The 288358-nt window shown below is 41.6% G+C and overlaps 8 protein-coding genes and 3 long non-coding RNA genes across 31 annotated transcripts; 5 read left to right on the top strand and 6 right to left on the bottom strand.

Annotated features, from left to right (window-relative positions):
* Positions 1–41081: 41081 nt before the first annotated feature.
* LOC115337335 lies at positions 41082–52298 on the top strand. Of its 2 annotated transcripts, XR_003922094.1 has the most exons (4): positions 41082–41156; positions 45458–45598; positions 50576–50680; positions 51789–52298. It is a non-coding gene; the product is annotated as an uncharacterized LOC115337335 (long non-coding RNA). The 2 variants fall into 2 exon arrangements; XR_003922092.1 differs by lacking the exons at positions 41082–41156; positions 45458–45598 and having other exon boundaries at positions 48257–50755.
* A 23013-nt stretch (positions 52299–75311) lies between these two features.
* On the bottom strand, positions 75312–76747 carry CARTPT (CART prepropeptide). Its single transcript, XM_030004655.2, has 3 exons — positions 76593–76747; positions 76426–76509; positions 75312–76341 (listed from the first exon to the last, which is right to left on the bottom strand). The coding sequence occupies exons 1-3, from the start codon at positions 76734–76736 to the stop codon at positions 76234–76236; spliced, it is 336 nt and encodes a 111-aa protein (XP_029860515.1). The 5' UTR covers positions 76737–76747; the 3' UTR covers positions 75312–76233.
* A 6757-nt stretch (positions 76748–83504) lies between these two features.
* On the bottom strand, positions 83505–123937 carry MCCC2 (methylcrotonyl-CoA carboxylase subunit 2). 3 transcript variants are annotated; one of them, XM_030005036.2, is made up of 17 exons: positions 122551–122993; positions 119312–119378; positions 116201–116285; positions 115842–115943; positions 115138–115265; positions 112474–112586; positions 106571–106684; positions 100105–100169; positions 99071–99170; positions 98049–98144; positions 96735–96807; positions 96411–96487; positions 94242–94308; positions 93811–93967; positions 92889–93003; positions 91338–91423; positions 83505–83934 (listed from the first exon to the last, which is right to left on the bottom strand). In XM_030005036.2, the coding sequence occupies exons 2-17, from the start codon at positions 119361–119363 to the stop codon at positions 83817–83819; spliced, it is 1548 nt and encodes a 515-aa protein (XP_029860896.1). In that variant the 5' UTR covers positions 119364–119378; positions 122551–122993; the 3' UTR covers positions 83505–83816. The 3 variants fall into 3 exon arrangements, with proteins under 3 accessions (XP_029860896.1, XP_040976672.1, XP_029860897.2); XM_041120738.1 differs by lacking the exon at positions 122551–122993 and adding an exon at positions 120738–121607; XM_030005037.2 differs by lacking the exons at positions 83505–83934; positions 122551–122993 and adding an exon at positions 123764–123937 and having other exon boundaries at positions 91334–91423.
* On the top strand, positions 123636–124516 carry LOC121232662. Its single transcript, XR_005931539.1, has 2 exons — positions 123636–123766; positions 124193–124516. It is a non-coding gene; the product is annotated as an uncharacterized LOC121232662 (long non-coding RNA).
* A 270-nt stretch (positions 124517–124786) lies between these two features.
* Positions 124787–183446, bottom strand: BDP1 (B double prime 1, subunit of RNA polymerase III transcription initiation factor IIIB). Of its 9 annotated transcripts, none has more exons than XM_030005034.2 (43): positions 183040–183446; positions 178390–178942; positions 177658–177761; positions 176562–176621; positions 176051–176191; positions 175016–175149; positions 173918–174012; positions 173272–173326; positions 172426–172569; positions 170511–170786; positions 170004–170181; positions 168830–168989; positions 165144–165220; positions 163564–163708; positions 163322–163398; positions 162572–162731; positions 162069–162151; positions 160641–160872; positions 159975–160162; positions 159030–159246; positions 158347–158534; positions 157595–157796; positions 155978–156093; positions 155061–155280; positions 153763–153947; positions 153264–153326; positions 150942–151152; positions 149696–149910; positions 148335–148728; positions 145190–145306; positions 144847–144883; positions 142968–143051; positions 142069–142300; positions 140384–140541; positions 139573–139714; positions 138804–138990; positions 137517–137577; positions 135768–135957; positions 134044–134260; positions 133096–133138; positions 131936–132233; positions 127623–127870; positions 124787–127216 (listed from the first exon to the last, which is right to left on the bottom strand). In XM_030005034.2, the coding sequence occupies exons 1-43, from the start codon at positions 183210–183212 to the stop codon at positions 127206–127208; spliced, it is 7071 nt and encodes a 2356-aa protein (XP_029860894.1). In that variant the 5' UTR covers positions 183213–183446; the 3' UTR covers positions 124787–127205. The 9 variants fall into 9 exon arrangements, with proteins under 9 accessions (XP_029860894.1, XP_029860888.1, XP_029860889.1 ...); XM_030005028.2 differs by having other exon boundaries at positions 127630–127870; positions 178390–178939; positions 183040–183444; XM_030005029.2 differs by having other exon boundaries at positions 127630–127870; positions 170004–170178; positions 183040–183444.
* A 643-nt stretch (positions 183447–184089) lies between these two features.
* Positions 184090–190359, top strand: LOC115337054 (small EDRK-rich factor 1-like). The gene is made up of 3 exons (XM_030005038.2): positions 184090–184279; positions 189209–189317; positions 189856–190359. Exons 1-3 carry the CDS (start codon positions 184147–184149, stop codon positions 189926–189928), a joined length of 315 nt encoding a protein of 104 aa, XP_029860898.1. The 5' UTR covers positions 184090–184146; the 3' UTR covers positions 189929–190359.
* A 1662-nt stretch (positions 190360–192021) lies between these two features.
* Positions 192022–199949, top strand: LOC115336516 (survival of motor neuron protein-like). Of its 8 annotated transcripts, none has more exons than XM_030003648.1 (9): positions 192022–192138; positions 192252–192323; positions 192411–192536; positions 192829–193029; positions 193426–193569; positions 194594–194665; positions 195199–195306; positions 196207–196292; positions 198997–199949. In XM_030003648.1, exons 1-8 carry the CDS (start codon positions 192100–192102, stop codon positions 196261–196263), a joined length of 819 nt encoding a protein of 272 aa, XP_029859508.1. In that variant the 5' UTR covers positions 192022–192099; the 3' UTR covers positions 196264–196292; positions 198997–199949. The 8 variants fall into 8 exon arrangements, with proteins under 8 accessions (XP_029859508.1, XP_029859506.1, XP_029859507.1 ...); XM_030003646.2 differs by lacking the exon at positions 198997–199949 and adding an exon at positions 197007–197588; XM_030003647.2 differs by lacking the exon at positions 198997–199949 and adding an exon at positions 197011–197588.
* Positions 199950–222741: 22792 nt separating this feature from the next.
* LOC115336515 (general transcription factor IIH subunit 2) lies at positions 222742–235980 on the bottom strand. 3 transcript variants are annotated; one of them, XM_030003644.2, is made up of 15 exons: positions 235661–235978; positions 235495–235572; positions 234742–234778; positions 234029–234115; positions 233126–233176; positions 232606–232660; positions 231683–231788; positions 230571–230661; positions 230318–230405; positions 229660–229767; positions 228423–228486; positions 227441–227544; positions 223947–224049; positions 223604–223643; positions 222742–223184 (listed from the first exon to the last, which is right to left on the bottom strand). In XM_030003644.2, exons 1-15 carry the CDS (start codon positions 235714–235716, stop codon positions 223065–223067), a joined length of 1188 nt encoding a protein of 395 aa, XP_029859504.1. In that variant the 5' UTR covers positions 235717–235978; the 3' UTR covers positions 222742–223064. The 3 variants fall into 3 exon arrangements, with proteins under 3 accessions (XP_029859504.1, XP_040976673.1, XP_040976674.1); XM_041120739.1 differs by lacking the exon at positions 234029–234115 and having other exon boundaries at positions 231683–231812; positions 235661–235980; XM_041120740.1 differs by lacking the exon at positions 234029–234115 and having other exon boundaries at positions 235661–235979.
* A 7166-nt stretch (positions 235981–243146) lies between these two features.
* Positions 243147–250186, bottom strand: MARVELD2 (MARVEL domain containing 2). The gene is made up of 6 exons (XM_030003643.1): positions 248861–250186; positions 247251–247283; positions 245987–246123; positions 244949–245120; positions 244480–244530; positions 243147–243558 (listed from the first exon to the last, which is right to left on the bottom strand). The coding sequence occupies exons 1-6, from the start codon at positions 249980–249982 to the stop codon at positions 243442–243444; spliced, it is 1632 nt and encodes a 543-aa protein (XP_029859503.1). The 5' UTR covers positions 249983–250186; the 3' UTR covers positions 243147–243441.
* Positions 250187–271321: 21135 nt separating this feature from the next.
* LOC121232675 (translation initiation factor IF-2-like) lies at positions 271322–272526 on the top strand. The gene is made up of 3 exons (XM_041120854.1): positions 271322–271568; positions 271756–271788; positions 271961–272526. Exons 1-3 carry the CDS (start codon positions 271508–271510, stop codon positions 272524–272526), a joined length of 660 nt encoding a protein of 219 aa, XP_040976788.1. The 5' UTR covers positions 271322–271507.
* A 3600-nt stretch (positions 272527–276126) lies between these two features.
* LOC115336402 lies at positions 276127–286122 on the bottom strand. Its single transcript, XR_003921754.1, has 3 exons — positions 286113–286122; positions 283286–283300; positions 276127–276288 (listed from the first exon to the last, which is right to left on the bottom strand). It is a non-coding gene; the product is annotated as an uncharacterized LOC115336402 (long non-coding RNA).
* Positions 286123–288358: the final 2236 nt, after the last annotated feature.

Here is a 288358-nt window from a genome sequence, read left to right on the forward strand (position 1 = left end):
ACCTCTGAAATCAAGTCCTTTGAACTGATACATTACAAAGTGCAGAAAATAGCATTGCTGTGCAACAGTCTGGATTATCATATGAATACAATGCATTTAGAGGCAGCCACTTTCTGTTAAATACAACCCTGCAAAAAGGAAGAATCTCCACTTTGCTTCTTGAGGAACAGGCACAGAAAAAAAGAAATTACACATTAACGGCCCATGAAGCTCCTTCATACTCTCATTTACCTCATAGAAATGTATTATTCCTGTTATGACTAAAATAAAATGGCTGAAAAGGACTAGGGAATTGAAGTCAAATGCATAGATCTATAGCTTTCCTTGAGCAGATTAGGTAGCATTTGGGAACAGGGATCTCTATTATGATAAGGAATGCTACTAGAACATTTACTTGGTAAGAACATGCAGCAAAATAGCTTTGAAAAAATTTCTGTCTCGTCACAAAAAATTGGCTTTGTACAAATGAAGAAATACTTCTGCTGAAGAAAGCAGAATTGAGATAGGTATCAGTGAAAGTGACCACTTCAACCCATTTGAATTTAAGAAATCTTTTAATTGTACATTCAATTCTGAGCTGTTGTGTTTTCTTGGCACAAATATTCAAGAGAAGCAAATATTAAACTCCAGTGCTGGAATACTATGAGTAAAATACAAGCCTGAGCAGGGTCCAGCATTTCATTTATGCAATATTTGCACTTCCACATACGCCTTCAACAAGCAGGGTAACATATTAAGTAGGCCTGCTCTGCACAAGGGCAAACTTCAAAGAAAATGCTGAATTCTGTAGTCTGCATGAATATTGCTACCTCAAGGTCTGACTCTCTCCCTCCTTTCACAATTTGCACAACAGCAGTTTACCACCTAAGTCTTTGAGTCAGCAAGGAGACATAACATCACAGCAAGACGGTGCCCATTCTTCTTGCAGGTTGCTCATATGAAAAAAAAATATTTTTGCCTGTATTTTGGTAAAGAACACAAATATTCTGCAAACCAAATCAGCAAATCCTCAGTAAGAGATAATAGTCTGCTTGCTTTATGTGTTGCACTGACTAGATTCTATTTTTCAAGCCTTAGCATAGCGTGGGGTGAATACAAACTGCTCTCAAGCAGTGGATACCTGACTGGACACTAGGTGCCAGGTACCTATTTTTATGGGAAGAGAACAGTCACAAGATGGCTTTATTGTCATAAAATTATTAACACTATTAGGCATGGATAAGTAGCACTAAACAACAAAATCACAAGTAAACCCAATCTTACTTGTATTGATTGGAAAGCATACTGCACCACACACAGATTAAAGCTTTATATGTGGGCCTCAGTTTAAGCATAAAAGTCATAGTATTAAGATTGTTTTACAACATTAATTTCAGTGAAGTTCATCACATGCTTAAAGTGAAAGGGATAGATCAATCTGTGGGTTCTCTGGGACAACCTAGTAATTTTTCACTCCAGAGAGTAATTCCTAGATAGTTCCCTATGTTGGTGAAGCTCTGAGTCCAGTGAAGGCAGCAACAGTTTTGTCTTTGACTTTGGTAAGGTCATAGCTTCTTTCATGTGCTCAAAACTTAGAGCATGAATATAAAAGCATATACTGGCTTTCACTGTAAAAGTGTATTTGTACCTCACATGAATTATGTTCATGAATTGTACTAATTTATCTTTTTAACAGGTATTTCACATGCATTTCAGTAGAAATGTCTCCCTTCTAATCTGTTAAAAATTTTTTTTTCTTACATTCTTGGGTTTTTTTCCTGTGAGGCAGCCAAAAAAAAAAAAAAGATTCAAAATGCTCTCTTTCTATGATCCTTGAACTAGGACAATTGGTTAAGACTTTGTATAAAACTGACAGCTACTATACACAAATTTCACGATGCCCAAGACAAGTAAAAATCTGTTTGTGGTTTAAAGCAGAATTTGATTTACAAGCAAATATTCTCTCAGAGCACTTACAATTCAAATATTGCCACAAATGCATAAAAAACAATGAAGTCAATAACCTAGAAACTGTAGATAAAAACTTAGACTTGGTGTCTACATAGTTAAATATCCAATCTGAGAGAAGCAGAAGTTAAGGAATTAACTAGAAGCAGTTCTGTTATTTTCAGTAGTTAGAAAGGAATATTTCTAACAAAGCAGCGGGGGGGGGGGGGGGGGGACGGACACGACGGGACGGGGACACAGACAGAATCCAAACCCAGGAACAGAAATGCTCATAAAAAAGGATTAATAATAAAAGAAAGAGAAATCACTCAGATAGGTCCAAGGCTGCTACAGTATACTTGTGTATTCAGGGGTGAGGAAGAGATTTCTATATTCATGCTAAGAAATAACATTTTATTTCTACTTTGAGTGGAAAAGAGAACACGTGTAAGAAGTAAGAAAAAATACAGACTGCGATCTAGGAAAGAGTACTGCCTGCTCTAAAAAGTTCATGCCTGTAGTGTGGCTTATTTAACATGATCATAGTAGAGCTACTTTTCATACACAGCGTTATCAACATTAGTAGGGTGAGAGCTGAAAGAACTTAAAATTATTCTAAAACTAGGCCCTGATCCAGCAAAGCACATAAATGTGTGCATAACTCCAGGGACAACAGCAGTCCAATTTGCCACTGTAGCAATATGCAGAGTTACAGACATGCTTAAGGGCTTTGCTGGATGCATTTAAGTTACACACTGAAAAACTGACACCTGCAAAGAAAATTACTATGCCTTTTATTTCTTTAAACAATCCTCCTATGTGGGGACCCTTTGGCAAGGAAAAAAAGTAACAATTACAAATAGAAACCAAATCAACCCCTATTTAAAAAGTCAGCAGGGACCCTTTTTAAACCCCAAAGCACTGTGACTTGTGGGGGGAACAGGGTACAGCTACCTTTCCGCTTTCTCCCAGCTGAGCACCAAGTTTACGCCCTGTCCTGAAAACTGCTCATTTTAGAGGTGGTCGGTCCTCAGGGACGCCCTGGTGCTGCACTGCCAAGGCTGCTGGCAGCATTAAAGAAATCCTGCCGGGAAGCCCTAAAGTCTCAGATTGCTACAGCAATTCCAGTTAGTGCATAATATGGCTCTTCATTCGTCTGGGAGGATCTGAGAAGAGTTAATCTGATTTCATCTAGAACGGGGTTAGCTACCGGATACTTCTATAGTTACTGCCAGCTTTGGTCACGCATCAACAAGTGATCCAGCATGGACACTCTTCTAGTCCAGTGAATGCTCCCAGGCGTTCCTCACCTGCCTCTTCCCAGCATATTAAATAGGTCACAAATACAAATCAAAAGTACAGTGATGGGATTTTGCTTTCAAAAAAATCACTAAGGGGGCCATGTTATTTCTTTTGATCTCAACAAATAGGCATGAGGAAAACATAGAGGTACACCATATGGGTAAAAATGTGTTCTAAAGCACACACACATATTGCTCTTGGTGCTGAGCATAATGTATAAAATTAAGACAAATGTTTACAATTTAAGTATGAGTTTAATTTATGTTATTTGTTTTCTTTTGGATGTCAACTTCGACACCAAAATTATATCAGTCACACAAGTTCTCATCATTTTAATGCTAATATGTATTTAGTTCTCACTTGCCAACAATGAACAGGATTTCTAAAGTATTTGCATTTCACTGGTATGAAAACATATATTAATATTATACTCATAAATGAAAACATACATGGCTATTTCACAGATGTTCCTTTTCTCTTTCTATTTGCCAACAGAGAACCTCAGTTCTGCTAAATATAGTCAGATAAGAAATTTTGATTACAAAACCAATGCCAATATCAATCCATTAATGAATAAAGTTTATGTTTAAAAGCACAACTACAATTCAAATTAAGACAACCAATCAGAAAAAGTAGCCAGTCTATGAAACTTTGGCATTGTGTCTCTTCAGCATTGTACCTTCAAAGTTTTGAGCTTTGGTAAATGATTTATACTGTATTTAAAACTAAAATAAACCATAAGGACACAGAACAAATTAGAAGTATAATGAAGTCTAACTTTAATGCTTTACTGCCTTGATCTTGCAAACTTTAATTTACCAATGCAGTTCTGCAAGTTTTTTTAACTCCTCACACATACAAACATTTCACAGAAGCCAATGGAGTTGCTGCCAGGAGGGCAACTCAAGATAACCACAGACTGCAGAACTTGCTTATATGTTAGAATTTACAAAACAGCACACATATCACCACATATGCATGATCCTGTATGTATACTGCATGGAATTTCTGCTGTTCTCTTCATTATAGTTTTGAAACTAACACAACCTGTTACTAACTCTCCAAACTTTGCATTTTAAGGGTATGTAGAATTTCTGTTTTGTAGAGAAGTAAAGAATTAAAAAGGAGAAGTAGGCAGTTTTTCTTAAGAGGTATCTTGATCTCCTTTATCATGATGGCCCAGTGCCAGCATCTAACAGATCATACAGCAGGACAAAGAGAAGTTAATTACTGTGTGTAAACCTAGTTCTTTTTATGACTCATTTGTTCTCAGTGAGGTCTTCCTTACGCCAACTGTTGAAACAGTACAGTCATAGCATTTTTTACAATTAATACAAATTCCGGAGCTCTGCTGCCGTCAAAAATGACAACACCCATCCAATGTTAAAACTTGAATACTTTTTTCCAGTTGTCAGAAGATACAGTTATATTACATTCGGTGCTTGATCCTGCAGTCTCTATTCATACTAATGCTTTATCTGATTAATGATTTTGACACAGATGCCCTTGAGTCAAAACTGTTGCAATGTAATTACTTTCTTCAGGGTGACAGAGAGCAGGGATTCCCAAGCACAGGCTGGACAACTTTTGCAAGCCTCTGAGAAAGGTACTTTATAAATCTTCCCCATCCCGAGTCACACAGCAGGTACATTTTGCTGCCTACTCCCTAGTGCAATGTCCCATTCCCTATCTGGCCCTCCCTGAAGAGTTTTGAAACTTCTGCTGTAGGCTTGTCCCTGTAATATGACGAAGACCTTCTGAACATTGTAAGCACTTCATACAAAAGCTACCCAGTGAAACGAGTCAACACATGAAGGACAGAAGGGAACCATTGTGCTCTCACTATACCCAGTGGCAACCTCCCAAATCTGACCCCCCAAGAACAAACCCAAGGACAACAGCACCTACAGAAAACCTGTATACCGTAGGATGGTTGGACTCTTTTTAAAAAGAAAGACATCTGTGGTTTTCCAGCAGGGAGAGTTCCTGATTTCATTTTGCCATGGCACTATCTGCTATGGGTCTTTTGGAGGAGATATCACACAGGTATCGTTTGTCAGAGGCTTGCTGGTACTTCTGATAGAAGAGACGTAGCATCCATTGCCAAATTTGGTGGTTTTCTCTTTGTGACACTAATGTTCTGTTTACTTCTTTTTTTCTGCTTTCATGCCATTTACACTGAAAGTATTTATGGGAAAAGAGTTTGAAGACATGGATGAAGAATCATGAAAGTGACTGGAAATCATTTGTTTCTCACAACTATTTATTTAGTATAAGATCACCAGCTTGCATACCTTTACATACCCCATTACCTTACTCCTGTCCTTAAGTTATTATTAAGTGCTTCAAAGACTATAATTTAAATAATTTCCATGTTGCATTTGGTCTAGCACTGATGAAAGGCCACAAGGAATGGAGCAAAGACAATGAGTTTATGAGATCCCATATTTGTAAGATTTTATGTTATTACTGTACAATTTTAAGATTTATAAGATTTTCTACTACTTTTGACAGTCTAGACAGCAGCCTGTAAAGCATCTACAGATGTAACTTGTGATTTTGTATATCAAGTCACTATACATGGAGAACAAGCAATCATCAAAATAATATACAAATAATTTAAGTATTTTTCCAGGGAAGGTCAGGACATGGTAACTGCCCAAGAAATTAAAGGGGTGAAAAAATTCATACACAACAAGCCTTGAATCAGAGCAAGAAGAAAACAAACAAACAAAAAATGGTAATGGAGCTACCTTATGGCTTAGAAAAGATGCTTTACCACCAAGGGATCCCTCTGTGATGCAGGGCAAGTCACTCATCAAGAACACATCTGAGTTGCCAAGGTTGCCGTTCCACGTTCTAGAAGTCTATTTGCAACCCAGTTCATTTTACTCACTGGCACAGAGCACACTCCCCACAAGTTACTGAGGGTGGTAATCTGATGAAAAGCTTTAAACCAGATTTATCACCAGGAAACCATACTGTGGAATCTCGCCCTAATGTGCAGTGCTAATGCAGACTTTTAAGAAATGTTGCTGGACAAAAATTTACAAATGTTCCTTTTGATTTTCATTTACAAAGATCTCAAATAGGCTTCATGAAGATGGATAGTGATGTCATGATGCTTCATGATGAAGGAAAACCATTCCGCTCATTTTCCAAACAGGAAGGATGGATGCAAAGAGAGGTTAAAAGGATTGCACCAGTTTTCAGCACAGTCTGTGGTAAAACTAGAGCACTGAGAAACCCATGAGGAAGTTGAATATTGGAAGAGGACCAAAGGGCTGAACAGGTCTGACTCCCCTGACAAATTTCATTTGAATCAGTGGGCCAAATTAAACCAAATGGGACAGAAGAACAGAGGCCTCAGAAATACTATATTCTCACAGTTTCCATAATAGGCAGCCAAGGACAGCAGAGAAAAAATCTATTTGTGCCCTTCAGGACTAGGGCTTAATCCTTAAAAGACTCAGTCCTGAGGTACAAACTCACAAGAAAACAGGATTCCTGATTTCTGCTGTTCACACAACTGTCTGATTTTTCTGTGGCCACTGTACAGTTTGGTAGGGAACTACCCAAAATCTTTATGCTTTGAAAGGACATGATCTGCAGCTGAAGTTGTCAGGTCCAGTTCTTTCCACATCATGAGTAGCAATGGTGATGTCAAGCTCTGAGGGTTACTGTATTTAATGTTGAGCACTCATCTTGCTGAGGATGTTTTATGTCTCCTCTGGTCCTGACTCCTCAGGTCTCACATGCCCTATTGAAAATAACCTTTCAGGACCATGATTTTGCTAGGACCGGAACATTGCTGCAGAAACAACAGTGTCCCAAATGGTCTTTTCATTTATGAGGCCAAAGAGAACATGATCCAAATGTAAAATCAGTGCTATAATACCTGTAACAATAAATATGGACTCTTTCAAAATGAGGAGAAAAAAAACCTGTAGAATGAAAGAAAGCAAGAATACCCCAATACAATATGGAAGCTGACTGAAAAGTATTAATGCTTCTTCAAAAGTTAGAAATGCAATTGGCCCACTAATCCATAGTGAATGGGCACAGACAGCCTCTTCCAGAGGGCACTTCAGATCCTTACAAAGAGTTTCTTACAAGCAGTCAGTCACCCTCACTGTCTACATACAAATATTATTCACACAGCAGTCTATGAATGAAAACTCATCTGCAAGTCATGGCCATGTAATGCACTGTCTGAGAGTAGAAATAAAGAGGTTCACAAAGTGTCCTGGTTTTGGCTCAGATAGAGTTAATTTTCTTTCTAGTAGCTGGTATAGTGTTATGTTCTGGATTTAGTGTGAGAATAATGTTGGCAACACACTGATATTTTCAGTTGTTGCTGAGTAGTATTTAGGCTAATCAAGGAGTTTTCAGCTTCTTATGGCCAACCAGCAAGAAGGCTGGAGGGGGACAAGAAGTTGGGAGGGGACACAGCCAGGACACCTGACCCAAACTGGACAAAGGAATATTCCATACCATGTGATTTCATGCCCAGTACATAAACTGGGGGAACTGGCCTGGGGGATCACTGCTTGGGAACTAACTGGGCATTGGTCGGTGAGTGGTGAGCAACTGCATTGTGCATCACTTGTTTTGTATATTTTTATTATTATTAGTGTCATTTTATTATTGTTATTATTGTCATTATTAGTTCTTCCTTTCTGTTCTATTAAACTGTTCTTATCTCAACCCACGAGTTTTACTTTTTTTTCCAATTGTCTCTCCCATCCCACCGGGTGGGGGGAGTGAGTGAGTGAATGCTTAGTTGCTGGCTGGGGTTAAACCACAACACAAAGACATCAAACAAAAAAAAGGCAAGCAGTTCTTCCATGGGAGGAGACAGACTCCAATTGCATGTCAGTCCTTGTATGGATAATGCAACTCTATTTCCACCCTAGTTGCTGAGAGACATCATCCCTCACTGAATAACTAATTCCCTAATTCCAATCCTACATTAACCCAAAGAGCCTTTAATCCAAGCAGGGCTCAGTTTTAAACCTTGTCTTTAACTGCTCCTTTCAGATCTAGCACTAGCACAACTGGCACACACTTGTGAGGCAACACCTCCCTCATTGAGGGCGATGCCTCCTGAACACAGCTCACCTGTACCCACAGTGGGGCATCTGACTAAGGGACGATTAACACCCTTAAAAAGCAATAGGCTTCCACTTGAATGTAGCAGGGGTTTAAGGCAAACACTTAAGGGCAGTGACAATATCAGAGTAACCACCTGTATTAATGCATGTTAACTAGTATATTTCACAACCCTAAATCACAGGAGATAACACTTTGCCCAGGAAGTGCTGACTAAATCAAGTGTAAAGGGGTAGGAAATTAATTTCAGTTCATTAGCTCGAGGGGAGAAGAGGAATGTTCAGTGTGCAAAGTGAATCCATGCCTTTTTGGCTTTGCACCACTTTCTTTGGCAGCATTCTTGCTCCTTTCATATGCCTTGATATGGAGTCACTCTGATTCAGACTAATTCCAACTCAGCTTTCCTAGGAAATTCAGTGTGTTTCTATTTGTTGCATGTCTCAGCCGGTTGCCAGTCCTGTCTTTCCAGATCATTTGAACCCCATAAACATCAAATAAGAAAAAGTGTCAAGATTGTCAGAAAGAGAGCCATGCAAATTATCCCACAGCAAAAAGGGCAAGTAAATTGGATGACTCTTTCATGATATGGTCATCTTTTTGGTTGGCCCTGAGGACACTGAAATGCCATAGACATAAAGACTGTGACTGAGGAAGAAATATCGAATTTCTTTGTTATTTCCCTATTGTTGGGTATACCATTTAGAACCTTGATTTTTGCAGAAAAATATCTGGTTTCTCAGGTTTTGCTTGACCACTTTCTCATCTGCTCTGAAGCAGTTAAAATGTCATAATTTCACCATAAGTTGCTACGCTTGAAGATATTTGCTTCTCATGTAACTACACATTTTCTCTCTGGCAACACCAAGATCAAATCTATCCTTTTACCTTTGCTTGCAAGGTTAGATGTAGAGCTTTCTTTGAAAAGGTGTAAATAATAAAGATATAAGAAATAAAGAAGCAGAAATATTTACAGTCAGAAGTCTTGTTGTGTCCCTTATGTGAGATGGCAGTTTTATATTTTTGAATACAGCTATATTTAATAATATATTTATATTAATTTACAAAATCAGTTCAAAGGGATGAACAACTCAGCCTTGTCTTAGACTGGAAAAGCTGTAGAGAGGTTGTCAGGACAGCTTAACAGAGAAGGTTTTGAGCATCTACCAAAAAAAAAGTTCAAAATGGAAGGGCTCAGAATGAAGTCTTGTTCAGTCCTGGTATTATCTTTCCCTGTTTCCTTCCTCCTGTTCCTAGACTGAGGTTCAACAACCTCATCCCAGTCATGGCATTCAACTCCCTTTCTTCATTGACTCCTGGTCTGGCAACGGTGCCCACACATACACCACCACAATATCTACTGGGCTTGCAAACACTGGGTTCAGAGCCACATTCAATGATCAGTGATTTTTAGATAGAATCTTCTCTCTACTTCTTGCTGAAGGGATTCTTGGTGGCACAAACAAGTTGAATATCACACTGTTGAAGCCACTGCCTGCACTTTTCTGCCCAGGCAAAGGCACAAATGGTAGCAAATTTTACTTTAAGAAAATTTATTTCTGTTCTGTTGGTTTTGGGAAGACAGACCAGCTCTTAGGGACATATTGCTCATGCTACTCTGCAATTGGAATATGCAAAATAGCATGCAATCTTATGAGGCACACCAGCAGATCTCAGAGTACTTCAAAGAGCTGAAAAGCAGAAAAGGCTTTTCTTAAGCAGAAAATGCTCTTCAGCTTTAAGGATAGTAGATCCACTTCTCTGAGATATTGCAACCCATAAAAAGTTGCTTTTTAAGAGAAACAAAATATTAAAAAATGGTTTCTTCTCCTTACCCAGTCATGATTTTACCTTTAAAAACTACAGCTTTTGCTAATTTATTTCAAAAAATATTCCATTTATAGCTTGCAAAATGAGAAACTTTATAAAGGAGTTATAAATACAGGAAATTACATAAAACCTTCACAGGATGCAAAAGAGCTTTTGTAACTGCTGTAGTAAGTCTGTAAAGTGCTCAAAGACTCTGGAGGTAGACTCACTATAAGAACTGTGATAAACTACATATCTTGTAAGCTGAAGCTTCTCTCTTTGAAAAAACATATGCAACAGTTTCATTTAAGATTGTGGTTTTGTAAAGAAATAAATTTGCCTTTAGGGTTTCTCCTACCACATGAAAAACACTGTAGCCACATGTGGCAAAGTGCTGATCTAGTATAAAGTAATTTTGCTGGTTCAAATTAGTTCAGAAAATTTTGAAGATTTAATTTTGTATGAAAGGCTGCAGTCAAGATCAAGTACAGTCAATCTGCACAATTGTAATTTCATATAGGTTCAAGTGCCATCAATGATGCATAAAACTGACATACTCACTGTATTGAGTAGGAATCCCACAGAAACGCAGTTTTGTGCCCACGAATATTTGGAACAACTCTAGAATGGTAATGGGACTACATCCAAAGACCTTGGAACAGGGAGAAAGGCTCATGAATACTTCAAAAGGCATAGGGCTTGTTTTTGTTTGATTGTGTTTCAACTGGACCTAATGACACACTGACATGAAAACAGCTCTGCTTCCTTAGACAGTAGGCTCAGAATTTGTCATTTATAAGATCACATACAACAGCGAGGTGTACCTGGCAAACCCAGGATATGAGTCATTTTAGCCGATGTTTGCAATATTTTCTTCCTGCGTAGTAATTACATGAAAGAGATGAAAAAAAGAAAGGGTAACAGAAAAGGGTGGAAATATATTCCCTTAAGGTTGGGTTTTCCCTTTGTCCATAAACACTCAGACTAATCTCCCTCACCAATTAATTAGAAGAATCACAGAAAGGATTAGTGAGAAAGATCACAGTAAATCAATCACCAGTGAGAGGACAATTTGTTGACTAAGAATTACGTGTCTCCGAAGACCATGGTTCAAAAGTTCTCCCTGCGGATGGCAGGACTTATTCTGCTCAATTTCAAACCTACCTGAACAGATCTATCTGTGGTTTGTATTTGTCTGGTCAGCCAAAACGCGCGCACAAAAGAGAAACAAAGCTGAGGAATATGTATATTGCGTGTTTCAGGAGCTGCCAGCATTAATAACGCCATCACCTTGAAAGACACTCAGATGCCAGGCACTAGAAGGTAAGGGCAACATTTCAGTGATATTTTTAATTTTTTTTTTTTTTCAACTGGGGCGCTGATGGGCATTCTGTGCAACTCTGAAATATTGATATTGAGATGTATTTGCATGTGGGCATTACTGTTCTCTTTATGTGAGTACATCCAGTGGTGGGAAGATTCTGGGCAGTGCTAGTAAACATTCAGAGATTACAATCATGTTAGGACAAACTGGTTTTTACTTGAGCAAAATTTAATATACATCATGGTATCACTTTTAAAGCTTCTATGACATGGGAAAACACATATACTTTGAATTAATTTCTAATTATCCCTTCATTTATCCACCTTTCCAAGCCTTTTGTGGTCGGTTTTTCTAAAGCACAGTACTATAGGCCAGTCCACTCTCACCTTATCCTCATGTATCTTCCTAGGTCACTGGCCAATGGGTCCTCATAAACATCAAACAGGTGAACTAAACAGCAGAGATTAAAAAAAAATAACAGGTTAATGTGAAAATTGATATCACTTGAGCAGACAGCAAATACTCTTGGTCTTGAATATTTTTTTAAAGGGTGATAGCAACTTCCTCCCCTTCCCCATCCATGACAGCTACAGGATGTAAGATCTATCTCCTTTACCTCTTAAACCAGGTTTACATCCAGAGGCCAGGATGCCGTCCAGAAAACATCAGATTTGTAAACACATTCAGAATGATTACATATATTTTTTCACCCGTCTTTCACCCCCTCCCTTTAGTTTAAAACACACACTAAAAATAGTTCCTTTTTAGGTAAGGTATTAGCTTTTGTGATACGGTCCAATTAGATAGGTAGCTAGTAGCCTCACTTCTAACACAAGGCTCCCCAGATTTAGAAAACTTTCTTCAGGGATATTCTGAAGTTTGGATATAATGTGATTCTGGTTACAAATTAAGATAGGTGCTTTTAAGGCACTTTTTATTGCTGTTGGCCATGTAGGATAAATCCTACTGAATTTAACAATACAAATGACTCACTTGTGCAAATAAATGCCTGTGTGTGTTGTGACGTATACTTCATTCTCATTCAGCTCCAGTTCCATTTGCCTTTATATCACTGATGATGATTTTCTATATGCACCAGCAGGGACTTTTACTATATTACTGCTGACTTTGGAAATTACTCTGGCATTTATCTTTGAAATAAATGTACAAATTTGTACATTTAAACCCACTATGGATCCTTTGAATCCTTTTTCTAAAAAGAATTAAGTGCTTTACATTTAGTATGAACTTTTTTCTACATCAGTTGGAGTATTCACATGTATGAAGTTAACACTTGCAGAAGTCCTTCCATAGTCAAAGCCTGCTTAATAAAAGGAAAAAAAAATCTTTTTTTAAAATGAAACTTGAATATAAAGCAACATTAAGAGTTCAGGAGAAACTACCAGCAACAGCTGAAGAATGAAAAATTTACTGGAAAAAAAGCCACTATTTTTTCTGCATTGAGCAACACATGCAGTACAAAAGTTTTCAATCCAGCAGTTGATCCATTTTCTGAAGAAAAAAGAACATGAAAAGAAAAATTGCACAACTGTTCATGTGTTGCATTTTTATAAATTTTCACTGTTAAATTTGGAACAGACTCTTCAGTACAGATAAAGGAAATAGAAGTTGCAGTATGCCACATGTTCTGAAAAGCATAACTTCACACCAGTCTTTAGAAAAGCTACTAACACTATAAATGTATGAAAGATTGCATATTTTGTCCAAAAATTACACAAAAGCAATATACAAAAGAATGCAAACATTTTTAAAAGTTGCAAAGCTGTTTTAAATCTTCAGCAAGTAAAATAGCAAAATTTCTTTCTCTGCTAATACAGTATTTTTAATTGAGCTAAGTTACACCCTGATTTATCAGTTTAGCAAATGTTATTTTTCAAAATACTCCAGGCAACTTGAAAATTATTTTTATTCAACATTTTAGATGTAAGTAACCTAATTACAGTAAGAAGTGCTACCATAGACCTCTGCTTTACCTTTGAACTCCAGGACACTATCATGTTCCTCTATTAAGCCTGAGTTCGTACAATTGCTCGTACAGTGTCCACACAACAGATGTAGGAGTATAATGCAATCTTTTCTCTGCTTTTTGTAATGGATGCCCAAATGTGCCACCCGATCTCTTACGTCAGGCTTTACTAGTGAAACAGCAGATAGGCTGGGTCACTGTCATTATGCTCCAGATAACAATAATCCGGAAACCAGTAGAGATGTAATAGAATATACATTTAGTGACTCTACAGGGCCTATAGTCACCTCCAGTCTTAAGGGGACTTTTTTTATGACAGTCATGTACATAATAACAGCAAGCCAATGAAATAAGTCTTAAGTCAGTTGGAACAGGGACACCTCATTACTCTTCATGTCTTTCAAAACACATGCAGATGCCTTGCTTGGACCTTAATAAATTTAGTCTTACAGAATGGACAGATATTGGAAGTAGGGGACAGCCTACTGAATCAATTACAATCAATTTCATAAAAGATGCAGAAATCACAGCAGATATCTGCAATGGAAAGCCACAATAAGTAGCTGTTCAAAGCAGGCTTAAAACTGGAACTGAGCAACATATGTGAACTACAGCATTCAGATTTTAAAAATAGATAAATAGGCCAATCTAGCCTGCATCTATCAGCAGAGGATTTTTTAGGACATTTTTTTTTTTTAATCAGTCCAGTTGCTCAACCCTAAAGTAACTCACTGTGGTAATTGCTATTCCAGCATGTGTGTCAATCATTCTGCAGCTGAAGCTGGGAGAAAACCCCCCTCATCTCCTACAGCCCCACCAAGAACGTGGTACTTTCCAAATTTCCTCCAAAGGCAGAATCTTAAAATATTAATAGTAAGAAAAATCTACCTTGAGGACACCACTGCCTCTGAAGTGCTTTTCTCCTGCTGCAGGGTGAAAGGAGAAGCATCCGTACCATAAAGATTATTGCCTTTCTAGCACGGAGGGACTTATCAAAGGGAAATGAATAAAATACAAAAGAAAGAAAACCAGGAGGAGTTGCAGCAACAGAGTTAAAGCCAGACAGGCCTTTCATCAGAAGTATCTTGAGAAAGTGTACTGGTAAATGCAGAGAGCAGACTACACCAGGAACCTTGCTTCCTCCACTGCTAAAGCAGGAAAATGTTAGATTACTTGCAGACAACAGATACCTTAATCCAGGACTTGCTGTAAGAACAAGAAGAAACAAAGCAGAGCCTCATATAACAGTAAAACCAGCTAAAAATTTCAAAAATATTCAAGTTAGTATCACAAATTCTGCTTTATGCATTATGCTTAGCAGTTAAAAGGAGTTTTCACAACATTGATTTGCTGTTACTTTAAGGTCCTTTTCTGTGTTCAGAGAGATGCAAAGGAATTTTGTTGTAAACAGAACAAAACCCACATCTAACACAAACTAAGGACTAAATAGAAAAAACTTCATGCCAAACAATTTATCAAATGTAATATGATTTTCAGGGCAATCTAGGTGATTTAGACATACTACTCTTCATTACAAAACACACTGAATGATTTCATTATTTCCTGTGCAAAAGTGTGTCTAGACAGCTTTGAAAATCTCTCTGTCTAGTGTAATCTGAAAATGACTACTGAACCATTTTGTCAGGTGATGCATAAAGGAATTTACTGCTAAGAATTATAATAGAGAGTAAAACCTAAACCAAACGGCAAAGGCAGCCTTACTATTGATCCATTAACCTCAATTTTCAATGTAGGGTTTGTATCATTTCTACAGGACACACAAATAATATGGCACTGACTGTGTATAACTCAAAACATTTCTTGACGTGCAGGGTAAATTCTATCCACAAGTAAAAGAATAACACAGGAACTGCCAACCTCAATTCATACTGGCATAAAGTTGACTTGTTTGTCATCCTTGCAGTTGTTAAATAAAGAGACTAAAATACGTCCAAGTGATACTGCATGTATAGGTGGGTTTATGTAAGGTATTTCTTTTATTCTAAATTAATTCAGTCTGACCCTGTAAAGTATTAACCATCTCCTGTTGGCCCGAAGCCTTCTTTTGTCCTGCAAAAAGTGTTAAGAATTATTGAAGGTGTTCAACATCCAGCCAAAAAGCAGCTATTATCGTTCATCATTGGACACCATTTCAAGAATTGTGTGATGAAAGCATTTCCCAGGTGTACATAATATGCTGTTAATAACTGAAAGACAGTGATGAGGGCCACAACTCTGCAGAGTATATTTTCATTTCAACTGGTGGTTAAATTTTATGCATTTCCACAAAGACCCACAAATGCCAGGTCATAAACAAAAATATTTGGAAATAACAGACCAACTTTATTAAATTGTTGGCCTGATCCTAATTTTGAAATCTGTTGGTTTTCATTCAACTTGACAGCAAAGTAACTGCAAATAAAGGCTGCTGTACCAAAGTGCCCCAAGACAAAGCCTTTGGTTGGATAACATGAGCATAAAGCTGAATCAAGTGCTCCGTAACAAGCCATCCCAGCTGAACAAGGTCTTTCAGAGAAAGAAACAAATCTAGGGGTTAAAAGAGCATCAAGAATAAGTCCTTTCTTGTTTCATGTGTGTTAGTAAGAAAATGCATTACTATTGCACGGGTGGAAACAAAATCATCCACTTTCTTCCAGTAATTTAAATCACTTGGAAGTGGTATCTACAACACTTAAAATATATAGATCCTAATTATGTAGTCTTTATGAGAATATTCCTTATCATGCACTGACAGCTCTAGAGACTCTATGAATAAGTAGTTACAGGGGAAAGATATGCAGGATTTGATCTGCTTCTCCAATGCAGAAATCTTTCAGACACTACTAATAACATCCTTAAGAATATTTCCTGTGGGATATGATATTAACAATAACCTTAAATCTCAGATAAACTTGCCTCTAGAGAAAGCAGGAAGGAAACAGAAAACCCCAAACAGAAAGTCCCTCTGATAACAAGTTATCAAATATACGATGTTTGTTATTATGAAGGGCAAACACACCAACAGATGTGCCGATAAATCTTTTCCAGAAGATTCTAGGCATAAACTCCGTATGTTAAAATAATCATGTCTAAACAAGCCTTTTCTCATAGCTACTGTAAATGAAAGAGTGATTACGTCCTTCAATAGTATTTAAACAACTTGGAACTATATTTTTTACCCTAAAAAGTAACAAAATCTGGGTTATAAAGGAAAAATGGCAGTAAGTTAAGGTAAGGCAAGAACTACACCATGCTTTCTGTAATAAGAAAGCGTGAGCTGTAACCTATATATAATACAAAACTGAGAAGATAAATATATATGTATCACTCACTTTATATAACACAGAAGCAAGGACTTAAATAAGGTGGAAGAGAGAATCCGGTCTTCCTACTAATTGCCATGTTTTACAGAAGATGAGAATCAAACTGCGAGTGGGGACAACTCATACTTGAGTAAGTTGTAAATACGTATTTAAAATATTCCACAGGAAAACCTATCCCCCTGGAAGCACAGAAGACACTGTTTATTACCTCTAATTGTGTCTGATAGTTCAGTATCACCACAAGAAAAAGACAGTGAACTGTTTTCTTGATTACTGTCTGGAAGGGACAACTAGAAAGAGAAAAAAAATTGTAAATGAGACAACTCCACTCCTCCATACAGAGGAGTGTGAGAGCAGAGCCACACTGTTAAGAGCACAAACCATGCACACTGCCACCAGCTGAAGTCACCCCAGAGGGCTTGGCTGTGTGTGCTGTTTGGAAGTGCGAGTAACAGCTTGCCTACATGAGGAACCTATTACAAAATAAAGTATGGTGCACTCTGCACATATCGAATTGTTTCCCTACCAATTTACTCCGGAATGGGTCTTAGTAAGGTTTAGCTCAGCCTACAGTTACGGTGAGCTTACAACAGGAAATTGATGGGTGCCCTTGTGGGCAGACAGTAGGGAAAAAATATTCCATAGAAGAAGGTCGAAATGAGACCCCTGGCCTTATTTACTCTAATCTGCAGTCTCCAAGGAAAGGATTGAAGAAGCCGACTGCCTTTCTCACAAGCAATGTATCTGCTGTTAAATGCAAGAGTCCTCTTTACCTCCAGACTGCCCTGCTTCACTCCTTTCTCTTGCTTCTTGGCTTTGCACTCCAAAACTTGTTCAAACTTCTTCATACGCCTTTACGATTGCTTAAGGAGAAAAGCCTTAAGGGTTTTTCTCCCTGGTTTTGAAGGAAATAATAGTTTCTAATCTTTGTCCATCTGCTCACAGAGGTTCATAAGCAGACAACAGGCACGGTGCGATAAAGCCAGAGTGAGAGGAACCACAGGAATGCCCACCATAGTCCTTCAGGATCACTCTTAATGAGAACAATTACAGGCAATCAGTCCATTTCACCACTTCTTCCCCAGCTTCCATCACTGACTGTCTTCAAATTGCAGGAGTGCCTAGAAAACACAGGGAGAGGACCCAGAGTAGCATTGCTCAGGTCTGTAAATCTCCAACACTACAAAAATCTAATTTTCTTGTTACATTCTGCTTTTTATAGGAAGCTGCAAGCCTAGAAATACATTAAGAAATACCCAATCAAAATTCAATAGCAGACATCAGCAATTTATTGCAACCCCTGATCTCGCTCACAAACGCATCCAGCAACTGCTTATCACAGCAAGTTGTTAATACACTACAATAAATTGTGAATTAATTCATTCTTTTAATTTATTTCTTCTGAGTCTGCAACTCATTACACCTTAAGTGCTGTTGATAAAACAAAACTGTGTTTACTTTTAATTTTGATCTCTAATAATGGGATATCATGGTATATCTTTGAAGATAAAACTGCAAAACAAATCAACATGCAGTTAGAAATTTCCAGTGGAGCTTTAAAATAAGAAGGAGAAGCCAGGTAGAAGAAGGCATATCTAGGTATTTTGTCATTTAAACACAAACAAGATAATGGACATCATGGATGAAGAAGAAAAGGTTATTTATGATTAGTATCAGAGGTAGTGGTTGGTTAAAAAGGCAAGAAAATGAGGTAAGACAGAAAAATCAGGTTATTTGGAAACAGAGAACGTCACACGGATCATGAGAAATTACTAAGATAATGTTAAGTGCATGTTTGTGTGTAAATATTGGCTTTCATGCTTTCAGCTAATACTTCTGGCTCCTTTTCTTTGAAATAATTTCATCTACGTTGTACAGGCATTCAACCAAACAAATTCATGTGCTGTTTCACATAGGCTTTTCTCTATTTATTAATACAAAAGAAACCCTGAGTTTGATTTGTCATCAGAACTATGTTACAGCTAAACAATGCTCATAATGGATCAGTGTACCTCTAACTGTCCTTGAACACCTACTTAAAGCAAGAATGGCAAATAAAACTACAATACTTCTCGAAATAAAAACCTTGCTGCTTCAGTTCTGCTTATCTAAGAGCAGTCAGAGACCTGACATGGACTCCTTTCACCTGTATTTAAATTAAAGCAGGTCAGTGGCAACAAATATATAGGATGCAGTCAGACTCCAGTGTTTTCTAGAAGGTTCACACAGACTTAATTCAACTAGAATAAACCATGACCATCTTAACCAAGGGTCCTTTAGTTCCTAAATGTATGACACATTGTGGAAGGATCAAGCCACCAGATGCCCCCATCTTCCAAGATTTACAAATAAAAACAATTCATAAAGGAAACGGGATATGTTCACTGCAATTATCTTGGATTTATATATAGTATATTCCAATGATCTCTCCAAATGATCTGTGAAGTCCAGCTACTTGATTCTCATAGCTACTATGAAACGAAGGTAAAACAAAATATTTTCTAGCTTACAAAATGTGCCTATCTAGGCGTCTACAACATACTCATATTTGAGATACATCTTGACTACTACTGAATTAGTTTCTTTGTTGTATTCTTAGAATGTCACACACTTTTGTGTCAGACCTGGGCTACTATTTGAAACAGGACCTGAAAGCAAGCTGGCTGATGTTTATGCACCAGACCTTCATCCAGCATGTACCTTTGTAAATTGACTCTACAGCAAACATGGTTTTTTTATTTCTTCCATACTGCAGTTGAGAATCCAAAGCTGTATAATAAAAACACAGAATACAAACAAAAGGATGTCCAAAAGAGTACTTCAGAATAAACTGATACCTCAATCAGTTGAAAGAGATCTCAGATTTCATAAGGACTATTGATTAAGAAAGTGGATATACTTTACCTAAGTACCAGTGATGCAGGGGCAATCCCGCTATGACAAGCAGTTCTGCTCTCCTTACACCTCTACAACACTTTAAAAACAAACCCAAAATGATTCAAAGAACAAGAGGTGCATATGTGGCACACTAATAATTATTTCTACCACCAAAGATGGGAGTGGTTACAATCCTACGGATGTAATCTCTCCGTTCAGTGATACAAGTTCTATGAATGTTTATTTTGGCACTTACCTGTGGAAGCCACGTTGATAATGAAAAATCGAATTACTTGCTCCCACAGTGGGTGTGGACAACATGAGGTCAGTAGATGCCTGCTAAAAAAGATTGCAAAATACTAGTGTTTGTCTTTCAGAGTCATGTTGAAGACTATGAGAAAGTGGTAGAAATTTTGATTGATTTCACTGTAAAATTTAAATCTGGTAGGTTTCATTATGATTGGAATTCTGCTTGGCAAATGTTACTACTACAGAAAAGTAGCCACTTTCTAAAAGTTATAAAGGCAGCATTTTCAGGAGTGGTCAGGTAGTTTGCGGCTATCCTACATAAAATTATACAGCAGCCTGTCACAGGAAGCAAGCTAAGCAGTCAGCTCAATAGTATAATTAGTCCTTGAGATTAGGCACTAACTCAGGTCTCAGAAGCCGTATTATTCCATTTACCATTGTTACGTCCAGCTAATTGCTTCCATCTCTCAGAATAATCGTTAAAAGTGCCGTGCCCCACAGAGGTAGCTCTATGACTGACAGGTTCTGAAACTTGCTCATTCAGTGCCGTGTAGAGGTTCTTTGCGACTCATTTTAAAGCACTGTTTCAGCACCTCCACAGTCTCCAAAGGAGACCAAGAACAGTTGTGTTGGACGGGGTTTGTGCATCCACATCCCTTAAAACATTTGCATACCAGTGACAGTAGTAGTGTGAAACTCAGCAGACTGCAAATCCTGCTCTCCAGCAACTGTGTAAGTATTCATGCGGTGGCCTGCACTGCACTCCATGCTGCAACAGTGACTTTGCCAGCAGCATCCAGTTAGGAAGCTTCACTCAGGTGTGTCCGTAGGACCTGTGGCAGCTGCAGTGTAAACACGCCCACCAGCCTTTCTAAAAATTCCACTTTCACTGGACTAATTGACAAGCTCAATCTGAACCAAACCGAATTGCACGCTGAAGCATACAACTGTGTTTATTGTAAACCAGGCAGCTCTCTTAAGGACGCTGGTTGCAGCTGCTTTCTGCATGCATATGCACCCAATGTTCAGGCCTTGCCTTTTTCTTCTACACTTTTAAAACCAGAGACATAGTTTGTTAAAGCAATATCCTTGAAACTGCTATCGACAGTTTTCCAAACATCTACTTCCTTTAAGACTTTACGGAATAATCTAAACAGATATGGCACCCATATTGCCTTATTAATGGAGCCCTCCTTTCCCAACAAAGTTATAACATTGAAATCAAAAACCTTCCTTCACATATAACAGTGAAAGTTCCCATACTATAATAAAAAAAATCTTATTCTGGTCATTCTTATTACCTTATTCTAAAGTTTTCTTAAAGGCTGTAATCCAGAAAATACATATGCCTATGGCTAAGTACATGTATATGTGTAGTCCAATTAAATTAAATGTGTGCTTAGACAATACAGTTTTGACATATAGGATTCATAAAAAGAACCCTAGAATAGCATGAATAGACACTGCAGCACTAGTTCTGCTCTTGACCATCGAGATACAGGATATTATTAAAGCATCAGATTTAAAAAAAAAATCAGTTTATATGAACTAGATTCTTTCCTGTCTACTTCTTCATTAGCAATTTATTATAGTCATACTGTCTAATCTCATGCCATCCTACAATTAAAAAACCTTGCTGTACCAGACAACTCTGTCCCTTACAGTGTAAAGTTATGAAGAGACTCTGGGCTGTTATTCTGTGCCTTTTTGCATTAAATTCTCTCATTTAAAGTCCCATATTAGAATTACAATGTATAACTGAACCTCTGTAGACTAATAAACTCCACAGTCTTTGGCAAAATCCTAATTCTTTGAAGAGACAGAGTAAATGCATAGAAATATATGTATCAGAACTAGTAAAGGTCTGCTGCCCCAGATGCCAAACAAAGATTTTAGGACAAGAACCAGAAGCATATATAGAAAGAAAATTAAGAAGAGGGAAAGAATCTGTTTTCTATTTCATGAAAATAAATGAAAAAAACTGAACTTACTTTCTAATTTCTTGCTTTTTTAAGCATCACACTTTTGATACTGTACTCCTGTTGAAGTTACTAAAGATTAGAGAGTGAAAAAAATAAGATTAAATAACCATCCTGACTCAGTGCCTTTGCAGGGCTTTCAGAAAGTACCTGCTCGTTTGGATGCCAGTTCTCCGACTCTCTGAGCAGCAGCAGGGTCTCATCCAATGTTTGTCTGTTACGCACACCAAATTTTAATAAATATGCTATGAGGAAGTCTATGGGTAAACACAAGCAACTAATGAAGCTGATCCAACATCACCACAGCTTAAGTCTATGAGGTTACTGCAGGGGTAAATATGGTTGTAGAGCTGATTCTGGTAGCTCAGACTGCTGCGTCTGCACAACAAACTGCTAAGTAAGCTTCCTCAGCCTCTGCTTGCCTGCACAGACCTTAAGCTGTTTCCAGCCATGGCCTTCTCCCCTTTCTGTACAAACACAGAATACTTTAAATTGGCAGGGATGCTTGGAGACATCTGTTTTGACACCCTGCTCAAAGGAGGGCCACCTGAGATCAGGTGGTTCATGGCCAGGAAGCATGAACAAATCTGAGGAACTCCCCAGCACCAATAATAAAATTTGAACACCCCAATGCCAATCATCCAAATCAAAACCCAGTCTATGAGACTTGAAATCTCATTTCAGTCAGCAGCAGTCCCAAGTTTTTATTCAGCTCCAACTTAATTCAGTACCCTTATTAAAAATACATGAGATAAGGTAGGAACCAATCACTTATAAATTCATAGCTATAAGAAAACTTTAAAGGGGGTAAAGAAAATAAAAAGAAATTCTAGCTCAAGCATGCAATCCTAACTGCCCTGTCTTGTCTTTTCTTTTAATACTGGTTGACTACCCAGGAAAATCTAGTACAAACATATTAGGAAGTTTTCTCCCTTTCATTTCTATCTGATATAATCTGCCCAAGAACTCATGTCTAGGGACTGAACAGTTCACTACTGACGATAGGCCTGGGACCTCACAGAGCTTCTGTGTTTTCTTCATCTAGGGCCAAGAGAAGATGCCTCAGCTATTTGGAAATCAACCATTCCTATCAACAGCAATAAAAAAATCTTGGGGGAAAAGGGGAGCTTAACATTGATGGAAATGATGAATTAACTAGTAAATGGTCATGAATTGCTTCCAGAAATCCTAATCCACAGTCAGTTAAATTCAAATGGTGCTTTTGTACCGGCTTCACATGATGACAATAGAGTACAGTAAAATACCCCTCTCCTACTGCTCTCCCCAGCACTTAGAGCTGTCTGTGTTTACAAACATGCACAGATACATGTATCTTTCTGTCATGATATACTGTGCTGTAACTTATATATCTATACCAAGAAAGTATCAAACTGTGGTCTGAAAAAACAAGTAAGCACAGAGCTGGGGCTCTTCTAATGAAGTAAGCCTGTGGAAATGGTAACCCACAAGTTCCTGACTGAAGTGTGTGAGGAAGCTAATATATATTCTAGTCTTGCTTAGTGGGAGAATTTCCGTTTTTAGCGGTCAGCCTCATACACACTGTTATTGCATTTGACACATCTGCAGTCTGTCATAATGCTTCTGCAGGGATACAATGAAATACGTATTTATGAGGGGTTTAAACTCTTAATGAAGAACTAGCTGGTAGTTGTGAAGGAAGAACACTTGCTACTATTAATATGAATAATAGCACAGCTTGTTTTGACCTCAATGAAGTCCTTCACCTTTTAATGTAAAGCAAGGTAAAACCAATGAATGCTAAACACTGCAACCCTTAGAAGAGGGAAAACACCTAATGGAGGGCATTAATCAATATGCATATTACCAGAGTAATACCTATAGGATTTCATCTTGGCTTGAAATGACACAGGGTCTCCAGCTCCCCTCTGAACAGAGTAGCAGGGGTGAAAAGAGCAGACAAGCAGCCAGACTGCCTGCTGGCCTTGCGTCCTGCTCCCCCAGACGACTAATACTGCCATTTCTTCCACAAAGTCCAACTGGAAAATGGTTATTTTTTGATCTCACAGGGGTCAAAAGTGCCAAACCAGGTACTCTCCTCCTTTGGGTCAGCCAGCAGTGCCTGCCAGCTACGCTAGAGAGAGAATTGCTACGCACTAAGAAAGTGCATGTCCCTCTTTGGCCATCTCTACAGAGGCAGAGCTGGCACCCTCTTCCACCCAGTGGTCTGCTCACACTGGGGAAAGCACCGATATCCATTCAGGGCAGCCTAGTGCCCCACTTGAGGGACCAGACAGGTCCATATGAGCCATAGCCCTGGTTGGAATCTGTCCTCTGTTTCAAGCAAGAACTCATTCAAAGCATTCATTGGTGCTTCTGCAAAGATCCTAAATTCCAGAATCCACAGGTTGCTAATTAAGTTTGGAGAGCTTTTTTGAGGAAATTTATTTCCTACTTGAAGGAAATACTTTCATTTTAGCAACTTCTGTTCTTTTACCCACATGGTTTTCTAGATCTTCTGACATTTTAAAGCACTAGAAATGTTCTCCATTTCAGGTATCCACTAAAAAATAAAGGAGAAGCTTCCCTGCATTTACCCCTGCATTTCTTCTGCCATGCAAAATTTAGTAGTCTGACTGTTAATGGTGCTTAGCTGTTGACAACAGAACTGCCTTACACACATTTAAAGTGTGGGGGGGAAAGCAGTAGCAAACTGCTTTGTGTTTAGTAAGTTCAATGTGAAGCTGTTCAGCTGCACGATGTATTTAAAAGAAATAAGTAGAATTTACTTTGAGCTTGGAGAGAACAGTGGAAATGCTGTTCCACCATAAACCTATGTGGAATGGTACGTGCAATGTAATGAATTGCTTGTATATTAAAGAGACAATTTTGTGGAAAATTGGTTCAATTAGCTGTTCCTCCAGTAAGAGGCTCTTCAGTTTTATTGAAAAGCAACCTTTAAGAAATCACCTGCCACTCTGCAGGCTGGCAGCAGGTTCATTTCAAGTTTTCACTGTTTTAATATTGTTACTGTGATAATTAACTAACTGAAACATTGGTCATTGAGAGGTAGCTGGTATGTGCTGTTCATGCCTTTGTGTTACAGGTGAATGAATTAATTTCACAAAGAATGTCTCTCTCACCCAGAAAGGAAGGACAAAAGAGTATCAAAGACCCACAGCCAAACAGATATTTTACAAAAACAGACCAGACGGGGTTGAGTAGCTCTTTCATGCTCTGTGTCTCCACGTGCATCTTCTAGATTTCCTGATGAAGGTCAGGATTTTGAAAGTTACTTTCTCTTGAAGTCACTTCTCCTTTTTGGCATGTCTGCAGCCTCTGTGATCTGTCTGAAGGTAGTGAAGAAGGGACGTGCGTTGGGGCAAAGAAATAGGGCAGGTAAGCTGGCAGACAGGATGCTTCGTGCTGTTTCTTATCACTGAAAAAGACCTACTGTTGCCTCAAATTGGACTAGCATTTCCACAGAACTCAGGGTTTCTGGTATTGATTTGAGACTCTGCATCTTACTAATGTCCTGTCTATACTATGGTTTTTACCACTTACTACTCTTCCCAATGAACAGAAAAAAAAGTGAGATCTAAGAAAAAAGTTAATTTCCATAAACCAAGGATTCTAAACATACAATCTTCTACGCCTTTTTGCTAACCCAAGGCTTTAAAATATCCTAAGTCAGTTTTCCTTCCCCCCTCCAAATCATGGGGTTTGGTTAAAAGAGCTCATGTAAGATTAAAGAAACACTGTGTTTTCATTCTGAAGAAAAGTTCTCAGTAATTTTCAGTTCCCAGACATTAGTGCTTTAAAAATCCTTTGATATAGGAGCACAGTTGCCTAGAAAAATGGTAGAATTTTCAGGTCAAAAGAAGAAGAAATATGCTCTTAAAAAAACTGAATTAAAAGTCTAAATTGATAGGACTTCTTGGTTCTCTGATAAAACTAATCAAATGTTCCAGATAATTTTAATGAAAAGTATCATTTAATCACATACCGAATTTTCTGTCAAATTTTAAGGGGAAGTCAGCCTTGAACCAGAGGGGATAAAACTGGGAGAGATGGCAGCGTCATGGAGCTGCTAAACTTTTTATAAGCTTTCTGCACCAATCTGGGCTGCCGCCTTTCTTTCAAGGGACTGTATAAAATAAAGTCAGAGTAAAAGTATACTTTGTGTAATATGTTGGCAAAGTAACTATTTACAAACTGCCAGAAAAGCAACTGGAGAAATTTTCCCACCTCCTCAATGTTTGCTTTGCTCATGGGACAATAACTAGAATTTATGAATTCTGAGTGAGATCCTTACCTGTACTCTCACATTGTAATGTTGACAGGAAGGTTTGAGATTGTGTAAAACTCCCAGTTTTGCCTGAGAAGACAAGATAGATATGGCTGATCATGTAAGTGGCTTCCCCTGGACCATCTCAGATCTTGATGCACAGGAGATGGCATGCTGCGGAGAATCCAGGCAACCAAGGCAGAGAGCTATAATTTAAGATACCATCCCCTCCGCTGTTCTGACCGGCCAGAAGTTTCCAAATTCTACCAGGGAACTTTTCTGTCTTTGAAGGACGTCAGCATACAGGGAACACGGCTATCTGAGTTGAGCTGTCCCCCTCTCCTGGGCTGCTCTGCTTTGTTTCTGACAAGTGAGGACAGAATCTTCTTTTTGGAGTTCCTTGGCCAGCTGTACCCATGACTTGTTACACGACTTCAGCCAGCTCACTGAGCCTTGTCTCCTACCTGCAAAACACAGGTAATGGGTGACATTTCAAAGAACTGTTTGTTTCAATGGTTATGTCCTTGAGTAAAAAGAGTTACATGGGTGTGAAAAAGTTGCATTAATACACAATCACCAAAGCTGGAGACTGGAATTTGAGTTTTAGAGTTTTAACATTCAAAAGGAACAGGCAGAAGGAACTATATGCAGTATTTCAAGCCACGCAATGTGTAACAAGTGGATTTGTAGGTGCTTCTAAAAATGAAGTGGTTTGGACAATTACAGTTTTAAACATCAGGTGGACATACATGGCATTCAGTTTACTTACATTTGTTGAAATCAAATGCAGGTTTTCAGCATAAAAATACAGTTATCCTTTTAGTATATTCCTTTTGTTCTTTCTCATTTCATCTGCAATTCCAAGTAGTCTGAAAGCTTTCAGGTTTTGCCAGATGGGGAGAAAGACATACAGAACTGAGTGTAGTTTTAGTTCAGGGTTTCATTTAAGATACATCTTAAAAACATTTGAAAGGTGAGAAAACTGTGCTGTCATGAGCTTCTGAAACAAATCCAGAACAAAAAAACCCACTCCTGTGCAACAGAAATGTCAGAATAACTAATTGAAAAAAAAATATTTAGCTGATCTGCAAAGCACTTTATAATCCCTAACACATCATCATATTCCATGAATCAACAAGCATGTATAGCTCCAATTGTACTCCAAGGTAATGAGTAGGCTTGACTGGACTAGACGTTAGTATCACGGTATGCATGGACAATATAAAGTGTAAAATTAATGCACACTACTTTGCAAACCCACGGAATCTGCAGTCAGTTCCTGATCTATCCCAATTCACTGAGCATAAGCAAAACCACGGGAAATTATAAGATCAACTTGATAACACCCCATTTTTCAGCCTTGTATGGTTGTTGTTGCTTTTCTTTTCTGAATACCCCTATTGATATGTAAAAGGTATGACTACAATTTAATCATTAAAATAATTGCAATGCCACTCCTGCTAGGGGCCTGACTCCGCAATAAGCTGAGTATACTCAACTGCCTTTGCAGAAACTAAATACCCTTAAGGTTAGAAGACTGTGTGGCATCAGTAAGCACTGCAGAACAGTGCTTGGTAGTTAGCAGAGAGCTGGCGAGAAGATGGTATGGTATGGTGGTCCCTTTCTCCAGCTGTCCTTGGTTGTTCCTACTCTTAATTATTTAAAAAAAAAAAAAAAGATTTTGCCAAAGGACACCACGGTTGGAGCCCTACATCTACAACCAGGCTATTTATAGAATACTCCTCTAATGTTACTTTTAAAGCAAGCAATTTTTGTGTTTCTTACAAAGTTATGCTGCATTAATCATAACTGGAAGCAGAGGAAGCTTGTTCAACACATGTGAATATTGCCCGTGCCATGCAAAACACCTGAGCAGCAGCTCCCACAGCCAGAAAAGTCAGCAGTAGTCTCAAACCAGGCTGAACTGAGTTGTAATGCACTGACACACGTAAAAAGGGATTTTCTGTGTGCTGGGTGGTCTATCCAAGCCTTGCTTGGTCATGGAGTAAATCAGTGAGGGACTGCCTCTGTAGCATATATTGCTTCCCTCCCTCACTAAGCAGAAGGTGATTAAAACTGGCATAATTTTCCAGTTGGTAGAAAATCTACAGCCAGTTGTTTTGCAAGGCAAAAAGCAGGGAGCTAATGGCTATCCTGAGTCTGCAAACTTTCTTCTGGAAGACCATTGAGCCATCTCTTACAGAGGGCATCAAGGAAAAGCAGTCCACATGTGGCATAGCCGATAATCCTTTTACCAAGGCACCTGAAGATTTTATCTCATTAGCTGCTCTGTCAGTTTTGTGGGTTTACAATTGCCGCCTTTAAATTTCAAAAGAATGTTTCAAATTGCTGTGAGAACACTGTACAAAAGAGCATGGTGCTATGCAATTAACTGAGCACAGAAGGAATTATTGAAAATTACTATATACAAAGATTTGATAAGAGTACAGAACAGAACTGGAATAAAGAAAAATATATTTGCCTAATCACGGCTTTATAATAGCATGTATTGGAAGCAAATGTAGTTAAATTTAGAAATTAGCATGATTTTTAATTAGCAGCATGCTTCTCTATGGTGTATGCCGGTGTACTTTTTGGAACGACAGTTCCAACAGAGTTGACTATCTCCTATGGAAGTGTTCCTGTGAAGGTCACACTTTAATTTTTTGTTTAGCGTTTCTGTATTGCAGGTTTTAGCCCAAACTTTCCAACTCAGACTGCAAGTAAAACAGCAGTGGAGAGAAATCGTGAGGGTTCCCTTTCCATGAGTAACAGGATACAAAACCCACCTATCTCCCTGCTCTGCTCCACAGGTGTTCACTACATTTATTCTCGAGCCGCCCAATGGATTACTTAAACAATTGTATCTAACTTTTTATTTTTAATCTTGCATTCTGCTGCCTCTTTTCAACCATGACAAGGAACCAGGTCCAAAAATTTGTCTGCGCTTCCCAACTGTACTGGCAGGTCCTCTGAGTGACGTTTTTTTCTACACGTACAAAACCCAAGGCATTTGAGTTAAAAAAAAAAGAAAAAAATTAAAATAGTTAAGATGTGGTTGCCCTTACTACCATAAGAACTGTAGAAAGGAGCAGCGGTGTTGATCTTCTGCGTAGGCTGCAGCATCTTGCTAGTTGCCCTAAAATAAACCGAGAGTGGCAAAAGCCGATGAACGCTCAACGTTGGGAAGATTGTGCTCGAGCTGTACGTGTTTGAAATTGTACCTATAGTTGACGGTATACACATTCTCGTGCGTGTGTATACCGCCTGTACGAACAGCCTGTCAGCCCGCAGCAGGAAATCTGCTCTCCCTGCTGTCAGCCGCGGTCGCGACAGGGTGCAACGCCCGGCCCCGGCGCAACCCCCGAAGCCCGAGCGCCTGTTGCGGGGGCGTTCGCGCGGCCCGCGGTCCCGAGTGACCCGCAGGCAGGCCCGCTCCTTGCTGGCCGCCCCCGCCCCCGCGGGACCTGCCGGCGGGGCTGGGAGCGAGGGGCAGGTCCGCGGCCGGGACCTGCGGGAGGAAACTCGCTCCCGGTCGGCAGCCGGCTGCCCGGAGGAGGTGCTGCCAAGGCCGGTCCCCTCCACGGACCCCGTTTCAGCCGCGCGGGAGGCCTGGCGCCGCGCGCGGGCAGTGACGGCGGGGACGCAGCGCGGCTCAAGGGGAGAAAGCGAACAAACCGACAGGAGGGGCCGAGCGGGGCGAGGCGGGACACGGGGGGGAGAACGGGACGGCAAGCGGGGGGGGGGGGGAGACGAAGGGCAGGCGGCCGAGCCGGCCCTCGGCGGCCCCTCGCCGCCGGCGCGCAGCCCCCGGCCCAGCGCCTCCCGCCGCGCCCCCGCCCCTCCCCGCCTGACGGCGGCGCCCGCCCCGGCGGGGCGAGGCGTGTCCGCCCGCGGGCGCGGGCAGCGAGCGGGGCCGGCGGCGGCAGGTGTGCGGCGGCGGGGAGAGCCGCCCGCCGCGCCGCCGCTCGCCCGGCTCTCCTGCCCGCCGCTGCAGGTAGGGACGGGGCCGCGCCGCGGGGCCGGGGCCGGGGGCCGGGGCGGGCGGCGCCGCCCGCGCGGGGCCACCGTCGGTGTCCCCCGAGGGGGGCCGGGGGCGGCGCGGGGCCCGCGGCCGTGGCGGGCGGGCCGGGCCTCGCTTCCCGCGGGCGGAGGCGAGCCGCGGCGGGGAGCCCTCGCGGCGGGGGAGCCCTCCCGCCGGGCGGCCGTCCCGCCGGGGACCGTTTTGGTGCGGAGGGGGAGGAGCGCGGTGTCCCGCGGAGGAGGACCGGGACCGGGACCGGGACCGGGACCGGCCCCGGCGGGCCGGCGACGACCGACACCCGAGCGCCCCTTGCCAACGCCTGTGGCCGGAGGCGGCGCGAACCGAGGTTTCCCCGTCCCGCAGCCTTTTAAGCGGGCGCGGGGAGCCGGCGGGAAGATCGGCGGCTCGGTAACCGGCTTCTCCGGCGGGGCGGAGGTGCCCGGGGAAGGGCGCGGGCTTCGCCGGGCCCGTCGGCGGCCGCCGCCGCCGCACTCGGCTCCCTCCCGCCGGCGTCCCCGGGCGCGGGGGTGGCTCCTCTTATCGGCCGGAGAGTCAAAGTACTAAAAGTCACTTTCCTGATAAACAGTCGTTGCGCTAACGTCAAACGGGTATCGGGTTAGCTGGAATGCGCCTAAGGAGTGAACGGTAAGGATTAAAGAATAAATTTCGCTTACCCAAATAATGGGGAAAGGGATAAAGCCACAGCCGGACCCTGCCGTCGTTCTCACGTGTGGTTTAAGGTAAATGCTTTCACAGGCCAACTGCTGCACTTCATGGCTAGCTACTCGTAGGACGTGCTGTTTCATCTCACGCTTGCTTATGTTTAGCCCTGTGCAGATCTCTTGAAGTCTCTCTTCCTATAGATGCTGTCAAACGTACTGCTTTTTACTCGCACGAGGGATCCTCCATCATGTTTAACTGAATCCTTTCATTCTTATGACTGGAGTTGAGGCCACAGTACAATGAATTTCTGAAGGCTGTGCTCTTACTAAGCAAAAAAGTACAAACACTACAAAATTTTGCGCTTTCCTGCTGTTCTTTCTCTGTATATACACTTCCCTTTTTGTCTATGAGCTACTTTAGCAATATTTTTTCAATTTTTTTTTTTTTTTTTTAAGCCAGTATTTATTCTGTGGTAGCGTGTTTGAGACATTTCTGATACAGACTGCCGCTGACATCTTCATCAGCTGAGATCTCTAATTCAGCAAGACAGTGGTGGAGGCTATGGACCTGCAGCCCGTAGTTTGCTGAAATCTCTGATTTTCATTTTTTGTATTAAGAAGGAACCCCTGAAGTCTATTGCAGTGTAACCTCATCATCCAACTTCCCTTTGGTAGTACATCAGTTTAAGTTCACTTAGCTTAGTTTTTCAGAAAACTTCTTCAAATAGTAGCATTAAAAGAGAATTAAGTGTTTGCATGTGTACTCAGGGACACATAGTTTTAAGAGGAGATTTATATACAGATTATTTCAAGATAGAACTTGTACTAGTGATGAATAAAATACCTTCTCAATACATTTCTAAAAAGAAAAGATTTCTGTAACTTTAAATGCTGAGGAGCATCTGAGCCCATGTGCAGGAGCATTAGGTACAAGCAGGAGAAAAAAAATTATACTTCTATACCACCTGACTAGCAAAAGTCTATTCTGAACAGGCATAATCTTTAATTCTTCAGTATTTGACAGTTTGACTCTAAACCAGGTATGATGGTTGTGTGTAGCCATGGATTTTTTTTTAATGCTTTCTGCATCTGGTCTGGGGAGGAATAAAGAAAAGTTAGATAAGCAATTATAATTAGCCAAATTTGTGATTGAATCCTCGATCTAAATAAAACTTTGCTTCATAGGGAATGAGTTTTACACCTTTAAAGTCAAGACTGGATTTTCGCCATCGAGTGAAACAAGGTAAGTGTTGTTTTCAAGGCAGTAGTCCACTCCTCGTAGGCGACAGCGTAGGCAAAGATTCACCTCAGATTTTGGACTTTGTGCAAGTAGTTGCGGCAGGGGTTTTGTGCTTTTTTTTTTAACTTTGAAAAGCAAACAGGCTGCTTTAAATATTTGCAGCACACTCTGCAGTTACAGAGTTTGTAGCCTGGGAATAGAATCAGGATTTTTGCTTTAAGGTGGTGTGTGTCAGTGCGTTGGGACGCTTGGCCACACAGCAAAGGATGAGCCAGTGTTGTCCTGAGCTACAGGAAGCAGCCCTGTCCCTGCTTAGTTTTGAGCAGTGCCTTGTCTTGAAGTTTCTTTCTTTGTGTTTGACCAAAATTATTCCAAGAAATGAAGCAAGCTGTCCTCCTTTTGGAGGCTTCTTACAACTCTAAAATCTCATATAAGGGACTAACGTTTGTTCTAGTATGTGCAATTTTATTTTTTTTTAAGTGCAAGAGTATTGCATGAAGGAGCTGTGAACAGAAGGAGAAAACACAGCTCTGGAAGAAGTGAAAGAAATTATATTTGTGAGTAGAAAAGAAATCCTTGTGTAAATCCTAATTGTTGTCTTAATTTGGGGTTCCTTTTCTTGTGTTATTTCCACTTATCTCAGCAACCTGTGTGGCTATCACTGTGTCTTCTCAGGAAACCACTAGTTAAGCAGAACTGCTTCTTAAAAAGCAATAGGGAGGATAGTCAAGTTCTGGCCAGAGCAACAAAGCACTGCATCCCTTCCCATGATTTAAGAAGTAACATGTCTGGAAGGTGGAAGAGTTACAGGATGGGCAGAATTAAGGAATCCAAGCAAAGTTTTATTCTTGGCAACCCAGAACCCACAATAGAAGTACAGTTCAGTGAAAAATAATACTGTGAGTTTGGATGTTCTTTGAGGGGGTTGAGGGAAGAAGACAAAGGAATTTGCCTTTACAATACAGGTGAATTTAATGTTGGGTTCAGCTCAGAATAGCTCTGGCTGTCTCTTCTGTGTCTTTGTCTTCCTCGCTTGTTAGTGATGCACAGTTGGCTGAGGAACAGATGCTGTGAAAACTTCCCATCAGAGGAAAGGTTAGTGGATGGAGGAATGTCTTTATGGGAAGGAGCTATGAAAAGTTTGATAATAGGGCAGATGAATGAGTTCTTAAAGTTTCCCATTTGTTTTTAAGAGAAACATGATGCTAAAAGGATAGTGTTGTCCTACTGTACAGTTAGTAAATCTTCCTTCTCTGGATTTTGTCTTTTGCTGCCTGTTTTCTGTGTTAGTAGAGGTGTTGGTACAAGTTTTAAAATAATGTAGGACAGATGCCATTCTCTTTTAGAAGAAATCACATCTCTCTGTTGTGACCAAAAAAAAAAAAAAAAAGGAGATTTACAACTTGCAAAGGCAAGAACTCCTGTTAAGAAATACCAGTATTGGTAGCATAGGCAGACTCATTTTCTTCCTGCCTTGGATCCGGGTACATGCATTATAAGCCTGTATATCTGTTGGCAAGCTTGACATTGCTGCAAATTGACTTCTTTTTCTCCTATTAGAGTCCCATCTTCATTTGGAGAAATAATTATTCTCTACTTTTTTTATATGCCTCACCTGATTTATTTAATCAGGTCCTGGATTTGTTTAATTTTATCCACTGTGCACAAAAGACCATTTTTAAAATTTCTTCCTAAATGTGCATTTAGTGCAAGCATTGTGTGTGATTTCTGAGCGTCTCGAAACAAACTAATTCAATTTCACAAGCCCTGCAAATCTTGGGTAGATACTAGGGCAAATACCATCAGATGCCTACTAGTTCTGGGTATCCTAGCTGGGTTTGAAATCCTTTCAGTGGTTGTTTCTGCAGCAAAGCGGAGTGTCTCCTCACATCTATTGGTCTGTCTCTGTGTATTTCATCCTGGCTATTCAGAAAACAAAGTGCTAACAATTAGTAGGCACTTGGAAAAGCTTTGAAAGGAGTCAAGTCCCAGCTTTGCATAGGAAATGTAGAGTTGAGAAGGAATTCAGTTTGCCAATAGGGCTTTCAATCTCTGTACAGCAAGATCACTCTTTTCCTTTCTCCTGCCCTTGTACTTAATTCACATAAAGCCTGCAACTTCTGCAACAAGCAGAGCAAAGTCTGTACTTTCATGTACCATGCTTACTGATTTCCTAGAACATAGTCTTTTGAATGGACTGTACAAGGTAGAAATCTTTTGAAAAGATACTATGTGAGCTTTGAGCTAGGAACTATTGTTAATACAAATGCAAATTTCTTTCTGAAAGTCAGTGAATTAAAAAACTAAGTTCATATTTGGCAGTAAATATCTCTTGAGATGTGATCTGCTAAAGTACGATGCACTAGTCATTTCCACAGACATACTTATCAAAAAGGCCCTGACATTCAGAAGAATTAAGCCAATACTTCATGTAGTAAAATACAGTTGTTCTTACAAATAGTATTCACAAATTTTCAAGATAACCAGGAGATGAAAATTACTGAGGATAAAATATGTAAGGTCAGATTTCTAAAATGGAGCAAATGAGCAGTGAACTTTATTACTATTACCCTGTTACTCTCAGAATGCATTTTAAAGATTCTTTGCACAAGCCACCAAACATACATTGGCACTTAAATTCAGTAAAAAAGAAAAAAATCAAACCCATAAGACTAGAGTCTAATGTCAATATTTATACTAAATAGATGCAGCATTGATGGTTACTGGTAAGATGCCTTTTTTTCTTGAATGCGTGACTACAACACAAAAGAGGTGTTTAGAAATCTGTTGATGGAGATCTTAGGACCACCAAATCCTGGTTTAATTAACTAGTATGATTTAGAAGAAAAAAGCTGTTTCTTCCTGTGACTGTGTACATGTGTATAACCTACTTTAATACATGACAAAACTAATGAGAAAATTTCAATCCATCGTAGGTGGGTTTTTTTATATAAAATATATGCCTAAAATGACTCTTTCATAAGTTTCATTCTTTTATCTTAGAATTTAAAAATTCAGATAATGGTAACTCCCTTAATTTCCAAAGAACCAAACAAGGACTAAGTCAATATGTTTTCTGTAGATTTACTCAAGTAGACGTAAAAAGAGAAGGTAGCTCCATATATACAACAGAACACCATGGAATTATTTTCAAAATCCACTTAGAGGTTAACATTCCCTGGCAGTAGCTATGCAGACTTTCTTCAATGGGATACTGTTTTAGGCGAATCTTTCTGTTGCTGGGTGCAACAAATAAAGCAATTCATTAACTGCACAGACTTCATGCTAAAATGTTATTCTGGCAAAATTAGTCATGCTCAGATATCTGGAAAACACTTGATTGAGTGTAAAAATCTTGTCATGTTTCTGAACAGGACAGGAAGAAAAATAAAATCACTTTTCTTTTGTTACTGTGTTGGTCTTGACATCACTCACCTCTCAGAGTCTTTGCCAGCAATGACTGCCCAAGGAATCCTTCAGCAGAAATGATCGTTCTTTCTGGAAATTTGTCTGTAATAACACCTGTTGCATCATAGATAGGATTCAGTGTATATATCCACCAGCCACACTACTTGTGTTCCCCAGAAACATATTCTTTAGAGGCTGCTGGATTTAACCAGTTGTACAGAGGGATTGGTTCTTTAATCTATTCTGCATGAAGAAGAGTAATTCCTATGTGCTATCCAAACAATTTTTATTGGCTAATTATGGTAAACCTTTCCTTTTCCCTATGATTCTGCCTCAGAATTGCCAAGTTATTGAACTATATCTATTTCCTTCAAAACCTCCACATTAAAGAAACAGAAAATACAAGAAAATGCACAATTCTTGCAAAAATTTCTGTGTCCCCAGCATATCATCATTGATTCACCTAAACTTCCAGTAACCAGTCCTATCCTTACCGGCAGTGTCTGAAATGTAGGTCGTGGGATAAGTGGGGAGAAAGGCAGTGCTGCAGTAGACATTGGACAGCTTTATGTGCAGCAAACTGTAAAGGTCTGAGCCCAGAATTGAAAAACGAAACTGCCATGGATTGGCCTGGAGCAGGATTAAACAATACTTAAAAATCAGAAATCCAGATCAACGCCAGTTAATTTGCAAATTTCTTTCCAATAAAGATGTTCTTGACACAGTAGAGAGCTTTACTTAATCAGTGTTTCTTAGACCTACTTAGGAATATGCTGCCCACAGCAAGCTATTTTAAGAACATTTTAAATTGCAAGAACACATTTGCAAGACACCTGCCCCTGTAAGAAGCTACACAGGAATAGTAATTAACACCTTTCTTTAAACTGCAGCAGACAATTTCAGATAGATAGAGTCAGGAACAGTAAAACAAACCAGCAAAGAACAGAGAATAATTGATTTTATAACTAGATTAATTTAAAAAAATGTTGGTTGCAAAATCACTAATGAATAATGATGTGTTTTCAAATCTTTGACTCCTTGTAAGACAGATAGATGCATTTGCATTCATTTGTAACAGGGTGCAGTTCTGGAATTCCCAGTCTGTGAACTAGAAAAGGTGACAACAGTCACTTATATGGTGGGTAATACAAACGTTTCACAAATGTTATGGCTAATACAAACCAATCATAATGCAAAGGTAACTTGAGGCATGTTATATACTTGTCTGAGGAATACACTGCAGTAACTTCAGTGCTTTCCTATCTTCAGGAATCAGTTTCTGGTTTCTACACTGAGTGCAAAAAATGGGTCGAATAATTTGAACAACTGACAGCCTGTGAGCTGCAGAACAATTTATACCTCATGTTGATGTACCTGATTTATATTTCCAGATTTAGTGGTTCATTTGTTAAACTGAGGAGGAGCAGAAGGTCAATAACTAATGCCACTATATGCATGCAAGTGTTTTTATATATGCCTTACTGTGCAGTCCAAGTGAAACCCACAGGGTCGAAATAACAAAAGGCTTAGGCATTCTTAACAAATCACTGTGTTCTGCTTATTGGCTCTATATGTCTTTTGTTAGTTATCATAACCTATTGATGAGAGAGTAGTTTGTTACACATTTGATTTATTGTTCAGACCCAGCTGAGCCCTTAGTTCAGCAGTGATACATCACGGTGCAGTTCAATATAATTTTACACACCAAAGCCATTGTCAATTATCTTACCATATCCCATATTCAGTATATGCATCCTACACCATCACATACAAAGTGGGGATTTCCTTTTTAGGACAGCAGTAGTAACAAAGGTGTTTGGATGAACAGAACAATGTGGGTAATGCTTCCATGTTGCTACAGCACATTTGAATTTTTACATTGTGCCTTGAAAACTGCTTCATCTTAGTCTATTTGAACAAATAATGGAAGTAGGCAAGGCTTGCTCTTTGCCAATAGAGAATATACAAGTATGTAGTTGGCTTACATTTTCACAAAACAGCATTTACCCTTGTCATTCCACTTAAGACTGTTATCTGTCATTCATATCAAACTTTGTTTGGAGATGAAAGGAAAGATGATTATCTTGTCAAGCCATGGATAGAGAAGCTATCCATTAGGTCCCCTTCACTGTGGAAGTATACACTAGCAGTATTCAAGATACTCCTAAAAAGAACCCATTATTTTCATTATTAAAATATGAGTCTTCCAGGGACAAAGCTAAATTTAATATAAGCTTATAGATTGCCCTGTTCCTTTTTAAAGATTGTAGAATTTCGCATCATCACTGACCTCAATTCTAGCAATTTATTTAAGATACGTTTTATTGCACCTTGCTACACATTAGCTAACTGAATCAGTTCTCATTGGAGAAAGAGAAATACTTGGAGAATCTGAGCTACTTCGTGTTTCTTTTTTTTTTTTTTGTAGCAACCTATTATTTCCCATGACATACTAATGCCTCACAGAGTGCGCTGGAAGGACAGAATTCATACAAGGGAGTGGAATACTGTTGCCTGATTCCAGTTTCGTTCACACTGTGACTTCCAAACATAAACATTAGTCTGTCCTTGCTTCCACCCAGTCAGTGGCAAAATCCCATTTACCCAGAAGGCTGAGTTGTCAGCTGCTAAATAATTTGGATGTTTGGAATCCAGTAAGGAGGAGAGATGTTCATGTAACACCAATTTGGAATTCAAATATAGGGTTGAAAAAACTAAGGACCCTGTATTCCAAAATTCTTCCTACTGTATCAATTTTTTAATCATAAAGACAGGTAAGAAGTTTAACATAATTGTGGTAAACAGCTTTACCAGATTTACTGATGGCAGTCATCACTATGTTTGATCTTAAAAAATTACTGATTTAATTTTTTAGAAAAATACTTCTATGCCTACTTTCCTGCTTAATCATGTGACTTACTTTACTGGTATCTCCTATAAGTTTGTAGTTCAATTTTGGATTACAGGTATGATGACTTTCTAGCTAAACAGAATTAAATATCTGAAAGTGTAGTATCACTTTTAACTTTTAGAAGTTGACATAGTGAAAGGACTTTACAGATAATTTGATAAGTTATTTGAGGAGCTGCATCCCTCACCTGCAGTGGAGTTCAAAACCCATGGCTTTAGTCCAAGTATTTATTAATACAAGGGCTGACATTAAAATCATAGGGATTTCTTTTATAAATAAGGACTACAGGAGTATTGGTGCATCTGTAGCATTGGATATTTTGGCTAGTTATGTGTGACGCTATTCAGTTCTAGCTGATTCCACTGAAATTGTTTTTCTTTCCATCTAACTCATAAGCAATGTGGTTCAAAGTCCTTCTTCGTGTTGCAGACTTGTCCTGGTTTTGGCTGCGGTAAAGTTAATTTTCTTTCTAGTAGCTGGTATAGTGCTGCTGTGTGCTGGATTTAGTATGAGAAGAATGTTGATAACACACGGATGTTTTCAGTTGTTGCTAAGTAGTGTTTAGTCTAAAGTCAGGGATTTTTTAGCTTCTCATGGCCAGCCAGCGAGAAAGCTGGAGGGGCACAAGAAGTTGGGAGGGGACACAGCCAGGGCAGCTGACCCAAACTGGCCAACAGGGTATTCCATACTACGTGATGTCTTGTCCAGTATATAAACTGGGGGAGTTGGCCTGGCGTGGATCACTGCTTGGGAACTAACTGGGCATCGGCTGGCAAGTGGTGAGCAACTGCATTATGCATCACTTGGTTTGTATATTCCAATTCTTTTATTATTGTTGTTGTTATTTTATTACTGTTATTATCATTATTATTTTCTTCCTTTCTGTTCTGTTAAACTGTTCTTACCTCAACCCACAAGTTTTACTTCTTTTCCCGATTTTCTTCCCCATCCCACTGTGGGGAGGGGGGGTGGGGGGAGTGAGCAAGCAGCTGCGTGGTGCTAAGTTGCTGGCTGGTGTTAAACCATGACAAGACTTTACCATTGGAATATGCCAAGTGTATTGTTTACCTCTAATATTGATAAAAAGTATTTTATTTATATCTGCATAAATATGAATGTAAGTGAATGAATTTAAACTGAAGGTACACTGTCTTTAAACAGGTCAGTATTTTTTGAAAGTGAATAGTTAGAATCAGACACCTGAGTAAGGGTCAGCTTATTCATTATCAGGTGGAGTCAAAGGTACTAGTGTGTCAAAGTTCAGTGCTGCCTAGTTAAATGCTCTGACAAACCCATCCAACTCACACACCTCAGTTCCTTGGTTCTGGGGCCCCCTTTAAGGTTGCTGATTCTCCCAGAGGCTTAGAATTCAGCAAAATCTGAGAAACCAGGCCTCCATGGGATGCTTTAATCTGGGATCTTCCAACTAATCTCTGATTTTGAAACTGCACATTTTTCAGTATCCAGAGAAAGACAGATAACAAAACTTCTCAAAAGACACAGTCTATGTAATGTATCTCTGTTATTCCCACAGCCACCTGCAGAAAGTTAGGTATTTTAAGGACAAAAATTACAATTTATAGAAGATCAGTTCAGCTCTTGAAATAATGTCCATTGCAAAGATCAAAGGAGCTGAGGCTGGATTTTTTTAAAGTAGTTTTAGGTTTTTTATAGCTTGAGCTAAAAAATTATCAGAGAGATGGATATATTCACTTGTGGGGGAAGATGAGAATCATTCATACCTTAGCCAACTTCAGCATGGAGATGTAAAGATCCACAAAAATTTGCAGAATCAATTTTTTAAAAATTTATTTCATAGATGCAAAATCAAGACATACCTTAAAAACAACAACAAAAAGCACATGTAGACCTAAGAGGCTCAATTCAAAACCCACAGAAATTAACTGGAATCTTTTCAGCAGGCTCTGTAATCTGCTGCATCTTTTGAGACCGCGCAGGAAAATGTTGTGGATTAGTGTATTGGGTTTGTGTGGCAAGGTTTCGGGGGGCGGGGGTACAGGAGTGGCTTCTGTGAGAAGCTGCTAGAAGTTTCCCCTGTGTCAGACAGAGCCAATACCAGCCGGCTCCAAGTCAGACCCGCCGCCGGCCAAGGTCGAGCCCATCAGCAACGGTGGTAGTGCCTCTGGGATAATAGATTTCAGAAGGGAAAAAAAAGTTGCTGGGGCACAGAAACTGCAGCCGAAGAGAGGAGTGAGAACATGTAAGAGAAAACAGCCCTGCAGACCCCCAGGTCAGTGCAGAAGGAGGGGGAGGAGGTGCTCCAGGTGCCAGAGCAGAGATTCCCCTGCAGCCCATGGGGAAGACCATGGTGAGGCAGGTTGTCTCCCTGCAGCCCATGGAGGTCCACGGGGGAGCAGATCTCCACCTGCAGCCCGGGGAGGACCCCACGCCGGAGCAGGGGGATGCCCGAAGGAGGCTGTGACCCCGTGGGAAGCCCGCGCTGGAGCAGGCTCCTGGCAGGACCTGCGGATCTGTGGAGAGAGGAGCCCACGGAGCAGGTTTTCTGGCAGGAGTTGTGACCCCGTGGGGGACCCACGCTGGAGCAGTGTGCTCCTGAAGAACTGCACACCGTGGAAAGGACCCATGCTGGACCAGTTCGTGAAGAACTGCAGCCCGTAGAAGGACCCATGTTGGAGAAGTTCGTGGAGGACTGTCTCCCGTGGGAGGGATCCCACGCTGGAGCTGGGGAAGAGTGTGAGGAGTCCTGCCCCTGAGGAGGAAGGATCGGCACAGACGAGGTATGATGAACTGATTGTAACCCCCATTTCCTGTCCCCCTATGCCGCTGGAGGGGTAGGTAGAGAATTTGGGAGTGAAGCTGTGCTCAGGAAGAAGGGAGGGGTGGAGGGAAGGTGTTCTGAGATTTGGTTTTATTTCTCATTACCCTACTCTGGTTTGATTGGTAATAAATTAATTTAATTTTCCCCAAGTTGAGTCTGTTTTGCCTGTGACGGTAATTCACTGAGTGATCTCTCCCTGTCCTTATCTCGACCCACGAGCCTTTTGTTATGTTTTCTCTCCCCTCTCCAGCTGAGGAGGGGGAGAGAGTGGCTGCATGGTGCTTAGTTGCTGGCTGGGTTTAAACCACGACAATTAGGGTCTGGAGTAGTCTCACAGGTGTTGGGAGCAGGGGAGAAAAAACAGGAATTTTTTAATTTAGCCTGAAGAATACCAATGGAAAAATTAGTATGGAAGATTCCTGCATTTGCAGGAAGAGGACAGTTCTATTCAGTCAAATCCAATTGGAACTAATCGTGTTTTATACTGCAATAAGTGGATAAGTATTTCTGGATGAATAATTTATAACATCCTCTATGGCCAAGTAATTTGGTGTGAGGGAGGAATAAGTATGAATCTTTTTTAAAGAAATATGACAACACTTAAGGTTTTCCTCAATGTTTTACTGTTTCCAGCTGCTGCTTTTTTATTATTAATGCATTCCCACCTGAAAACTTTTCATGCGAACTGCGGTTGCAATTGCAGAATCTGCTAGATAGTGGTTGCCTGCTCGTTTCTTTCGTCTTCCTCCTGGTGCAGAATGTTTTCAGATTTTCAGAAATCTACCAAACATTCTTTGGGAACCCAGTCCACAGGAGAGCTGCCACATCTTTGGCCTTGGTCCCCCTACAATTTGGAGCACCTCCTGATTGTTCACCAGTCCTGTAGAGTTAAGAGTGTTACTCTTCAGCAGTGTTGTGTGTGCATATGTTGGGTTGGTCTCCTTGAACTAAAGTACTTCTTTCCTTCAAAAATGTGCTTATTCTGCATTTAATGGGAAAAAATACTTTAGCCAGTGCAACAAATGAAAATTAATTAAAATGCAATTAAGTCAATTTATGACAGACTCTTATCTTTAGAAATTTCAGGCTATTATTCTGAGGAAATTAGGCATAGTCTCTCTATAATTAGTGAGAAAATATACTGAAATGGATAATGCATGTCAGAGGCTGCCAAAATACTTGTTTTTAAAACAAAGATCCTTCAGGGAATGTCCCAAACTCCCAGTTTTATGGAGCTTCAGAATTTGTTTGCAGACCTTTACATTACCAGGCCTGCATAATTACAGGGATTAAACTGTGCCCTTAAGGCTGCCTGTTTTCTCCTGATGCTTTCCCTCACACACACACTGCTAATGCCAGTGCAGCTACTGGTTCTGATAGTGGGAGCCCTATCATAGAAGAAGCTCCAGGCAGCTGCCAGCACTTTAAATACTGGTTGTCTAAACCTGCTCAGAGCAGGTCTATACACAATAAGCAGGTGATGCTGGGGTTGGAAGGCATCTTTGTGTTTCTCTACTGCAAGGTTCCCAGTGAATCAGTATCAACAATGGTTATTTCTCCCTTCCTTTCTCCTCTCCCAAAAGCTTAGCCTGCAACGTTCATGTGGAGTTTTCCCTTTGTTTCAAGATACCTATGACTGCTTCTGTGAGGTGCTGATTCTTCATCTGATTCAACCACTTTTGCTGATTCTTTTCCCTGCTCCTGTGTTGCAGCATGTCTGAAAACTGTGAAGAGCAGTCTGAGAAAGTCTGAGAGGCTTTAATGCATCAAATCAAGTCAGCCTGTAGCCTGCCTGCTTTCCCCTCTCATATTCTTATCTCGCCATACTGAAGTTGTGTACTGCTACTGAACTTTTTAACAGAGACAACAGATGAAGTTGGCAAGTCGTTAAGAAAAATGCACCGTCTGCATTCCCCCATCCCATCTCTGTTTTTATCAGTTACAATTAAATTTTCTACATAATCAGAAAATGGTTCATTCAGCAGCTGGTTTGCTTTGTGCATTTGGTGGCATTGCCAGGTAGTTAACATGTTTGTCTTGTTAGCTAGTAGGGTCTGTGGAGAAATCTACGAAATCTACAAAAAACATTAATTATATTAGATTATTTACAGCTTCCTTTATTCTTTCACAGTAAACTTTGTCTTAAGTGAGCTGTGGCAGCAATGGTACTTTATCAGCAGATTGTCAGAATTGCCCTGTCCTGCAAGCTACTCATGGTAGTTCTGCAAGCTTTACACAGCTCTGTTTCAGTTTCACTGATGGGTTTTTCAAATGGGACGTTAACTTGCAGCGGCAGCCCGTTGCTGCTGCAAAGCATAGCCTTGCCGGTATTTTGAACCGATTACGTTTTGGGTTATCACAGCATGCCAAATCCAGACTCTTTGGGTTAGTGGCACAGCTAGCATATGCAGCTTTGAAATAATACCTCCCTTGGCGTAGGTCCAGACTAAGCTGCAGTTCATGCACTGCCCTCCAAAACAACAGGCTTTGTTAGGACAGAAGTGATTGTATGAGACATCAGATTGGCAGGTCAGAGAAGATCAGTGCTAACACACCCTTGTCTGCTGACAGTGCTGTTTAGTTTAATTCTTGTTTGTTATATGCCATGTCAGAGTACAAAAACCCTCTATTGATGTGAGTACACTTACATGCAAACATTCTGCAGAATCAGATCCCAAATATAGGCAGTTTTCAATTCAAAAAAGTTTTGGAAAAGTTGTTAGCGTAAGCAAATGCAGAGATATAGCAGACGTTTTAACATAACCATACTCACATAAGGTAATGGTAAAGAAAAGTTTTGTATGAACATACCTGCTTCAAATATAACCTAAACTCTAAAGGCAGAAGGGCTTAGCAAACAAAAAATAGGCAAGTAAACATGTTTTTTCTGTATATCCACAATTTTTATGAAATAAACATTCTGAACTTACAAATTGCTACCCATTTTGAAGAACTAAAAGTCTTTCCCATCCTGAGATACAGTAAGCCAAATGGAAAATTCTAGTGGAATTCACTGGTAATATTTCCAAATGGTAGATTTAAGAGCTTTTCCTTAAACTGGATTTGAAAATAATTCCAAAGGGACTCTTTAAAATGTAGTGTCTTCAACTCTGCACTGTTTTCTTACAAGAGAATAATTGGTGGAAAAACAGACTTTCAATTGTGTAAGACAATGACAGCTTGCATGCTAATTGTAATGTTAATTAAAGACACAAGTGTTAACAAGGACAACAAAAGGTGCTCTCTTTTGGTATTTTGAAATGTGATAAGACCACAAGTGCTTAGTTCCATAATGTTTTCTATTCTATTTATGTAATATAGAAAATTGTGCCTTCCTGTCCTCACTCCTCTTTTGGGACAGTTCTGGGTTGTATATCGTTAAGTGACTTGATCATTGATAGCACAGTAACACCTGAAGGAGGCTACATTGTGCAACAACCACAGCTTTGAATGCGTTTACCGGAACACAGCTTCTTCACAGATTACTTACAAAATGTTATGTTACCACGGTGTCTGGTGACCATAAATGCATTTGTCTTTTGTTAAAGATGTTGTAGCCAATGTAAATAAATAACATTTCCTCTGCTTTTCTCCTCATCCCCAAAAATCCAGTAGTAATCTGAAAAAAAAAAAAAAAAAAAAGCTCCCCAATGCTGATATAACATTAAGGTGTCAAGTTTGAATACACACTTTGGAAATGAAAAATAAAGGTACAGTTGACAATTCTCACAGTTGACAACATTGCCTGTTCAGTAACACACACGTTTGGTATCGCGAATGACTGACCTAGTCAACATGTTCTAGATACAGTTATCAAATGTCCTTAAGCTTATTAGACTCTTAGGTTTCAGTCTTGCCATTTTGGCTACTGTACAGCATCAGCACTGTACAGGGACATGGTAACAGAAATATATTAAAATACCTTCTCCCTCCCCCCCCCCCCTGCCCCTCTTTTGTTTAAAATAAATTTTAAAAACCACAAGCCAACCACCAAACAGCAGAAGTGTGGCACTGTGGGTAAAGTAAATTGCATGAGACTGTCTCTGGTTTTGTAACGACTACCACTTTCCTCCTGAAAATCTGTCTCCTTGGCAAATCTGCTGCCCAAAAAACCCCATTTGCAAATATTTGTGCAAATGGAAATAGATTACAAGAAGGTGGCAGTGCGATTTCTAAGTATGAATGAAGCTGCATATGTATTTTTATAACAGCAAATGTTTGTGTTTTAAATCTTTTCCTTGGCATCACTTTTTTGTTTAGGTGAATCTAGGACAAAGAGACTGACCAAATCCAGAAAATGAGTATTTAAAATAAAGTCACTTGAGAATATGTTTCTACTATGGTATATAGGATTCATCTCTAGATTGACCATCCTCCCGCTTGGATTTTGTTGGTGCGTTGGTAAGGAAAGTCTGGAAGACCTTACTGCTTTATGAAAAATAGTTAAGCAAACTATTGTCTCTGCTCTGCAACTGTTACAGGCACAGAATTAAAACCTGGGCCCTTTGTCAGGGCTTTTTGTTAGATTTCATAGCCTAAGGAGTAAAAACCAACTCACATTAGAGTTACTGTACACTGTATTGTGAGATTGATATTCAGATGTTTTACATAACAGTGTGAAGCTTCTGCCTAAATTTTGGGTTTCTATTTCAGATCAAACAAATTGCAGTAAAAGATTATACAATTCCCACAGATGTACTTCCAAGAAGTTCCTTTATGCAGAGCTGGAGGGGAGGCAAGATGTTGGCATAGCTGTTGACCTAAAAACCTGCTATGCCAACATATTGTCATCTTTCCTGTCTGTTTGCAGCAGAGGGAAATTCTACATTGTAATGGGCATTTGAAACAGCTTTAGTCTTTATAGATAACTTGAAATGTCATTTTTCTGGCCCTGCTTTTGAGTCAATGTGGCAAGTGTTTATTAGTTGTATAACTACTGAAGAAGGGACAGAATTTGAAAGGATTTTTTGTTACTCAAATGATAAAAAGCTTAACTTGCTCTGAAAAATTTAGTGTAGAGATGCAGTAAAAAAGGGGCTGGGGAGGCTTGGGGAGGCCATCAGGGGACAGGACAAGAATTGACTGTTTCACTGCCTGACCTGTGCATGTTTGCAGGGAGATTATGAGTTGTCAGTTAGCAGCCTGCATAGCAGTAATTCTGTGTACATATTTTTTCCCTAATTCTGATTATATACTCCCTCCCTATACACTTTTAATGTTTGTTCTTTGTCTTAAGAGCCATCTAGTAAAGGGTTTTGAGCAATGAGAATACAGTGGTAGCCAAAAAATGAACGAGCACCCACTAAAGAAATGATGTAGCTGCACTTCACTGATCTGTTTCCAAAACTTAAATAAGAATTAAAAAACAGTAAAACTTGATCTTGAAGAAGGTCTCATGATTGCTGTACAGGGAACCTCAAGAAAAATATAAATAACATGAATGATGAAATTGCTACACATACTTCTTCTACATAAGATGTTACTTCACAAAATCAGAGTTCTGCTTTTCTTAGAGAATCTAAAATTAGAGTTTTGATCAGGAGTAGTAGTGCTACTTTAAAAAACTATAATGGAGCAGAGCTTGCTTCCAGGTTGTGTACATTTGCAGTAGTCCTTTTACACTCACAACTCTTCTGTCACTCGAGTATTGAGTTTGACCTGTATATGAAAAAAAATGATAAATCTGTTAGGACTAGGTTCTGTCACTGCTAAACCTTACTTTGGGTTAGTTAGTATCTGCACCGACCATAACAAAAGGACTGCAAGTTAAATGTTCCTATCACTTTCAGCTATCTAGTATTCAGTTTTTTTTAAATCTCTACGCTTAAGCCATGTATCTGCAGTGGGAGGTCACACAGGTAATCTATGAACTTCTCATTTTATTATTCTAATGCACTCATGATCACAAACATAGAACAGTGCACTAAATATAGTTGTAGAAAATTCCATCATTCTTGCAAACATACAGAATTCTCCTCTCCTGATCCATGCTGAAATTAATCTGGTATATAAATAACAAGGTCTGAAGGCCAAAGCACATTACATCATTACTTTTGTTGTTAAAGCAGGATGCAGACACAACTAGAAGTTCAGCTTCCTATCCTGCCCCAAGCCTGCCATGGGTCCACAGAGTAGCTGTCATCTTTCTTGTGGCAAGATGATTTCTTGCTCTCTAACAACAAGTATCATCCCATTATTTGAGTGCCTAGCCTGTTGTTACTGGACCTTTTTATCAGTGCTACTGTTCTAGCAATAAAATAAATCCTACTTGGTTCTCTGAAAGGAAAAAATGGTGGGAGGCTATCCAACCTGTTAGAATGAACTACAGAGAAATGGAGAAAGGTGTTTGATACAGGAAAACAATTATAATGATCTGGTCTTCATTTTAGTGGCAATCAAGTCCTCAGGTAACTGCTGTAGAACCAGTGTTCTCTCTAGCACCTCACTAGCAGAGATGACAAAAAGATATAACTCATCTTTCTCAAACCTTAGAAGAGAACTCAGACCTCTGTATTACTGACTTTTAAATGCTGTGTTTTGGCTGGAGCTTAGTGAAATCTGCTAAAGTGCCATTGTTCATTACTTTCAAGGAACAAATTTAAAGCATGTGTACACAATATTCCAGTCCTAACCAAAATATACCACTAGTGTGGTATCTGAATGCTAGCAATGGAACTGGTTCCGCGTTTCTCTTTCATTGCCTCAGGATCATCTTAACTCTGAAAATAACAGAATGGGTCATACTTTGTACTTCCTGGTGCAAGTTTTACTTGCTTAGGCAATATCATAGACCTGCTGTCTGCATGTTGTCTTACTTTTTACAGAAATTCTTTCAAGTTCAGGTAAAATATACCCATTTGAAGATTGCATTATCCTAAATGTAAAGGAGGTTATTAAACACACAGTGTACACTTTGAATTTAATAAAATTGCACTCCTGCTGTCTTCAATAGATTCAATAGAATTTAGGCTTGATATTTTATCATCAGAAACAAAAATTCCAATCTTTTTGGCAGTTTTGCTAATGTTTAAAAGCTTAAACTTTTTAAAATTTAAAACAAATTAACTTTCCCAGCATTCATCAAAAACAAATGCTTCTCTGTTTAGAAAACGCTTTTTCTGTGCTTTCCACAACAGCTGTGGCTTAGAAGAGTAGCATACTAACCCAGCACAGTGCCATTGACTCCCGTCTTAAGCCAGGGTATGACTATCTGTATGTCTGGCAATTGCAGATTTGCAGGGAATGTACTTCCTTGCTGATGAGTTTCTAGGCAATACCTTTTAGTTTTTCTTCCTAATAAGCAGTGGATATAGAATGTAATGCAAGTGCCAGGAAAGCCCAGGTTTTGCGTAACCATCCAAATAACAGGTCCTGGGTCTTGCAAAATAAAAGTTTCTGCCTAAAGGATAGTTTGCATGTCCTAAGACAGTTTTGGTCACAATTCTTAAGTGTGACATATACTCACAATATTTTTCCTTTCCCTACTCTCCTCTAAACTTGCAAGATTTTTCAAAAGCTATTTGTATTTTTTTCAACTTAAGGTCACTAAATGTGACACTGGAATAGTTTCTGTATTTTTTGTCTCAATTTAGGTGCAGATAAGAGTCTTTAAAACTTATAGCATCATTTAAGAAAGTAGTTGCCTTTTTTCCCCTCCTTTGCATTTGTTAAGAATGAAGAAGTTATTTTACATTTGCATACTGATATTTCATAGATGTTTCATGGCAGCTCTTTCATTTTGAGCTCTGTTTATGATTATGTTGCTGAATTGTGTAGTCTGTATTATGATAGAGCGGTGACCCTCAGAATAGTCTTGCAGTTGTGGGCAGGCAGCCTTCTTTCATCCCAAAACTGCTTCAGAGCCTTAAGTCTGTTGTGTGTCACCTCATGAACCAACTAAATTAGAATAGGTCTCAAAAAAACCCAGCCAAACCCAAAAACCCAGAAAATTGCAGCTCCAAATTTAAAAGGAAAAAATTAATATAATTCCATTTGAGAATCCTCAAGTGTTTAGTAACAGGCCAACAAAAGACAGGTAAGCTTTTTCTTTTCTAATTTGGAGTCACATTTAAAAAAAAAAAACCCTCCATGAATCAAACACTCTGTCTGACCCTCCTCCCAAATAAATGTCACTATCATAATGCAAACATGTTACTCCTACCTCATCACTTCAAGACGTTAAAAAAGATGGTTCTTGTAAAATCAACCTGGGCAAGACATTCTTGGATCTGTACTGACATGCAGACTATAGTTTTCTTATACCCTTCACTCTGAAAAATAAGGCATTTCAGCAGCAGATCATGAAGTTTTGGTATGGGTATTGACTGAACTGACTAAAGCCTTAACCAGTTAACTAGACAGAATGTAGCAGCATTCCTTACAAAAGACAGCATGTTATAGGATGCTTTTGATGATAATCTGACATTGTATAATATTATAAATTCCCAGAGTTTATCAGAAAAGCAACTGTTTAGGTATTTATTTTAACGTGTTAGGCATTTTCTTTTGTCTGCTGCTTTAAACTGGATTTCATTCAAATACAAATGGATTGGAAACCAAAACTCACATCTTGTGAAGCATTTAGAATTTTCTGACATTTGCTGGACTGGGCAAAGAAGTTAAAATTTTTTAAACATTCTGAAAAGTTGTGACTTGGCATTTCTGAAAATTTGCAATTCAGCTGTACTGAAACTTTTTGTTTCAGCTGCAACTTTACACAATGAAATATTTTAGTAATACACCTGTTGAGCCTAAAAAGTCTAAACAATACTGAGCCTTATCCTCCACAAACTATGTAGAAATAAGCATATTCTGTGAAGAGAGATGAATTATGGCAAAATCTTATTCTTTCTGTAGGAAACAACTGTGCTGTAGAAACAATGTCTACTATACTATAGATACTGTAAATCATATCTACTGTATCATAAGAAGCATTCTCAATAAGTGCATTTCAAGTAAAGGGTAACTTTTTACATATAACTTGTTTTGTATGTGTTTAGATTTAAAAATTATGTTAAAGGCGGTCTGGTATGTTCAGGAGAATGATAAACGGTGCAGAAAAGAGCTGAACAGGAACAAAGTAAATGATCCATATCTTTCTTGCCAAATACAAGACTGGGCAGAATTATAAGGAAGGGGAAGGCAAGGGCCTGGGGTGAGATTCTGACCTTGCTGGTGTCAGCATAACTACTGTTCCATCCTTGTTTAGGATGAAGATACAGCCATGGAATTAAGTTTGCTGTTAATGAGGTCTGTTTTAGAACTTCTCTTTTATGAACTACAATCCTTAAAAATGCTCAGGTACTGTGCTTCACTTACTATCCTAACAGATATTCCTTGTTACTGGCACTTATATACTCTGCTTTCCCTTTGAGACAGCACTAGAGGGAACTTGGAGGCCTCTTTGTGTTGCCAGAGAAGAACAGAATTCGCCCAGGAGGGAGCTGGGGAATGCAACACATTAGCACTCCACGAGGCAGACCAGTGGGTGACCTTCATTAGTCATCAAGATTCAACAGCAGTTGGCAACCTTGGCTTCTGTGATCATGGAAATATACTGTAAATATAGCACAAAGGTTGTCCAAAATAGGAAAACAGCGGGGGGTGGGAGGAGGAAAAGGTAATTGAAAACTAGTAACACAAAGTATCTTCAGAAATAAGTGGAGGAGGAAGCAAAGAGACTTTGTATCTCCAGTGATCCCATTATCCTCTGGACTGCATTTGGCACTTAGAATCTCTACCTGGTTCCACGTGACTGCATTTGTATATAGCACTGATTTTACCCTGCCCTGCTACCTGATAATTACTACCACAATTGAGATATGCAGTGAGGCAAGAAAAGGCACAGAACAAAGGCTTCTGTTGTTTCATACTTTTGTGATCATGGCACAAATAAAAACAAACTGCTTGTTTCATTCTGTTGACTTGTCCAAAGAGTAGCTGTCAAAATTGTTCTGGAAGAGAAAGGCCTATCCTCATCCAGATCAACTGCAAAACTTCTTTTCTAGGGGGAGATTAGAACTGTTCTCTCATAGCACACACAGACCTACCGCATAAGTCAAAACAAGAAATGGTCCACAAACGAAGCACTGTATTGAAAGCCGTTTGTCAACCACAGTTTGCTTCTTACCTTGTAAATTTTTTCAGTAAATGACAAAGATTTTGCCAGCATGCCATAATGAGTGCAATTGGAAATACAGAAGATGGCAAGGTGAAGCTACCCCTCCATTACATAAATCAATTTGAATCTAGGTTGGCTGTTGGTCTTAAAACATGCTTTTTCATAACCAAGTAATTTCTTAGATTGTTTCCAAAAGCATACTCATGCTAGTACTTGAAGAATACTCAGGTTTTGATAGCTCCACTGACAAATGTTCCCTAGCATTAAGTATTTTAGATGTACCTAGAACTAGTTTCATTCATGGCTTCTGACAGCTCTGTGGAGCATGTCTGATCTTTAATTATTCAGGGATAAGTTGTATTATTTCTGATAGATGGTTTCTACACTATTAACTGATTATTAAGATTAGTTACCTACTTAAGTTGTGAAAGCTCACTTTTTGTATTCACTGCTGCATTTGTGTTCTTTTAGAGCTGAAAAGTTTTCCAGTGCTGAAATACATGCACAACTGGAGAGTAAGGAAGAGGAAAATGGACATAACTGAGTAGGAAATGGAATGAAACTGTCTACTTATTGCCATTCAAGGAGGAAAACGTACGCTTACTTGGGAAAGACAAGACAAGGTTAATAATGGTACTAAAGAAAGTAGTTCTGTTTGCTCAAGAACAAGAAGGAACTGGAGGAAAGTTGGCATCCACAGAAGGAAAATCTTCAAGGCTCTTTCCTCCTTTTCCGTCACCTGATGAAACTTGCTTATATCTGCTGCTGACCTATATGCATGTGTGTATACAGAAAGGTTTATTGATTGATTCATAGGTAGATAAGTATGTGTGTGTGTGCACAGTAGCAATTCTGAAATATCTTGGTAAGGATCTACTTAATATATTTGAAAATTAACACAGTACCAAGTTATTCTTCAGTTAACTTTCCAACCTCTAAATCAGTCCTTCTCAAACCACAATAAACACAAAAAAGCACAAACACAAATAAACATCTCTTTCATTCCTTCACACAGCACAAAAAGGAGTAGCTACAATTTCTGAATAAAGCCAGCATTTCTTACATTTCTTACATCCCTATTTTACAGTCAAAAAGCTGGTAAATAAATTCATATCATTCATAAGATATTATCATTAAGAGCACAACAAATTGCTCATGTCTATCTCTAGATGCCTATTGTTTTCAAAGTGTGTATCATTTGGACTAATTTTAATTCAGGCAGTACCTCTTCAGGCAATGTACTGGGTTTACTGAAGTAACCATCAGCTGGATGGTTGCTAATCTGGGCTCTTGGCTACTCACTTATGCAGATATCCCATTTTCAGGCATAATATACATACTGCAGCAAACTGATGTGACCATTTCTCTACCAGTTGCTAGACTATTCTCCAGCAATATCTCAACAAACAGTACACACACTCTGCTGCTTCCATCTTCTGCTGAGTTTATAGAACAGGATGTAAGAATTCACCTGTATAAATATTTAACAGTGCTTGGATGAGCATATTCTTATAAAGAGGTCATAAAGCAGGTCAAAAGGGAGTAGAAAAGCCCATCCAGAATTTGGGTGGCATGAAAGTTCTCCACTGCAGTGTTACTTCTGACCAGGGGTGACTTTGCAAAAGCCTCACCTGGGAGAGCTCTGCAGCTGCTTTATCCAAATGTCCAGACCAGCTGTAATGATGCTACGAGATTGCATCCTTTTTAAATACTACTCTCTTTGACTTTAGACAGGGTAAAGAAAGGATGAAGAAGGATGCAAACAATAAAGACATACTATCCGTCACTTCAGTACTGTTAAGGAAGCTTATTTGAGTAACTGTGATTTTATGCATACTGCTTACCTTGATCATGTCTCTTCAGTTCCCGGCATATAGCTCTTCAGGGCAGCATATTTCCCTCTAGCTTTTCCATTTCAAAACTGGGACAAAGTTATTTCCAAAAGCAAAAGTCTCCATAGAGTAACCAGCACCCTCTTGTGTTCATGGTTCGCAGAGGCCAAACCCTGCACTGGGTAACTCCAGCGCCTCATTCGCTGCTCAGTGCACCTTTGCCTGCCCCAAATCCTGAAGGCTCGCACATGTTCCTCCAATAGTTGGCTGTTGCCCAGACAGAGAGCAGTAACTAGCAAAACTATATGTATCTCACATGTTAATTTGTGCAAACACCATTAGAAATCTTCAATCTGAACAATTTTTGACCCAGTATTTCTTTGGAGCTACCACCACTATGCTTTCCAGCAACCATGGAATTATCTCAAAAAAGAGTTTACACCATGTGCTGATTTTGGCTGGGATAGAGTTAATTTTCTTCATAGTAGCTAGTATGGGGCTGTGTTTTGGATTCATGCTAAAAACACTGTTGATAATGCGGAGATGTTTTCATTACTGCTGAGCAGTGCTTACACAGAGTCGAGGCCTTTTCTGCTTCTCACCCCACCCCACCAGCGAGTAGGCTGCGGGGGCACAAGAAGTTGGGAGGGGACACAGCTGGGACAGCTGACCCCAACTGACTCAAAGGGTATTCCAGACCCTATGACTTCATGTTCAGCATATGAAGCTGGGGGAAGAAGGAGGAAGGAGGGGACGTTCGGAGTGATGGCGTTTGTCTTCCTGTGTAACAGTTACGTGGGATGGAGCCCTGCTTTCCTGGAGATGGCTGAACACCTGCCTGCCGATGGGAAGTGGTGAATGAATTCCTTGGTTTGCTTTGCTTGCACATGTGGATTTTGCTTTACCTATTAAACTGTCTTTATCTGAGATAACCCACAAGTTTTCTCACTTTTACTCTTTGAATTCTCTCCCCCATCCCACCAGAGGGGAGTGAGCGAGTGGCTGTGTGGTGTTTAGTTGCTGGCTGGTGTTAAACCACGACACACCATGTCTTCAACAGAAGGCAGAAAGTCCTCAATGGGGTCTTCAAATTGCCAATGCTTTACTCTGGTAAGGATTTATGAGATGTAAATTGCACAAGAAATAGTGCAATAGCAATGAAATGACATAAGTAGATCTAAGGCAGAACAAATACAGAGTTTGGCTAGGGTACAGCACTAGCATCTAAATAAAACAACTGATGCAACTACCAGTGGATCAATTCTCTTACTTAAAAAATGAAGAGGACTGCCAGCCCCTAAACTGTCCATAAATTAAAGATTTTTTTCTGTTCATATTACTTCATACAAAAAATCAGAATTGCATCGTTTGTAAACAGCTCTCTGGAGAAACTACTCAACAGCTATAGAGTTTAATAGAGAACTGCATATTTTTGCAGCTTTTCAAAATCCTCCTACAGAATTATGCAGCATATACTGTTCTTATTGCACAGCAGTGATTCTCCAAGAATCCTCCAGTATGATCACCATTTTCAGTTTAATTCTATGGGTTTCTCTATGAACAAAGATGTCAGTCCAAGTATTTTGCACATGAATATAACCAAAATTTATCAGTTTTTTATTTATGCTTATCTACATATATTTTTGTCATCTTTGCTAGCTGAGTCTCGAATAACTTTTCCACATAAGGATATTAGTAAAACTAGGTAAATTTGAATCCAATTTAAATTCACAAGGTGCCGGATATAAAAAGATGTGCAAGAGTTTGTAGTAGGTGAATTGAATACAAATAAAATATCTTCTGAAGAATATGAGAAGCAACAATAGTGCTGAATGCACTCGTGAAGTTATATTTAAATAAAAAATACTTCTGGCCACAATAATTAATTCAGCACCAGGGAAAAGACTTCAATGAAATTTGTGGACCTGGCACTCTCACAATTACCATCAAAAGTAAGTAAAGCATCTCAAAAACCCAGCTTTGTCTCCTGAACCACAGTATTCCTTACATATATAATGAGGGTGAAATATTACATAATAAAAACTGCTAGATCAGCTCAAATGAGGGCGTGACATACTCCAAATTTCTGTCATCTAATGTGTACCAGGAATATAGCAATGTATGGGTATGAAGGGATAAGCAGCTGGCAGCCTGCTCTTGCAGCCTAGGTGAGCCACAGTGCAGCCAATTTAGGTGGCGTGCCTTCACATCCACTAGCCTCCATTGGTGCATTATGGAGTCCTACCTGTACCACCAGTGTTCATAATACACTGTCAGGAGAAAAAAAGTCCCACCCTTTTTTGGTGTCACACCTACTGCTTCTAATAAATGAGCAAATCCATCTTTGATTCTGCACTTCTTTAAGAAGACTTAGAATCACCATCTTTTGCCTACACAAAGTAGCCTGAACAACGTAACACCCAGACTGTATTGGTCTGTTCTTCAGGTGAGTTTAGTAATACAGTTTTTATAAAAAAAAAAAAAAAAAAAAATCTGTGCTCAAATGCAGACAAAAATCCCCCCCCCCCCCCCCCCCCGGACTTTGTAACTATGACTGTTAATTTCATGAATACAAGAGAAAGGTGAGGTTATAACAAACCCACAGCTTGTACAGCATCCTCCATGGATATAGCACACGAAAAGTTATAATCTCTCATTTGCCTTTATGCTTTTCATTATACTCTTAATTTTAGTTGCATTTCGTTTAATACATCAGCCCATTGTCATCATTAGTCTCATTTCAGTGATCTCTACTTGGCAAGGATGTGCACATTGGTCTAAATTGTTGCCTGTTTTATGGATAAATGCAAGCAGACAACAATGGCCAATGTTGTCTCCCAAATTCACAATGAGAATGCAATTATACTTTAAACAAATCTTTAGATTAAAGAAGGCTTTATCTTGGCCTGGAAGATACTGAAACAGATTTTTAATGCTTAGTTATTGCATTTCTCAACTGACTCTGTGGAGTAGTTTCTTTAATTCCTTATAGATGTTATGAAAAGGTGATAAAAAAGGAAAAAAGTGGCAAACCTGTAAAGGAGAGTTCTACAACCTTGTTGCAAATATTCCTAATCTCACTGACTATTCTGAAGGCTAAAAAAAACCTGAACAAATGCCTAATTGATCTACAGATCTTTTTGGAAAAAGCAGATAAGTTTCTAGCTGATACAACACAGAAGAGTGTATCTGAAAATTGTGTGCCATTAATTAACTCTAAATAATCTGGAGATTCGGTCAGGGGAAATGTACTTTGACCAGATCAGTGCAAACAGTCCCGCCAGAAATCCAGCTCCAGAAGAGGGAAAATCACTGCATCTAGTGTGACTTCTAGCGTGAGTAAGACTGTAGTGAAGAATGGTAAGGTATAATGTATTTTCATAGAATCATAGAATGGTTTGGGTGGAAGGGACCTTTAAAGGTCATCTAGCCCAACTCCTGCAATAAGCAGGGATATCTTCAACTAGATCAGGTTGCTCAAAGCCCCATCCATCCTGACACAATGTTTCCAGGGATAGGGCAGCTACCACCTCTCTGGGCAACCTCTTCCAGTGTTTCACCAACCTCATCGTAAAAAATTCCTTCCTTATGTCCAGTCTAAATCTACCCTCTTTCAGTTTAAAACTATTACCCTTGTCCTATTGCAACAGGTCCTGCTAAAAAGTCTGTCCCCATCTTTCTTACAAGCCCTGTTTAAGTATTGAAAGGCTGCAATAAGGTCTCCCCAGAGCCTTCCCTTCTCCAGGCTGAACAATGCCAATTCTCTCAGCCTGTCCCCATAGGAGACCTGTTCCATCCCTCTGACCATTTCTGTGGCCCTACTCTGGACCTGATCCAACAGGTCCATGTCCTTCTTATGTCGGTGGCCCCAGAGCTGGATGCAGTACTCCAGGTGGGGTCTCACCAGAGCAGAGCAGAGGGGCAGAATCCCCTACCTCGACCTGCAGGCCACACTTCTTCTGATGCAGCCCAGGATACAGCTGGTTTTCTGGACTGTGAGTGCACATTGTCAGCTCATGTCCAGTTTTTCATCCAGCAGTACCCCCAAGTCCTTATCCTCAGGGTTGCTCTCAATCCCTTCATCCCCCAGCCTGTATTGATACTGGGGGTTGCCCCAACCCAGGTGCAGGACCTTGCACTTGGCCTTGTTGAACCTCATGAGTTTCACATGGGCCCACTTCTTGAGCTTGTCCAGGTCCCTCTGGATGGCATCCCTTCCCTCAGGTGTGTCAACTGCACCACTCACCTTGGTGTTGTCTGAGAACTTGCTAAGCATGCACTCGATCCCACTCTATATGCACTGAGGAAGATATTAAACAGAACTGGTCCCCATACAGACCCCTGAGGGACACCACTTGTCACTGGTCTCCATCTGGACGTTGAGCCGTTGACCACTACCCTCTGGACACGACCATCCAGCCAGTTCCCTATCCACCAAACAGTCCATCCATCAAATCCGTATCTCTCCAGTTTAGAGAGAAGGATGTCATGGGGGACCATGTCAAAGGCCTTACAGAAGTCCAGAGAGATGACATCCATAGATCTTCCGTTGTCCACTGATGTAGTCACTCCATCACAGAAGGCCACTAGGGTGGTCAGGCAAGACTTGCCCTTGGTGAAGCCATGCTGGCTGTCTCGAATCACCTCGCTGTCCTCCATGTGCCTTAACATAGCTTCTAGGAGGATCTATTCCATGATCTTCCCAGGCACAGAGGTGAGGCTGACAGGTCAGTAGTTCCCAGGGTCCTCCTTTCTACCCTTTTTAAAAATGGGTGCAATGTTTCCCTTTTTCCAGTCACTGGGGACTTCACCTGACTGCCATGACTTTATCATGGAGACTGGCTTGGCAGCTACATCAGCCAATTCCCTCAGGACTCTGGGATGCATCTTGTCAGGTTCCATTTTGCTAACCACAAGTTCATTTGTCTACTTCAGACGTTCTTGAAGTGTGGTTTACTTTCTTAATTTGGAGATCAAGAGAGCTGATGACAGTTCAAGAAAAAATGTTCCTCAAAGCTGCTAAAATACTGGGGTTTTGCCATTAAACCAAGCCATGGCCAAAAAATAAACCAAAGAACCTTCATGGAATCTAAGCCAACATAAACTTAGAAGTAGATCTCTAACGAATTTGCAACATCTAGGATTTTTTTCCACAGAAGTTCTTAGCTCTGATTTATATAGCTAAAAGCAAGTTTTGTGTGTCATATCTAAGAGCCACAGTCTCTTGTTTAAAGGCAGTGAGAAATTATTGGGTTTTTTACTGACATGGAAAAAAGATGCTTAGCTATATTAACTACACCTGAAAAAAACCACCTTCTTTGCTCCTTCAAGTTAATCTGTAATCAGGAGATGACTTCCAAAGTACCTCCTTTGTGCCCCAGTCCTTTGTTATTTAGGATAATAAATTTTGCTTTCATATGTCAAAAAGCAGTGCAGAAAAAAACCACAACTGGTATATGTTAATCTAAACCGAGTAATCAAAGGATACATTCATAATGCTGTATCTTCAGAGAGGTAGTCTAAAGAACCAAAGGAAAGAAAACAACTTTTGAGGGCAAGAGGTGCAATTTGAGAAGGAGAACGGCTCTTTGCCAGGAACCTTGCAGAGGGATGCCTGTCAACAGCTGGCTCTGCCCAGACTCAGGAGGCCAGGATTCACAGAAATCGGCATGAGAAGAAACTGCTCCTCTTCCTTGGCAAACTCCTCACCCAGAGGGCAATAGTCCCTGTATATACATACAGGAGGCCCTATTGTGCTCTGAAGTACAGCGGCAGAAATCTAGAGCCCTCAAGCTTTTAAAGCATTCAGGCCAAACATGCAGTTGGTGTCTGCGAGCAGGCCAGACCATAGCGCTGGTATGCCTGCGTGGGCAGTTTTTCCTGGCTGAAGCTGAGATGCTGCTTAAGAGGAAGCCCCACGTCTACTTCTCCTGCCCAGCTCAGATGGGTGGGAGTTGGTGCTGGCCTCCCAGCCATTAGTACTTAGCTCAGGCAGTCCCTGAACAGAGCCCTGCAGCGGGGTATTTACAAGCCCCCCCCCCCCCACCAGGCAGAGTGGTGATGTGCCGTGCCTTGGTTCGCGCCCTGGCAGACCACACACAAGGTTTGATATGCACCTGGCCTAAGTGTCTGTCTGCATTTTCTCAGCCCCTTGGTGGGTGCACAGAGCATGAAGTCCCTGTCCAAGAGGGACAGGGGCAACTGGGCAGTTACAAGCAAATGCTGGGGAGACTGTGCAACGTGGCTGCTGATATGGTGAGTGCTGTGCCCTGGATGCATGTTTTGCAGCAAGGGGCGCAGAACTTCCACCTGTCCCAGCAGCAGCAGGGGCCTGTAGGCACCTGGCAAAAAAGGCAATGGGTTTCAGACTCTTGCTGCAGAAGAGCCCTAGCTTCTGGAAACACTGGATGCTGCTGCAGGTGGGAATGCAAAGCAGATGGGGTAAGTGAAGAGCAGGATGTCTCTGGTCCCATTCACTTTCTTTCCTTTGATCTCAGAAGCACATTTTGACTTGACCACCTGTAAGTCCTGGCTATTGCTTTCTCCTAACAATGTAGGCAGGGTTTAGGAGGGAAACCATGTAATAATATAGCAAAACTATAACAGCAATATATGTGCATATGTCAATCAGCCCAATATAAAGTATAAAAACTGGATAACCAATAAAATGAACTTATAAGACTGCAATGGGCTTGAGCTGGCTTCAGCCCACATATTCCTACCCAGTGACTGGGGATGCTTATCTCCAGCCCCCACTGTCTTGATGGCCTGCCCTGAAATCCCTCCAGTTTGTCAATGTCTTTCCTGTATGGAGGGCCCAAAGTGAACACAGTACCCAGGTGAGGTTTGACCTTTGGACTGAGCCCTATTCACACCACCCTGGGTACTGCTGGCCCTTCTTGCTGCCTGGGCACAAGGCTGTTCCCTGCTCAGCTCACTGCCCACCAGGGCCCATGGCCCCATCCACAGCATAGTCCCATCACAGCCATGTTGGAGCCTGCCAGGGAGAGGCAGAACAGTCACCCAGACCTTTGGTGAATGCTCACATCCACATTGCCCACCTCTGAGTCTGGATCCTGTGTCTGCAGTGGGGAGTTATTTCTCAACATTGAAATTAGTAGCTGAAAGAAGGAGAACTACAGCTTATAGAGAAGCAAGCACCTGCCTTTATTTCACAGTTAACCTCACAGTAGAGATGGAGATTCATTCACTCCTTATTGTGAGAGGATGACCTTACACATTTTTGCCTCAGTTTTGCATCAGGACACTCCTTCATACATGACATACTTCACTGCAGTGCTTGTGGACCCGACATACCTGTCCTGTTTCCATTTCCATGACCGTATCTGCCCCTGAGTCTGGGAGGATTAAGAGCAGAGAGGGTGGTCTATCCAGAAATGCATCTGTTGGTCACTCTGTATCTCCCTCTATTTTGTGGTCAGTACACTCTTCTGAACACAGCTCTAGAAAGCAAAAGCATGTGCAGTGAAGTGACTTCTCAGAAGTAATAAAACCAGAAGCAAAACCCACCTTAAACCCTATACCAGTTTTCTTCTAGGCCCTGTTCTGATGCCCTGTTCTCTGTAATGTCTGCTACACTGATGGGAAATGCTTTGAAAAATGACATCTCAGTCAGCATATTTCGGAAGTCAGAGTCTAGACCATCAGGTTTCAGCTTACAGAGTAAACAGTTCTGGATAGAGCTAACTGTGATAATACAAGTGCAAAACAGGACACTAACAGCATTAGCACTGTCAAGTGTTACCGAAAAACATTTTTCTTCATTGCATGTTTTTCCCAAGAGGACATGGCAAAACATAGACTGTGGGATGAGCTGGTTTGAGCGAGCAGTGTTCTGCTTCCAGCTCCACCGGAAATGCTCTTGAGCTAAGAACATCACTCTCAGAGCCTGTGCTTAATGTGCATGCGAAGGGCATATGGTTAACATCTGCTGTGAATTTTATTTTGCGAATCACCAAACTTTTGGGAAGTCTTCCAGCAGGAAAACACTGCCATAGTATCTTGACCACTCAGAAACTCTTCAGCTGTTCACAGATGCAGTAACACATGAAGGAAAAAGGATCAGCAGCCTCAGCCTGTGATGATCCTCTGTCCATCTCCACACCCGTGGAGCTGTCTATGGGCACTGGTGACTCCTCAGCTGAGGGCTATAGAAGGCAAGCAATCTCCTTCCCACATATTTCCATGCAGTTGTTAATAAGGAACTCCACCAGCACTTTCACCTGCACACATAAAACCACTGATTTCAATCCAAGGGGCAGAAAATGCATCAGCCTTTCTGACTCCTGACCCTTTCTTATGTGCAGAAAGCTGCATCCATGTCGATGCTTTTACAAAAAGCTCCTCCACAAGCATTCAAGAGAGGAGACAGCAAGGTACCCCTCAACAGGAATGCTCTGATTGGCCCAGATTGGTGGAGCTGGTTGATAAATTCAGTGTATCTTGTCTTTTACCTCCATCAGCACCTCCAGCAAGAGCAGGTTCTCCTCACTTAACATATTTGGTCCAATGCAGATGGCAAGATTGCTGGAGTCCATCTTGCTTCTTGATGAGTTTTGCTTGATGTGGTGCAGCAAAGACAGCAACCATTGGAGGATGAGGAGATTGGCTCTAGGCAGTTTGTCAGCCACCCTAAGGGAACAAGAACATAATGTAACACCACTCCAGTGGCTGCTACTTCTTTAAAAGAGCATATTTCCTTAAACTTGTAGAAACGACATGACTTCTAAAGAGAGGAAAGCATGTGCTTTTTCCATGACTTAGCAGCACTACCTTTCAAAAATCACCACCAACAGCCAGTAGTGGGTTAACTGTAAGGTCCACACTGACATGCTAGCATTACTGAAGCCCATGTCTTTGAGGACATCAACATTAATAAATCATATGTTGTCAAGAGAAATCACTGCAGGCTTTGCTAAAGCAGATGAAAGCCTGCAATTGTGCTGTGTAGCTTTCAAGGTACTCTAAGCCAGCTTTCAAACATACTTTTCAGGAAAGAAGCATGGTCGTGGTTGCAAGCTCCTGGTTTCACTCAAGCCGCCTCAAAGGTAGACTTGTTGTCCATGCCTGATTGACAGCAGAGGGACTACTTTCACTAAGACAATGCAACTGCTGGCCACTCCTTACAAGAATCATTTTGTGGAGCAATCTCAAGTGCCTTAAGGAAGTGTTCTGACTAAAGAAATGCTTTTCTGTGCCACTTTCCCCCTAAATCCCACTCCACAGCAGCAATAAACAGCTGTCAGAACCAACAGGATTTTACAGGAAACTGTCAATTTGCAGGGAAGTCCCAGGCCTCTAGCAGTCCCTCCATACTGGTGGCACTACTTGCAAAACTCACTCTTTCAGTTCTTCCAATCTCTCCTTCTCGCTAAGGTTCTCCAAAGGTCACATCCAGTCCTTGATAGAGGTAGGCCAACAAGAGTTTCAAGGGCATGTTTCAGAGTAAGTCCTGCAATGCCAAGAGCTTCAGATAAAGCTTTATACGCTCCCTCTGATATCACAGGGAACATCCCAGTGACCCTGGGCAGGAGGCAGGATGGTTTCAGCAACCTTCTCTCAGAGCTACCCATCAATGCTGACAGAGCAGGCAGCTGCCAGGGTATGGGCCAAGCAAACTTGCATTAGCCTGCTAACAGGACTCTCGGCTCTTCTCTGCCCTTTGCTCTCCACTAAATCTCAGTGTGGCTCCCTGAGGAGAACAGTCAGGAAGACCATGAAGTGAGTTTCCCATGGACATGCCAGAAACCAGGGGCAGAACAAGAGGAACAGAAAAGGAGACAGAAGAAAAACACCAAACTTGGAATTCTAAGTCTGAGAATTGGCTACACTGTGGCTTTAGCATGGGCTCCCAGCTAGGTCAAAGCCAGTCACTGGAGTGGGACCTGCAGCATAACAGGGAGCTCTTGCAGCCTGAAATCAAAACAATTCACCTTCTCAATCACTGCCAGCAGGTGCACAGTTTGGCTTTCCCAGTCATCAACCCCTGCTGGGCCTCGGGCCTCCTTCAGCGCCCGGTATGCTTTGTTGCTGATTGCTAGTCCCAGTATTCCCTCAGCTGATGGCCCTTTCACATGCAATACATCCAGGATTTCCTGCAGGAAACATGGGAGAATGGGCACTTTGATGAAGAGAGGCCCTGTGGCATGTAAACCTCTCTTAAGAGACAGAAACAAGTTTGGACAGGGAGGCACACTCTGCTTTCACTGGGATGGGATCTAAATGTTGCTCCAGGGAGATCACGCTGGGAGAAGCCTCATCTTCCACCAGCACAGAAGTAATTTTGTGCTGGGGAACTCCCCTCACTGCCATGAAGACAGTCCTGCTTCCTTCCTAGAGGGAAACAGAGCACAGGTCAAGTCTTCATGTCCAAATCTCACCCTGTCCCTTCCCACTCAACCAAGCCAGGATGTGTCCCCGGCAGAGACTGCTTAAGAGGTGGAAAAAGCCTGTCTTTTGGAAAAACTCCCTGTGGGGAAACTGTCCAAGAACCTTGTTAGCCCAAAGACAGCGTTTAGATACGGTCAGTGGTAGCCCTTTGCTGAGGACTTCTTTTTCTAGAAACACAGAAATCCCTGGAGGTTTCTGATGCTGAGAAGCGTTCTTTGAAGGATTTCTGTGAGACCACAAAGATTCATGCAAAAGACCAGATCTACTTGTCTTATTCACAGCTCTGGGTTTTCTCCCCTGGAGCTTTCTTCCAACAGAAGTGGTCTGGGCCAGACAAGCCCGGATGTGGCTCCTGACATGTTTAGGCTGCAACCTAACCTGCATGGTGTGGCTGACAGAAGTGTGTGCTGGGATGAAAACACCTAAATCACCCATCTCCTGAAGTCCATGGTATCTTTCCTAGGAATGCTGCCTCTCAGGAGAAGCCCAAGGGATGGGTACTCGCTTGCCAGGCTTGCTTGCCTGGATCAGCTGGGACAATGTGTCATCTCCCCACAGGAACTAGAGGCTGGACAAAATGCCCTTCTGCAGCCAGATCCCAACTGCCCTGGCACATCTGCAGCAGCAGAAGTCTGTCATAGAGCAAAGGGACAGCATAGCACCTTCGTTCTCTTTGTGGTTTCACCTGCTGCAAATGAAAACAAAAATCAGTTTAAAAAAAACAGGTAAGTGCTCTCCTACCCCCTCCTGTGTGCCACGCAGCCTTAAGCAGTGCAGCAGGAAAAGCAGGGGACAAACAGTTGAAACTGCAGCTCAGACTCAATGGTATCTGTGGCTCCTCAAAGGCTGTGTGCCATCACAGACTGTCCCCGATCTCATCCTGCCCTGCTGATGCTCTTCTCTAGGGTGGTCACAGCAGCAGAGGTTGTGTGTACTCAGCAAAACAAGTTCAGCTGCTGCTGCCAAGGTGGTTTCCTTGCTCTTGCCAGAAACATCCTTACTTGGGTTGCCAGACCTATGTTGCAACACTCCTGGGAGAAGTAAGCACAGCTCCTTCTGCTGAGGAACATGGACATACATGGCTCTGACAACCAGAGTGGAGGGAGACACCACATGTAGGTCCCAGCACTGTCCTCCCTGCCGCTGAGCTCAAGGGAGAGAAGTTGTTTGGATGGCAGGGACCCTCTGAGGGCTCAGCTCTCTCACTCTGCTGTGTGCTAAGGGCTGTGACTTCTCTGCATGAAAGGCAGCAGGCAGCATGAGTTCAGCTGAAGAGGAGGAAAGATGGCTGTTCCTCAAGTCCTTTTTTAACCTCTCCTGGCAGAGCCCACTTTCACTGCCCGAGGGGACCAGCAGAGGACACTGTGTGGTGCCAGCCTGCAAGAAGCATGTGAGGGTTACATAGCAGCCCCTCAGCACAAACGGCCGCCAGGCAGCTGCCTCGGCCAGGCGGGAACCTGCCAGAGGCAGGGAGGGAGGGAGCACAGAGCCTTCCTGCGGCCAGCCAGAAGTCCCGCACCCCTCCTGTCACGTGCTCTGTTGTGATTGGCTGGCAGGACCAGCCTCCCCTTCCAATCTACCCAGTGGTACATCAGAACAGGAAGTCCCTCCCCTCTGTGCACCAGGAGCTGCCATTTTGTTTCAGCCACCATTTTATGGCAGCGAGCTGCTACTGTCTTGCCCTGTGATTGGCTGGTTGCTCTTCTACCCATGTGTCCTCTGGCCTCTCTCTGATTGGCTCCCTGCTTCTTGTGGAACAGGAGATGCTCGGCTATGGGTCTACGGGAGTGGATACATAAAGGAGTGTATGAGTATGTATAAATATATATTTTTACACTAGTTTTTATATAGATAATATGTCTACATTTATATACTTGTATATTGAATATGTATATATGTATATGCATTTATAAAGATACAGAAATTAAATACACTTATACCCGTAAAAGCGTAGGTATGAAGTAGCTAAACATCTTTTACTAACACCTAAAGGAACAAATAATAAAGTTTTAATATCAACAAAAAGTAATAAAGTAAAAGGCAGGTTCGCCCTCCCCACGCACAGGCGCTGTGGGGCTGCAGAAGAAGCACCAACACATCAGGGGACACCAGGTGAGGGAGCATGGACTCCTCCAAGGAGCCGACCAAGGGGGCCCTCTGGATCAGTAGGAGCACTGGTGTGTTGCAGAGCTTTTCCACTCAGACCGTGATTATTTTGGGGCACAGAGGAGCGGCAGGTGGGACGATGGTGATAACGGGGCTGGTGGGGCTTCTTCTGGGTCCTTGGCTTACGAGCCAGCAAAGATGGTTACAACAAAGTACTAATGAGGAAAGGTAAATGAATTTTACATCACTTCAAGCATCATGGTGACAAGGGGACAAAAGGGCCCTTAAGTGCAGACTGGCCCACATGGTGAATGTCTCACATTGGGGCAGAAGGTGACCCCACTAGTTAATATATGCATCAACCTCCTGTTCAAGGGGAAAAAGGGTTGGAGGATCTTTTAAGCCAAACAACAGCCTTAGATATGCCACGAGCAGTTTCCTCCTTTTACACAGTGAACATTATTATGGTGTTAGGGATGTCAGAAAGGTATTTGGAATAAGAAAGCTTTGTGGGCCTTCTCATACACTCTATAACTTTGGCCACAGCTGTAAATATTATTGCTGGCTCTGTGGGGACAAGGGGAAGGTGCTCTGGCTGTAGGTCTGGGGAGTTTTTACAAAAAGGCAGAAGGCCCTGGCTGTTAAAAACCAAACCAATTGTTTGGCTATGATTTTCGGTGAGACATTGTTGTGGTTTGACCCCCAACTAAGCACCATGCAGCCACTAAATCAATCCCCCCGCACCCAGTGGGATGGAGGAGAAAATCAGAAAAAAAGTAAAACTCATGGGCTGAGATAAGAACAATTCAATAGAACAGAAAGGAAGAAAATAATAATGCTAATAATAACAATAATAAAATGACAGTAATAATAACAAAAGAGTTGGAATATACAAAACAAGTGATGCACAATGCAATTGCTCAGTACCCACTAACTGAAGCCCAGTTAGTTCCCAAGCAGCGATCCCTCCCAGCCCCACCCCCCCAGTTTATATACTAGACATGACACCACATGGTAAGGAATACCCTGTTGGCCAGTTGGGTCAGCTGTCCTGGCTGTGTCCCCTCCCAACTTCTTGTGCCCCTCCAGCCTTCTTGCTGGCTGGCCATGAGAAGCTGAAAAATCCTTGACTTTTAGTACAAACATTACTTAGCAACAACTGAAAACATCCGTGTGTTATCAACATTCTTCTCATACTGAACCCAAAACGTAACACTCTACCAGCTACTAGGAAGAAAGTTAACTCTATCCCAGCCAAAACCAGGACAGACGTGTAAGGTCTGTAAAAAACTGTCATAAATGTAAAGGCTGTAAGTGTGCAATGTGCTAGAAACAAATCTGTAATGTAAACAAGCACCAGGTATCAAAAATCATAGAATCATAGAATCATTTAGGTTGGAAAAGACCTTTAAGATCATCAAGTCCAACCGTAAATCATGCCTGTGATCAAAAATCCAGGAGCAGGGCAGGGTTATGTTGTCTATTGCATGGAACATATGCAGGAAACTAGGACACATTTCCCAAACTAGATTTTTACATGGAGATAGCCCTGGATGACCCTTCAGCTGAAGAAGGGGCAGAAAAGAAAATTGAAAGAAAACGGGAGTTTAAAGGTGACACACCTTGTGCACTTTATTCAGTTGTTATTGACACAGAGTTCGGGGCTACACTTTCCTAGCACACAATGCCAAAGGCTTTGATGGCTACTTTATTGTCAGTCAGTTTCTGAAAGAAAAAATGGATGCGCTGTTAATCACCCAAGCTGGTAAACTCATGTATACATGTACCTAGCCTGTGTATATGTTTCATAGAGTCTTTAAATTTTTTACCCACAAAACCAAGCAGTCTCCCCCACGCTTTGGGTATTGAGAGCTGCAATGGTTATTTATCCCATTTTTTCAAAACTGCTGAAAAGGACCACCTAAAGAGAACATGTTTTAACACATTGATGAGCATGTGAGTGGGTGACAGTGACAAAATGGGATGGGGAGCTTGCAGAGTGCTTAGTCAGGACCAAACTGCCTACACTGTTGGTCCCCAGAGATGTGCTTTTTGGCAGCAGAATAAATGCCATTTGTCTGTATTACAGAGCAGCCCCTGATGAAAGGCTATAATGCTGTTGTTTTACTAGCCTCTATCCCTTCATCAACAAAACAAAACAATGCCTGCTTGGGCACACCAAAGTTATTTTTGAGAATGTTGATACAAGCTACAGAATATACCTCCACCACCTGCTCCATACAACCCAGGGGAGCCTTGAAAACCAGGGACACCACTGCCAGCCTTGGCTTTATAATAATCCTGAGCCTGGGCTCTATAATAATTTGACATGGATGGGTCAAAACCTTTCTTGGATCTTTCCTTCATTCTAGACACTTTGATGTGGTCTCCCTTTTCAAGCAGAGGCACAGAATCTTTAATTGCAAACACACCCCCATATAGGGTTTTCCAAACCCTCACAGGGTTTGAAGGGTTCACGTCCACATGTTGGGCTGTGATCACTCCGCAGAAGTTATGACTGTCATTCTTTAAAAATGCTGACAACACATCAACGCAGCAAAAAGTGTTGCGTGCTGTAAAATATCTCCACTCTCTTGGTTTAGAGTGCCCTGTTAAAATGCTCTATGATAGAAGCTTTTACTTCATTATTTGCCAGAAAAAAATGGTGAACATTACACTGTTTTAACAGCTTATTTAAAGGTTGGTTTAAAAATTCTTGTGTTGAGTTTGTCTGTAATTTCTCAGCCTAGCGCTCCCTGATAAAAATTCTGGTAAAAGCCCCGGCTATTTCAGAACCTGTTTTGCCTTGTAGACCAGTGGCCCAGGCATGCTTGGGTAATATGTCTGTCACCATTAGGTTGCAGTGCTGTTGCATTTGGAAGACTGTTACATGTCCACCAAGTTTGCCTGCCACTGTGCATCCACCTCTGCCACAACCACCTTAGTTCTTTTAAAGTGTTTTCTTGCTGCCTTGTGTAAGCTGTAAGAGTCCTGGTTTGCAAGCCAGCCTTCTCTTCAAATGGGCAATTCACCTTTTAGCAGCTTCAAAAAGGTCATTTATACCCCCATAGCTTCCCAGCTCCTTAGGAGCATCACAAATGTCTTAACAGAAGTGGAGGTGTAGACACATCTACTGACACAGCACTACTAAACGTGTACAAAATATAATACTAGACTATTAATTTAACACAAATACAGAGAACATTTATTAACAGCGTGTGAGGTGTGATGGTTGCCAGTCAGGGTTCTCCAGGCTTTTTCCTTTTTTGCCACTGAACACCACTGTCACTTCCATACCTGTTCTTTTTCTTTGGCTGCTGCTGGCTTGGACAGGAGCACCAGCAGGTCACAGCACGCTTCTGGGTTCTCCATCATCAGACTGCCAGCCAGAGTTTTTTGAAATGTTCAGTAGGGTCATTGACCTTATAGACTGTAGAGGAAACACATATAGCACCAGCCTGTGCCCTGTCAGGGTCTTACAGGTTGCTGTAAGATCCACCAGAACCACTGGCAAAGGGAGCTCCCTGCCATCATCTGCCCTCTCTGTGCGACACCTTGAAATGTAATTTGTGGTTCACAGACCCACCAGCTGGTTCTCTGGGTTGGTGTGAGCTTTTTTTGGAATTCTGTAGGATCCTACCAGCCAATCACGGTAGATCAGAAGAGGGGAGGGACTTCTGGGACAAAGTCTGGCTGCTGTGTGGTCCTTCCGTTGCTCCCAGCAGTGCCTGCAGGGGAGAAAGCATTCACCCCCACGCAAACCAGGCAGGATCTCCAACCTCCCATCAGGTCAATTACAGCATACAAAACAACATTTGCCATTTCCTAGGGGGGAATTAAAAGGGCAATACTTGAACATTTAATCAGTATTTATGTTTTCATTTCCAATCTCGTTACAGCTGGCACTGCAGACAGACCATGTGGAAGGGCTCCAGCCAGGTCCCGCACTCCTTCTGCACAGTCTTGCCAGAATCATGGGTACAGCCACCAGCTGCAAGAGGAAGGGCACAGCTGAGCATCTCCTCCAACTGGCTACCCAGGGCTGCCAGGCTATTTTCCAGGTAAAGACACTGTGTAGGAAGCACTGCATTCCCCTGGGCATGCATGGCCTTGACTTTTGGCTCCTCAACAAATGGCCACCCCCACCAGCTGTGGCAGAGCAGGGTCCCCAGGCCCCTGCTTGCCACAGCACAAGGGGCAGCTTGTTGCTTACTCAAGAGCAAACAAGAGTGATATTTAAGGCTGAGGAGCCTTAAGTCTCCCATGGCTGCAGGACACACTTTTTCATTTGCGCGTAAGTGCTGTGCCCAAACATCATCACAGCAAGGGCTGTCTGCTCCCCAAGGGAAGGTGAGCTGGGAGCCGAGGTGGACCCCAGCACAGGCAGTGCCCTCACCAATGGGCCACAGCTGGGTGTTGGTAACAGGGTCCATCACCTGTCCCAGATAAACAAGCAAGTGATAAATCAGGTCCAGAATCCATCTGGGCAGTGCAGTCAGAGGAGATGGGGCTGGAGATGGGACTGGAGACAAGCTACAACATCTAGACGAGGGGGCCATGCAGGAGACAAGATGCCTACAGCATAGGTCCGAGCTGCCTCCAGGAGACAGGGCTGGGGACTGAAGGTCCATGCCTGAGCTGAAATGGGGCTCACATAGGTAGGATGAGGGATCGGGGGGGGGGGGGGGAGTGAAGGCCCCAGGTAAGGCTGCTCAGGTACCCGAGTTGCGTTTTGTGCAGCCTCCCTTCCCACCAAGGGGTGTCATCACGCCTTGCAGAGATCTAGGTTTAAAGGTGGCTTGCTGGGGGTTGTAAGGAGTCACAGATCCTGTAGCCAGGCAAAGTATAGCTGTGTGCTCCAGCTTGCTTTATGAAAAAAAAAAAAAAAAAAAAAAAAAAAAAAAAAAAAAAAATTCCAATCCCCAAAATTGAATAATCCAGCCTCCCATTCAACACAGTTAAGCTAACACACTCACTTAGACGAGAAACAGCTGCTTGCTGAAAATTTTATTCCATTACAATACTGCCACCTCTTGTTCATCTGCAGGTTTTATTTTGCCCAGCTCCAGTCTGTGGTGGATCCACAACCAGCGCAAAGGCATTAAGCCCACACTATGTCTGTTAAACTGAAACCTTACAAGGAATAGCAACTGAGTGGATACAACATCATGTACTTCCATAGAAGTTACAAACAGGTAGAAAGCCTGAAAACATCCACAGACACGTTACGTCAGTGTGGACTGGTATGTAACTGTTTTCTCTGGTAACTCGAATGAAGTACTGAAAGAAGGCAGGGCGGGGGAGGAAGCCAATAACAAAAGCCAGAACGCAAGCAGCAGCAAAACTCACCACAGCAGAAAACGTCATAGGATTTTTCCAGGGAGTGTGAAATGTACTGTGTCCATGCAATGTTATCTTCAAACTCGCTGACTTCTCCTGATGTGAATCTCCATTGTCCTCTCAGTACGTGCTCCATTTTCTACCCCAGAGGTTGCGACCCAAAGGCATACATTTTCCTGATGCTGCTTAATGAAGAGCGGCACCTGTTTCACTTCCACCAGGGACACCAAGTCTATGAATTGTGTGGAAACCTCCTGGAGAAGACTTGGCTGCAGATGAGCAATGTAAGTTGATCATCTTTGTCTTTGAGTTTCTGACTAGGTGGTTTCTGGGAAGAGGTTCAGCATGCCCTGAAAGCAAGTGGACCAGAAGACGGTGGATCATACTCTGTGCTAGAAGGAACAACATGGGGAAAGCCCACAGAAAGCAAGAAGAGACAAACAGCACAATCCAGCTGGGCCCCTTTGTCCTGCAGCTTGCCATTCAACTAGCTCGTTTGGTTGGGGTTAGACTAGTGACAGAGATGGGTTTTCTGCATGGGTTCCTTGATTTCTAGCACTATATTTCATTTTTATGTCTTTCAGGTGGATTTAGAGGTCAGTTATAAATAACACCACCTTGTGAATTAACACTTCCTTGCTATGCTTTTTCGTGATGTCTCTTTGTGTTGCAGTCTTGGTGGGTACAGTAGTTGAGAAGGGTTGTAATGTATTTAGCCAGACCCAGGTGCTTGGAGCTGCCAGAAGCCCCAGAAGCTGATAAGGAGCCCAGGCCTACAGCAGTGATCCCCTAGGCAGTGGGGACAGCAGAAGCTGCTGGTCAACCCACCGCACAGAAAGAAGGGACCTGCCAGCCAGCCTGTCAGGAGCAGTTTTCTCTTCACATCTCTTTCCAGCTGGAACATCCAGTCAAAAAGAAAATTATGATCTTGAAATGGGAGTTGCCAGCAGGCAAGCAGATTTACCATTATTGAATCCTAATGGGCTGACACTTGAGTCAATGGGGTTTTTTGACTTCATACTCAATAAACACATTATTTCTGAACGATAGGATTGAGTCCAAACTTTCCTGCAGCCCCCTCTGCTGTCTAAACCCAAGAAGAACCCTTAAAAGCTGCGGTGCTTGTTTTGAGTGCTCAGTTAAATTGTGTGTAGGGCCCACCCTGGCAGTGGTAGTATGTTCCCTGGCCCCCTTACTGATGTCGACTAAGACAGCCTCACTTTCTGTTCTCATAGGTGCCCCAATCCAGCCACAGGGCTCCATTAGCTTTTCTGCAGACTCTAGTGTCAGCAGAGCCGCAGGATAGTCCAAGAAAGATTTATTCCTGCACAAGTCTTTCCATGACAGGTCAGAACCAAGGCAATAGGCATTTGGTCTCTCCACAAGCTGCTCTGGGAGGCTGTCCCCCTTTCTGCTATCTGCAAGACTGTCCTTCTGTTTCATCTAGCAATCTGTGGAGGCATGTGTCCTTGATGTTGATCTCGTGACTGACCTTGTACTCTGGATCAATGCCCACAGAGAACTGGGTAGGAGCTGCTCTGCTCCTTCTCTCTTTCTTTTAAGTGGGTAAAAAAGTGATACCTGCAGAACCCAGACCCTTTGCAAAGAAGATGTGAAGCTGAGCTTGCTATGAGGCCACATTAAGTTCTTCTTGAGCTGCATGGTCCTCAGCTGTGTGATAGGAGCCAACTCTCCCACTTGAGCCAAGAGAGCCTGTACTGGTGCGTGGGGCTGTTCCTCCCCAGAGGCATTTCCCTGTGTTGAACTGCATGGTTCAACACAGGTCCAGGTCATTAATAATATGTTGAATGGTACTGACACCAGTTTTGCCTGTGGGGTATATCACTGACAACTGGTCTCCAGCCGTCCGTCTCCCACAGCACCTGTCAGGCACTGGGGTGCATCCTGGAGGGGCTGCTGGGGGCTGGGACCATTAGGGGCTGCCCCCAGGGTGGCAGGGCAAAGCCTCACAGCCAGACCTGTCGCAAGCCCTGGAGAGGGAGCAGGGCAGGCCAGGGGGCGTCAGACACCTCCCCAGGGATGGGGATGGGCTTAGGCCAGGCTGGTATATCAGACCATGGGGCCCATGGCTGAGCAAGACACTGCTGTGGGGAGCTGGAGACCAGCACCCTATGGCATCAGTGGGGGATGGGTTGAGGGCCCCAGGCAGGGCTGAAATGGGGTCCTGGGCAATGGGCAGGGTGGGCCCTTGAGACCCATGGTTGCCCTTGGGGACATTACAACCTCCTGTTCAAAGGACACTGGAGACCCCCAAGGGTATAGGCACTCCCCTGCTTCTAAAACATTGTGACAGAGTGTCTACACCCCTCAAAAGGAAAGGTGAAATCAAGAGAGCTTTTAAATGAAAAATGCTATCATCTCATGTCATTGATTTTAGGAGTGAATAATATGCAAATGCCAACTCTATCCTGACTGTTACGGCACAGGTTTCCCTCCTCACTTGCTTTTTTCAATCTGTACAATAGAAATAACTGTAATGTAATCTAAGTGGCCGTGAGCATAATCAGTGTGGTAAGAGCCCTCAGGCTGGTGCACACAATCTCTCAGAGAGTATTCTCATAATAACAGTGTCATGCAAGTGAACCATAAATCCCAGTTTCCTTAAGTTAGGTTTTGGAGTTATGGTGTTGATCTTTATTTAAACCATGTTTACAATTTTAAGCACTATGATCAGGCAAAGCAAGAACTATAAAATTAATACACAAGCTGTATCATTCTTGATATATTTTAGTCCAGTATTTCATGTTTCAGTCCAATTTTGTGTAAATAAACCTTCAGTAAAAATGTTATGTGTTGAGACAATCTACATGGGACTCAGTTCACTGAGATGGCTGTGGTACCTGGGGGTGGACTCAGTGCTGAGGGGACCAGTGAACAGCCAGCTGACGTGCTCCATGCCTGAAAGCATCCAGCAACTAAATATAAGTGCTTTTTATTGTGTGTGTGGGGGAACCAAACCCAGATGCTACAAAAATTATTTAATTCCACGAGAAATCAAGAGTAAATGCCTCTACAGTGTCTCTGGGAAATACCGTGAAGACATCCGCAAGCACAGTTGCCCATTTACAAAACCTAACACGGATCTCCAGCCCTGAGAATGCACTGTCACACCTCTCACTCCTGCAGGCCAGCACCTACCTACAGGCACAAAAACTGCAGTCACAGCTGGCCACCACCTCTGCCTGGAAAATCCCACTGCTCCATCCCTGCTCACTTCATATCCTTTTCTCTTTGTAAAGTCCTCCCTGAATAGTGTTCCCATGTTCCCATCATTTGCTGCGTGACTCCTGCCCTACTTCAACACTCCCCTCCTGCCCCCCTGCAACACACAGAGCTCCCCCCCAGATCAGTACTACCATGCCCGTGCACCACATCCCCCAGCCCTGTGGCCCCATCCGCTCCACCAGCCTTCACACTCTCTCTGGATGTTTCCAGCTGCCATTTATTTTCTCTTTCTCTGGGCTGAGAAGAGCTCATCCCTGTCCTGGAAAATAATAACAACAATAACAATAATAGTAATAACAATGACAACAACAACAACAAACAGCAATAATAGTAATAATAATAGTAATAATGGTAGTAAAACAAACAGTGGCATGTCTCTTTCTGCAATCAGTTTTTCTGTACCTGTTTCAGACAGGCTTGCTCATGTGCTCTTACTCTTCAGGAATAAAGCAAGTGCCTTACAGAAATCTCTTTTTTCTCACAAGTCTCTGGATTTCTCACCTACATTTGCTCCTTTCAGCATCAAATATGAAACCTGTTTGGAGGAGTGCTTTTCCCGCATGTCTGCCCTGGCCCATGCAGCCCCTCATCTCCCTGCTGGTAGAAATCAGAGCTGATTCTTGCACAGACACCCACAGATGAATTGTGATCCAGGGAGAGGCAAGAAGTTCCTTCAGTGGTCCCTCTTTTATGGGAATAAAATGGAAAGCAGCAAAGATGATCCTGCCCACAGTAGTTGCCCCCCTGCATTGCCTTCCCAGCCTGGTCCCTGCAGCTGGGATGAACACTGTCCTCTCCCAAGGGAAAACCTGAGGTCCGAAGTGCCTGTGCTCATCACAGTCCCTCTGGGCACTGGTGGGGCAGGGAGCAGCCATTGGCCAAGCCAGTGCCAGAAGACATGAACCTCAGTTTCCAGCCCTGTCCTGACCTGGCTGACAGCCTGGCGAAAGCACGCAGTAATGCAGGTGGTTGCAGTAATTTTGGAGTAACCCTCAGCCTCTCCATCTGAGTGCTAGGGATTCCCGTGTGTGAAATGAAAACATCTTCCCAAACACCGTCATCAGAACAGTGACTTTATTAACAGAGACAAACAAAGGACTAAAACACGTTATGAGTTTGCTGAAACACACAGTATACCTATGGAGGACAGACATATTTATATACATCAGTTCATTGTAGAAACGTGAGCAATTTGGTCTAGATGACTAGGATATCCCCTGGTAGTTTGCAACGGATCCAGACAGCTTTCTCTCCGTGGTGGCTCCAGTAAAGCAACCGATTCCCCCCCCCCGCCCAGTCCCACCCCAGCCAGGCTAGTGCCAGACCCCTGAACACCACTGGTATCTCATGTGGGACTTTCTCCACCGTGGGGTGACCACGGTTGGACTCGACCTGAGACCGGTGGTGCAGGTAAAACCCTGCCGCGGGCTGCCCGCCGCTCCCTCCGGGGTGTGCCGAATTGGGCCCTCTCAGCTGCGGGGCAAGAAAAAGGGGGTCAGGGTGCTTTGAACACATCCCCCCCAACCACCCAGGGATCCCCTGACCTCGGACCCTCCGGCCGGCAGCGGGTGGACGTTCCCCGCCTCGGGAAGGAGCCGGGCACCCGGGGGCACGGCACGGGGCCAGCCCCGCGCCCGGGCACGGCTCGGCACGACTCGGCTCTGCACCGGTAAGACACTTCAACTCCCGATACCGGCACCTCTACTCGGCAAGGCACGGGCTGGGTTTTTCCTGGACGGACAAAATCAAACGGGGAAGGAGGGAAGGGAGGGGAAGGGGGGTGGGAGGGGGGAGAGAAAGAAAACAGCTCCACGGATGTCGGATGTCACGGACGGCGTTACACGGGCGACGCGGGGGCTTCTCGCTGCGTTTCTCGGGCGGACGAGCCGCGGGAAGTCGCCGCCGCCGCCCCGGGCCGGCACGTCGGGGCGGGGAGACGTCGGTGCCTGCGCTCCCGGCAGCTTGTCCCGGGGCGTCCCCGCTTACAGGCACTTGAGGAGGAATGAATTGCACGAAGTCCCCCGCGGGCAGTCGCAGAGCTTCCCGATGCGGGCCCCCTTCCTCACGGCGCACTGCTCCCCGGCGTCGCACTGCGGGCAGCGGCAGGGGGTGAGGGGGACGCTCCGTCGCGTCCCGTCCCGTCCCGTCCCGCCCCGCCCCGCCGGGGCACTCACCATGGGCACCTGCCCGAACTTCTTCTCGTAGTGCGGGACCCGCTTGCTCTTCAGCTTCTCCAGCACCTCCTGCAGCGCCTCGATCTGCCGAGAGACCCCCACAGCCCCCGTCAGGCCGCGCCCGGTCGGGCGGCGCCCCCCGCCCCGGCCCCGGCTCCCCACCCCACCAGCTCCTTCTCTCGGGAGGCGCCGCCGCCGCCGGGGGGCCCCAGGTCGCGGGCGCGGCGCGGCGGGGTCGGCCCCTGCCCGCGGGCGCCCAGCAGCAGCGCGGCCGCCACGGCGCAGAGCGCCAGCGCCCGGCAGCTCTCCATGGTGCTGCCGCCCCGCCGCCGCCGCCGCCGCCGCCCCGCCGCCGCCTTTATAGCGCCGCGCCCGCCCCGCCGTGCGTCAGCGCCCCCCGCCGCCGCGCCGCGCCGCGCCGCGCCCCGGCTCCCCCCACCTCCCGACCGCCCCGCTTCTTGCCCCAAAGCCACCCCGGCACGGCTCGCCCCCTGTCCAAGCAGGCTCGGCACAAACAGCGGAGCCGGCTCTGAGAGTGAAGGAGGGGAAAGCGGCCCCGCCCGCACGCCCGCCCGCACACCCGCCCGTGTCTTGTCCACGGCGAAGGGCTGCGTTGCCCCCCTGTTGTGCGAGAAGAGTGGGAGGCTCTTCCCTCGCCCGTGGGGGTCGGGAAGGAGGAGGGAGAGGGAGGCCGGTGGACACCCGCAGAAGCGAGTGGAGGTTGGGGCCGTCGGGGAGACCAGGCTTGGAAATCAACCCAGGGACCTGAGAGGAGGGAGAGTTAGTAGCCCGGGGGCTAAGGAAAAGTACGGTGTGTTGGGAGGAAGAGCCGGGATGGGAGGATCGACCTGAAGGAGTCGGGCAGGGGGAGAAGATAAAGATGGTGAGCAACCAGCTGATGAGGACGGGATGCTTGAATGAGGACAGGTGGGGCTAGCCACCCACAGGGTGGGAAGAAGGCTCAGGGCCACGGAGAGCAAGGTAAGAAGCAGCGTCAAAAGGCCCAGGATAAAAGTCATTGCTGGTACTCGAAGAAGAACTCTGAAATGGTGCTTGAGGCCAAATGTCGTATTACCGAGCAGGTGCTCAGCAAGCGTTATCCATCCTGTGTGCGAAGTAAGGCCACCTCCTTTTGGAGAGAGAAAAAGCACAGTCGCCAAAAGCAGACCTTAGCATCAGTGCACTCATCTCCATTCAGACCTTCTTACTGACTCTTGGCTCTGCAAGCTTGGTGGCCTCATGTTCATCAACACTATGGCCAAAAAGCTCCCTGGCAGGCCCAAACCTGCCCAAGCCTCACGTTCAAGGTGGGGGGCAGGAGGAAGACAGGAGCAGCTTCCCCCACTAAGAAAAGCAGTGTGTGCCAAGGAGAGCAAGCAAGACGAGGGGCAGTGCTCAGCCCTCTCCAGGCTCACGTCTCCAGGCCAAGGCTGCGGCAGAACAGGGGGGAGCTGAGCATCAGCTTTGCAGGCATGAGACATTTGACCCTCTGGCGTGATGGTTGTGGGGACAAGGAGGCAGTGAGCAGGGTCTGCCTGCGAGGAGGCTCCATTCCCAGCTCCCAGCTGTGCAGTGGCATGGGGATGTTCCTCCCCTTTAGCCAGCGGCAGCAGGAGCTGAGCTGGGTCTCCCTAGGTGGAGGGAGGATTATCTGAAGAAGGAGGAATTTGGAAAATCTTGTTAACAGAACTCTCCTAGCTGGTCATTTCTAGGGGAGCTAGGAACAGCCTGAAAAGGCAGAGCAATGTGAGGGAAAAAAAAAAAAAAATTGTTTAAAGAAAATTAAACAGGCCCAGGGACATATTTTTCCAAACAGGAAGGCAGTCTTTAAAGGGACCAAGAGGAGTGCGGCTTAACAAGTAATTTTCAACAGCACCACTTTGTTTCAGGCAATAAAAAGACTCCAGTCTCTCTCATCATCATGCTGCTTGCCTCCCGAGCTGTGTGTTCACCTCTTGCTGTTACTTCCTCCCACACTCTCCTATTGATCATCACATCCAGCAAAGGTCTCATTTGTAATTGCTGTTCGGAGTAGAGATCCTCTGTGTGTTTGCACAAATGCTCCTGTCTCATTTTGCCACAGGGAAGGCTAAGATGTCAGACATCAGGCTGGTGGTGAACCAGTCATAGCAAATCCCGTATCCCAGGCTGGAGCAAAAATGCAGCTACGTGAAGTACTGGAAATAGTGGGATTGCCAAACCAAAGTTTCTTAGAGCACAGAAGTAACACAGGCTAAGAAAAACGCAACACTTCATACAGAGAGGCAGATATATGGCCTATTCAACTTCAAAAGCAGCGTCTGTGAAGCCTGACCAAAAATTCAAGCCGTATTTTATAGTATGAGGATTACTCATGCAGTGTTGAAAAATACCACAGAGATGCTCGGAAAACATCACTGTTTTCTTTTCAACTTGCACTTCCAGTAAAAAGCTGAATTTGTTAGTTCCCCCAGTAAAATTATTGTTGAATCTGGAGGCAATTACAAATTTCTATTTCCAAAAGTCATTGTATCTGTCTGGCTACAGACACCCACAAAACTGTACATTTCTGTGCCTGTTACTGTCTGTATCACTGTCTCCACAAACATCCCTGTCCCCTGCTCCCTATTCAGCCGTTCTTGTAAACTTTTTCTCCAGCACTGGGTGGTAAAAACTCATCAGACACAGGATAGCTGAATATCAGAGTGTCAGAAGCTACCATGTCAAGGAGCAGAACAGGGTCAAGGTATAAAAATGCAAAATCACTGTTTACAGGTACAAAAAGGCAGGTACTTTTTGACAGCATCAGTAGCCACTCATAAGACAACTGGCTGTGAAATTAGGGGAGTCTGTGGCACTACAGAGCTCAGCTCCAGATAATCTACACGAAATGCTGTCAAACCTCAGAGGTGGAAAGCTCTGTTGTAGCTCTGCATTAATTCAAGCTTCTCAAAGTTAACTGACTTTTTTCTCTATATGAATGTTACTGCAGATGAGGTACAAACAGGAGACAGCCAAAGTGCATCAAAATCTGTATATCAAGCGGATAATTTTTGAAGTTGTACATGGTATGTGCTTCTCATAATCACACTCTTCCATCATGATCCATTAATTGAATGTAATTCTAAAAGCGGGAAAATAATGGAAGTTTCTGTTGATGCTGGTGTCAAAAGAATGGAGTATCCACTGAGCAGCTCTGATGCATTTATGTGTTCTAGTTTTGGCTTGACATAGACACAGAATTTTATGGATTTTATGACTACTAGACTGTAGAGATTAGTGTGAAGCATTTGTTCAAGTGTTCTGTTGAATCAGAGCCATGAAGGTGGACATCTGGCTTTAAGTGGATGCTTTAAGGCTTTGCTTGAAAAGCAGCAGGCTTTTCTAAGTGCTTTGTTGAATTGCCTTTATTTATAAACCTCAAAGAAAAAAAGTTAATATAACATACCACTGTTGGTTTTCTGAATCAAGACATTTCTTTGGCTGAAATCTGGAACAGCGAGGATAATCTAAGATAAATTAGGGTTCTGCCACATTTGAAGCAATAATAGAGTCCAGAGGCATACTTGAAAGATAACATCTGTTTCAGCAGGAGATACCAATTCATGTTGATGAGTAACAGATTGGAAAAATGCCATCTAAATAAAAGATGGGTTCTCACAAGAACAGCACATACACAAATGCCAACACAAATACTGGAGCTATAAACTCCTCATTAAACTAACTCCAAAATGGGTGGAAGAGGGGTGGGAACAGGCACCCAGCCAGTGGCTTCTCAGAAATTACGTTTATAGCTTCTCCACTTCTGCAGGCAGAGCTATCACAGAGGCTGTGCACTAGCCACATCTCATGTCAGCCTTGGAAGCAGGCATGCAAGCCTCACAATGATTGTGTACCAGAGGCTCTGCCCTTGACGATTGTTATACAACCTGCCACCGATTTTGGTTGGTGACCACGCTGTAGCTCCCAGTGATTCTGAGCACCTTCCTAGTTGCCATGAGAATAAAAAGGAAAATGGCAATGGGTAGGTTTTTATGTATCCATCCTGAATTCACCATCTCAGCCCACGTAATTTGAGAAGCACCTTGGTTACTGCCAACAGTACCTAGGGACATGACAAGCAAGCAGCTTAGCTCACCTCTTTCACAGCTTTCTACTTCCTTCTGCAGAGGCATTTGAAAACACCGTCAAGGTCATAGTATCGGCCCTTTTAAAGTCCTTGTACTCAAATGTTGACCTCTCCTAAATAGGCTATGTCCAGCTATCAAAGAGAGCTGGAACTAGCTAACCTCTTGGCCTTACCACTGCTTTGAAGCAGGAGGGAGGCATGCAGCTGGGAAGAGCAATCCCTGAGGCAAGACTAGATGGGAGCAGAAAGGTCCCCTGGAAGCCTGGAGCACTGACTTTGAGGTCCTGGTCCACCACTGCTTGTGCACTTGATAACGGCAAAGCCATTTCCCTTATTCCTCAAATTTCATCTGAAAAATCAGTGTCATTCTAAGTATCATCCTCTCCAGCAAGTAAAGAGATTAATGGTTATGAGCTACTCCAATACAACAGTGAATAGGTGACACATAGCCGAGACGGGTAGGACAAGTCTTGAAATACGTCACCCACACCTCTTACATTGCCTCTGCTTTCAGGAATCTTCTGCCCTTGCAGTGGCAGCTACCTTTTATTAGGTTTAACATTTCCTTTCATTAAACATCCAAAAGAGATCCTACTGGTAGAGCAATGGCAATAGGAAGTGAGAATGACTATGTAATGGAGTCCGTGTTAAATAAACCTAAATAAAAAGTAGCTGCCACTGCAAGGGCCCAAGATTACTGATGGCAGAGGCAATGTGAGAGCTGTGGGTGACTATTACAGCAAACCCCTGGGCAGCAAGAGGCCATCTTTGCCATCAGAGCGCCATCACACACCACATGCACTGCGTATGGTCACTGCCTACATACACAGCACAGCACATTAACCTGCAAAAGCTATTCCAAAATAGTCTGCTAGGCAGCAGGGGAGTGATAACTGCTAGTGATTCCTTGAATTGTTCCTCTGCAGTGAAGGTCCTGCTCTCCCCTAACCAGAACATGCCAATGGGATGCTAAGCCCATGCTGATGAATTTCATTTGTTTAACAAGTTTCCAAAGGTAAGTATTAAGGCAGAACATTCTTATTTATTCAGAGACATATTTTCACTTGGCTTGCACACCTATTTAGAGGAAGACATTTTGATAACCGTAAATAGCTGTGCTTTCAGACGTAACAATCAGCAGGGAGTTATGAATCTCAGAAGCATGAATCCTCCCAAACATATCTACTTACACTGTCTGTATCCCAGGATTATCGGTTACTGTCTCCGACTCAGAACTTTATTACCGGTCTCATTGAAAGAATATATTCAAAGCAAAAATATTATTCTGAAGTGATCAATTTTCTTAGCAGAAAAAGGCACTACTCCTTATGGCTTTGGGACTAACAGACTGGGGAAAGTGGCCCCCATAATTTAGAGCAGAAAGACAACAAGTGCCTGAACTGATTACTCAACTGTAGCAGGAGAAAATACAGAGTGTTTATTTTTATTGGAAACCATTAACAACAAATATTTCAGGGTCTGAAACCTTTGTTCTCCCTGGCTATATTTTACATATACATATTTAAAAGTAGGGTATTTTTAAAGGAATTTCAGAAGTCCAGCAGCCATAAGTAATGTCACTGTACTTTTAGGATAAAGAAATCCCAGGGCCATACCCAACATGTTTACAAATTCGTGTAGTGAGACAATAACAAGAATCAGTGGCACAAAAGCACAGCCCTGTGCCTAGTTGCCATTTACTGCAGTATTTTACTCTCTGGTAGATAAATATTTTATATACCAAGAACATGCATTTGAGCACAACAGTGAGATTACATGTGTGCAGACCTACAGAAGTAGTAATTCTAGTGGTGCAGAACACACCAGGTTTCGGACAGATTTCTTCTCAGTAAAGTGAGAGAGAAAACTGGTCTTTAGTGCAATGTAGAGATGTACCAGACACCCCACTGCTCAGCATATGCTGGGCAGTCTGTATTCTACACTGAAAATCCCCATTCCAAAGAATTATTTCATTTTCACTTTTGCATCTGCCCAAGACACAACTGAGAGGGCTAGTACCTAGCAGACCTTCGTTCCTCCTCCTGGCTCCAAGGGGAACTCCCCTGCCACCCAAGTCTAGGAAGACTACAGCTAGTGTGTTACCCAGGATGATTACTCCTATTAGCAATCTTTCTTCTCCCCACAGGCCAGCACAGGATAGGACCTCCTTCCATGTACATTAACTCTTCTTCAATTTGGTTCTCAGTCAAGAAATATTTCTGCCAATAGTTATCTGTGCACCTATAAGGGCAAAGCTAGGTAAAATCACCTTCCTAGTCCCAGCTAGCACAGTATTTACCTCCCTATTCTAGGCATACTACATGCCAAGCATTTAGTTTCTACAAGGTGCAGTATTTCTAAAGAGAACAAATGAAATGACAGGCACTGAATTCTTGAAAACCATTACACTGCAACAAACTGTGATAAATAAGTAAGATGAACCAAAGCACTACAGCATCTCAACAGCCCTATAGTCAGTGGGATTCAGGCACGTGCTCTGGGTGAAGCATTGATCCACATGGGAAGAACGCTCCATCTTCATGAAAGCAAAAATTGCCAGAAGGATCACACAGCAAGATGTTTAAACACCTTTGCAGCTAAGCCCCATCCTCAGAAGTGCTCTCAGCAAGCTGCAGCTCCTACAGATATCAGCATACACTCCTCAGCTCTTCCACAAAACACTATGCATCCATCAGATTCTCCTGTTCTTTTCACTTCAGGGAACCATACAGGAGAGCAATGTTCTTTGGATGAAAGCCAGAGAAAGGCCAAAATGCCAACAGCTCCATGAAATATGTAATTTCATGCTTTGTTGAACTCCCTGGGTGCCCTTACAGCACTTCTCTTTTGCAAAAATGATTTACTAGCAAATGTGGATTTTTTTTTTGTTGGTTTGCAAAAATATTTTGCATTTATAGGAGACATACAAAGAAGAATTAAAAGAAATAGAACAGCTGATAAGCACCAAATATGTAGCTTATTTTGCAGATTTATTTATATAAGAGATGGTATCAATGGTGTCTTGTCAAACATTAAACATAACACTAGAAGTTGCAGTTTATTCATGCAGTGCAGTTATACAAGCACTGTGACTGATCTCAAATCACAATCAAAACTCTGAAGCACTGTGTGATGATTACTCAGTGAAAACAAATTATGACATTTCCATTAAAAATAGCATTGTACAACACTTTATATTTTAATCACCTCAACATTGTAGTTAGTTTGCTCTCCAGCCCCAATTAAAATATACAAGGCAATTCTGATGAGTGTACGTTTAAGTTTACATCCTGAAAACCCCAAATTCTGTCTTCTTCGTAGGTGCATTTAATGCTGCACTGAGACTGAGGCCCAAAACCAGTCTTGTGTCAGCTGGATCAATAATTCCATCATCCCATAATCTAGGAAAAAAAAAAAAAAAAAAAAAAAATCGAACAATAATAATTAAAGGAAATTAACATATTCAGTGGGTAGATTTTCAAGCACATGAAACTGGAAATAGTTACACTAAAGAGAGTAGACTAAAGAGCTAAATTATACTCAAAGCCACGGAGTTAATTCACCTTAACCATCAATGCAATAGACTGGTGTGTGTTACTCTGGTATGTGTCTTACAGAACAAAGAATAAATTTTGGATAAATGAAGAACATCAGGTCTACATATTTTAAACTAGATTCTTCATACTTACTTTTAGTACAAAGTCATCACCTTAGAGAAAAGAGACCCTCTGTTTTTTAATATTCACATGGAAAATGACCTTTTGTCAGTGACCTAACTTCTTCTATTAAGAATGCTAGTATTTTAAAGGGCTACGTCACATCATTATTTACATTATTCAGGTTAGTTCAGCTGCCAGATGAGGACGATACAAGTGCTTATTCTTTCATCATTAGAACAGCCACAGTAAATTCCAAGTATTTCCAGTATTTGTTGTATTTATTTTTTCTGAAGTCCATTTCTAAACAACTGTAAGATACCATCCTGTAAGACACCATCCTTAACCCAGCCCTGAAGGCAATTAAATTATGAATGAGCAATTACCAAATTCCCAAGTTCCCCAAAATCAAACACACTTGTAAATAGTCTCTTTGATATTATCCACAAATTAAAGTACTTCTGGTATCAGCTCTCAATGACAGCTCCATCCTACCCAAAATAAAATCCACGTCAAAACCCCCAGCAGGCCACAAAAACTGTAAATATTTTATAACTACTACCTGCCCAGCAAGATAATTAAACAAGATACCACACTGCTCATTGCAACCCAGTCTCGCTTAAATAAGCATGCATTTTAATGAGGGTCTATTTTAGATCTTGATTAAGTTTTGATGAATATAGTCAGATTAATCCACCAAAGGGATGAAGAAGATCCCTATTAATAGTGAAAAGCAAAGTAGTTTTGTGAGGTCAAATCGACCACAATCCCTTTGTTCTTAACAGTTGTTTTTTTCACAGCCCCAAGAAAACAATCTCAAATACAGTAATTTCTATTTTTAAGCAAATTTGGGGTTTTTTGACTGTTACAGGGTTGTTTGCTCTGCATATCAACTTTTTTTAATGAACACTCGCAATTAACTTTTTTATTTTTGAAATATATTGAAACCGAATGAAGGAATTCATACTTCTTAAAAGTGTCTAATAAATCTGCTAAGGGCCTTAGGAGTGCAGGGATGAACTGAATCAAAAAGAATCATCAACTTAAGGTGGTACCTTCCAAGCTGCAACTTCATAATGAATACCACTGTAATAAACACTTCTAAACATGAAGCACATTTTAATGGCAGATTTGTTTTTTTTATAACAACACAATTAACTTATATTGACAACCAGAAAGATTTTATGTTGCATGGAAGTCAAGCTGCTTTCATATGGTCACCCCTGGCTTCTGCTTCTCTTTATTTAAAGAAAACTACACTCTCTACTGGCATGTAACATTAATAATTAAACTATCTACTAAGACCCCATTGCTAGAACATAAGTCACAACTACACTCATAAAATATCTGTAACCGAGACACTGTGAGTAGAAGAAACGAAGTCCCCCAAAGTAAAATTCTCATGTAACTTGTTAAGATGCAAACCACTGAAATAATTTTAGAAACCTGTAAGCAGATTAATATAACCCATTAAAAAGCGTGCTGCCTAATGACTCCTGTTAATTAAGACTGCTCACTGTGAAAGGTTCTAATCAAATAATTGATTGAAGTTTGATAAGAAAATACAACTGCAGGGAACAGTATTGACATCCTGTACACATAACAAGTTATAATTTATAAGCAAAATTATATAAGCAGAGTAAATAGGGAAATTGCTTGTTTTTTAAGATCATTAGGGCATTTTCCTTCCCTCTCATTAGTACTACTAAAAGCTTGATTCAAAGCCTAATGAAGTCAACTGGAAGGGTCACAACAATCTCAATGGACAGTAGGGGTGAGGCAGACTGGTCCCTGTATCTTAGCAAGAGGACAGTGTGAAGCAGCCTCCAGACTGGCTGCACCCAAGCAGCAATACAGGCAGCAGTCTTTCTGCCCATCTATCATCATTCTTTCCTCTCAGTAACGCAAAGCTGTTGGAGTTTGTTGGAGGGATCTAGCTAGCATCTGGCAAAACCAAGGCTGTCCAGATTGACTTTCAACACAGCACCCTGACATTTGGTTGACAGTCAACTGTCTTTTTTACCATGCTTGGGACCAGACAGGAAGCATCCTTTAGTGCAAAGGGAAGAGGTTACTTCTTCTCCCTGACCTATGGCAAATGCTTGCCAATAAGCAACTGATGGTGCTGGCTAACAAATGGGTTGGCTCCAAGGTAGAAGGTGCCTAAATCTCTCCCTCAGGTACACTACTTGCTGCAAAAACTGTAATCCTACTTCATCTCATTGCTTCTGCTTGGGCAGCTGTCGAGGTTTCAGCCCAGCCAGTAAGGAAACACCACACAGCCACTCACTCACTCCTCCCCCCCTGGCCCCGGTGGGATGAGGAGAAAATATAAAGGCAGGCTCGTGGGTCAAGATAAGGACTGGGAGGGATCACTCACCACTTATGGTCACGGGCAAAAGACACGCTCAACTTGGGGAAGAAACAAAATCAATTTAATTTGCTACCAATCAAATCAAAACAAGGATATTAGGAAGTAAAACCCAACCTTAGAACACCTTCCCCCCACCCCTCCCTCCTTCCCGGCTCAACCCCACTCCCGGTTCTCTCTCCCTCCTCCCCCCAGCAGCGCAGGGGAACAGGGGATGGGGTTGGGGTCAGCTCCCCACACCTTGTCTCTGCCGCTCCTTCCTCCTCGGGGGGAGGACTCCTCACTCGGACTCTGCTCCGCCATGGGGTCCCTCCCATGGGAGACAGTCCTTCACGAGCTTCTCCAACGTGAGTCCTCTCCGCGGGCTGCAGTTCCTCACAGACTTCCCTTGCGTGGGTCCTTTCCGTGGGCTTCAGTTCTTCCCGAACTTCCCTGATGTGGGTCCTTTCTGCGGGCCGATCTTCAGTCACAGACTGCTCCAGCGCGGGCTTTCCCATGGAGTCACGGCCATCTTCACGGGCATCTGCTCCCCCGCTCCCCTCCATGGGCTGGGGGGGGACAGCCTGCCATCTGGCCACGGGCTGCAGGGGCATCCCCTCCTCCGGCGCACCTCCTCCCGCTCCTTCTGCACTGACCTTGGTATCTTCATAGGGGTTTCTCTCATGTTCCAATCCCCCTACTCACTGCAGGTTCCCCTTCTTAAATCTGTTCTCCCAGAGGTGCTACCACCATCACTGATTGGGCTGGCCTGTGCCAGAGGCTGATCCAACTTGGAGCTGGGGAAGCTTCTGGCAGCTTCTCACAGGAGCCACCCCTGTGGCCCCTCCCCCGCTACCAAAAAAACCTGTGCCACACAAACCCATAACAGCAGCCTACTTCACAGTAACGAAAACTTTTGAGCTATTGGTCCGAGATCTTGCTTAGGAATTAGCAGTAAGTGAAGGAACAAGGCACACGTAATATTGGCAGGAAGGCATGAAATCAGGGCAGAAAATGTAAGAATATGTACTGATATACCCAACTGTCTCAACAAGACAGCAGAGAACAATTAAGAGCTCCTAGACAATGCAGACTGTACGTACATGGATTAAAGACAGAGAAAAACCAGCCTGCACTGTCTTGACCTGAGCCAGTCACACACTGTTCTCACAAGCACTCCTCAGTGAAAAGGTGCATTTCACTTTCATTGCACCTCAGCGGGATTTCAGCTGTGACATTTGACTTCATGTCTCAGCTGGGCTTACTAGCTTGAGTGCAGCATCACATGAACCCAACCACATGCAACCCAGACCCATGCTAGTTCTCAGGCAGCTCGCATCTGTGCCTGTTAAGTTTCCCTTCCGAGCTACAGTCACAATAAGAAATATGTAACTGCTTTTTTAAATGAAGGACAAGACGCTAGTGATGCCTTAAAGGCATGAGATAGAAAACTTAACTGTATTGATGCAGTGATGAACTTTTGCTTGCTTGAACAACTTCGAAACTTTGGGATGTACGAATAAGGTAAGAAAACCTTGAGCTTTGTCAATGGTATGCACCAAAGGCATCAACAGACAAGAAGCCTTGGGCCCTGATGACAAGCCTTGGGTCCTGCTGAGTTTTTGTAATTAAAACCTGCCAAGGCCAGCTAACTAGGAAAAAGAGATGACCCACACTGCGCATGACCAAAGGGCGGACACTATGTAAACGACAAGATGAATATGTATATGATTAGAACAATATAAGCTGTTTGCTGTAGGTAATGGGACGCACACTAGGAGACATTATCCCCCGTGCATCCAGCACTGCAATAAAGAATGCCTGCTTTCTAAAACTCCAAAATCGAGTCTCAGAGAGTTTCTTCAACCAGCTTGTTCAGTAACACTAGCATTAAGAGCACTTCCTAACCCCTAGGCTAGGCAAACTTAGGCTGTTTACTGAGGTGCCTTCTGGATTTGCAACCTAACTTCACAAAATGGCCAGGTATTCTGGAAACATAAACTGGTAAAAGTTACTCAGTAGACAGCACAAAACTGGTGTTAAATACTCATGTTTCATGTCCAAAAATCACTGGACATTATTAAAAATTTAGAATCCGACTTTTTTAAAATCTAACCTTAATCACAGAATCATTTAGGTTGGAAAAGACCTTCAAGATCACCGAGTCCAACCATCAACCATGCCCACCAAACCATGTCCTGAAGTGCTTTGTCTACACGCTTTTTGAATACCTCCAGGGATGGTGACTCAACCACTTCCCTGGGCAGCCTGTTCCAATACCTGACAAACCTTTCAGTAAAGAAATTTTGCCTAATATCCAATCTAAACCTCCCCTGCTGCAATTTGAGGCCCTTTCCTCTCGTCCTATCTCCAGCCACCTGACAGAAGAGACCAGCACCCACCTCACTACAACCCCCTTTCAGGTAGTTGTAGAGACTGATAAGGTCCCCCCTCAGCCTCCTTTTCTCCAGACTGAACAGCCCCAGTTCCCTCAGCCGCTCCTCATAAGACTTGTGCTCCAGGACCCTCACCAACTTGGTTGCAATCTTACATGTGAACCTACTTTCTTGCAGGTTAGTAACCTACTGTTGTAAATACTGACAATGGTCTGTTGGTTTTGGGGAGAGGACAAGGTTTTATATTGCTAATATACTGAATATATTTAATGTTAAATAAATCCAATGATTTTCAATCATGAGTGCAAAGAGACTATGACTGTGTTGCCAGTGAACATATAAAAAAAAGCAAATGTAAAAAGAAAAAAGAAATCAAACCATTCATCATCTTCTGCATGGCAAGGATTAATTTTAAATACTGAGAGTTTGACTCATTTTTTAAATGTCATTATATCACTGGAAAATTCTTCTCCTTAAAATCCAGTTACAAAAGATGATAATATGTGTTTTTATTTTTCCTTCCTGCCTCAGGCCACAAGGTTTTATGACACAGGTACTAGGCTTATCTTTAAGGGGTACTAAAAGAGATAGCACAAAAGTTTTTAACAGCTGACACCATCTCTCGATTTGGGGAATACCCTATGAAATTTAAATCAATTAAAAAGATTAAAAAAAAAAAAAAAATCAAAGTGAGTGTGCCACCACAAAGTCCGTGTCAGTAACAATTCGTGATTTCACAAAAGTATCCTCATTGATTATATGTAAAACACCCAATAAATTGTAACTTAGTAGCAGTGGCCATTGTACACATGCATAAAACCTGAGGAAGTTGAGAGTATCTATGACTCTCTGCAGCACTACCATACAGGCCTCTGCCAGAAGCGGAGACCAAACAGTGACGAGACTAAAACCCTCCCTAAACCCACGACCCACGTGCTCTATGACTGCACCACCGAAATCTGCCTAGATGACACCACAAATCCTGTGCTACATATCCTACTAAGAATATTTATCCCATCACAGCACCAGCCAGGGCAAAATGGCAAGAGCTTCCATTTAATGAAGGCATTCATTTGATTAAACATTAAAATGAATATGAATCCCTCAGGTACAATTATTTCACTTAAGTTCATTCCACAATCCCAACAGAAAACTGAGTAAAAGCTACCATTAATTTTGTATCTTCCTTCAGATCATGATAAACAATTCATAAAGGAGCTCACTGATGCTATGCTGCTGCTGTTGCTGCTGTATCAAATTTGTCATACATCAGATTAAGCAGGTATCAAGTTAGATAAAAAGGCCCCCAAACGCCTTCTCTTGTTGGCATCTCTATGACATCAACAGAGTATCTTGCACCCAGTTGTTCATGTAATTTCTGCCTATGATGCCCACATCAAAATTTATCATATCACAACCACTCTGTACTCAGTTTGTTTCCAGACTTCCCAGCTTGCAGGTAAGAAAAGCATCAGTAATTGTAATTCAGATACACAAAACCATACATACAGCAGACTCCACAGTTGTATGCGACTAATATTCTTTCTGCAAAACGAGAAGCCATAGAGGCACAGTAAAGCCCCGTTATTACATGCTACCGTCTTACCATCATTAGCAGCTGAGAGCCAGTGGAGAAATAGCTTCTGGATACCAAAAGCAGCAAAATGTGCAGGAAGATTAATACAGACAGGATAAAACTAATGTAGAGTAACAGAGGCCAAGAAAGCCTCCAAGCTAGTTTCCAGAGCTAACACTCCAGGATGCCACCTTGCTTCATCAGCCTAACTAGTTCCTGGGCAGCTACCAATATCCCATTAACCTGAGCACAAAACACTGCAAAGGACTTCTCAACAAACATGAATACACTGCACCCATCAGCCAACGCCCTATCCGAATTGCTATCATCCAATACAGTCACCTACCAAGATCATGACCTCAGACTTGCAAATGGCTTCAGGTCTTCCTGAAACTTCCCCTTAACCACTGGCCTCTTCTACTTGCAGAATCCTACTAAAATGAATTCTTCCTAACCCACATGCAGCCACTCATCACACTGTTCAATGGGCTTTAGAAAGGTGACCAGAATCTACACTGGGGAGAATGATATAAAACTTACCCAGAATAAAATACATAGAATATAAACTCCATGCTACCATATCATTACTTACAGAACCAGCAGAATAATTCCTGCAAGTGCATGCCTCCTTCTGAAACAGTACATACTACAAAGTCTTAAGAGACCAGACAGACAAAACATTGATTTGAAGCTTGTTGTGTTGTATTGCTGCACATCAAACCCAATCTTTGTTTCAGATTGCGCTGTTCTTCAACACCAAGATTTAGATTTTATTGTTATGTCCTGTGATTACAATTAAGTTTTGGAAAAGTCATTTATATGTTACCTTGCACTGGAATAATAAGGGTTTCCTTCCTCCTCGAACCTCCTAATGATTGGCTCCTTCAAAGCTGCTTCGTCTGCCTCAGATAACTAAAAAAACAGGCAAATAAACAAACACAGATAAGATATTCTTTAATATCTTCTTCCACAATGACAGCAGAGCTTTATATGCAGCATCAAACTCAAAGAAACTGCCTAAATGACCTCCCCAAAGTTTATCCCCCTTTTTACACACAATTATCAATTTAGCATATTTGACAATGAAATTAAAGTACCACTTTTCCAAATGGATGGGTGGGAAAAGGAGAGTAAAAAGATACTTAATTGAGTATAAGAATAATTGGGGATTAGCATCTGAAATATTACTGAAGCTACTGTAATGAATAAACCAAATTCTAAGTTGCCTTTGGCAAGTTTTTTTAATAAAACAAGTCTGTGCTATTCTAACACTGGGTTTCTCTATGATCCAGAGTGGTCACCACTGTAATTCAGAAAATTTTCAAGTTTCTAACATATTTTACTGACATTAACTACAATTATTTTTCTCAAACTTCTTTCTGGGTATCATCTTTACTGAGAGGGTTGTCAGACATTGGAACAGGCTGCCCAGGGAAGTGGTTGAGTCACCATCCCTGGAGGTATTCAAAAAGTGTGTAGACAAGGCACTCCAGAACATGGTTTAGTGGGCATGGATGATGGTTGGACTCAATGATCTTGAAGGTCTTTTCCAACCTAAATGATTCTGATTCTATGATCTTGTCCATGTCAGGGAGTTGGGAAATTAAGACAGAGAGAGAGGAGGGTGAATATATTGTATCCACAGAAAGCCCAAGTAAAGTGTAAAAAAAAAAGAACTGTTGAGATAACATGTACATACCGCTTCATTATTATGAATAACTACCCATGATAAATACAAGCAATTTTAAGACATCACAATAAAATCACTTCTTACGGAATCAAGACGACAGTATAAACATAAACCATGTAATTTAAAAAACACAGCAGAAAAGAGTGTACAGAGAAAACAGAAAAGATTATTAAACAAAATACCACTAATTTTCAATTAAAATCTTGAAATGAGTCCAAATCCTTTCTGAACCTCTACAGACTTCTGCTGTTATAAGTTTCATAATTCTCAGTCACTGAATAATTTGAAGATCAGCTTTCTATAAAACTGCCTACTTCAAAAATAATTGGAAAGACACTTTATTCTCACATATTCCTCCTCATACTCTCAAACTAGAGAGGATCCCTGGCTGCTCACCTTGAGCAAAACTAATAATCTGGTGCACAAGGCACAAAGATGATGATATGAGAGATACTCCTCTTTTTAAGCAAAGACAAGGAATGTCATGAATGATCACCACATTTAGAAGATGTAAACAATAACATTTCACAAATGCTTTATGTTTGTCAGTGCACTAGGTGGCATTGGGAGAACGATAGTTCATTGGTGTCTCACTCTGCAACATCCTTCCCTAGCTCATAAGTGAGCAACTCCAGTGAAAGAGTAAATGATAATGACATTACTGCAAATGAAAGTAGAGACACATACCTGTTTTCCCTCCCTTGCTTTTTGGTCCTTAGCTATTGTAGCTAGAACAGTGGCAGCTTGCTCCCCTCCCATCACTGATATGCGAGCATTTGGCCATACATAAAGAAATCTTGGACTGAAAAAATAGATATTAAATATTTAAATAAGACATTGCCTTATTTCCTAGTAAAGAACTAATTCTCACTCAGCTAAGAATTCATTTTTATGCCTGACAATCTTAAAATGTATTGGTTTTTAAGGAATGCAAATTAACGTGCTTCAATGCTTGCAGCATTATGTTTGAAAATGTGAAAATTCTCATTTCCTATATTCAAGCACCTTAAAAATTTGTTTCTCTCTTTCTTGAGCCTCTTCACCCCTGCCCCCACCCCATCCCCTTCCCAAATTTTTCTCTTTAAAAATATCACCAACAACTTCAACAGTACCAGGGACCTTGAAAAATGAAAAAACCATTTATGTGCGTCATGTCCAAAGGGTCAAAAAAATAAATCCTTAGGGGTTCTGCAAACATTACTCATAAAAACAGGCTCATTAAAGTGAACAAGGATTTTTTTTACACAAGCTGGTACTCTTCATACGAATGCAGAATAGAGGACCAGCCCATACTGCCTAATGATTGTTTAGGACTGTACAATTTTTCCTCCAAGAACTAAAATGGGAGAAAAGCATGTCAGCATGCACATTAGAAGCACATTAGAAGATCTCCTCCATCACCTAATTCAAGGTTAATCATAAGCCTATCAATCTCTACAGGTTTGTCAGGTTGCTATTTTCATATGAACACTTATGACCATGACATTGAGAACTCTTTTTGTTTTCCAAATAGCAGAACTTCTGCAAGTTTAGATAGTTTTTCAGAATGGTACTTCAAGGTTATGTTCTCTTAGTCTTACCTCCTGTCACAATTTAAAGTAACACTCACCTATATGCTCTTCCACACATCCCATAGTTTCCAGCTCCATAAGAACCACCAATAATCACTGTTATTTTAGGTACATTGGCACAAGCTACAGCAGTTACCATCTTCGCACCATCTTTTGCTATCCCTCCAGCTTCATATTCTCTACCAACCATGAAACCTGAAGAATTACAACATGAAAAAAAAGCTCACTAACTTTGTGTTATTATACTGTGCTGTATGTCATACTATGTGCTTTACAGCACATGCAGAAAAAAAACTGAAGAACAAATCATAAGGCAAGGCCTTCACCAGATGCCGACCGGCTGATTTCAGAAGAGGCTGGAGATGTAGGTACAAGAAAGCACACAAGATGCTATCTAAAAGCCATAGCCTCAACAGTTTACAGCAAAGCCTATGACATAGTGAAGCTTCAAAATATTGAGCTTATTCACCTGTAATATTCTGCAAAAACACAATGGGAATATTTCTCTGGCAACACAACTGGATAAAATGTGTACCCTGTGGAGAGGAAAGACAAAATAATAATAAAAAAAAGTAAGCCATGAAAAGTTGGATCCATGAAGCTATCACTACCAGCACTCTGAAGTCTGTGGCATGTCTCCTTCCACTGAAGTCCATGGGAGTATTTGCATCATGAAGCTCTGTACTACTTCTGCTTCATCCAAAGTCAACTGCAAAACATGCATTCACTCTAGCAGAAGTAAGAAAATGCCAAAAAATGTGTGAGTCCAAGGGTAAAGCAGAAATAATATCCTTAAAAAGCATTACTGCTGATACTGAAAAGCTCAACTGTTCTGACTCAGCCAATAAGTAGTTAAACGACAGACAGCTTCACAGTGTGGCAGCTGACATCGAGTTTTATAACACTGTGTCATGGAACTTAAGACAGCCAGTCAGAAAAAAATATCTCCTCATTTCCTGTATAAAAGAAAATTATTCTCTGAAATTGGGAAAGGCCCACAAACACTATTTGCTCATGGCCTTGCCAACTGCTGTAACCCTTCTTTTTTCTCAGGGCAGATGCCCTCTCCCTATTTTCTAGGAAAAGACCATTTTCCTAGCAAATATACAAATAGTACGTTCCAAGCTTCTGTTTCAACTAGAAACAATCTAAATCAATAAAGTCCCTCAGGCTATTTACACACTGCTGGTAAAAAAACACGTATGTAGCACAGCAACTGGAAAAACCTCTAACCTATTCACAGTAAAAAACCAGCAAAATTTATGAAAAGAAAACAAAAAAAAGAAAGAAAAACCATAAAGCATAATCTTTAGCTAGCTTTTTCAGAGAAGCACTCGAAAAGCATAGTGATGATCACGGGAAAAAGATGTGTCACAACTCATTACAAAAATCGGTAAGGGAAAAAAGAGGAGTATTCTTAGATTATGATGCTTACAGAAGCAACATTATCAACAAAGGTCTCTCTAGAAATGAAACAAGTGAAACTTGACCATCTCCTCTTACAGTACTGATATGCCAGCAAAAGTCAGCAGAGAAAGATTCCTTACATCTTTTTCATTGGTAGGAAAAAAGTTGAAGCACTAAATTATCAGAAAAATACTGAAAGTATTAGAAATACTGAAAGAGTTATTTTCAACTTGGAAATAACTGTGTTAAAACAAATGCTAACCGACAACAATGCCACTTACTGCAGTGCCCGAAGTTGAAAGTATTCCTTCGGTACATGAAACTCAATTTTTTGTATTACTTTATTACAGCAATAAATCAAGTAAAATTACTTCCTTTCTCCAAATCTCTCATCAAGGCTTCCTTTTTCCTATAGATTTTCAATACTGATTTCCTCACCATTAGTTTGAGAAGCCTGCTAGAATAAAACTATTATATATAATTGCTACTACAAAAAATTCAACTGACAGTAGTTTTTTGAAGAATTAAAGAACTAAGCCAAACAACACAGAACAAGGTAAGTAATCACTCTGCCATACCCAGAAACTCTTTATCACCACCAATCCTCCAAGCCCAATCTGTAAAGCACTGTTAACCATAACGCAATCACAATATTCTATCAAAGATGCCCTTTAATTCACAAAACAGGTTCACAGATTTTTATGAAACTGCCCGTGTTTTCACTCATTAGTCTAAGCCAGGAGCTGCTGCAGCAAAGTATGAAAATTAAATCTCTGGTAAACCAATGAACCGAGTACTGGAATCCAGGTTTGAAAATTTCCAAATTGTTATTACAAAAACAATGATGTGGTTTATTGTAGTACTTCACAGTGAAGGTTAGGAATTATAACTAATAGGGTATTTTATGCAATCATTATAGACTTTTCTTGTAATAGCTGTAAGTTTCAGGATATACTATTTCAATTGTGTTGTAGTCACACAAATGCAAATGCTGTTTTTCTAACTAAATTTCCCTATTGACCTACTTCTTTTGTATCAGAAGAATCTACAGAACAATGTTTCTAAAATATGGTCAATTATTTTTACAGTTTATTAAGCTATTTCATGTTTACATGAAAAATGTGGAGTTGGTCCACTTCCATTGTTAAAAAAAGTTCCTAATTTCAAGAGCAAGTTGTCCACCAGAGTTTTGTTTCTCAATGGCAAAGCAGCTAATAATCTATTTATTTACCTTTTTTGCTGACTCTGAGAAGAGAACTCCATTGTTTCCAATAATTCCTACTGGATAACCAAATATTCTTGCAAATCCTGAAGGACAAAGATAAATTTGCAAATTTTCACATATATTTATTTTACCATAGCATAGCTATATTTTAGCATAGCAGATAAAGGTAACACTTTCTCTTGGTAAGAGAAACTGCTTTTCTATTGAAGAAAAACATTATTAAAAATATCAATGGGTGACCCAAACTGAATGAATCCAACCATAAAACCAGTAGGAACATACACAGAATAAATATAATACGATATAATACGATATAATATTTCTAAATACCTGTAATTAAAGTATCCCCATACAAGGCTTTGAATTCATTAAATTTACTTCCGTCTACAATTCTAGCAATGACCTTAAGAAAAAACAGAAAAATAAAATTAAATTCCTAACCCTTCAGAGTTTTTAATTTGTTTAGAAGGAAAGACCATGCTAACATATAACTGAAAATAAATACCTTCCATTTACACAGCATCAAGCAGCCCGCCTTATAAACAGTCTGGATGGCAGGCAAAGCCCATTTACTTTTTAAAGGGTGATTTACCTACACATTTATAAAAAAATGGCATTTCAAGATTAAGAATATTCTATCCAAACAGTTTAATTATACAGGAACAAAGTTTTCCTGACTAGTTAAATTTCAAAGAAAAACTACCACCTCTGGTTATATTAAACATTAATCAACAGACTCACATTTATAAAGAGAAAAACATATACAGCCATGAGTCACTTTCTTAGAGGTAAGTTTATTTTCAGCTTTGCTTAAGTTTGTGACATACAAAAATAACAAAGATCTGTTTTGAAGTTTCTCTGAGATGTAAAGGAGCCATTTTATACAAATATAGATCCATTGCTAGCAAGACATTTGCCAGAATATATTTATTTCAACTTTAAAAAACATAAATCCAAGCTATTACAACTTTTGAGAGCATAGTGTGAGACTCAATAAATGTGTTCATCTTTTTTTCCCTTAATGGAAAGCAAATCCTAGTAATTTCTGACAAAGTATTTTAGGAAAGGTACATACTAAGACTCTTCCTAAAATAAATACTTGGTTGGTAGTGAAAAAGGGTCTGAATACGCAAAATATGAGAAAGGATGAGGTCTCGGATGAAGGTACCGAGGCAAATAATTACACTAGACTTGCAGCAGAGTACAGTAGTCTCCATATGCGGTTGGGAGAGCACTGAATTGCTTAGCGTGCTTATACTCCATACATTTTTAAATATTTGATCTTTACTTTCACAGGATTAACAGAAAAAGAAAGCTATCACATCACTCCGCAAGTCTACAGAATGCTTTGCCAACGCAAAGTTCCCTATTTTCTGGCAGCTTTTTCAGAATGTTACCAATCTCTCATCCTTCTTAAACGTATAATCAAAAAGCATTATATTTTCAACATCATTGCCATTGCAATGGATCCACTGGACAAAAATACTAAAAAATACGTTAAAACACTTCATGAAATTAAAATACTCACTATATATCCCAATCAGATTTCTGTAGACAAACTATGATGATATAAAGAGTGATTTCCTGCAAGAAAAGTGAGTGCATGCATGTATGGGCATGTGGATCCTGCATTTATATTCATACCTCTTTGACATCAAAGTTTCTTTTTAGCTGGTCGCCAACTATTCCATATATTTCATCAGCAGGAAATAAAGGTTCTTCTGATGGTTCTATGGTAACCTGTAGCAATTTAATAAAACAATTTACACAACAAAGGAATTATTAGTCCACATTATGACTTAAAAACCCAAACAATTAATTTGCCAACTGCTTTGAGCACAGTCTTCTCTTCATCAACCACATCAAAATGCCTGTACTGGCTTGTCCTCATTTTGCATAAAGATCAAGTTTCTTAAACTGAAGGCTGGTAACACTTTCTCACTTACTGTCACCTTTGATTCTACTCCTGCATATAGCTCCATACGTGCTCCACTTCTTCCATGTTACCAAAAATTAAGCATGTCCTCCCATTTGCTCACTTTCCGCCTGTGCCCTATTAGGCAGGTAGTATTATGAAGAACTGATGAAGATTTTTGCCACGCAACTGAATAGAACATCTTGCCTTCCTTCAGCTGCTAAGCTTTTAATCTTCCGTTCATGCTCTTGCGTCTCCTACCAAAGTAAATTAAGGAAATTTCTTCCCCATATGCCATCCTGTTTGCTACAAGGAAATTTTAAATCAATACAATACAATAACATGATTTAGGTCTACCCCCTTAGTTTTATACCTTTCATTAATAATGACAGAAAATGTGTATTCAAAAAGGTGCTTTAGCAGCTATCTAATTCTAAATCCATGAGAATTATCATGTGGGCTTAAAATTAAATTAAGCACCTTGCAAGACTGGGTTAAAGTGCAAATCCGTGATTCTGAAGCACTGTTCTGGTTTCTTCACTCCTGCATGTAATCCCAGTGATTTTATTGGGAATAATGCAGCAGGAATGTAATTGCAGAACTGAAACATTAGAGAAATCTTTAACAACAAGAACCGTAACTTCCATTTTCAAATGTCTAAAGTCAGAGACAAAAAATGTATTGTACAAATCAGGAGAAGAAAAGCATTCCGAATTTAACAATGCAGTGTTTACTGATTCTACATACTTACTCCTACTTTCTTCTGGAGATTTAAACTTCTCACAGCTTTCCTTGTTAGATGAAGTGCATGATTGTCATCCAAAGCATAATGATCTGTTACACCAGATTTTCTGTATATAAATAGCAATAGCAATAAGAAGACTTAATTAAAAAAATCTGACAATGAAAACTTGAGGTTTTAAAAACTTTTAAGACCTTAGAAGTTTTATATTTCTCTTTAAAATACAGATGCTACAATACAGCTCTCCATGTTGTTATGAAATCACTTTCAAAATTGAACCCATGCCTGAACTTTTCTTTGAAACAGTGTATTCAAGTTATCAGACATGACATAAAATAGCAAATCTATGAAGTAAAAAACCTAAATGACAATATAAAAGATGACAAACACTGTTCCAATGGAAATTAAAATTAATTTGAAATTATAAAGAAAACATGTTTACAGAAATGTTATAAACTGCCCTAAAAATAATTCTTTATTCACTTCAGTAAATTGAAATAAAAATTAAGCATTTGTTGTGCAGTAATACTTAACTTACTGTACAGTAGTACCTTTGTTTACTGTTCTTTTCATGTTAGAACTTGAAAGTGCATAGAATTGTTTTGTAACAAGCATTCTCTTACAAAAAACACAGGCTATTTTCTTCTTGTTGTAAGTTTGAACTGACAGTAAGAAAGACACAATCTGCAAAATATATTAGCTTTGTCAATGTGTATTAATCTATTAACGCTCAGTATTAAACAGTATAGAAAAGTCCTCCATATTATGCATGATGCTGCAGTACATTAGACACATAGTATTTTAAAGTAGTAAATGAAGGAAACAAGATCCTAACTAGAGTAACATAAGGTAACTATGCTACTCTAACAACAAAATGATTCATCACCACCAGATAAGGACACAGAAAATCTTGATTTTTAAAATCTAAATATAGTTTAAAGAAGACCTAAATATAAATTGATTAAAATAAAATAAAATAAAATACACCCTGTTAAAGTCTAAAGGATGGAAGAAATGAACTCTGGGAAAATATTTCTTTAAACCTGCAGTGAAGATCTGCCCCTCCAAGATCCTCTGCTGATACCTCTTCACCTGTTGCTGCTTTAACCTACCACAAGGAAAGGAAAATGAGCTTTAGAGTTGACGCTTGTCTTGCATTAATACTTATACTGGCTTAGTCATAGCAATAAAAGATCTTTACAAAATGCTTCTTCATTAATATTTCCTCAGAGCACTTAAAATGTGACAACACAGAATCTTGTCAAAATTACTTAATTTCTCTGATTTTGCATCCTTATTCTAGCGTTAATATGTAGTTTTTATTGAGAAAGATTCCCCACTTACTGTTGTATTTATTGCTGTGTCCATTATTACTGTGAGTATGCTTACACACCCTTTAGATTTATGAACATGCATTTTCACAAAAAATTTTTAGCACTAACAAGCAATTTCAAACATGATACTTTCCTGCATTGTTTCAAACAAACAATATCTCAGTTGAAACTTAGCATTCTTTGACTTTGCTTTCTCTACACAAACTCTTCTGTGAATTCTAACTTATTTAAATATTAACCATAAAACAATCATTAGCAGTTTTTATTTTCTAAATCTTCCATTAAACACACAATTTAGTAAGAGTAATTTTCTTTTAAAAAGCTTATTAATGGCATAAAACTGTTTGGATCAAGTATGTCTCCATAAAAATACCTGCAATGCACAACCCAAATCCTGGATCTGTCAAATCTTAGACCTGACAGGATAATTTGAGAGTGAGTGAACTCCTCCTTAAAACAAAGCAGTATCATTTACTGCATGGTAAAAAAAGCCCTTGATGCATTTCCACTCTACTGTAACTGCTTTGAAAAGGATTGCTTGCAAGCTGGTGAAACCATTATTCATCATGTACAGAGAGTACAGAGGCAGTGTAAGAGACAAGGGAAGATGAAACTATCATCACTTCCAAAACAGATTTCAGTTTCCAAGTTTCGTGCCTAAAACTGAAGCACACTAAACATGTGTGTGTATATATATATACACACACACATACACACACACTTCCAAACTGTCAGATCTGTAAAATTAACTACAGATATTTCTTCACTAGTAGGCTTTTTGCTTTTAAATTTGAATGACTACCCATGTAATATGAAGGTGTGGTATTCTGATAGTAATTAATGAAAAGTTTCTGTCAGACACATAATTGAGTCTTCATTAAACAACCAACAGAAGAACATACTTTTAAGAGAAATTAGGAAAAATTTCTTCACTGAAAGGGTTGTCAAGCACTGGAACAGGCTGGCCAGGGAAGTGGTTGAGTCACCACCCCTGGAGGTATTTAAAAGCCATGTAGATGTGGCACTTAAGGACATGGTTTTGTGGTGGACTTGGCAGTGTTAGGTTTACAGCTGGACTCAATGATCTCAAAGGTCTATTCCAACCTAAATGATTCTATGACTCTATTCCACGATTCTGTGAAATAATTCTATACATGTCTCTTTACACATCTGACACAGTATGGAGCTGTAACATATTGTGATTCTGTGACTACTGCAGAACTTTGAACAAATCTGAACAGACCACTGACTTCCCTTAGTGCAGAAATCTAGACAGTCATTTTAATAAACTTTACAAAAATGGCCTTTTTGCCTCTTCAGCAGAGATGAAGTCTTCCTTCTCCAAATCACAGAATCGGAGTTGTGGAGTCTGTCAGCCACCCTGGGAGACTGTCTAGTTTAACTCCCCTGCTCAAAACAGGGTTAACCAGAGGAGGTTGCTCATGATCATGTACAGTCAAGTTTTTAGTATCTCCAAGGATGGAAAGACTCCACAGCCTCTCCAGACAACTTGGTTCAGCATGACCACCTTTGCAGTAAGAAAGTGTTTTCTTGCATCTAAATAGAATTTCCTGTATTTCAGTTTGTGCCCTGTAGCCTCTTGACCTGTCACTGGGCACCAGTGAGAAGCCTGGCTCTACTACCTTTACTTCCCCCTGCAAGGTATTCATACGCATGGATAGATTCCCCCTGAGCCATCTCTTCACCAGGCTGAGAAGTCCCAGCTCTCTCAGCTTAGTATCACAGATGCTCCAGTCCCTTCATCATCTCCACGGACCTTCACTGACTCACTCCAGTATGTTCATGTCTTTTTTGGTCTGGAGAGCCCAGAGCTGGACCTAGCACCCCAAATGTGTCTTATGAGGGCTGAGTAGATGGGAAGGATCACCACCCTTGACTTGCTGGAAACACACCAGGATGTTGCTGGCTGCCTTGGCTGCAAGGGCACATTGCTGGCTTATGTTCAACTTGGTGTCCACCAGGACCTACAGTGCCTTTTTCTGCCAAGCATCTTCCCAACTGGTTGGTGTCGCAGCCTGTTCTGGCGTTCAGGATTACTCCTTCCAAGGAGCATTTGCCTGCTGTGTTTAACTTCAAAAGGTTCTGTTCAGCCCCCTTCTCCAGCCTGTTGAGGTACCTCTGAAAGGCAGCACAATCATCTGCTCTATTAACCACTCCTCACATGTTTTTATCATCTGCGAATTTGCTGATGGTAAACTTTGCACCATTGTCCAGGTCATTAATGAAGATGTTAAAAAGTATTGGTCCCAGTACTGACCTCTGAGGTATGCCACCAGTGATGGACCTCCAGCTTTAGTGCAGCAGTTCAGCCAGTTCTCAGACCATCTCACTGCCCATTTACCCAGTCTGTACTTCATCAGTTTGTTGAGGATGTTACGGAAGACAGTATCAAAAACCTTGTCAAAGCCAACATAAATAACATCCACTGCTCTCTCTACTTCCACAGAGCCAGTCATCTCAGCATAGGGGACTATCAGTTTGGTCAGGCCTGATTTCCCCATTTTAAATCCATGCTCACTACTTGTAGTCACCTTCTTGTCCATAGTGTTTTTGGAAATAGCTTCCAGGATTATTTGCTCCATCACCTTCCCAGGTACTGCAGTGCAAGAGCATTCTACAAACTGTAGTTTAAATAGTACTGACTATCTTCAAGATCATTAAATTCTAACAGACTGCAAATAGAGCCTTGACAAGATATGTGGGGATTTTTAAATAAATCCCGTTTCAAGCTACTTCAGCTAGCAATCAGGAGAAATCAACCCAAACTTTAGATAACATGTACATTTCCCACAACAGATCAGGCTGACGTGTAGAAGAGTCCCCAGCACATAAATATACATGAATGTGACAAACTTACTGCTTTTTACCAGACTTTCCTTCACTGCTGAGCACAGACTACCGAGATCTATCTGTTCATGAAGTCATTACCCATCACCTTTCTAAAAAGAAGGCCAAGGAAACTTGCACTTTAGACTGTGGACTGTACCTGCAATTCACTTTTTTTGGCATACACGTCCCAAGACTAATTATAACTAACATCAGGGGTTTTCTTTCACTTCCTTAGGATATTTTATTTTAGGCAGGCAAGTGATAAAATCCAATCCAATTTTCTTCATATAGGAAAGACTTTGGGGGAACAGAGCATACACAATAATGGCTACAATACCTGCTACAACATGGAACGGAAGTTTCTATGGGAGTCTGAAGTAATTTTGATGCTTAGAGAAAGGCAAGCAAAATATTTTCAGTGAGAATACGAAAAGGTCTACCAAACAGCAAAGCTGACAGGTAGTGATATTAAAGTTTGATCTATGTGCACAAAGATAAGGATCATTACATCTGCAGGTTGCTAAGGAACAAATTAAATTGGAGGAGTTGTGAAATCCTCCTCTGGAAATGGTGAAAAGTTTTTGTCCTTTCTAACTTCACAACATCCTTGCAGTCACTGACTTGCCTAGCCAAGTCTTCCCTTTGAGACCTGACTCAGGCCACTCTTTCTCAGCTGCCTATCCTGGCAAAAGTCTCCTGTACTACATCTCAGTGATACACACGTATGACCTAAATTCCCTTGCAAAATTAAATGATTACCATCCTCTTAGAGCAAGAGCCTGGCTCCCTCTTTTTCAGCTTCCTAGCCAGCTTCCTGGGTAGTACTGGGTATTAGCTGTCTTATTTTGTACCTGCTTAATGCTGGAGCTTGAAAGAAACTGGCTTTGAGTAAGCTCTCCAGGACACATTACTCTGTGCACCCAACAGGTCTCCCAGGGTCTGATGAACCTCTCCAGCTAAAACATAGCTCCAAGCAGAATCACTCAAGGTGCACAGGACTCCCCAGCACTCTCGCCAGTGGAAATGCCATGTCAGAAGAGCTGAGTTTGCTCAGGTCTTTCAGATTTACTAGCTGAACTTCTGCAACAAATTACTCTGAACCTGAGCAAGCCCCAGAGGCAGTACTGCCACCTTCTATGCCCCTGGCTCTAAGCTAAAGAACTGTGCTGGACCTAGACAGGGTTTGTGCTTAAGACAGCGCAGGTGTTCCTGCAACCACAGCAGCTATTTGTAACACAACAACCAAGCTAGTAAGAGTCTGACATAAAAGTTAATGTCTTTCATCGTCCTAATTTCCTTATCTCAATAAAAAGATGTACGAATCACCCAATGTTACTCACTCAACTAATATCTTCATTCACATTTATGCTACTTTTCACCAAGAAACTCCTAATATATAAATTACAGTGATAAATTTACAGAAAATTGCTTAATTTTGAGGGAAGATTTGTCTTTGTTTACCTATAAACAACAAGCTGATAGAGACTAATAAAGGTAAAAAGGAACTGAGACCTAGGTATGGCATTTGAAACAATTACTGCCAAAGAAATTCCAACAAAGCAATTCTAGATTTCTAAATTCTAATGAGCAGTACATAAATTAACGTTAAATGACATAGTTGCTATTAAAGACTTCATCTGCTTTTGCTGATTACTTTATTCTTCTTGTCAACTTGGAAAGCATCCACTGAAATAATAAAATAATTCAAGCTAAATGTGTTATTTTATTATGGCAGACAACAAAATATCCTTGTACTTAATAGGTGTGTGGTCCCCTCCCACTGGTTTCGATATGCCAGTTCCATTCTGAATTTATTTAAGATGTTCTGGAACAGTAATTAGCATTTACCAGCCATAGAAAAGTATGTCTGCATAAATTATAGGAATTTTTTTTTTTTTTTTTTTAAGATGCTCAAGAATTTAAAATCCATCTATACATTGACCTTTGGAAGAAAAAAAGGGGTATAAAATGCTAAATCCACTTTTAGCATCAAGATGACACAGTGACAAAAAAACACCCTAAAGCAAAGGAAAAGAATGAAATGCAAAATCATACTGCGGAAATGAGAGCAGTGCTATGCAAGTGAACACTAAATGACATCACAGGTAAGTTCTTCATGCTTTTAAGGAAATTAACGCAATCATGCCTTAGGAAATGGTTAACCAAAAAAATCTGTCAGTGGTTGTCTTCCTGTAGTTTAGGGGACCTGCTACATTTTCTCAGTATCTTAAGTGGTGGAAAGAAGTGACTTCCGGCAAAACTCCCCCTCCTCCGTTACTACAGCAATTTAGTGGAGCAGTATCTTCATCAACAATACTGTTACAAACATTCCTCCATTTAGGCCTGCTCAAGTTGGAAGGACTTTTGAGAGACATTTGATTTGCACTTGGCTTTGTCCCAGGAAGCACACCTCAAAGTTCCCAAAAAACTATATCCAAAATAGAGCCAACATGCTGCCTCAGACCAGTTTGTTCAATGAGACAAATATTTGACTATTTCAACAAAGCAAGTTTATCCAGTCAGACTTCATTGAGACCAGAATAGTTGTGCTGGGTGCTCCCCCACCTGTTACCTCTAGCACTAACGTAACATCTGCTACTGGAAATTTCTTTCTTCTCGTAAAGCTTGTGTTAAGTAAAATAATCTTTGTCAGCAAAGATCATTATTTGTATTGGTATAAAACTGAGCCTATGCTAGAACATACACTGGTACAGCTGTTTTTAAAAAAATAAACCCCACTCAGGCACTCCCTTTCCTGTTGGAGCCAAGCTACAATTTTAAAGCTGTCTTATGCTGGAATATTTTGCAGTCACATGAGCTCTACAACAAAGCAAGTTTTAATTCACAGGAGTTCTTCAGTTTCCTTAGAAACAATTTCCTTACTAAGAAAGTTATAAAATGATGACAAGCTCTGTCATAAGTCCTTTGTCTGTAAACTGGCACAAAATATAGTTCAGTCCTGCTCTTAAGTTCTCTATCTTGACTCTGAGATATAATATACAAGCTTTTAAATTTTTTTATTTAAAGTCAAACATAGACACTGCATAATTGAATACAGAAAGCATTTTCATAATTTAAAATGTGCAAGGCAAAAGCAATACTATAAAAACACCTTAACAAAGTTTGATTTATAGATACACCTTTAACAGATAGAAAAGATTTAATTTAAGATAGAAACATTCAGATATACTTAAAAATTGCAAACTAATCGATGTAATATCTGGAAATATCTCACCAAGAAAGGTCTCAATAGTTTAAGCTGTACAATTGTCAGTAGCACAAATATTTGGGGGGCTATGTTAACTAGAAAATTCTGTATCCTTACCAGCGGTGGCCCTCCCAGGAATATTGTTCCCTGTTTGCCAACAATAATACTTTCATCAGCCATGGCAGGTACATATGCTCCTCCTGCCGTGCAGGATCCCATTACTACTGCTATCTATTGGGAAGACAAAAACCACAAGTTAATGAATTGTCCAACTCTTAAAAATAGCAAATGCACATGCTACTATTATATATTGTACTGATTTTAATACAGGTTCTGCGACAGCACTGCAAGATTATTTTTGCCTGACAAAGCAACCTTTTTATTTATGTTTTAGCTTTTCTTCAAAAAGATAGGGAATCTCTCTAGTTTTCAGTAGACTCTTAAACTATGATCTTCAGCCCACCTTGCAGGAAAATCCACATATGAAGTACCATGAGCTATGTATGTGAAATATTCGAAGAGGTGCACGTTCTACCATGAAATTTCTTTTTATTGGTGAATGGTAAAAGGTTGAAACCTATAGGTTGCTCCTGGTATTTACACTTAAGTCAGAGCTTCGGTTGTTGCTTATTGGCTTAATTTCACCAACATTAACATCCTTTGAAGAAAACTCCTCACATCTGCTAGTACGTAATTTCAATTCTTCAATGGATCAACTAATTAACTCTGTCCCTTCAAGGCATGTTGAGTATCTTGTTACAGGCTTTAGCACGAATAATCTCTGCTTCATCCTTATGCCTAATTTTGAGATGAACATCTATCCAATGAACATTTCCTACCAGTAATATTTTTGTGACACTTTTACAAAACTGACTTGACCTCAGACACCGTGAATACTGTAGCAGCATATGATCGTGAAAGTGAAGTTTCTCACACTTAACTTGTCCTTCAGGGGAGCTCCTCCAAAGACCCTTTCAAAACAGCTTGTGAAGCAGAAGAAATGGAATAGTTATATGGAAAAGGCGGACAGTAAGAACATAATTGTCTAATCTAACGCTCGCTTTCACAACCAGAACTGCAACCCCCCCCAAAACACAAAATAATGTTATTTTGTGTTAACTTTGTTTGGAAATATTTCTAAAGCAACATCAAGTAGTGTTCTGTGTTAAATAATAATTTAATGTTTGTTCTTAAAAGAAAACAGCACACAGAAATAAAACTTCCAAATCACACTACCTGTACCTAAAGCAGGAGTAGATGAACTATGTCAACCTGCTATCATCAAATCAAACAGATTTTTCAGCAAACGGTTTTCAGTATCTTAAACTGTATTCAGAGTCACATGATTAATCTGCAGTATTTCTGTTGTGCATTTAATAAATACCTCCATGTAAATACAAAGATAACACAAGCCTCTAGAAATGGAAGAAACCTGGGGAAAAAGTTCATTTGATTTTTTCCCCCAGGATTTGTGTTTTTTTCCCACTCTTAATTTTACCTGGCTCATGGTGAAAAATGTGCGTGCATTTAAACTTTAACTCCTCAGGTGTTACTTTTTCCAATACATAAACTGGAATATGTATATATTGGAAAAAAACCAAAATCTACTTGTCAAATAGCACAACCCCAAATTCCTGACTAATGTACTACTTCCTGACTTCATTCTTTGAATTACTGCATAGGAAATTACTTAAGAGCACAGTAAAAATCAACAGTTCTGAATGCACATGCAGTATTTCATACCCACTGATCAGCTCCCCACTGTATCCATGCAGCATGTGAGTGTGACAGTGCTTAGGAAATGGCTAATGAGAAAACAATGACAGCTTTCTGATTCAGAGCCATACAGACATCAATGCAATTTAAAGCTGCAGTAGGAGTATAATAAATTAGTCACAGGTAAAAGTGGAGGGGGAAATTAAAAGCAGCATAAGCAACTGGAAAAAGGAGAAAAAAGGAAGCACTTTAAGGGCAAAATTGAGAAGGGCTGATGAACTGAAGAAACAGACCTTCAGGAAGGCCACAACAAAGAATAGCAGGTAGAAAACTAACAACATCCAGACTCCCATGTCAGAAGAATAACCAGAACGGAAATCAGAGGGAGCATAATTTCCTAACACCATTTCCTAATGAAACATCCTCTCAAACATGGAAGATGATTCTCATGCCTTGAACAAAAGCATGAGAAGGAAAACTTAACTGTATCGCTGTAGTGATGAACTTTTGCTTGCTTGAACAACTTCGAAACTTTGGGATGTACGAATAAGATAAGAAAACCTTGAGCTTTGTCAATGGTGTGTACCAAGGCACCAATAGACAAGAAGCCTTAGGTCTTGCTGAGTTTTTGTAACTAAAACCTGCCAAGGCCAGCTAACCAGGAAAAAGAGATGACCCATACCGCGCATGCCCAAAGGGTGGACACTATGTAAATGATAATATGAATATGCATATGACTAGAATAATAAAAAATTTGTTTGCTGTAGGTAATGGTGTGCATGATAGCTGGAGTGATCCCCCGTGCACCCAATGCTGTAATAAAGAATGCCTGCTTTCTAAAACTCCAAAATCGAGTCTCAGAGAGTTTCTTTGACTGTCTTTTTCAGTAACAATTCTAGTTATCAGTCTGTTAGCACAGAATCAATAGCAGATTTACAAATGTTAATAGTGACTTTTCAAAATGAAACAAAGGATAGAAACATCTCCCAAACAAAATACGCACGTATTACATCCTTTAAATGAAGGAAGCACTTCAGTATTAACATTTTTCCCAGTCTTCTATAAATATTTTAAGAAAGGTAAACTTTCATCAGTGTCATACCAAGAAAACTAAGCTTTCATCAGTGTCATAACAAACAGAAATGTGTTTTATTAAAAGGCAAATCTTTCCTACATTTAGTTTTTATGATATAGAAGTACAATGCTAGTCTTAATGCAACATTGTGTGGTAATCAAAATAAAAACAAATTCAACTTTATAAGGAACTTTACAAATACATTAATGTTGTTTCAAGATATTTAGGAAAACACCAGCATGACTTTAGGGCCAGGCATATCTAGAAAGGTCCTGCCTAACATCAGTAATTCCAGCCTTGCAAACTGGGTTTACATATTCATCTTCGACATAGCATTAAAAAATCACTACTCCCATACCACACGATTGGAGTCTCTAGCAAAAATAAGGTTTACCAAAACTTCTCCTAAAAAGATAATTCTGCAAAACAGCCCTGTGACCATTTCCTTTGACACTTGCTGTTCCACAAAAACACTGGGACCAATTTTACTCACACGTATAAATCTAAAGTACAACCTAGACCTTTCAGTGACTCTGCAGGATGGTTAGCTTGTAAACTGTCTTTTTTCCTAAATATTTTTAACTAAACAGTGCTTTTCCTCTGGATACCTAGCTAATCACTACAATTGCTCCACTTTTATGGTTGGAAAGAAGAGGACTGCAGAAGTTAAATTATGTCAGACTTTCTAAAGAGATTTAGTGTATTGTTGTATTCTTCAACCTTGGATTTCTCTGGAGGCAATGGATTTCAGGATTCTTTGGTAGACAAAAAGATGGTTCAAGAATTGAAGTCTGATTTGCTTCCAAAATGTGCCAAAAAGGCAGCAAGGTAACAAATGCAGTTTCCTCAAAAATCATGCAAAGCCAATGTCTGCCATGTAAGGAGGAGTCAGATAGAATACTGTATCCTTGACCAGTGCATCTGCTTCACGTTGAACAGAAGTATTAGCTTCTATTTCCTCCTTCTGGGCTAGGAGATTCAAACAAGCACAGCTTCTCACAGAGAATAAATAAAAATGGTTCCAGCCCAACCATGCCTCTCAATGACAGAGGTTGGTAAAAATGAAGAAGATAAAGTCTTATTTCCACTTTACATTAAGATTGAGTTCAACAGTAAAGTATGTCAAAACAGTAAGTTAGTGAAATACTTCCATGACAGTACTCAGATGAAACAGCAAGTTAGCTAAACATTTACTCTGCTTGAGGATCCAACACCTATTTCTAAGCCTGATGTTCTAAAACAATTTTTCTTCTCGGGTGGAATAACCTGAAAATTTCCTTCACCTTCTTTCATCCAGCCAATATAAAGTGATAGGCATTGAACTGACAACTACACCTAGGAACAGGCTCTTGAAATTAAGATAATTCAGCAAAAACACCACCTCACTGCTCAGCAGTCAGAATAATCAAAGACGTTAGAACAACTGGCAAAGGAATAGAAAAGAGAATAGTGTATATCATTATGCTCCACCATTATTTGACATATTGAGTCGTGCAGTCTGGCTCCTTCATCTCTGTTGTGGTTTAACCCCAGCCAGCAACTAAACACCACACAGCCACTCGCTCACTCCCCTCTGGTGGGATGGGGGAGAGAATTCAAAGAGTAAAAGTGAAAAAACTCATGGGTTGAGATAAAGACAGTTTAATAGGTAAAGCAAAAGCCATGCACGCACGCAAGCAAAGCAAACCAAGGAATTCATTCACCACTTCGCATCAGCAGGCAGGGGTTCAGCCATCCCCGGGAAGGCAGGGCTCCATCACATGTAACTGTTACTTGGGAAGACAAATGCCATCACTCCAAACGTCCCCCCCTTCTTTCTTCCTCCCCCAGCTTAATATGCTGAGCATGACATCATATGGTGTGGAATATCCCTGTGGTCAGTTGGGGTCAGCTGTCCCGGCTGTGTCCCCTCCCAACTTCTTGTGCCCCCGCAGCCTACTCGCTGGTGGGCTGGGGTGAGAAGCAGAAAAGGCCTCAACTGTGTGTTAGCACTACTCAGTAGTAACGAAAACATCCCTGTATTATCAACACTGTTTTAAACACAAAGCCAAAACGTAGCCCCATACTAGCTACGATGAAGAAAATTAAGTCTACTCCAGCCAAAACCAGCACAATCTTGAAGAAGATATAACAAGACCTGGGAAAAGGTTTACAGAACATAAACTAGGACCATCAAAGGGATGGAATGCTTTCTGTAGGAAGAACAGCTAAGCTTGAATTCTTTGGCCTGCCAAGGGGTATAAAAGGGAGGTATACAAGAGGGCTACACAACCATATGAAGAGGCTGGGAGTTGACTGACTAGACAGCAACTCTGTAGGAACAACCTGGTCATCTGCTTTCCTGGAGCGTTCCTTTATTTGGAGGTTATCTTCAAAGACCGTGGACTCCTCTGCCCTCCCTGGCAGCCTCTCAAAGGTACCTACTGACAATTCCCTTAACAAGCCCAAGACTGCTCTCCTGAAGTGCAGGGTCTTTATCCTGCTACCTGCCCCCCTCACCTCCATTGCGACCTTATACTCTGCCCTCCACTTTCACTGCAGCCAAGGCTGCCATCAGCAATCACATCCTCAAGCAGTTCTACATTCTCCGTGAGTAATAGATCCAGAAGTGCACCTCCCCCTAACACGCCACGTGCATCAAAAAACTGACTGCAATGCACTCCTGCAACACACATGACACAAAACCACTTCTAAATCCAGGAACTGTGACTAATGGTAATTCTATGCGTCATTAATACATTAGAAAATAATCTCATTGTTAGGGCAGTTTTATCATACAGCACCTCAGTCTATAAAATGGATATAAAAATATACGCATACCCCTGTTAGTAGAAAGTATGTCTCATTTACTAGCCATCATGAAAACTGTCCTCACCTTTACAGCGTTGATGCAGAATAATCAACTGTTCCAAAAGATTTCCTAGTGCTTCCTCACGTGGCCCTACGTACCATGTTGTCAAGTCCCTTTTTCTCCTACTCCAAGACAGGAGCAGATAGGTCATATCATTAACACTAAGGTCAAGAAAGAAGACAGCTTCTTCAAAACTATAATGACTTTATGTGGACAGTTACTGTGTTTACAGTGCCTCCAATCCCCAGACTGGGCCACCAGGTCAGCACAACACAGCGCTGTCAAAAACAAAGCATGGGTATAAGCCTTGAAACCAGAAAAAGGCAGCAAGCATAAAAACTAATTAGTACATTTCATTCTTAAGTAAAAGCAAATTACCTGTGGAATTCCTTGTGAGGACATGACTGCTTGATTATAGAAAATACGGCCAAAATGATCTCGATCTGGAAATACTTCTGCTTGCCGAGGTAAATTTGCTCCTCCTGAATCAACTACAGAGTGAATGAAAATATATTAACATGTCTTTGAACAGTGTTACATACTTAAGTTGTTGGCAAAGTATCTGCACATTACTTAAAATATACAGCAATTACAATCACTAACACTATATGTATTTCTATGACTCTAGGTATCTTAGGACATCCTTCCTGGAAAAAAAAAAAAAAAGACAAATAGTTAACAACCCCCCGCAATAACATCTGTCCCAATCATTGTAATGGAAAATAAATTCAGACGTGCTTAGAGATGCAATCGTACCTCCCTATAAACTCATCTTACAGCAAAACATTTAAACTAAGAACACTTTCAATGTACAATTTTAACTCCATTATTCTATTGCAATTCTGTCACAAGTTCCAGAAAAGGGCGAGACTAACCACCACTGAGTTCAAGAGGTATAGCATGTGTACCTTCATACCTTGATTATACAGACACACCAAAGACCTTATACTATCTTTAGGAACCTTCATTTACTATGTGTCCTTGCCTCTTGATGTGGCCCTTCAACTTAGAGGTCTCTAACTGCAGCTACCTCTCCACTCCCAAATAATGAAAATACATCATGTCATAAGACTCCAAAGAAGAATAGAAGACTAGAATGAAATGCACAAGAAGGCCAAGCATCTCCAAGAACTCTGGCTCCTGGTAATTAATATGAGCAACAGTCCACATGCACATTCTCATGTGACTGCAGCAGTAATGCCCTACATTCAGCTTTACAGTGAAGCAGGGTTTTGATTCCCTCCACTGCACTTGCAGAACCACTCTCCCAAACCAGCACCGACTCCGGTAACTAGACAAACTCCAACCTGGTCAACACACCAGTGTTGTGAAGTGGGCCATCCCCAAACACAGAAGAAAACACCCACAGCAGTTACTGACTCGGTGACAAATGGCACCAGGTGTCCACATCAGAATTAACACCTAGCCGGCTACCACTGAGGGCAAAGGCAGTTAAAATGGCATAAAAAGTACATGGTCAGCAAAGTGCTGACTGACTACAAAGCACTCCCTCTTGACTGCACAACTGAAATGAACTGAAACAAGCCCAGGTACAGAAATTGCAAAGGTAAACTAACTCACCAGGTTTGAGTGATCAGCAGTATATATACAGGGACTATACTCCTCAAAGGTGGAACAAAATAATTAAACTTTTGTTTCAAGGCATATCTACGTCCCACATTCCTCATTCCATAACATCTTATCACAGTAGAATCACACACAATTGCTCACTGATAACTCACTAAAAAAATAAAAGTTTTCTGAACAGATAAAATTTGCTGATAATTCAGACTAAAAAATTCATACAGTTGTTTCGCAAGCAGAAAAGCTAAGTTTCTTCTATTTTCTAAGACTAAGATAAAATTTGGCCCTCCCTTTGTCTCCAAGACTCTTTCCATTACAGTATGACAATCCCACAAAGTCCCCACCCACGCTGTCCCTCTATCCACCCCAGCAATACTTTCAAGCTCACATTTCTCCTAATCCTTCTCTCGGTATTCTTTGCATCTTTGGCCTGTTAGCAGGGCAAGAAATTACAAACGCTTATGCTGGCCAGGACCTACATTTATGCTGACTATTTAACTAGTACAAGCGTCGCGACTAGCAAACCAGTTAATGCCTCTCAGCTGCTACGTAAGCTGCTAATCTGAGCAAAACAGAAAAGGACTAACCCACCCTGGCTTTTAAATGGAGACAGTGTAAGAGTCTTTCTCCTCTGACACTGACTTACACAAAATCCACGGGAATGCACACTGCCTTAAATCTGACAAATTTGGCTGAAATTGGCTAATGGGTTTAAAAGTTATTAGATTGGGAATTGAGGCTGAAAGACAGAGATTGGCAAAGAGCTCTTGTATTTGTACAAAACCAGGCTAAGAAAATACTACCTGTAATAAACTAAAGACATTTGGCACTCTGATCTTAATCTTTAATAAAAGTATACATAAGTATACTTACGTAAAGGTTTGGCTAAATACTAATTTAATACACTAAACTCAAAATGCAAAATAAAATACAATGACATTTCTGCTTCAGTAAAATTCATCCTAAATTGTAAAAATCTGTTGATCCAAACTATTAGTGACACTTTTGGCACTGAGACTTTTCTCCTTTTTTGGTATGCTCTTTCATACAGCTACATGCTCCACCAAAAGGCAAAGTAACTTTTTTTTTTAACTGTAATTTGAATCAAGACTGGATGAGACTATAGGATGGACTGCTCAAGCATGGCAGAAGGGAAAGGAGTAAGAAAGAAGTGATACAATGGCACAGTCGTATCTGTATCTTATGAACCGAGCCCTACAGCAGTGCAGAAGATAGTGCTGAAAAGCTATGGGTACCGTCCGGTTAAGACTTGCCACCAATCTGTAGAGGTAACACAGTATTGATGAAAATACATTTGAATATGCATGTCTAAAATACATACCTGGTTAGTCAAATCTGAGGACACATCAGTCTCAACAACATTTATTTAGTGTCTTACCTAGAGATCCTGAGCTGCCCTTAACAAAGGACATTTGTTATTTCTGTAATGAGACTTACCCAAATATAGGCAAGGGAGATGGTTTTGCATTGCAATTTCTTGAGCACGTAAATGTTTCTTAACAGTGATGGGATAATAGGTACCACCTTTGACAGTTGCATCATTAGCAACAATCAAGCATTCCACCCTAAAAATAAAACAAGTTTATGAGAGAGAAAAACATTTCTATTGAGTATGTTTATTAAGAACTGCAACACACCAAGGACTCTTGAAGCCCTGATGCTCAAGAAGAGCCCTCCTCATCTGCATTCCCTCAAATGCACATTTTAACAGCAGTCTCAGCACTATGATGTCCTATTTCACAGTCCCTTAACTCCCTAAAATATTGCTGTATAGCATCGTATTTGATTTCAACAGTAGTCTTGGAGGTACTGTTAGTGAGCAAAACTAATTCTTAGCCTAGAATACCGCGCTATTTTTGGAAAATTGCCTTACTGACACACTAATCTCCTTCCTTCATCGGCCACCAGAAATTCCATGTGTGTTCTGCTTTAATATGGGATATGCTAACTAAAGAAAAATAATATATAGAATGACTTCCTTTTAGCTAAGACTGAACAAATTAAGATACCAACTTTGTTGATTTTTTGGGTGTTAGAAACAAAACACTAAAAATGCTAATAGCTTAATACTGGAAACTGAACAAAATTATACCTTCTTCCTTTTCATATCATCAATAATGTAGATCACTGGTATCTCTCACCCAGATACTCGCCCAATGCCTGTGATAATGCCTCCTGCCGGTACCTCTTCATTACCATACAACTGGTAACCTGCAAACTGGGAGAACTCCAAGAACGGAGACCTGAATAATGACAATTAATATAACGCAATTTTAAAAAGGAATTGGCCATATTTGCCATTGAAGCTCACTTAAAAGGTTACATATTTAACAAAGAGATTTTTGCTTCAAAAAACAGATAAGTATTTCAACAAACACTTCTGTAAAACTCCAACTGTGTTATTTGCCAGTGTTTATGGAAACTAAAGAGAAAACAAGCCTGTTGCAGTACTTACCCACAAAAGAGAACCTGAAGTGTTTTTAGAAAAGGAAGTACCTACCCGGGATCAATAAGCCTGTCAATTCTCTCTCTAGGTAACAGCTTTCCTCTTGATGTGTGAAGCTTACGAGCTTTTTCTCCACCTCCTGTGATAGAATAGTAAATTGTTAGATTTACTATGGACACAGATAGACAAATCACCACTTATATTAAAACTTAGAATGGAAGCACTGATGAGCTTCCAGTTTTTGAAGTATGTACCTTAATAATGAATTTAATAAATAATGGTTTCCACTTCAAACAGATTTAAGGTATTGATAAAAATGCTTGCTTTTCAGAATCTATTCCATTCCCCCCTCATTTTTTATAGTTAGTCTTGAGGTAAAGATTTTAATAAACATAGCTGTCTGGAACTTTCTCCCACTGCTTGGCAATGAACAGAAGGGCTGAAAACACAAACACACAGACAAAAGCACAGCAGTAAGAACTATAAAAAATACTATACCCCAAAATTTGTTCAAAATAGCTATGCTGAGTCCAATCTTGAAGACCCAAGACAATCTGGATTCATTTCCTTAGATCACTCCAAAACAGAGTTCAGACACACAGCATTTAATATCAAGTTTATCTTTGCTTCATTTCAACCGTTTACTTGAGGTCATCCTAAATCATATCTTTTGCTCTCTAGAGCTTTGTGTCATTCAATACTTAAGATTTGTTGATACACCTCAGCCTCTTTGTAACAACAGCTTATACAATCATTGTCTCTCTATGTAGACAGATCACTGATCCACCTCATCACTCTAAAATTGTTTCCCCCATCTAAAATAAAGAAGGTACTATTTTGCTAACATTCCTCCTGAGACTTCAAGATTTCTTTGTCATCTAAGCATCACTGAGACAGACCTTGTAAGCCTACCTTTCAAGCCCTTTCTCTCACCTCCTTCCTTGATCACTATGCACATCATTTCCTACCTGTTAGGCATGCCAGAAAGCCCACAATTTATTTCTGATTCAGCCTGTTCATTAGGTCTGTATATCCATCCTAAGTGTACATCTTGTAAATTCTTTCTGTACAAGTCTCTTAAGATACAACCTCTCACATCCACCCACAGAGTTAATACTCTCATCCAAGTTCTCAACATCCCATATCATGGCAATTATAACATTTTCTCTGACCTTCATCTTGCCTTTCTCATTTACACCCAGAGTGATGCTGCAAAAATAATCTTCCATCCTGTGACTTCTGTCATCTCTGTGCACTCCCCCTCTTCATACACTAATCATAAATGCTTGCCTTCTAGGCCCTGTAGCCATTTTATTGAACATTTCTTTTCCAAGATCAAGATGTTCGCTCTACCCTATACTAGCCTCCATTCTGTGGACTGAGAAGCAGTGTCCCTGACAATGAAACAAACTTGGAAGCATTTTGTTTGAAATCCCTTTTTTAATGTCTCCTTTACAGTAATGTCTATAAAAACTTCACTGTTACTGCTGATATGCTATGATTGCTGCCAGTCACGGAGACTAGAAGTATCTCAGTTGATTCTTGTGCTTGCTATCAGAAATCCATCTGTTGTAATTTATCACAGCCTGTAAATTCTTTGGGGCAGGGACCATCTTCCTGTTGCACAACTGGGGATTACCCAGCAGAATGGGATATGGGTTCACAAAAGCCCTACCCACTGAAGTAACAGATAAAGAATGAAGCATTCACTACAAAGACCTCAAGCCAAGAGCTCACCCTCTGAAAGACAGCTCTTACAAAGAAAAAGATGTTGTACTTCTCCTTCCAAACTATTCAACCTAAGTACATAATTGTTCTCATCTACTTAAATGATAGGCAAAGCAATCTCAATCAATGTCACTCTGTGTATTAACATCCTGGTAGAGCTCCCTCACATGGGGGAAAGATGAGGGCCATGTTCTTGTCCTGTTAGCATGTAATGGGCAAGAACAGGAAAATGTGCAGCAGTGAAGTCAGTCATGATCATTAGTTCATGAGCCACGTAGGGAATTGTTGAACAGTCTCCACACGCGTAAAAGAGAGGTAGTCCATGGGTTTCAGTATCTCCTCAGGAAATCCTGGAGCTTTGTTTCACAGCAAGCAAGAAAAAACACTAAGCACAAAATCTTAACTGTGCTCCATTTCAAAGCTGTAAAAGGAACTGCATTATATAAGAAACAGCATATGAAGAGACACTGTCATGATGGATACAAGAAGGGGAGAATTAAAGCTGCACGCTCAACCTCTGGCAGCACAGTTAAGCATTTATAAACCATTTTCATTTTATCATCCCCATTAATTACAGTCAACTGTAATTAATTCGGGTAATCTCACAAGTCAAGAAGATGAAACACAGATTTCGATCTTTTATAGTATTACAGACTTGCTTTTGTTTGCCAGCACAACTACAGCTAGAGTCTTTAAAAATCCTATTTGCACATGAAGAGACTTACAGGCAACTTGAACAGAAGCACATTTGCCAAACCAATTTGTTATACAAGCAGGCAGCAGTGGATGAAGCAAGGAAGCAGGTGAAGTGGAAAATGTATCAGTAAAAGCCTTTTATTAATAATCCTATCTATGTTAAAAAATATTGCCAGCAGAAACATACAGTCCGTTATTACTAAGATCTTAATTGATTAAAAATTAACTGACTCTAAATATCCAGTTCTCACTATCTACTTGCTTACTTTTTGCCTCTCTGGCAATGAAATTAATCCTTTGTTTGACTAAATCAGCCTTGCTTTCATTTATGTCTGCTTCCAGTAATTTAGGGAATTGCTTGCATTAGGATATTGCTCTGATATTCAACTGGCAAACAAAAAAATATGTTAACACACTAGAGACTGTGGTAAACAAAGAAGTGGTAACGGTATGGACGTTTTTATTAGCTAGCCTGAGTTACTTAAAAAAAAACCCTAAATTTTGAACAAAGTTAGCTTGGATGTAAACCTTTTAAGATCTTCAGCTGACAGAACACAGTAAATGTAGATTTAAACAGATGAGCTAAAATTTCAGTATGACTACTATAATCCAGCAAATATGTTGTATCTGAGTGAACTGATTAATGAACATATAGCTATAGGGGAAAAAAAATCCAAAGAACAAAACTGGTTTTTGTACCAAATTAAACAGGTGTTCTAAAATCTAGACTATCATACTTACCTAATCTGATTTTTTCTGCTTGCTCTTGGAGTTTGGTTACCAGCGCTTTCATTCGTTCATAGTTTTCCTTAGTGAAGAAAAACCCAGCATTTTAAGTTTAACCAAGACCGACAGTATTATTTTTTAATAAACAAACACAGAAAGTACAAAATTGATTTCTCTTCCAAATTTCATTTTACCTTATTAAATACTGGCTCTGTATTGTTTTTAAAGTAATAACATTTCTACCTATGTATTGGCTTTCCTCAAGCATCCCAAAGCATTTAATAAACATGCTTCACAAAAACTCTGAGTGCGTTAGGACTGTAAAAGACTAGTTCCAAATTTAATAAACAAAAATAAAATTAGTCATTATAGAGTTAAGTGCTATTTTTCAGGTTTTGTTTATTTTTTTACGGGTTTGTTTGCTTTTTAAATCTAATTTTGTAAAAAACATCACGCGGATTCAAATTAAGTGCTGCTATGTCTCTTGTACCAAAAGATGAATGACCTAGACCAAACAGAATTTGCTAAACACTTTTTACATTCCTGTAACTCCTACAGGTAAAAGAAATCTTTTAAAAAACAAGAAGTCTGGTCTTCTTGCCAATATCCCTCTTAGAAAAACAAAGACTCTTAGTTCTGAATACGAGTGATCCAGTACTGAGCTCACCATTTCTATCAGAATTCCCCAAAACTCTTGTGTGCTCATTACAGCAGTTTTTTATCATTTCTTAAGAATTAAAAGGTCTTAGTCAAGCTTAATCTATTTTTCAGACATATTAAGAGCAATGTTACCTCTTTGAAAACTGTAACTGCAATAAAATAACATAATAACTGCTGCATAAAAAAAAAATCATACTGCCTTGTCTAATTCTCATTTAGAAGATGTTAGAGTCTACTTTGACAGAAAAAACAATCTGGTGACTCTTTATATTTGGACTTGAACACTCACAATTAAGGTTTCCCCTAGAAGCAACAAGTGTTGCAGTTAAGTTTGTTCAGCTCTGTCTTAATCACTGAAAGCCACCAAGATGTAAAGGAGAAAGAAAATAAAAACATGTACACAGGCACCTCGCATTCAAACTGTTTTAGCTGCATGGTAAGACTTTCAAAAGAACGTATTTCTCCCCCTTTGTAATTGCTACAAATAGATTAAAAATACTGTACTGAAAGGTAAAAACCTATCAGGTTAAAACAGGTCTTAACAATTTCATCAGCTTGTACACACAGTTAATATATAAGGTCAGCATTTAGAGGTCGTCCAGCAAGATCAAGGTGGCATACTGAAACACTGAGTCCAACTCTTGTGCCTCTATTGGCTCTTGGGCAGGATTCCCCATGTTCTAATGAAGTGCCATCTGCCATATGGCTCACAGCCTGCACTTGTATGAATTTTGTACCACCCAATCGCTAGTCAACACCTAACACATCTCAAGATACCAACCTCAGTTAATGAAATCTCTCTGATGTGTGGTGCCAGTCTGCAGCCTCCAGACTACTGAGGACATGGGGTCACCAGACTTCTGCATCTCCTCCCTCCCTTGTAAAGCTGTATCAGTATGTCCACCATATTATTGCCCTTCCAGTCTCTTTCTTTTCATACTTCAATCCTCGCTCTCCCTGCCCTACTCACAGTACAGCTCCAACACCTACATCTACAACGGTTTTTCTTCCTCCTAACCTGTGAAATCACACTGCAATGACCTACTGGCAGTTTTACCACCATCACAGCTTCCCCAAAACCAAGAACAAAACAAGCCATGTCTTAATTTGACTCCGATACTCCTAGGAGAGACTATGGACAGTAACTCCAGCCACACACAGTCACTGCAGCCACACACCTGCATGCAGCACCAAAGAAAACAAAACCTGCTTTTAATCCTCTCCAAAAGACTCTGTTTACAAGTTAACTTTCTTCCCCTGTGAAAAATCTATAAAACAGCCATTGTGATGCCATACTTTTAAAAATCTGCAGTTGTCACAACACCCGTTTTGTTGTATGTGTGTTTAGCTTGTCCAGCTGGCTCATTTCACAGCATTTCACATAAAATATTTTCCCCATTTCTCCTCATTCACTCAGCCTGTCTTCTCTAAATACACTCATCTTTTGCACACAGTACTGAGCTTAAAAACTCACCTTTAACATAGGAAAAAAAAAGCAGCTAAAAATGGCAGTGGAAATTAAAAGGGGCACAGCAATCACAATCATAGGCTTGTTTATTAGATTCTGAATTAACAACTCACTGTAGCTACTTTAGCTACTCTACATAAAAAATTGTAACAGGACTTTTTAGATAATCTATAAAAAATACTGTACTCAAATATCTGAGTTGCTTAAATTCACTTTGTTTCTATCATTACCTTTCATGTCTTTAAGCAGAACACATCATTATACTTTACAAAGGAAAAGTAAACATGCCTTGAAATCTTACTGTAGGTTTTGAATACACACAGAAAAGGCTCCTCTCAGAACCAAACGTACTAGTTCTACCATGTATTTATGGGCTCTTCATTAACTAATGACAAAAAGGCCAGTGAAGTGACACAAGTTCTTGCTGGAAACTGGCCCTTGCACCACTAAGTTGTATAAAATTGTGCTGTTAATATGAGGGCTTCTACAAACTTTAAAGCAAAATCAAGAGGCAAAACCTACAGACTAATCCTACAGTTATTGCACGAGTAACTGAATTACTGCTACACAAGCAAAGCAGCTGTAAGAGCTAATTCTTGGAATCTTTACACATATTTTCCTTTATTTTCCAGAATTTAGACTCACTCATTTTTGGATTACATTTTTACCTGTCTGATTTGAAAGACAGTTTACATTACGAAGGCCAGCCTGTCTAGCTGAATTCACAGCCAGAAAGGCAAACATTAGCTAAAGAAGGCGAGACCTTCATCACATATTGTTATGCCTCCTTGTGTTTGCACTGTTATTCTCTGTACTACTTTTATTTCAGATGGTTAAGTGCCTCACAGCAGGGACCTCAGCTCCTCATGTCTGTAAAGCACTACATGCATTTACAATGCTCTATAAATTATTTCTACCAAATAACACTATTAGCTAATTCACCAAGCCTTGCTTTTCTTTTGAGATCGAAAGGTAGACATACACAAATGCAAATCTAGCAAGAGCTTAGCTGAGTAAACACATTTATTAAAATATTACTCTTTGGGGTTTTTTGGTATGCAAAATATAAATATACACACATATATATACACACTCCATATACGCAAGCTTTGTGTACACTACGTACTGGAATTTCACAGAATTTTCTGTCACCTAACTTCTGTCCCAACACTTAGTTTCTGCAAAACCAAACACAGCACCAAAAGAATTATTTCAATAAGAATACATGCTGTTGCTTCACTTGCTGTTTGATACTCTACTTGGAACAAATTTGAAAACAAATGTATGCCCACCTACCAGTTTGGATCCACTCCCAAAACTGTTTTTCTCAACGTAACCGTAAACATGATTTTTATCTTGCATATGATGACATTAATAATGCCCCATTAAAAATAAAACAAGTTACACCAGATGCAAGTACTGTTCTGTTCAAAAAGACAACGAGAATTCCACCTATCCCTCCTCCTCTAAAGAGGATTCTTTCTGCCGGTATCCCATCTTCTGGAGGCACGCCCATGACTCTGTAAAACTAGCCCACCTGTCTTCAACTCAGGAACTGATTTCCAAACACAAGAAAATTTCCGACTTTCAAATCATCTGACACCACCTGCCACTGCCTACAAACTCCCTGTTGCCACTTCACTAGTACGGTATCAATCAGCTCTTCAACACCGAAAATGCAGCAAGAGTTGGCATTCTGGTTAAAAAAAAGAAAGTGTGAAAAAAAATGCCTAACGAGGCAGACGACGTTACAAACCCACGTTCTTTTTATAGGGTGCCTTTACACACAGCCTGAATGCAGTAAAATGAATTTGGCGTTTCAGAAGTATGAAAGGGTGGAGCAGCGCCGTAGAACTCGGCCCGCGTGCAGGCTGACCCGGGGCCCACGCACAGAAGCCCACGTTTACACGTACCGCTGTTCCTAAATGGCCACCCCAACACCAGCTATTAAATGGCCGCTGCCGTACTTTCACGCAGGGCCCACGCCCCCGTCCCGGTTTTGTTCTCCCGCGGACGCTCCCGGCGTACCGCGAGCGGGCCGGGCCTCACAGGCGGGGCCTGCCAGCAACCACCGGCACGTTTGTCACCACGCAGGCGTGGAAGCGGCGGCTCGGCGCTGCCCGCGGCCCGGGCCCGCTCCCAGCACGGCCGCCGGCGGGCAGGGGTGGGCAAGGCCCCGCCGCGGCCTGGCCGGGCCCCTGACTCCCACGGGTCGCCGGGGCTCGGCACCGCTGCCCGCCCGCAGCAGCCGCCGCAGGGGGAGGCGGCCCCCGCCCGCCAGAGCCTGCCCTCCGCGGCCCATCGCGGGGAGGGAGCCGGGCCCGCGCGGGCCGGCCTACCTGGTAAAGCGCGGAGCCCGCGTCGGGGCGCGAGCCCACCGCCGCCACCGCCTCGCCGCGGTAGGCGCGGGCGGGCGGGGCGGCAGCCGCGCAGCGCAGGACCCGCCGCGGGCCCGGGAGTCGCCGCGGGCCCAGCAGCATGGCGACCGAGCCGAGCCGAGCCGAGCCGGTCGTCCCAGGCCTGCCGCCGCCGCCACTCCCCCCGCCGTAGCCAATGGGCAGAGCGGGGCCCCGGGCGGCGGGGCCGGGCCGAGCCGAGCCGGGCCGAGCCGCCGCGTCCTTGCCCGCGCCCAGCGGCGCCCGTGAGGGGGTCGGTGCGGCGCCCCCGGCCTAGCGCCGGCCCCCGCCCGCTCCGTCCCGCCGCCCGAGGGGTGGCTGTTACTTTTAGAATTAAAGGTCGTAAAACGGCAAAAGCCTTTCCCCTTACAGGTCGGCGTCAGTACACCGCAGCTGCGTGCTCCATCCCATCCCCCTGGCCCGAGGTGCAAGATCACGCTGAAGAATGCCCTTTGAAAGAATCTGGATCGTACGCTTCACTTTTCAGACAGGATTACGTACTTGTGCAACCCAGAAAAGCCCTTGCCCTTCTTACAGGCGTGTGGGGGGGGGGTGTCTTTAACTGCAGAAATGCTGACATGCTACAGTAATAGTGGCAGATTTTTAAAAAATCCTAGCCTCTCTGCTCAAGTTGCTTCCACCTTTGAAAGCTTTGCTGTTTCCCAGCATTCCAATTTTATTTTGTTCTTAAGCAAGGCTGTAGAATTTACAGAGAGAGAATATTGGGAAGTCAGATACCAGGTAAATTAAGCTCTAAACCAGAAACAAAACCACATCACCACCACCGACGCTCATGTTAAAGTGTATTCAGTCTGTTATCACCATACAAGTAGGCCTGTATGCTGTATGCATCCCAGGGCTGCAGGTAGAACTTTAGCCATTAATTTAGCCCATGCTTTTGTTAACTTACTATACCTATGAGCATTTAAAAACTGCAACTGATATTCTAAGAAATGGAAACATGGGTGATATAAAATAATTTATTCACATAATTTACATACAGAATATGACTACTTTTCTTTGAAACAGCTTATATGTGATGATACAGGGTGTCAAAGAACTCTAAGCAAAGCAGTCTTAACGCCACATCTTTGTAAAGTAATAGGCATTGAGATTTCACCAATCTTTTCTTACATCCTTCACCATTATAAAACTTTCATAAAACACCACAAAGTTGTCTTATCTCTATTCAAATTAAATTTGTCCTTTAAAAAAAAAAAAATCCTCTAACAAAGTGCATGTGATTTACTGCAGGGAAAAAAATGTGTAGCCCCAATTAAGGTAGATAAGGCACCTTAAATCTTAGTAATGAAATAGTTGGGGTTTTTTTTTCCATGTAATATGAATGAAGCTAAAATGTACACAACTAAACATAGAATGGTTATCAGCTCAGAAAGTACTGAGGGCAATTATTTTATAGCCACTCCCCACAAATCTATTTTTAGGCTCTGTCAGTGCAAGTGATTTAAACATGCCACATGTATCAGGATCTAAACACTTGCATACATAAAATAATATCTACAAGATATATAATACATAGCATTTCATGTATAGATTAATCTATTTCATAATGTTTACAGTAAGACAATATTTAGATAAACATTTCAAGTTAAATGGATTAGGCAAAGCACAAGATACTGTATGAACAGAAACTTGCTGGTGGTGTTCCTTGGGGTTTTGGTGGGGGGGGCAGGAAGGTGACAGTATGCTTTCAAGTAAGTTACTTTACACTAGGACTGTTAAGTCCCTTTTCCATCACCTCAAGAAGATACTGCTGCTAGCAACATTTGATTGACAGAGGCCTGGTAATGTAGCGGTTTGCAGTAACAGTAGCTTTTCTGTGTATCTTTCCTTATTGACAGAATGTTAAAGGCTCCTTCAGAAGCCTTGCCAATAACTTCTGAAAAGGCAAACATTCTCAAACTTCATCAAGTATTTAAAAATTAACTACTTATATGAAAATATTTACCAGTAAATGATTATCCAGCCCAAAGCTGAAGATAGGTTTCTTGAGAGCATAACAATACCATTTAAACATCAGTTTCACGTTCATAATAAATCCTTTGTTTTGCAAAAGTACCTGCTGGTATTAAGTAACAGGAGAAAAATTTAGACTACTTAAATCTACACACTCATTTTTGTGTAAGAAGGAGTTACAGAATAAATATTGAATCTTCCAGTGACCACCTGACTTTGAGACTGCATGAACCTAATGACATCATCAAGACAATCTTCTTGATGAGGCAAGTAAAAAATCAGAATAAAATCTAAAGCTACACCAGCACTTTATAGCAAGTTACAGAACAAGTAGACATGCAACATGAGGAAAACCATTCAAATTCAACTGCTTCAAAGGAGCAAAGGCTCAAAGCAACCACATGGTATAGTCATGGTTTAACTCCAGTCTTTGTGCTACTTTGCACAAGGGAAACCAAGGAAGTTAGCAGATCTACAAACACCTACACTTAAAACCAAGGAAAAGAAATGATATCTATCCCCTTGCTTTCAAATTTAGAAGGAAATTAGCATTTATACTAGGAAATATTAGCCTTTTCCTCCCACTCAAATAGGACAGTCGCAAAGGTTAACATTGTGTAGTTGTGTAGCATCTTTTAGTAAATTGTGTTTTTCCAGTTGTTCTCAATACATTTTTAGGGAACTAAACCCATTTGGCTTTTCAGGTTAGGATCTTTTAATTTATGTAATTAAAAACTCTTACAAAAATACATAATTTGGAGATGCTAATAAAAATACCTGCAGTGCTGAACATATCTATATATTTACTACACTACTTCCAGTATTTGCATCCTTATCTACAGAGATTACACTATACATAAAAGGTTCATTCTTCCTTCTAACATACTAACATAACATACTTCACAAAAAGAAGTAAAGAACTTGTATAGCCAGTACCACAAGCATTAAAATTCAAAGGGACACTTGTCACAAGATTAAGCATTTTTTCATTGCACTTCTCTGGAAGATAGTCATGCACCCATTATCAGCATCTAAACAAGTGAAACTGTAAGCCAGCAGCCACGGGTCTGGTCCAATGACATCAATGTAGTGGTTTAGATTATGTCAACATTTTAAAAGTATCCAGGTCACTTCAGAAGGAATCAGTTTCATCTTTATGGAATTTACTAACAACAGCTTGGCTGACAGTGTGTGGCATAATGAATATCAGAACAAATCAGAACTTCTTAAAAATACTCTTTTCTTGTTGCATTATACTCTCAGATCCCAGGTTTTTATAAAGCCAATTTGCTATTCTGAATCATCCACTTCCATAAAGATGTCACTGAAAAAATACTCAGAGATTCTGGTTGGCTCTTCTTCCTTCTCTTGATCTTTAGCACAAAGGGGTGGCTTCTCAGATGGCTTGTTACTTGGAACCTAATAGAAAAAGAAAAGGCTGCTCTTAACAGTCTTAATCTGTTTGTGTGTGTAAGAGTGTGTGTGTATATGTATGTGTATGTGTGTGTATATATATATATATATATATGCACTTGAGCTTCCAATTTAGATAGGAAGTTAAGCCAAAAAATTCAGAGTTTACTGAAAATGCAAAACAAGTAAATGTATATGCAGAGAAGAAACAACTTAGTTCCCTTTTAAGTTTCCTAGACATGCACAAGTCAGGATTTATTCACTGGAGCAGATACCTCTCTCAAAACATGAACACTACATGCCTACCTACCCACTCCTGAAACAACTAATTCACTGTTCTTCACATCCCAAAAATGGAAGGGCATTCAAAAGTAAACACATACCACATACCGTAACTGCAACAAACACATACCACATACCGTAACTGCAGCATCAGCAGCTACATTCTTATCCTCCACAGATGATGATGTGCTTGTAGAGGGAAGGAAACAAGATTCCCTGTCATCCTTAGAGGATGGAGTGGGTTTTTTTAGACTTAGCCTTGGAGTCACAATCCGAGGTTTATGGATCTTCCCTCTATTCCCTTTGGCATCTTCTGCAGATTCAGAACTACTTTTTTTGCAAATTAAAGATAAAAATCCCAATGGTTTTCGTCCACCCCTGTTGAAAAAAAATACAGTCAGGATGTCATAGGATTGCTCCGTAAAAGAAAGATGTAAGTAATACTACAGGAGCCCAATTCATTACACAGGAAACAAACACACACCTCTGAGATCTATGAAAATGCTAAGAAAAACCAAAAGGTCATTCTGAGAAAGGCTCTTGTATTACTGAATATTCTGGTACAACACTTTCTCAAAGAGTTACAGAGACTTGACAATCTGCAACCCTGAGAACAGAAAGCTAATATTTCCTACCAAACCAGAGCCTGTAACAAGCTACCAGATCTTCAGAAAGAGATTCCAAGAGGAATGGGGACATACTCCTAAAGGACCAAACTAAAAAAAGCATCCTTCATGTAATCAATGGAAAAAGAAACTTGATTCCCAAGGATGGGGCCACAGCAGACTGCCTTAAACACCAGAAAGAAGACTATATGCTGCAGGGTTTCAGCCTATTAACAGCATCATACTGTATTGGCTTTGTGTGGCAAGGTTTTGGTAGCGGGGGCGGGGGGGGGGGGGTGTTACAGGGGTGGCTTCTGTAAGAAGTTGCTGGAAGCTTCCCTTGTGTTCGAGAGAGAGTCAATACCAGCCAGCTCTAAGACGGACCCGCCGCTGGCCAAGGCCGAGCCAATCAGCGATAGTGGTAACGCCTCTGGGATAACATTTTTAAGAAGGAAAAAGTTGGGACAGGCAGTAAAACGGCAGCCAGAGAGAGGAGTGAGAACATGTAAGAGAAACATCCCTGCAGACCCCCAGGTCAGTGAAGAAGGAGGGGGAGGAGGTGCTCCAGGTGCCGGAGCAGAGATTCCCCTGCAGCCTGTGGGGAAGACCATGGTGAGGCAGGCTGTGCCCCTGCAGTCCATGGAGGTCCACGGTGGAGCAGATATCCACCTGCAGCCCGTGGAGGACCCCACGCCGGAGCAGGTGGGTGCCTGAAGGAGGCTGTGACCCCGTGGGAAGCCCGCGCTGGAGCAGGCTCCTGGCAGGACCTGCGGATCTGTGGAGAGAGGAGCCCATGGAGCAGGTTTTCTGGCAGGACTTGTGACCCCGTGGGGGACCCACGCTGGAGCAGTGTGCTCCTGAAGAACTGCACACCGTGGAAAGGACCCATGCTGGAGCAGTTTGTGAAGAACTGCAGCCCGTGGGAAGGACCCACGTTGAAGAAGTTCGTGGAGGACTGCAGCCCGTGGGTGGGACCCCACGCTGGAGCAGGGGAAGAGTGTGATGAGTCCTCCCCCTGAGGAGGATGAAGCGGCAGAAAATAACGTGTGATGAACTGACCGTAAACCCCATTCCCCGTCCCCCTGTGCCGCTGGGGGGGTTGGTAGAGAAGCCGGGAGTGAAGTTGTGCCCGGGAAGAAGGGAGGGGTGGAGGGAAGGTGTTCTGAGATTTGGTTTTATTTCTCATTACCCTGCTCTGGTTGATTTGGAATAAAGTGAGTTAATTTTCCCCAAGTTGAGTCTGTTTTGCCCGTGATGGTAATTGGTGAGTGATCTCTCTCCTGTCCTTATCTCGACCCACAAGCTCTTTGTTATATTTTCTCTCCCCTGTCCAGTTGAGGAGGGGGAGTGATAGAATGGCTTTGGTGGGCACCTGGCAACCAGCCAGGGTCAACCCATCACACATACCTAGTACCAGTGAACTTAAGGAAGTCAGAGTAACAACAGAAGTACACAGAGTGCCAACTTCTTGTGTTGTTAAGAGTTTACAACTTAGAAAGTAAATTTTAAGGCAAGGATTCTGATGTTAATGCGTCATCAACCCAATTCCTGTGGATGTCCCAGGTACAAATAACCAGTTTCGGTACTCACACAAGCATAATGAAAGAGTAAATGACATGTTATGGGTTTGTGTGGCACAGGTTTTTTTGGTAGCGGGGCAGGAGCCACAGGGGTGGCTCCTGTGAGAAGCTGCCAGAAGCTTCCCCAGCTCCAAGTTGGATCAGCCTCTGGCACAGGCCAGCCCAATCAGTGATGGTGGTAGCACCTCTGGGAGAACAGATTTAAGAAGGGGAACCTGCAGTAAGTAGGGGGATTGGAACATGAGAGAAACCCCTATGAAGATACCAAGGTCAGTGCAGAAGGAGCGGGAGGAGGTGCGCCGGAGGAGGGGATGCCCCTGCAGCCCGTGGCCAGATGGCAGGCTGTCCCCCCCCAGCCCATGGAGGGGAGCGGGGGAGCAGATGCCCGTGAAGATGGCCGTGACTCCATGGGAAAGCCCGCGCTGGAGCAGTCTGTGACTGAAGATCGGCCCGCAGAAAGGACCCACATCAGGGAAGTTCGGGAAGAACTGAAGCCCACGGAAAGGACCCACGCAAGGGAAGTCTGTGAGGAACTGCAGCCCGCGGAGAGGACTCACGTTGGAGAAGCTCGTGAAGGACTGTCTCCCATGGGAGGGACCCCATGGCGGAGCAGAGTCCGAGTGAGGAGTCCTCCCCCCGAGGAGGAAGGAGCGGCAGAGACAAGGTGTGGGGAGCTGACCCCAACCCCATCCCCTGTTCCCCTGCGCTGCTGGGGGGAGGAGGGAGAGAGAACCGGGAGTGGGGTTGAGCCGGGAAGGAGGGAGGGGTGGGGGGAAGGTGTTCTAAGGTTGGGTTTTACTTCCTAATATCCTTGTTTTGATTTGATTGGTAGCAAATTAAATTGATTTTGTTTCTTCCCCAAGTTGAGCGTGTCTTTTGCCCGTGACCATAAGTGGTGAGTGATCCCTCCCAGTCCTTATCTTGACCCACGAGCCTGCCTTTATATTTTCTCCTCATCCCACCGGGGCCAGGGGGGGAGGAGTGAGCAAGCAGCTGTGTGGTGCCGGCTGGGCTGAAACCATGACAGACAGGATCAGAAGAGACCAGTGAAGCACCACAACCAAAACCAGTAAGCACAAGAGCAATAGACAGAAGGAACTCAAACACTTAAACAAACGTTATAGAAAGGTATATTAAAAAATCCACAGTCAGATGGATAGATAAGAGGAATATCCTCTCAGCTGTCAAGATTGAAACTCCTTTGGGGAAATGAGACATCTTAAGTTAGTCCTAAAAATCCAGTGTGCTGAGTACTATACCAGTAACAAATCTTATTGGCAGAAGGACAAAAATCAAAACTAGTGGGTTGGTGCCAATGTCACAACATTAGACTGAGCTAAGGAAAACAACAATTATCCTAAATCTGTATCATAGCCAAAGGATGTCTGCCTCACAAGAGGCATCTGTCAGTGACTAAATAGACATACCATACATCAGTAGTGTCCCTTGGTCAATTTGCTCATTTAATGAATAAAATAATTCATATTTCAAAGCAGACAGTTTGATCCTTTCTGTTTGCTGAAGGGGATAGATACTATAACTCTTAGCCATGTAGGTCACAAACAATGGTACTGCCCTTCTTGTCATACTAAGTGGAAAAAGGATATAAAAACCTCAGTGTCCTGGTTTTAGCTGGGATAGTTAATTTTCTTCTCAGCAGCTGGTACAGTGTGTTTTGGATTTAGTGTGAGGATAATGTTGATAACACACTGATGTTTTAGTTGTTGCTAAGTTGCACTGATCCTAAATTGAGTTTTTTTCAGTTTCCCATGTTCTGCCGGCAAGCAGGTGGGCAAGAAGCTGGGAGGGAGCATAACCAGGATGGCTGACCCAAACTAGCCAAAGGGATACTCCATACCATAGAATGCCATGCTCAGTTGCAAGGGGAGCTGGCTGGGAGGGGCAGGTTGCTGCTTGGGCATCGGTCAGCAGGTGGTGAGCAATTGCATTGTGCATCACTTGTATTTTCTTGCATTTTATTTCTCTCTTTTTTTGTTATATTCCTTTTCATTACTACTATTATTATTATTGTTATTAATACTATTATATTTTATTTTACTTTAGTTAAACTGTTCTTATCTCAACCCATGAGGTTTTACTACTTTTTTTTTTTCATTCTCCTCCCCATCAGACTGGGAGTGGGGAGGAGTGAATGAGTGGCTGCATGGTGTTTAGTTGCTGGCTTGGGTTAAACCACAACAGGAAACAAGGTCTTTTTTACAGAAGAGGCTGTAAATTGCATAATATTGCATAAATACCTGAGTAATGGAGTTTTTGAAGATGATGATGCTAGGCTTCCAGTATGTTCCAACTGTCCAGATTCATGGACATCCCCCTGCTTTCCTTGTCCACTTATTTCTGCTTTTCTGCTAGAGGTTAATCTAGACATCACCTCCTCTTCCTGTTTGGATGCTGAATTCTCAAGTGGTGCTTTCCCTAAGTTCTCCAAAGTCTGAAGTTGGCTTCTCTCAGCCAGTGGTGACATAGACTCAGGCACCAACACAGAGTTAACTTCTTTTTCCTTTGCTGAAACCTGTGTTTTTTGAAAAGGATTCCCTGTAAAAGGAGTTGAAAGACATTCAAGGACTTCAGTTACTTAACTTCAGTGATAACACAACAGCCCAAAAGATGTGTGTGATATCAAGATGGCTTGTACCATTAGAAGAGAAGGGCTGAATTTTTGTTCAGCTTTTTTGACATTTGTTTTTGAAGTCACCACTAAGAATTAAAAGTTCATGGTCTACAAGTCACAGACTAGAAGTGTGGTTTTACAGCACACCCCCCCCCTCCTTTACAGCACACCATAGGACTCAGTCAAGTCTTCTAGCTGTTTAAGCTTCTACAATTTCCCTTTGAAGTCTTTTTCAGGGGCAAAAAGTAGTTCTCCAAACCCTTCACAGGCTCAGATCACTGAGGATTGCGTTGTCAGCAATTCTGCTTTCTTTCTGATTCTTCAGAGGCAGATTTCAAACACTTCAAAGCTTTCAATTACATTGTGCATATATTTTTTAAAGAGACAAATACAAAGTAAAATAAAATAAATTATTTTGGCATAGTATGGTTAAAGTACCAGTTAATACCTTTGGTTATTAGCATCTCCAACAGATGGACATACTTGCTTAAGAGAAGGTATCACGTTTAGTCAAAAAAACTTTCCAATTTCACAAATAGACAAGTTACAGCAATGTTTCTAGAATCATTATTAAATTAATAGCCATTTATGTAATCCAACACATCTAGTTTATAGCAGAAAACATGGAATGGTGGTATTAGGGTATTACTTGGAAAATTTGTTTCTTCCTTTATGTTAGATAGCCTCAGACAGGACTGTTTAGCACAATGACAACCAGTATTCAACTGTGATGTATTAAGCATTTACATTCATTATACTTTGTTTTAGGAGTTTAAGTTTACCTACCAGAAGCTATCATTGGAGCATTTGTGGATTTAATTGAATAACCCTGTATTTAAAAAGAAAAAAAGAAGTTATTTCTCTATTTCTCTCGATATAGAAAAGACAATGAAAGTTGGTAAAGTCATATCACACGTATACAGTTCTAAGAACAGGAGTGATACAGAAGACTACATCTTCAGTACAGTATCATTCATCATTTAACTCATTTCCTGAGCAGGCTTTTCAAGGAGTTCTTATGACAAATGACTCAAGACAAGGATGTCAAGATGAGAGATCAAAGAAGGAAGAGGATTGTTATCCAGTCCTTCCTAGAAAAGCTCTCTGAATCAGGTGGGGAATTATCACCCATTCCCTCACACAGATACACTACACAGTCTTAGCCTACTCACAAAAAATCAATGGTAGTCACTGCAACAAGCTTGGTCATATTCTAAAAGCACAGAGTGAAACTGGAAATATGCTGGCCCATTTTTATTTGCAGCTTGTTCTTTTAAACTAATACCCACTATGTTAAAAAATGGTAGGTACATATCTAACAACTTCATGTAACAGACACCATGAGGAATCCTAACATTGTCCAGTGAACCTAGACAGTCTGCCAGTCATCCAATATACACCCAGACTTTCCTCTCCTGCAATGTCATTGTCAGAAAGGCTGTGGGGTGAATGAACCAGGTAAGACATATACCAGTCTGCCTACTAGGAAGCCTAATAAAAAACCCTGAGTCTACAGATTCTCCAAAGAATTAGTACTAAATCAACAGCCCACAAACTGTTGTAGAGTTCAAAATAAAAAACAATCTGTGGGTGTTGATTTTCCTTTTAAATCGTACAGGCAGTACATTTTTAAGCAAGTGATACCGTTAAACAATAAACATAATTAAAATGCTCTATTACGTGTTATGCATCTATACTATGCATAAATACTCACTTACCAAATTATCTTCTCACCTTGTAAGTGGTTTCCAAGTTACGTTCCACAGCAACAGTAGACAGAGTTTTCTTGGCAGGAGGAAAATCATTCACTTCAAGTTCAGCAGCTGACCTTTTTTGAGTTGTCTGCGAATTTGGAACAGGCTCTACTGATGCACTCTCTAGTTGTTTTGTTTCTATATTGCTCTTCAAAGGTGCAGCAAATTCATCAGCTGCAGTTGTCAAGGATCCAGTGCTGTTTATATATAAAGCCATTATTGTGACTGTACAATAAGCCAAAATTTACTTTGTATAACATTTCTGTACGGAAATTACACATGAATCCATGGTGATACTCTTTCTTGCTTAATGTCAATATTAGCTTCAAATGTACTATTTACTACTGAGAAACATTTTGCTGCGCTATCTTGAATTACAGAACTGAGTTTTTCTGTCATAATTGAATCTAGTTAATTTAGAAGCTGTTCTATTTGAACTCCACTTGATATTTTCATAAAATGTAAAAATATGACAACTGATTAACTGCCCTAGAAAATCCTAAAATACATTATTATTTATATGCACAGTTGAATCTTCATCCCCATGCCCCCAAACCCTTCCACTCCCCCCTCCCCCCAGTATGATCTCAAAAGACAGCAAGACATCTAGGGAAGCATCAGAGACTAGGGAAATAGGGTAAAGCAGTATGGGAACAGTGAGACAGAAGATGCACCCTAATTCTGCCTATCAGCAATTCTGTCCATCATTAGTTCCACAGGAGTTAGAATTCTTACATTGTGTAGCCAAAATTCATTGTGTAGCCAAAATTCACTCAAAGACCTATCCTTTCAATAACTAAGGGAATGCCATGAACATCTGATGTCATAGGGCAAGGTCCTCCACAATGATGTGGAATTGCATCATGCTGCTAGTTATGATCTGAGGACTTACATTAATATAGTAATAGTATTTTTTGCAACTTTGCAACACTTCCTATTCTTCAAAATGTCTTTTTCCTTTGATGTTGGGTTTTTTCCTCCCAAACTGACCAAGAGATTTAGTTCAACTGTAATGTTGAAATAACAATTTTGTTACATTGCATTGAAGAGTACTCCTAAAAGAAACTCAAACCCTTTGTATCACAGTACTGCAAACCAGCTATTATTCTGTTGAGTAATTAATTTGTTTCAGTTTTCAGCTCTTCTGCCTTTTGAACATGGCACAAACTCAAGAGAATGATATCTGAATTTATGTCCAATGATTATCATGTTCTCCAGAAGGCCATGGACACTAAAAATTTGGAGAGCAATTAGTTTGCAGAGCTACTTTACAAAACTGTTAAACTAATGTAAAAATGCAAACATGCTTAGATTTTTCATTTTAATTACTCTTCATAATGTTAAAATGCAAACATGCTTAGATTTTTCATTTCAATTACTTTTCATTCTAAGTATCCATGGCAGAATAGACTAAGGCTGGACAAATGACCTCTACTAAAAATGAAGACTTGCTCTAGAGGATAAATCACAATTAAGGTTGACACCAAAATCCCAGCTAACTAGAACACTAATTGTAAACCACTGATGAGATCTTTCTCAAATCTGATTAGACCCCTTTTCACTTTCTTAATTCTCTGACCAATCTGCCAAAATGATTACCTCTTGCATTTCTTCTTTTGAGAAGTTCTAACCTATAATGCACATTCTGGGAACAAGCAAGGTTCACAAAAACTGTTTCACTTTTCTCAAAAATAAAACATTTACCTTTCCACTGCAGTCATGCTTGTTTCACATGTACTTATTGGGCTGATAAATATTGGGGCTGGTAGTAATGGTTCTGGAGTTTGTTCCAGCAAATCAGATGCATCAAACTCTTTTGAGTCAGCTGGGATTTCCACCAACGTTAAAATGAATGTCTGTTCCTCCTCTGGACTGCTATGATCATCATTCACTACTATAATTTTTTCAGGCAAATAAAAGAAATAACAAAAATCTGTTATTCAAGTTTGAAATTACACTGTTCTCTTCACGCCCTCCCTACCTTGAGTAATTAAAATTTAGGCACTCATTTTTCCATGGAAAAAGGTGCTGAGGATATTCTTGAGACAATATGCCTCCTTTCTTCTTAGATGAGATACGCATTGTCACCCCCTGGAGCCTATTAATTGCAGTGGAGTCCTGATTACCATTCAGAATGAAGAATATTAAAATGCCTAGTAGGGATGGAGCTTTTTAAATGGGTGTTCTAGCATTAAAGAACAATTTGCAGTTTAATTAAACTTGGGTAATGGTGGTCAAGTGGCCTTCTGTCTTTAATTGCAACTGTCAGGTATTAAAAGTAACTTCTTTAAATGGCAGGAGTCTGCCATTTTGATGGCAAACACAAGGATTTTTCCCCTCACTGCAGACTTGCAGAAGAGGACCCGAGTATAGTCTTGAATTTAATAAATTAAAAATGTAAATAATTTTGTCAACAGATGGACACGAACAGATAACTGCCAACTGCCATCCGTTAGAATGAATTTAAGGAGAAAACGTTTATAAAGTATTCAGAAGATGGAAAACAACAGTGCCGCTCCATTACTTGACAGCTCTCATTCTTGATGATGTAAAGCTGCTATTACTCAAACCTCAACTCCCTTTGGTTCTTTATCTAATTAAATATGATTTAAGGTGCTCTGTCCCAAGATCCTTGCAGTAACAGTCTAACAACAGATGTCTAAGAGGAAGTATTAGCCCTATCTCTTGCACATGCTCAGGAGTTACAACTTTGGACTGCAGCTTCCATGTAAAGTAAGTATTCTGCGCTTCTGACACAGCAATTTTCCCATACCTTAGACAAGTATTGGTTTCAAACCAGCTCCATTTCAAATTGTTTTAGGGAAAAGCAGCCATCACTTTCATACCTTTCATCACATCTAATCAGTTAGGCATTAATCTGCTGACTCACTACAGCTAAAAAGAAAACTCTGGTTGTCGTATTCCTTTTTCTTCCCCTATTCTTCTTTCTCCCCTGCTCCACACTTGCACAGCCCAGCCCTCCTACTCACACAACTCTGACACTAGCATGCACTCCACAACTTCATGAGCCACTATAGCTCACTAAGCCAGTGGAAAACTACACAGGTTCTCTCCCTCTGTCACGTTCAACTTTTGATGGGTAAGTGAGTCAGAGGCTCATAAAAGGCTCTAACAACTGCTAAACCTAGCATGAGGTAAGCAGCAGGAGCTAACAGCAGGGAGGAGAGAGCAAGAAGTTTCCCTTCCACTGATATTTAAACTTAATGAAGTACCATTCAAAAATTTCCCAAGTCTAGTTTGTGTTAATGAAATGTAATGATAAGAAGCTAGGGAGGGAAATGGCACTATGCTGTGGGTCATTATTTTTGTTGATGAAACAGATTGATTAATCATGTCCATGAAAACATTTTAAATTTTTTTTATTCATCTTTGTGTAACCGCAAGATACACAAGCATGGGTTTTTGCTAACTTAGAATATTAGCACATTATACCTGAAGTCTCTTCTGTGCTGCTTACACATTGTTTTTGAGCATCCTGAGCACAAGCTTCGTTCTAGAAATAACACATTTCAAATAAAACAAGTTAATAAATTTGAGAAATAACTCTGGAAAACAGGAAAGATACAAAGCATGTCAAATGCTGAAAAGCCACAAAAATCTAATGACATCATCATAATTGCATTTGTTAGCTTTTACTTCTAGCTATTCTAGGTTGAAGGATATTAGCCTGACACGACAAGAAACATGGGCAATATAAAATTTATATGCTCATTGTCTGTATTGACGGTTTGTCAAAAAAAATTTATACTTCTTACAGCACAACTCTGTCAGAGATGACTCACACAATAAATTGCTCAGTGGCACTAAGGAAACAAATTCCCCCAACCATTACAAAACCACTGAGTGCCAAAGAAAAACACTAAGCTTTGCAACTCACCTATCCCTTCCCTTTTATGGCATGTACCTTTGCTAAAACCAAGAACACTCTATGGCAGGTTGCCTCTTCTCACACTCTCTGCTAGTCCTGTAAGAGTCAAATCATTCTTGCACATTGTTCTAACATGAGATCAGCCTTGACACATCAACAGGTTGCACTAGGGAAACAAGCTACTACCCATCAGCTGTTCCACCGTAACTGCATTTACACTGATCTCAGGCAACACTAGAAAACCTGAGGAAACTGAGAATGAACGTTTCTCTCATGAAGAAATAAAATACTACTTGTTTATACCAGAACAAGGATACACAAAACACTGCAAAGAAATGGGTGTGAAAGACATAATGATTGTCCATGATAATATGCATGTAAAACTCTTAACTGGGTTTTGAAATAAATGGAAAAGAGCATAGCAAAAGATGAAGTTTGTTTTAAACAAAGCAAATGAAGGTGACAATGAAAATGCTGTGTTCAGCAGTGACATTTTAACTTAGTTTTAATTTAAACAAATATAACAGTAAGAGGTCAGACTGAATGAATACTTGAGTCCTAGGTAACTTCTTCCATAAAAACTTTAAAAAAATTGCTCAAAATTTTCCTTATATATATATATATCTATATATATCTATCTCACTCTTATTGCTGAAATGCTATAAACCAAGGCTTGCAAAGATTAAGGTTGTCTGACATTAAGTTTGGTTATGCCTTTGCAAAAAAGAAAGCTTCATTCACTAGCTGAAGTACCAGGTCTTTAAATGGGTGAGTATATTTGCACTGAAAACCTCTTCCTTTACAGAATTTCAGAAACTGGGCACTTCCAGACTGTAATTAAAGTTCTTTACCTGAGTAAAGTTGATTGTGTATATATTGTGCTCAGGAGGACAAGGATTTTGCTCAGGAAATCCATCCACAGAACTTTGATTTGGACAATCCTCTACTCCAAGGTGAGATTTTTCAGGTTTTGGTGATGCATTTATAGCTCTCAAGTCTCCTGAGTTTCCACAAGCATCTCTCATCTCTTTTTCTGTTCTGTAAGGTATGTATCTAGTTAATTTGAAACCAATTGAAGATACCCTGCGCATGGGCTAAATTCTGTATAATTAATTATTTAATATAAAGCTTATGTAGTTACAGAGCAACAGGGCACCTCTTTAAAAACTACATCATTCTACTAAACAGAATGCATATTGTCAAACAAGTCTACATAAAGTATTTCAGGAAAAAGCATCCCTAACACCACTAATGGAGACTTTACTACTAAAAGCACGACCAAGCAGGAAGCCTTACAAGCTCATTAACATTTCTAAATTGATCAGCTCCTTAACATTTCCTTTCAGATAGTTTCATGGGAAACAATTAAGCAGCAAGGTGATTTCTAAGTTCTGAAACAGCAAACTAAGTTAATGTTTTACCTCCAAAAGCTGGAGAACAACATGCAAGAGAGAAAAACCTTAAAAATAAAAGTCTAAACTGTACACCTACGTGCATAAACACACACAGTATCTGTAAGCACACTGTTTCCATTACAGACGCATACTACACATGTACTTCAACTGCATATTTTAAGAGACTTTAAGAATAAAGTCAGTATTAACTGGTGATCCTTCCTACCTCTCAGTTTCGTCTACTTGCTTGATAAGTTCTACACTTCTAGTTGCAGAATCATGAAGAACTGAAGAATCACCTGCAGCTGGTCTGACCTGTTCTAGTTCCACCTTCTGCATTTCAGCAGTACCTCTCAGGGCTGTAGACTCTTAAGATATATAAGAATAAAAATTAAAAGAATATTTTGTGTGTATGCGTGTGTACATACATATGCATATTATTTTTACATATAAGCTTCTGTATATTAAAATGTATATATGTAGAAGTGTATATATAAACACACTACAAAATAATTAACAATTTTGCTGTATATGTACACATGTATATATATGTCTTATCTTGCCTTTGGTATGTTGTGCCTCATCTTGCCTTTGGTATGTTGTACATTTTGCCAGTGATATGAAGATAATTAAGAGTTTAAATACCACCTTTTTTTGTAACTGCTTTAAGAATACGGAAACAATTCTGTATATCTCCTTTCTGGTTTTAATAGAAGGGAAAGACAGTAATAATAGAAAAAAGTACATTGTATTGTACTGTATTTTTGTAATCGGCAGTCCAGTAATTTAAGGGCTTTCCAGCTAATTTAAGACCTGCATGGAAAAACTGCTATTCAGATTTAATTTAATTTTATACTGAAAGGCATACTTATGTATAGAACTATACCATACATGGATGCCCCACATTACAGTGGTGACGAATCATCTGTAAACATGAACAGAAGGTGAAGACTTCCAGCTTAGTTTCATTTCATGAAGAGATGTGAATCCACCAGAAGAAACCATTTTCGGAACTCTAGGATAAGAAACAGGCTTACCACTTTCAACTTGCTCTAGCTGTTCCACAGGTACATTTGTATTAAGTGACTCCTGCATTATGTTTTCATTGGACCTCAATACTCCAAAGGCTGGCTCAGGCTTCAGGAGTCTGCCTCTTGTCAGTCTCATACTATTCACTGTAGGCAAAGAGCTATCACTGCAAGTAAAAAGGAAAAATGCCATCAATATAGTTCTTGATTTTTGACAGTTAGTGCAGAGAAGAGATAAGAGAGATGGAATAGATGAGATAATGAAGAGCTGAAATACAGGCTGCAGGTGGCAGAGGAGACAGAAGACTATTTGGCAGAACAAAAAATAAAGATCATCTGGGAATTGGAACAGGCAGGTTGTCGTGGTTTAACCCCAGCTGGCAACTAAGCACCATGTAGCCACTTGCTCACTCCCCCCACCCCCAGTGGGATGGAGGAGAGAATCGGGGGGGGGGAAGTAAAACTCGTGGGTTGAGATAAGAACAGTTTAATAGGACAGAAAAGGAAGGGAAAGTCATACTACTATTACTACTAAGAGAATATACAGAACAAGTGATGCACAATATAATTGCTCACCACCTGCTGACCAATGCCCAGCCAATCCCCAAGCCGTGGTGCCCCCTGGCAAACTCCTCCCAGTTTATATACTGGGCATGACGTAATATGGTATGGAATACCCCTTTGGCTCGTTTGGGTCAGCTGTCCTGGCTGTGTTCCCTCCCAGTTTCTTGTGCACTCCCAGCCTCCACTGGCAGGGCAGTATGAAAAGCTGAAAAGTCCTTGACTTAGTATAAACACTGCTTAGCAACAACTAAAATACCAGTGTGTTAATCAACATTATTCTCATCCTAAATCAAAAACACAGCTTTATACCAGCTACTAAGAAGAAAATTAACTTTATTCTAGCCGAAACCAGGACACAGGTATACTGCAAACTAGGATGTTCCCTACCTACAGAAAAAAATGAGAATTGAAGTATTTAAAAAACATGAGAAGATCAGAAATTTAACACTGGTCACATGGTAGTAAGTTCTGATTAATAATACAATAAAAGAACCACTGGACTTCAAATATCCTTGATTATAATTTTTTAGAGGAGTATAATCTGCTGGTTTGTTCAAGCAATCAACAAATTAAATAGTCTTTCAAATAATACATGATCACCAGCAGATTTTTTCTGAAAAGGTGTTCTATCAAGCTGTTTCAACATTCACAAATGCTTGCACAAATTTAAAAAACATAAAGCATTAAAAAACATAATGATAGCAGATCAACTGGTTCCTTGACATCCCTTTGCTCTAAATCTTTGATGTTCATCCCATGGCAGCAGTGACACTTAAGCAATTTGCCTTGGCCTGATTAGCTGTAAAGTACTTTGGGAAAATGAGCTTCATAATTAACAGTGATACACACCAACTAAGCCTGAATATTCTTTTCTCCCCCACCAGGGTAAACTTAACTTCAGGAGTGAAGAACAAGTTCTACGTCCCCAAAATTATATACCAACATCTCACAAAAGTTGCAAGAAAGAGACAAGAGAGGTTTTCCAGATTACATACCAAATTACAGAAACTGAGAAACCTTCACTAAAGCAAGACTGCTTGCAACTCAATAAAAATGCCAGAAAGAACCTAGCAAAAGCAAGCAGTGTCAGAGAATCTCTCTCCCTAAAGAAAATGAAGTAGTAATTTCACCTGGTATCTGTAGCATTTTTCTCAAAATATTCTTCGGCACCTATTCTTGTGCCAGTGCTTTGATCCTCTACGTTAATGTTGCTTCCATCCTCAGAAGGGACCGATTCCTTGGTAGAAGTGTCTGAAGAAAGTAAATATTGACTAGAAGTTCTATTTTGTTTGGAGTAGGCGTGGGTTACAAGGCTACTGGCAATGTCCAACTCATCTTTAGCGGGTAACATGTGTGTCCATTCTGGTTAGAACAATAAACAGAATAGAAAAGCATAATTTAAAAGACTCAGGTTTGGCATGTACATAAAGCTATTTTACAGATGTTCAGCTTCAAACCTCATTTAACAAAGTCTGCATTCTCCAAAGATGCAAATTCAAATCCCTGGTAAATGCAGTCCTAAGATCACACTTTTGATAGTAAGAATGCAGAAATTAATATTCAACCAATGAAAGCAAATAATAAATTCTACATAAAAGTCTATAAAAAAAAATAGACAAAACCCGGGTAATTTCAGGTTGTAGCTAGTTAGGCAGAAAAAGCTATGCTTCACGTTAAAGGCCTGAAAAGACCACTGATAGTTACAGTCATTTAAGCCCGATTCCTTTCTTTTGTCCAATTTATGTGACCAGATTAATTCAAACATGTCCTTCCTAAAACAGGTCTCAGAAACACGTTTCTAGCACAGTGATGCAGTTGGCAATATCCAGTAAGGTGCCTTTTTCCAGACAACCTGCATTGCCTAGTCTCACTAGGTGTTACAATTCAGCAGGACTAAAAACACAAAAGACTCTTGACCTCCTGCTATGCAGGGGCATGTAGAAGAAGAGCTTTGCAGCCACTGCTCCATCCATCCTTAGCTGGACCCAGAAAGTACAAGCAAGGCTTTGTCCCATAAATCAGATCATACCTTCAGTACTTGTTTTTAACTGGAACATAGGATCACCCATTGCAAGTAAAGTCATGGCAGCTTCAGTGCTTCCATCATTAATTCCTGCAAAGTTGTTCACACACATTAAAAGTCACAAGCACCTTAACCAGAAATCCACTTATCCATATTCAAAAAGCATTTGACACTATCATCAATATAGTGAAGTATGTATTTTTTAAATTGTTGCCATTCATGGATCAAGATGCTTGTAGACAGACAGCAATTCTCACCTACTAAATTCAAACTATTGTGAAAACACTGAGCAGCAACATTATTCCCTTTAATAGCGGACTGGGTACAGGTGGCAAGGCGTTGGCAGCAGGGGGGCCGCCCTGGACACAGCCAGTTCCAGCTGACCCACCACAGGACACAGCTGAGCCTGTCAGCCAAGACAGTGGCACCTTTGGGAAATAGATTTAAGAAAGGGGAAAATGTTGCATAGCAGTGAAGAGTGAGGGAGAAAGTGTCAGAAACAACCCTGCAAACACCAAGGTCAGTAAGGAAAGAAGGGGAGGAGGTGCTCCATGCGTGGGAGCAGAGATTCCCCTGTAACCTGTGGAGGAGACCTTAGTGGAGCAGGTAGATATTCCCTGAAGCAACTGCATCCTGTAGAGGACCCATCATGGAGCAGACTTATCCTGAAGGACTGTACCCCACAGGCAAGGCCCCAGACGGGAGCAGGGGAAGAACATGAGGAGGAAGAAGCAGCAGAGATGAAGTGTTAGGAACTGACTGCAACCCCCATTCCCCATCCCCCTGTGCCCCTTGTGGGGAGGAGGGAGAGGAGTGGGAAATTAGGGTGTGAACTTGAGCCTAAGAAGGTGGGGAGGGGAAGGTGTTTTAGTTTTTGCCTTTGTTTCTCACCATCCTACTCTATTTTGTTTGGCAATAGATTAAATTTGTTTTCCGCAAATTGAGTCTGTTTAGGTAAGTGATCTCCTTGTTTTTATCTCAACCCAGGAGCTTTTCCATTGTATTTTCTCCCCTCATCCTGTTGAAGTGGAAGAGTGGGAGAGCAGCTGGGTGGACATCCTGCAGTCGGCTGAGGTCAGCCTACCACAAATGGAAAAGAAAGAGGTAGCAGTTTAATCACAGAAATCTATAACCTATAGTGTTGATCCACATTCTAGTTGAGACTCCCAATTCCTAATCTCTATCCACAATACATCCTTTTGCCTATTACTAACTGGTCGTATCCAACAGAACATTTCCATCCTCCAAAAGTGTTGTACTGAAATAAATCAAAAGAACAAAATAGGCTTCCCCTCCTTCAACTAAGACAGTAGCCCACTCAATTTCCAGTGCCTAGGAAGATGTATTGAGAATGTATTTAAATTTACAAGTGAAAGCTATTCTAAAAATTAATAGATCCATAAGAGTTTGTAACGTATCTCATATGGTAAGAACACTTGCTTCTGGAAGACTGTGATCACAGTCTGTCACACATGCTATTTTACCAGTTCAGGATATTAAAGTCACAGACCACAGAGATGACAAAGCTATGAATCTGCCCACTCTTTGTATCACTCAGTCACATGTCAAGCAAGCTGCAAGTAAGCACTTGCAAAGTTTCCTCTTCTTCTAGTACAACTAACCAGAGCATGGGAAAGTGATAGACAGGATACACAAAAGGCACATTCTGACCCTGCAGAACAGAACCTCGCAATGCTTGGTCCCCCTACTTGATAGAGAACAGCAAGAAAGAAAATGGTTTAAATCTCCAAAACATAAAAGCATCCAGTATCTCATGAGCAGGTTTTTTTATAAGATACATAAACCTCCAAACTTCCAGCAAGAATAACTACGTATTGGTAGCAAGTTAATGGGAAGGATACGAACAAGATTGTTTCATATCTACCTTTGTCCACCTCTGGATTTTCATGTACAGTTGTTTCCTTAAATAAAAAGAAAAGCAATATCAAAGTTCTATAAAAAATGAGTCCACAATTTTAATTTAATGCTTACAGGTAAATTCTCTGCCTAAAGGTTACCCTGGCTTTGAAAGGGTATTTTAAAGGCTAACAATATTTACTTACATAGTTTTCCCATAGCTGTGTCCCTCATATCTGTGTGAGACTGCTATTAAGCTATACTGTTACAAGCAGACATGGCAACCTGACACTGTCCACATAGCTCTGTACGTGCTATGAAACAAAAAGCAAAAAAAACCCAACAACAACAACAACAAAAGACATTCTTACAGCTGTTGAGGTGTTTACTTTTTCCTCCCTCTCTACCACTGGCTGGACAGATGCATGCGAGAGACTTTCAACATCAGTAGCCACCTGCACATCTGGTATATTCACAACTATTTCCAGCTGTAAAAATAATTTTAAAAGTATTTCAGTTCACCAGCCCCAAAAGAAAATTTGTCAAATGCAAATTTTTATAAACCACATATACTTACCAGATCTTGAACATTTAGTGGGATCCTTCCCAAAAATCAAGTCTTATACTACATACCTTTTGATTTAAGAAGGCAGCAGTTGTATGAACTGGAGGCAGAACTGGTAGGGCTGCTTGTAACTAACTGGAAGCATCAGACCTTGTTTCTAGTTGTTTATTACTCCACCAAACTAAGTTATGCAGCTGAGATCTTTCATGGTGGCTGTTTACCTCAAATGGATTTTGTTAGTTTTCACACTTTTTCTGCTTTTTAAGTCTTCAGGAAGGAAAAAAGTCCAGCCTTTTTCCAAAGTAAGACCAGGGAATACACCCCCACGCACACAGACACCCACCCACCATTTTAGCTATGATTTTTTTTTCTTCTTCAACACTGTCTTTTCACTGAGAACTTCAGACATTTAGCGTTTTCAGAAACAAGAACTTGAAATATGCCAGGAAGGCTAGAGTATTTGCAGTGAGGTTCTTATGAAAAACACTGGTCAATCTGGGTAGCTTTCAAAGGCTTGCACTTTTACAGATACTTTCCACTGATCTATCTAAGTTTGGCAACAGCTGAGTCTTCAAGTATCTAACTTTATCACTTACTAGTACTCATGGCTCCTCTGCATTAAACCAGGAAACTTGATCATCATCTCCACACATAATATATTCCACATCTTTGAAATGAAGGGATTCAGCAAAACTTTCTGTGCAACAACTTTGCTGTCCATTATTATTCTAGAGGCTCCCTTAGTGTATTGACTGAGCTTTAAATTCTCTTGCTGTTTCACCCAGAGAAAGAAACAGTGTGATTAATTCAGGAGACAAAAAAGCAGATTTCAATGGCAGAAGAGAGCAAGATGACTAGTAGTAGTAAGCAAAAAGAATTGCAGCAAATGGGAAGAAGTAGTGATGAAGATCTGAGGTATAAATGGAACAGGTTGGATAAACAGATTTGGAATGAAGCAAAAAGAAAGGAAAAAAAAGAGCTGTGAAGACACATCACTGAGATAAGACAGGCTAAAAGGGACAAAAATTGCAAAGAAGTCACGCTGAATGATAGGTAAAAAAATAGAAAAATGTCTAAACCTTTCAGCACAACCCGTTTCAAGGCCTTGAACAGAGTCCACTGTTCCCAAACCTCAACAGTTCCCTGATGACAAAAAAGTATGCCATTTCCTCTCTAGTGACTGGTCTTACTAGATAGACATGATACCAAGTCTTGCTACAGTCTTACAGTCTCGAGTTTTATTCTAGTCTAAGAGTATAATTAAAACATAGGCCTGCACTCTAGGCTTAAAGTTTCCAACTCTACAAATGGTCCATGAAGGAGTCAAAACATACAGCTTTTGAAAAAAATAGACACAGATGTAGATGGTATCTCACTGACAGGGACTGTCAGACTGACAGCAGCAGGGACCAATGCCCATGCATCTGCCCATGCCAAACAGAGCAGGAACACCCCTGAATGGACTGCAGCCCATGGAGGACCCACACTGGAGCATGGACAAGGAATGGAGTCCATTCCATTGCAGTGTCAAACCCTACAGCCTGAACCAAAGGGACAAGGGCTGGAGATTTAAATGGATATACGTTTAAAATTTTTTTAATCCATTGAGTTGTATCCTATAGTAAGTACTATAGCAATAACAACATGAATCAAGGGAAGACAAGCCTCACAAGAAACAAGGCAAGTGCAGCAGTGACCAACCTAAGCTGGCTTTGGTGCCCAGAAACTCAACACAACATGCCACCTCTCCTGAGCGATCACATTAATACATGCAGCCCAAGGCATGGACTAAAAGTCCATCAAACGTCCTTTGAGTTATTTTAAGGAGGTGGCCCACAGACCAAGGGAATGATATCCATGTATCTATCAAAGGACAGGAAGAGAAGTTGTGGTTAATAAGGATGTACTGGATAGTGTAGGACCTGAGCATGACACAAATGGTATGAAATAAAGGGTGAAGGCTGTACTGGGCATGGCTGGGATGAAGTTAATTTTCTTCAGAGCGGCCCACATGATGCTGTGTTTTGGATTTATAACTACAACAGTGTTGAAAACACACCAGTGTTTTTGCTATTGCTGAACAGTGCTTGCACAATGTCAAAGCTTTTGTTTTCCTACTCTTTGCTCCAGCAAGTGTGCTGGGGCTGGGCAAGAGGTCAGGAGAGCACACAGCTGAGACAGCTGACGCATAATGAACGAAGGGATATTCCATATCGTATAATGCCATGCTTAGCAATAAAAGCTCAGGGAAAGGAGGAAGAGGAGGGCATTTGTGGTTATGGCATTTGTCTTCCAGAGTAATTCTTACATTGGCTGAGGCCTTGTTTTCCAGGAAGTGGCCTGCCAATGGAAAGTAGTGAATAAATTCCTTATTTTGCTTTGCTTTCATATGCAGCTTTTGCTTCACCTGTTGAACTGTCTTTATATCAATTCATAAGTCTTCTTACCTTCCTTCTGTTTTCTCCTTGTCCCACAGGAGAGGGGACTGAGTGAGCAGCTGTGTGTGTGCCTGGCTGTGGATCAGGGTCAGCCCAACAACACGGTTAAAAGTTTATTGGTGAGGGGGAGACCAGATACAGAAACATCTCCCTCATTCCCTCATTTCCTAACATTCAAATGTAAAATTGAAATGCTCCATGTGTTCCACCTTGGGCCTCAAAGCACATGGTAAGCATGGTAGTCTGTCCCTACATTCAATCCCAATAAATGAACTGGTGAGCACCCTGCAGACCTATATACAGTTTGTAAACATAACTGGAACTTAGACTGATGTCGTATTCTGTTCAAAACCAAGTACATGTGCCAAGTAATATCCCTGCTACCCTGAAGGCCATTCATTATGAATTAAACTAAATTGGGATAAACCCCAAGTATTCGGAGATGCAATTGGAATAAAAGCTGTTTAAACAATGAAAACAAAACTACATATGCAGAACCCAGCTACATGATACCTCCTCCATGGTTTCCTCTATCTGAACAGGAACAGGTTTTGGAGATCGAAGACCTATAGGAACAAACACTGGAGCTTTGTTTACTTCCTCCGGTGCAAAGCATTCATCTTCATCATCAGGCTCGAAGTCATCTGGCTCCTCCTCCTCCTCCTCCTCTTGAGAAGCCCGGAGGGTCACCAAGGTTATCTTTGAATTTCTGTGCTTCTTCCCAGATTTCCTTCTATGTGTAGTTTTCAAACTTTTGCCTCTAGTAACACTCAGTTTAACTTCTTGCCTTTGATTCCACTTCTCACTGCAATCAGCCTCACATTCAGAGGCAGAAGAAGCAGCAGTTCTTAGCTCCAAGACATGTTTTGGCAGTGCTATCCATTTTGACGACCTTCTGGACAACCTTCTAAAGTACAGAGCAAAAGCATGTTTTAAAAAAACAATGAAGTCCAAGACATTCCAAAAAAAGGGGTACCACAAATCAAAATAAAACTCAATGAATAAAAATGGATCATTGTGACCAACAATAGAATCTATTTACTTTCTAACATATAGTAACAAAAATGCATTCACATACAATTTAATCAGAAATAACATGTATGCACAAAGTACTGATGTGTATTAAGCAGTTTCAGAGTGTTGGAAAGCTGCACAATTAAATTTACAAGACACAGAATTCTTTGATTAGAAAAGGATGCATTCATTTTCATTTTGAGGGATGTAGAAGTCACGTGCTTTTTACGCCATGGGAACATTTCCAGTTCTCTTTTGCTAAAGCTATACTAGAAGCCCCAAACTATGATACTTAAGTTGATCAGACTGATGTCTAGAAACTAGAACTGTTAGATGATAACTAGTTATCTGGTCTTGTTTCTCAGACAGCAATCTCTTCAATAATCAGCTGCTTACTGTTTCCCTCCTCAAAATGATGGGCATGACCACTTTGGGTACCAAAAGTAATTCCAAACTTCCCCCTAAAAACATCCTCCTTGGTAAACTGGTGGGGAGGGGAAAAAATAGCAGCAGAGGACACTTCCAGCACAGTTTGTTTAGGTTAATCCCACAATCCCTGTGGCCCCAATATGGGTACTTCACAGTCCTTCCCTTTAAAATCAGGAATTCCTATTGAAACCAAAGGTGGACCCTGGTATGGAGCGGTGGGAGCGCTGGCTGTGTTCATTTTATGAGAGTGCAGGCAGGGTAAGAGACATACAGCTATCTGTATGCATCTAGTAGAGTTCAGATGGAAGACACAAGGATTGACATCCTGCATGCATTCACATAACACACTGTAGAACTATGGCTAATTATGTTTTTAAAACAAAAGCCAAAACCAATCAGTTGAGCTTACAAGCCAAAATTAGTTGTTTTACCTTGTGAGATTGTCTGAATTTTCCTGAGAAGTAGAAAGCTGAGAATCATCTTCTTGTTCTACTTGACTCTTGCTCTCTGACGAAATCTCTGGAGACTGGAGTCTACTATCCTGCCTGATTCTTTTACAAGATGTTTCTTCAACAGAGTCTGTAAAATTGTGTTTTCTTGTAGCCTCTGAGAAGCATGCAGCTTCCTCTATGTTACTGGAGTTTTGCTGAACAGAGGAGACAATTACCACTGTATTAAGAGCCAAACATTTGTAACTGGTTTTGGTGACAAGAAGATTTAAAGAACTAAGTTTGAGGTTATTGAAAACTTGCCTAGCTGTCACCTCTGACAGCTTAGGGCATTTTTCCCCATCTTCTTTAATTTTGGGCTCCATAGCAGAAGTGTCATTAGATGGTATTATCTATGATGCCTGAGTTCCCAGCGCTGCTACTAGTTACTTGACTGAGGCCTTGCTCAACTTACCAAGAGCAGCGACTTTTCAGAAGCTGGAAAGATGAGTCATTTTCTAAAACTACCCATTAATTTAAAGAACAATTTGAGGGAAGGAAAAATTATTTTTTTCCGCCCTGTGAACAAACTAGGAAGAAAAAACTACCCTAGTTTACAGAACAGTATTTAAATATTCGAAACACATACAGAAACATATCCCAGAACATAAAAAACCATCAGCAAGCACAGTTTTGTCAACTATGGATACTAAATAATATGTTAACTGAAAGATTTTAGTAATCCATCCAGAAAGTGAGGAACACCAGATAAACTTGATTCAGGTATCGCAACTTTAGACAGAGAAGGAACTAGTCTAGGCTAGGTTAGGCCTGTTGAGCAAATTTAAGCAGAAGGTCTGAACTTTTTTCACATACATTTCAAATTGTAAGTGTATTTATATGGATTTTAGGTAGTATCTAATGTTAGACAGCTGTCTTAATTTCCATTGTTCAATGAATAAAAGACATTAAATTAATTGGTAACAGTGTTAGCATGTATTTTTAATGCAGACTTCTAACCGTATAAACTGTAAAACTTAAGACAACATTGTACATTAAATATTCCCACTTTTTTTAGATTCTAAGTCCATCTACTCAGCATAATTTCCGATAGTGAATTAAAAAAAAAGAAAGAATCACATTAACCTTTCCCAGCCATATACTGGATTTCTGTGCCATCTATGGTTCTAAGAACTTAAACAGAAGAATTGAGGTATAAACTGGCTCAAAACACATGATCAGCACTTACCATTGACACACCTGTTATTTCTAACTCCAAACACTCTTCTGAATTTCTGTTCTCAGCATTGTCCTCCTCTCTGTTTTCACCTTCTTCAGGATAATCTCTTTTTCTAGTAACTCTCATTAGGGTTGGCCTAGGGTTCCAGTGGGGTTCCCTTGCTTGAGGCATTGTATCATTCTGTTTACTTTCTTCTCCAGAACTTAATATATCATTGGACCTATAAAAATATTTTTCAACTTTTACTTCTCAGGAACTACAAAATACACTCCACAAGCTTGGCTTATTATCAAATATTTAGTATTTCCAGCTAGAAATGAACTTAAGTGCTCTGCATTTTTATGTGTTTAGTTGGAGAAGTTTAAAAAAACATAAAGGGAGAAAAAATGTGAAAAGATGATAATTTGCTCTTCTGCAGTAGTGAACCTTTCTGATTACTTTCAGAAAATTCTTATGGAAGGAAAACAACATTAAGTCAGGTAGAGCAGAAAACTTCAGTTATACCACCATATGTCCCCAAAATCAAGCAACCATAGGAACATTATGTTAATTAATTCCAGTGCTCAAGGTACTACTGTTTTTAAACAGGATGAAATTCTAGCATCTGTTCAAGCACTTTCAGATCAGTAAGACAGAAATCTTGGGCTTTTAACCTCATGTCTCGGGAAAGGGCAAAAAGGAGGATCCAGGGAACTAAAGGACAGTCCACCTCACCTCAGTCCCTGGGAAAGTGATGGAATGACTAATCCTGGAAACCATTTCCAGACACATAAAAAACAAGAAGGTGACCTGGAGTAGTGAGCATGGATTCACAATGGGGAAGTCACACTTAACCAACCTGATAACCTTTTATGATGAAATGACTGGCTTGATAGGTGAAGGGAGAGCAGTAGATCATGTCTACCTTGACTTCAGTAAGGCTTCTAACACTATCTCCCCTAACATCCTCACAGGGGAGCTGATGAAGTATGGGCTGGATCAGCAGACAAAGAGGTGCACTGAAAACTGACTGAATGACCAGACTCAGAGGGTGGTGATCAGTGGCACAAAGTCTAGTTGGTGGCCAGTAACTAAGAGTGTACCCTGTGGATCAATACTGTGTCCAGTCCTGTTCAACATTGTCATTAATGATCTGGACAATGGGACAGGGCATACCCTCAGCAAGTTTACAGCTGACACAGAACTGGGAGGAGTGGATGATACATCAGAGGGTCATTCTGCCAACCAGAGGGACCTGGACAGGCTGAAGAAATTGGCTGACAGGAACCTCACACAGTTCAACAACGGGAAGTACAAAGTCCTGCACCTGGGGAGGAACAACCCCAGGCACCAGTATGTGCTGGAGGCACCCAGATTAAAAGCAACTTTGCAGAAAAGAATGTGGGCGTCCTGGTGGACACAAAGATAAACATGAGCCAGGAATGTGCCCTTGCAGCAAAGAAAGCTAACGGTATCCTGGGCTGCACTAGAAGAAGTGTTGCCAGCAGGTTGAGGGAGGTGATCCTTCCCCCCTATTCAGTGCTGTGAGGCCACACCTGCAGCAAGGTACTCGAGCACCCAGAACTGGTCACTGGAGAGACATGGACTTACTGGATAGAGTCCAGCAAAGGGCTATCAAAGGTGAAGGGACAGAAGCATCTCTCCAATGATGAAAGGCTAAAAAGAGTGAGAACAGTTCAGCCTGCAGAAAGAGAAGGCTTGGTGGGAGTGGGTGAGGAAATCTCATCAATGTATATAAATACCCAAAGGGAAGGTGTAAACATAGATAGAGACAGGCTCTTTCCAGTGGTGCCCAGTGACAGGACAAGAGGTGATGGGCACAAAATGAAACACGGGAGGTTCCCTCTGAACATCAGGAAACACTTTTTCCACTGTGAGGGTGACGGAGCCCTGGCACAGGTTACCCAGAGACCGTGGAGTCTCCATCCCCGGCAATATTCAAAAGCCATCTGACATGGTATTGGGCAACCAGCTCTAGGTGGCCCTGCTTGAGCAGGGAGGTTGGACCAGATGACCTGCAGAGGTCCTTTCCTACCTCAACCATTCTATGATTCTGAAATTCCACCATCACAGAAGCCAAGAAGACTGTAAGGTAAGGCCCTTGCCTTGTTAGCATAAAGACTCTGGGATACGATTTCAACGTAAGTTATGAAAGAGATTTTAAGCAGAGGCTCAGAGACAGATGAGAACCAGAAGCTAATTTTAGAAAACAGCAAAAGTAAATTGATTTGAGGCTGCTCTGTGTCCGTTAAGATTGAGCAAAAGGTAGCTTATAACATAACCCAGAACTGTTACATGTAAATAGCAGTATCTGCCTCATATTACACATACATAAAAAGCATCACTTCCACCAAGGAACCAGGACACTGCACATCATTGCATGAACTTCTCCTGCTGGAAAGAAAAAGTGAAGACACTCAGAATACATCTTAGACAGAAAGCTCATTTTATGTTACGCTGCCTACCACTTCTCAGTTATAAGTGAGTGCAAATGGCACTGCTCAATCTTCCTTTCAAGGGTCCACATTCATAGTGCACTGTACCCTAAGAATGTATTACTGAGAAGTTCAGCTGTCTGAACTCTGACTACTTGCTTCTACTCTCACCTGCAACATACCTTCTAAAAAGGAAAATGGCCTTGAGAAAAATTCTGTTAAAAACTCTTATATTACCTAAGGATGCCATCTAGTGACATTCACAGCATGCAGCATATGACAACTAGTACAGTTCAGAGCCTACACTTCAAAAAGCAAGTGCTGTATGAAAACAACTGGACAAATACACAAAGTTTTTAAAGAGCTTTTTTTACTTTGACAACCGGGAACTTTACCTTTCTATGCTATCCTGAATGCTTCCTATAGCATCTGTAGATAGATGTTCTTGTTCTCCCTTGCTGTGGCAGTTAGGTGATTTTTCAGAGGAACAGAGTGCTTCTGACTTCATACTTTTTGGATTTATGTCTAGATTGTCATTCTTGGCCAAATTGCCCACAAACAACAATACTTCCGCCTCATCCTTAGATTTGAGAAAAAAACCCAACAATATTAGCACAAAATACATCACCTGTAAAATGAAGCATGGCAAGTTATAATCAAGATGTTAATCTGAGACAAAACTTTGCTTAAAAACTTTCAAGTAGTTTATGGCACCCATTACTGTTCCTTACTCCTTTAGAGGAGGTATTTACCTAATAAAAACAGATACTATAACCAATACAGTCTTTCATGAGCAACCACCAAGGAGTTCAGAAGAAACCCAGCAACAGAAATATGGCATTGTCGTGGTTTAACCCCAGCCACCAACTAAACACCGTGCAGCTGCTCACTCACTCCCCACCCCACCCAGTGGGATGGGGGAGAAAATCGGGAAAAGAAGTAAAACTCGCGGGTCGAGATAAGAATGGTTTAACAGAACAGAAAAGAAACTAATAATGATAACGATAACACTAATAAAACCACAGCAGTAATAATAAAAGGAGTGCAATATACAAATGATGCACAGTGCGATTGTTCACCACCTGCCGATTGACACCCAGTTAATCCCCAAGTGGTGATTCCCCCCCCCCCGCCCAGTTTATATACTAGATGTGATGTCCCATGGTATGGAATACCCTGTTGGCCAGTTTGGGTCAGCTGCCCTGGCTGTGTCCCGTGCCAACTTCTTGTGCCCCTCCATCTTTCTCGCTGGCTGGGCATGAGAAGCTGAAAAATCTTTGACATTAGTCTAAACACTACTTAGCAACAACTGAAAACATCAGTGTTATCAACATTCTTCTCATGCTGAACTCAACACATAGCACTGCACCAGCTACTAGGAAGACAATCAACTCTATCCCAGCCAAAACCAGGACAGGCATGCAGGTAACTATTCATGTATCACAAATTTTGTATTTCAGTCATGTTCAAGTGAAGTCTTTAGATTTATTAACAGAAGACTATATATTATCAATGTGTCATTAACAGACTTTTAGAAGACGTCATAGTAGGGTGCAAATATTAAAGAATGTAATTCTTACGAGTCCAAAATTAATTTATCCATTTAAAACAGCTTATTCTGAGGTCTTAAAACAGCTGGTGTGGAACCAAGCATCAGAAAGTATAGTCAGAAATATCTGAAGAGAATTCTCACTTTTGAGGAAAGAGATTCCTCAGATTCTTCTACCACACGCAGATTCTCTCCTTTATTTGCCTCTTCCTCAACTGGAGCAACAAGTTTTTGTGCCACTGGAGATTCTTTTTCACTATATACTCTTGCTAGGTCTGGTCTAGTTCTTGGAGATCCATTCCTTATGAATTGTCCTGGTTTCAGAGCACCCAGCTTGCCTTCTTGGGAAATGGATTTTTCAGCACTAGTGAATTTAAAGCAAACAAACAAAACAGAACAACAACAAAAAAAAAAACCACCTAAAAATGATGTCACTTGACTTTGGGGCGGGGGGGGGGAAGCAATTCTGCACTCATTAAGTTTTGAATCAACCTTAATACAAGAGAGTTAGAGACTGATATACTGTTTTGTTTAAAATCGAGAAACTTATCTTTTCAAATATATATTTCTCACTAGGGGCATTTATGGTTAACTTGTGAGAAGGAATAAAAGGATTTCTTTGTCAATGCATTTTTAACATCAAGAAAAAAGTTGTGCTGCTAACTATACCAACATCAAAGTATCTGCAGTCTCTTACACGCTTCAGGTCTTATTTTAACAAGAAGAGCAGTAAAATAGAAGAGCACACTGGGATCTCTGACACTTTGCAAAATTTGTAGCTGTGTATGGTAGCTGTACAAACCCAATAAAAGAAAATCTTGGTCAAAAAGAGCTATAAGCTTATATAGATCAAGTATGTACCAGATAAACAATGACAAGTAGCTCAGCTCAACTAAAAATGGGCTCTGAAAACCTGGGAAGAAGCTGCCTGTAGGCACTCAAAATTAAACATTGGGGAAAGACAGGTAACAAGGAACAAAAGAATTGACACTTGCAAAGGTGTCTCATTATGCACCAGATGGAAGCTTTTCAAATGCAATTTTGCTAAACTCTAACCTCACCTGCTTTGTTCACACAATACATTTTCAGAAATAAAGGGCATCTGAGGCGCTTCTTGCTGTTCCTGTTCCTCTTTGCTCGATACATCTGCTTGACACAATACAGCTTCATTTTCACCCTTTAATTTGCAATAAAAAAGCATGAAGAAAAAGAGAATCAGAAGTTTTTAAAACAGACATGTATTTTATAAAGAAAAAAAAAACAACACAAAACCCCCTACAGATGTCTGTGCTATCTTCCGGATCTGAATCAAGAAAAGAATCACATTATATTTATTGAGGGTAACCTGCCTGAGCACATAATTCAATTTATAGGCAAGCAGGAACAGAAGTCTTCTTAGTCCTGGCCTAGCTAAGGTGAGGCTTTTAAATACTACATGCATCCAGGCATTATGGGTAACACTTTTCGATTTAGCATTCAATCAACTCTCTATTACATGGAGCACTGTGGAAACAAAATACTTTGGTAAATGCAAAAGCCTTCAAAAATTGGACACTGCAGACAGAGCACAGCACAGACACACCCAAGCCACTATAACATAACCTCAGATTCAGAGGGGCCTATTAGTTTTACCTCTGGATTTGCTACACTTTTTCCACAAAGAAGCCACCGAACACATCCCTCAGCACTTCAGGACTGTGACAGCTTTATTAGTACAAAGGAGCATCAGACCTGCTGTGGTTCTATAGATTTGCAGAGCACAGAGCAGATGTATGTGCATGGTCCACAGGCCACTGTCTAGAACAGACAAAGCTGAATTGTTGGCTAGGGGTGATCTGACACCATAGCACTGAGAGGGAAACTACAGATCCAGTGCACTCATGCTCTTCTCTGGGAAAGCAGCACGCAAGTACTTCAAGCCAGCTCTACACAGATTCAAGAACAAAACCAGCTATAACCCCTCCAAAAAACCAAGTCACTCTTACAATGCTGAGCTGTGTTTGAGATCTAAGGCAAGCCTATGTAGAGATGCCTATATCCATGACATGATTCATGAGCAACCCGCAAAACAGTCTTCATCATACTATAATGGCTTTTGAGGATTTCAATACCTTTTGCAGTGCCTAGTAAAGTGTCTGTGGGCATACAAAGTGTAAGTGAATGACTCAATTTACCTGTGTAAAGTAGAGGAGCATCAGGCACTGTAGTGGTGAAGCCAGTCAAAGCTTACCAAATTAGTAAGACTTTTTTTTTTTTTTTTTTTAAAACAGAAAAATAGCTATCCTCTGCCTTCTCTTAATAGTCCATACTAGATTCCTCAACACAGATTCATCCAAATGAAAGATAAAATGAGCAAAAAAGCTAATTTTTATGTATTGCAATATAAAGCTAATTTTTATTCTAGAGTTTACCTTAAATGTGCATAATCCTTTTTCCTATCATGCAATCCAATAAAAATCAGATCCTTATTTTCTAGAATACATTAATAGTACAAGTTGTAGACTTCACTGATTTCATACCTGCAATACCTCAACATACCAGGGTTTGGGGATATTTTTCATCTAGTATGGTGTTTCAGCTTCAGGGAATGCAACTTAAATGTTCTAATTTAACTTCATAAAATAGAACATGCAACTTGGAAACATACTTTTGAAGGCAAAGCACTTATTAAGACTTACAATGATGGTATTGGCAGACTCATCTTTTTGCAATACCAGCTGCTCTGCTCCAGGCTTTTCCTCCCTCTCATTTTCTGATATTTGTAATTCCTTCTTTCCAACAGCTCTTACCAAGTTTGGCTTGTACCTCTGGAATCTGCTCCGTACTAACTGGACAGGTTGAAGAGGTGTTTGTTTACTTTCTTCTTCAGTGGTATTTTTGCTATCAATGCAAAGTCAGACAGAAAAAAAATAAATCTGAAACTTAATACAAAAGTATGTCACTAACAAACACAAGTTCATTATATTAAAACCTGAGTTTTTAAAAGAAACCATGTAAATGTAAAATTCTGCTGAGTTTAAACTACAAACACAAAAGTCCGTTTCAGCAAAAATTTTAAAGCACTGGTCTCCTAACTACTTCTACAACAGAATTAACTCACTCACTCGGAAGCATTAACTTACTGTCTGCTTATTCCTATAAAGCCAAAGCAATTTCCACATGGTTTCTCTGATAAGCAAGCTCATATTCCTCTGCTTACATGAAGATGAAACTAGTGTTTCAGATGATGAAACAGCTGTAAAATGAATGCTCATTAATTTAATGCTTAGCACAGAAGTAACTGGAATTTTAGTATCACTAGTGTCAAAAGTATGAGAACTGAGATTTTATTCAGTATTTATTAGATTTTTCTTTCCCAGTTGGCACAATGATTTCCTTCTAAAGTACTTTCATTGTTACACTCAAGAAAGAAAAGTAGCTAAGCACTTACCCTGCATTAGTAGTTGAGGTGTCATCTTGGTTAATTTCAGGTACACAAAACTTCAGTTCACCATCCTCTGATCTTGAAAATGTCTTTGGGGACTTACAACCTGGCCCCTCAGAAACCTCCTGAGAGCCAAGTGACTTCTCCTTTTCCAAGGATTTCAATGGTTGCAGGACGTCATACTTTCCTGCTTTCTGAAAAACGTAAACACAAGAACCAGAAAAAGTCATGATACTAAACCAAAAGGAAACATTATGATGTCCACGAAATTCAGTACCAATCCCTCTCTGAAGTGTTTCCCACAAAAATGCCTCTGTAACTGCTAACTAATAATTTCCTAGTCTTTCCAGGACAAACACACATTTGTTTCTTTCAAACAAAATAGCTTGAAATCTACGTTTCTTCTCTGCCATCTTCTATTAATACTTTTCTGTCTTCACTGTCCACTCTCCAACGCCACCTCAGGTCAAAAAGACATCTGGACACATAACAAGAGATACAGAGTGGATGTAATTTTTTTCTCCTCGCATACAAGGAAGTGAAAAGTACAGGAGTTTTCATGTAGAAAATTTTAGCTTTTGAAAAAATATTTTCAAAAAAGATTAACTTTGTATTATTTAAATCATCAGTATTTCATTTCACAAACCCAAAAGCTCAAATGTAACTAACGAAAAAACCAAAAGCCTTACATCTGTATCGGGAAGGACGTTACATTCACTGTCACACTGCGTCAAACTTTCTTCTTTGTTGGTATCTTTCTGTGATACACCTTTATTATTTACATTCAGCACTTCCTTTCTACTAGTTGTCATTCTTAAATTTGGCTTTGGTCTCTGGAATCGACTCCTCAGTAGCAGAGCTGATGATACAACAGTTTTCTCCTCTTCCTTCCGAGGACCAGACTCCCTACAAACACAAACAAAAGAACAATCAAAGGCATGGGACAACAGTGATTGTCCGAGTCATGCACGACATACTTGTATGTAGCTTCCTCCAATACAGTAGCCAAGTATAAAAATCCTTAGCTGTCTTAGAGCAATTAACAAAGTTACTGACATTGTGAAAAAAGATTCAATAAAAGCACATCAAACACCACCAAAAACCTGTGTATCTTATAAATAGGTGAGCAAAGCTAAGTTAAAAAAAGATGCCATTTCAGAACAACTGCAACTTCCAATCACACTCTGAGAGGAATATACACATTTCACAAATGCCTTTGTGTCATCATGTTTAAAACTACCCAGTAAATCTTACAGCACAGTTGTTTTGTTTTTTTTTAAAGGACACTTTAATAGGAAACCAAACCCTATACTCAAGGACTTATATAAGCCCATAGGGATGCACTGTTAGGACGAGTATGGAGTAGATAACCACAGGAACTGAGCATCAGAAAAATGTATTTATTTGAAAACTGGGCTCACAGTCTAAAGATCAAATTAATGTCCAAGAACATATAAATTCAGCGCTTTTGAGCTCTTGGGTTTTTGTTTAAGTCCAGTATTGTCTTGATTAAACATCTCACTATAGATATAAAACTTGTTTTTAATGCTGGAATTGAATGTAGAAGTGAAGAATACGTAGAGATATTGATGGTTCAAAACAATGCCTTCTATCCATCTAAAAAATAACTTTACCCTGTATTGAAATCTGAAACCTGTTTCAAGACATCTGACAATCCCTTTCCACTTTCACAGCTTTCTGCTTCTGAGCACTTTTCTTGGGAACACTGCCTTGCATGTATTGAGTTCATCTCAGAATCTGTAGAGACATCCCCTTCTAGCATCACATGGCACAGATGAGTGTCTTCATGAGCCATCACATCCTAAAAGGAATAATATTTTCACTCTATTAAGATGAAAGATGTGCTCAAGCTCCCTTTTAGAAGAGCAGGGGAAAAAGAAAAAGTCAATTTTAGTATCTCTACAAAAACACTCAAAAAGATCTCTCTTGCTTCCTGTGCATCCAACTAATATTAGTAGATACTTTAAGAGTATAAATTTGTTATTTTTTCTATATATTTTTTATCTGAAGTGATCTCTTTCCCAAGAGACCTTTTTTTCTGCACTTCTCTTTTTAGATCTGGTATTGCAAATAACACAACAAAGTGACATGTAATCCATTTATCCATGGAAAACAACGCAAGAGCAAGCATGAAGAATTTCTATGACGATTGAGTTTATTCTGAAAGAATAAACAAAGCATGCAAAGGCTATGCTTACAAATTATGTGGTATGTACCTAAAGGCTTCTACTTAGGACCCAGCAAAAGAGTGCGCCTAAGCAACTGCTCAAGAAACTTACATTTTTGAGGCATGGATCATTGTTTTCATCCCTATGGTGTACCACACCTTTTTCTACTTCTCCACCTTCAGTCTTCTCCTCTTCGGGATCTTTTTCATCTGTCAGGTCTTTTTGCCTTGCAACAGTTGTTCTTAGATTTGGTTTTGGTCTCTGCACTCTGCCTCTCTTTAGAGGTGTTGGTTTCAGCACACTCTGTTTGCTCTCTTCTTGTAAACCAGCTCTTTCATTAGACCTAGAAAAATACATAAGATCCCTACCTACCACATCTGAAAGTGGGGGAAGTCTTGGAGAAGTGATTTTTTTTTTTTCTTTTTTTTTAAACAGTTATTAACATACACTTATCTAAAATGGAGCCATGCGTTACTAACTTCATGAAACAATAAAGTTAGAAGTGTATCTGCTAGAGACTGAAAAAGTACCTGACAAGTTTAAACTTATGTTTGCCCTGTTCTTTTTCTTTTCCCACTGGAGACAGGATACCACACTAGACAGACCTTTTCTGACCCATAAGGGCTCTTCTTGTATTCCTATCTGGTCTAGAGGCAGATGGACCTAATTTAATGAAGGGTTAAAAATCACAAACATTCAGAAAATAAATAACTTCATAATCTTACTAATGTAAAAATATCAGATGCACATTATTACAACTGTCAAATTCTTCTATGCCTTTTTACCCTGAGCACCAAGTTACATAGCATGTTAATGAAAGAACTAACTGCTGAAGTATTTTTCTGGCAGATTATCAAACCCAGTTTACTTCCCTCCACACTCTTCAACTATCCCCCTTTAAAAACAAAAGTCTGGGGGATTTTTTTTGTTGCTTTTGTTGCTTTGTGGTTTGGGTTTTTTGGGGGGGGGGGGGGGGTGCCTTTTTTGGTTGGTTGGGGTTTTTTTTGTTTTTTGTTTTTTTTTTAATTTCTCCTGTAAAATGTATCCCTCCTTTTACACTACAGCTGCCATTTCTCCACTGAAGAGAAATACAAGAAACACTTCTTAATTAACATGTGCATTAACTTGCCCACATGTTGGAATTTTTTCTCCTAATACCAGATACCTAACACTTAACTACGCTTTAAGAACAAACACTTATTCCTATTGTTTAAATACTTAATCACTGAAACTGATGCATTTCAGTATTAAAGCTGGCAGAGAAGGCTTGTTTTAGTTTTCAAGGAACTCACTTTTCAGGTTTTTTTGCATTTATCACGACTGATATCTCATTTAAAAGCACTGCTTTAAAAACAAAAGCGCTTAATCTATTTGTTTCATGCATTAAAAAAGATTCCTATTCTTTCCTCAATTTCTGTTTCACAGCAGAATTTTCTTCAGAAACATCTATAATTACCACACTATGTAATACTACCAGAGTGAGAGACATGGCAAGCTGCTGGAGAGCAGCACATGTCTTCTCATTTTTCACATACTTACTGAGACAGTGTGTCCACGACTTTAACATCTTTTTCTGCAGCTTCTTCGCTGGTAGCATCAGACTTACTACTTTGGTCAGTATTCTGAATAGAAATAGAACATTAAGACATTAACTCTCTTACATTTATAAAGTACAGCATTACCTAACAGACCAGGTAACTGTCCACAACTGGACACAAAACGGATTGCTTATGACAGACACAGACAATTACAGGGTACATTTCACGTAGTCAGAAAGGTGCAGTAAAATCTAGATCAAACAACTAAAGCTATATTCGCTGCAGGACATGAAAGATTATTCGCATATACTGTTTGTGTGAAAAGCTCCCAGCTTAGCTGAGGCCTCTAAGCAGTATCACACTGTCACTGCAGGTTAAGTAAGTGGCTGATTCCTGGTCATACTCAGGGGAAAAAAAGAAAAAACGAAAAAGATAACATTGCTGTTGCACCCAGCAGCTTTTTAGCTAACACATTATCTCCAGTTACCTTACTCTATTAGATACCTTTTCGGTTTCCCCCTTAGGTTGTGGATGGGACATTTTATCATTTCCTGCATCTTTTCCAGGCTCTTCTTTCCTTCCAGACGCTCTTGTAACATTAGGCTTCAATCTTTGTCGACATCCTCTAACTATTGCCTTTGCAATTACAGTTTTTTCAGGTACTCTGCACAAAGGATCCACAACAGTGACATTTACTCTATAATATTCAAGCCCATGTAATATTCAATGACTTGCACAGCTTGCTTTACTGGAATTGGGTTGTCTTCAGAAGGATTTGCACAAACTTATGCAAGTTTCTTCACATGAGAACCAAACTTTGTTTAGTCTTACAGAGTGTGAAAACTCAATTTATCTACCTACTAAAAAGATACAAAGTTATCACACAGGGAAAGAACATAACTAGACTGCATATCATAGCTGCTTCTGCAAGTGTCAGAAGCAGAGCCATGAGCTGACAACTGAGGGTGGAAGGAAGGCAAAGCTATAGTTATCACTTCCCCCGCTCCCCCTCCCAAATTCCAAGCAGAGTTGGTACTTCTTAAAAGTAATGCATTTCTCAACTTCCCAGAAAAGAAGCACATACCTTCTATCATAGTACCACTTGATATCATCCAAGAAAATGCCAGTCGAATTTATGATTTATATTAAAACTTCACCATTACTGTTGTCTTTTTATAAAAGCACTATATAGAATAAATTAACAATTATAGTCAGTTAATTCCAGGAGACTGGAAAAGCAATCGCAATACCTACTCAGATTTACTATCCAAATCAGTGTTCTCTACTTCTGTGGCTTCATTTCTGTTTCTTCTACTGTCTTCCTTAGAGCACTGGAATTGAGGTAAGGAATGTTACTGTTGGCCAAGCGCAGATACCCCAGAAGCAGTTCTCAGAATACTATGTATCAGACTGTAGCTGGCCCACAGTATCAGCATTGATCAAAACACATACAACATCAAGAGCATAGCATATTAAGCAACATTCTTCCTGCTGACCTTTTTATCTGCATTCACAAGGTTTGGAGAGGAAGTCTCGGCCTCCATTTTCTCTTGGGTTGCTGCTTCTCTCTTTCCAGATGATCTCACTAAATTTGGTTTAGGTCTTTGCAAGCACCCTCTGTCTAATGGCTTTTCACTTTTGCTTAAGATATAAAAAAAAGGTGTTATTATCAAAGAGAAACTTAAAGTCTTATGTGGTCCAAGATGTACTTCAAGAGCACCACAGACTGCATAGGTAATGCAGCAAGACAATAAACTGAAAAAGTTACATTACATCTTTCTGATATTAGAAGATATGCTACTACTTAATGCAAAGAGTGTCAAATAACCTTAGCCTTACTGGCTTTCAGTGGAATCTACTTTAAAATATTCAAAGGAAGCATTTCTTGCTGTTAAATAGGAATACCTCTTTCTCCTAGGGATTCACAGTTGATGTCAGTGTGAACAGGCTTACTGATTTCAATAGAAACAATAGAAATCTGCTCCAAAGTAGAGCAGATTTGCTTATATGCAACATTTTGCATCTGTCTCTCCTGCCCCTCCATCCCCTTTTCAAAGCTATCTCACCCACAGAACTATGAACTGCTGTTTTCAAAACACCTTGTGCTACTGCCAACATTCATACATTACTGAAGAATGGGGTACATACATCAATCTCTGTGTCCTTAACCATTATGATAATGTGTCCTGGGATTCACACACTGTTTGACAGAGCCCTGTAGCTTATCAGTAATATTCAGATTGGGAACTACTACCTTTTCTTATATTCTTCCTAGGACAGGACAAATAAAGCTTTGACAGTCTTTACCATAAGAGTGAGTTACCCTTCAATAAAGGAAAGACAGAAGTATGAAAAACAATTTAGCGTTAACTAGTAGCCCATCCCTAAATCACCTTTAAAAAATTAAACCATGGAATAGGAAGTTCCTGATCACACAAAAATGGAAACTCTAGGGACATACTTGTTTAAACATTACCACTCAGTTACAGCAGTAAGCGTAAGAACTAGTCACAAAGATTAACTTAATAAAGGAGCACAGGTAAGACAGAGACAGCTTAGAGTATCTTCTAGAGAGGTATGTCTCAACTTAGACTCTTGCACTGAGTTCCAAGGAGCAACAGTTTTCAATTAGGAAGGTATGAACACGCCATACACATGATGTGTAGAACTAATAAGCTCTGATGGACAACTGCTAATTTCAAAGAGTACAGCAAGGCCCTTTTATTTAAAAAAAAAAAAAAAAAATACAGATCAACTTTCACAAGCAAGGTTCACCCACAAAATGGCAGAACTTCTTCAGAGAAATCTCTCGTTCTTGCTGACTGTAGAGGGGCTAGCTTTTTCCTAAGCTTGGTTAAGCCTTCCTCCTCATTCCCAAGCAACATTTCAAATCTTAGTCAAAGCATTGCTCCTCTGTGATCAAAGTTTTTTTACAGAAACTTCACTGAATATGGAAAAAAAGTTATCATGATCTACCGTCTAGTCCAACCTACTATGGTCAATCAGAATTATATTCAAATTAAGTAAATGCAGGTTTAGACCAAGTACCACCGCAAGGTAAAATAATTACACTTACATGATTTCAGACTGAGAATCACTTTCTGATGCACTCTGCTTTTCATCCGGTCTATGTAAGTCATGTATGTCTTTGTTCTGAGTAAGGGGAAAAAAACCAAGTTGTAGTGAAGAAACAATAAATGTAGAACTCTTTGCTGTAAGGTGAAGAAAAGCAGAATCAAGAACAAGATTCACAGAATGGTTGAGGTAGGAAAGGACCTCTGCAGGTCATCTGGTCCAACCTCCCTGCTCAAGCAGGGCCACCTAGAGCTGGTTGCCCAATACCATGTCAGATGGCTTTTGAATATTGCCAGGGATGGAGAATCCACAGTCTCTGGGTAACCTGTGCCAGTGCTCTGTCACCCTCACAGTGGAAAAAGTGTTTCCTGATGTTCAGAGGGAACCTCCTGTGTTTCATTTTGTGCCCATCACCTCTTGTCCTGTCACTAGGCATCACTGGAAAGAGCCTGGCTCTGTCCTCTTTGGACCTTTCGTTTAGGTTTTCATATAGATATTGACGAGATCCCCCTAAGCCTTCTCTTTCTCCAGGCTGAACTGTCTCTGCTCCTTCAGCCTTTCATCAGAGGAGAAATGCTTCAGTCCCTTCACCATCTTTATAGCCCTTTCATAGGGTATCTCCAGTATGTTCATATGTCTTACACCAGAGAGCCCAGAACTGGTCACAGTACTTCAGGTGTGGACTCACCAGTGCTGAATAGGGGGGAAGGATCACCTCCCTCAACCTGCTGGCAACACTTCTCCTAATGCAGCCCTAAATACCATTAGCCTTTTTTGCAGCCAGGGCACGTTACTGGCTCATGTTCAACTTGGTGCCCACCAGAACGCCCACATTCTTTTCTGCAAAGCTGCTTTTCATCTGGGTGCCCCCAGCACGTACTGGTGCCTGGGGTGGTTCCTCTCCAGGAGCAGGACTTTGCACTTCCCTTGCTGAAGTTCATGAGGTTCCTGTCAGCCCATTTCTTTGTCTTTTAATTGGATGAGGCTGATAACAGACTCCTTAGGCAGTATCAGCTACCATTACTTTCCAGGTGTAGTATTTAATTCATTTTCCTAGAAAGCACTAACCATCACTCTGAAAATGAAAAAAAAAAAAATCTGACAACATAGCAAACTAATCACAATTACAGCAAAGATTTTATGGAATCTGTTTAGTGAATTAAGGTAAAACTAGTTTTAGGTCAGTGATTATGTTCATATACTTTTAAAGTTAATTAACCACAGCAAGGCAAGAGAATTAGAACTGACATAAAAGGTCTTTTGAAATTATCAGTTTTAGAGATTATTATGCCTTTTTCTCATGTCAAACAGCTATAATTAATCAGCCAGAGAGCTTAGCTACTCAGGCTACTGACATCCCTATAGGCTGGTGTATATAGCACATTGCCCTGTTCACTTCATTGATTTTTATAAATATTATTCCAACTAATCTCAGGAGATTGTATTGTTGTAACATTTCCAACTACAGGCATTTAGTATTTGTGAAGATCCTAAGTAGCTGATTTTCTGTTAAGATGAAGACATTATTTTAGGTAACAGAATCCAAAATAAAAGCCAAATGACAAATAATTTGCCCGTCACATTAGGGAGACACTAACACTTAGAATTTCCTAATCTCTCACCACAAACTTTAGCCGTAAGATCATTTTTCGTCTTAGAAAGCACAAGAGAAAGTAATTAATTCCCCCTCAGCACAAGTCTTTAAACAGTATGATATTAAGTTCCAAAAGTGACAATGATGCAAGGACAGAAGGATGATCAGAGGAAGGGAACTTTCTCTATATGAGGAGAAATGTAAGATTAGGACTCCTCATCTTAAAAACAACATTACTGGAGAAAGGAAAAAGTGGCATTATAAACAAGAATAGCTTGGAGAAGATGAACAGGAACATAACAGTAGAAGTACAGTGCGTCTTAAACTACCAGGCATCAGGTTTAAAACAATCCAAAGAATACAGTCCTGCTCAAATCAGTTTCCAACATTGTGCTGGCATGGCAAATAATATGATACATAACACAACTCCAAGAACAGGCACCGCAACTCTAAGAGCCAATAAATCAACACTGTGCATGAAAGACTGAAAGACTTAATGTCTCAAATATTGAGATGGGGCAAATTCTGGATAAGGCTGAAACCTGCATAGCGACAAACTGCAGGTAAGAAGTTGGTTAGCAACAGGGCACGGAGGGTGTGCTGTTCTCTGTTCTGATACACAGAGCGGAGCAGCTCACCATGTATGGCCAGAGGTCAAAGAACAGTCACGCCTGCAGGGAGAGAGAAGTTACTCCCCAAACCATCCCCAAAGCCCACTGACCCATTTCTTAAAGGTTCTGGAAGCACAAACCACGCATGACAGCTAATTAGCCTAATGAGTTCAAGTGCCTGTCCAAAGGAGGGGCAAGGAGATAATAAAAGGGCACGAACCGAAGCCCGATGTGTGTGCACCCTCCGGAACTGGACCTCTAGGCTGGCTAGACCAACGCTGGACCCAGGACTGGTGAAATCCTTCTTTTCCTCTTTCTGTCTGTCTCTCTCCTCCCCACCTCACCCCCCTCCTCTTTTTTCCATAATCCCTACACCTCACCCCTTTAGACATAAACCATTGACCCAGTCTGGGACTAGGAGTGGATTCAGCCACCCCTGGGCTCCTCTCTGAGGAGTCTAGAACGCAAGGGAGTCCGCTCTGAACCTCGTGACTCAACGGGAGAGACCTCCTTCTTCCCTGAATTGATGTACATGGTTACCACGGGTTACACGGTTTACTGAGGTAGTTCCACTCCAATTCCTGTTGTGAGAAACCCCGCCACCTACTGTTACACCTTCCAAGTTCAGTTTGCTTCTGCCACGAATAAAACCTTCAACTGATCTTTTGGTGTCATTTCACCTTAATTTAGCCCGAGGGAATTCTGAACTCCCCACAACCCTTCCCTGGTCTGTCCAGCATGGGTCATAACATTGTGACCAGCAACTATTAAACTAATGAATGCTTGTAACAAATTTGTTTTAACATGCCCTGGTCAGATCTGTCATTACTTCAACCCTTCATGCCCCACGTTGGGCACCAAAATGGACTGTCATGGTTTAACCCCAGGCAGTGACTAAGCACCACACAGCTGCTCACTCACTCCCCACCTGCCACCCAGTGGGATGGGGGGGAGAATCAGGTCAAAAAAAGGTAAAATTTGTGGGTTGAGATAAAGACAGTTTAATAGGACAGAAAGGAATAAACTAATAATTATAATAATAACAATAATAAAATGACAATAATAATAATAAAAGAATTGGAATATACAAAATAAGTGATGCACAATGCAATTGTTCACCACTCACTGACTGATGCCCAGCTACTTCCCAAGCAGCAATCCCCTCCAGGCCAACTCCCCCCAGTTTATATACTAGATGTGATGTCCCATGGTATGGAATACCCTGTTGGCCAGTTTGGGTCAGCTGCCCTGGCTGTGTCTCGTCCCAACTTCTTGTGCCCCTCCATCTTTCTCGCTGGCTGGGCATGAGAAGCTGAAAAACCTTTGACATTAGTCTAAACACTACTTAGCAACAACTGAAAACATCAGTGTTATCAACATCCTTCACATACTGAACTCAAAATGTAGCACTGTACCAGCTACTAGGAAGACAGTTAACTCTATCCCAGCTGAAACCAGGACACACATAAAAAATAAAAATACCTTTGTTTCTCTAGTTTCTTCAGATTCTCTTTCTTTGCCTCTAATCTCTGAAACCGGTAAATCTGAAATCTGGCTTTCCTGTGATGTATCATCTCTAATATCCAGAGCTCTCAGTTTAGCAGATTCCGTTTCTAGTATAATATCATTGCTACCTTCGAAGCTGAAATCAACAAAAGCACATAAAAACATTGTATTAGTGTATTTTAATAAAAAAGCTATTATTGTTTACAGATAGATCAAGTTGCACAGAAAAATTATGCAATTTTGCAATTAAATAACTACATGTGTTTCACAGAATCTAACAAGTTTTAGTGATATTTGTAGGATACAAGCTTTAAAACAATGTTTGTACTTTTGCAATGCTATTACAAGATGTTAAAATCCCATCTGAATATTCTAGACTAGATAGTTTTTTAGAAACAGACTTTAATAAAATAAACACTGTGTGCACAAGCTTTCCCCCCCACCCCCGATCTTCCATAACAATCTATGTTAAGTTCAAAGACAAATACTGTTCCTTCATATGCTTCCAATGAGGTATTAAGGCACACAAAAGTTGCTGGGAACTGTATGAAATAACAAACTATTACAATACAACTAAATACAACAATTAACATGCAAAGTTCTGAAGTAGCACTAACAGCTTCGTAACAATTTTTTAAATTTACCACTTTCTTATATAACAAGTTTAATACACTAAAGCAATTCACTTTCTTTCTAGTAAAATAATGCCCAAAAGCTTGCCTCCCACCCAGGTTCTGCATAAATAAAAGTCCAAGCAGCATTCCTTTGCCAGAAGAACCATCTTACTAAAAACAGATATAAATTCCAAGTGTATAGCAACACTACTTAGCCACATTACCAAGCAGTGCTTTGACAGAAATATTAGGAGTTAGGATAAGCCAATATTTTTCACGACCACGCAAAAAAAAAAAAAAAAAAAAGGAAATGAAAGCGGTTTTGGATGGGATTTGCAAGGACTGCCTATCAGGGCAGAGAATATACTGAGAGTGTAAATGAAAAACAGCTTACTAAAACTCTGGACAGTCCTCAGAAACAAAAAACCTGCCCATTCTGTGCCAGTTAACATGATGGTAAGCATGAATAAATAAACCCAATATTAAACCTTTAAACTATTTTTTATTTTGCCTAAGCTTTCCACTGTAAACATTACCTGCATAAATTGACATCATTTTCTCTCTCCATTACATCATCCACTGGTAAACAGGACACTGATCTCTCTTCCTCTGTAACAGCAGTCTCATCTTGGTTTTCTTCAGTAACACTACCCAGTTTTTCTCTACAGGTAGTATGACCATCATTGTTTGCATCACATACCACTTTTTTTTCTGCTAATGAATAAGAATTACATTGATTTGGACATTCTGGGCAACATCTTAGAAATCCAATTCTCGAATCCTCGCTACAGTGAAGCAAGAGTTAATTTAAGACAAAAAATCCCAGTAGAAAATGCTTAAGTATTAAGATTTAAGAGACCTGTTCTCTTAAAAGAAAATGTTTAGATTTAGTATGAAAGCTGATTTTGAAAGGCATTGTTCCACAACCTCCCAAGGCAGATCAGTGATACAAATCAAAACCCAAGTTCTCGTTTTTAAGTTTGCAATGTCTTTATATAAAATTTATATTTGAACATTTGAAACTGAGCATTTTTGCCTCTTACTTTTCTCAGAGGATTTCCCTTCTTCAGCTATTTTTGAAGGTACAGCCATTTCTTCTGGAAGATTCTCCACTTCCTGTTCAAGATCATCTTTTCGCCTCTTCTTTCTCTTCTTTTTTGCTAATGCTGGCTCTAATGCAACCTGTTCTGCCTGTTCAGAAACGCCCAAAGATTCCTCATTTTCTTTCTCAGCTGTCACAGCATCTGCTTCTGCATCAGAAATTCTGGCTTCCTGAAGATCATCTTGATCATTAGCAGCTTCTGTGCTGGCAGCTTTTGCTATTGAGACAATATGGTTCCTGGTTAATAGACTCATGGAGTATTAGGAGCCATAAATCGCAAAGATATTTCCACTAGCAACGTCTTGTGAATTCATACATCGCTGCCAATATACTGCCATGAGCAGGACCATGAGAAGTTAGTCACTGACTTAACAGAAAGCTCCAGCATAGATTAACTTCAACACTAAACGCAAAACACATTCTGTACATGACACAATGCTTCACCAGGGTAAAGTCAATATAGTATATAAAGCCAGTTTAGTAAATGTTCTTGTTCCTATACTTTTTAGCAGGCTACACAGTCACTTCTGGATCCAGGAAAAATAGGCATTCCTGGCTATTCCTGTAAAGAATTATCATATCTCTGAAGAAAGAGGAGATGACAGTTGCAGAAAGTATGCCATGAAATAATAATTTTGATTAATAAATGTATTGTAGTTAATCATTCTTATTTACCTAAGAAAGCTGAATTATTATCTACCTAATAATTCACAAGTTCTTTTCTCTGGGTTTAACAAGTTTCTAAAAGTCTCCTCCCTCCCCTTTTCAGGACATTTTGTCTTGATCCTGTATTTATGCAGAATGTCAACCGCCAAGAACCTTTCCCTGTCCTTTTTATTATTCTTATATGAACTTGGTCCGCTGTAATTAAGAAATCCAAAATGCATGAGAAATAGAAAAGCATACTCACATTGCTTTACACATTAAGTACCTTTAATCTACCATTAAAGTCTACAAACAGAATTTCTATATGTGGCTGTGAGTCCTAATAGGTGGGACATTTTACTTAATCAAATCTGAAATCAAGGCTATAGAAAAGCAGCTACTAAGTCAATTTTAAGAATTAAACAGTGATGTTGCTTCCTAGCTAGCATCCCCTTTAAAAGGTTGTTCACTTGTTTGTTCCACAATACCACTTACAAGAAAATGGGGTTTTGTGGAACAAACAAGTGAACAACCCCACAGAATTAGCAGGGAATTTATGAAGTGGTGTCAGTATAACTGTTTTTAATTTAAGCACAGCTATGAAAGGTCCTTTCACAGGTACTCAGGTAATAAGACACTACATGGTGATCAATAGTAATTAAACGTAATCTTTATCCTTTATTTTCAACAGACCAGAAAACTAAAACAACTTTTACAAGACTCCCTGAAAAGAATCACACCCTTCAGACTTAGGGATTCAACTATAATTAAAGGAGAAACAGAACCCTTAAGAGAAAAAGGCTTTAAATGTAAGGAAAATTTAAATTAGAAGTCACAGAACAGCTTGCCAAAAATAGAGTTTTCGCCCAAGGATTCTAGAAGTTAATTTGTTAGCAACTCATGGAGATACTTATCAAATCTCAAATTAGAATATCCCATTTAGAATATCAGTGCTTCAGTCTGTGGAAGAGCACTAATCTCAGTGTGGTCTAACATTCCTGCCCAGAGCACACACACCTCAGGAAACCAGCTGCTACCAATTATTAACATCCTGCACATCAGTAAACAACATCTGAAAAAATTATGCTATGAAGCCATTGCCCTGTCCAGAACAGGGAAGTAAAACACTCCCTATGTGATTTTTTCCTCTGCTAGCAACAGCATTACAGAGCAGTGGTCAGTAATGTATCTCAAGCATTCTTTTGAAGTACCTTTTGGCTTCTTCCGAGGCCTTGATAGCTTCTTTTCCTTTGGCTTCTGGCTTTTAACAGTCTTTTGCTTCCTCTTTTCCTCATCTGCTAAGACCTTCTCAAGCAGCTGGGCAAAGAATTCAAAATCAAAGGGCCGCTTTTCTTCTATCAGATTAAAGCAAAGAAATAAGAAAAGATTTCAAACCTGGTATTTTTTCCAAGTTTCTGCTTTGTAAAATAATCAGTGGCACATATTATGATATAAAAAAGCAACGGTTATATAAATTGAAACAGATAATTCTTTTTGAAAATACTTTCTGTACCACTTGAGCAGGGACTAGAGTTGACATATATATGGATTACGGTAGCTTGGTTTTGAAAAACAAATGGTAAAAAATCATAGCACTTAGTAGTTTAGGAAATTTGAGAAGTGACAAATATGTGAATTGTACCATAGTTTCAAATAATGTATTAACATGCTATGCATGTATTAACATGCATGCATTATGTAGCTCATTCAAATAACACACAAAGCCTTTAAGGATTCTCAAAGCAGTTTACAGTAAGTAACTGTACTAGAAATTCCCATGAATCAGAATAATCTTCAATTGAATAGATATATAGAAAAGTTTATATTAATCTCATTTATCAGACATATAGAAAAGCCAGAAATTAAACGTAAAGATCTTTACTGTGAACCATGCTTGTTATAAAAACCTAAGACTCCCCAGCTTCTGAACTCACCTATGAGCAAAAACTTTTCCTTATAATTAATTCAAGCAAGGCAAAGCCCAAAAATTACCATGAAAAAAAGATGACTACCATTTAATGACTCATTGTAGGGTGGGTTACATTTACTTTACTTACTGAAAGCTTTGTCTATCCTCCATCCATTAGCTTTTTCCTCACGTTTGAACTTATTCTGAAAGCAAAGGTATATTTGTCTTTTTTAGTAAACAAGAAATGCAATATATTGTACAAAATGGCAGCTCAAGATAAGCCTTCTTCAATGCAACAAAATTTTCTACGAACTAAAGTTGTTAAAACTTACAAGCACACTCACAGAACACAAGTTGGTAATTAATTTTTAAATATAAAATCTGTCACCAATTAATATCACCAGTCATAATTTTTTTTATTTTCAGTATCTTTGTCCTTACTTCCAATCTAAACAGGGTTTGAAATATCAAAGGTTTTCCCAGCCAGATACCACGGAAGAAGCAACACAGAAGACCCTCACCAAATATCTACTTCTGCTTATGAGCATTCTTCAATTAAAACAAAATCGAGACAAACCATGTCTAGGTATGCTAGACTTACTAGATATGTCGATCGGAATTCAACCCAGCATATTAATGTTTCCAATACTTACTACCCCTTGGAAACAGGTATTAAAAAAAGCAATTAGCATCAAAATTATCAGTATTAATGGAGGAAGCATAGGAATAGCAAATGAGAAACAGAAAAGTGAAAACAGATGTTTAACTGCTTTACTGAGTGCTTTAATTTTTACCTTAATTTCTGCTCTGGCTCTATGAGGAAACAGCCGTCCAATCAAGGAGAAGTCCGTTCCTACCATACTGATAGCTAAAAAGAACATGTCTGTTTCTGGAGTGGGGGTGGGGAAGAAAGAGGTACACACACTTAAGTATTTAGTTAACCATCCTTCTTGCTATCTAAAATAAAAACACCTTTTAAACTTAATGCAACGAGATCAATAACTTCAAGGTTATCTACTGTGGCTGCAAGTTCAGCTGAGCTGGAGTGTGTGTGTTATTTTACCTAAGTACCTCTAAAAAGATTTGTTGAATGAACTAGTAACAGAAAGAACTGTCTAATCTATCACAAAACTGCAGAATGTGAAATACATTTTGTAAAGCTAGTAAATCAAAGCTAACCATCTCCAAAGTGTCAATGTTCATTTTTATTATGGACAAAACCACAAACAGAAATCAGAAAAAAGCATGTGTAAAAATACCACCTCCATTATTATTTGTTAACAGGAAAACAGTGCATTCCAAAAGCAGCACAGTGAATTCTGAAGCTAATTTTTCCATCTACGGTTGTAAAAAAATACTTCCAATTGTAAAAAGTCTTGCACAGTGTTGTCAGCCTAGAGATAATAATCAATTCGCAGCAGGCATAATAAAAAACCACAACCCACCCACTCATAAAAACACAGCTGTCCATGTGCACTGAAATCAGCCCACACAGAGATGGCTTATATAATTTATTCCTGCCCATCCTGGAAGAACCAAGTAAAGAAGCTGTTAAGACATGCTAACTGTTCCATATAGAGCTCAAATATCTGGACACCAGAATCCAAAGTTACGCTTTTGATAAGGCAGACTAGCATTTCCACAGCATCTAAACATCCATGACAGAAATTCACAGGTAGCCAGCATACCATAAGGCACTGGATTTTTTAAACATGCCAATTTTCACAGTAAACATCAGAGCTCTGCTTGTTGTAAGAGTTTAGAGGGTTGAGACCATGTCACACATAAGTAGATCCATTTACTCCACTGGAAATAAAAATTGAGTAGAAAGCATAGACGGAAAAATAAGATTTTTCTGCAGACTCAAACCTTGAAACCAAAAACATACTCACCTTTATTTGACCACGGTTTAGTGTAAAAACTCTTCCTGAAGCTAGAATATGTAGTTGTAGAGCCACGCTCAAAGATGGGATCATTTTCTTCTACAACACATGGACCTTTTGTTCTTAGAACCTCCACAGTTAAACTGAAAAAGCAAACACACAAAGAGACTTATCTGAAAGTATTTCTAATAAGACACATAGCAGATGTTTATAAGGCAGCTATTCAGATTTTTCCTGCCACAAGTCAGAGTTTGTACTGTGTAACCAGGTTTACTGATTACATTAACATGTATTTTAATAGGAGAATGCAGCAAGAAATCATTATCCTATTCAGCCTGTGCAACTAAATTTGCTTTTCTGTTTTTCTAAGATACAGTACAGACAGACATAATTAAATACCTTAAAAAAAAAAAAAAGATTGTCTTTTTAATATTCAAGAAAATTATTTTGCAAAACCATAAGAGCATGTCCATATCCTTTTAGAACACTTTTCAATTCTTTTACCAGGACTGCTCTATCCTTACACCTTGGCCTAAATCTGACACTAGTAATACATTTGGGGAACTCAATAATTTGATAATCTAATACGTTAAAAAAGCCATATTCTCAGCAAAGTTACTGAAAAGACTGATAGCTAAATAAAGCAGCAATGTGCAAGATGCAAAGACATAGCAAATCATAGTGACAACTGAGTAACAGTAAGCAGACACAGGCAACTGTGAGAAATGAAGTTAACTAAATAGAAGACATTTGGAAGTTTGACAAACACTCAGTATTCATTCACTGTAATAAAATAAGACATGTTCCTCTCCATCTCCTTCTCCAGAAACATTTTTCATAGAGAAAGTTTGCCACTGCTGAGATGCAGGTAACTGCTGCTCACATTTTGCCACATATTTGCACTGTTTCCTAAGTTAGGATAGTTCAACTCTCAACACATAAATGCACTTACATTTGTCCCCATCCAAAGTAACTGTTCTCTTTTCACAGACTAAGCAGCAAGGTAATACATACTGTCCATGAGTTAGACTCAGAATTTGTTACCTTTCTTCATCCAGAATAATTGAGCCATCTTCTGCTACTTTCACACGGGGAGCTAGAAGTGGACTGTCCTGACTCTCTTCCCCATTCTCTGCTTCTTCCTCATCTTCTTCCTCATGATGAGGAGTATTCTTCTCTTCCTGTCTACATTTTTAAGAGACCAAGCAAAAACATTACTTTTGTTAGTGTTTTGAATTGCTGCTCTGTATGCCAGACATTCAATGATTTAATGAACCACCCTGCAATACAACCCATCAGCAAGTTAGTCAACACAAACTCTGGAATATGCTTTTCATTCTATTGTAAAATGGACAAATCCAAAACCATATTGAAAGCAAAATGCTTTTTAACCACCCTCCCCTCCCAAATTACAATTTGTTATAAATAAGGGCTGTGATATTGAAACAGTAAAAAAAAATACCTACACTGTTAGTATTACCACAGAAACATTGGGTTTTTTTAAAAAATACCAGAAGACTTTTTGACTATAAGTACTTCCATAACCAAGACTTACTCTTTCATTTGACCCAGTGCAGAACTTTTTTCTGTTCTCTTTTCTTCTGCCAGTGAAGACCTACAATTTTATAAAAAGCTAGAGATGAACGTTTGTACACATACATTTCTGCTTCATTCCACAAAACCTGCTTTTAGTGGATAATGGACAAAGAAACAAGGCTTTTTTTCAATTCTTTGTACCACATCTAGATTTGAGTCTAACTGAACAACCACCACTGCTTAATGAATTTTGATTATTTTTTTTTTTGTATAAGCAAGGACAAAAAAAGATATTTCAAGCAGTAATCCATTGTAAGGGTACAGGGAATGCGAGACCACCTGGTTCAATACCTGCTTAAGTGTAAAAGAAAAAAAAACCAAGAAAAGTGATAAATAAAACACACAAGCACACAAACATTAACAAGCTAGTGATAACAGACAATAACAGAAAACTCATCTGCTACTGAGAGGAAGAACAGGACTTGGATAGCTGTACTTATGTGTATGTGATTATTTTTGGTAGTTGCAGGTAAAAGGCCCTGCTCTGTCTGTGGTGGTCTGTGCAGCCAGCAGCATTAGCGTTCCCTGTGTATGCGCACCTCTGGGATGCTCACTCAGCCTTGCTACTAGCGAAACCTGTAAAGGGAACAGTAGCAGCTACATCCATCCAGCTGGAACGGAGAGACCTTGTGGGTCTTGCAGTGCATTTTGCACTTCAGCACCTAGGAAGGAGAAATGCTTAGCTTCCTGTAGTCCACTACATTTGGCCGGTAGTCATAACATCCCTAGAAGCCATAACTAAAAATTTAACAGCAGCTAGTGTCAAAAAAAAAAAAAAAAAAAAAATTTCTATTATTCGGCATTTGTGCAGAGATAAGTCAACACTGGGAAGAGGTTCATGTTTTTATATTTCAACAAGTACCCTAATGTCCGTTCTCATTTCTGTGTGAAGATTGAGCAGACGTGAAAATATCTAGAAGCTTTTGTTACCATTGCAACAATACTGCAGCTGTGCTAATACTACAGATTTAAGAATTCTCCTTTTCACAGTTATTAAATTGGTAGAAAGAGAAAAATCATTTAACCTAAGGAGAGAGAAAGAGAATCATACTTACTTCATAGGATTGTTTTCTGGCAGATAGTATATCAAGTCTCTCATGGTCATTTTAGAACGATCTGGTGGAGAATGTCCTTCAGTTATTGGAGGTCTGTGTTTCAACTGTTTCCATATATAAAAAAAAAACCAAAACCTTAAATTCACCCTGAAAGTACTTTATGTTTCACAAATTATATTTTTCTTTGTTTACGAAGCACTCCATCCATGGAGTTTTGTTGCTTCCCCACCCCCAACAACTGAAATAAGTTTATCTTAATGTCCCCCTTTGTCAAAGAGGATGCCACAGACCCTTAAGTGACTTACCCTCTCAGAGAAATTCAATACTTGGCACAAGTAGAAGTGAAAAGCTATTCAAAATTACAGAACTCTGTTGTCAACAATCAAGTTGAAAAGCTTACAGCATACTTCCCCATTGTATTACGAACTGTGAAACTTTTACAATTGGAATGTTGACCATAATATAATAGCAGGTCTCATGTCAAAAAGGCTTGTGGGTCTAATCAAATGAAAAGATATACAATTTCTTATGAAATCTGTATTACAAGGGTACACAGTGCTACTACTGCTTATAAACAGACTAAACCCATACAGAGTTATGGGATATCATAGACTACTAGCAGTAAGCAGCTGATGATCATCAGAAAACACAACTGCAAAGAGATAACGTATGTTAGGTGAATCACACATCTTTGCCTTTCACAGATCAGCACTGCTCAACACAGAGGCCTACCATCCGCTCCTTCTTCAGCTCTTCTTTAAGCATTTCTCTTAACTTCCGAGCTTTGAGGATCCTTTCACGGTCAGAACACGGTCGTTTCTCTTTTACGGTAGCAGGTTTCATAGGTAGCTTTTCCTCCTGTGCTCCTGATCTTTCCTGCGTTGGTCTCTCCTTGAGTGGGGAGGGTACATTCTTCTGCAAGGTATCATCATTTTTTTGAGCAGCTACACCTACAGTTTGCTCTTTGTTCACCGATTTTTTTAGTGGGGAAAACTGTGGCACTTGTGGCACAGGTGTTTTCTTTTCAGGCAGCATGGGAGACTTTAAAGAGCTTTCAACATTACTCTTTTCTGATGGAGAGGAATCCTTCTGAAGTGAAGCACTGCCATCAGGAGCCTGTGATGCTCGCCTCTGTGGCTTTGATGCAGAACACTGAGCAGATGAAGGTCCAGCTCTGGGTTTGACAAGATTGGGCATGGTGGAGATCCGTTTTCTTCTCTGCGTAGGCATCTCTGCAGGTTTACTAGCTTCTCCGGCATCATTTGAGCTATCAGTCGTGTCACTGCTGGAAAATTAAAAGGGTATCTTGAAATACTTTACCAGTGAGAGATCTGTAACTCTTACTTTTAAGGTATGTTTATGTACCATTCACTATAAACATATTGTTATAGGAAAATACAGTTATATACAACCAATCTGTAGCTGGTACTTTCTCATAAACTAATCAGCTATAAGAACTGGTATGTTGTTTTCTAATCTTAATTACTATTAGTGTTACTGTTACAAGCTAGCTGAACAATAACACTAAACTCACATGTTCCTTCCCCCCTTGCTGCCCCCCCCCCCCCCCACCTTTTTTGGGGAGGCTCTCTACTTTCAGCTGAGAATACCAGATATCATAATACAACAAAGCTTTATAAAAAATAACCCACATGATATAGGTGACAAAAACATTTTAATAAAGCTATATGCAACAAATAATTTAATGATTTTTATTACAATCAATCTGAACATTCCTCTTAACACATTTTCAAGTAGATGATATGTGAACTGTGAATTAAAAAAAAAATTCAGCAGTCAAACTGGCTGCTGTTATTCTACTGCTCACACTTAACGCATCAAAAGTAGCCTTTTAGAAGCAACAACTTTTAGCTTCCCTGGAAAGCTTTCTTATTTAAGTATTTTTTCCATCCCTTATGCAGAAAAAATTTTCAAAGTTCAAGCAAAATTGCCAACCATTATTATGGTCTTCCTCAATCTGCAGACTCCTTCAGTGTTTGGCTCCTTTGGCTGTTGCTCACAGTAAGACTGTAGCAGAATTATAACTGAGTCATAAAGAGTTTTTTTTTTAATTTTACATTGTAACTATGCCTTGTTTCTGTACATAAAGACAACCACACCCATGGTTCACTTAGACATCTTCTAAAACAGTCAGAAGCACATGCCTTTGAAGGAATATAAGAACAGCATAAACATACAGTGAAACTTTTCCAAATCCTTTCCAGCTACTGCCTGCAACTCAGGCAAATGCTGCAGATGATGTTTTTGTCTTTAACAGCCTCTGTTAAATGGCTGAATCAATTTGTCCCCCACTAAGTTCATATACATTTTTAGTACACAGAACATCCCTCAGCAAGGAGTTCAGCAGCCTTACTACATGGTGCCTGTCTGTGTGTTTTGAATGAGACCCTTGCGAGTTCCATTCAACACCTGGTTTTTGTACAGCAAGAGACAGTGGAAAGTAATTCTTCATTCACCTTCTCCATACCACCTGTGGTTTGTGGAGTTTTTAATCAGAGCGCCACACCAGATTTTTGAACAGTTAAATACATCTTAGCAGAAACTCTATTTAAAAAAAAAAATAAAAAAATCTCATGCTCAGAGAATTTTCATTTCCCTGGTAATCAGCAAAACCCATTCCGCATTCAGAAAACAAAACAAAGGAAAGTAACTGACACTACAGATACAGGTTTGAGCAGCTACAAAGAAATGCCTTAGGTTGGAAGGATAAATATGCAATATATTTTCACGTTGGCCTTTACTTTTCTTGCAGACCACACAACAAACACATTGTGTTGTATGTCACCAATTACTGCACTTAGGAAATCAAATTGTGTGACTTCCCTCAAACCTACTCTTCCTCAATCTTCAGAGACACCCAGGTGGCCAGTCTTTAAAATGCATCATCTAGAAAGACAGCTCCTCAAGAAGCTAATATTGCCCAAGCTGCAATAAATCCCTAGGCCTGCTTTCTCCTATTTGGTTGCTATATGCCTTCAAAAGTGACCAAAAACTTTAAGAACCAGATATTCAGTGGAATGTAGGGTGACCAAATGGGGGCAAGAACGGAGCGGCTTTCACCTGTGCCTTTTCTACTTGTTCCCAGGACTAAAAGTTCACCTAAGAGTCTCCCAGCAGTTTTATGTTGGGTACTACCTTCTCCCTCCAGCTATGCTGTGAAACCCACCACAGTGCTCCAGCGGTCCACATGTCTCTTCTTCTAAGTGCATCATTTTCCAAACCTGCACTTCTCCAAAGAAGCTCTTTCCCAGCCACATCTCACACATTTCGCTGTGTCAGCAAACTGAAGAGGTTTGTACATTCAACACGAACAACTTTCATCACAGTCTTAAATTTCTTATAACTGCTATACTTTTTCTTTGAAACAGCAGTATGTGGTTTTGTATGCTTGGGTATATTCCACATTTATTGAGGAAAATATTTTATGAGCCTGTTACTTATATGGCAATGGTCTATTTTTTGAGTCATGTGAATAGATCCCTTAGAATATTCTTCCTTCAGAATGGCATTGGTGTCTAGTTTTGAAAAGTACAATTAGATTACACTGAACCACCCATTAAATTATAAACACAAGAGTCTTCGATAAGTCTGCTGAATCAGCAACAGTACCACGTAACTGAAAAATAGCAAATGTATCTGCATTTAAGAAAAAAGTATTGGATAACAAAAGATCCAGTAACATAATCTCTATAACACATAAATTTTGTAAATAAAATTTGAAGGAAAAACATCATTATAGCGCAACACAAAACAAGTATAAAAGATGTAAGATACAAGTTGAATGAAAGGCAGCATGGGTTTACTAAAGACATGCCACGCCAACTAGTCTGACACCTAAATTTCTAGTCACAGGAAACAGAAGACTGTAAGAAGACCTTGTACTATGTCACAAAGGACAAGTTTCAACTAAAAGAATAGAGGTATTCATGCAAGATGCAAAACCAACTAGTTAAAAGAAGTAACAAGGTTGTTCTGAAGAGCAATCATCAGACTGGTTAAATGTCCTGAAGAACTGGTCTGTACTGCTTTTAGCAGGGAGAGTTAATTTTCTTCACAGTAGCTCATATGGTGCTATGTTTCAGATTTGTGACCAAAATAGTGTAGGTAGCACACCATGTTTCAGCTATTGCTGAGCAGTGCTTACACAACATGAGGGCCTTTTCTCACGCTGCTGCCCTGTCAGCGAGTAAGCTGCAGGTGCACAAGAAGCTGGGAGGGGACACAGCCAGGACAGCTGACCCCAACTGACCCAAGGGATATCCCATACCACCTGGTGTCATGCCCAGCAGTAAATGCTGGGGAAGAAAGAACACAGGAGGACATTTGCGGTTATGGCATTTGTCATTCCAAGTAACCACTACATGGATGAAGCCCTGCTTTGCTGGAGATGGCTGAACGCCTGCTTGCCGATGGGAAGCGGAGAATGAATTCCTGATTTTGCTTTGCTGGCACGTACGGCTTTTGCTTTACCTATTAAACTGTCTTTATCTCAACCCACAAGTTTTTGCACTTTTGCTCTTCCAATTCTCCTTGCATCCCACAGCAGGGGGGATTGGGGGGGGGCTCGGGGGGCACAAGGAAGCAGCTGTGTGGGGCTTTGCTGCGAACCAGGGTTAACCCACAACAGGGAGGTCCTGAAAGACTGGTCCTAGGACCAACCTCATCATGCCTTTCCATTGCAAGAAAAAGCACTGGAAAAATTAAACAATCAAAAAGGAAAAACCCAGAAAGTTCTCCCTCCCTAATGCATGAAGAAGTGAATACAAACCAGGAAGTGCTCCAAGAATGCAAAATCAAAGTCATTCAGTTACAGAGGGCAAAGAATTTTTGCTGTGCACAGCAAACTGGAGCTCCCTGCTGCTGCAGTGCCAGAAAAACTGAGTATCGGACCACACTAGGCTCCTCCTTTGCAGTCTTAACTTATATATTATTTCAAGCACCTGCAACGCAACTGCAGTAAAGAAATGTGGGGTTTGCTTAGGTTGCAAATGCGTCAAGCACCCAGAAGATATTGCCCGATTACCACATACACAACTGTCACTCGGCGCCGACCGGAGGACAGTGCAGCACCTCTATTTCAGGAGGTCTGCAAGAGGAGACAACTCCAAACCAAAGTAGGGACACAACCAGGAGGTGACAGGCCGTGACAACAAGCGTTACTGGAGAGCCTGCTACCGCTACATCCCCGGGGCCTCCGAAGGCCGGCCGGGGGCGGCTCCCCCCACCTCCCCTGGCCCGTCCCACTCCCAGGGATCCACGGCCGGGCGCCGGCAGCGGCCCAGGCAAGACCCCGCCATGAGAGCCCCGCGGCACGACCCACCCCACTCCCCTCCGTACCCGCGGGGCCTCGGGAGCACTCACCTCTCGGCCCGCCGCGCTGCCGGCGGGGCCTCCGCCGCCGCTCCCGCCGCCGCCTCCGCTCTGGCAGCCACTGGGGAGCCCGAGCCCGAGCCTTCCGGGTCCGCCGCGCCGCCGGCGCCCCTGCCCGCGGGTCGGACGTTGGGCCGCACGTTGAGGCGGGCCCGGCGGAACATGAGGCCGGCAGCTCGCTCCGAACGCTCGGCAGAGAGAGGCAGGCACGGCCGGACGGACGCGGCCGCCCGCGAGCTCGGCGTCAGCGGCGCGCGGCCTGGTAACGCCGCGACGCTCCGACGCCTCGCGGCATGTCACTCGCCTGCGCGCCCGGCGCGCCCCGCAGCGTCATCAGCGCGCGGCGGCAGGAAAAGGAGAGGCGGGGGGGCACGGCTCGCCCCGCGCGCAGCGGGAGGAGGACTGGGCAAAATCATGATGGACGCCGAGCACGGAGCCGGGGCGGCCTTCAGTACCTCAGCGGCTCAAAGCCCCTTTCCCCCCTTAATTCAGGCGTCTCGTAGACGGCTTCCCAGGCGTTAGTTTTGCCCACGGTGATCAGTGCTTTGGGTTGTTTTTCTTTTTTTTTTTTTTGTTTTTCTTTTTTTAACTCTCTTCGGTGGTTTTAACGGACAGCCGTCTGCAGCGATTTCCTTTTCCGCTCGGTTGTTGACCAAAAGCCACGTGCTCCTACACAAGGGTATTTCGGAAACTTATTACCTTCCTTCCGGCGTACAAGTCCAGCCTCCTGTGAAACCTCCCGCCCCCGGCCACACCGCCGCCCTGCCTGGCTCCGAGGCCGAGCCAGCCGGCCTCGCGCACCGCGGCCTTTCCGCCTCTCGTCACTTGCCGGAACCTCGATTCTCCGAAAACTGGCCGCCGGGAACGGCGCGGCGCGCGGCACCCTTTCCGCATTCACGCCGCAACACCTGCGGTCGAGGTGACAAACGCGCGCCCGTGGGGCGGGCGCGGGAAGGGGAAGAGACGCCCCCGCCCCTCCACGGCCCCTGCGCCTGGCGCTGGCCACGCCCTCCCAGACGCGCGTCAGCAGCGCGCAACCCTCTGATTGGGTCAGGCCTTTGGGGGGCGTACCGCCCCCCCGCGCACAGCAATGACGTCATGGACCGGCGAGGGTTCATAAGGGCGTCAGCGGCGGGCGGAGCGATAGAAGGTTCTGGCAGGCTAAGTGGTGCTCCGTGTGTCAGTCGGTTGGCCGGCGGTGGCGCGCGGCCCAAGCGTCTCGTGATGACCCGTGAGTGCCGGCAAGGCTCAAAGGGGTTGCTGGGCCGGGGGGGGCCCCGTCGGGCAGCGGGGGGGATCGGCGGCGGGCCTTCGGCCGGCTCCAGGCCTGCTGAGAAGCGCGGCCTGGGCGCGACGCGGAGGGCAGCCCGGCGGTCGGTCACGGGGCGGGGCGTCGGCCGCGGTGTGGTGCCGTTGCCGGGTCTCGGTACTTGTGGATTTGGCGTCCCCATGGCGGAATCCCGCGGCGAGTGCGTGGGCCGCCGGGGCTGAGGCTTCCCACGTCCTGCCGTCGTCGTTCCTAGGCTTAGAGGAAAAACATCCTCACCCCCTCCCCTGGCGTAGCTGTGTTGGGGGGTGGGGAGGAGGGGGAAAGGTGGCGATCTGCTGGAGCAACAGTAATGCTCAGTTTCGGTCCTGGCTACTGTCCAGTCTGTAAATAAAGGGCTGTTATATCGCTGCCAAGCACTTAATACTACGTTGCTTAAATGGTGGTTGTGAAGGCTGTCGTTGAAAGGGCGGCAGGACTTGCTAATCATCGCCTAACTCAACAGTAACGTTGGTATAGCTACTCTAAAATGGCGGAGAACTGTGAACCAAACCTAGAATGCTCTGGCCCTCCTAACTGGTGGGGTTGCTGTTTTGGCTTCTGTGTATTACACTTGGAAATACAGATACTGCCTGTGTTTAATTGAGGAGGTGCTTTTACATTCACACTTAAAAATACGTAGCTTCAAAGCCACTGTACTGCTGGAAGTCCAGATAAAGGCCTGGATCATAAGCAGTTTGTGCACAGATCAGACCTTGAATGTGAGGAAGAGGTGGGTTTATGGCTTTTGTTGACACCCCCCCTCCCCCCCCAGTTCTGTATGATGCTAAAATAAACATAGCTTGAGGTTAAAAAGAGGCACAGTGTCTCACACCTGAGCATAGCAGAATGATAACATTTCGTTTTAGGATGACCTAGTTTAATGCAGTGTCTGAAATTCTAGAGGTGTGGTTGTGGTGTGCTACCATACAGTTTACTCTTAGCTTTAGTACATGTTTCTGGAGTTCAGTGCTTTGTTGTCAGTCAGGCCTGGAGTAGGTCCTGTGATTTCAAATGGACATATAATAAAATGGAATAAGAATGGCTTGCTTATTTACAACTCCTTAACTGTGCCTCCCAGTTCATAAATTCATGGTACTTGTTGCATTGCCAAATTTCAGGGTGCCTGAAAACAGTAGACTTGTGAAGATGGTGATGGCCAGATGAATGGGAGGGGGGTTTTGTCACTTGTATTCCATTATTGCTTTGTTCTTGCATCAAAAGGCTCTGTTTACTTTTGCTTTCTATTTTGGGGACATGGTGGCAGGCACTTTTCTTCTGCTTTAAGTTCTGACATATGATCAGATCCTTTGCTGCTCAGAAAGAACTCTAGGGATGATGATCTCAGTAGCCAATCCTTACTGCCATTCTCTTTGACCTCCTTATGGTAGAGATGATTACTCCTTGTTCCAGTGCTATTCAGATGTCTTTTGCTTATATTTGTTTTCAAGAATACCTGCATCTTGGAGTTAGAAGAGCAGGGACAGGCTGAACTAAGGCATGTGTCTTGCAGAGGCAGGCCAGGATGGGAATGCTCAAGCATACATATAAGCAGCAAGGGTGTACTGGCCTTTATGCGGCAGTTCATGCTTGAATTTCACATTACAGGAAGCTGAATGGTTTTCTGTCAGGACTGGACCACACTTCATGGAAGATTTAGGCTGATCTTACAGAATGTAGGAAACAGCACCGTCTCCCTTGGAGCTAGGGATACTCGTGCGGTATCCCAGGTGAAGCACTGGGCCTGAACAGTCCATGGCAATGTTTTTACTTGGAAGCAGGGATGGTACAAGTAAGTTTATTTTCAAATAGTTGTTTGGCGCTGTATGCCTTGTGTGCATACTGTATTGCTCTACATTTATACCTGCTCTGCTTTGCTGAGCAGAAGTGGCAGCCAAGCTTTTCAGTGATGCCGTTCAGTTTGGTTCTTAAGTTTACAGTCTTACCATGTGTGTGGAATAACTCTACATGTAGACACCCTGCACAATGTTTGCTTGGAAAGGAAGTGCTTAACCTTAAGGGTGGAGGATAACTGCTATATGAATTCTGATGATAGCAGTGTGTTTTGACTGCCTGCCTCTTTTTCTTTGACGTAAAAGAAGATGCTTCATTTCTTTAAGCACCACAGAGAAAGAGCTGTTTCATTGCTGCTAACTTGTTCATATGACATTCATGCCTCCTGAGCACAACAAAACTCAAGAACCATTTATAGCATGGAATGTATCATCTGCTCATGAGTCATCCAGTTCTAATCAACAACAGTACTGCCAGAGATAGATAGTTGTTTTACTTCAGTTTTCTGAACAAATAGTGGCCCTTCTTCTACATGGACTTTGGGGACAGGATCTCACTGAGTGCTAGTGAGGAGGATGGAGCAGGAGTTCTCTTAGCTTTTTCAAAAGGTAGTACTTGATGTTCTCTCACAGATGGATTATATCTTTCAAGGCGGGAGCAGCCCTCAGGAAGCAGCAGTCATAATACACTGTTTTCATTTGGGCTTCTGGCACCTCTTGCCAGACAGTATGCGTACTGGTGTGAAGAATGCATAGAACCCCTGCTTCTGCAGGGTTGCTCTTGTCTACTTGTTGACATGGCAGGTGCCTTTATCAGCTCAGAAATGGGGTGAGTACAAAGCTGTGGATTGTATCAACAGGTTGCTGTTTAAAATTGACCTAGTCCTAAACTGCTTCCCTATACCTGAAGTTACAGGCACCTGGAGAGATCTCTGTCTTCAAGATTGGAAGACAGCATAGGTGTAGTCTTCAGACTGGAGAGAGACTGAAAAGAGGCACAACGGAAATTATGGGGAGATGGAGCTTTCATTTTTGAGTGTAGAAAAATGTGATCATGTTTGTTTGACAGCACAAGTGATTATGCCTAGTGTGTCTGGAACATGTTGAGTCCAAAAGAAGCAGAGCAAGAGGAAGTACCAAGCAAGTGAACCAGCTCTGGCAGGTTAGAGCAGACTAGAACTGCCCTAAGGAGGGGGATACTAAGAAAAGATTGTCAGCTAATGCAGAAGAGTTTATAATTGTGATGGCTGTGGCCATTGCCTGGAAGACCCTGAGTATTTAGTTGGAGAGTTGCATCTGCTCTGAGCAGCAGTTGTGTTGTGCTGGTTCTGATGTCAAGCCCTCGGGAATGTTGTCTCATCAAAAAGATTGCATGCCTAACTTGCCAGCAGTTTAGGGTGTTGGTAGTCCTGGGGAAAGCTGGCTGTCCCCTGGAGAGCTGTCTTCTCTACTGGCAACAGTGATGTGGTTTTGTGTCTTTATATATATATATATAAAGTTACTCTTCTCACTTTTGTTGAAAGTGGAGCTAAACACTTGCTAAGGCCATGCTTAATTGCTGGACTTCATTTCAAAGTATCTTTTGAGGTCACCTCTTTAATAGTATTTGAGTATAATTAACTGAAGGGACTAAAAGCCCATCACAAGCAAAGTAGGTAGAACAACTATAACGGTGCCCTTGCTGCCAAGTTAAGGGAACACCTACACAGAGAAACTCATAAAATGAGTAAGATTGAAAAATACAGAGGTTGGTTTACAATGAAATCTAAAAAGCACACATGGGAAAGCAAGCTATGAACAGAAGCCTGTAACAGTGCATGGAAGGAACCTTCCTGAATGCTTGTTTGCCAATTTCTTCAATAGCATGAAAATACTCTTGCATGTGAACAGCATTAGGGTTGTCCACCCTGTGCAGGGACATATACACACACCTGTTTTGGGAAAGTGGTAAGTCGTTTTATTCAGAACAAGGTGTCTTGATGAGGAACTGGAGTTCTGATTGTGTCTTAACTTCAGCTTTGTCAGCCCTGCTTCTTTTGCAAGGGTCTTTGTGGTATGTGGTAGGTAAACAAAATCTTGGACTGAAGCTCCATAGCTGGTGGTAGCCTCATACTGCATATATGTCAGCTGCCTTGGAGCAAAAATGAATTAAAGCTGCTTGTGTACTATGTGGCCTTCTCTGCTTTCATGGTTCCCAGAGTAAGGTAGCTCTAGTATTTGATAGTGCTAGTTGAGCTTCAGGGGTATGAGTGCCCAATAATACATTATTAATGCTGTGTTAAGTAGTTTAGAGGACTTTTATCCAGTAAAAAGTAAAGCCAAAGTTCCCATATGTATTAACTATACTGGTTGTCTTCTAAGTAGCATCTGCAGAAGTGTATTTGTTCTACAAATACATGTGAGGCCACTAACTGCTTTAACTAAGTATGAGCAAGACTTTAAAAGTTCATGGTGCTTGACCATGGGATGTTATGGAATCTGTCAGTGATTTTGTATGACAGCACTACAGACTGAAAGGAGGTAGATGTTTCTGGATTCCAAATACTTACAGCCATTTGCTTTTTGATTTCTTAGAGGGCCTTGGGAAGAGTTTGAGGAAGTTTATAAACTCTCAGGCTGCCCTCATTTTAATGCTGTTCTTTCAGTCTAAAATTGATTTGTAAGCTGTATCAGATGCTAGAATCTGTTTGAGAGAGAAAGGATGGCACCTCTTTGGATGCGTTATTGTCATCATTTTGCCCAGGCTATGGATGGGATGGTCTGCCTTCAGTCTTTTATGGGAAACTGCATTGCGTTTCTAGAAGAAATGTGGGAATGGATTTTGGTGATCTCTTGAACATGACCTGTAGAAATATAAATGTGAGAACTAACAGGCTTTCATGCCTCCTACTGTGCGCTGGAGGGGGAGACTGTGATGGAAGTTAATGCCAACCACAGAAGATACTGCTGTATCAGCTCTACAGATTGAGCCAAACATTTCCACCTTTATAATAGACTTCTACACAGGCAAACTGTGTGTAAAAAGTGGTAGTACCTGTATAGACCATATATTGTCTTACAGGTGGGAACCAGCGTGAGCTTGCCCGCCAAAAGAACCTGAAGAAGACTCAGGAGATCCACAAAGGGAAAAGGAAAGAGGATAGCTTGTCTGCTTCTCAGAGAAAACAGAGGTAAGATCTAGTAAAGTTGAGTGAAATGGTTGGGCAAAATAGGAGGGGAAAATGGGTCAGAGGGAATCCAGTGTCTTAGCTGAAACAGCATTCAAGTATTTTGTTTTGATTCATGGTCCATTCACATGCCAGAGCATAAACCATGGATGTAAGGTTTTAGTGTATCTGCTGTTAAACAGATTTATTTTTGGTAAGACCTGTAAAGCTTTTATTTCTTTTGAGCAGCTTTTTGCCTGGTATGAACAGGAAATGATCATATAATAATTTCTTGAAGATGTTTGATCCACTGTGTCCTTTACTTCTAAAACGAAAAGAATTATATGAAGTCTACTAATAAAGTAACTTGTCTACCTCATGGGGTACTGTACTGAAAAAAACAGGATAATAGAAACTATGCTCATGGCTAACTGAGAAGTTTTATACTGATCTTTTACTGTTCTTGAAATGGGGGTTGCTAAAGGGTAAAAACAAGCTGAAGGAGACTCTACTTAGAAAAACAGTGAGCCAGTATCTGAAATCCAACTTTTTTTCTTCACAGAGATTCTGAAATCATGCAGCAGAAACAAAAAGTGGCTAATGAAAGGAAGTCTCAGCAGGCAGGAGGAAAATGAGCTGCCTGTATGGAGAAGATAGTGCACCACTTAAGCAGAAGGGCCTAGAAGATTCCTAAAAGTGTCTGGCCACTAAATGATTAAATGTCTGTCTCAGAGTTGTTCAACTAGCATTAGTTTAGAGTATTTTCTGGTTAGCATAGGCTTAGTTGTCTGGAGTGCTGTTTCAAAACTGACTGCACTCTTCTGCATGCACATGAATAAAAGTACCAAGCAATAGCTTTAATCCAGCTTTTGCTGCATTTGTTGGTTTCACTTAATGTTTCCACTAACAATGAACTTCTGGACCTACAGCTAGACCAGATTTTCTTGTGTTAGTTCCTGAAGTACAGCTTCATTCAGAATGGAATGCACTTGTAAGATGTGCTTAACCCTACAGAGGTCTGAACTGTAAATCTCAAATTATTTTTTCAATAAAATGTTGCATGAAATACTGTCTAATCTGAAATGGTTATGCTTGATAATCAGTTGATTTCCATCACAGTAACTTCTGAGAAAAGGACTTCACTGCAAGGTTCAAGCAAATGATTTATTTGAACTTCACTTACAGACTTAACATGCCACTATTGCAGGTTTTACAGATAAAGTGGAGGAACGCACTACTGCAATTTTTTAAGGCAAGTGTCATACACTAGTACAACCACAAGCACACATGCATTTATAAACTTAAAGCATAAACAATATTCACTTACCCCTCCAGGTAAGGGCTGTCAATCCCAGGGTAGCTACCTCGACCAGCGTCCTGATCAAGGGGGGGGGAAGGGTTTCCTTCACAAGCCAACTGTATAGTTGAAGTGACTCCCCCATTTCCAACCTGAATCTTAAGAGTTTTTATCCCCTGACTTGTGGAACGGTGTGTATGACTATGAGTGGATTATGATATATGCAGAGATGGATTATGTATATCTGAGTGGAGTTTCCCCTTATCTTTCCTTTGTTGGTCTGTGATTGTTTGAATGCACAAGGTTGTCATTTGAAACTGAAGCTGAAACCCTCCAGGTTTTGGGGTTTTTTTACCTTGCTTCCTCAGGCAACTGAATAGTGGTTGGACTGAGATTCAGGGCATACTATTTGTTAAGGGATTTCAAGGCTCAGTTCAGGTTTTGGTTCTTTGAATGGCACAGCCACATCCCTGTTTACTTTAGGGTTTATCAGACAGCCCAGGGCTAAGCTGTCTACACAGCTCCCCGTGAGTCGTCTCTGCACAGAGACAGGGCCTCAAGGCAACCCAAGGCTGGGTCGCTTTTGTAACCCCCCATGAGTCGCCTGTGTGCACTAGACATGGTGAAACTCGTTTGTGAACTATGAGCCGGACAATCCACACAGTTACCAAGAACACAAAGAACATGGAGAATGCAATATGAGTACGTAAGTAGAATAATACAAGTAAGATTTATAATATAAGAAACGCATATTGTAGGTAATATAATACGCACTGGTGAGTCTGTGCTATAGAAGATGATGCCTATGGAGTTGCAGACATGACTGGCGTATGTAACTGACTGTGAACCTATGACTAACTTGAGAGGAGCTGCAGGCTTGAAGTCGCTGAGCTGCAGATGTAAGCAGATCTTGAAATCGCTGCTTAAACTAGCCTCAAGAATAAAACTCGGGCTGAGAGAACATGGCGCTCGCTTTAACAGGCGTGCTTGAGCGTGCTGGCCGACGTAGAATGCGTTTCGAGTCTGCAGAAGGAGAGCACTTTGAAGCCTTTGCTGGCCTAGGCCGTAATGGATCCGTGTGCATTTATTATTTATTATCAGGCCCCTGGCACGTCTCGAGGGGAGTCTGAAGGGAGAGGTACCTGGTTCTGGCCATGCAATACCTGCGGCTGGTGCGAGACTGAGCTGACCTTTCTGCTTGCCGATGGCTGGCTTGGTCTGGGTTCCTGCGCTCGAGCCGGCCGGGCTTTTCGAGGAGGGCGCGGGGGGCACTTGGTCGAAGCCCCGGCAGGGTCTTGGGAGAACGCGGCCTCGCCGACAGCGAGACCGGGCGCTTGGCGAGCGTTCCGGCTGGCCCCCCGGGCAGGCTGGCGGCGGCTACGGTAGCGGGCAGGGCGGGGCCATCAGCGCTGACGCGCGGGGGGCGGGGCCGCGGCGCGCCGGAAGTGGCGGCGCCGCGCGTGCGCAGCAGGCGGCCACGCGGGGCCGGGGCCGGGGCCGGGGCCGGCCATGGCTGATCGGGTGCTGTTCCGGCGTGGGACCGGGGAGGTGGGCGCCCGCCGGGGCCGGGGCCGGGCCGGGCCGGGCCGGGTCGGGGGAGCGGGAGCGGGGGCGGGGGCGGGGCTTTGGAGCGGCGGTAAAGCGGTGTGTCGTCTTCGCAGAGCGACGACTCGGACGCGTGGGACGACACGGCCCTCATCAAGGCGTACGACAAGGCGGTGGCCTCCTTCAAGGTAAGGGGGGCGGCCCGGGCTTAGCTGGACCCTGGGCAGAGGCCGCTGGGTTGCTCTTTATTGTTTTCCTCCTTTCTTTTTCCGAAGAACGCTTTAAAGAATGGAGAGTGTTCGGAGACCTCGGACAAACCGGAGCAGCGCCTGAGGATGAAGAGAAAAAACAATAAAAAGAACAGAAACAGGAAGAAGAGCAACACAGTGCCTTTGAAACAGGTCACCTCGTCTGCAAATGCTAGTGATGCTCGTACTGCATGTTGTACTTCTCTGTGGTACTCTAAAGTAGCTTTTTCATCGCCTTGAGCGTAATGTTCTGGGGTGGGGGGATGACAATGTTGTAGACCTTATTTATTGGTTACATTGACCAACTTCACTAAATACAGAGGAAAAGCTTTCTGGGTGGGAGTCATCTTTCTTGTGGTTGGGACAAAAAGTAGTTTAGAAAAAGGCATCTTTCTGTCCAATCATTGGTGTAGGTATTTATTTGCTTCTCTTGCTTCTGTTGCAGTGGAAAGTTGGTGATGGCTGTAGTGCTGTTTGGTCTGAGGACGGTAATGTGTACCCAGCAACTGTTGCCTCCATCAATCAGAAGAGAGGCACATGCGTTGTTACTTACATGGGATACGGAAATCAAGAGGAGCAGAACCTGGCTGATCTACTTCCCCTAGCCAGCGATGAAACAGTAAATGGGATGGGGAATTCTGGGGAGGTGAGGGACACTTTTTCATTCTTCTGAAAAGGAAAAAGGAAGTGGGAAAATCAACTTTTTCAGTATTTCTTGTACCATTGCGGTATTCAGAGTGAGAATCGATACCCGATTTCACTGTGAATGGACACAAGCTGATGGAGGGAATGAAAGCGTCCCCTTACTTCTTGAACTCAGCATGGAGGAAAGGAAGGGGACAACAAGAAATGAACGAGTGGAAGATAACATAGCTAAAACAATGAGCCGATAAGATCATGGGGTTTTAAGATCTTTCCTGAGGAGGACTGGGAGGGCTAGAGAGAAAGAAGGATGTGGATGGGGCTTTCCAAGCTTTTTCACACTAAAATTGCTGCAAACTCCCGTTCAGTGCATCTCACAAAAATGCTCTTGGTCTTCCAGAATGACAATGAGACTCCGTATTCAACAGATGAAAGTGAAAAATCTTCCCAGTCACCTCAGAACAAAAACAATTGCACAAAACCAAGATTCTCCCCTCAAAACCTACATTTTCCCGCACCACCGGCAGCCCCAGGCCTGGGAAGGGTAAGCTCAGCCTTATCTGAAATAATTCGTATACCACTGTTAAGCCTGGTATTATTATAAATATCATCCTATTGTCTCAGAATTTGTTACTGTCTAGAAACCAAATAACAGCATTTCGAGGATGGGTATCCAGATACGCGTATTAGAACCTGTTGGTATGTCGTTTTATAATAATCTGGCCACAGTGTAGCCCTTTTGCGATGCTGCTGTCTAATGAGGAAAGCCTTCTCCTTAGCTAACACTTGCTTTGCAATTGCCTTGTAACTTAGAGATGTTGTTCCCTGGACTGTGATAGTGCTGTTAATGATATCAGTGTTGATGTTTTAAGATTGCACTTTTTCTAGCCAATTGATAAGTTTCACTACACAGGACAATTGAAGGCAGCAAAAGTGATGTCCAGATGTCACGGAAGCTCTCGGCTGTAGCTTCTCTATTGAATTTTGAGGCCTGGGGTATTGATATACTCTTCAGTTTTCCTGTTGTGTAGGAGTCTGAATAATATTGCAGTTGAACGCAGCATTATGTTTCCTAAATATTATGGTTTGTGCAAGATTTCTTTATAAAGTTTTCTTTTATCTTTTTTTCTTTCATATCAATAGATTTGTATCTCGACTCATTTTAAAGACATTCACAAGCATAATGGAATTTAGTCAGCACACAGCTGAGCCACACAGGAGCAGAGAAATTATCTGCATGCCTGTGGGCAGTATTGGATATGTTTCTTCATCTGAGAGTGCAACCACTGACTTCTATTTAGAAAAAAAAATATAAAGTGGTTGTCTTAACTAGAACCCTGTTTCAGCCCTGTTTACCTCAGTGACTCGTGTAGTCTAAGTTTGCATTTCCAGTCATGGAATGCTCCACAGAGATAGCTAATGTGTGTTGTTATTGCAGTTTCATTGAGTTGCTGGGATGTGTTGTCTTTAGTTTAAGGTATGTGAATTGCTTCAAATAAATCTCTTAAGTAAAAAGAAATTTCAGGCATCAGGATTTTAATTTGCACTATTCCATTTTTTCAATGTAGCCTGGATCAAAATTCAGGGCACCTCCATTGTTTTTACCTTTCTGGCCCCCGCCCTTCCCAGCAGGACCACCGGTAAGTGATAGGAGAATGAGGAAGAAGGTGTCAAGAGATGAGTATTGGTGATCTCAAGTTTTCTAACTGAATAAGCTCACCACCTGTGTTTTTAGCACACATTTCTGTGTTAGACTCTGTATTTTCCAGGTATTTGATAACACATTCAGTTACAAATATTACAAGAATCTAATGCATAATGTCTGGTCTGCACTCATTTTTGTGACAGTGAAGCTGTTCGTAAGAATATCAAGAGAAAAAGTACTTGAAGAAACTACACCTTACATTTGATTAACAGCATTTCACTGATGCAGATAAATATTTTCCCCTAATAAAATTTTTGTGTACAGTCAAGCTACAGGAATCCTCTTTCTCCCAGGGTTTGGAAATTACATGTTTTCAGAAAATGTCATCTTAATTGACTCCTTGTCAGAGAATGTATTGAGGATATGTTCCTATTTTTCAGTTTTATATTTTGATCTTTTAGAATTAGTTGCTTTCTAACCTGGGATAAACCCTATTGAAACACAGACATTTCCTTTGTGATTTCTTAGTTGATTCCTCCTCCACCACCTATGAGGCCAGACTCTGAGGATGATGAAGCATTGGGGAGCATGTTGATAGCCTGGTACATGAGTGGTTATCACACTGGGTATTACCTGGTACGTGCCACTTTTGTCTTGAAGTGCATTTGTAATTTTGCTTTTGTGCTGCTGCTGCTGTTTTCAGCAAGAAGTTAGGGAGGACTGCTTTTTTGATCTCTTATTCTAATTTATGGTAGCTAAATTTAAGGGTATTTTGTATTGTATAAGTATTCTTGCCCTTGAATAGGAGTCAAGTGAACCAGCTTACATGTATAGTCGATGTTGTTTTAGTTCTTTGTTCCACTGGAGAGGTTCCATTACGTACTTTTATAGCCATTCTGAAACAACCAGTTCTGTCGTCATAGACAGGTGGAGTAAATCTAAATATGTTTATTATTCAGTAGTCTTACATGTAATTTTTTTGGAGTATGAGTGGTAGTATCACATTTAGGATCAGATTTGGCATTTTTGCAGAGACTGTTCATCAGTAATTGTTTCAGGTGATTGTGAAGGTCCAGCAGGACAGCTATGCTATGTCAGCATAGCTGTGAAAAATTGTGACATGAAGTATTGATTTCTATTTTCCTTTGTACCCTTACAAAGAAATAAAATTACAGGAGGAATTAAACTCTTTGCATTGGAGAAGTTGGAAAGGAGGGATTTGGTGCCATAGGGTATCTTCAAAAGACTAGTTTTGGAATTTCTTGCATCAGATTATATATAAGTGTGGATTGCTTTAACTTACTTTTCATTGAATAAAAAATATATATTTGAAGTTATTCTGTAGAGCCACTGATTATAAAGAACACATGTAGTTTGGCTTTTGTCCTTTTTAAACCGCCCATCCTGATTTCCCCAAAGAGTTAAAAGCTATTTGTAAAGGACTAAAAAAAATTGTCAAAAATATTTTTGTTTTGCAACTAAAGCTTTTATTTCTATGTTGGTGAAAACAAGATTTTACTAAATTGTATCCTGTAGGGTTTAAAACAAAGTCGAATGGAAGCGGCACTGGAGAGAGAAATGAATGCAAAATAACTGAATATCCATCATTGTTTTGAAGGATTGTAAGTATTGTAATTTTGTGCTAAATGAAGATAAAATGTTGCTTGACAAATTTGTTTGAGACTACAGTTCATTTGACAAACTCTCAAGAAGTTTTGAATTCTGTGCAGAAACAGTGAGCTTTGGGACTTCCATCTGCTCTTATGGCTCCCTACAAAGACCACTTCTGCCAGTATTAATCCCTTCTTTCCTTAGCAGTTGTGGAATAGTATTTTTTTGGCTAGAATGGAGGAAAGTATTTTATTGCTCTGATGAGAGTTTTAACTACAGCATCTCTCTGCATCAGGATTAACAGCACAGCTTACTTGAGTTATTTAGAGTTACCTTGTTTGTTTATGGGTTATTTTGAAAAAAAGAAAAGGTTGTTAAGTGAAATGCAGTTTTCTCATCTATGTACACGTCTTCAGAAGCAACTGCTTCATTATACAGATGGGATAGCAGGATGTGTAGCTAAACTTTGTTTTCAGGACAAGATCAACATTTCAGTTTGATGTCATTGAGCAGTTCTGTTCTCATTACTTCAGTGCTTGTGCTTTTATTTGAAATCCGTTGTTTAGAATTCTCCAGTATATTGTTCAGTTCCTTATAGAACAAAACTGTATTCTCTTGGGGACTTGTTTTTCTGTGACAACATGTAATTTCTGTGCAGTTGAGTAATTCTTGTTTGTTCAAAAACAAAAAGCTCTTGTATACTAATTTTTGCTTCTTTTTTAAAGCCAGGTACAAATCTTTCCCACTGAGAGATGTAGATCACTTATGCACTAATGGTTGTGGTGAAGATCAGAACTTTATCAAGACAATTAATCATAACATTTTCTTAACATTGAGCTGCCTCTGATAACAAGTAAACAAGTGACTTGAGACTAGCTATTATGTGTGCATTGAAATGAGCTATTTCTTGAAGACCTGTAGTCAAATGTATTTAGAAAGCACTGCAGCAATAAAATATTTTGTACTTCCCTGAAACATTTCTTTTTTACCACATGATAAATTTAAGTCTTTTAACCCCACATAACAGGGGTGTCCCATTTAAACACCTCTTGTATCCCTCAGACTTTTTGTCTGAATGACAACACCAGAACTAGCAATTACAGTATACTCTTTTGGGAGGCAGCTATGGCAGCAGTGTATGTCACAGTGGCCACTGGTGGCAATGGCCTGGAAAATAGTATACCATCATATTATAAGAGGTATCTTATGTGTCTGATTAGAATCCTGAATATGACAGCTGGATTGAGAAGGGCTCATTTTTTTGTTTCAAATGCTTGTTAATAAAGTTCTACTCTTCAAACTTTGAATTTAGGGGAGTGGTTTGTTTGGTGGTGGTTTTTATTTTTAGCTTCTGTAGACATCTGTCTGTTGGATGAATTGCTGAAATACACCAGAAAGTTTTGCTGCGTGGCATTTTTCTGAGTATCATTACTAAAAGCAAATTAGAAAAAGCAGACTGTGGAAAGGTAATGGTAAGTCTGGACTTAGATTTCAGCCCTTACAATCTTAACTCTTGTAGAATAGAGGCTGCAGCCACAAAACTAGACGAATTTAGTTAATGCCAGTGGTTTGCTTTTCATGGAAACTAGCCAAATACAGGCCTGAACTTTGCTGCATTCAGGTCCTTTTCCTGCTGTGGGCAAGTGTCAGAAAATCAGTTTTCCCACAAATAATTTGAGCAAAAAGAGAAACACATAATCTTAACTTCCCTAAGCCACGTTGAAGGCTTTTGCTTAATTGTCTAGCTGCAGTAAATTTAAGATTGCTTGCAGTGATGCAAAGGTTCTAAATGAGCTGTTCAGCAGCTGTTCATTGCTGTTGTGATTTAACCCCAGCCAGCACCTAAGCACCACACAGCCACTCACTCACTTCCCACCCCCCACTGGGATGGGGGAGAGAACTGAAAAAAAGTACAACCTATGGGTTATGATAAGAACAATTTAATAACTAAGATAAAATAAAATATAGTACAAAATACAATACAATACAAAATATAATACAAAAAAGACAATAATAGTAACAATAACAGTAATGATAACAATAACAGTAATGAAAAGGAATATTAAAAAAAACCCTGAAAACAAGAAAAGGCAAGTGCAGTTCCTCACTACCTGCTGACTGATGCCTGAGCAGTGATCCACCCCTCCTGGTCAACACCCCCCAGTTTATATACTGGACATGACGTCCTATGGTATGGAATATCCCTTCGGCTGGTTCAGGTCTGCCATCCTGGCTAGACTCCGTCCCAGCTTGTACCCCTGCTTGCTTGCGGAGCATGGGAAACTGAAAACCCCTCAACTTAGGATCAGCACTACTTAGCAATAGCTAAAACGTCAGTGTATTATCAACATTATTCTCACTAAATCCAAAACACGCTGTACCAGTTACTAGGAAGAAAATTAACTCTACCCCAGTTGAAACCAGGACACTGCCCCAGGGGCGACCAGAATTGGCATCTGATCCGCCACCTCCTGCCACCGGTACCTTAAAAGGTGGGGTGGTGTAAGGCTGTTTAAAGCGTTGCTTGTGTTGGTGTTTGTGTGAGAAGGAATTGCCTGTGATTCCTTGAAGACTCTGCTGCTTGGTGACTTTTGAGCTCAGAGAGCTGAAATCTGAGGCTCTACTCTTTCCCTATGCCAGGATGCACTTGGCGTATCTGTTACCACCCGTTACAGCCGGTAAATTGGTTCACCAGACCTGTCTTTTCCATCGCAGGAAGCTGATGAACATCGCCTTCAACGACTTAAATCCCTTCCCCATGAAAGTGCTGAGGAACCGGCGGTCAATGCACAGAGAAGAGCTGGAGGCAGAGCTGTGTGAGCTGGAACAGATCAAGGCAGCCTATGTAAAAGAGAGAGCAGAGCAGGGGCCTCAGGACCTGAAGGAGGTTGTTAGTGAAGAGGAAGAAGAGATTTAACAAAAACAGAGTTCCTCATCACTTCCCTCACGCCTTGCAGAAGGTCTTCAGTAGCAACTGTCTGTAAGAGATGGAGCAGAGGGGGAAAGGTGGTCACAGCAGTTCATCTGCCCCAGGAAGCGAGACTGTCAGTATACGACCATTTGGGGACCAAGCCAGACTTTGTAATGGATTAGAAGGTGTCAAAGGAGTTTTATCCTCTTCTGTACTTCTCCCCATTCAGCCCACCCTGTGCTGTGCAGTTCAGGGTTAAAACTGAAGGTCCATGGGAAATACCAGTTGTGGTACCATGACAGAAGTTGATGTGGTGCAAAAGACCCAGCCAGGCAGGGCTGTTCTATCTTTTCTGATGGAGGCATGAAAGAGATCTTTGTGTACAAGTAAAAGCACTGGAAATAATGAACTGAGAACACTCCTTCCTTAGTACCTAAAGCTTCTGAATTGGTCAGGAAGGAAACTGGCTCTTTGAAGGCATGGTGCCTTCAGTGGCTAGCCTGCCAGGAGAGCCTGTGTTTAACATGGCAGTTACTGTACAAGCTACTAAGAAGAAAATTAACTCTATCCCACCTGAAACCAGGACAATTGCTAGAGGCACAACTGCCATCTGCCTCAACCAGCTAGTCCTGTGTTAGTATCTGGCATTACATTACAAAAAGTGGCCTTTATCAGTTTTTCACACTAGTGAAATCTAGCATCCAATATTTTTTTTATTGCAGTCCTGACCATAAAGGGTTTTATGATGTTTATTTCATAAGGGATTCATGTAATTGATTTCATTGCAAGCAAAACAACTGAATAGAATTTATTTTAAGTAGGTTTTAAGCAGAGTTTTACATTTTTCTTTGGAAGATATCACTTAGGTACAACCTTGTGGCGGGTTGGCCCTGGCTGAATGCCAGGTGCCCACCAAAGCTGTTCTATCAGTCCCCATCCTCAGCTGGACAAGGGAGAGAAAATATAACAAAGGGCTCATGGGTCAAGATAAGGACAGGAGAGATCACTCAACCAATTACCGTCATGGGCAAAACAGACTCAACTTGGGGAAAACTAACTAAATTTACTACCAATCAACCAGAGTAGGGTAATGAGAAATAAAACCAAATCTCAGAACACCTTCCCTCCACCCCTCCCTTCTTCCCAGGCACAGCTTCACTCACGGATTCTCTACCTAATCCCCCAGCGGCGCAGGGGGATGGAGAACGGGGTTTAGAGTCAGTTCATCACAAGTCATTTCTGCCGCTTCATCCTCCTCAGGGGCAGGACTGCTCACACTCTTCCCCTGCTCCAGCGTGGGGTCCTCCCACGGGAGACAGTCCTCCACGAACTGGTCCAGCATGGGTCCTTTCCACGGTGTGCAGTTCTTCAGGAGCACACTGCTCCAGCGTGGGTCCCTGTATTGGTTTTGCTGGCAAGGTTTTGGTAGCGGGGGGGGTTACAGGGGTGGCTTCTGTAAGAAGTTGCTGGAAGTTTCCCCTGTGTTCGAGAGAGAGCCAATACCAGCCGGCTCTAAGGTGGACCTGCCGCTGGCCAAGGCCGAGCCAATCAGCAATAGCGGTAACGCCTCTGTGATAACATTTTTAAGAAGGAAAAAAGTTGGGATAGGCAGATTCGGCAGCCGGAGAGAGGAGTGAGAACATGTAAGAGAAACATCCCTGCAGACCCCCAGGTCAGTGCAGAAGGAGTGGGAGGAGGTGCTCCAGGTGCCGGAGCAGAGATTCCCCTGCGGCCCATGGTGAAGACCATGGTGAGGCAGGCTGTCCCCCTGCAGTCCATGGAGGTCCACGGGGGAGAAGATATCCACCTGTAGCCCGTGGAGGACCCCACGCCGGAGCAGGTGGGTTTCCCGAAGGAGGCTGTGACCCCGTGGGAACCCTGCGCTGGAGCAGGTTCCTGGCAGGACCTGCGGATCTGTGGAGAGAGGAGCCCACGGAGCAGGTTTTCTGGCAGGAGTTGTGACCCCGTGGGGGACCCACGCTGGAGCAGTGTGCTCCTGAAGGACTGCACACCGTGGAAAGGACCCATGCTGGAGCAGTTCGTGAAGAACTGCAGCCCGTGGGAAGGGCCCACGTTGGAGAAGTTCGTGGAGGACTGTCTCCCGTGGGTGGGACCCCACGTTGGAGCAGGGAAGAGTGTGATGAGTCCTCCCCCTGAGGAGGATGAAGCGGCAGAAAACAACGTGTGATGAACTGACCGTAAACCCCATTCCCCGTCCCCCTGTGCCGCTGGGGGGGGTTGGTAGAGAAGCCGGGAGTGAAGCTGTGCCTGGGAAGAAGGGAGGGGTGGAGGGAAGGTGTTCTGAGATTTGGTTTTATTTCTCATTACCCTACTCTGGTTGATTTGTAATAAAGTGAGTTAATTTCCCCAAGTTGAGTCTGTTTTGCCCGTGACGGTAAGTGATGAGTGATATCTCTCCTGTCCTTATCTCGACCCACAAGCTCTTTGTTATATTTTCTCTCCCCTGTCCAGCTGAGGAGGGGGAGTGATAGAACGGCTTTGGTGGGCACCTGGCAACCAGCCAGGATCAACCCATCACAGTCCCCCACAGGGTCACAAGTCCTGCCAGAAAACCTGCTCCATGGGCTCCTCTCTCCACAGATCTGCAGGTCCTGCCAGGAGCCTGCTCCAGCGCAGGCTTCCCACGGGGTCACAGCCTCCTTCAGGCACCCACCTGCTCCGGCGTGGGGTCCTCCACGGGCTGCAGGTGGAGATCTGCTCCCCCGTGGACCTCCATGGGCTGCAGGGGGACAACCTGCCTCACCATGGTCTTCCCCATGGGCTGCAGGGGAATCTCTGCTCCGGCACCTGGAGCATCTCCTCCCGCTCCTTCTTCACTGACCTGGGGGTCTGCAGGGTTGTTTTCTCTTACATGTTCTCACTCCTCTCTCCGGCTGCCGTTTTACTGCCTGTCCCAACTTTTTCCTTCTTAAAAATGTTATCCCAGAGGCGTTACCGCTATCGCTGATTGGCTCGGCCTTGGCCAGCGGCGGGTCCGTCTTAGAGCCGGCTGGCATTGGCTCTGTCAGACACAGGGGAAGCTTCCAGCAGCTTCTCACAGAAGCCACCCCTGTAGCCCACCCCCCACTACCAAAACCTTGCCATACCAAGCCAATACAAACCTATAACTATTACTGAAAAGCTCGGAATGAAGAACTTATCAACACCAATTTAGTGTAGATAAGCAGACACTTCTTTATTGACGGCCGGGTGCGCGGGCGAGTCCTCTCACAAACCACGCACACCTGTCTCCAAAACAATATACCTTATATTAAGACTTATTGATAAATATTCATTAGATTTCCAAGAAAAGTTATACATATTCATTAGATTTTTGGGAAATCATTAGCATATGTAAATATCCTTTACGCAGGCGCAGTGAAGGTCTCCCCGAGGCGTGGTAAGTCTTGGAGGTGGGTAGCTTTTGACCAGGAGGTGTGTTTTGGTATTATAATGCAGCAAAGTTCGTCTAGAGTTTATGATTTCTTCATCCATGTTATGGCAACAGTTGCAATCCATCCTTTTTGACAGTAGCGATGCGGTTATCTCTAACCGCTCTAGCCAGGTACCTTCCAGGAGCCTTGTACCGCACATTCTGTCCTTGGGATTGGCCGCTGCGTTCCAAACAGGCCGTTGTCAGGTAATGTACTGACAACTCTTACACCACCCTGTGGCTCAACGTGGTCGTCAGGTATTTCTTTATCTTGTTATCTAAGTTCTAAATGTTCCTACTAGATGATTTTAGCCAATTTCTCCGGCCTTGATACGGGGCTATACAGGGGATTTCACAGCAGACACTGGTTGGTGGTTAAATATATAAAATACAACATACATATGATTTTGCTAAAATATTAAAATTAAATATGATTAATTCTAACTAATAACAAATCAATGACAAATCAGTAACATAACCACATTTGCAAAGCAGGTCAGGTTTTTTTAGTTACATTAATCCTGTCTTCTATTCCTTGATCCTTTTATATTTAACCTAACCCTACTGTAGAAGAGACTGGCCTGTTTCATCCCGGTAAAAATTTTACAATATATGTTTATTTGCAATGCAGGCATATCCTTCATAATACAAGAAGGAAGAGAAAAAAAAAAAACAACCCTAACACTTCTGAACTTTTCTAGTCTTGAAAATTTAGTGAAAGAGGCAAGACCCAGTGCCAAGATAATTTTAAACTCCTAGACTGGGGATGCTGCTCCTTCATGATACCAGACATTTTAAGGTCCTCTGCATCAAGGAGCCAACCCACTATTACTATTGTCACAAGACCAGGCAATCAAGAAACACACTGGACAAAAGCCATCACTGACTTTGATCTGATGTATGAACATACAGCTAATGTCCAACTCTTTTAAAGCAGGCGTGTTATTAAGTGTTGTAAAGAAGTTTCTCAAACCAGTTTCTGTAGCATCATGGTTACTAACAGTGAGAGCCTTTCAAGCTTCTGGAAGCCTCCACAGTTTGCAACCTTTGCTGCAAAAATAAACAGACATCAATAAGAATTTAAAGATGCTCCAAAGCCATATGAAACACGAACAAAAATACAGTGAAGCTGAGGTATTGTACATTAAAAATAAAATAAAGCTGTTGCTATTAGGTTGAAAAAAAGTAGAGCTTTGAACTCAACTCATTTAAGCATTTTAATACCTCAGACTGAGGATACTGATAAAATAGGGGATACTTTAGCAGGCACATTAATGCCTAGTAGAATAAGGTATCAGTGTGTCTGTGAGTGTTCGAATACCACTCTTACAGAGAAAAGCCAACAGAACGCCAGCTTGTGCAACCACTTGAGGTCAGACACCAGATCAGCTTTGCACAGATGCACGATACTGAGTTTAATGATCTCTTCCATGTCTGTGTACCATCACATATGCTCTTCAGTCTTGCGTTATGGTCACCCTCCTTACAAGATGGGACGCGTGTCACCAAGTCACTATATATACTAAAATATTGTCCAGGTTTCAGCTGGGATAGAGTTAACTGTCTTCCTAGTAGCTGGTACAGTGCTATGTTTTGAGTTCAGTATGCGAAGGATGTTGATAACACTGATGTTTTCAGTTGTTGCTAAGTAGTGTTTAGACTAAAGTCAAGGATTTTTCAGCTTCTCATGCCCAGCCAGCGAGAAAGATGGAGGGGCACAAGAAGTTGGCACAGGACACAGCCAGGGCACCTGACCCAAACTGGCCAACGGGGTATTCCATACCATGGGACGTCCCATCTAGTATAGGAACTGGGGGGAGTGGGGGCAAGGGGATCGCCACTTGGGGACTACCTGGGTGTCGGTCGGTGGGTGGTGAGCAATTGCACTGTGCATCACTTGTATATTCCAATCCTTTTATTATTACTGTTGTCATTTTATTAGTGTTATCATTATCATTATTAGTTTCTTCTTTTCTGTTCTATTAAACAGTTCTTATCTCAACCCACGAGTTTTACTTCTTTTCCCAATTTTCTCCCCCATCCCACTGGGTGGGGGGGGAGTGAGTGAGCGGCTGCGTGGTGCTTAGTTGCTGGCTGGGGTTAAACCACGACAAATATATGCCAAAAATAAAGGAAGATGATATGACAGACTTAGCATTTGCTTACAAAAGAAGACATTTGCCCTAGCCAATATATGAGATGGTAGTTTTAAGACTACACCAAAGTATTAAATTCAAGAAATATTTTGGTAATATATAATTCTAACAGCTAGGGCATATATGCTATTATAACTAGCAGCAAAGTTATGAAGCTCTATTTTAAGTCAGTCTTTTTTTTCCCAATCATTTTTCTTGTAATTTACATTGCTTTGTAGGAGACAAGGGAAACTAAGAAGGCATTTCAAAAGAGATTTCGGCATAGTCTAGTATATAAGCAGTCTGAATACACTTTGATGAGCACGAAATATTTTGGGCTGTGTATAGAACAACCAGGAAGAAATGACACCCACTAAAAATGACAAATAATTTGCAATTGTCGTAATGTATTCAAACAGAAGATTAATTTATCCTGAAGCATCATCTTCTCTACTCAGAAATGTTATTATTTCATGTTCTGTCCTTTAAACTAACCTATTTCTAACAGGCTGTCATCATCCAGGTGTAGGATAAATCAGAAGCATCTGAGGTGCAGCAGGAGTAGACACCGCTGAACAATCAGTTTGGCTGCAGACTTTATTCCCTTCCCTGCAGGAAGGATGAGCTCCTCCAGGTTAAGAACACTGAAACTATGCTGCAGAGAGAAGATGACCTTCCCTGTTAAGATTAAACAAGTGTATGTTTCCTAAATCTTGTAATGCCAATGAGTGACAGCAGCAGAGCCAAGTAAAAAACCATTTAAATTTAGATTCTGGGCAACAGGTTGCTATCAGCTTGTTTTCCTCAGGTTCGCCCCTGCCATTGTTGCAAAGGTCTGTAACTCAGTAGCTTGAAAAGGTCATCAACAGAAAAGGCAGAACTACTTCTCCAGAAAGGTTCTAAGAGGTCTCATAAGTCCTCTAGAGATAAAAGGGATCTTCCATATTGCCAAACTCAAGGGACCCACAGGAAAGAAAAAGAAACTAGGGTAATCCTCCCTTTCCAAAATGCAAGCCTTTTCAACCTTCCCTATAGACATGGCTTTTGCAGGAGGACATCTTGGCTTTCAGAGGTGCTGAACACCTCTGATGCTATAGTTTAGTACAGCCATCCATCTCACTCGACTCATCCCTCTCAGAAGGATGTGAACACCCTTCATCACAAACTGCTTTGTGAGACCTGACTTAATATTCTAGTTCTAGATACTCTCCAGTATCTCAGATGGCATTTAAGCTGTTCAAGTTATTTCTTAAGATCTCCAAAAGAACCTGAAACAAAAGAATTCTGTCAAATGCAGCAAATTAAATCAGTCGAAAGAAAAGATATGTACAAACCAAGGATTTCACATGCTTCCTTGTCATCAAAATATTGGCTTTTAAGATCCAACACTTTGAGACAAAATTGGTCAGAGCAGCAGCTAGGGAGAAAGAAAAAAAAAGTACACATTGTCATTCTTGGAACTTAAAATTAGCAGTTTCTCTCAACTATTAAGTTTTAAAAAGTGAGTTTTCTGTATTAAAAAAAATTCCTACTTAAAGAAAGCAAATCTTAATCTCTGAAAAATGGCCCAGTTAAATTGATTTCTGTTAATTTCTTGCATGAAGAAATTGCTGCCAGAAGGGATTCAGAACTGAAGTAGCTGGAGCAGTCCAGGTGAAAAATAGAGAGGTCTTGGGAGCTCTTAATAAATTCAACTACAAAACAAGTGTTGCAACCCAGGAGATTCATTGTACAGCAAACAAATGTCAAAAATCAGGAAGGTTCTCCTTGCTCTACCTGTGAACTTCATTGTAGAGAGAAGCATATTCTATCACAACAAAAGCAAGTGAGACAGTTAAAAAGATGAATGGGAGCAGCCGCTTGATTCCTCTGTTTACATGTTAAAATCAGATGGCCTGTGTTTTATTTTATAATTAGAATCATGATGGATCATTCTGGCCTTAAAATGCAAGCAAGTTTTGCTACACATTTCTGGTTTTTCACATGTGAAGAATATTCTAGTTTTTCAACATTCAGCAGGACTGAAACTCTTTCAACACCTGCCCCCTGAAGTTATTAGTTTTAGGTACATTGTAAACCCCTATCCAATGGCCAGATATTGAGGGTACAGTTCACAGAATGTTGTTGGTTTATTTGAACTAGAGCTCGGTAATTGTTATCATAGTGTACAAAAAATTGTTTATCTAGGGGATCTGGACTGAAAAGTAAGCTGCTTCTTGGAATAAGGCAGCTAAAACAGAAGTCACAACCTGCTCATTGATCTGTCAGAGCAGCTATGCACATGATCTGGACTCAGTTGCCAATTGACCTCCCTCTCTTGTTCCTCCCAGCGGACTGTGAGTGGCAAAAAGGGAAAGTACTTACTCCAGGAAAACAAAAACCACAGTCCTGCTTGTTCCTCCATACGAATTTATGGAGGTCAATAAAGTTACAGCACTGAAAGGTTCAGCTCCTCTCTTTTGTTGGGGTGGTAAACTCATGGTAGAAGCTGTAGGGCAGAAGCAATGGGAAGACAACTCAGACATGCTACATGCCTGTTAAAGGAGAAATTAAAACTGCTACTCAGTATTAACGAGTTCTGGTGGAATACAGCACCTAGTTTTGAAGTGCACCTTACCCAGGCTAGAGCTGTTTTCAAGCTTCATTCTCCTCATCAATTTCTTCATATTACACAGATTTTTGAAGCCATCAGGTATTGTATCAAATACACAGCAGTTCTCACATTGACTCACTGACAGTTCTTCCAGGCAGATGAATTTGTCCAAATTTGAAAAGAGTAGCCCTGTGATTAAGCCAGACAAATGTGCAATGAAACTGGGTTGATCTGCTTAATCCTTCTGTTCTTCTGACAATTTGCCAAGGTTTTCGTAGCTGAACTTCACTAGCTCACATCCTAATATCTTCGGCTTCCCTTCCTTTTGACTGCTGCTTCCTATCCTCCTTGTATCACTGCCCTTTCCTGCCAATCCATCCTTCACTGAGGCTTCTGCTGCTTGCAGCCTGAGCATACCCCTGGCACAATTCCATAAACACACCTGCACCACCCAATTTTCTTCTATTTTGAAAGCTCAGTACAGACCCACTCAGATTGCCTCAAGCAGAAAATGACCGTCCGTCAGTGCCTGCTAGCTTGTCCTCTGTACTGCACTATCCTCTGCTGAAGTGCAGTTCTGCCTCTGTAGTGACATACACCTCTTAGATCAAAAACCAGTATTGAGGTCATAGTCTGAAATTAGGGGCCAGGATGGAAATCTGTTAATGCAGAACAGCTGCCTATCCCCTGAAATGCATATGGTAGAAGACAGCTTTATTGTTCATGGATATGGACCTGTTTATTTTTCAGGCACCAAGGGGAGAGGAAGAAAAAGGGAATTAGAGAGAAAAATTACCTTCTGCCTGAATCCAGTATGCTGTACCTAGCATTTCTTTTTTGTCTATCTCAAGACATTCCACAAAAGACATTGAGAGAAGTAATTCTTGCTCTGCTATGCTCAAGTTAAGGTGATGTAGACTACATTTTTTAAAATGTTCCTTGTATGCTTCAATAACAGGTCGGATAACTTCTATGGACCCAGGACTGTTATTTAGCTGAAGTTCAATATAATCTGAAACAGAAAATGGCATCTTCAAAATTTCAGAGGTCAGCTTCCTGAAAGGAACTGATGTTGCTGAAAGTACATTTTAAAAGCAGCATCTTCCCTGTCGTAATTAGGAAAAGACACAATAGATTCTGGTAGAAGTCTTTGTATCAGTGAAAAAAAGCTATTAATGTTTTTTTCTTCTTTCATTTTTTGTGCCATGTCATTAAAAAGTGTAAGCGCAGGAGCAAAATCCCAGTCAATTGCTGGCATCTCCAGTGAAGAATAGCAAGCACCTATTTCAGATATATTAAATTCTTGTTTGTGTGCAGTTCCTTGTAGTGCAACCTGAAAACTACTGGGTGAAGACAGAGATTCTGGGTAATCCTGAAAAAAATGTAACTTAGATTTTTGTGGTGATAAAAATGAACTTAACAAAATAGATTTGCCTCTTAGGAACTGAAAAATGATTGTACTGTTCTGCAGCAATTCAGTGCAAACTCATTGTGTATGAACTCTTCCCTCAGGAAATCCACACGTTTATCAACAAAACCACTCCCTTGAAATGGCCATACTATTTGGAAAAAGGAAGAATCAGAAGCAAAAGATAGTGGGAGGTTATCCCAACTTCGTTTCTTTTGTATCTAAAAGCATGTACCTATAATATGTAGTACACAGCTGATACACATTTGCAATTTTCCAAAATATGAATGAAAAAAAACCATCACACCATATTGTCACAAAATAATTTAGTTTGCTTATGTGCCTTCTCTGCACAGAAGTTACTTTTGCCTGCTAAGGGCTTGGTTTATATTCACAGATTACAAAACCAAGCAGTAGCTGACAGATTCTCTACTATTTGTTGTCCCTATATATAGAAAATCCATAAATCCTAACTCAGTTCTTACTTCAATGAAAATTTTTCCTGACTAAGTAAGGGCCAAATCCAGAAAACCATTAACAATCCTCTCAAACTAAAATGTAAACTCAACACCGCCATCCTTTCAGGTGAGGCTGCACAGTACTTACCATCTCCTACAGACTGTAAGGTTGCTTTCTCTTCAAGATTTGCTTTACAGGGAGTTTGCTAGAACAAATATAAATCCAGTTATACTCCCTTAAACTTTTATTATTACTTCAAACTGAGTTGCTTAGGTACCAGCAAGCACTAGCAGCTACAAGGGCAATTTACAACAGATGCTGTACTAGCTCTGTATTTTTCAACACTAGCAAAATTCTTTTACTCCTCCCAGAAGCAGGACCTCAGCCATAATTCCGTTCTATCTTTATCTCTCTCACCTGTAAGCTTCTTCCACGCCAGGGTTTTGCTGCCTGCCCACCAAAAGGATACGAGGCCCAGCTCTGATATGACACTGATGCATAACCTTGACACAGACTGCCAAGAAGACAGTCTGCAGAGATGCAGGGGAAGATACCGCTACAGGCAGAGGGAGCAGGGTGAGACAGGGCAGCTGATGGCTGGAGGACTCTGCCACCTGCCCACCCTGCAGAGACCCATCGTTTGCCTGAGTGGGGTGGTGAGCATGCTCATGTCAGCCTCAGAGCTCGTAACATCCCATCTATCTTTCACACGAGTTAGCGAATAATTGCTTTTTACTTCTCAGTTATGTATACCCCCAAGGTGCCTGAACAAACCAGCCCAAGAGAGGAGCTGTGAGGTCTCCCACAGTAACACGTCCTGCACAAAACTTCTCCACTAGCTTCCCGCAGTCCCACAAACTGGGACGCGGCTTTCCCCCTCCAGCCAGCCCTGCGGTTCCCGTGGCCATGCCCTGCACCACAGGCTGGGGTACTTTCCTACCAACAGAGCAGCCCAGGAGCCCAAGCACTGTTGTACACATTACAATTTGCCAGCAAAGGATGACTGCTGTGAATTACTGAAAAGCTGATTGCCAGTAGCTGCACTGCAGAGACTCTTTCTCCACAACTTGGGCCAACGCCTGCAGGCAGGCAGCCACTGTTTGGGGGTATGTGTTTGAACAGCACAGGTACCTGAGCTACAGGGCTCAGAAACACCTTTACAGAGGCAGAGGGGAGATGCTACTGCCAGCACCACGCTGACACAGATCACACACCCCCTACCTGTTCAGCAACCTTGTGCATTCAAAAGGTTGTCCAGGACAAAAAACTGCAATAAGCTGCCTTTTGCCGCTTGTTCTGCCCACACACAGACAGAGGCTCCCTGTAACTGGAACTATTGTTTCAAATTGCAAAGCACAAAAACTGCTTCACTAACAACAAATACTGCAGACAGGTGCAAACCTGTGCAGACTGTAATGTTGATGGGCTCTCTGGTTGCTCTTCCAGCGACTTTCCAAGTACTTCTGAGCAGTTGGAACTAGAATGGTGTTTTCACAAGACACAGCAGTTAGCACAATGCATTGCTTCAATTGCTTACATTTGGCAGAAAGATGGAACTATTTCACAAGCATTCCTTTTGTTTGGAAACTTTTACTGTATTTCTACATTTAAACATTAATCAAAAAAAAAGGGTTTTCACAGGGGCACAACATCCTATACACTCAAGAAACCTACAGTTATTTATATGTTTAAAGTAGTATTAAAAAAAACAACAGCAAAAGCATATGACAACTTTTATCACACAGCAGGAAATTGTCATAAGACACACTGTCGCTCCCTGAGGGAACCATTTTCCATGTTCTTCCATAGGATCTTCACCTTCTTTACATTCGTGTAAGCAGCCTGCACACTTGAAGCACTGTACCCTATTGCCTTCTGCAAGCAAGAAATTGCACACCTCAAAAATGGTCATGTACATAATTTTTTTTCCCTACTAACATGCCAGCAGTATAAGAACTGCAACAACACAGTTGTTTTGTGAGTTTACTTCACTGGCCTCTATCTGTTACCGGAATTACATGCTTTTTAAATCACAAATAATAAAAATTAAATCAAGGAAAACAAAATTCCACAGAATTGAGAGATATGCCATTATTGTCTTTTCAGTAACACCAAACAAATGAATATACATGTGCCCAGATAAATGCTTTCTCCTTTCTAAAAAATGTATCCTCCTTGCAAGTCTTTGCTCTGGCTTTCTCCTCAGACAGGGTCATTCCATTTTGATTCCTTCGCCCCGGCTTTTGCAAAAGCCATTCTGATTTTGCAGCTGCATTACTCTCCTTACTGAAAGCTAAAGCAAGATTTTAATTAGGTACCAGGACTATCTTGAGCCTCTGTCCCACCTGCATTGGTAAGTGGATCTTTTACTTGTCTTGTGTTTATATAGCTATCAAACTCAGTTCAAACCTGTATAGAAAAACCCGGCTATAGCAAGAGCAGTAGCTTCCACATGGGCTTCTGCTGGCCAAGTTTTAAAAGAGTCCAGTCAAACTTCTTCATCCTCAAAGAGAAGACCACCTTTGCAACCAAAGATATTTGATTAGTTAGGAAATTTCTAGCCTGCTATCAGATTCTCCAAAGCAGGGACAGAACTAGATTGCAAATATCTCAGGCTTACAGCAAAGCAAAAACTTCTGCAGAAGCGTATCTTTCAGATAATTATAAATGTATATTCTTCATTTATAGTACAGATGAAAATCTCTATTTTTCTTTCAAAGCCTTCAGGTTTCATTTATGTTTCACCTCTCTCTTACACAGGCAAATGCAAGTGAGATAGATCTACTTATGTGCATGTTTTATACTTAGCTTCTATAAAGAAAAAATTTTTACTTGTGCTAAATATTTCAGAAATAATTCAGAAATATAGAACCAATAATCTTTCACACATGTAATCCTGCTTAAAAAAAAACAAAACAAAAAAGCAACAGTCTGGAGCAGCTTTCCTTGTTAATGGTGATGCACAATAAAAATATGAAGGCATTATTTTCTAATGAAAAGCTAACAGTCAGTATATTCTATTTTTTTACCTGTTGCAGTAGGTGAATTATTCTTGATAAAGGAAGCTGTGAAATGCCTCCCCTAAGTGGAAAATCAAAAATTAATACTTACTTCTATTACGCATTCTATTTTCATTTCATTCCTCAGCTAAACAAAAGAAATAACTATAATATATAAACAGGGCTAGTACTAAGTATCAACATTTTAAATGCTTTCAGTTTGAGAGAGAGAATTTTCTGAAACAGAATTGACTAATGACAGGTTACTCTTAATGAGAAGAAATGGCTCTCAGTAGCAGCTCTAAAGAAAGAAGGATAGCACTGATACTCTTAAGATACCCAAGATGGTGTTTTCCAGGCCACACTTGCAGTCCTCTCATCTTACATCAGCTAATGGGTTTAGCTTCCAGATTTTTTGAGATTTTTGAGGCATAGGGGTTTTAATCATGAAAGATCTTACATATATTATATTTTTTCTAATGAAAGTAAGTCCCCCAAAGAAAGATGAAGTCATACAAGAAGAGCTGGCAGGGCAGAGTTCACCTAACTGAACTTCAGCCATGCAGAAGTGCTTAGTTTAGAATACTCACCTACAATTTTCCTAGTAATCAATAAATATGTGTAGGTGCCATGAGGAGTTAATTCATCCATCTGCCTTTGAGTAGGATAAATGCCAATTAGAGGCATGTGGCTTTTCGCCAATGAACTACCTAGGTACTGCCTAAACAAGCTGCTTGGATGCACACATCAGAATAAACTTACATGAAACAAATTCCACCTCGAGTGCAGACTGTTAATTACATATGCAACTATATACAGCTTTTGAGTTGCTGGTTTTGGGGGGTTTTTGGGGGGGGGGTGGGGTTTGTTTTGGTTTGGGGGTTTTTTTGGTGTTTTTTTTGTTGTTGTTGTTAGGAGAAAGAGGGTGGAAATCAAGATCAAGGCCTCATCTATCTTCAAGTCCCAGATAGTGCCTCCTTGGGGTGTATTCCATGATAAAGGAAGATTGAAATAGATTATAACCACTTCAACAAATCCACTGTAGGTTTCAACATACTTCTTAATTTCCTCACTTGATTTCTTACTTTGAAGGAACTCACACCTATAAAAACCCCCAAGCATTATTCCTAAGCATTAATTCCAATTAAAATTCTGGTAGCAGTGTTTCAGTTATTAAGAGGTGCATACTCAGGATTTTTCACAACAGAAGGACAATAAAACAAAGGCAAACTTTTTGGTGCTGTCAGCATTGTTCATGCAACATAGTGACTATCTGAGAGAACAACCAGCTGGCTTTCGCTCAATGGAAAGCCCATGGGAGATCTCTAGAAAGTATGTAAAATTATATATAGAGAGAATAATTATAAGGTTGGGGTAGCAGACTTACACTGTTCAGTTGTCAGAAATAAAGATCTGCTGTAATCAATTATCTGAATATAACAACCCTGAAGACAAAAATGTGGGGGAGGTTTTGTTTGCTTTCCCACATCGTTGCCAAGGAAAAAAAGAGATATCAAAACAAATCAACCATTTTGTACATATAGAAATATTTCTAGGACAGTCAGTCAACATACTCAGGAAACCATTTAGCATGTTCTGTCCAAGGATTATCAGCATCTTCCTGATTTCCCAGACATCCACCACAAGCAAAACAGTGCACTGTATCTTTATTGCCTGCATGTGGAGAGTTACAGATCTCAGAGATAATCACACATTTGTGTGTTTTACTTGCTCACTCTCTAGCCATGTGACCATGAGTATACCAGTGTATATCATTGGTCCAAAACTTATAGCTGAGGGAAGCCTTTTTCTTAGATTATAGCAACTGAAACTAAAAAGGTTTGCAAAACTGCTTAGATTTCCATTTAATTTTGGTTGGGTCAGTCTGGGTCTAAACTTGGTGCAGATCCAAAAGTGAAAATACAAGGTAGATCTTTCCATCAAAATAAAACTTCAGAAATATCTGAGAAATTTTACACGCTTGATAGAATGAACTTGTCTTTTTTGTTGGTTATTTTTTAAATTTTGCATTCTAGCTAGTCAGTTTATTTGTAGAAGCTAAGGAAATGAATAATTCTAGAAACCAATGGAATAAGATGGGAGAACTAGAATTTCTGTCCCTACGTTAACATATTGATAGTCAGCATAAACGTGATGGAAGAAAGACAGGTCAGTCAAAGGCTGTAATGCCAGTATATAAAATATTCAGGGAAAACTGAGTAAACAGTACTAGAAGGAAAAGGGATATCAGATCTTAATGATGTCTTAGAACACAATCAAACTAACCAACAAAGAGCAAAGACTTTCTACAGACTGGAATTTCAGGCCTCTATTGGAATAATACAGTTCTTGGTCCACATTACAGCCAACCAACCAGGATGACAAAACTGACTACGTAATGCTCAGAGAAATGAGAGAGGCACTGTAGGCAAGAAATAGAAGGCACTGTGGGTGAGAAATAGAATTGTACCCAGTGACTCCAGTTATCCTCCAAGTGGACTGCACAGATACCACCTGGAGATGCAAAGCAGAGTTTACTTTTTTTTAGAGGCTATAAAGCATAATCTCATGGGGCAGCTGGTTAGCAAGTCTACAAGATGATGTGACTTGGTATTGAGAAATGCACTGGGAAGAGCTCAAAGTCTCATGGTGGAAATGTCACTGTGTAACCATAATTGTAATTTACTTAGATGCAACATCCCTCACAGAAACAGGGAACCTACTAAGGCTGTGTTAAACTTCAAAACCAAGAGCTATGTAAAGGTAAGGATGCTGAAATGGCTGACTAAATAAAACCAAACAACAACAACAAAAAACTGAAACCAAAGTCCCCCAACAACCCTCTCACAGGCACTTGAGAGTTTCCTGAACGCTGTTGTACTGGAAGTGCAACACCAGCATGTGCTATTTATTTGAAAAGACTTACAAAAAGTTACGGGAAAGGGGTATGACTGATAGGAAAACAAATCAGATTACAAGAATTAAGAAGGTATTCAAAAAGCTGAAGCTTTTGGGCAAAGAACACAGAAGGCTCAAAAGCTCTGGCAGATGAAGTGTGAAAATAAAATCAGGCAGCCTGGAATAAAAAAGCAAAAGCCCAGTCTAAATGAATCTAAACCTTCTTTCAAATAGCAGGAACAAAAAGCCAGTGCAGAGAGCTGGTAGAGCCAACTGCTAACCAGGCTGTAAAAGAACTATTCAAAGGGGACAATGCAATTGCAGAGGACTGAAGTGACATCCTCTGCAATATTTGCATTAATGTTCACTGTACAAGAATTCAAGGAGATTCCATTGTCTAAACCAGGGGGGGCCACACAGCAGAAGGTGGATCCAAAATCAAAGCAATTATGCAATAGATTATGGCCGAGTGGGGAAAACATAATGCCAATCTTTAAAAAGCAGTCTGCATCTTTGGGGGAGAGGAAGAGACATGAGATCTGTAAGCTTGGCATCTGTTACAGAAAAATAAGCAGAAAAAAGTATAATTATACCACTGTACGAACCCACAATTAATCCACATCTTAAACAGTACATGTGATTGAGGTCCTCTCCACTCAAAAAATGCTGTATTAGAATATGAGCAGGTGCAGGGAACAGCAGCAAGGATGATGAAAAATGTGGAACACCTTCTGCATGAGGAATGGTTGAGTTGCCTATGTTCTTCAGTCTGGGAAAGAAAACATTTATGGGGGATAAAATACATCGCAAAATGATGAGCGATACACAAAAAAAAAGTTATACCCTTTCAAGTACTGTAAGTAGACTTGCACCATTTTATAAATCAAAACGGAAATCCCTCCAAGCATCACTTCCAATTACCTGTGAAGAATAACGCAGCTCTCTCAAGTGAATTGGGCTTTGTTCCTCTGGCATAAAGCAGCCATCCATCAAAGGACTGCAGCCTTGCGTCCTCTGTGTTGTACCTGCAGGCATCTCTGCTGGGTTCTTCTTCAACTTCTGAACACGTATGTTGTACTTTGAAATATTACCCACCTCTTTGTCCAGGACAAATTCACAAGTGGGACAAAATTTCTTGTGCTGTTCGTACAGGGTGCATCTACCCTTCATTGTAAATAAAACTAATCCACAGCAAAACCACTGCACACTGCATTTAACAAGCATGTGATAAAACCCAGCAGCTGCCATTTCTGTCAAAGACCATGATGAATGAGATGTATAGGACAAGGACTTTAAGCTATTGTGTTCATTTCTCATGGTAGGGTTGTAACTCTTCTGCAGCTCTTCATGGACTTCTTGGTGTCGACGCGGAAGTCACGGACACTGCACACAATCAATGTGATTAAGCAGATGCCACTTTATTGCCCAAATAGCTTGGTTTAAGTATACATTCTAGTTCCTGCTCATGTGCAAGCCATCTGTTAATTGGTTAGCATGTGCTGTCCACGCGCCTAAAGCAATAGATTGATTGGATAAGGTCTTTTGATCACGCGAATGGTTCCCTCCGCCTGTGTCCTGTCTTGAATCCTGCGTTCAGTCACATATACCTGACCTTGTTCTACTTTTTGTGCTTGTTTCATCAAACTTGTAGCAACAGTTGACCTTTGCTACATCCTTGAGGCCTGCTGCCCGCAGAGGCCTCTGGCTCACAGATGAATCAGTTCCATTATGTCTGGATTGTTCACTATGTGTCCATTGCTTTCCAGATATCCCACATCTTGGAATTCTGCCTCCATGTATTTGGCAAACTTGTGAAAATCAGAGGCTACATGCAGAAAACAAGCTTGCAATACAGGATTCAGCTCATGTATTTCATGGTTATTTGTCCCCACTGTAGGGTCCTCCTTGGCAGTTATTTTCTGAAAAAAAAAGGAAGACTACCAAATTATATTACCTGCATCTTTCAGATAACATTCTGTGGCAGGTTGACCGTGGATGAATGCCAGGTGCCCACCAAAGCTGTTCTATCAGTCCCCATCCTCAGCTGGACAAGGGAGAGAAAATATAACAAAGGGCTCATGGGTCAAGATAAGGACAGGAGAGATCACTCAACCAATTACCGTCATGGGCAAAACAGACTCAACTTGGGGAAAACTAACTAAATTTACTACCAATCAACCAGAGTAGGGTAATGAGAAATAAAACCAAATCTCAGAACACCTTCCCTCCACCCCTCCCTTCTTCCCAGGCACAGCTTCACTCACGGATTCTCTACCTAATCCCCCAGCGGCGCAGGGGGATGGAGAACGGGGTTTAGAGTCAGTTCATCACAAGTCATTTCTGCCGCTTCATCCTCCTCAGGGGCAGGACTGCTCACACTCTTCCCCTGCTCCAGCGTGGGGTCCTCCCACGGGAGACAGTCCTCCACGAACTGGTCCAGCATGGGTCCTTTCCACGGTGTGCAGTTCTTCAGGAGCACACTGCTCCAGCGTGGGTCCCTGTATTGGTTTTGCTGGCAAGGTTTTGGTAGCGGGGGGGGTTACAGGGGTGGCTTCTGTAAGAAGTTGCTGGAAGTTTCCCCTGTGTTCGAGAGAGAGCCAATACCAGCCGGCTCTAAGGTGGACCTGCCGCTGGCCAAGGCCGAGCCAATCAGCAATAGCGGTAACGCCTCTGTGATAACATTTTTAAGAAGGAAAAAAGTTGGGATAGGCAGATTCGGCAGCCGGAGAGAGGAGTGAGAACATGTAAGAGAAACATCCCTGCAGACCCCCAGGTCAGTGCAGAAGGAGTGGGAGGAGGTGCTCCAGGTGCCGGAGCAGAGATTCCCCTGCGGCCCATGGTGAAGACCATGGTGAGGCAGGCTGTCCCCCTGCAGTCCATGGAGGTCCACGGGGGAGAAGATATCCACCTGTAGCCCGTGGAGGACCCCACGCCGGAGCAGGTGGGTTTCCCGAAGGAGGCTGTGACCCCGTGGGAACCCTGCGCTGGAGCAGGTTCCTGGCAGGACCTGCGGATCTGTGGAGAGAGGAGCCCACGGAGCAGGTTTTCTGGCAGGAGTTGTGACCCCGTGGGGGACCCACGCTGGAGCAGTGTGCTCCTGAAGGACTGCACACCGTGGAAAGGACCCATGCTGGAGCAGTTCGTGAAGAACTGCAGCCCGTGGGAAGGGCCCACGTTGGAGAAGTTCGTGGAGGACTGTCTCCCGTGGGTGGGACCCCACGTTGGAGCAGGGAAGAGTGTGATGAGTCCTCCCCCTGAGGAGGATGAAGCGGCAGAAAACAACGTGTGATGAACTGACCGTAAACCCCATTCCCCGTCCCCCTGTGCCGCTGGGGGGGGTTGGTAGAGAAGCCGGGAGTGAAGCTGTGCCTGGGAAGAAGGGAGGGGTGGAGGGAAGGTGTTCTGAGATTTGGTTTTATTTCTCATTACCCTACTCTGGTTGATTTGTAATAAAGTGAGTTAATTTCCCCAAGTTGAGTCTGTTTTGCCCGTGACGGTAAGTGATGAGTGATATCTCTCCTGTCCTTATCTCGACCCACAAGCTCTTTGTTATATTTTCTCTCCCCTGTCCAGCTGAGGAGGGGGAGTGATAGAACGGCTTTGGTGGGCACCTGGCAACCAGCCAGGATCAACCCATCACAGTCCCCCACAGGGTCACAAGTCCTGCCAGAAAACCTGCTCCATGGGCTCCTCTCTCCACAGATCTGCAGGTCCTGCCAGGAGCCTGCTCCAGTGCAGGCTCCCACGGGGTCACAGCCTCCTTCAGGCACCCACCTGCTCCGGCGTGGGGTCCTCCACGGGCTGCAGGTGGAGATCTGCTCCACCGTGGACCTCCATGGGCTGCAGGGGCACAGCCTGCCTCACCATGGTCTTCCCCACGGGCTGCAGGGGAATCTCTGCTCCGGCACCTGGAGCACCTCCTCCCCCTCCTTCTGCACTGACCTCGGGGTCTGCAGGGATGTTTTCTCTTACATGTTCTCACTCCTCTCTCCGGCTGCCGTTTTCGTCTGTCCCAGCTTTTTTTCCTTCTTAAAAATGTTATCACAGAGGCGTTACCACTATCGCTGATTGGCTTGGCCTTGGCCAGCGGCGGGTCCGTCTTAGAGCCGGCTGGCATTGGCTCTGTCGGACACAGGGGAAGCTTCCAGCAGCTTCTCACAGAAGCCACCCCTGTAGCCCACCCCCCACTACCAAAACCTTGCCACACAAAGCCAATATACATTCAGTTGTCACCTCTGTTACCTTAATAACATGGCTTCTACAGGCTATAAACATTTGATTTCACCTTACTAAGAGATAAGGTAGAGTTGGTATAAACAGGTGTATTATTAAATGAGTTGCCAAATTGAGACTTCTGCAAACTCTGATCGACCACTGCCCTTGTAACGACAATAACAAGTATCCTGAAGCCTTTACAACCAAAATGGAGGCAAAGAAGAGACATAAGTAGGTGAGATTTGAGCAACATGACACGGGTGATTGGCAGATCCTAAAAGCTTCATCTTGTAGCTTAAAACCTAGAATGGCCTCAGTAAATCAACATGCCTCTATCATCTCAATTCTTCCATCTCAAAGCCATGACTGAATGTTGCTAGCACATTTTGAATTTCTCTTTAAATTAAGAAAAAAACAGGTGGCAAAACATACAATGCCAAATGGAAGATGGGAATTAGAAGTGAGAAATAGAAAAGAAAAATCAAAGCAAGCAATTGTCTTATTACAATATTTTTAAATTTCAAGTGTTTTCAATATAAGTAGTGACTAGCAGGAACTGCATAATCCTTCATGAAAACGAACTAGGATCTCATCATCACAAAACAAAATTAATTTGGCAATAAATTTCATTGCCAAACTCGTACCGCCAATACTTCTCTCCAATAAAGTGGTATTATTAAATGTCTGGTATTTACACTAGTCTTCTCAAATATAGCTTATCTTGTAGAATTAGTAACTTTTTGTTGTTACTAGTACTGTGGTAAGACAACCGTAGGAAATACTTTGCTATGTGATGGTTCAGAACACAACAAACGTCTACAGTTCAGCTCCCTATAGTCAATTTCTGCTCCCCCCACCTCCAAAGAGCTTTGCTTTGTTTTCTCACATAATTGAGGGATCTTAAGAGATTTACATTTACCAAACAAATTCATCCTTAAGAAAGTGATTCTAAATCCATAATCTCCAGCCTGTTTTTTTTACTTTTTCACTGGCTATAAGAGTCACATTCCCCTCTCATAGGAAAATGTGTGCTCAACAATTTAAGTGCTTTCAAATCCCACAGCAAAAACTGCTACAAAAGTTGTATAAGTCTTCAAGTTCTATCATATTTTGAAAAATTACTTTCATGAAGTGCACTATGGGCACCACATTTATTTTTCCTAAATATGGAAACGTGATTCTCATTCAAATTTGATGACATTTAAAAAAACAATAACTCATCTGCTCTCATTCCTTCAGCCAGGAGTCAGCACAATCCAGTAATGCTTCAGAGTTAGTACTATATGGCATTGTTTCATCCATTAGCTACATCAGAATCTAGAATTGAAACTGTTCCTCACATTGCATGAGACAGACCAGGATGCCATCTAAGTTGTTCAGGAGTTGTGGTTCTTATGCCAAACTAAAACCAGACATTTCTTTTACTCATATTTTAATTAGCATATTTTCAGCACTTCCAGTCTTGGAAATTAGTTATGACCATTAATACAGATAATAACTTTTATTCCTGCAAGGAAAGTATAAAGTAGAAGGAAAGCAAGGGCACTCACCTTTCTGAAATCCCCTTCACTCAACATGGCAGTGCGCTCTCTAGTCTCACTGTGCCTTTCAGCCTCAAACTTCTTGCTATAGCTGTGGCACCCACCACAGGATGTTTTTGTCTTTTCATCTCTTCCCTCAACACTTTATGTCCAAATCGTATTATACAACATCTTCAGGAAGCAGAATTTCTCACAGGCCTGCTAATAACCTCACTGATTGACTAATCTTGTGGCAGATCCATAAATAAGAAAATACAGGAACAAGAATTAAGCAGGTTGTAGCTTCCCACAAGCAAAGGAAACCTGAGATCCAGTGAATCACAAAGAGTACAGATGAAGGAAGCATTTCCTCCATGCTGCTTTAAAAAGGAAGGCCACAGCTGAAATTCTTTACACGTCAGAGAAATGTTGCCCCGTTACTGCTTTTTCAGGACCTGTTTTGAACTGCTCTTCCTATCCAATGAGAAGGGTGGAAAAGTACAAGCCAAATTATTACTCAGACCACATGCAGATAATGGAGTATATGGCCACAACTTCTACACAGCCTCTACTTCCAAGTATGTTATTTTGGTATCTAAAAAGAGAAAAAGCTAGAAAAGATTTAAAGTGTTTTGACAAAACCTTTTTTTTCCATTAGGAAATGCTGATTGTAAAGATGAAAATACGATCAGAAAACATCGTATCAAGATGTTGTCAACAGTATCAGAATATCTAAAAGACAGAGGCTTAGCGCATTCCTTTGGCTTGGAGTAGCCTACTAGACCACACCAAACCCCATGAATATGTCCTTTTTCTGCTAATTTTTAGGATACCCTTACAGTAACAGGCACTGCAGTCACAAAGGGTTTATAGGCATTGTTTAACTCTGCAGAAAATGAAACACTGATGCTGAAACAGTAATTTCTCTGACAACACAGTAGAATTACTGCATTCTAGCCAGCCTGCAGGCATAAGTAGTAGAAAAAGCACAGAAGGAGCTATGTTAACAATTGAGAATTTTCATATTTAAAGGACTTGAAATTAAAACTATCTGTGAAAACTGAAAAGTAGCATGTATTGTTTGTACGTGGTGAGCGTGAAAAACAGGGAACTAACTTAAGATGGGAGTTTGCTTTTTTTGTTTGTTTGCACTTTTAAGATTCAGTGGTGTGGTTAGGTTAGATTAGATTATTGCTGTTCCTAATCTGACAACAAAGCTCACAATTTTAAAAATTAACTCAGATGCATCAGTGTCTGAGTTACTCTGGATGTATTACAAACGTCACAAGAGGACTTCAGAAGACCAGATGTGACATGCTGCTTTAAACACGGCACCATCACAACCTCCTCTTACTGAGGTGTAGCATGTTACATTCTCACAAGTTCAAACTGCAATCACACTTTGAAGAGACACTGTAAAATGGCAAAGAGTGCCTTGCACTTGTCTCAGTTTTCATTCTTCAATGTTCAGGTAAGGACACGTGCTTCCCCTTCTCCCCGCACCTTATTGTCTGTTGCTCTGGGGGTTTAGCCAAGGAGAGAAGATGACTTGCAGTTCTGGCAATTCATTCTAGCCTCAAAACCAAAACAGCACCACTGTCTTCAATACTATCACCATCAAACAATAGTTTGTATAATTTCTAAGAGCTGTATTTGAGTTGCCTTACTGAAGGCCAAGGTGAATAGCCCAAACACTTTAAATTAATATTTGAAATGTCCCCCAACTAATTGCTCAAAGCCATCTTTTGTTAAATTCTTACAAAAAAATATTTTGATCTATAGAACTCCACCATCCACCAAAACCAAGAGCTTATAGCAATCGATATATAAAATATATTTTCAGGGCTAGTTTTTTGAACAAAAAAATGAAACAAAGATGAATCACCACATTATCATACAAACCAGTTTTATCACTTTCACATTTACAAATATACAGGTTACTCACAATAGCATTCAGAAAAAGCCAGAGCTTTTCAGACAAGAACAAAGAAAATAAATCAGATACAGGTAATTCAAGAATATATGAACAGTAAACAAAATGATTAATACATTAGGTAAAAATTAAAGTTTGCTCCCAAGCCAGTGTTCATCCTTCTGTAATCATCTACATCTTTCTTGTTCTGAGATGCCTCAGCGAAAGCTATGGCTGAATAAACAAAATAGATTTATGCAAGAATGACATAGATATGACAATTCCTAAGAAGAGATTACTTCATACAGGTATGGGAGCAGGGTGCTTGTGAATACAGCCAGGACAGCAGTGCAGAGAATCATGAACAAACAAATCGCATTCCACACAAAATGCATTCTGACACACTTTACATATGAAAACCTGTGTGGAAAAGATAGAAAACCAAGTCAAATTAGAAAAAAATTATCACCATCATAGCACTACAGTAGGGCAACAGTTGTGTCATCAAGACAGCATAAAGAGACTATATTGCTAACATCACAGAAACCCAATTGAATTGAAATTTCTAACAGCAAGTATGTCCAAAGGGCTGAGCTCAAGTCACTGTAGATGCTTTCAAATGGCTAGGAGTGGAAACTTATTTATGCAACTCTCTAGGAAATCCCTTCCCGCACTTTTACAGACTTTGCAGTCTAAAAGCATGACTAACAGACAGTTCTAGTTAACCATGAGATAAACTTCCACAAATATTTTTCTGGTCTTTAGAAGACTATACCAAAGGATCATCTCTACTTCTGACACCCCTCAATGCAAATTCCAATGCAGTTCAACATACTTACACTTTGATCTTTCATTTCTCCCTGGCAGCCTTGACAATACCTAAAACCAAAATCATGTATTTTAACTGAAAAAAACAGTCAAGATTGTGTAAAATGGTGTTCAAAAAACATCTCATACACAGAAACAATTTATGGCAGTTTTTTCAGCTATTCAACTGAACACACATGGTAACTGTTAATGGGAACTACAAATATTTCTTATTGCCAGAGGTGCCCCAAAATGCCCAAACATTCAGCAGTGTCTCCAGCAGCAAAGAAGCTGCTGCCAGCCATTCTTACTTTTGTGACAAAAAAGTTACAGGGTCCACAAGTACACTCATTATCACAAATATGATTTGCATACCGTTCCCCCTGATATTCTGCCAGGGGAACTTCCTGAAAGGCATCCAAGGGAAACAAGTGATGGTAAGACCGAGCCAGGTGAGGTGCAGACACTAACGTAAGACCTGCGAATAAAGAGACCTCAAAATTATTACAAAGAGAAGACTTACTGAAAAGCTTTTCTGTATTAAACAAAGCAAAAAGGAAAAAAGATTTTTTAATTACTCAGTGGATCCGAGCTTTTAAGAATTAAAAAACAAAATTATTTGTAAGCTTCCATAATCCAAACCTGTAATCCTTTGCAGAATTAAAGCCAAATATAAAGAAGCAGCAAATCACCTGAATTTCTAATTAAAAGGTTTAACTCAGTCTTTAGAAGTACAATTACAATGCAAAGTTTTAAATTTAGCAAGTTTTTCATCCTCATGCCATAAAAAAAAAATGCAACCATAGAAGAGTCTTCCAATTAAATCTAAATGCACAACTCCTCTCTGGCAATGACAGTTCTGCTGTTTCACATTACCAGTTAAAATGGTGCCCAACTACAAAACTCTACTGCAGCCTGCTATAATACTGCCAAAGCCAGACCATAGCCCTGTTTCAGCTAACACAGGTCTGCTGGTTTTGGTTGGGATAATTTTCTTCATAGTAGCTTGTATGGGGCTGTTTTGGATTTGGGCTGAAAGCAGTGTTGATAATACAGGGTTGTTTTAGTTATTGCTGAGCAGTGCTTACACAGAGTCAAGGCCTTTTCTGCTTCTCACCCCACCCCACCAGTGAGAAGGTAGGCTGGGGGGCACAAGAAGTTGGGAGGGGACACAGACGGGACAGCTGACCCAACCTGGCCACAGGGATATCCTGTACCGTATGATGTCATGCTCAGCAATAAAAGCTGGGGGAAGAAGATGGAAGGGGGGACATTCAGAGTGATGGCATACGTCTTCCCAAAAGTAACTGTTAAGCATGATGGAGCCCTGCTTTCCTGGAGATGGCTGCTGATGGGAAGTAGTGAATGAATTCCTTACTTTGCTTGGCTTGTGCACGTGGCTTTTGCTTTATGTGTCTGTATCTCAACCTGTTAAATTTTCTCACTTTTACCCTTCCAATTCTCCCTGTGACAGATGCACTCAACCCCCCTTAACCAAACCAGCAGCAGTTTGGTACAGGCTCCAAAGGGGGTAAAGGCCTGAGCTGTAGCTGGGCCAAGAACTCCTCTAGGAAACCCACAAAGGAGCAGAGTGACACAGTGAAAGTTGTGGGTACAAGGACTCTCATGCATACCTCTCCCACTGTATGCAATTTGACTATGACCCAACCGCTTTATCCCATAAATACGACAGCCTAAGTGAGCCTTCTCTGAGCTACCCCTGCTAGGCAGCATGGGGGTGATCTCTAGCAAAGAGATCTTTTACCAACGACAGATTGTTGGATGAGCCCGATTTGAATTCTCCCTGGATGGCAACTGGACTGCACACCAGGCAACTCTCCCCTTGAGCAGGGATGCCTCTCAATATTAAGAAATATCAGTTGCTTAGCTTAAATAACTAGGTTTTAAATGGAATGAATTACTTAGAGTTACAACGTTGTGTGATTTAGTATGCCATTTGCTTAGCTTTACATACTTAGCATGAGCAGCTAGATTTGCTGAAGCCTTAGGCTGCAAGCTGTAAACTTTCACTTAGATTTACTGAACATGGACCTAATTAGTCAAAACAGGGGCCTCCACAGACAGCATAAATCAGGAGACAAGAAGGCTTCAAGGCTACAACCATCAAGAGTACCTGCAACTTGACAAGATAACGAAAGGCCTGTCTGGAGACAGTGAAGGAATCCAATGAGTCAGAAGGTGTCAGGCCAGAATCACTATTGGACCAAAGGGTGCATGGAAGACGTGTGAAGCGAGTGTGAAGAGTGTGTGAGGGGTGGGTGAATAGTCTATAAGGGTATAACTGCCCAGCAATCTCTTTGTTAAGGTTCTTCCTTCATCTCCTTCTCCCCTTCCTTCCATCTGTCCCTCCCTGGAAGCACCCAGCTGGAGCTGATCCTGCTGCTGTACCACTCTATTAAATTATTTATTTTTATAAGACTCCATGCCTGAGAGTCTGTTTCAGGAAATCAAGGGCTGGAACTTCGGAGCAAACTAACACCAGTTGCCTGGATAGATCAGTGATTAATAGCATGCTAAACTTCGAAATCCTAACCAAGTCATATAAGGGTTTGATTGTGCACATATAGTCTTTTAAGACATAAAGCACCAACCAAGTCTGAGACTAAGTCTGGAACCAGCCACACCTAGACTCCTCTCTGAGTTTAGAAAGCAAGGGGGTCCACTCTGAACCTCGTGACTCAACGGGAGTGTCTCCCTTACCTTTTTGCATCTCAGATCTCTCTGCAAATAATGGAAAATCGATTCTAACTCAATTTTCCTTTGTATGTTTGTCCCATGTAGTAAGCAATAGAGTGAACTTTGCCATCGAGCTCTATTAAGTCGCACTTTCACAGATTCTTTAAATGATCTAAAACACTCATCGATGACACTCCCTCGTCCCACTGGGGGGCACTGAAGGAGCAACTGTGTTGGGCTTATTTGCCAGCTGGGGTTAAACCATGACAACAGGTTAGCTGGGGAACAGGCTGGCACAAACTTCTTCATTGCTCACTCACATGCCATGTAAACTTCCAAGCTCTTGTTCTGCTGGCAGCTGCAGCTGTAGAGTACCTGTTGCTGACACATAGCATTTCTCCAGTTACACTATTACTTTGCTGAAATGAGACTCAAGGTGATGTGAAAACCTTGACATGAAACTGGGACAAGGTGACCCAAAACTAGAATTACTTCATCCTCTTGCCAAATACACACATCTTGATAATACCCATCATGTTTTAGTCATATGCCTGTAGAAGCTAACAGCAGGACAGCTGTCACTCACACAATATTAATACTATAAAAAATGCTAATCCTCCCTCATGTCCTCATTAAGGCCGTGTGGGAGAGAGGCACCATTGGTTGCACAGTCCATTAACATTTGCAAGACCGAAGGGCTTCCATTTACAACTCTATAGTCTTTCATGTATCACTGTGCAGCCTGCCCTTGAGTTCAACTTTAAAACCTTTCATCTACATACTCCCATAGGTGAGGGGGTACTTCTGTCCTTTTACTCGAAAGCACTCTTTATCTTCATGGCCTGGCACTGAGGAGTCTGAAACATTGGTGTGTCTGTTATATCAACATTCTTGAGGAAATTATTACCATTCATATGTGAATCACCCTTCTTCCTCCCTTTGCTTTAGGGCTTTTCATTTATAACCTTATACTGGGGAATATGATACAGCTTTACTGTTACAGGTATAGTCCTGAAAGTCCCTTATATGAAGCTGACATCCCAGGACACAGGAATGCAGGCTTCTTAAAGCAGAGCTGGCTTTTAATTCCTAAGTATAGTTGAATTTTTCTACCCCTTCACTCTCTTACCACTAACTCATAATTCATCTGCTCACCTTTTCTTGCTACTCACCACAGATTTTGCATTCCACAGGAAGTTCACAGTATTTGGCTCTGCACTGGGGACAGAAATACCCCCCCAGCGTAAGACCCGGCTCACTGTTGTTTTCCAATTGCCTAGAGCAAAGAGAGACAATTTAATACCGAAGAGATAACACCATACTACTACATAACTATAAATACTACGTAATTCTCACAACAAATAGGTTTAAAAGTTTCAGTAGCTTCCATGCAACAGTTCCACATGTATACAAGTGTTAGAAAGCAATTGATAGGGTGAGATATCAGTAACGACATTTTCCCACAGAAACAGAACAAAGACCAAATTTTCCCACACAAGGAGCCCATATATCTTTAAAAAATAGTTATGAAAGATAACAGCATTAGTATTTCTACTTACACACTCACAAATATTCTGTATTGATTTTAAGATGCATGTTAATACCTATTCTTTCAAACAGCTGGCACCGTTTCCTTCTGAAAATTCAGACTCCCTTATCACTGCTGAAAACTATGCTTCCTTTCATTGAGAAGAGCCCTGGTACCCTAATCAAATCAGGCTCTATTTTAAACTTCCTTTTAAAGTCACATTAGTAAATAGATAAAAAATACTTTATTCCAGATAATACCCGTCATCCTCATCATTATCTTTACAGTGATAACAATACTTGAATCAAGAAATGCAAGTAAAATTGGTAGTAAGTACTTTAATACCCTGTACCACCCTTGTGTTCTAATTACTGCAGAACACAACTAAAAGCCATTTACTACGTACAAAAAATTTTAAATGTAAATTTTAAAAAGCATATTTAACAGAGGTAACTATGGCCACATACTGGATGGAAACAAAATTTCTACTGAGAAGTCACAAGACATACTCACTATTTTTTTTCATGTTATTTTGCAGTATTTTCACTGGGAAGCAGATTTTCTAGACATGATTAATTATTATTGAGTTCTAATCAGCTCACTGAATTCTAATCAACTCTACTTACGCCATACTAAAGGACGGCTTTGCATCTTGATCAGATAAAGAAGCAATAGTATGCTGAGGAAAACCTGAAGACAAAAACATCCCATATTACAAATTTTAAACATGCAAGTAATCTTTCAGTTTCTTACTTCGGTGGAGAAGTTCAAAGATTATTCTAAAGATTAAGGCCTATCTCTTTTTTTGTTTGTTATTACAGGAGAAGTAATACACTCTTACTAGGTATCAAATTCTTCCTGGAGGTCTCTACCTACATCAACCAACAAATCCCTTATTGTATTTCCCCCAAGTGAAAAATATCTTTTCATAGATCTCACATTAACTGAAGCTCACTGGAACCCCCTTTTTGCAAAACAGCTAAAAAGAAAATGATGTATGCAATGGTAGGAAAGCAGAAGGAGCTCTGCATGAATGTTCACTTCAACAATGCTTTCTAATTAAGGGGAAAATATTTTATATGCACATGAAGCATATATTCACCTTCCAAGTGCAGTATATTACAGATGAGCCTATAGCACGTTACAGAGGCTGTAACAGATACCATTCTTTCTAACACTTATTTTTTACATGTCAAGTAGGCAGTTAATTTTTCCAACTGCTACTCAGGCTTTACCTATAAGAAGTGAATCTCTTCAGTATTTAAATCTACACACAAAAATACATACATCCTTATCTGTGAAAACAGGTGGATGAAAGTGAGAAATCAATGCTTTAATTTGTGGCATTAGAGTTCCTATTCTGGTTTAACTCCAGGCTTTAAATTTATTGAGAAATACATCAGGAGAAGAAAAGGTACCTAATCCATCTGTTGAAAGAACACCACAACATTGCTCCTAACAAACATGTACTACATGGCCAAACAGATGGCTCTTACAGTCAATTCAGCTTATAATAGTTGCCTTCTGCAGGGAAAAAAACAGAGGGAGAAACAAAATAGTTTTTCATCCTTCATTTCTAAGTATTACATTTATACCTATTAAAGTACAAGCAATATCATTCCACTTTATTGTTTCCAACTGCAGTTAAGTAGTAATTTGTCTTATTTGTTTTAATTCTTAACTTTATTTAAAAGCTGATTATTTTGCAGGAACAGCATCAGGAAAATTTATATCTATTTAGCAAAGTAAAAGTTAAAATAAAAAAATGTAATTGTGCAATGTCTTTAACACAGAAAATGCAGAGAAAGAAAAAGACAAGATTCACAAATCTTGTACCAGGACTTTAACAAAACCATATCCTACCCATTCGAATAAGGGAGCACTCAGAGCTTGAACTGGCAGGTGGAGGACTAACATGATACATCAGGAGTTCCTTATAATGACTTTCGTCTAATATAACATGGTATGTTCCTGTCATGAAGAAAGAAATGCCTTATGATTATGAGTAGATAAGAACACAAACATATTCTCCAAATGACAGAAGACAACTTAAGTAAAAAAAATATAGCCAACCCTGTTCCTAAAAAACAGTCCAGTTAATGCTACTGAAGATGACAAGTTTTAAAATTAGTAACACCAGAACATTTAATTAGATATTAAGGTCCATAGCTTTTTATCCAACATTACACTACAGTAATGATATTATAAGAGTTACCACTGTTGTAATTGATATTAACATGTTACAATTAAGTTCTACATCACATAGCTTTTTACGTAGAACACTAGGTTTTAAAAAATAAGTATTTCTTCTCTCTAGAGATGCAGCTACGAGCTCATAATAATTTCACTAAATACTGTGTATTTTGTAGATTTGGGAAACACCTTAAATTTTCTGCCAGCACAACAGAATATATTATCCTTAAATATCAAAATGCATTGATGCATATATGACAAAATGGGTTACTTAATTTTAATTTTAAACTTGTATTAGTAGTATAACTACTGAACTTCAGATACATACCACCAGTTTCTCGGGCAAGTACCGTACAAACTCGAACTTCAGCACTTAAGCCGATGATAGATACTCTGATCTTAACTGCTTTTAAGCACTTCAAATGGAAAAAGAAAGCATACTCAAATTCATATGCAGAACAGAAAACAGTAAAAAGGTTCAAAGTTTTAAATGAAAAATAATTAGTGATGACACTGCAACTGTCTGGTTTTAGTCTAATAGCTTGGATGTTCAATGCAGTAGTCGAACTTCACTTCTGTACCTTAATTAGATCATAGATGTTGGCTGGATCACATGTCGTCAGACTGCTGAAGACTATCAAAACCTCTCTGCTTGTGTGTCCTGGCACATGCCTAAAGAAAGTATATAGTTAATTTACTTCTGTACACTAAGCTACTTGTATGCTGAAGTTTCCAAGGACTTCAGCGTACTGAAGTCAGAAGACAACATGATATGAAGTCCCCTACAAATTATAAAAGACTGTGGCAAGATCCTTCTTAGAACACCAGAATTTCACCTTCCAAAAGCCAAACCTTTCCAGTACCTAAAATACAGTATTTGATTCTGTAGTTGTTATCTGATTGTTTGCTCTAATGCTTAAGTTATCCCCATACCTTCTCTGTACCCTTACAGGCAAAATTCACCTTCAAACTAGCAACACTGCAGTAAGTCTTCCTGACTTCTTAAAATAAAAATCTAATCAGTTTATAGGTGTAAATCCATTACTTTTAACTACTGTCTTTTAGTTCTTAATGGAAAAATCTCTTCCAACTAGTCATTCAAATAATTTTAGGACATTATCTACTAGCTTTGCTCTGTCAAGTGTTTCTAGCTACAATTATTTGTTAAAAGTCTTCCACAAATGTTTATCCCATCTCAATACTTCACACAGCAAGAGTTTTTTTAAAAATCTGTCCTACCTGAAAATTCACCTTTCTAAAGTATGCCAAAACTCCCACCAGATTATTGTGATTCAGTGCTGTTTCTTTTCCTGTTCTCTTATCATTATTAACCCCTAACTCTGGCCTCTCTTATACCTTAGCCCTCTAGTAAAAAATAATTGCACGGTCTTTCATCACCATATTCATACACGACATAAAATCACCTACTTTAAAATATTGTTGCTTTTTATAAGCAGCACACCTCTAAATAGAAGCATCTTGTCTTAAAAAATTAACTTCTGCACTGCTAGCATGTTTAACTTCTTAACAGTTTGTATTGTAAGATGACATAAAGCTACCTTTTAAAGACTCAGGTCAGGACTATGCAAGATGCTACTTGTAAAAAATACTGTCTCTGCCCCTCCAAAAATTCACAATCAGCATTATACTGATTATGGAAAACAAAGAAAAAAACCTCCATATATATACTAACTTTAAAGTCTGCATGGCCAAATTTAAGGAGTTATATAGAGATGGCTCTCCACTGCAGTTCATATCCACTGCTTTCTTCAGAGCAGTTACGTGCTTTTTTGAGTTGCCTGTAAGTGAAAAAAACAATTCACCTGAAAAAACAAGTTAAGAGAATTGAAATATTTAAACTATATATTTAAAGCAGCGTGCTTGTACAACAACCACTTTCAAACTGTAACTTGTAACTCTATGCTTCTCCTTAGAAACTCACCTCTTGATGAGAATGTAGAAAACAATAAAACAATATACTAACAGAAAGACATTTACCCTACAGGCACTCAATTGTAAGAAACTTTAAGAAGTCAAAAAGAGTAAAATAACTGTTGCATATCATTAAGCACTTAACATGACTGTGAAGTATCTCACAAAGTGTTTCAGTTTAATTTCCTCCATTATCCTCAAAGTATTGTTCAAGGATTGATTGATCCTCAAATTCCTCAATAAAGTTGCTCCAGTTTTACAGGTGAATAAAAAGAAAAAATTAAGATTTTGTCTCTGAAGCCACACAGATTGCTAGTGACAGAAGGCAGGAACCAAAGAAACCTTGCTTCTTAACATCAGATCAGATCTCAGAGAGGACACAGATGTTGTAAAATACAAAATTAACAAAGAGGGTGAGAAATTAACTATAGGGGAAACAAAACATATTTTAGGTGCAATCTGGATAAGACTTGATCATGAACAAGCATGCGATGACAATTCTAGATCAAAACAGATCAAAGTAAAGACTCTGGTTTCAGATAACTTGCAGTAACTTCTCTTTTAAATTAAAAATACTATGTTAACGCTACTTGACTTTCAGCAGTGTCATCCAGGTAGAACTTGTAACATCAACACAAGAGATAAAAACACCTCCAATATAAAAAAAATACACTACCTCCCTACCTGAAAGTTCTGTCATTTTTTCAGCTCTTTTACTCTTGGTTACAATTAAGCCAATCTGGAGAAGGGAAAAAAAAAAAAGCCAAAACTTTTCTTAGCAAGTTTAAAAATAAGTTGATATACATTTTTGCTATATTTTGCCTAATTCTTCTTTAGGGATCAGAATTACTTAACTATACAAGTTTTCTTATAAGTGTAACAACAGGAGCACAATCACTATGCATCAGTCAACATACATTCCTGTATTTCCCATAGTTTTGCCACGAGGTACAAGAAGAAATCTTCTAAAATTCTAAATGCCTGAAAACAATATAATTAGTCTTCTGTGTTCAAATTTATGTTTCGGAAAAAGGGAATAGATGGGTTCTTATTTTCATTAGTTCAGGCAGAAACAAGAATTTCACCAAACTGATGAGGAAGGGATGGGAAGGAAAACATCAATTGAAAACAGTTTATTAGATAGTGTTAACACTAACTTTTAAAATTGTTTTCAGTTACTTGTTTCTTGCATGGTTCTACATACCTGACTAATAGGATTTTGGTCAAAGTACTCTTCAACAAAATATTCCAATAACTACAAAGAAAAGTTAAGACAGTTAAAAACTACATACAGTTTTATTTCACATGCATTAAGCAGGTGGTACTGGCAAAAAATCCAGTATCATTTAAAAAAAAAAAAAGTTGGGGAAAAAAAGGGGGAGTGAGCCCTTCCTTTCCATTCTCCTTTCACCCTACCCCTTCCATGCTTCTTGTCCTCCCATGTTACCAACGCAATGTAAATTTCAGAAACTAGCCACCGCTTATTTTATTCACTTCATATAAAGTTCTAGATTACTGTTGGTTCAAATCAAAGTTTGCAATACTAAAAATACTAAAAGCATCAATCTGTACAAAATTATCAAACCCCAGGATTTCAATGCTTAGTGTTATTAAAGAAGACCATATAGCAGAAGATGTACAGTTCAAGTCCTCCACAGTCTGAAGCAGCTATCCAATTCAACCCCTGCCTAGCATCCATTCAAACCCAAATTCATCAAAACACAACTGTAAGAAAAAAAAAAATTCTAGATGTGTAATGAAAGCATGTTTGTTCTTCTTTCATCCCTTATTATGGGCAACACTTCAGCTTAATTTCCACATAATTTTCATATTGTGTCTTTCCATAGTATGTCCTTAGAAAATGTTTTTACTCTACAGAAGTACTCGTGCAAGGCAAACTAATGTCACACAGATTTTACTATTTAAAAACCAGGAAAATTACAGACTAGCAACAGAAACAACGGAAAAAAAAGTAGGGACAAGAGGAGAGATGAGGCTATGCATGTAATCTAGTTACAGGAGACTGCCATTCTTTTAAAAGCAAAATGGAACTGGTTTACAGAGAAACAGTGGATTACTAAGAGAAAACTTCTGAGTACAGAAATACCTTCAAAGTGCAAGTAAGTCTGTTCGGTTTTAAATCTTGGTCCTCCATAGTTCTTGATCCATCAACAACCACATAAAGGTGACGCATCTGCATTTTCACCATAAGTGATAATCACTCACAGAACAAGTATTTAAATGAACGGTTCATTATTCCATTTACTTAAAAAAACAACTACTTCCTCCCTCAAACAGGGAAAATTCAGTATACTGAGCTATGCAATCAACAGCAACTGAAAAAGTAATGCATTTTTTCCACTTCTCCTTCAAAATGAAAAAAAAAGACTATCTTGAATAATGCACACTGTTCCTTTCTGCTCATAAGCTACAAAATACGCATAGTTTGCACCTTAACCTCTTCACCTGAAGACCTCAGCTTTGTATAAAGTAATGTTGTCATTTACTACTCGTTTAAATTATGCCCATTTTTCACATAAAGAAAAATTGACAATGCAAGTGTGTGTGATCTGACTGCTGTAGCAAAATACACCCTGATACAGCGAACATGCCAAACCTCCACCACTAAATACTCATGCTTCACATCCCACACTGGCAATAAACAAAGAATGTTTAAAAAAAAAAAAAAAGTTTGGTGGAAAATGCAAGCTTTGGTCTCAAGCACATTGAGTCAGCAAAGCTGTATTTCAGATTAGGCATACCACCTCTATTCAAGTAGTTCTGGACTCAAGACAGACAAGGGTTAAGACATTAACATACCATTCCAAGTCGAACTTGTCCATGGTGTTCATAGAGTCTAATAAAACACGAAAGGATTTAAGTAAGACGTAAATGAATGAATGGTTCCTAAAGCAGAAGTCTGGAACAAATCCAGTACCAGCAAATATGAAGCAGTAACAAACCGCAGACACTTATTTACACTGAAAAAAATACAATTTAATTACAAACAGATTTCATGCCTCACAGAAAACAAACAAAAACTATTTCTTACTACCAGGTTCAATGAACTTTAAACTGTTATCCAAATTTGAATATTTTAACATAATCTGAAATAAAACAAATCTAGATTTTATCTAGCAATTTTTCTGTCACCTGGAAATACAAATCTGGTGCCATGATACCAAAACCCAGTTTGAAGCACGATTTCTGTATTAAAAAAGCGTTGAAGAATTTTTCTCTAAGCAGTGCGAATTGCAATTGCAGTGCTCTGCACTGTGTGTCATCAGATCAAGACCTCGCCTCTTTAGCTAGCCTACATCTAGGCTATCTAGCCTGTATACATTCAGTCTTAGGATTAAAGATAAAAATAAATTTTACTGTTTTTTTCTGGCACAATTAATAAGTAGTAGGCAAGAAGCACACATCTGGAGCTCTGCAGAGGTAAGGACACAAAAATATGCTGCAGGTGTGCCGACATGCTTACTCAGCCTGGAGGACCCAGTTTCAGAATGATTAAGCCCTTATAACTGACCCAACCAGTATTACGTGGAGGCTTGTGGTCACGCACAGTACCTTTTCCTCTTCGCCTTGAAAAGAATGTCGTCGATGGTCGCTTTCAGCGATCCGGATTCATCTTCTTTAAGAATTTCCCTACGCAAAACAGACTGTTACTGAGCCGAAGGGAGGTTTTTCTCGTCTTTCACCAACAAGAAGTTGACAAGGGAAAGGGAAAGCCTACCATGTCCTTTCGTAGCCTCCCTCCCAGCGCTTGGTCCGTTCGGGTTCGTCATCCATCTCCGCGGCTTGGCTCTGCCGCTGCGGAGGGCAGCGACGGCCGCGCTCCTCGCTACACCGAAAGCCGCTGGCCCCGGCCGGGGAGGCGCAACTCCCGCCTGAAGGGAAGCCCCGTTACGGTGCCACACGGCGGGTAAAGGGGCTGCCAGGCGGGAGCGGCTCCAGGCGGGCCGCCGGCGACTGGCAGGGCTGAAGGGAACCGAGCCCGCGCCTCCCGCCCGGCCCAGCCGCCCCACCGCGCCCACCCGGAAACGCCGGGGCCCGCCTTCTTCCGCCTCGGTGCGCCGCCAACCACCTCCCGGCTGCCGCCCGCGCCGCGGAGCGATCGTTCCGGGGAGAAGGGGCCGCGCCTGGCGGCCCCTGGCAGCGAGGAGCGAGGCCGGACCCGGTGGCTGTCACCGGTAATGCGGCGCTTAACTTGCCCTGAGCTTCAAAATGCTCCGAGGCCGCAGCCGCCCAGCCCAGTCTCACCCCGAGGCGGGAAGGGGACCCCGGGGGGAGGCGGGAGCGAAGCTGTCCGGCCTCTCGGCGGCTCCCGTGAACGGGCGACCCTCGGCGTCTCAAACCGAGGAAAGTGCTGCTGCCGCTGACAGTTAAACACGGGATATTTGTCACAACAACATCAAAACACTCAAATTAAATTATTAAAAGGATGGCAGCGGAAACGCGTCGTGAGTACAACACCAGCGTGGGCGTGGAGCCCACGGTAAGTTTCTGTCAGGTCAAACCGGCCCTCGCTCATCTCTCAGGGACCAGTTTAACAGCGTTAAGGTACTATCTGGGTTTACATGGTAGTTCTGTAATTAACCTAAGTAATTTCAGTATTAACAGAAGAATCCAGGAGCCTGGAAAAACACCATTATTTACCTATACTGTAGCAATGAATTTTAAGGCATAATTGTGCTCATTGGTTACTTAGTGAAAATAACTGCCTATTATCTCAGTAGCAAAAGCACTGCTTTAACGCTCTTCTAAAACACAGAACTTGAAATTCATTCGTTGCTGCAAAGTTTAAGGTATTTTTTCTGTGATTTTAATGTGCTCATGGGAGCAAACTGAGTAGTGGAGTAATACAAGTTTTTGCAGAATGCACAGAATGATCTCACAGTATTCAGAATCACCCCTTTCAGGCTGGATTCTCGTTTCGTTGCAATAGCTTTCTTTGGGGGTTTCTTTTAATAAACTATAACTATAAAGCTGTGAACAGTTAACTGGCAATTGCCTTTAAAAAGTGGGATGCTTTGTATTCCATTGAGTATGTGTGTGTTAATTGCTCTGACCAAAAGAAATGTAGTTTTTCACTAAATGTTGTGCATGTTACATTTTTACAATACCTTTAAATTTACCATTTGTCTCCTTTCCAAGCATACAATTTATTTTTAAAGGTGTCCAGAAAGATAGAAGAAGGACTCTTGTTCATATCCAGCAGCTCTTGGCATTACAGATTACAGCAGAGAGATTTTGAAATACTGATTAGTGTCATAGAGTGGTGCCTGGTCAAGATACTGGGCTGGATGCCTTCTAACCATGCATGCTGATGAAATTTTGAAGAAGTTTATTTTTGGTCTATAAAATAGCACAAGTCTAGACTAGATGATGCTGTAATGTAGAGATTTCTTACAGGTGAAAGCTTCCTGAAGCTACAGCTTTTCCTTTTCACTTGCTTTTCAAAATAGGGCAACAGGCTCTTTTGTTTGCACACACAAAACTCTGACTACACACTAAAAGAAAGCATCAAGAAGAAAATCAGTCACAGTTTTAACACCCAGTAGAAATACTACGTTTTTGGCTGGTACGTAGATCTGGGAAGGGCTTTTATTGTTCTTTCCAAAGAATAAATACGAAGCACTTGTAATAGTGATTATTTCCCTATGCAGGCAGAAAATTGTGCTTCTCACACTGAAAATGCACTCTTGCATTGTCATGGTTTAACCCCAGCCAGCAACTAAGCACCACGCAGCCGCTCACTCACTTCCCCCCCCACCCAGTGGGATGGGGGAGAGAGCTGGGGAAAAAAAAGTGAAACTTATGGGTTGAGATAAGAACAGTTTAATAGAACAGAAAGGAAGAAAAAAAATCACAACAATAATAATAATAATTGGAATATACAAAACAAGTAATGCAAAATGCAGTTGCTTACCACTCACTGACCGATACCCAGTTACTTCCCAAGCAGCAATCTGCCCCCCCCCAGCCCAACTCCCCCCCAGTTTATATACTGGGCGTGACGTCATACGGTATAGAATACCCCTTTGGCCAGTTTGGGTCAGGTGTCCTGGCTGTGTCCCCTCCCAACTTCTTGTCTCCCTCCAGCCTTCTTGCTGGCTGGGCATGAGAAGCTGAAAAATCCTTGACATAGTATACTTAGCAACAACTACAAATGTCAGTGTTATCAACATTCTTATCATACTGAATCCAAAACATAACACTATGCCAGCTACTAGGAAGAAAATTAACTCTGTCCCAGCCAGAACCAGGACATATATTTATAGGTGTTAACTATTCACCTTTCACAGCTACTGTAGCTAAACGATTATAAAACTACATTTAACTATGTAACAGTAACTTTCTTCTATTACCCTTACTTTGCTATGCCCAGAAATTTACAAACAATTCTGCAGTAGTATCATACCAGCTGATGCCAAATGTAGCACAACATGGTCCCTACATTCAGGAGGTTACAACAGCAACTAGTTCACGTTGTTAAACCTAGAGGATGATTTGTTTAAATAGAAGAAAAGCATTTTCAGTTGTATGGATTAATGTCAGACTACTTGAGAAGACATGGTGACAAAATGTTGCCATAGGATGGGTTGGCCTTTGTGAGAATGAGGCAGCAGGGAAAAAACACAAGAGTCCAAGGGAACAGAGGGACAGATTTGTTAGCAGAACAAACTCACTAATAGAAAAACAGGATCGGAACTATGAAACACTCAAAACTACCAAGATCTGAAATCTGCTATTAAAAAGAAAAAAAATTATTTACATATAATTTACACATGCCTATATATAATTTTTATATATCTCCAGAATGGAATACTACACACAGTGGTAGAAAAGGAAAATTACTGTAACTACTCAATTATAGGGAGAGAGGAGGAAACCCAATGACATCTACAGAGTGCACATATTTTAGGAATAGTAGGGAATAAGGAATCTTTCCAGATGAAAGAATACATCATAGCCATTTTGCATGTTCTGGTAATTCCACAAGGTTTTTATCTATATTTAAACAGGATTTCCATGCAGGTTCTAGAACTGTACGAATGTCTCTATTTTGTTACAGTGAAAATTACATGTAGTTTTAAAAGCTTGCAAATATTTGCTTTCCTACAACGTAAGCAAAAAAATGCAGTTATGCAAAAGTGTACTCTTTCATGTGCAGAAAGAGTTTGAGATCTTTTCATATTAACATTCAAATAGAAAAAGAGGTAACAAATAAGTTTCAGGTATTTTGATGTTACATGATTATTTTTGGTAGAAGCAAAACATAATTCTGAGCAGCACTGATCAATCTCATGTCACCAAGAGTTTCCATTTCATAAGCATCACAGTGAGGATTAGCTCAATAAAGCTAGAGATCATTTTAGCCAATTTCTCTGCAGAGCAATCATAACTTTACTGGATATGGTGGAAGTGTGCCAAGACTAGGTTTGAGCTCTTGAATTACAGGAAAGTTGCTGAGCATCCGTTTCTAAGGGGTGTCACTCTGCATCCAAGTAAGACAATAAATGAGGAAGAAAACATTTAAACAGCAGTAACATTTCCTTAAACAGGAGTGGGGAAAAACTCACCACTTCTGTATCCTTCAGTCTGTTGCATTTATAAGAAGCAATTTATAAATATAGGGGAAACAGGGGAGAAATGAATTAGCTTTCTATTAAACCATACCTGGGAAAAATCCCAGATATTTTGAAGGAAAGCAATGAAAACTACTGAAGGTGAAAAAAGGGAAATTCTTGAGTTTATGGATTCAAGATTTGCTTCTAGGAACTGAAATAAAGTTGTAGTTTCATCTACTCCCATTAGATCACATGCCATCCTTTCTTAAGAAGGAAAAAGTCCAATTCATAAAACACCGAAATGGAAAAATGGCTGCAAGCTGACAATTTCAATAGAAGAAGAAAGAAATGAGACTTCTTTCAGAAAAGGGATATTTTTTATTGTTATAGGCCAAGAATTTCAATGATGGACAGGAATGCAGGATATACAACCATTTTGTAGATTATGATTGTCCAAATGCTTCAAATCCCACCACAATTTTAAGATTAATAAAATAAATACTGGATAGCTTCTTCTACCATTTCAAATCAATTAGGTTTTTCATTGCCACAAGTATTTTTAGTTGATTCGCTGTCAGGAAAGCTAGTCCACCCTACTACGCGATACAAACTTTCGGTTATATTTGTTAGGCACTCCTTATCTGCCCCGCAAAAATGTACAGATTAGTAAAGAGTATGCAGATATTGCCACAGTTGTCTTGATCAAGGATATCCTATCAAGACCAAAAAAAAAAAAGCCCTTTTATTGATTTCTTCAAGTCCAGTTTGAAAACTATTAATATTCCTGGAAACTGTAAGTCTCTTGGACATTGCCCTTTGTAGATCTGTGGAGCTAGGCAGCCATTTTCTAAGAGGAAGACTGAAGGATAAAAGTTCTTGTTATATACACTCAGTGTCTGAGGACAGGCTGTAATTGAAAGTGGATGCTGTATGCGCATTGATGTAGGGCAATAGCACTTGGTAAGATTCAAATACTGTTAACTACCTTCTGCAAAAACCCAATCACATGAGCAAGACCACATAGCAGACAGTTTACACATACATGCAACAATGTAGTTTCACAGAGTTGAGACTAGGGAGACCGGTAATCATCTAATAACTTCAGTTTTGTCTGAAGTATAGCTTCCATTCCTTAAGGATATCAAGAGACCACTTTCCCTGATAGTTCTGATTGTAACTAATTCTCACTCAATTTCCTCCCAATTTCTGTCTTGCATTTGACTTGATCAAACAACCAACTCCAAGCCATTAATTCTTATTTCATTAATCTCAATTTCTCTAAGAGATAAAAATGTTTCTTAGACTAATATTTTTTCTTTGGCATGTTCAGAGCACTGTTGACGAGACCCTTTTCAGTCCTCCATTGATAGGTTAGAGCAAAACCAGCTCACCAATTGTATGCACCCAAAGTGCCTGCTTAGCAGTGCTGAGGTCCTAACAGATTCAGGACTGAGCAAGTAATTTACTGTAATGGTTGCAACGTGTTGCCCTGCTGGACTTCCTAAGCTGCTAAGGTAAATGCCTTCTCCTGGGGCTCCATGCTCAGCACACCCCACTGACATGCACCGCACTAATCCTATTTGAAACCCAGAAGGCTGGCAGAAGGGAGTATTCTTACATATCTTCTCTCCACAGCTTTTGGAAGATCCACTCAGCCACACCTGTGGCACCTTGCTGGGAAACCCAGAGCAACACACACAGAGCTGTCTCTGCTTGGTTTATTTCCTTGTTCCAGCCACAGGCATGGTGTCCCCTTTTCCCAACCCATTTGCAGGAAAGGACAAGCATGATGCTTCTGCAGAGGCTTCACAGGCACTATCTGCAAGGCCAGGAGCCAGTTTCTCAGAGACCGAAACTCAGACCACTGTCAAAGGGAGCCTGGAGCTGGGTCTCAGTGTCCTGCAGCAGGAAGACCTACTAAGGGTGCAGACTGTGAATCTTCCAAAGAAAACATAAGAGTTATCTCTGCTTTTTAGCACTTTATAAACGTCTTTAAACTTGGACCTGGTACTGATGCAATGCCCAGAACTCCCACTGAGAAAAAAATGAGAAACCTGTGTGTACAGTGAGAGGAGGTCATTTAGATTGCAGGGATTTGGCCAAGGACGTCTCTTACAAAGAAAAGTTTAACAAGTATCCAGCACAACAGGTATAAAACACTTCACCCAGCTCCTTTATAAGGTAAAGTGGTTTCCTCTTCTTTGAAAAGAACAGAAGCCTGAACCAGAAAGAGAGAAACTTGAAAAGAGGGAGAACAAGGCATTGCACTGACTGTCATCTGACTTCAGACTGATGAAAATATTGAGAGACCCTCCAGGTAGATAAGGCTGAAGGCTTTCAAATGAAGAGGTGCCAAGTTTTCAAATTCTCTCAGAGTTCCCATGGTGTCTTGTGTTATTTACTTCATCTACTAAAACTCTTGGAATTAAGTGGCTGATAAAATTGGAATGTCATCTTTTAAATATGAAAGTGGGTTTGTAGCTATCAGGATTGCAGTGTGAATGATAAGGGCTCAAAAATCAGAAGGGATATAACTGCCAGAGAGAGGTACATTAATGCATTTCCAGTACTGAAGAACAGGTGGTACTACCATCACTGTTCTCACCTGGAAGCAGCTTTCCTGATGTCTTGCCTTTAAATTAAGGCAAAAGTTGAAAACTTTCTTTTAAAGAAAAAATGATTGCTAACAAAAATTTGAAATAATCTTAATCAGAGCACCTTTTTCTAACAAAATGCTTTTATAAGCAATAGAATAACACGGCTACACTGGTGGGTTTTTTTTCAAATTAAAATATATTTCAGAACAGACAAATTGCAGTTGTAGAAAACTGTACAAAGAAACTATCAATGCTTCTAACAATTTTAGTAAGTAAAAAAGTAAACAGATGTGAAAAAGGATACAAAGAGAAAATGTACTGGCTTATGAAAATGTTTGTGTATACAAACTATCCCCAAGATAAAATATAATAATGTATATTGAATTTATGCAGATATGCTCTGGAAAGCATGTCTAATAAAACATTTACCTGGCCTTATAAAGGATACTAGTAATTTATACTTTGAATGAGAACTAATTTTGCTGTACTTACTCTCTGAATGCCAAATTCACGAACAGCTGCTATGTAGACAAAAAGTCCTGTTACTTGCCGATGAAGAATAAAGTGTTTTGCCTTTAAACCCAAGGTTTCCTACTAAGATGACCCAGAAAAGGCATGCAGAGCATAATGGCCTATAGCAACACTAACAGAACACAAACATGAGTCTCATCCTGTACCTCTGTTCCTTTAAGGCCATATATAAATTTGTTGCATCACCTCTAAAGAGAGGAACAACAACAAAAAAAACCCTAAAACCAAATACCCCCACAGTATGGTTGCTTAAATAGGACGTTATTTTCTGTCTCTTGTTGGGTAAAATTCCAGATAATTTCTGACACAGAGCAGAGCATTTGGAAATACAATACAAAAAGTCTTATTAAACTGATCTTTGACTTGCCAAATTATTCAGTGTGATTAAGGACTCCACCAAAGCCCAGCCAGAAAGAACAGCTCAACTCCTTCCGGTATCATTAAGATGTCAGCTGTAAATAAAATCTGTAATTGTTAATGGCATTTCTGTGCAAACTTTTGACATGGTATTTAGAATTACTTTCTCTACTAGGCTTTGCAAGTTTGCAAATACAGTATTTAAGAGGCCAGACTGTGTGCTGTCTAATAAAAGCAGAATGTTAGCACAGGTTTTCTAAACTAATCTGATAACTTCATTACATTGATTTAAAATTGGATCTGCATACAAAACCTCCTAGTAATGTACAACATCTAAATAAGTGACAAAGTGATTAAGCAATCCCCATAGGTGTACTGTTCTGAGAGTAAATAAATAGTTTAAAATACACATATCGATTTAAAAAATAGGAAATCGTATCCACAAAGTGAAGGCATAGCTAAGTTTCTACATTCCAATTCATAACTTTATCATAGTCCTGAATCCGTTGTTTTATGTGAGAAAGCTTATTCTTTAGGTATTCACAACGCTCCTTTTTCTCCAGAAATGCAGGATCCTGTCAAAAATACAAAAAACTTTACATTAATATATTATACGTTCTGACTCTTCCAAGAATAGTCTATTATCAGTTATGTTCTTGATTAAGGACAATATATAAATATTCTCCCAAAATCACTTTTTCCCTGGCCACAATTTCTTATTTCCTGCTTCCTGTTCCTTCATGAAAGGCTGGAAAAAAAGGTTCTGCTTTTATATACTGTAGTTACATAGTAAACAGAGCAGTTTTTAAACAGAAATCTGCAAATATAAATGACATCCTACTATATAATTTAGATTTTATATGTGCCTTGTGGTATGTCTAATAAATCCCTCCCCCTCAAAAAGCAATAAAGTTCAACTAACATGGACACAAAATTTGAATTCCATGAAAAAAGGTATTTGTAACATATTATGTTTCTAATGGAACAAAGGTATACATTTACCGCCCGCATTTAAAAATAACAAAGTGAAACCTCCTAGATTACACTGAAAATTACATTTTGAGAGTCTAAATCCCATGCCACAAAGAAAATACAAAACTTCTTTTCAAGGGTAAGACTATGTTTTCTGTTGTGAACTTATTATCTATGTTGTATCACTGTGTCAGTCAGTGAATATAAATTAACTGGATCCCCCATAATAACCAATCTTATAACACTAAGAGATGAGACATACTCTCAGAAGATGAAAATGCTTAACTGTTGTGGGTTTTTTTTCCCACACCTGGCTAATGGAATCATTATTCTCAAAACAGGTTGTTGGCATGAGTGGAGTGGGTTGTGTCCTAACTTGCCAGAGTTTTAGAAGACAAAATGTACAAAGTCCTGTAGTAGCTACAGATACCCTGAGCTAGCAAATTGTACCTAGTGTAAGACATGTGGGCTATTTACACTCTCTTTGCTAGATTCATTAGCAATGTAAAGCTGAAAACACTCACATTTTTCTTCTTCTTGTATTCTTGCAGAACTTTTGATATCCTTTCCTGTTCCTAATGAGAGACCACACATTTTTAAACACTTTGAGTGTACTCCATAACTTCATGTAAATTCTACAAAATGCTTGTCAGAAGTAGAATTCTCATTTGATCAATCCATTGAAGTTGTAACATCTTAATTGTAAGTCTTGTATTTGAGAAACAGTGAACATAAATTAACTGTAACTCACTCAAACTTGAAAACTACTAGCATGAAAAAAAAAAAACCAACCCACAGAAAAAACATGTATACAACTTAATTGCAACTTGGTGTCCTTGACTGATGACCAAACAAGAAATAACATATTTGGGGAAACTTTGTCTCCCACAGAGTCACTGCCAGCATTACAAGACATTGTGCCCTAGCTAAAGACAGTCAGAAACTGTCTAATACCACACCTGTTCTCCATAAGCCCATTTCACAGGTACTTACATATACACTTTCAGGATGTTGAGGAAGCTGTCTAAGCAATGCATCCAGCTCATCAAACTTTTTTAATACAGCATGAACTTCCACAGACAGTTCTTTATACTCAGCAAACTGATCATTGAATACTGCTTTGTACCGGTCTCGCATTTCATTTGTTTGAATTGCTGGGTATTTCCTTTTAAAAAAAAAATAAAATTCAAGGACTTGTTTTAGAGATAGGACTTCAACAAACACATGGACCCTTCACTTTGACAGTGTATTTCTGTATTGTTTGCTAATCTTATAACCTGCTAAAATTTGCATGTATGTAAAGCATTGAAATCACAGAATGACACAATGGTTGAGGTTGGAAGGGATGTCCAGAGGTCATCTGGTCCAACCTCCCTGCTCAGGCAGGGCCACCTAGACCAGGTTGTCCAGGACTGTGTCCACACAGTGTCTGAATATCTCTAAGGATGGAGACTCCATAATCTCTCTGGGCCACCTGTGCTAACCCCCACAGTAAAAAAGATTTTCCTAATATTCAGGTGGAACCTCCTGTCTTTCAGTTTGTGTCCTAGTCTATGGCAAATAGTACAAAAATTAATTTATGATCTCATAATTCACCATGGAAAGAGCTACCCTTTAAAAGGGAGCATGTTAATAGATTTAGCACTTAGAAAGTACAAGAGTAGTCAAATTTCAGGGGCTAAAAACACAAGTAATTTCCCATGCATTTTATTTTTTTCTAAATTGTCTGTATGGTGGTCTTCTGTTCCTTTGGCAGTTATAGTATTTGCTACATTATAACATTCTGCTTTAACATTTGAAGTTTGGGTGGGTTTTTTTAAATTTAAGATTCTTTATTTATATCACTGGTTCTATGCCTTTGATACCAGCCTCCATCCTCTCTATTGTTAACATTAACTTAATAAAGAATTATGAGTTCCCATAGCACATGCATGGCAGCGAAACCATGAGTGTATATATGAGAAATGCTCAGTGAAAAACATCATTCAAGTATTCTCCATTAAGTTTGTTCATCAAAGTCAAGTTACTTACGCTAAGTAGTCTGGCATCACTATAGGTTTAGGAATGTGGCCTGCAGGTATATGACCATTAAGTAGTTCTGGTTTTCTTTCCACTGATTTAAGCTGCCTGTAAGTGACCTCTTCTCTTGGTCTGTCATCACTTTCATACTGTTTTAGAAGAAAAAAAAAAAATTCTTAATGAAGTCAGTTTTACTTCATTTGCAATATACATAAACCACAAAATACCCAACTCATTTGAAGACAGAGGTAGAAATATTGAGCAGCAGTAGAAGCAAATCATAGGTTTTTATTACAACCCTTATTGTAATTAGAAAATTAGTAAAGAGTTACAGTAATGTTTCTTACACAGTATCCATCTTCAGTTTGTCCTAACAGTGGTCCAATGACAAATATTTCTTGGGGCTTGGAAAGATTGGTCTTGTATGTCTTTAAAAAATGATTTAAGGAAGTTTCCTTGGATATCTAACTGATTTGTGAATGAACAGGAATCACTCAGTTCTCTGGAGTTCCCTTTTCCCCCTGTTTCCTATTGCACAATTTATTCTTTGATCCAGAAATAAAAGCACGTGGAGTCTTGTTGGACCACATAAAAAAGGATCCTGATCCAGTACTGAAGCAACAAAGAAAACAGTGGTAGGAAATTCACAGTATCTAACAGGAGACATTTAAGACTGAAATAAGTACACCACAAATTCTCTGGGAATCAACATCTGCTGTTAAGATCCTATACAATCTTTGTAGCATATGCAACCGCATCTTTGTGCGGCAGAAGCGCTAACATTGCTGATACTTCAGAACTGGCAAGGATGTCTTTGGAGCAGTCTCAGAGACACAGGAACAAGTTAAACTCACAGAGTACGTACCCCTGTGCTTCCACTGGCTCTCCTCCAAATTAAGCAGCCAGCCAGGAGGAAGGAGAGTCTCTAAACCCTACAATGCCATCAGATGACCTGCTGTTCTAGCCATGTCTGCAAAACTCTGTGATAAATGCTACAGAACTTGTAACTTCATAGAAGAGTGTAAGAGCACACAGAGTCATCAGATTTGCTATTTACAGTAAATTTTATAACCTAGCCTAACTAGTAGTAGTTTCTTTACAAGCTTGTTCTGAATCTTCTAGGTAGGAGAATGTTGTCTGGACTACATTAAAGAATTAAACCTCTCTTCCAAGCCAAATAAGTAAATAAATAGATAGGTCAATCGAAATAGTGACATGAAAAAGAACAACCATTTGGAAATACCAGTAAACAGAAGAATAAACTCCTATTTCCTACCTTCTTTTCTGGAAAAGAGGACTGTGTTTTCATCTATCAAAAAATGGAAAGAACTGTAAGTTTTATTTTCAGCAAAAACAGTATGCAAAAGCAGAGTCTTAAAATCTAAACTTTCTCAAAATCGTGCTGTACAGAGAATTACATTTATATTTAGGTATGAAGAAATTTAACATGAGGAATATTTTCAAATCAATTGATTTAAAGACTGTTTAAGAACAGTGGAACAAAAACAACCACCCAAAACCCCGAACAAAGACAGGATCTCCCAGAGCACAGCTGTAAGGAACAGCTTGCAGAAAATACTCCATCCACTTCCCAGTCTCCTTTATTATTTCACATTCCAGCCCATATTAACTCACTGACACTCTGCAGCCTAATTCATTGCCTAGAAAACACAACAGTGCGCTAACCGGTAGCTCAACCAGCAGCTATTTTGCATAGCACTCTCCAGAGCCTAACCTATATTATAGAAGAATTCCCTTTAGAAATATTAAGTACCTGGAATAAAAGAACATGGATTGTAACAGGGAAGAGTGATTGAATGCCTTCTGTATAATTAATTCCAGCAATCACTTCATTCTTGCAGGACATATTAAAAGTGGGTTAAAAACTTTTATCAAAGAGCTGCAATGTACCTTTCAAAAGGGGAGTCTCAGTTTTATGCAAGATGGTGGAATGGAAACCAGCGTTGAATGAAAATGCTGCAAATCAGATGGCAGTCACAAAGCAGAGGACATGCAACTTTAAACTTGTGCTCTCCTACTAAAATCACTTAAATGCTGACCCCTCCTTAAGTTAGGCTTATGTAGGCTTCACATGTTAATTTTTATGCTATATTAAGTTTTATTAATTTTTTTTAAGGTCTTTTTGGTGGTGTTTTCACGTGAAGGAAGTTTTACACAAATGACATTGAATTCTCTAGTTGAGAGGGCTAAGTCTCTACTATTACAGTTTATCATTAACCAGGTGAGTATTGAATGCTTCTAGTAAGGGCAAGGGCAGCAGCAGTGCAAAATACTTGATGTGAAAAAGATAAAGTTGATTGAAATCTGAGACACCAAAATCTAGCCAACTCTGTTATTACTATTATTTTCTGATAACTATTGTAAGGAAAGCTGAAAAGACATAAAGAAGTAGGTTGGAGTTTTGCTTGCAAAGTAAAAATCAGTATTTCATGTTCTTATGGTCCGTCATGCTAGCCTGTAATGTGCTGAAAGCAGTCTTCAAATAAATGCTAGGTGGCTTTAAGCCTAACCCTACTGAACAGCTGAACAAGCACATTGTTCATTGCTTCCTTTGTTTGGAAAATAAGCACCAGGAAGTAGTTCATAAGCTGACGCAGGAAGAGAGCTGAGTATTGCAAAGAGAACAGAGCCAGCTCCTTGCCAAAGTGAATAAAAAAAAAAAAAAAGCCCACAAATTTGGATCAGACATCTTAAAAACACCTTTTGTTTGGCGATCTCAAGTACTGTTAAGACTGGTGAAAGCTCACCCTCAAAGGCTACGGACCTGCTGCAGAGAAGACACCTGATACGACTCCATCTACAGCATGGCAAGATCTTAGAACTGCTCCCCATCACACCTTACCCAGTAGATACAAAATGACTTACCTCCCGTTCCATTAATTCCCTGTGCCTCCTAGCTGCCTCATGCCTCCATAACTTTAGAGAAACCACCGCACTAATTAGGTAGATGATCACCGTGACAAACAAGAAGATGATTGCTGCTGTCTGACCTCCCTCTACACGGCAAAAAGATGCATTTATTGGTGTCTTAAACAAGTGGTAATAGCAGAGCCCACCACGGTTGGTGTCGTTGACGTACACTATGGCAGCTGACATGTACAGAAAGAACAAGGCCACGTTAATTCCGAACTCAGTCAGCGGCCACCAGTTGGAATCGAGAAGGATAGTCCGGTAGTACATCGACATGCCCAGCACCAGCAGCACTATCGTGACTATCCACGCCATTCCCGCCACCACCAGGATGAAAGGCGTTTTGGGTCCGCTGTAGGAGTAGCCTCCATAGGCGCTGCCGGCCCCGTAGCCGTAGGGCTGCGAGTACCCGAACATGTTGTACCACTCGTTATCCTTGTGCACGTAGGCCGTGACGCAGGCGAAGACGGCGGCGCCCAGCAGCAGCTCCGCCACGCAGAGGATCCTGAGCAGGCCGGCCCAGGACTTCATGTAGGCGTACCGCTGGTTGTAGGCCTCCACCCGCTCGCTGTAGGTCTGCCCGGTGGCTGCGCGGTGCTCCAGCGACCCGAAGGGGTCCCCGGGCAGCATGGCTTCGGCCTCCTTCCGCGAGTCGTAGCTCCCACCCGATCCTCCGTAAGGATCCTTGTAGGAGCCGGGCACCGACCTGGGCTCCGGCTGGAGAGGGGCCGGGGAGGACGGCGGCGAGCATTCCACCCCGTCCGAGATGTACCTGATGTCGGAGGCCGCGCTGTCCCAGCTGGAGCCGTTGTTGCGTCTGCCTTTGAAGAAGTTCTTCCACGAGTCCGGGATGAACCGCCGGACCGGCTTGAGCTCGGCCGGCCCGCTCGGGCCGGGGCTGCCCTCGCCGGGGTAGGCGTCGGGGCCGAAGGGGGGCCGCAGGGGGAGCGGGGGCGGCGGCAAGGGGGCGGCGGTCCGCGGCTCCGCGTCCCGGGGGAGCGGGGAGCCGGGGCCCGCCCCACGGGGCAGCAGCGACCTGCCGGGCCGCCCGCCCTCTGAGCCGGCGCTCCTCGACATGGCCGGCGCTGGGGCCCGGCGTCAGGCGCTCCCCGGCCCCGCTCGGCCGCCTCTCATTCACCCGACGGGAGAGTCCAAAGGGCGCCCCGCGCCGGGCGGAGGAAAGCGGACGGTGCGGCCGAGGAGTGCGCCCGGGTGGCCAGGCCAGGGAGCAGCCGGCGCCCCGCCCCGCTCCGCTCCCCGCCGGGCCGCCCTCGGCACCCGCACCCGCACCTGCGCCGCCCCGCCCGGGCGGCCACACCTGCGGCGGCCGAGCGGCCTTGGCCCGGGGAGGCGGGAGCTTCCGGCCGTTGAGCCCCGGCGGAGCCCGGCGCGGGCGGCACGGCGCGGGGAGCGGCCGCTTTCCCGCCCGCTGCTCCGCCGCTGCTGGTCGGCGGGGGAGCGGGGGCGCGGCCCGCCGGTGAGGTGCGCCGGGGCCCCCGCGGGATCGCCGAGCGCGGTGAGTCACGGCAGGGAGGGGCGTCCCGGTTACGGGGCGACTCTGAACAGGCTGCGCGGGCAAGTAAGAACCACTTTTCTCGCGTCCTTTATCAAACCCGGGGCTATTCTTTCCCCCAGCACAACCGCAGTTTAAGGAGAAAACCGGCACCCTGCACCGTCAACTTCTACGGAATGCAAAGGGCGCGAGGGCTTCTGCTTGATTGTTGAATTTCCCCCCTTGATAAATTGCGGAAATATTTTCAAAAAAGGCGTCCCAAATAATCTCTCATACAACGTGTCCAGTTCATATTTTTTAATATTTTTAACTACTTTAAAATATTTTTTATGTTTCCTTCCTATGTTATGTTCACATAAAATATCTGTTGCAGAGTGCAAAACAGCATTAATGCAGTAGGAGTTTTATTTACATCCTCAGTATGGGATATAAAATTTTTACATACACGCTTCGGTCTCTTCTCTTAGGAGGTTCAAACTTCCAAACAGCAATTTTTTTCAAAGGTGCAAATTTTAATAAAACCTTCAAATGCCAACAACTTATCAAATGTGGACTCCAGAAACATGCCGTACAAATGCAGAGTAAATAAAAATGTGTTAAAAATAGGCAGTGTCACTCTTTATCTACAGTCTCTTTCTAACTCTATTAGTCTTAATTTATTGTTACCCCTTTTTATAAATAAGGCTAACTCCTGTGGCTCAGAACAGGCAGGGAATGGCTTGTGATTTAGTATTCAGCTCAGGTCTGATCCTGCAAGTTAAGGGGAAACTGAGGAAACTTGTCTGGACGCTGACTTGGCCTTCGAGCCCACCTACATAGCTAAAGGAGTACTCTTGTGCAGACTATGCTCTCTTTAGCAAAGGCTGTTGTAGCATATTAATCTATTTTGGTGAATTAGTGGTTGATAATTTGTTATATTCAGTCGCTACCCTTTTCCTGTATTTTTAATTCATCTTCCTCCATGATTGCTTGAGCTGCAGCAGGCAGAGGCTTTGATGGCAAGGCCATTCGTTTCCACTGCATTGGCTGGAAGTAAGAGGGAGTCCATCCCATTCACTCACATTCATTTTGCTTTCTTCCATCTGTTCAGCCATCTCCATAGCATTCACGTCAGCGGGGTCCCCCTCGTAACTAACAAGTGAGTCTGGCGTGCCAGGATCTTTATCAGTAAGTGTTTCAAATTTTAACCTCTGAAATTATCACAGCAATGGTAAGTTATGATGGAATACCCACCACGTTTCCTGCGCTCTCAGCACAGAAACCACAGTGGAAAAGACTGCCCACATACTGCACAAGTCTCCCCCCTTCACTGATGCTCAACAGCTTTCAGCTTTTCTGGCAGTAATAACCTCTATTCACCACCATTAATTCAAGCCATATACATTCTTTTCTTACATCACTACCATCAGTATTACGCTTTATGCCTCTGTGCACATATTCCAGTTGTAGGTATTTGGGCCCATAACTCAACACTACGTAACCTACATGAGAACCCACAGAATATATGGAAGTTCCTCTCAGGTAAAGCTTGAAATGCTATACACCCAGTTTATTAATGCAGATACAAAAGGTTTACCAATATTTAAATATAGGCTGCGGACAAAATTAATGGCATAAGGAAGTCTACAATTAATTTGTAAAGTTATAAACATTTTGGCTTATACTAGCGTGGTCAGTTGACCTTGGCTGGCAATTTTATTCTCAAATAAACCTTTTTGTTTGCAAAACCAAAGATTTTATCCAGATCGTGCCCTGGACAAACAGACCTATGCCTAGGTCAGAGAACTAATATTTGATACAATGGAAGAGAAGGCTAAACAAGAGTTAAAAACAAGATTGTAGTTAAAATGTTGCTACTAATGGTGTAATTCTAAGTAATTTGAACTGAAAAAAAGTTTTAAGAGCCAAAATATAAAATTATAAGGCTGCAGATGAGGGAAAATGTCACATTACACGTGTACACTAAAGATGTTTCTGTATGAAAGGATTCTTAATGTATTAAGAAAGAAGTTGTTCTTAAAGTACATGTCAAGTTTACCTCCCAAAATGTCTTTTCAGTGGTAGCTTCCCAACATCTTGGATAAAGGCAATCTGAGCTGAGAAGAATAATCACCAATATCATACTGGGTAGATCACAATGCACATAGAATTAAAGATACTGGAAAATAAATAATTCATGTTTAGTTAAGTGGTCCTGTATGTATTTGTATTGGATACCAAAACAGTTTATATATGTTTGAAGTGTTTATCACATTACCATAACATATTTACAGACTGCCTCCACAGAATAATAAATCCCTACTGTCTGTCAACTGTGTATTTATTATGTAGATTTATTATTACATATTAATCAGGGTGGTAAAGCCTTAGTTAAGACATAAAGCCTTTTATTAGAAGTAATTAACATAGCATAGGTGACCCAGCTGTCTGAACAGTGATTTTTGGATTACATACACAGTAACCACCTGCTATTGGATTGCCTCATGTTACACAATTTTTTTAAATGCACTTCAAACTTCAGTTTTATTTACTTTATCTGGGAAAGGCTTTTTAAAGCCTTTTCAGGCTGTTGATGTTACTTTAAAGGGATCAGTAAGCAATGAAGATCTATTTAATATAGTCTATGAGATTTCCAAAAGGCTTCTCACCAAGTCCCCTAATGGCTTTTAAAGGAAACCTTAAGCCTTAAAAGAAGCCTTAAGCATAAAAGAATGACTCAGTAGTAAAGTCTGATAAATAATTAGCAGATAGGAAATGGGGGAGGGGAGTATGAGTTAGCTGTTAACTCCTGCAGTGGAGGAAAGTTGCCAACACAGTTCTGCAGAGATCAGTGCTAGGACCTGGTCTATCCAGTACATTCCTAAATGTAACCCTGTGAAAAAAGGGGGTGAAGAGTGAGACTAGCAACTTTGCTGGTGATACTGTTAGACAGGCTAGTAAGGATGTGGGCTGTCAGAAGAACAGTGCCAGGACTTCGTGAGACTGAATGGCAGGGCAATAACATGATGAAATTCAACGTACACGGATACCTGAAATCCATGCAGTAAAAAAAGGGAAGAAGGTTTTAAAATACTGCAACACGAGGACCCTGACTTACGTGTTTATAAAGCATCACATATGCCTCACTTCTGGCAAGACATACTTGTTTAATTTTTTCAGTTAAATAAGTATTAAAGATGTTCTTGGTGGTGTTTCAAACATAACAGAGGGCTTGAATCTTGGCTATGTGACTAGAAACATATTTATGTAACCACTATATGCATATACCATATGTATTTTTTTTAGGTAGACAAAAGGATAGATAGTATTGACATTCTGAGTTACAAAAATGTATCATTATGTTTACTGATAAAAAAAATCTCAGTGGAAGAGTTACACTGATCTTACCTTGGTTCTCATAGAGTTTGCAAACATAGCAATAGCTCCATCTTCAAGACACTCTGGTGGTAAACAGAAGCTTGAAAAGAGATTTTTCAGCAAGACAGTTTTCTTGATACTGTAAGAGTTGGGGTGGGGGACCAAAACACGAGTAAAAAACCTGCTAAACCATAATTAATGTATATATTCTGTACCATAAAAAGCAGCATGATGACTTTAATAACAACCGCACACAAGCTGCTGAAGAATGAGTCCAGAAAAGAGATAAGCAGTTAGAGTTAACATATAGAGATCATAAAAATGGTGAATTCCTTCATTTTTTGCCTTCACTGGATATTAAGGGTTCCTGACAATTTTTATCCTTTGATTACAGATTTCACCACCAATGCAGGCCAACATTTTTTTTTTGCTAGACTCTGTGAGAGTATTGATTCAAATGTAAAAAATTGCTGAGAGCTTTGGTATCTCATGAATAAACTGTTTCTGATAAACACATAAAACACAACAGCAGTAATTTTTTGAACTTACACGACAGTTTAAAGTGGTTTAAACGGCACAAGCTTAAACTTACTCTCAGGAATACTTTGCAGTATTTCAACACTAATTTTGTATCTGTGAACGTGGGATTAAGACTCTCTCAGAAGTATGGAGACAGAATAACCTCGACACAGAGAGCAGACTTTGTCAGAGGCCTCCAAAATGTACCTCTTCAAGCAAGTATTTTTTTAGAAGTAGCTTATAGTAAAATAAGATATTTGACAAGTTTAGCATTGCATGCAAATCTCATCTGAACCACTCACTTCTCTAAGAAATCTAAGTGTAATACCTTCCTCAAGACATCAAACATTTACCTTTTTATTGTTAAGGAACCCCTGGGGCTCATATAAAGGCCAGAACCCCATTCCTCCTTGGCAGTGGGCAAAGGCCCTGGATGCGTTTGAATGCATCACCCCTCAGGTAGCCACTGGTGCACGGTAGTTTTCCGTGCCAAATTGTGACTAAGATGGAAGTCAGGCATTGTATGCACTCAAGGTCTCTGTACAGTGTGTCACTTTTGAAGTAGAGCACACTCTGTAACTGCAGTGACACGATGTGCCCAGAAGATATTCAGGTTACTGTGGAAAGCAACTGAATGAAAAAGCTAGTTCAAGTGCTTTAGGTAAAAGGCATAGGGCCTCTGATACATTTTTAGCAAAAATTTGTTCTACTTAAAAATACTTTGTGGAATATTTTACAAACACTATGACCCACTATAATAAAATGCTGACAGAAGTTGGACGAAAGCTGTACACAAATGGCTTGCATCTCTCCTACTTTTGATGTAGTTTAGCATTCATTAACAATTCACTGTCACCTATACTATATTAGATATTTGAAGTGATACAGCTTGTAAGTAAATAATTGCCTTCTATCCTTCATGAACACTTAGAGAAAAACCTAGAAGTTCAATTTCAGAGTATAAAAAACTGTATCTGTGCATAAAAAATGACATCTACACTCCTGGATACCATTCCTACAAAGGACACCAGCAGTACTCAACTATTCATTGGTTCTTACAACATCACCTACATCAACAAAAAAATCTACATAGTTTTGGTGAAGGTATAGATAAACATGCTTGCAGACATATGTGATTTTTCCACAATATCCTATTTAAAAAAACAAACAATCAATCAATCAAACAAACAGAAATAAATTTTAAAAAATCAGTTCAGGTTTTACACATCGTAAAAGGAAAAACATCCTATAAAAGTTATGATACATTTAGATGGTTAGCGAGCTGGTGCTCATGACCTGCAAAGGGATGCTCATATACAGGAGGGAGGTTGGTTTCTTCCCAGAGAAGGCTAGTGGTGGGGTGGAGAAGCAGAAGCCACTGCTGCCTTCAGCTTTCTAATGGGTGGTAAGAGAAAGGTGAGCTCAGATTCCTCCCAGCAATGTGGAGCAGAAGGATAAGAGGCAACAGCCAAAGGTTGCAGCAAGGGAAATTCCACCCTCCACCAGGAGTTGGTCAGAGAGAGAGAGAATGTCTGTCAAAATTAGAATATAGATGAGACGGAGCAAGAACAGAGATGTGTAACTGCACGAATAGCGACTTTCATGTATATTGAACAGGATTTTTAGCAACTGCTGACTCTACCAACAATTTTTAGTTTTCAGTTCCCAGGACATTCTTGGTGCAGGCGTTAAGTACTTAATTGTATAGTCAATATTACATGGTCGCCAACATGTAATTAGTTACATTATGCTTTATATAATACAATTAATCTAATTATTTTCATATGCCCTCATCTCACTATTTCTCCTCAAGTGATTTTGGAACTGATAATGTGAATTGTTACCTAACCATGGGCAGCCAATGGCATTATAGATCCTGATTTAGCTGGGTGCAGATAGTACTGCAGTATAATAAGTGTCAAATTCTTACGAATCATCATTTTTAAATGTTAAAAACCAGTACTGTGACCATACATGGGGAGCAGATAGGAAGTGAATTTACAGAACCTGAGTGTATAAAACATCGACTTTTCAATAGTAGGAAGGTGGAAAGTATTTTGGAGAGGTGGGAAGGGAGACAGGGTAGCAAAGAGAGGTGGAAGAGCCTTTCAGCCTTTCATCAAGGAGTTGAGAGAAAAAGGAGGGAGGAAAAGACGGCAGAAAGAATCACACCCACATATACACAAATAAGGGAAGCAGTAGCTGAGAGGCTGCAGGGCTATTTTGTAACCTTTGGGAATACAAGAAATACAGAACATAACCACACAACCATGTATAGTTCTGCATGTGAAGCAAATTTTGCTTTTGTACAAGGCAACAAATGTGGTGGCTATCTGCCTAGCTTTTTGTGTGTGACAGCCCATGAACCTAGTGCAACTAGAGTTACCTTATTTTATTACATCCATGTAGTAGATCTCTAATGAAGCATATGGTATTTACCTAACAGGTGTAGAGAGCTGCAATCTCAGTTACCACAAACTTTTATTACTGTTTTTATACTGCTATTAATGTCCAAACATGAATTAGAAGCCACCCTAAGCCTTACTTTAGCAAATCTAGCTATTAGCAGCTGGCATTCTTTTCTCATTGAGAAGGAAGAATGAGTCAAACCTTCTTACTTTTACAGTAAATTATTTTCCCCAGAGGAAGCATCTTTGCCGCCTTGTATCTCCTGTTCTTCTGAAGTATCAAATTTTCTTTCTGTTTTTGTTTTAGATACTGCTGCTGCTTCAGGTTTGAGAGGGGAGCTCCCTTTCCTCCTTGACCAAAAGTCACTCTCCAATAAGCAGTCTATCAAGAAAAGCAACAATTTAATCAGGACAAAGAACATAAATTTTTTTTTTTAAGTTATCTATTTATTACATTGCTACTGATAATGTTCTAAACGGAAAAAAAAAAAAAAAAGCAGAAGAAATCCAATGAACAAAAAGGATTTTATAAATAGGGGCACTGAGACAAAATTTGTTTATTAGGAAGGCAACCCAAACACCTAAACTAGCATGCTTCATTCCACTTTTGTGCCTTAAGCCAAAGCTAGGGTGCTGAGTATTCTTTGAATAATAAATACCTGTTCTAAAAGAGCAGCTGGCATTCTTGCTTACTCATTCTCTCTCTGATGTGTGTACAGCTTGCTTTTCTTATAAATTTCCTCTTTATAAATAAAGTACAAGTGCAAATATATAAAAATCATATTTCGGTTACATTACGTTCAATTATCAATTTCTCATCTATTTACATGACCTGTATAATGTCCTCACTGAAATAAAAGAAGTAAAAGAAAACCTTTCATTTAGGTGATTCTTCCAACAACCTACTATTTCCACAATGATCTGAACTCCAGGGAATAAAACCCTTCTTTAATTTAATACTCAAACTTTAAACCCACGATTTGATTTAGTGACAGGTCAATGTTCTTTATTGAACTAAGGGAACTTATCCCTTATGTATATATCTGCCTCTTCTCCCATGATTACGTGGATCCATTTTATCCATTAATACTGCCAAAGTTAATATATCACTTGTGCTCCACACACATGAACACACACACACAAATGAAGAAAGAAATTACATATATGTAAAAAATAATACTATATTCTGATGGCACTCAGGACATCAGCATCAACGTGAGGTCTCCAGAATTTACAAAATACCGCTGACTACCAATCTGTTATCTAACTGAAGCACCTGAACAGCTGAACATTTTCTATTGGACATAGTCATCTCTTCTCATTAATCTCTGTTAAATAAAATGTGAGATGGGAGTGTTCGGTGCATGATGATTTGAGTATCTAATTCTGACATGTCATGAGTAGAAGCTGTGAAACTCTTACCTTTGTTTTCTCCCAAGTTCCTTTGTAACTCTCATGTTTTTATAGTTCCAGGTGATTTATTTAAAATTTGAAGTTGATTTAGGAGTATTTAGATTTTCTACAGTATGTATGAAATCTTTACCATCTACTAGTGAGCTATAGTGAACTTTTCTTGGGTATTCCCAACTGTTTACCCATTTCATGGCATTAACATCAAAATGCTTTTGCTGAGAGGAACTTTCTATTTTTTTCTGATGCACACAAAACAATACAAACTTAGTAGGCTAGAAGACACAACCAGAAGAATTTCATTTCCATGTTTGCAAGTTAAACCTAGAAACATGACTTTCTTCCCTCTGACATAAAACAAACACAGCTAATATATCTCAATTATAACCCCAGCTCTTCAGTTTACCAGCAGCTGTGGCCACTCCAAAGCAAAATCAGTAATTTCAGAGGTGTCATACACAAAGTCAGTGGGTTATTTCAGAAATGCTGCAACTGTAGAAGTAAGGACCTAGAGAAGTATACAGAACGGAGCAATGAAAATACCTCCTCCAAATTAAGGTTACATCATAAAAGCTTTGATCAGTAAAGACATACTGATAACAAAGCTATCAAGAATAGAGGGCGTTGCATTAAATTACATCAACACTTGCATAACAGATAACTAATATTGGATTTAGTTAATTTTGAGGTTATATATAACAGACATAACCTCTCTACATATTCACCGTCAAAAAATATTATTCCTCCTCTAGACCAACAGATCAAAAATGTTTTGCACAGCTCACTTTACCAAGCTTCAACAGTGAACAGAATACTTTACAACAGAACTGGTCAAAATGCATTTAACTTTCACAAAAACCATAGGCCTTTACCTTTCCTAGAAGAAAATTGCAGGCTGTTTATTACACATCTTATATCATCTGAAAAACCTTGCAAATCACATCCAGAGAGGTTCTTCCATGAGCATAATTCTTTTCTTTATTCTGCAAGGAAAAGATATAGTTTTCAACATCAAAAGTAATAGGAAAAAGTAGGAAAGGGAGAATTTGAAAATTATTCTGCCCTTTAATTACAGAGTGGCAAAATGGTTGAGACTGGAAAGGATCTCTGGAGGTCATCTAGTCCTTCATCTTCTCTACACCCACCCTTCATGTATTTATGTACATTGATAAGATCCCCCTGAACCCGCTCTTTACCAGGCTGAACAGTCTCCACTCTCTCAGCCTTTCCTCGTAAGAGAAAGGTTCCAGTCCCTTCATCATCTTTGTGGCCCTTTGCTGGACTCTTTCCAGTATGTCCATGTCCTTGTGTATGGGGAGCCCAGCACTAGACCCAACACTCCAGGTGTGGCCACACCAGTGCTGAGCAGAGGGGAAGGATCAGCTCCCTTGGCTTGCTGGCAATGCCTCTCCTAATGCAGCCCAGCATACCATAGACTTTCTTTGCTGTAAGGGCACATTGTTGACTCATGCTCACTGGGATGCCCAGCTCCTTTTTTGCAACACTGCTTTCCAGCTGGGTGGTCCCCAGCATGTACTGGTGCCTGTGATTGTTCATCCCCAGATTTAGGACTTTGCACTTCCCCTTGTTGAACTTCATGAGGTTCCTGTCAGCTCATTTCTTCAGCTGTCCAGGTCCCTCTGAATGGCAGCACAACCCTCTGGTGTTTCAGCCACTCCTCCCAGTTTTGTGTCATCTGCAAACTTGCTGAGGGTACACTCTATGCCATCAACCAGATCATTAATGAGGATGTTAAACAGGACTGGAGCCAATGCTGACCCCTGGGTTACACTGCTAGTCACTGGCCTCCAACTAGACCTCACGCTACTGATCACTACCCTCTGGCCCTGGCCATTCATCCAGTTTTCAATCCAGTTCACTGTCTGCTTATCCATCCCATACATCAACAGCTTCTCTGTGAGGATCTTGTGGGAGACAGTGTCAAAGGCCTTGCTGAAGTCCAGGTAGACAATATCCACTGCTCTCCCCTCATCTAACAGGACAGTCATTTCATTGTAGAAGTTCATCAAGTTGGTTAAGCGTGACTTGCCCTTGGTGAAGCCATGCTGACTACTACTGCTGACTTTCACATTGTTGATGTGCCTGGAAATGGTTTCCAGTATTAGTTGCTCCATCACCTTCCCAGGGATCGAGGTAAGGCTGACTGGCCTATCTTTCCCTGGGTCCTTCTTGCCCTTCTTGAAGATAGGAGTGACATTTGCTTTCCTCTGGTCCTTGGGAATTTTGCATAGTTGCTATGATTGATCAAAGATTGTTGAGAGTGGCCTCACAGTGACATCTGCCAGCTCCCTCAGCACTTAGGAGTGCATCCCATCAGGGCCCATGGATGTACATATTTCCAGTTTGCTCAAGTATTCCCTGACCTGATCCTCTTCCACCAATGCCAAGTCCCTTCTAACCTCAACCATGCTGTGATGCTGTCATCTCTCCAAAAAGCCAGAGAGGCCCTCTTAAGTCATAAGAACACTACATTCAGAGAAGTAAGCAGATCACAATTGTGTAGCAAAGGCCATGGCAAAAGGAGATCAAGAAGTGGAGGCAGCAATGATTACTATGGAAGAGAAAATGAGCAAAGGAAACACCAGCAGGGTTCTGCTTTTTGTACTTGTAAGATGGTTGAAGAGTGTACTTATAAGATGGCTGTGAGTGCCCCTGCAGGAAGAGGGTTCAATCTAATGTTCACTGTTTAAGGCAATCTACTAGTCCAGAATAAAGGATATAATCCTTTACTAAATGGAGAGGTCTGTAGAGCCAGAGGGGACCCTGCAGCAGATACTACTGCTCTGACAAAAGATGTAGGTCAAGAAGTGGATCAAGCAACAGACCAAGGACCACTTCTGGAGGGATGAACAGAATGAAAAGTGAATATCTTGGTGGAAAAAGGAAATACAAAACTTGCCACCTGGAGAGCGCAGTTGAGGAGCACGCAAGTCCAGCAAGAGAAAATGACCCCGAGAAAACTTTATCATAATTCAGTGACTGCTACACAGGTGAATGCAGCCTTTCAGGCTATCTAGCAAGTAGTGAGACAAAGCTTTAGAAAAAGAAAAAAAGGATGAGGGGTCCAAGTGTGGAGATAGTCTGTGAAGGAAAAGTGATGGACACAACGAGGCCTCCTAATAAGAAAAAGCAAAAGAAGAAACACTGGAAACTTCACATAAGTAACGCAGCACATTTCTTTATTTAGTGCCATTTTGCAGTTACTGCACCTGAAATCATCCATTCCATCTTTGTTCCTTCTGGGTAGCTGAGTGCTTCTGATCACCCACGGCTGTTTTTCTGTGAACTGCCACGAGATGGCAAAATATTTCCCAGCATTGCCTCCAAGCCTGCTTGCCAGCACTGCAGGCTGGAGCTGTGGCTTCGGGAAAGATGAAACTGGCAGAATTTCTCTCTCCTTTGGATTAGCTGCTCCTCTGCATGTCCAGGTGTGCCTCTCCAACAGCCTCCGGAGACCAAGAGCTGCTCGTTGTCACTGGTCACTGGAAGTCCGAGGCAGAGCACTTGCAGTATTAGGTATACCTCTGAACCAGAAAAATGACAGCAAATTCCATCAAAATAATAAAAAAGGCAAAGTGAATCTATGATACAGTGTGCTGCATTAATGCCTTTTTAATGGACGTGGCAAAAAAATACCAAATCCTGCAAATTGTTGAATATATGATTAATGAATGCAAAGTCATGGAGAAACGCTTTAATCAAAGTTCAAAATCTGTTCCCCAAATGAGTTGAAGTAACATGTATGGGAAGTGGGGATTAGACTGAAAGCAGTGAAAGGATTCAGTCTGGTTTAGATCATGACTGGAGTAAGCCTACCTGCTACAAAGTAGTATTTTCCACGTGATCTGTGATAAGAAAAGTGCATTAAGGAAAAAAGCACCTGCCTCTGAACAAGATTTTTATTTAATTCATCTACACATATACCTACAGAGACATGCAATGGCATATCAGTACAGTAAGAAAAATAAAATGAAGGGAAAATTAATTGTTTAGGGTAGCACGCTTGCATTAAAAATTTTGTCATCAAGCTGCCACAATTCAAGTAGTGTTTAAGAAGTCACAGTCATGAACAACAGACTTACATTTTTAAAACAGCTATTTACTGGTAAATCAGTGCAAAAATTAAAGCATTTATGACAGCTAGTAAATTATTCTACAATGGTTATTTGCAGTACATGGACACGTCTATGAACGCTGGATGCTATTTTGGAAATTTTTAATTGAATTGATTCAATCCAGAGTGGTCTATCAGTTGGCAGTTCCACTGGAACCTGGGGCTCCTCCTTTGTTCTGACAAACCAGTACCAACTTTAACAAAGCAGAAGGTGGTTTGCTGGTAGACATTATCAGACAAACTGATAGAGTTGGAAAAATTAGATCACCTTTTGGGTGCTCAGACCTTGAAATCTGAAGAAGGGCTTGAGTACCTTGAAGTTTGGCCAGTTCTTCCTATCATATCAGTTATTTAATAAAATGTATTACTTCTTCCAGCAGCCCATGTACCATCTTTTTCTTTAGACCATCATGTTTATGAGAAAGTATAATTCTGACAAAGGCACAAAGCAATAATGTAATTTAATAATAATCCAACAGTCACTTTTACAAATAAGATTAGCTGTTACATCTTAGATGTTTTCTCAAGAAAAGGGTGAGTTCACCAAGAACAAAACTGTGACTCTAACCCCATCAACTGGCATTTGTAAACTGAAATTTAAAAGGCTGTTTTCTACATCATTTAAGTGCTTTGCATTTATGAACATCTGAAGAAGATGAAAACTTTCTTTTCCTCCCTGGCAATTTGCCACGCTTCCACAGCGTATGTAGGGCCTGCTTATCATTTGTTTGGTGCTAATTTGAAACACCTGTTTTGAAGAGGAATGCATACAAGCTATGCAGATACAGCACAAGAAAACCTCAGTATCTGACTTACCAGCCATGACACCAATGAAAGACAGAAGAACAGTTCTTGCACCATCTGACAGCCCTTGTGTATACGTAGACATGCATGCATATACACACACACAAACTGATACATTTGCACAATGGTAGGAGTCTATTTTTTCTTGGCAAGACTGGAACAGATTTAGTTTTAGCTGAACAGCGGCACAGCCATGCAACACATGTATGTAATACTCTATGGGGTTATATGCTGCATATTAACACTGCACATAACAGAGCTACTGCACAGCTGCTGGGATCTGCGCTGGTCACAGGAGCTGCGAACCCCCTCCCAAATCATTATGTTCACAGTTACTTCAGCTTTACCCCATTTCATTTGCACTCACACTTGAAATGCAGACAGTTCATGCAGTGATCAATCAGCTCTCAAATCCCCAGCCCAGGAAGGTGAACTGGTATCCAAATCCAGTCATTCTGTTTTGTTTTGGAAGGACCGCTTCTGTCATTACAAGTACCCTGCTGAGGTACTAATTCTTAACATGGTTAAAAATACATCGGGAGTTAGGAGGAGAAATACAGAAGAAATGCAACTCTTATGTATCATCAATAAGATGATGCCACAGGATTTTTGAAGTTTAAGAAATGATGTCAGGATAGGCTCCAAGCAATAGATAGGAAGACTGTACAGAGTCTTGTAAGAAAAGAAAAGGAGTAAAAGTTGGTAAATCCTTGTCAATATCACTTGGGAAGACAATGATTTTGTCCAAGTTCTGAAACAAAGTCCTATATTATTATAATCCACTCTCTGTGGGTTGTATTTTTGCAGGCACAGCACAATAATGCAGCGTGTTTCCATGAAGAAATAAGGTAATTTCCCCTTCTCTCAGATGCCAGATTTTATAACATTGTAACCTTCTAAATAGGCAAATCAGGTCAAACTGGTATTATGTCATTCCCTCAGTACTGGCCAGGGCTATACTTGATCTTTTTAAACACTGAATAGAGAACTGTTCTGTAGATGACAAAAAAGGCAATATTACATATTTTTCACAGCACATGTGTGCCCAGTATTTATTGTGTATGTTTCAACAATTTGGGTCATTAGACTTTTGGCATGGTGCTAATGCCTGTTTGGGCCACCAACATGTGGTGGGAAACAAACCCGATGGTTTTCATTGATGGGGAATGCTGTCCTCCATGGAGAGCCCATCTCTCAGCAGATCAGATCCCGTGCTTGGACAAGCATATTCTATCAAACCATTTTCAGCTTAATATGTTACCATACCAAGGTGGAAACTGCGGTGGCTGAAGACCCGACTGTGAGTTGAACCCCCTTACTCCGGGAGAACCAAGTTCCACCAGGAGGGGCAGGGAGGGTGACAGTGGGGGTGGCAGGAGCCAATTGATTTTGTTTCTTCCCCAAGCTGAGCCTGTCTTTTGCCTGTGACCATAAGTGGTGAGTGATCCCTCCCTGTCCTTGTCTTGACCCACGAGCTTTTCTTTATATTTTCTCCTCATCCCACCGGGGCCGGGGGCAGAGGAGCGAGTGAGCGGCTTCAGGGTGCTTAGTTGCCGGCTGGGCTTAAACCACGACACACTTCTTGATCGCTCTTTCCTTCCGGATCAAGGAGGTCAGTGGTACAACCTGAAAAAGACATTTTTATTCTTGGTCTGTGCTTTCCACCCACATCCATCCTGTGACGCTTTTCTTTTCCCTAATCCTTTGATGCTGTTGCTGCTCTCCAAGTCTTTCCCGCAGAGTGCCGTTCAGCACCCCTGAACACCTTATTGCAGCATTCCTATGAAACTGGCAGCCAGGTAACATTCAATCCCATCGATCCTCTATATCCCAGCTCTCTGAGGTGCCCACTGTAACAGGGTGCTCCTTGAAGGCAACCGTTTCAGCCCCCTCACTTCTTTTTCGGGCTGCGTGCATGCACATGCCAGCACCTGTGAGTTTTGCCCTTACTCCAACACTTAATTTGGCATATGCCAGTAAACTGACATTAGCAGTCTCATTTGCTTTCCTTGTTTATTGCAATTGTTCTTTTCATTTCCCTTCTGGTATTTCCCGAGGGGCACTGAACCCTAGCTCTATCCACTTCTCAGATCACATCAGTCTGAACTGGGTGCTCCTCTGCACCTGTGTGCTTCCCCCCAGCTTCTACTTTAAATATTCCTCCAGGAGCCTTTGAATTGTCAGTGCCAGAAACCTCAGTTCCTTGTGATTAAAGTGCAGCCTTCTCTTCTTGTTCAGGCTCCTCTTTTCCCAGAAGGCTTCCTAGTGCTTCATGAATCTCAGTCCTTCCTCTCTACATCTCAGTCAGGCACTAAGACTCTGGATTTCTCTGTATCCCCGGCTTCATATGTGGAATTGACTGCAGCTTTCTCTTCTTGTTCAGGCTCCTCTTGTCCCAGAAGGCTGTAATGTGGTTTTACTGGTTATTAGATTTCTAAGATCCTGTCAGAAATTTACCCCTCCTTTTTTATTCTTTTCTAAATAGTGAACAGTGTGTCTTAATATTTGGATGTGTAGCTGCTCTGACAGAGTTTCAGGTATCTGGTAGCTAGTGAGTGGGACTAAAGTGGATTTGTTTAACCTGAGAGAGTCAGTGAAGAAAAAGAGATTCTAAGAGAGATGACTGTTGTCTTTTTGTGAAATGTTATTTGGTTTTGCAAGTGGAACTGATGAATAAACGGTCAAGACTCTTTCATGCCTTACCATGTGGTTGCCAGAATAAGTAATTCTCTTAGAGGAGGAAGTATTCATGCACAGTTCTGGCATTTCAGAAGACTAGCGTCGTTCCCCGGGCTTCAGTGAAAATCTCTGAAATACACTTGTCTGGGTGATCCCTGCCGCTTTTTAGCGGACAGCTTGAAAACGGCAAGTTTGCAAAACTGCTCTTCTGTGATCGGATGCAAAGTATCTCCTGGTGTCTTCCCCACTTCCCTGTAGTTTGCAAGGTGAAGCCTCAGGACCGGTCCGGAATGCCTCAGGAGAGGTATATCATTATGTCAGGAGTGCATGCCAGGGAAAAGAGGTGACTAGCAGAATGCCACTTTACGAGGACAGTTTTGTGCAGGCACACAGGCTGCTAGGGCAGAAAGGAGATGGTTGCTGGGTTGAGACTTGAAATGGCTGTAGCCCAACTTTGCCAATGTGGCCCACAACCGGGTATCTATTCCCCATCCACGTGCTGAGGAAGGTTTCAGTTTTTTTTCTAATCTCCTTCTTAGGAGCCACCAGAAGGACGCTTGCTGTTTCAGCAATGGAAGGCACTTGGAGTGGCACAGACAGACAGAAGAGGAGAACTTCCACCTTGGAACTCCCAGCAGCGTGCGAGAGCGAACAGAATGAAAAATTGGTTGGACGTCCAGTGCTGTGCAGGTATGCTGCCATGTTTTATCCCACTGCTGTCCACTCAAGTGCTAGCTTCTGGGACACAGAGATTTATCCACGAGGAGCAATCACCCTTTCGCCAGCTGTTGCAGGTAAGGTCTTGCAGGCCAGTGCTTGGCTGATACCAACCTGAGGCCAACACTGTCTGTGTAATGTAGAGATGGAGAGTCACGCACGCTCTTGCTAGTCGTTGGAGGTGCCTCTCTCTTCTTTTTTCTACTCCCTCTTGGAAGTAGAAGAGAGAGGGAACCTTGCTTCTTCATAGCTAATCGTGTGACTAATGGCATCACTCCTACTAATTGTTTCCCAAACTGGTCTGGGAGGGGGAGAAAATTTGGAAGTTGTGTAAAATAGTGAAGTTCAAAGCAATACATGTCATTCTGGTGTTCTTGAACTGCCCATGCTACAATGTGCGAAACAACCTGCATTCAGGAGGCCCGTTTCTTTAAATTTGACACTTTTCTGGATTTGCAGTATCTAAAGCGGGTGGGCTGCCTATTTCTTGAATGTCATCTCTCTTGCCTCCTGCTGTTTCTGCATAGATCCATGGAGTCTGTCTAGGTTTCTGCACACAGATGTGTTGCACTGCAGGTTTGAATGACAGATTCGTCCTCTCCTGGAAAATCTTAACGGACAGGTTCTAATAATACTTTCACAGCTGAGAGTAACTAGAATCCAATTAAGTAAGTGAGAAAAAGAAAAGCAGTCATTTACCGCCCTGCCAGAGTAAACGAATTTTTGGAGAGGTTGTGTGCCTGAGCAACGTGACATTAGGCACTAGCCCGTCAGGTACATAGAAACTGCTCGGCACAGTGGTAGCCAGCATAAGCTCTGCTTGGGCAAAAACTTTACCTGACCTCCACAGGCACTTAATAATGTTCCCTGGGACCTGTTCTGTTGCAATCGTTCAGAATGGAGGGATTCCTCCAGTTCCTGCTAGCTTGGCAAAACAAAGCTTCCGGCCTCAACATGCCACCAGACAGAGAACAATCCTTTCTCTTAAAAGCAAGTTGTCAGTGGTGTAGATTCACTGTGCCAGGCACAGAAGGAGTGTTCTTCAGAAAACAGGGTCACCAGTCACTTTCCACCCAGTGCTGAATCACTCATGAGGTTTAGAGAATTGAGGTGATGCTTTAGCTGCTTTACATCATTTGTGCAGACCTCCTTCCTTCCTTCTTTCTCCCTTCCTTCCTTCTTTCCTTCCTTCCTTCTTTCTCCCTTCCTTCCTTCCCTCCTTCCTTCCTTCTTTCTCCTTCCTTCCTTCTTCTTTCCTTCCTTCTCCCTTCTTTCCTTCCTTCCTTCTTTCTTCCTTTGCTCCTTCCCTCCTTCCTTCCTTCCCTCCTTCCTTCCTTCTTCTATCTCCCGTCCTTCTTTCTCCCTTCCTTCTTTCTCCCTTCCTTCCTTCCCTCCTTCCTTCCTTCTCTCCCTCCCTCCCTCCCTCCCTCCTTCGTCCTTTTCTCCTTCCCTTTCTTCCCCCCTCACTTTTCCTCTTTCTCTTCCCCCTCTCTCTTCTGCCTCTCTTTCCCCCCTTCTTTCTGTCCCTGTTGAGATGCTTCCTTGACACCCAGTGGTATTGTGTTCTCCGAACACCAGAGCAAAGGCAGGAAGAATTTCTTCACCAAAAGGCTTATGGAGCACTGGAACAGGCTGCCCAGGGAAGAGGTTGAGTCACCATCCCAGGAGGTATTTAAAAGACGTGTAGATGTGGCACTTGGGGACGTGGTTTTGTGGTGGACTTGGCGGTGTTAGGTTTGTGGTTGGACTCGATAGCCTTAGAGGCCTTTTCCAACCTGAATGATTCTATGAGTCTATGGTTCTAAGCTCTCTGCAAATTGACTTTCCAAATTTGTGAAGAATCAGGTAGGAAAGGGAAATGCACAGTTGCAAAAGAGTGGCCTCATCTTACAGAGATTTAAACCTGACAGAGACAAGTAGTAGAACCGAGTATTACAGGGCTCTGTAAATAACATACCTATTGGAAATGCCAACCTCCGTAGACAGACGCATCCCATCCTGCTTGTTAACAGGAGGTGGCTGGGGAGGACAACCCACGGTCAGCCAGTCCGACTGCTAGAGGCACGAGAGATCCTCGTCCCCGAGGATGCTCAGGTAAGTAAGTCCCTGATCCAAGGAGATGGATGATTGGGGGTTTTTTAACCTTTTCCTCCCCTAAGATCCGGAACCCTTCTAGGGATCCTGCCCTTAGGAATGACAACAACCCGTGCACAGGGACAGGCCAGGTGACGGTTTCGGTGCCATCCTAGGCACTGAAGGGGGTCAGTGCAGCGAAAGAGCTGAGACAAAGCATTCAGACCGACCCTCCCGTTGATGGAGAACCAGAGATACCAGGCTCATCCACCAAAGCAGCGGGAGCTTTGCTTTAGAAGTTTCAGTTTGTACTGAATATGAACTGAACTACCTACTCAGCCAGCAGTGGTTGAGATTAGGTATTTAAAGGCTGAAGAAAGTGGGGTTTTCAGACTCCTGTGATGTGCCCAGGGATTCCTCCCTCGGAGATATGCCTGAGAAGATGGTAAAGGAGAGATAGGGAAACTCTCCTATTGCTTACCCCCCCAGCCCTTCTCTCCCACCCCAGTTTCAAGCTGTAGTTCACTTGATTGCGTCCCAGTAATTGTCCTACAGCAACCCAAGGAGGCAGACAACACCCTGCCGTGGGCCTGGCTGGAGTGCTTTACAGCTCCCTGCAAGCTGCAGGCGAAGCGGCTTTGGGCGTGCAGCAAGAGGAAGAACAGGTGGACCTGCCCTTGCTCACGTGGCCCAGTCAGTGGCCCACAGCAGCACAGGGGGGATGACGGCAGCTCCATGCCAGGATAGGTTTGCTCCACATTTTTGATGGGTTTGCCTGAAATTTTGCTTGTGCACCTCTTTTTTCCCATTATCTGTCCATTCTCAACATTGTTTTGGAATGGGATGAGAGCAATAGAAGATTTTGATGTGGTCAGTGAGTGCACAGTGTTGGTGTATCGGAAGATACAGCTAATACTGGAAAAGGAAAGTTGAAGAACTTTAAGTATGATTTTTTTTTCTTTTTAAACACGCCACATAAATTTAGGATTTGTATAATTCATACACATTTTCAGTTATTCAAGCAGTTCCGTAGTTTGAACAATCAGGAAAGGGCTTTCATTTGGTCAGAAATGAAGGTGTTAACGACTGAAGCTTGCTAGCATAGTACCCTTCAAATTCTTAAGGCTTCATACGGTTAGGACAAGTTTTCAACAAAACGGTGTAAGACGGAAGGAGAAGACAAGTATAGCTGCACACCTGGCACCGTGGGAACCATTTGTAAATTTGCAGATTTACTTTATTCAGAGGCCTAGATGCTGTGATTTTGTATAGGTCCTTCTCATTTTAGAAACGTTCTCAGGATTGAGAAACCGTCCTCGTAAACATGCAGATGAAACAACTGTTGGAAAAACAAATTGCAGAGAGAACTCATTCCTGCGTTTAGCATTCCCCTACCGCTAGATAGCAACAAGGGGACCCACTTTTCTGGGCAAGCATTGCAGAGAAATTGTGCAGCCCTGCAAACAGAACCAAAGTGTCTTTGTGCCCATCACGCCCAATCCAATGGGGCTGTAGAGAGGAAAGCTCTTGACTTTAAAAGCAGTGGGCAAAAACTTTGTGCAGAGACTGGCCTGAAATGTCTGGGTGTGTTTGCCTCTCCCATTGACGTAGACGAGAAGTGTTGGGAATAGCAAATATGGGCTGTCACCCTCACGAGATTTTCCACAGCCAGACCCACGTGGCCGACTTACACAGCACCCTTCACTCTCTAGGCAGTCAACCTTGAACAGAAAATGCTCTTCTGAAATAAAAAAGAAGTGCTTGGACTAATGAACTATAAATTATTATGAAGCCAGAGGCAGGAACAGATGATGGGACAGCACGGCCCATGCGGTGATCGATCCTGGGCTCCCCAGAGTCGTGAGCAGGGGCGCCTGCGGCCCTTCTACCGTACTCTGGAGGGACAAGCAACTACAGCTTCTTCTTCCTGCGTATGTAGGCTCAGGCTCCATTGCTAGCTCTTTTGAGGACCACCGGTGCAACAGTTGGCCAGGAGCACCAGCTACCAGAAGCACGGCAATCTTGGTAAGCGGAGAGGGACCCGGCACTGTGGGCGAGTGCCAGCGGGAGTGGATGGGGCTGGAGCGCAATGCCCCTTCAGGCTTCTCCCCGCCGGCGGGGGGCACGACCCAGCAGGCCGGGAGACTCTCACCCAGGGCTGGCCACTAACCACCCAGGTCCCCTCTGCAAATCCCGGCATTGCACGGGGAAAGGCAGCCAGCTGGGGGACACGTCACCCAGCCGCGGGCAGTCCACGCCGACTGTTCCCGCCAGGCTCCCCCTTGCAGGAGACTTCTGCAAGGCGTCAGGAGTGGGGACGAGACACACAGTCATGGGCGTGTGTTGCAGGTGACCAAGCCAGGGCAACAGGGAAATGTAGAAGATGAAAACAAGAAACGCTATTTTTCTTTTCTCCAGATGCTGTGCACCTGTGGGGCGTGGAAGGCCGAGCGGTGGCCTGTGACATCAGCGGGCGATGCACTGTGACCGTCGTGTCCCTTGCTGCTTGTCTCCGGGCACCAGCAGAGCCTGGGCCAGTCTGGCTCGTGCCTGGGCTCCTGCCGAGCGTGCCTGCGAGGTCTGGAGGGTCGAGCAAGGTTTCTCCTGGTGCTGGGTGGTGCTTTGGTGGCTGCCATCGGCAGCTCTCAGTGCCCGTCCCAGAACCATGCCCTGTGTTTCCCCAGCCCTGCCTGGTTCAGGCAGCTGGGCACCGCGGGGTGCACTTGCAGCAGCGGAGGTGAGCTGTGCGCGGAAACGTGTCCCCCCTCCCCGAGCAGCCGTGGGGGCGGGTGATGGGCTTGGGGAGCCAGGAGGGTGTCCTTCTCGAGGGGCCTGGGCATTTCTTCCTCCCCTCCCCTCCCCGGGACAGCGAGTGACCGTGGCCTCTCTCCATTTTGCAGCGCACGACAGCCGCCGCTGCAGCGCCAGCAAGAGGGAGCAGCTCCTTGTCCTCAGCGCTTCCCAGCTCACCTCAGCATGCAGAGAGCATGGCCACCGAGAGCGAGTGGAGCTGCCCCATCTGCTGCGACGATCAAGACGACATCGCCTACATGTCGCCTTGCCTCCACCAGTTTTGCTTAGGCTGTGCACTGCGCTGGGTACAGCAGAAGCCAAACTGCCCCCTGTGCAGGTCGGGGACGACGGCCATCTTGTTCTCAGTGCGGTCGGAGGATGATTTTTTGACATTGGATGTCCCAAGCCTCAGAGAGCCAATGGCTGAAGACCACCAGGATGAGCAGGGGCCTGCGGGGCTGGTGCCCTGGGCTCAAGTGGGCAGCTTCCCTCCTGCGGTCTGGGGCGGACTTTTTCAAGAGCCACCCCAATAACATCAGGCCCCTGCTGCCCTGGGTGCGACATGAGCTCGGGGTGCTCTACGAGGAGCAGTGGTGGGAGGGTGGCTGCCGCGGAGGGGATCATTGTGGCCCACCTGTGCCTCTGGGGTCTGGACGAGGAGGTGTTGGTGCAGAAGCTGCAGAACTGCCTGTCACAACACACGCGGACATTCGTCCCCCGGCTCATCACCGCCGCCGTTCGCCTGTGCGGCTGGGCGGTCCGCCAGCACCTGGGCCAGCAGGACCCCCGCGCTGCCGGCGGGGAGGACAACGGCCCTGCAGCCAGCCCCAGCTCCACGGCCTCCCCGGGGTGGACTCCCGCTCCCCACCCGGCCTCCTCCAGCAGCGCTGCAGGCCCCGACGTGGAAGAGGAAGCCAGCACGTCAGAGGCCACCCTCCGCGGGGGTCCCGACAGCCGCCCATCTGCGCCTGTCCCTGCAGAGCAAGATCAGCCCCAGGAGGAGCCGGGGGAGGCGGCAGCGGCAGGTCCCTCTGCCCAGGGCTGCAGCCCCTCCGCTCCTGGCCGGGGCAGGGACCGCTTGCCCAGGGGGCCCTGGCGCCCCCCGAAGAGGAAGGCCTCCGGCCCCCGGGACTCTGCCCAGCCTGCAAGAGGCCACCCCGCCGGCGGCACTAGCAGGGCTCTGTCAACCCTTGATTCAAGGAAAAGGAAATAAATTCCTGTTTCCCTGACACAGTCTCCGGGTGCTGCTTTCTCCCCCTTCTCCTGGTGCCTTTCCCGGCGCCCCCGTGCCCCACCACGGCTGCCGCCAGCCAGCTGGGGGGCACGGCCATGGGTGCCCGGAGCCCCAGGGCCAGTGTTGGTGGTGCCTCCTCCTGCAGGAAATCCTGCTGCAGCCACGCACCGGCGGCACAACAGATTGCTGAGGGCAGAGCGGGCAGGAGGGGGAAGCTGGTTTCGTCACAGGTCCGATGGGGACCTAACTGGGCATTACCCGCGGTCCCTGCTGCATCCCCTGGTGCCCCCACCCGGTCCCAGTGCCATGAAGGGCATCCTGAGCTCTGCCCGGCTGGAAGGAGCATCCCTCGGAGCCCTGGACCCCCGCTGTGGGGTGTTGCTGTGGGGACAGCAAGGAGCGGTCCCCCCCAACCCAGGTGTGCCTGAGGGGCTTGGCAGGGGCTTCCTCTCCCAGCTGGGCGCAGCAGGCTGCACACCTACGGCCGGCCGGAGCACTCCCGCCGGCGGCAGGAGGGGTGTGCAGACGGGGGTGGGGGGCTGACAAAGCTCTTCTCCTGTGACAGCTCGCCATCATGAAGTGGTGCTAAAGCGATGCCAAAGGTCTTGTTGGGAAAAAGATTCTTGTGCCTCATTTTGCAAGCTGAGCTTCCTGTCCCCTTTGAAATCCATTCAGTGTGATCCTTTGTCAACATCTCTGCCTTCCGTGATGGCAGTTCACCAGTCCTTTCAAAGCAGCTTTGCTGAGAGAGAAAAGGTCTGGCTTGCCATTCGTTGTTGCACTGCAGTCCGTAGGAAATCACTTGCTTCGGGTCCTTACCCACCTTACTGTCAGAAATTGCAGATGAAAGACCAAAACTTTGCCAGCTGTGAAAATGGCCCAAAGAGAAGGCAGTTATGGGCAAAATAATGAGAATTATTATTGTGTTGGCACATCTGGTACCAGGCGGGTGAAAAATAGGACCCTAAAGATCTGAAAATAGCTCAGCTGACAATCAGGGAGGGGAAGGTGCAAAGAAAGGAAGAGATAGAAACATCAAAGGAAGGAAAGGACTATGTACAGAAGTCAAAAGTAGCATAAAAAAGAGCAAATGGATAAAACAATGAAAAAATAAATTTAGTCTGATATTAAAAAAAAATTTAAAAAAAATCGACTGAGCTTGAGTTTCTGTTATTGTCAATAAAAGGAGTTGGGATGAGCTATAACCTTGCCACTCCAGCACTCCTCTCTGCATCCCACAGAGCATGACAAAGCAGGAACCTCTCCAAGGTGGGTAGAGGTTTGTCCTGCTGGAGATGTCTGTGCCGGTGCCCGGGGGTTCGTGTATGTGCGTGCAGAGCTCGGTTTCAGTCGTCTTTGGAAGCAGTGAAGAAGCCGGGTGTGGAAGGCAGCGACCGGCCAAGGAACAGGCTGAATAATCCCATGAGTTCCCCTGTTTCGAAGGCTTCTCGTGTTCAACAGCTGCTGACAGCACCAGTTCTTCAGTGCTCGCATCTGGCGTGCTAGTGTCTTGGAGGAGGCAGTGTCACAGCCGTGTTCCTGGCCACAGATAGCCGGTGGATTTGTGATGGTGTAATTGTGGAGAACTTTCACAAGAAGGTGCAGAGAGCTGACCTTTCTACTGCTGGTTTCCGCAGCTGCTTGTTACAATGGTGGTAGGAATCACAGCAGCATGCTCCTTTGTAGATGTCTGATTGCTTCTCTCCCCGAAAAACTGCATTTTGACACTGCTATATAACAGACAGTCCTTCCTCCTTTGGCTGTGCCTTGGCATTCCGAGGAGCCCAGCTACATTCACAGGAGGCGTGAGAACACAGACACGTAGACAGAACGTGCCTGTTCCTAGATCTCATCCCAGCACAGGCGGTGCAGAGAAGCACTTCCCAAGGTGAACCGGTGTTTACCCCCTGGGAAATGCTTTGTCAGCTTCCTGCCTGTCTCGCTGAGGCGCTTTGGTTTCAGAGAGGGGTGACCTGAAATCAGGAGGCAGGGATTGGTTCTGACAGAGGAAGGACTTTCTTAACGACGTCCTCTGTTTGCACATGAACCCATCCTCACCCTCCCTCGGTGCCCTGAACTGCGCGGGAAACGACCTCTTGGTGTGTTTTGGGGGAGTGCAGGAATGACTAGTCTCAGCATAGGCAAGGCTTGTGAGTCAGAGCTTCTTCCACGGCGCTCTCGATTCTGCTTGGCCAGCTGAGGAACGGATGGATGCTCCGGCTTCAACGTCTCTGTGTTGCACCCAAAAATTACAGACCAGACAGGGAAATCTCAAATCACCCCGATCCTGAGGACGCTCCTTCAGTTTCTCCCATCTTGGTCACAGCCAGCGTCTCCTCTCTAGAGCAGCCGTCACAACAGAGGCACAAACTCGGAAAGCACTGGCATCACCAGGCGGCGGCATAAGTCACCCACCCTCTATTTCTGGGCGGCACTGTTTCCATACTCTTAATTCCTTCCCGAGACCCCTCCAGCTTCCCGGCAGGTGCCTTTGCCAAGCCATCGCTGCCGCAGTCGCCATCAGATGCACAGTGGAAAAAACAAGAACGGGAAGCACTGTGCTCCATCCCACAGCTCTGGTTTCCCAGATAAACATCAAAGCTTGCTGGAAAAACAGTGAGCAAAGACTTTCCAGGATAAAATGCAAAATTATGCGTTTCATAAGCATTGTACTTTGGGTAAGAGGGGAGTGGGAGAAGCAGAAAAGTTCTGGCAACAGCGAAATATTCCAACGATATTAAGCTGTGAATACTATTTAACTGTACAAAGTCAAAATTAAATATTTTTTTTTTAGTATAAAATGTCTCATCCACCTAAAATGAATCTTTTAATAAGATTTCTCTTATAAACAGTGTTGACGCTAGGGCGGTACACTCCCGCTAGGCCGCCACTAACATTCAGAAGATCAGGATCTAGGGAAATGGTTTCTGCACACCCGTGCTTTTCTCTTGGTTGCACAGCAGAGGGGAAGCGTGAGGCCCATGGTGTGATGCACGTGCCCTTCCCTCATCCTTGAGAAACCACAAAAGAGATCAGTTTATTAAGGACGGAACATCCTTCCACCGTAACCATGTAGAGCCCGTGAAAATGGGTGGCAAATCAAATATGTGAGGCAGAATATCTGCGTCGTAGATGTATGGCAAATTTGAATCACTGGCAGTAAGGTTGTTGGGTTGTGGTTTGGGTTTTTTTCCTGTCCCTGTAGTGCTGTGTCTTGGATGATAGTTTAATTGCGTGTAGCATGACTGATTTGACGCTGAGAGAGAATACCTGGCGAAGGAGTTTTGGTCTGCAGTAATTTCTTCCGTTACTCCAGTGCTGTTAGGATTTCCTTCCTCGCGCCTCACTGCTGAGGAAAACCGGTAATTACAAGTTTGTCTGAATTCATCCTGTACAAAGCTATTGAATGCCGTCTTTTCTTTTCTTCGCGGGAACCTCGTACCTAAACTCCGCTGTCGGCAGGTATCGCTAGCGTGATGCAAGAAGCGTAATCCTTGGGCCTTTTTCCGTTCCTCATACGGGAAGAAAAGTTTATGCTAGTGCAAAAATGATATGAAACTTCAGGGAAATAGTTTTTTTTTACCAAAATGGAAGCTCCATCTTCTTAGCGTGATGTGTTAGTCATGACATTGGGTTGGGACACATACAGTGAGGTAATCCTTATTTCAACCGCAAGGTTGAAACTAGTAAGACCAGTCCGGAGAAACAGAACGAACATGATGGAGGTAGGACAAAAACGACCTGGCAGTGTGCCCAGGTGGCCAAGAAGGCCAATCGCATCCTGGCCTGTATCAGAAGTAGCGTGGCCAGCAGGAGCAGGGAAGCGATCGTCCCCCTGTACTCGGCACTGGTGAGGCCGCACCTCGAGTGCTGCGTTCAGTTTTGGGCCCCTCACTCCAGGAAAGACATTGAGGTGCTGGAGCGTGTCCAGAGAAGGGCAACGAAGCTGGTGAGGGGCCTGGAGCACAAGTCCTGTGGGGAGCGGCTGAGGGAGCGGGGGTTGTTTAGTCTGGAGAAAGGAGGCTGAGGGGAGACCTTATCGCTCTCTACAACTACCTGAAAGGAGGCTGTAGCGAGGTGGGGGGCGGTCTCTTCTCCCAAGTAACAAGTGACAGGACAAGAGGAAACAGCCTCAAATTGCACCAGGGGAGGTTTAGATCGGATATTAGGAAAAAATTTCTTGACCGAACGGGTTGTCAGGCACTGGAACAGGCTGCCCAGGGAAGTGGTTGAGTCACCATCCCTGAAGGGTATTTAAAAGACGTGCCGATGCGGGCACTTAGGGACATGGTTGGCGGTGGACTCGGCAGCGCTAGGTTTACGGTTGCACACTCCATGGTGGTTGAGGGCCTTTCGCACCTAATCGCGTCTATGATTCTATCCTCAACAGCTTTGTTGCGAACCGCGGGCCCCTGCGCATCAGCGCGGGAGCGCCATCTTGTGGGCAGGCAGCCATTAGCCGCGGGCGAGCTTGGTCCCGTCCCTCCCCGCTTCTCCTCGAGAGGGGTCCCGGGCACCCGGGCCAATCAGGACGGCCGACGCTGCGGAGCGCGCGGCCCCGGCCCGGTCGGCGGGGCGGCCGGTGCCGCGGTGCCTCAGGCCCCTCCGGCCCGTCAGGTCCCTCAGGCCCCTCCGGCTTCCTCAGGCTCCTCAGGGCCCCTCAGGCCCCTCAGGCTCCTCAGGCCCCTCAGGCCCGGGGTGCCGGCTGCCTCCGCCGACGGCCGCGGGAGTTTTGTCTGTGCACAGTGAGCTCGGGGTGCGGCTAATGAGTTAACACTCGCGCCCTGCAGAGGGGCCAGGGTCAGCGCAGCTTTGGTGGTAGCAACAGCTTCGTGTGCTGAGGGTGCCTGGAGGACCGCCTGTCCCCACAGCGCTGGCTGGCGGTGGTTCGGTCTGCTTTCCGGTGGTGTGCGGCCTCGAGGGGCAGCAAATCCTCAGCCAGGGCCCGCCACGTTCCGACGTCTTGATTACGTGGTGTGTGTGTGGCTGTGAAGACGCACATTGCAACCCTAACATCCTTCTCGCTGTAAGCGGTGCGTCACTGGCCATCGGTAGCTGTCGGGCAGCCTGTTCTTCATCGCAGTGTACGCTTCCGCAGGAGGCCCGGCTGACGGCAAAATCTGATGCTAGTTGGCGGACAAGCTAAAATGAATGCACCCAACAGTGTGTCACCACAGGAAGAAACGCAGCTGTGCATCAGTGGTCGAGAATGCAGTGATCCAGCGATGCCTTTGAAATGCTCTACATCTGTGTTGGATTGTGAGTTTTGTGTGGGCTTTTTTTTGTTTGTTGTTTGTTTGTTTGTTTTAAACAAGTAATTTATTCTCTCTGTTTCTCACCTTAGACTTCAAAATTGGACTGAACTCTCCGTACTGCTTGGTGGTTAAATGAGGTACAGCTTGGCACAGTTGCAAAGCAAATGTGGAAGTGTCTGCAATGCATGGGAGTGAAGGAGATGACACTTGGGGGAGGCAAGTCTGTGGGACGGTGAATTTGCTGCTCTTCTGCTGCTGATGGGGAGGGAGGGCAGGGAGGAGCTGGCTGCTGTTGGATGGGGGAACCTTCTCAGGCCAGCACTGCATGCATGCTCTGACTGTCTCCCCGGGTAGCAACGTGATGGCTGGGTTTCTGGCGCGCCGCACAGGCAGAGCAAGCAGTAGGATTGTGGCCTTTTGCAGCCTCTTGAGGGTAGTGGTACCATCTGAGAGCAACAACCCGAGGAGGCAGCCGACTTCTGCTGACGTCCCCGTTCTCTGTTTGACCAAAGGCATTGCTCAGCCTGGTGAGATTTCTTCCTCCCTCTTTCTTTTTCCTTTTTTTTCCCCAGTAGATGGTTAAGTGATCTAGACTGAAGTAATAGCAACGATCGTTAGCAAGAGGTCAGAAAGAGAATTTCTGTGCAAAAGCAAAAAGAAACTTTCAGCAGGATTCCATTTTCAGTATGCTCTGCAGCACGTTTAATAATGTAATTCCCCAGTGTATCTGAATGTTTCAATATCCCTGTGAAGGAGGAGAGTCACTGGCTCATGCAAAATTGCTCTGAAGTATATCATTAATTTTGGTACACTGAAAATTCAGCAGGGCTACCCTGAGTTATAATGTTGGGCCTTTTATTTAACGCAAATGAGAAACCTTTTTCTTCCATGCATGCAGATTTTAGGTAAGGTGGTGACTCTTGTTTTAGTGAAGATAAACTTCTTGCCTTTTGGAGCATATGCGCACACCTGACGTTATGTCCAGAATAGCAAAAGATTTTATTGGCACCGTGTGAGGTCCCAGGAGAAGCCTAAACATGGAGAGAATACAGATTTTAAAAGAAATTGCTCATTGCCTTGTCTGTGAGCAAAACGCGCGTTTGCAGGACCTGGGCAGATGGCTTTTATATTTTGAGAACCTGCCAGGTTTTTGCTTGGAAAGTGAAGAGTTTGGGATTTTTTTCTCGACCTTTCATATTTATCTCTGTTCCCTTTTTCACGCTTGTGAGGCACCTCTGATATTATGAGGGAATACTAATTTCTTTTTCACGAGCTGCTTTGTGCCCTTCGCACGGTATTGAACCGTGTCCAGTCCAAGATCCACTGTATGTGAGCATTTGTCCTCTGAGTAACTTAGGCAGCTGCAAGAATTTTTAGTTGGTGCTCCCTGCAATCAGCTGTGTAAGCGTCAGTACACCAAACTACGGAAAATACGTGGATACAGCACGGGATCGCGTTACATTCAAGATGCGGGCATAGCTCACGCAGGCGTGACCAGAACAGTCTAAAGCCGGCTCAGCCATCTTCTTGTAAGAGCAAAACTGGGAAATCCAAAATCCAGGCAAGCAGCTTGGTTCGTACATGGAATATTCACCTCTGCTGCTGTCTTCTTGTTGCACCTCTGTTGCCACGGGTGTCTGAATTAGCAAATTTTGAGGTAGCTCAGGCATATCTTGCAGACAACATGCTTGGTCTTTGTCAGAAACTTGCAGAAGCACAGCTCAGGGCTTTCCAGGTTGTGGTATACATGGCAGCATTGCTATGGGGGACCGGTGGTAGCCAGCCCGGTGCAGAGCCCCGTTGCAGGAGGTGCCCCAGCTTCCCCCGTTTCTTGGCAGACTGACTAAGTCTTGCTGGTGCGTTTAATGGTATTGGCGTGCCCAGCCCTCTCTTCTGACCGTGTGACCTTTTAATGCAGTGCTACAGTTTATCCCATATTCTCTTAAGCCACCATCTCCCAGGGCTTTGGAGAGCTCAGTCTGTGGTGGGATCGCGCCACCGTGAGGAAGCAGTGGCAACATCTCTCTCCTGTCCTGGGAACACCATGGCTGAGTCGAAGAGGATCAATTCAAGTGGTACATCCTCTGTTGAGCAGTGCGTGTGCTGAGCACTTGCTCTACCTGGCCCAGCCATTTCTGTCCCTCCTTGCTCTGGAGGGAGGGTGAGGTGAACCAGCCCCTTGCCCTGCGCTGCATTTCCGTCCCCACGAAGCCCATGGTATCGCTCTCAAACTGGGAGGACTCGGTCACCGCCATCAGGTCAGAACGGAGATCGCGTTGTAAGAACTTTGCTGAAACCAAGCGATGTTAGGTGAGGGCTACAAGCTGCTGCTATGAAACCAAGTCTGCAATTTGCCATTGCTTTCTGCTTTTGTGGTATTTGTAGCGCTGCAGACGAGGCGGGAGCTTCGCTCTGTTTATTCTGTGGTAGCTGTGAGTAGCCGTGCAAGCTGCAAGGCAGTGAGTGGGTAGCGTAGCTCTCCATTCACGAAGCCCGACTTCATTGCAAAGAGGCCTACTAAAGAAAAACAGACTGACTAAATTAGACTCTTTCAGTGTGGACTAGGAAAAGTGGGAGTATATTTTGATGTCAAAGAAGAATGAAATGTTTCCCTGTGAAATTGCTGTCTACAGAGAAAGATGGTGGTGATCAGGGCACTAGGTGAATCGACAGCAGTAGTGATGTCGGAGTGCAGTGAAAAGTGTGGCGATAGCTCGTTACTGTTCGTTATAGCTCGTTACAATGCTTCTGTTAATGTCAGCAGCCTAGAACATTAGCAGGCATTGAAAAACTGATTAATAGAAAAGAACTTTTCTTCCAAGGCAATGTACCTGACCTGCAGTGCAAGACAGTCTACTGGGAGATAATAGCTGGAAGCTGTGTGCTGTAGGCAGATGAAAAAGGGGCAGTGAACCATGATGGAGGGAAAATTGCCTTTCCTTCAGGAGTTACTAGTTGAAGGAACTCTTTTGAAGCAAACACGTTTTAAGCAAATATGCAGTAAGGCACCTGAAAGTAAAAGCAGATTTCCTTTTTATTTACCTTCTCAGACAACGTGTTTCTGGTGGAGCCTGCAGAAGTTATTACCACTGGTGAAATTAATAGAGCTGCTGTCCTCATCTGTGTATCTATGTAAGTCTTCTTTCATGTGAAACAGGTGTTTTTCTCTAAAATCCGGTGCTTGAAGGCATGATCACTGTCCTCCCATCTGGGAAGCATGCGAGAAAACTTTTTTGTTGAAATCCCGTTGCTGATCTCAGCAAAATGCCAAGCTTCTGCTAACAGTGGAAATGAAACAGCAAACCAGGGTGGCCCGTCAGATGGGCTTTTGGAACTGACAGGCCCTGAACACGTACCTCCTCTTTGGACCTGTTGTGGACTGATGAAGAAGCCGTAAGAAAACGAAGAACAGGTATCCGTTGCCTGCCCTGCCTCTTGGGGAAACTCTCTGCAGGTCTCTCAAGGTCTTTCCTCATTTACAGAATGGAGATGGGATTCCCTCCATCTCATAGCTCTTCCGTCAGCTCAGGGATGCGCTAGGTGAAACACAATGCATCTGGGGACTGCCCAAGGCAATTTTCCTCAGGATGTCAGCAAGGACTGAATCGGAGTCTGAAGGTTTGAAACTATGGGACTGAGCAAAAGTTTGGCGCCCTTAGGTTCTTACATTGTTGTCCAAAACTTTGCTGTGCCTACAGCTGATCCTGATGCTGCCGTCCATAGGAGATGTTTCTAAAGAGCTACTAAATGCCGTTATCTCCACCCAGAAGTCTGTGGAAATATTGGTGGTAGGTTTGCAGCAGCCAAAGAAGTAATTCTGTCAAAGGCGTGAGTGTTCTTGATTTTTAATTGCATAATCTAAAGCAATTACAGTGTCCCTGGAAACCCTGTTTGACAGCATCCTTTCCTTTGTGGGCCGCCTACCCCATTTTCAACAGGAAAGGAGGCAGTAGGTAGGTGCGGGTTCCTCTCCCGGTGTTTTGTTAGTCTGTCTGTCTCGTGCTGTCAGGACAACTTGGAGAACGTAACTGATACTGCAGCATCTGTTGGTATCGGCAGAGGGCCTGAGACTTGTCTAAAACCGGGAGCGATCTCACTATGTTCAGTGACTTTTGATTTGTATGCCAGTGGTACTTTCTGCATACGTGTTGCTTCATTCTTCGAAACGTCAAGAGAAAATGAAGTATTTGACTGCAAAGCCCTCGAATGATCTTGAAAACCATGAGCAAAAGGCAGACAGGCTGAGAAAAGTTGTGGATTGATTAATTTTTCCAAAGAGGGCCTTGACGTCTGTCTGTGAAATACTAATTTATAGTGAAGCCTGACTTCCTTTTCCTCAGATGCTGTTAACTGTGTAGCGACGGGTTCACATGACTTCTGTCGAGGGGTATTAATGAGTCAAAAGAGCCAAAAGAATCCAAGTCAAGGCTGGAAGCAGAGAGGTTCCTTTGGGAGGCCATACCAGCAGAGTGGGAATGCCTGAGTGCTGCCAAAACCACTCCCAAAACACACCGTTAAACCACCCAGATTGCACCCTTCAGGACAAAATAGACTGTGTTTACAGAAGACCTCCAAAGCTGATGAACAGAGGTGGGTTGCTGGTTGCTAGCAGCCTGCCCCCAAACCGTCAGTCAGGTCAGGGAGCATGTCTTGCGGGAGGGAGGACGGAGACAGCGATGGAAGCAAACTCTTTTTCTAGGTCGCACAGCAAATGGGTGGCAGGACTGTGACCTGAAGGCCAGGCTAAGGGAGCAGCGTGCTTCTGAGAAGGGAGAGTTGGTGTACAAGTACCGTCAAAGACGGCATGCAGCAAATTCTGGTGATTCAGGATTTATACTGGTTCTAGCTATCAGTCCGAAAATGTTCTGGTGAAAGATGGATGGAAGGTGTTTTTTAGGACAACTGGATGGCCTGGCCTACTTTGGGCTGTTTTGGAGAGTCAGAATACCATGACAGCAGATGATGTCTTCTCAAAAATCGAGCACAGAGCTTTGTCTCTTGTTGTGTAGTCCTAGCATTTTATTTGCAGAGATGCGTGCTTAGTGATACTAGCGTCACAGTCCGGGAAAAGAAATGTGTTAATGATTTTAATAGCATATGTAGAACTGAGTAGCCCAAAGCTCCTGTTGTTTGCACAAGAGTAAGTAGGGAGTTTGGTTTTGGCTTACGCAGGTGGAGGAGCAGTGTTGTCAAAGTGGGAGAATAATAGAGGTGGGTGATGGAATAGCTCAGCAGCACTAAATTATTCAGCAACGTTGATTCTGTTCTAGCAGCTTGGTAGCTGAAGGTGTTTGGAAAAATTACCATTCCCTGACAAAATCTGCCAGCATCGTATTTACCTGAGCAGAGAGCTTTGAAAAGATCGTTGTTATTTCATGGACTCCTTGCAGGTGGTTGGTTCCTGGTGGACTGGTTCTTTCCGTGTAACAGGGCAGCAGGGGAGGAGGAACACACCCTTCCTGCGGGAGCTTTTCATTTATAACCTTTACTGAAGGATCCTGACGTTTCATTGAATGTTGCCAAGTCAAAATTCCTGTGCTTAAAGCTGAATGTTATGATAAAAAAGCAATGATGGAGTTATACTCCATTGCAGCTTGATGGATGCATGCATTCGTTGACTGTATGAGGTAGAACTGATGGAGCAATTCAGGTTGGAGAGGACCTCTGGAGGTCTCTGGTCTAATCCCCCTCTCAGAGGAGGGCATCTGATTCAGGTTGCTCGAGGCCTTGGGCAGCTGAGTTCAAATATCTGCAAGGCTGAATACGCCACAGCCTCTCTGGGCCGCCCGTTCAGGTGTTTGACCACCTTTGTGGTGACCAGAGATCTGCTTTTCTCCAGCTGGGACGAGTCTGGCTCTGCCTTCTCCATACCTCCCCTGGAGGCAGCAGGCAAAAGTTCAACGTCACTCGAACGACCATCCCAATTAATAGGTCTTCTGCATTTGTGATTCATCTAGGTTTGCACCGTGAACTGGAATACCTTTGCTTCATTAACTTTGGATTTGTATCTTTGCTCATGTCTAAAGGGGAAAAAATAACAGTTTTCTGAGAATTTTGGCTGAAGATTCTGATCTTGTGAAACGAACAGTAAAATATTCCAAGTCTTAATCTTTAGGTGCATTTTTTTCCTACAGTCTGCCAAGTTCTGTTAGCTAAAGCATGGCCAAAATGTCACAGTACACATGAGAAAAGACAGTGGAGTAACCTTTGCCAGCTGCTGTGTAGGACACTGACTTTTGTACAGCTTGGAGAAAAAATGGAGTATCAGCTACCTGGGGCGGGGAAAAGGAGCACGTGATGGTTTAGGTGAGAGAGGGCTATGAAGAATCTCTCATTTCAGTTAAGAATTGTTTATAATCCTGGTTTACTCACTGGAGATACCATGGTCTCACCAGCAACTCTTTGGTATGGTTCCTGGCAACTGATAATTGAACTGCTTTAAAATTGGAGTGACTGCTCCTCTCAGCTGTGACGCAGAGCAGCCTGGGGTTTTCTCTGCACCAAGGAGCCGCTGCATGGGCAAGGGGGAATTGTTGAAACTGCTTCTCTTCCGCTTCCACTGGCAAACGGGGATGTCTTTTTAAAGCACGGTGTAAAAGGTGATTGCTACAATAGCTGGGGAAGGCACCGCTGCAGTTCATGATTTTGCTGGCTGTGGGTGCCTTGCAAGCTACCGTCGCAACACCAGCACTAATGGTCGCGTTAGGATGAAAGCGGCTCTGGTTGGCGGGAAGCTGTTTGGTCCTTTCTGCTTCTAGCAGCGCTCCTAAAGAGAGGTAAATTTAGTTCTTTCATTAGCTTTGTCTTGGTCATGTAGGTTCATCACCTTAAACCGAGTCGTGTTTGAGCCAGAAAGAAATGGGCTGCTGTCTTCAAGGGCTTGGCTGGTTGCTTTTCGGGACCTACACAAGGTCCTTGCAGTAGCTCGTGCCATGGGGCTCTTAGACTAAATGTAGAGTTTCACTTCCTCTGGCTGAGCAGGACACACGGTTGAGCATCTTTGAGACGTGGCAATTCATCTTCTCATTCCGTCTGCGCTACAGAGCTAGCTGTGCTGGAGCATTAATCCACCTGACGTCCAGCAGCATAAAAGAAAAAAATGTCTGTGAGAGAGACTGCCTCAGCAGTGACACCAAAGACATGAGTGCGCGACCACAGCCGTGAAGCACCAAGGTTTGGCAAATCCACACCCAGAAGCTCCACCTTCTTTCTGCTTGGTCCCGGTACTAACTGATTTGAAACAACAGTTCCTTCTTTCTTTGAGCAGTCCAGTCCTTGCCTTCTTTGTCCTTCATACATTTTGAAACCGAGTTTTCACAAAGTGTGAAAAACAAGTTCTAGTTGAAATGAAAGCAATTGGAATGTCTTTTGAAGTCGGGGCTTTTTTCCCCCCAAATGACGTTTTCTATTGGAAGTCATTTGTCGCGCGTCAAACAAATCCTCATGAAACAATTGCGAACTCACTTTCTTTTTCTTAGGAAGGACTGATGTTGTCATCAAGGTCTGGGAATTGCCATTAGCACATGAATGCCACAGCTTGAGTGTGAAATACACATGTTGTATCATTTTTACATTTCACAGCTCTAAACACACTCGTGTGCTTGGGTGTCCGTTCATTCCCTGAGCAGCATGCTGTGTGTTGCCTGTAGCTTACGCCTGTCTGTAATGTGGTTTTACTGGTTATTAGATTTCTAAGATCCTGTCAGAAATTTGCCCCTCCTTTTTTTTTTCTTTTCTAAATAGTGAACAGTGTGTCTTAATATTTGGATGTGTAGCTGCTCTGACAGAGTTTCAGGTATCTGGTAGCTAGTGAGTGGGACTAAAGTGGATTTGTTTAACCTGAGAGAGTCAGTGAAGAAAAAGAGATTCTAAGAGAGATGACTGTTGTCTTTTTGTGAAATGTTATTTGGTTTTGCAAGTGGAACTGATGAATAAACGGTCAAGACTCTTTCATGCCTTACCATGTGGTTGCCAGAATAAGTAATTCTCTTAGAGGAGGAAGTATTCATGCACAGTTCTGGCATTTCAGAAGACTAGCGTCGTTCCCCGGGCTTCAGTGAAAATCTCTGAAATACACTTGTCTGGGTGATCCCTGCCGCTTTTTAGCGGACAGCTTGAAAACGGCAAGTTTGCAAAACTGCTCTTCTGTGATCGGATGCAAAGTATCTCCTGGTGTCTTCCCCACTTCCCTGTAGTTTGCAAGGTGAAGCCTCAGGACCGGTCCGGAATGCCTCAGGAGAGGTATATCATTATGTCAGGAGTGCATGCCAGGGAAAAGAGGTGACTAGCAGAATGCCACTTTACGAGGACAGTTTGTGCAGGCACACAGGCTGCTAGGGCAGAAAGGAGATGGTTGCTGGGTTGAGACTTGAAATGGCTGTAGCCCAACTTTGCCAATGTGGCCCACAACCGGGTATCTATTCCCCATCCACGTGCTGAGGAAGGTTTCAGTTTTTTTTCTAATCTCCTTCTTAGGAGCCACCAGAAGGACGCTTGCTGTTTCAGCAATGGAAGGCACTTGGAGTGGCACAGACAGACAGAAGAGGAGAACTTCCACCTTGGAACTCCCAGCAGCGTGCGAGAGCGAACAGAATGAAAAATTGGTTGGACGTCCAGTGCTGTGCAGGTATGCTGCCATGTTTTATCCCACTGCTGTCCACTCAAGTGCTAGCTTCTGGGACACAGAGATTTATCCACGAGGAGCAATCACCCTTTCGCCAGCTGTTGCAGGTAAGGTCTTGCAGGCCAGTGCTTGGCTGATACCAACCTGAGGCCAACACTGTCTGTGTAATGTAGAGATGGAGAGTCACGCACGCTCTTGCTAGTCGTTGGAGGTGCCTCTCTCTTCTTTTTTCTACTCCCTCTTGGAAGTAGAAGAGAGAGGGAACCTTGCTTCTTCATAGCTAATCGTGTGACTAATGGCATCACTCCTACTAATTGTTTCCCAAACTGGTCTGGGAGGGGGAGAAAATTGGAAGTTGTGTAAAATAGTGAAGTTCAAAGCAATACATGTCATTCTGGTGTTCTTGAACTGCCCATGCTACAATGTGCGAAACAACCTGCATTCAGGAGGCCCGTTTCTTTAAATTTGACACTTTTCTGGATTTGCAGTATCTAAAGCGGGTGGGCTGCCTATTTCCTGAATGTCATCTCTCTTGCCTCCTGCTGTTTCTGCATAGATCCATGGAGTCTGTCTAGGTTTCTGCCACACAGATGTGTTGCACTGCAGGTTTGAATGACAGGTTCGTCCTCTCCTGGAAAATCTTAACGGACAGGTTCTAATAATACTTTCACAGCTGAGAGTAACTAGAATCCAATTAAGTAAGTGAGAAAAGAAAAGCAGTCATTTACCGCCCTGCCAGAGGTAAACGAATTTTTTTGGAGAGGTTGTGTGCCTGAGCAACGTGACATTAGGCACTAGCCCGTCAGGTACATAGAAACTGCTCGGCACAGTGGTAGCCAGCATAAGCTCTGCTTGGGCAAAACTTTACCTGACCTCCACAGGCACTTAAATAATGTTCCCTGGGACCTGTTCTGTTGCATCGTTCAGAATGGAGGGATTCCTCCAGTTCCTGCTAGCTTGGCAAAACAAAGCTTCCGGCCTCAACATGCCACCAGACAGAGAACAATCCTTTCTCTTAAAAGCAAGTTGTCAGTGGTGTAGATTCACTGTGCCAGGCACAGAAGGAGTGTTCTTCGAAAACAGGGTCACCAGTCACTTTCCACCCAGTGCTGAATCACTCATGAGGTTTAGAGAATTGAGGTGACGCTTTAGCTGCTTTACATCATTTGTGCAGACCTCCTTCCTTCCTTCTTTCTCCCTTCCTTCCTTCTTTCTCCCTTCCTTCCTTCTTTCCTTCCTTCTCCCTTCTTCCTTCTTCCTTCCTTCCTTCTTTCTTCCTTTGCTCCTTCCCTCCTTCCTTCCTTCCCTCCTTCCTTCCTTCTTTCTCCCGTCCTTCTTTCTCCCTTCCTTCTTTCTCCCTTCCTTCCTTCCCTCCTTCCTTCCTTCTCTCCCTCCCTCCCTCCCTCCCTCCTTCGTCCTTTTCTCCTTCCCTTTCTTCCCCCCCTCATTTCCTCTTTCTCTTCCCCTCTCTCTTCTCCCTCTCTTTCCCCCTTCTTTCTGTCCCTGTTGAGATGCTTCCTTGACACCCAGTGGTATTGTGTTCTCCGAACACCAGAGCAAAAGGCAGGAAGAATTTCTTCACCAAAAGGCTTATGGAGCACTGGAACAGGCTGCCCAGGGAAGAGGTTGAGTCACCATCCCAGGAGGTATTTAAAAGACGTGTAGATGTGGCACTTGGGGACGTGGTTTTGTGGTGGACTTGGCGGTGTTAGGTTTGTGGTTGGACTCGATAGCCTTAGAGGCCTTTTCCAACCTGAATGATTCTATGAGTCTATGGTTCTAAGCTCTCTGCAAATTGACTTTCCAAATTTGTGAAGAATCAGGTAGGAAAGGGAAATGCACAGTTGCAAAAGAGTGGCCTCATCTTACAGAGATTTAAACCTGACAGAGACAAGTAGTAGAACCGAGTATTACAGGGCTCTGTAAATAACAT

This window comes from Aquila chrysaetos, chromosome Z, assembly GCF_900496995.4.
Source record: "Aquila chrysaetos chrysaetos chromosome Z, bAquChr1.4, whole genome shotgun sequence".
Taxonomy (NCBI): domain Eukaryota; kingdom Metazoa; phylum Chordata; class Aves; order Accipitriformes; family Accipitridae; genus Aquila; species Aquila chrysaetos.

Bases quoted from the DNA above. Each gene is read 5' to 3' on its own strand.
- CARTPT (XM_030004655.2), bottom strand. From the start codon at position 76,736: ATGGAGAGCTGCCGGGCGCTGGCGCTCTGCGCCGTGGCGGCCGCGCTG. The intron at 76,510-76,592 runs GTGGGGTGGGGA...GTCTCTCGGCAG, and splicing joins CCTCCCGAGAGAAGGAGCTG to ATCGAGGCGCTGCAGGAGGT. The intron at 76,342-76,425 runs GTGAGTGCCCCG...CGCTGCCCGCAG, and splicing joins AGTTCGGGCAGGTGCCCATG to TGCGACGCCGGGGAGCAGTG.
- MCCC2 (XM_030005037.2), bottom strand. From the start codon at position 123,904: ATGCTGCTGGGCCCGCGGCGACTCCCGGGCCCGCGGCGGGTCCTGCGC. The intron at 115,944-116,200 runs GTAGGTACTTCC...GTCATTATTCAG, and splicing joins GACAGGCTTATTGATCCCGG to GTCTCCGTTCTTGGAGTTCT. The intron at 96,488-96,734 runs GTATTTAGAAAT...TTTGTCCTTCAG, and splicing joins TGGGGATACTTTAATTACAG to GATTTGCAAGAATATTTGGT.
- BDP1 (XM_030005027.2), bottom strand. From the start codon at position 183,212: ATGTTCCGCCGGGCCCGCCTCAACGTGCGGCCCAACGTCCGACCCGCG. The intron at 156,094-157,594 runs GTAAGTCTTAAT...TGCAAATTAAAG, and splicing joins AGTCTGCCAATACCATCATT to GGTGAAAATGAAGCTGTATT. The intron at 138,991-139,572 runs GTAGGAAGGATC...CATACCTTACAG, and splicing joins CAAGTAGACGAAACTGAGAG to AACAGAAAAAGAGATGAGAG.
- LOC115337054 (XM_030005038.2), top strand. From the start codon at position 184,147: ATGGACCGGCGAGGGTTCATAAGGGCGTCAGCGGCGGGCGGAGCGATA. The intron at 184,280-189,208 runs GTGAGTGCCGGC...ATTGTCTTACAG, and splicing joins CAAGCGTCTCGTGATGACCC to GTGGGAACCAGCGTGAGCTT. The intron at 189,318-189,855 runs GTAAGATCTAGT...TTTTCTTCACAG, and splicing joins GCTTCTCAGAGAAAACAGAG to AGATTCTGAAATCATGCAGC.
- LOC115336516 (XM_030003645.2), top strand. From the start codon at position 192,100: ATGGCTGATCGGGTGCTGTTCCGGCGTGGGACCGGGGAG. The intron at 193,570-194,593 runs GTAAGCTCAGCC...TTTTCAATGTAG, and splicing joins CAGCCCCAGGCCTGGGAAGG to CCTGGATCAAAATTCAGGGC. The intron at 194,666-195,198 runs GTAAGTGATAGG...GTGATTTCTTAG, and splicing joins CCTTCCCAGCAGGACCACCG to TTGATTCCTCCTCCACCACC.
- LOC115336515 (XM_030003644.2), bottom strand. From the start codon at position 235,716: ATGGATGACGAACCCGAACGGACCAAGCGCTGGGAGGGAGGCTACGAA. The intron at 231,789-232,605 runs GTAGGGAGGTAG...TTTCACTTACAG, and splicing joins AAAAATGACAGAACTTTCAG to GCAACTCAAAAAAGCACGTA. The intron at 223,644-223,946 runs GTATGCAAATCA...TTTTGGTTTTAG, and splicing joins GCAGAATATCAGGGGGAACG to GTATTGTCAAGGCTGCCAGG.
- MARVELD2 (XM_030003643.1), bottom strand. From the start codon at position 249,982: ATGTCGAGGAGCGCCGGCTCAGAGGGCGGGCGGCCCGGCAGGTCGCTG. The intron at 247,284-248,860 runs GTAAGTCATTTT...ATTTTTTGATAG, and splicing joins GGGAATTAATGGAACGGGAG to ATGAAAACACAGTCCTCTTT. The intron at 244,531-244,948 runs GTAAGTACCTGT...GTCTCTCATTAG, and splicing joins AACATCCTGAAAGTGTATAT to GAACAGGAAAGGATATCAAA.
- LOC121232675 (XM_041120854.1), top strand. From the start codon at position 271,508: ATGGCCACCGAGAGCGAGTGGAGCTGCCCCATCTGCTGCGACGATCAA. The intron at 271,569-271,755 runs ACATGTCGCCTT...CCACCAGGATGA, and splicing joins CGATCAAGACGACATCGCCT to GCAGGGGCCTGCGGGGCTGG. The intron at 271,789-271,960 runs AGTGGGCAGCTT...TGTGCCTCTGGG, and splicing joins GGGCTGGTGCCCTGGGCTCA to GTCTGGACGAGGAGGTGTTG.